The following is a 243793-nucleotide window of genomic DNA, read 5'->3' as shown; positions in this document are numbered from 1 at the left end:
ATCATGACCCTCTAGCACTGGGCAGAACTGCCCCACGGGGTCTTCAAGGCTGGAAATCTTAACAGGAGCAGTTGGCCTCACTGTTATGTATATAAAAGGGCTTCAACAAATTCTTGGTGAAATCCATTCTCTTTCATTCCAGTTTCCATCAACTTTTTGAGCCCCCTTCTGTTATTATGCACCATTAGACGTTGTATCTGTATTGATGCCTACAATGTTGAGGTTTTTGCTGTTTGTATTGTGGTGAATAACCATAACTCTCTTTCTTTGTTGTTGTCGTCATTAGGGGTGTTCTAGTTGGTTTCCATGCCCCATGACCCTAAGCACAACAAAACAAAACACTGCACCATCTTGACAGCCACTATCGCCGTGCTGAAGGCCACTGTGGCAGCCAACAAGTCACTCCATCTCATCTACAGCCTTTCTCTTTTCACCTGACATAATGGCTACACGGTGGGCTTTGTGGTGGTTACATCATCTGCTGTCAATTTGAGAGGATTAAGCGTGAAGGGGTGGAGTTTAGCCTGTCAATCAGGTCGCAGCTTGATGACTTCATTTGGAGGCACTAAGGAGATAAATAGCTCGCTGGAGGCGGGACACAAGCTCACTCCCTGGGAGACATTGCTTCTGACCAGACACATGGAGCTACATTAGTGCCCTGAGCTGGGGGAGCCCCGTGGAGACCCCTGCCAGCGTTGAGATGCTTACAACACCACTAGATCCACAAGACTTCCCACCTACTGGCCTGTGACCTTCCTGCATTTGGTGTCGTTGCATGTGTTTCATGAGTCTGAAGAGGACTTTATAGATTGGTATTGGACAAATGGGCTAATATCGGACTTATGGACTTGATCTGGACTGGGCTGGGCTGTTTTCTCAATATTCAACTGCTCTTATATATATGGCTCTTTCTTATGCACTATGAGTGTCTATAAATTTTGTTTCTCTAGTCCACCCAGACTAACACAGGCTTTGATCTGCAAGGTCAGCAGTTCGAAACCACCAACCAACTTCTTGGGAGAAAGACAGGGCTTTCTATCCCTGTAAACAGTCTCAGAAACTCACAGGGTCAGTTCTACCCTGTCCTATAGGGTCACTATGAGTCGGCATCAACTTGATGGCAGTGAGTTTGCTTTTGTGTTTTTCTTTTCAACTCACTCTCTACCGAGCAAGGTGCCCGTCTCCCGGGAAGATTCCTTCTGATCACATTTCCAAAAGCACGTACAACAAAGTCCTGCCATCTTTGTATCTAAAAAGCATCCGGACTGTACTTTTTTCCAGTACAGATGTTTGTACTTTTGGCAGTCCACAGTATACTTGCTTACTCTTCTCCACCAAAACCATGATCAAAGCCATCGATTCATCCTCGGTCCTCACCCACTGTCCAGTTATTGCATGCACAGGTGTGACTGAGGGTCAAGCGCACCTTCGTCCTCAAAGTGGCATCTTTGCTTCTGAACACTTTAAGGAGTCTTTTGCAGCAAATCTGCCTAATGCAATACCTGGTTGGGTTTTACTGGCTGCTGCTTCCACGAACACTGACTGTGGATACGAGTAAGTAAAAACCTGGTTGACTGCAGTCTTGTCTCCACTTAACATCTTGTTGCTTGTTGGTCTACTTCTGAGGAGCTTTGCTTTCTCTGTGTTGACGTGTCATCCCCACTGAGGGCTGCGGTCTCTGAGACCCCTCTGTGGTTGCTTTACGTCCTCTTCACTTTCGGGGAACAGAGCTTGTCCACGAGTCTGCCTCTGATCCTGATGTCTTACTCTTTTACACATATTCCAGCATCTCAGCTGATTTGCTCCACATGCAGATTGAATAGGTATGATGAGAGGAGACAGCCCTGACCCACATCTTTCCCGATTTTAATCCACAGTGTTCCCTAATTCTGTGTACATTCTGCCTTTGGATCCAGGTACGGACACAACAAAGTGTATGGAACCCCCCTTCTTTGTATCCGAAGTCCGTTATGATCCGAACAGTCTTTGCATAGTCAACAAAACAGACGTAAACACCATGCGAGTCCCCTCTACTGTCAACCAAAATCCGTCTGATGTCAGGCAGGCTACCCTTCCATCTGCACCCTCTTCTGAAGATGGTTTGGGCTCCCATTTGCCTGAGGTACTCAACCATGAAGGGCAAGTTTCAGCATCTCTTCTGACATTCACCTGCACCGTTTCTTTCTCTCATGTCTTTTCCATGGATGTTCTTGATGTCCGTCCACAGCTCATCAGGCCTCCTGTCATGAGGCAATGCATCAAGTCTGTTCTTGAGATAGTCTTGAAGTTCGGGTTGGATGTGCTCATGGTCTCGTTTTTTTGGCACTTGTGGACTTGATGTAATTTTCTTTAACGTCCACCTGAACTTGAGGCTGTTGGTAGGTGCCATTGAGTCGGTTCTGCACAATGGAATGAAACGCTGCCCAATTCCACACCGTCCTCACACTTGTTCTCAGTGTTGTAGCCACTGGGTCAACCCAGCTCAGTGAGGGCCTTTCTCCTCTTCCCCGCCCCTCTACCAAGCATGATGACCTTCTCCAAGGACTGCCCTCTCCTGGCAGCCCGTCAAAGGCAGGAAGAGGAAGCCTCGCCACCCCGGCTTCTAAGGCGCTCTCTGGCCGTGCTGTGTGCGAGAGAGACCTGTTGGTCCTTTGGGCAGTCCACCACGTCTTTCTTTCTTTGTTCTTTGGAGTTTGTGTATAAGGTGTTCACGTTTATGACTTCCTTTAACATCAATAAAATCCAGTTGGATGGCTTTGTACTCTGCATACAACCCAATATTAGAACACAGTTATTAGCTATGGTTTCAATAGTCATGAGTCATACTTGAATTTCCCTTAAAAGGGAAAAATTTAGTTGGAGAAGGGTTTGCTGAGGGAAGTATAGAAAATGGAATGATTATATGATAATAAATAAATAATAGGAACGATTGTAATAATTTGTGAATAATGTATTAAAGATGAGGACAACTGAAAGCTTTCACACTCGTACAACCCATTTTTTCTTCTTTTAAAGGGTAAAATATTAGTAACATAAAGATGAAAACACAAATAATGAGTAAGAAAGAAAAGACCACCATCAATATTGTTAAAGCCAGGGAAGAAATGTTTGCCATCGGGCACGCAAGAGATACTTGCCCCTAGAACAAATTCAGCTTGGGTCAAGAGGGAGGCCAGCCAACCAAGCATCAAGTTCTACCCGGCATCCTCAAGCTTACAGTGGTCTCTGTCTGGTAGTAAGGCTGCTGGAGACCCTTGCCTGTGGCTAGCGGGGATCTGCCAGCAGCTTACTCTGACGAGATGCTCTGGAGGTGGGTTTGGAGCTCTCACTGTCCTCCACAGCTTTCTACAAATTGGGTATTCACAATTTAAGCTCTGATACTTCGGCTTTCATCATATTTGAATTTTGTTATTGTCGCCTTTGGATCACACGAGCTGGTGGGCTTCTTCCACGTGGACTTAGTTGACTCCTCGCTTAGATGGTGGCCTGTTTGAACACAAGCCTTTAAGACCGCAGACACGATTCCCACTGATAGCTGGGCGCCATCTGCTCTCTTCACCACACTTTGCTGTAGCACCCCTAACTTCAGTGACATTTCATGAAGGTGAGTATGGAGCAGAGCCACGTCGTCAGCACTATCTGTTCTTGGATTGGGGTTACGGTTCAGTGGGGGCCCAGAATCCGTCTGCTTGTGCATGGGATGCCCACGGCTCAGGTTTACTTCGGTTTTGTCGTATTGTGACAAGATCAAAACCTCATAAGACCCACAACACCAACATCAGAAACAAACCAACCAGCAAAGAAGCAAACAAACAGAAAACAAAACAATACCTTTCCCCTCCCCCCCCCCAAAAAAATCAAAGACAGAAAATGCAGGAAAACAAAGACCCATGGGAACAAAAAGTGCAACACTGTCAGGCATCCCCCGCGGTCTAAGGCGACAGCACTGCTCGCATCGTCCGCTTTCCCAGTGACAGCCCTCCGGACACCGTCGGGACGCGGAGTCTATGGGCGCGCCTTCCTACCCATGAGGTCTTGCCCTCCTCCGTTCCAGCTCCCTTTCCACTGAGCTCTGCGGACCCACCCGAGGATGGAGACAGGCGCCAGGGGGAGTCCACACCACACTTCAGAAGCATCGATGATCCTGGGGTTTTCACACGCCCAGGAGGCCACCGAAAATACCCTGGCCTGGGTCAGGCACCCCTTGATCCTCAACGTAATAATGTTGCTTTTCAATGTTCTAAAGAGGTCTGTGCAGCAGACTTACCCAATGCACTGTGTCATTTGATCTGATGCAAACGGCTGCTTCCAAGAGCAGTGATTGTGGATCCAAACAGACAGAACCCTTGACAACATCAACCTTTTCTCCACTCATCCTGATGTTGCTGCATATACTCGTGTATAAGCCGAGTTTTTCAGCACAGTTTTTATGCTGAAAAAGCCCCCTGTCGGCTTATACTCGAGTGAGGGTCCCACTTACCTGTTCTCCGGTGCAGTGCAGGTGTTCTCCAGTCTCTCCCGCTCATCTGCGGGCACCTGCAGCCTCTGTGGGTGGTCCGAGGACTGCTGATCTCACCGCTCTTCTTCTCTCCTGCACGCCGGCAGCCTCTGTGTCGTCTGTGCCGTACTGGGCAAGGACCTGCCCGCTTCCGTGTGCTGGTCCCTGGGGCACACGACATCCTTGTCAGATGAATGTTGGATGTGGCCACGCTTCAGGGCTGTGACCAATGACGTAGCCTTTGCAGTCTTACCTGTGCTTGGTCACGCCCCCTTGCTCCGCCCAAGCATTGCTGAATACAAGTACCAGTATATCTCTGGTCTTGGATATATAGTACATTCATCTACAGTACTTAGTCTGATATATTTTATTAAAAAATTTTTATTAACCCCTATCTGGATCCAGTGTTGACTATGCTCGCATAGAGCAGCCTGTGTTAGGGCCCATAATATACACTCTGCGTTGTGTATACTCTGCGTTACTGCAGGTGTTGTATTAGCACTTCCCATGTGTGTCAGCATATGTGGTCATGCTGCGTATGCAGCGACACAGTGGGTACACAACACAGTGTGTATATTATGAGCCCTAGCACAGAGACTGCTCTGTGCAAACAGTTATGTCAGCACATTCTGGAATGTCATCAGCCTGCGTCAGGCCTCAGACTATGCAAGCTGCGTTGTGTCCCTGCAGTAAGACAACGTGCATAGTTATTGTCCACATCATATTGTTTTTGTTGACCTTCTTTTCCACTTACAGAGCTAGTTTACAAAAACATTTGACCCACTGAAGCCTCAATTAATGTAATTTTATTGGTATCTACTTTTATTTAGAAATTTACCAGTCGCCGCTGCATGTCCCACCCTAGGCTTATACTTGAGTTAATGTTTCCTAGTTTTTTATGGTAGAATTAGTTGCCTCGGCTTTTATTCGGGTGGTCTACTATTCGAGTATATACGGTACCTCCCGGTCCACTTGTGAGGAACTGAACGCACAGATAAACCATGGATAGTTCCATAGTCAGCCCTGGCCTTGTTGTAGCTGTTGACATTGAGCTGCTCAGTCACGGTCATCTCTTCCCTTAGATGTAGCCAATTTGATGCTTGTGCAGTCCATCTGGAGGAGTCCATGGGTACAGTTGCTGAATGTGTTGTTAAGATTTGCCATAAAGAAGTCCTTGGTCTTGCAAAATCTTATCATTTGATCTCCAGCTTCTATGGGATCACAACCCAACACATAACTACCACAGGGTGTAGACAGCCTCATCTTTCTCTCAAGGAGCGGCTGGTGGTTTTGAACAGTTGACCTTGTAGTCAGCAGCCCAACATGTAACCACTAGGATGCCAGAGCTATGAAACACATCCTGCTCCAGTCTGGTTGTATTAACATAACAAAAGAAAAGTCTATTCCCAAACAGGATCACATTCACAGGTCCCAAAACACACAAAGGAAAGCCAAATTCCCAGCCATGGAGTCAGTTATGACTCATAATGACCCTCAGGTTTGGAGGTTGTGAACATTTACAGGAGCAGAAAGTCTCTCTTTTCCCTGAGGAGCAGCTGGTGGATGTGAACATCTGAACTTGCAGTTCGTAGTCCCAGGTCACATCAGGGCTAATTCTCACCATAGGTTTGTTTGGGTTTTGTTTTGTGGTGGGGAGGTGTTGGGGACATTAATCAATCCATACTACAATATTACTAGCGATGTTTTTTAAAACATATGTCCTTGAGTTTATATTCTTTTGTGCTTGTGTGAACTTTTCTAAGACACACACCTAAGAACAGGAGGGTTGGGGCATTTTCGAATGGTTTTACCAATTTACCCGCTCACCAGTGGTACGTGCTAGCACTTACTGCCCACATACCCAGCCGACATTGGTATTGTCAGGTCTCCCAAGAGCGACCAACCCCATCGTGGGAAATGGTCCCTTCTTGTGGTTTCATGAGCAATTCCATGATTACTGGAAGGCTGAGCATGTTTGTGCCTGTTGACCTTCAGGCCTGTCATTGTGCAGACCCTTCTGTGAATTCCTTGTTTGTTGTTGGTAGCTGCCGTCCTGTCAGCCCTGAGGCATGGTGACCTGACTTGTAACAGAACACAATGTTGACTCGGCTCGTGCTGTCTTCACGGTGGTTGGTGTGTTGAGTTCATTGTCACAGCGATGGGCTCAACCCATCTGACTGAGGGCTGCCCTGGTTTTGTTGATCCTCCACCCAAAGGAGGCCTGAGATAAATGCTCCTCTAAAAAACAAACCCAGCTGGGGGGTCTCACAGGAAAGGCCTTGTGAGTGGCTTCTAAAAAGTCATAGCCTGGTACACAGATGAAGTGTGAGTCCGCTCTGTAAGGCAGGGGTCACCGGTGGTTAGTACCAACTAACTGGTTTGGTGTGGTTCCTACTTTAGCATTCAAAGTTGTGTTTTCTCATTGGGCTCCACTCAAGTACTCCCTCAATGCAAGAATATTTTCTTCTATTAAACTGGCATTCCATGGATGCTCACCTTCTCCACACGATTGCTGAAGACAAAGCAGGTGCATAAGCAAATGTGGTGAAGAAAGCTGATGGTGCCCGGCTATCAAAAGATATAGCGTCTGGGGTCTTAAAGGCTTGAAGGTAAACAAGTGGCTATCTAGCTCAGAAGCAACAAAGCCCACGTGGAAAAAGCACAACAGCTGGTGCGATCACAAGGTGTCGAAGGGATCAGGTATCAGGCATCATCAGAACAAAAAATCTTACCATAGTGAATGAGGTGGGGGAGTGCGGAGTGGAGACCCAAAGCCCATTTGTTGGCCACTGGAGATCCCCTTGCAGAGGGGTCTTGGGGAGGAGATGAGGCAGACAGGGTGCGATGTACCAACGATGACACATACAACGTTCCTCTAGTACCTAAATGCTTCCTCCCCCCCGCCCCCACTATCAAGATCCCAATTCTACCTTGCAAGTCTGGCTAGGCCAGAGGGTGGGAACCAGAAACACAGGGAATCCAGGGCAATGATCCCTTCGGGACCAGTGGTGTGAGGGGCAATACTGGGAGGGTAGAGGGTGGGTGGGTTGGAAAGGGGGATTATAAGGATCTACATGTGACCTCCTCCCTGGGGGACGGACACCAGAAAAGTGGGAGACGTCGGACAGGTCAAGATATGACAAAATAATAATTTATAAATTATCAAGGGTTCATGAGGGAGTGGGGAGGGGGAAGGGAGGGGAAAAAGTGAGGACCTGAAGCCAGGGACTTAAGTGGAGAGCAAATGTTTTGAGAATGATGAGGGCAATGAATGAACAATTGTGCTTTACACAATTGATGTATGTATAGACTGTGATAAGAGTTGTATGAGCCCCTAATAAAATGATTTTTTAAAAATTGTCTTTTCTATGGGTTGGTCTTTTCCAACCTTCTGAATATTGTCCTTTTAAATCGTTGGTGATTATTCTAACAGCAGGGTGTGGTAGTTACATAATCTGGTGACAATGTGAGACTATTAAGAATGAAGGGGTGGAGTTTAACCTGTCAATCAGGTCACAGCTTGATGGCCTCGTTTGGAGGTGCCTAGGAGATATAGCTCACTGGAGGCCAGATTCACACCCTCTCTCTGCGAGACATTCTTGCTGACAAGCCACATGGAGGTATGCTGATGGCAGCCAGAGCCTTGGGGCTAGAGAACCCACATGGAGACCCATGCTAGTGCTGAGATGCTTCCACTGCCACTGGATCCCCAAGATTTTCTACCCACTGGCCTGTGATCTTTCTGTACTTGGTGTCATTGCATGTGCTGCGTGAATATGGGCTAATATAGGACGTATGGATTTGATCTGGACTGGGCTGGGATGTTTTCTTAATACACAATTACTCTTTGATATAAAGGTCTCTATTACGTCTCTGGATTTGTTTCTCTAGTTAACCCAGGCTAACACACATTGTGTGTTCAGTTCCAGACCTGAAGGGTGATTAAGGACCATATTCTTGGGGATTTACTAGTCTCTATTGATCAGTCAGCCTGATCTCTTTTGTGATTTGGGGTTTTGTTCCACATGTTTGTCCCACTCTCTCCACGACCTTCTAATGTGATCCTTTTCAGAACAGCTGGTAGCAGTCGCTGAGCACCATCTAGTTCTTCTGGTCTCAGGGTTGTGGAGACTGATGTCTGTGTGGTCTGGTGGTTTTGTGACGTAAGATGGAAGTCTACTCTTTGTGCCTGGCAGTATTGGGTCATCAGCAACAGCCAGGAATGTCTGAATTTCCACAATTGGACAAGTTAGACCGCTTGGGGCACACGCCGAGAACAGAAGCTTCCGTTGTCACCGAAGGAAATAAGTTAGGTTAAAAACCCACTGTTACCCAGTTGTTGTCCACCCATAGCAACGCCATGGGACAGGGTAGAACTGTCTCTGTGAGTTTCCAAGAGACCGTCACTCTTTACAGGAGTCGAGAGCCGTCTTTCCCTTTTGGAACAGCTAGTGGTTTCGAACTGCTGACCTTGCAGTTAGATAGCCGTCCAATGTGCAACCTACTATGCCACCGGGGCTCCTTAAGGTATGCTAAAGGGACTTAAAATCCAGTCCACAAACCACTGACCACCATTCTCATAACAAGAAGCCCTCAGCTGAGTTTCCTTCTTCAATGCGTTCACATTAATGAGCTTTGCAGACGTCAAGTCTCCTTGTCTCACAAATAGTCTCTATATTGTCAAGTCACAGGGCTATTACTATTTTGGGGTTGTTTTTTAGAATGCTTTATTTTATTAGACTAGACTGATCACACATGGTCCAAGAAAACTCAAATAGCAGACCAAATAGAATCAGATGCTGAAGACTGGTCTTCAAACAGCATGGCCAGTGAGGCCTCGTTTGCCTATGATCTCGCCAATATGAAACCACATCCACACGTCAGTGGCCACCCACCCATTCAGCAGAGCTTCTTTGACTGTGAGCTGTTTGAAGACACCAGTCTGAACACTACTGACTTTTTTTTCCAGGCTGCAGGGCTCTCAGCAGGGGGTGGAGCAACCAGCTCCACCCTGGCACAGTGCCAACATGTGGGTTCACCATCCCCGGGGGCCTCTCCTCCAAGTTACGGATCAATTGGGCCATGGTTCTAGGAGAGAAAGTCCATGGCCCGAAACGGCCGGTTGAACGTCACCTCCTATTATTTAGCTTTGATAATCCTGAGATATGAATTCATAAACCATGAAATTTATCTTTTTGTAATCGACAATTCAGTGGTGTTTTTTGTTAGAAATTCACAGGTTTGCGGAACCAATACCACGATCTAATTTGAGAATATTCTCAATCAAATGAGGGACTGAACAAAGAAGCCTCTAGAATAAATACCTGCCAATTAAGCGCTTACCAAGATTCTTAGAGGTCTTTTCCCTCCGTAACAAATCAGAGTCCTGGGATCTTGAAAGAAGCCAGCAATCCAAATAGTGGCAAGAGGGGAGATCCTGGAGATGGAAAGCAGCCCTGGGTTTCTGCTTACCGGGACGATCTTCTCTTTCTGGAACTGAGTGTGCGCAGGCTTCTCTGTGTTTGTAGATAAAAACATGACTTCCTGGGCAACTTTTCTCAAAGGATTCAGACTTGTGTTGACCCATCCAGGTCAAAAGATGCACCTCATCTTGTTCGGATGCCACAAAGAAACTAGAATAGACTCATGGGGAGGGGGCTGGCAGACCGGGTCTTCCAAAGATGGCCACAACGATCTCACACCATCTCACATGCTCTCCTGACTCGAGATGCTGACACACCTCCCTGGAGAGGTGGGTCTATGTTTCCTCCCCTTGAACTGAGCAGACCTTTGTGACTGCCTGGACCAGTAGAATTCAGCTGTGTGACTTCCAAGGCCACACCATACCAGGTGATACAGCATCTTCCTGTCTCTCTTTCTCTCTGGAGATGGCTGCTCTTGGGACTCAGCTGCCGTGTAGGGAGGAAGCCAGAGCGGTATGAGCAGACCCTGTGTCAGCCAGCATCAGCAGCTAGATGGAAGAGAGGATGGGCCTCCCCATGATTCTTGGCGCTGCCCTAGTCTTGACATTGCCTTTCATTGGCACCAAGCGGCTCAGAGAAGAGCTTTCTCCGGAAGCGCTGCCCAAATTACACATTTGTGCGCAGAACAAACACTGCTGTTGCTTGAAGCCATTGAGTTTGGGGATGGCTTATTACAGAGCAAGAGAAAACAGAGCAAGAAGCCTTGGAGGCTAGACGTAGACTCTCCTTTAGGCTCTCACGGGAACGTTAGTGAAATGAGCGAGCTTTGGGATCACAGTGCCAGCTCCCTGCACATAAAACGTCCTTTCTGTGTATCTTTATTGACACATGCAGCCTCTACTTTCTGATAATGGCTTTATATGTTTATTGTAGAAAATTCATAAAAACTGAAAACAAAACCCCACTGCTATTGTCTCCATTCTGACTTACAGTGACCTCTCTATACAGTTTCTGAGGCAGGGAGCCAGGTTAGCCTAGTGGGTAACGTGTCCGCGGGCAGCTAACCTCAAGGTTAGCGGTTTGAAACTAGCAGCTGCTCTGTGGGAGAAAGATGAGGCTTTCCACTCCTGTAAAGTGTGAGTCTCAGAAGCCGACAGGGACAGTTCTACCCTATCCTATAGGGTCGCCATGAGTCAGAATTAATTCTCCTGCCAGACAGCTGGTGGCTTTGAACTGGTGACTTTTCATGGGTTTAGCAGTCTAACACATAACAGTATAAGAGAATGAAAATGATCCGGATCCCCAGCATTTACAGCAATTTGGTCTTTCTCCATTTAGTCGTTTTTCTAGACAGAGAAACGCCATTGACAGAACGCGCCTAGAATTGCCGCCAAACCCAGCGCACTGCTGTTCTGACTCACAGCGATGCTAGAAGGAGCCTCTTTGGGTTTCTGGACAGGACAGAAAGCCTCACCTGGTGGATTTGAATTGCTTCTCACCTGGTGGATTTGAATTGACAGCGGGAGCTGTCCAGTGCACATCCCAGGACCACGGGGACCTTTCACACGTGAGTGATTCTATATGAGCCTCACTCGAATGCACCGGGTCTGGTCCAGCGATGCATACACACCATTTCTGCAGGGACTGATCCTGCCAGGGAGCGCTCCATGCCCGGTTCCACCGAGGCTGGGCGAGGCAACTGATGGGCATCCTCCCCCCCCCCCCCCCCCCCCCCCCCCCCCCCCCCCGCCCCAGGTCCTAACCATTGTCTGTGAGGTGCTTACAGGGCCTCACTTAAGGAGGGGGGCACTGCTGATTAAATATGCGCACTATGCAAACCACGCTTCCCTATTTGGGGAGACACAAAAGAAAAAGTTGCATTGCATTTAAATCCACCATCAACTCACACCAGGATTTTCAACATCACATTCGCCAAGGAAAAGGCCCCTAGAATCTGCTAAGGTAACTTGAAATGTGTATTTTTGAATGTAAAAATATATATTGCTTTAATGGGTACAAGAATGAAGAAGAGGTTCTAAAATTGATTGTGGTAATGACTGCACGGCTCTTTAAAATATATTCAAACCGAAAATGATCAGGGCAAAGAATATACAGATGTGCTTTATACAATTGATGTATGTCTATGTATGGATTGCGATAAGAGTTGTATGAGCCCCTAATAAAATGCTTAAAAATAAATAAATAAAAGACTAATATATATATATATATATATATATATATATATATATATATATATATATATATATATATATTCAAACCACGGAATCGCATAGTTGGTGTGTGAATTACATGTCGATAAAAAACTGTTAAAACAATTTTAAATTTTAAAACAATTTTAAAACAAAAACATTGCTTTGACATCTTTATGACTCCCTCTCCCCTCTCCCCAATAAATAATGTAAAAAACATGATTGCTTTCTGTGTAACGTTTCTCGTTGATAGGGGGCTATTAAGAATTTAAGGCTTTTTTTTGGGGGGTGAAATCTGTCACAGTAATCACACACATAAAAGGTTTAACACACACAGCACCAGGATTTAAACCAAACGACCCCCCAGGCCCGAAGTCCTTGTGCACCGCTTGCTCTGAAACTTAAAAACACAAAACCTTGGGCATTGGCGCCCGAAGGACATAACTTGGAAGTAAAACGTCTGCACTTGGTAGGAGCAAGACAGGTTGAAAAGATTTTACTTGATACAGTTATTTAAAAAATACCTGTTTTTCCTAACATATATGGTATATATTAAAATATATATATTTTTCTTTCTGTCCGCAGTCAGGCCCAAACAGACGGCTCGTGAACGATCCTTGTCCATCCCGCGCACGCTGGTCCGGGGTCCCGGCCCCCCGCGCCCCGCGCCGTGGACCAGCCCCCCCCCGCCCGCTGACGTAACGGACGCCGCCCTCGGCGCCCTGGGGAGCCCGGCGGAGCGCTTGTTTTTCCCACTGGCTCCCAACGCGGACGGATCCGTCGTGCGGTCCCCAAGGGTCCCGGAGGGTCCCTCCCCGGCTCTCGGGCGCTTTGGGTTTTCGGAACTTGGGTTGCAAACACTTCCCCCCGCCCCCGAAGGGCGTCCTCGAGCCCCCCGACCCCGCGGGGGCCACGCGGGGCGCTCATCTGCCCCAGAACGGAACCGCCCAGGGGGTCGCCGAACTTGGTTCCGCAGCCGTTCGTTTCCCCGAGGGTCCCGGGCTCCCCCAGAGCGGGGCGCGGGGGCAAGGCCGGCGCCGATCCGGGGTCCCAGCCGCGTCCCCGAGCCGAGGCCAGGGCCCTGCGGGCCGGTGCCAGCGGCGAGTGGTCGGGGCACCTGCGGCCCAGGCGGGCGGTCCCAGCGCGGGCGCCTCCTTCTAGCCGCCGCCCCGCCCCGCCGCGCGCCCGCCCGCCGAGCTCCAACCGCCGCGGCCGCGGAGTCTCCCCGGCGCCCGCCCGTCTGCAGCCCAGCCGCCGAGCAGCCGCCGCCGCCGGTCCCCGCGCCCCGCCGCGTCCCCAGTCGCCGCCATGGCCAGCGAGGAGCTGGCGCGCAAACTGCAGCGCCGGCTTCGCCGGGTGGAGGCCGACGAGCCCGAACCCGCGCCCCACGCGGCGCCCGCGCCGGAGCCGGTGCCCGCGCCCCCGGTGCCCGCCGCCAGCGCCGACGCCGAGCTGAGCGCGCAGCTGAGCCGACGGCTGGACATCCACGAGGGCGCGGCGCGGCCCCGCCGCTGCAGGGTCTTCAACCCCTACACGGAGTTCCCCGAGTTCAGCCGCCGCCTCATCAAGGACCTGGAGAGCATGTTCAAGCGGTGAGCGCCGCGCGCGCACCTGGCATGGGGGCAGCGGGGGTCTCTGATGACATTGCATGGGAGGGAGGGACGCAGGGCGGTGTCCTTGGCAGTCGGTCCAGTGCCCCCAGTGCTGCGCGCCCCGCGTCTCTGCCACGCGGCACCCGTGGGACCCAGTCTCTCCCCTGGGACCCAGCTCCGACGTGCCCCGTGGGAGGCCCGGCCCGGGCTCCCCTTGCCTGTGGCGAAAGGAGCCGGCGCCGTTCCCAGGTTCGCTCCAAGCGCAACTTCTAGGAAAGGAGGCGCCAGCGCGCCACACCTGCTTTAGCTCCCCGGGGAGAAAATTCGTCCTCGGTGCCCTTTTATCTAAGCGAGCCCTAGTGGCGCCGTGCTTTCAGCGCTCCACTGCCAACTGAGCGGCCCGGCCCGGCGGTTGGAACCACCCTCCAAGATGCGCAGCCTTGGAAACTATGGCGCAGCCCTCTGCCTTTTAGGATCGCCACGGGATGGGGAGCAGATGGGCGCTTTGGGTTCGTTTGGCTGGATTTGGACCCGTTCTGTCTTTTAAAACAAAAGAGCAAAGTTAATCTTTGGCGGCTGCGCGGGGGTCAGAGGCCCAAACCCAGGGTAAGAACTGGGAGTTGGTTAAACTTGTAAAAGATACATGGTCTCCCCTGCAGAGAGAGGGAGTGTGTTGAGGGGACCCCGCTGAGCGGCATCTGTTCTAGTTCTCCTTCGCCCTGGGGCAAGAACCGGCCTTAACTGCTAGCAGCGCGCCAGTGGGGGACCCTGCCCTGCCCTAGGTCAGCCCCACCGGATGAGGAGACACTAATCTGGGCACCTGGGCACAGAAGCCCCCTGGATCCCCAGGGCTGCTGGGGTGCCCCCACCAGTCGGCCTTGGCTCTACCTGGGCCGCAGTTTCCCTATCTGGAGAATGGGGCCAGTACTAGTTCCAGCCTTTTAAGGCCCCAGAGCGCTTTGCACCCGGTAAGTGCCTATGTGAGCTATTAATAATATTTCCAGAATCGGCCGGAGACCGGAAAACTGCCTGGGGGGGAGTGGAGGCTGCCGGCCAGGTTGTGTTTGGAGCGTGCTTTTTTTTAAGGGCATGGAATGTATTTGCCCTCCTGGGAGATTCTATTTAAAGGCCCACAACTGCCTGTGTGCCTTCCAGAGCCTCCCCACAGCCCACTTTCCCCACCACTACATCCTGAGCACCCTTTTCTGACTTCTCAGGGTTCACACCTGCTGGGTCTGTTTTGGCCAATTCACAAGGCAGAGTTGGTGGAAAAGAAAGGGGCAGGGGTGAGATGGGAGAGTCCCAAGGCTGCCTGCCCAAGGGCCCTCTGATTTCTTAGCGTGCTGATGCCTTTCAGTGGAGACTGGTGTCTGCTCCCATCTCAGCAGTTCCAGCTGGCCCAGGGGGGCATCCGGAGGACTGGTTACTCACAGACTCAAACTCAGAGCCACCCGCTAGGACAGGTGCTGCAGCCCCAGGGAACGGGCTGTCCAGCACCGTCAGGGGGCTGTGTTCCTCGGGATGCTGGATCAGCTGTCCCCGTTCTCAGATGGTGGCAGTGTGGCCACAGCGGCTCCAGGACATCCAGTGTGGAAGAGTAGCCCCAGCGAAGGCCTTAGGATGTCTGGTCTGCAGGCGGCTTCTTTATTGCGTCTCCTTTGGCTCTGCACTAATTACGGGGGCCAGGGAGAGTCATTGTGAAGCCCCACTCTGCAGTGAGCTGTGCAGCCCCACCCAGGGCCCTGGGAGCAGGGGAAGAGGAGACTGCCGTCATCCTGCGCCCTTACTGGGTGGGGGCTTAGGGATGCTCCTTGGGAAGTTCACCTTCGCCCTCAGCCACCAGTCCCCTGAAACAGGGGTGCCCCCCTGTCACCCCCCTCCCAAAGAACCCTTCCTGGGACAGGAGGGTTAGGGCCACCGAACCTAGAGCCCCCGAGCAGTGGCTGGGGACATCATTGCGTCCCCTTTGGAGCAGGCGGGCAGAGGGTCAGACTCAGCTTCCTAACTGGCCTCAGGCAGGCCGTAGAATCCTCCTGATCTCAGGTTCCTTGGTGGAGAAGTGAGCACAAGTCTCACCCTCGCTGTGAGTGCAGAGCCCACCCAGAGAGGCCCCCAGGAAAGGCCTGGTGACCGGCTTCCAACAACCAGTCGTTGGTTGGGAACCGGATGGAACACCAGGTGGACACCAAGGCACTCGAGTCACCAACTGTCAGAATGGCTTTTTACTGCCTTCCCATGAGGGCTGGGGAGCTCCCACGAGGCAGGGGCCGGCCGGCCAGGGTCACTTTCCTGCCCCCACGTTGGTTTGGAACCTCCCCCATTCCTGTTGCCACGGTGAAGTTCTCCATCAGGAGTCCGAAGGGGAGGGAGAATTGGGGCCCTGATTCCAGGCCTGTTAAGGGCACTCACAGGCAGGTCGCTTAATCTCGGCTGTCCCATCTGTGGAATGGGGACAATGGCCCCTTTCAGGGAGATGAATGGGCACCACCCAGGGTGGTAGGGGACCTGGGAATGGGGCCTCCTGCCTCTGCTGTGGCGCCAGGCCCGGGGGCCGTGTCCGGAGTCCTCCCAGGCCCTGCACCCCAGCTGCCCCGCCCTCCCTTGTCTTCAGGTTCCACAATAGAAAGCCCTGTTCCCTAGCCTCCTCACCCCAAAACTCAGCCGACCCCTCAGCACCTGCTCACTGGCTCTCTTTGGCTTCTCCCTGCCCGCCTTCCCACCCCACCCTGCTCACCAGCCAGGATAGTCACCCCCATGCAGCTGTGGGTTCTGTATCATCTACTCCCAGGGCTACAGGGCTATAGCTGATGGACGGGATCCAGTCTACACCCTTATCTCATGGGGACAGGGGGAGTAAGCTAACAGGTCAGGTTGGCCAGAAACAGATGGTTCCCCCACCTTCTTGGCACCTGTCTTTCTGACACCTTCCGGAACTCTTCTCCCACCTGTCCAGCTGGCTCTGAGTCCTTGTCTGCCCCAGCTGGCCAACCCAGGGGACCCCTGGCAGCCTCCTGCCCTTGCCCAGCTGTAGTGCCGCCCATCATTCATGCCCAAGGCAGCTGCTGTGGGTTTGGCTCTGTGTGGCCCACGCGCCCCAGCCTGCTGGCCAGCCCCACTTTGGATGCTTCTTCCTCTTTTATTTCAATGGCACAACGTACAATGTTTGTGAGCTACGTCTGAGAGGCCTGAGGGCCCCTTTTGATCAGATTTGTCCACTCCTTCCTGTGACCTTGTTCTGCACTTGGCCACTAGCTGAGGACCCCACCCCCACCCCGACACAAGGAGAACCCTGGGGCTTCCTGACCTGTCCCAGAACCTACCCCGTCCAGTGGCATGCCACCTTCTTGGCCATTCCCGGGCCAGCCAGCTGGTTGGCCCCATTCTTCCAACTCGCGTGTCCAGTCTCATGCCCGCTTTTTCCTTTGTCCTCTTTGGTCTCTATGCTTGTGTCCCTGGGTAATGCCAGTAGTGAAGGGCTCAGCCACTAACTGAAAAGGTGGCGGTTCAAATCCACCCTAAAGTTCCTTGGAAGAAAGGCTGGTCATCTCCTTTGGAAAGACCAGCCATCGGACACTCTGTGGAGCAGCTCTGGGAACACGGGGCTTGCCATGAGTTGGCATGGGCCCAACAGCGTACTGTGGTGATGGTCTTTGCTGAAAGTTTTAAAACAGATGCATATATATATATATTCAACTAAAATATCCCAAAGAACCCCCCACAGAACACGTGTTTTGTTGTGCTTGTGAGGACAGGCTTGTTTTCTACTGGGCTACTTTCCACATCCTATCCCTTGAAGAAGCAGTGCTGCCAGGCTGCTAAGAACCTTTTCAGAGCCAGGCTGGTGGGTTCAAACCACCACGCCACTGTTTGCTACCCACCAGAGGGCTTTGTAAAAATGCCCATGCCTCAATTTCCCCACCCACTGAATGGTGGTAGAGTAGGGCCTACCTGGTGGGGCTCTGGGGATGATGAACTGAGATGGCCTGTGGATTGCCGAGTGCCCCCCCCCTGCCTCTGGTGAGGGCCTGGATGTACCTGGTTTTTCATCTTAGCACTGAGCTGGGGTTCTGCTGACTCAGATGTTTTATGTGGTTCCCTCCTTAAACGCCGAATAGTCCAAGAACATGTTGGCATGGTGGATGGAGCCTTTGAAGGTAGTTTAATTGGGAGTGTGGTCCCGGCCTCCTGGTGAGTTACAAGTTCTCGGGGTGATGTGTCCTGCCTGGTGGCCCTTGGAAGGGTGGTTCTCTCTTCTCTTCCCCCTGTTGGGGGATAGGAGCTGGGTGGGAGTGTGGCGAGACCCTCTAAGGGGGCCTTTGGATTTAGAAGGCCTGGACCCGTAACAAACAAAGACAGCAGGGTCTCCCACTCCAACAGAAACCTGCCACACACTCTGCCATTGAGTCGACGCCGACTCACGGCGACCCCACGCGGCAGGGCAGAACTGTCCATGGGTCTTCTTGATGGCCACGCTTCCGGAGAAGCCTTGGCAGTGCAGTGGTTAAGAGCTCGCTGGGCTGCTAGCCGAAAGGTGGGCAGTTCAAACCCACTTGCTGCTCCAAGGGAGAAAGATGTGGCAGTCTGCGTCTGTCCGTCAAGGTGGACAACCTTACGAACCCCACAGAGCGGTTTTACAAGCTGGTTGTTAGGAGTTGGGATGGACATGCCCGCAATGGATGTGGGAGTGTTTTTAGGGGCGGAGTGCCAGGCCTTTCTTCTGCCGTGCTGCGGGGTAGGTTTGACAGTCAGTTTGTGGATGAGTGGTTAAGAGTAGAAACCATTGCCCCTCGCAGGGACCTCCGGAGGGTCAGCCCAAGCCAATCCACTGGGCTTCTCCCCGCCTGAACAATAAAAGGAAAGCAGCAGGGATGGTCAGCCCGCCCCCTGCCACCCCCACTATGTGCCAGGAGTCACACTCCAGCTCAGCAAGAATATGTCACCTCCAGTGAGAGCTTGAAGATCCAGATTCCAATGTGGCCAGACACTTGTTTGCCTGAATCGACCTGTCCGTGGGGGGTGGGAAGGGGGGCCCCCAGCTGAGTATAGATTCCCACAGATGCTACCAAGCAGGCTGGGAACGTTTAAGGTGGACTTGCCCCCCCCTTTTTTTTTAGCCCCCTTTTTAAAAAAGCGTTTGACTCGGGTTTGCTGTGGATGGTCAAGGTTCGAAAAACAAAGCAAGGAAAACGACGGGCTCTTTCCCAACCGAGAAGCTACTTGGGGTTCTTGGAGTAGGCAGCCTTTCCCCCCTGCCCCCCCCATCTCCCTCCCTGGGCCCACACAAATATGTGCCTCTCTCTCAAATGACGTGTTGTAAGAAGAAAGTGAGTGTGGGAAGCCAGGACGGCGGCAGCCCTGCCAGAGAAAGTCCCCCACTCCCTTTCCAAACGCGTTACTGGATAGCCGGCCCGAAGAATAGTGGCCTGATTTTCAAAGAAGAGCGGCCAGGGCGTCCAGAAGAATCCGACTCCACTATGCGTCCAAGGGTGGGGGTAACATGAGCTGCAGGGCGCGGTCGAGGTCACGCAGGAAATTTTAATGACCGCTGGTGTAACCGAGGGCCACCTCCAAGAGGTGGTGACTGAACAGCCCCTTAAAGACCAGACCCCCCCAACCCAGCGGCTCAGAACTCAGCTGGGTTGCCCAGTCAGTACAGGAAAAGCCTTGCGTTGGAATTCCCCAAGGAGAGGGTGGGAGAGGAGAGGCATTCCGCTCTGAGAAAGTTGTCTTTTTGGTTGAAGAATCTGATGTGTTGACGTAATGGGTGGGCCGCCAGCTCCTGGCTCCTGGTCCCCCAGGCCAACACCGAAAGCTGCCCACCCCAGGCCCTTCCAGAATCCCTCAGCTGGTTCCCCCCACCCTCCACTGTTTATGACCACCCTAGTCTTGCTTAGGAGCCCTTGCTCTCTCTCTTCATTTGGCTCCTCTGCCTCCCTAGTCCAGAAGGGCTTTGAGGAGAGAGACACACACACACAGTCAGCCGGCATCTCTACTGGGCGTCCTGTGACTCTGTTTCCTTCAGGCACTCTCTGGTGCCTGCTTCGAAGCATCCCCTCTAGGGCTGGCGACCTTGGTGCTCACTTTGCGTGTGGGTGTGGGCATGGGTGCCTGTGTCCAGCCTGCCGTTCTGCCTCCGGTCTTAGGCCGGCTGCTGAATGAAGGTGAGTCCTTCAGTGCCGGGCGCCTGAGCTGGTGCATGCAGCCTCCTCACAGCCAGACCCTGGTTCTGGGCCAGGCTGGGGCTCTGAGATCAGGGCCTGCTGCCAGCCACACCGAGCAGGGTCAGATCCAAGTGTGGAGACCTAGTGCCCTGGTCCCTTCCCCGTTTGGACTGCCTCCCGCGGCCGGGCCGAGCCGAGTGTGCAGCCTGCGCCTCTGCCAGCCTTTCTATCAGTTGGCAGGAGCAGGAGGGCTGTGCCGAGGGCTCGGGCTACCCTGCGTCTAGACCTGGGCGCTCTGCAGAGGGACTAGGTACAGCAGCTCACCCCAGCCCAAGGTCAGCCTGCGTGGAAGACCTCCCCAAGGCCCCACGGCCCACCCCTCTCAGGCCCCTAGCCAACCCACCCTCCCCATCTCTCCTCAATGGTGTGGCTGGCGCACTGGTAGCGAGTAGTGGTTCCATGTTGGGCTTCAATCCACGGTCAGCAGTTCGAGACCACCAGCCGCTCCTCGGGAGGAAGAGGAGGCGTTGGGCCCCCGTAGAAGAGTGACAGCCTCGGGAACTCACAGGGCGGTCCTACCCTGCGTATCGCGTTGCTGTCAGAATGGACTTGACGGGAGGAAGATTGGTTTGTGCATTTCGGTCTGGTCCTTACAGACTTGCAGCCTCAGAGACCGTATGGGGGGGGTCACTGAGCAGGGACAGTCGGTGGCAGTGGGCTGGGTGGGGTGTGAAGTGCGCACTAGCAGAGGACACAGCTAGAAGTGTTGGGAGAAGAAGCACAAGCTTGGCCCTTCAACCTGTAAAACAAAGCCATCCGAAGGGTGCTTTGATCACACGGGCCTTGAAGAGTGGGCATCCGGTCTCAGCGGAATTGCCTCTCGTTGAATGTTCTCGCTTCAGCCCAAGCCCATGGACTGGGTGCCCTGGTCCCTGCCAAGGGCCCCGAGCTCTGACAGCTACCCGGGAGGGGCCTGGCACTCTGGGTGACTTCTCAAGTAACGTGAGCCCTCGGGGCCCTGCGGGCCCCTTCCCGAGCCACTGACCCACTCAGGCCTGTAAGCGAGATGCGAAACTGGTAAGTGACCCTCTCAGGCTGTCCTCGAGCCCGCGTGACCACCACGTTTAACTGGGTCACCGGTTCTGGCCCAGTGTTCTTTCCACTCCGGGAGCTGCGGGCCTGGCCCCTGGCAGAGCCCGTGGATTTAAGGTGGGGTGAGCTCCCCCTGGCCCAGCCTCATTGCACACTGCTGCAGAAATGCTCCGAGCCCCCCAGCTTTCTTGACTGAGGGGGCCCCCCTGGGGCTTTCCCTTCCTGTTCTGAGGGTGACTGAGCCTACCTTCGCCCACGTCACTGGTCTCGGCCCCAGTATTTTTCACTTCGGCCCTGAGTGCTGGCTACCCTCCGCCATGTCCCCAGGGGAGGTGCTGGGGGGGGGGCTGGGTTGCTGGAAAATTTGCACGTAGCTGACACAACCCTGTGAGTTGGGCTGCTAACCGCACGGTTGGTGGTTCAAACCCACCCTCGGCTCTGCAGGACAAGGGGAGGTCTGCTTCCATGAAGGGTGGTTAGGGGTCAGAAACGGCTGGGTGGCCGTGGGCTTTAGGCTCAGCACTGTGTGAGGCCATTCCGTTAGTGAGACAGGCACCAAGCAGGACAGTAGTGAGGGCCAGTGCATTGGGTTGGCGGCCTGGGTGGCCATCTGCCCCACCCCTCCTCAGAGTCTTCTTGCAGGGGCAGGGCCCTCTGATGGCATGCATTTGGTGGCCAGGCCCAGAGTCCACTGCTTGTCTCACAGGCTGGGGTTGGGCCTCCTTGCTAGGCCTCCTTCCACTGTCCCATGGTGAGGGGGAGGGTCTCTGCCCTGACCACACACCCCATATCTTTTCTTTACAAAGTTCCCAGCAGGTTGTCACCCTGCAGGGTGCTGTCCTGGTTTCCTTTGCTTCTCACCCAAAAGGGAAGGGGACTTGCTGGAGACAAGCAAATGGGAACCTTGGGCCCCAGGGACACCTGGCAGCTCAGCCCTACACACAGCAGGTGAAGCTAGTGGTTAGCCCCGTGCCAGCCCTGGGTCCCCCTCTCCCCGCCTCCTGCTTCCCCAAACATCTCTCAGCTCACCCACCCCCACTCCAGAAAAACCCAGCCTTCAGGAAGACAGCATGCCTGCATGAGCTGGACCTGTAGACCCCTCCACCTTCCGGGAACCTTCCTGCACCCCTGAAATGGCACAGGGCCCCTGGCAGGCTTTGCAGTGGACTGAGTTCCTCCTCTTCCTCCCCAGCCTCCCCCTGCCCTCCAGCTGCAGCCAGCCCCACGATTTGGCACCTGAACTGTGTCTACCTCTCCCTGGGGCCAGGAGGGGCGGGGCCGGCGTCCCCTCCGGCCCTGGTGAGTACATGTGAATGGGGTGTGACAGTGAGTGTGAGCAGGTGTGTGAGCGTGAGGGATGAGTGTGTGAGAATGAGATCAGTGAGAGTGAAGGGAGTTTGAGAGTGGGTGTGAGCGTGAAGGGGGGTTAGGAGTGTGAGTGAAATGAGTGAGTGAAAGAGCCAAGTGTGTGTTCAGAGGAGAGCTAGGGACAAAATGCTAGGGGCGGGGTGGGAGGAATGCTGCCGGAGGAGAAACCTGAGGTCAGTGGGCGCCCCCACAGAGCCTGCCTCTCCCACCTCACTCCCTGCCCCTTGGGGCTGGTGCCTGGCCTGCCCCACGGGGCGAGGATCTGAGGCCTGGCGACGGTGTGGGAAGGACACCTTGCCCAGTCCTGCCCTGGCTTCACGATGGTGGGTGCCGTCCATGTCACTGAGCCTGCACTGGGCAGCCACCGGACCCTGTGCTAGCTGTCGGTCTTTGCCGAGGGCAGTCCGTGGTGGCAGGGCCTACCACCGTCAGGTCTAAGGAGCTTGGGCTTTCTCTAAGACAGCAGCAGGGGAAATGGGGGTGGGCAGGTGGGGGGGGGGAGGACAAACCCTTGGACCTGGACAGTCCCCAGAGCCCATCTTGGTCAGGCAAAGTGAGGGGCAGTCACGGGGCAGCCCCCTGTTTGTGGCTGGAATGCTCTTCTGGACTTAGGGCCTGGGGTCACCAGGGAGGGATCTTGCCAAAGGCAGGTCTGAAGTAGGACCAAAAAAATCCACATTTCTAACCATCGTGGGGCCAACGCCCCGGCTGCTACCCCGAGCACAGCGCCTGACTGACTCCCATACAAAGCTTCTCTGTGAAGAAGAGCCAGAGGGTGCTGGTCATCCCCAAGGCACAGGCAGCCTCCCTCCCCCACACCGAAATGTCTTCTCAGCCATGCCCGCTCTGAGAACCCCTGCTCAGGATCTCTGGGGAGGTTCCGGTGGCTAGGTGAGCCTGGGGCAGACAAAACCTGGCCGGTTCTTTCTTCCTTAATGGCACGGTTATTCCCGAGAGGTGAAAACCAAGAAAGGCCAGGCTCTGCACAGTGGACGCTGGAAGTCCGGATTCAAGGGGGAGAGGTGGGGAGGCCCAGAGCTCCCAGACACTGGGACCTACTGTCCTTGCCCAGGGGGACCTTTGGCTGGTAAAAGAGTTGCTTCTGGTAAGAGCTGCTTTTCAGGGTGGCTCTGGCCATCGAGGGTCTCAGGGCCTGTCTCTCCTCACCCCCCGACCAGGGATGATGGCCGGTTCTCAGGCAGCTCCAGCTGGGGCTGGTTCTGATTTGTAGCTATCCCATGAACCAGCAGAAGGCTACACTGCCTGGGGTCTCCCCACCCCCAGCCCCATCCTCGCTGCATGCTCTGTCTGAGCCCGGGCGGCAGCCCCCGTGACATGGCATCCGTCTCACTGAGGGTCTTGCCCACCAAGTGCCTTCTACTTCTCCAGGCCTGATGTCCTTCTCTAGGGACCGGGCCCTCCTGCTAACGTGACCAAAGTATGGACTACGAAGTCTGACCATCTCTCATCTAAGGAGTCTTCCTGGTACTTCTTGGTCCCCCCCCCTTCCTGGCAGCCCGTGAAAGGTTCTTTGGTGGCCCCGTAATTCAAAGGCAGAAATTCATCTTCGGTCTTCCTTGTTCACTGTCCTGCTTGGGTCCGCCGAGGAGGGCGCTGAACTGACCAAGTCTTGGGTCCCCTCGGTCCTCATACGCAATGGTTTTTTTGTGTGGGTTTGCCCGTGCAATGTGTTGCTTCTCTGGACTGCTGCTTCCACGGGTATTGATTAGGGATCGGAGTGTGACAATGCTCTTGACACCTGCAGTAGTAATATCCAGTGACCCCAGAGTGTCCTTCCCTGCCACACAGAGAGCTTAGAGCCTGCGTTGGGCATCCCGGATGGCTTTCTCGTGGGCTACAGGTAGGAGTTTGACCAGGTGGGGCCACTAACCACCACTCCACAGCACAAGACAGAAACAAGAACCAAGGTCACCACCCGAGAGTCGCTGCCAACTCATAGCGCAGGACAGAACTGCCCCAAGGTTCCCCAGGGAGACTGTCATTCTCGTGGGAAGGGAAAGCCCTGTCCTTCTCCCCAGGCATGGCTGGTGGTTTCGAACCGCGGACCTGGAGGATCGGACCACACCCAACAGGGAACCACAAGACCTCACCACTCGTGAGGAATGAGTGAGGCGGTGTGGCCCAGGGCCTGGCACTTCATAAGCGCCCCGTCTGCAATGGAGGGGGGTGGCTGAGAAGAGGCTGTGGGCTGATGCTCCGGGTGGGCGGCTGCTGTGAGCTGTGAAGTGACATGTTTGAAGTCTCCCCCGGGGCGGTGTGTGCAGGTTCCGCCCGTCTTGTGCATTTTTCCAGGTCCGGGCCCTGAAGGCGGTGACTGGGATACCCAGCTTGCTGGAGGGCCCCTTTGAAGGGGCAAGGATGCCCCACTAGGGAGGGGACGCTGCCCCTGTGGTCACTTTATAGCCCGCCAGGACTTTCAAGTGCTGTTGCCGGAACAGAGGAGACTTGGCAGGCACCTGGGAGCGAGCGCAGTGAGGGGTGTCAGAGTGGCCTGGCCAGGCCTCGGGCACTGTCCCTCCCACGTACAAGACTGTTGGGGTGAGCTGTATCGTTTCAACCAGTACCATTCAGGGTGGTGTGTCCACCGGGCTTCAGAACCATCACTGTTGCTTTTCAGGCCTTTCTGGTAGTCCGGAAAGAAACTTCCGACCCATTCTAGAATGCCTCCTCTTCCTCTCCCAGGAGCCCCCACCCGCCCTGGTAGTTCGGCATCACTCTCGACCCCGTGGACGTACCTGTTGCAGCTGCCAGCGAGTCCTTTCCAACCCTTAGGGAGCCCCACCCCCGTCCGGCGCCCTCCTCACCGTTGTCCCGCTGTCTGGGCCCACGGTTGCAGCCACTGTCCGTGCAGATCCTGGACGGCCTTCCTCTTTGTCGCTGCCCCTCCACTTCACCAAGCGTGACGTCCTCCTACAGGCCCCGCGGGGCCAGACAGCCACTTGTCCTGTTGTGTCTGACTGACTTCTCCCAGCGCCACGTCTTCGAGGTCCCAGACCTGAGCCCCTGTTCTTGACCGTATACTAGTCCGTTCTGCAGGTGGATGTGCCACCTTCTGCTTGTCTCTTTCTCTTTGGATGCGCTGAAAAAAAGGTGCTTCGTAGCAATGCTGCTACGGACATGCATACAGAGTCCCGCTCAAGATGCTCTGGGCCACGTGGGGCCGAAGGTGATTTGTCGGAGAGCTACTTAACTTTTTAAGGAACCGTCCCTCCCCCAGGGGCTCCGTCCTTCACGGCCTCTGCTCCCCCTCCCCCTGCCCGGGGCTCGCTGTGTGCACCTGCCGTCTCTCACCTGAGCCGGAGGATGTGTGGGCTTGCTCTGCACTGCTCCCGCCTTCTCTGCAGGCCACCATGAAAGCCCAGGGCCGTCATCTCAACGAAAGGGGTCTTCCCGGTCGCTGGGAGTCCTGGTGGTACAGAGGTCACAACTCTGGTCTGCCAGCTTGCTGGCCGGCTGTTCACGATGGGGCAGTTTGCTGCCCTGAAGACGTACAGCCTTGGAGATGCCCACCCACCTCCCGGGCCCCGGGGCAGTTCTCTGCCCTGCAGGGTCACTGGAAGTCAGAACGGCCCAGGGCAGTGGGTTAGGGTGTTTTGAAGCGGTCACTGAGTTGACCACCCTCCCAGTGTTGGGTGACCGGGAGAAACACCTCTCACCAGTGTGCCCTCGGGGTGCCAGGTGCACCCTCCTGCAGGGGAAAAACCCAGAACCATGTGAGGACTGTCAGGGCCCCACGTGCCTCTTGCAAGTTTCAGACACATTCCCATGTGGAAGGCTCTGGAAAGTTCCACACCGCCGAGACCTGTTGACTGACCAGGGAACCGTGTCCCAGAGCCCGCCCTCCCGGCCTGTTTGCACGGGCTCGTCTGACTTTTCAGGGCTCGTTCGTGGGGGCGTCTCAGCCGGTGGCCCTTCCTGTGTTTAGCTGAAGTCGGCCTCGCTCATTTCCACACACGCAGCCCAGGTCTGGTGCTCCCTCGGGGATCCTGGTGGTGGTGGTGGTGGTGGGGGCACATGTGGTCTACCCTCTGTTGCTCACCTAAAAGTGGGCGGTCCGGACCCACCCGGCATTGCCGAAGAAAGGCCTGGGTGTCCACCTCAAGGATTACAGCCCAAAAAACCCACTGGAGCCACATGGGGGCGGGTGGCCCTGCATCAGAACTGACCCCAGCGGAACAAGTTTGGGTTTGTTTTGGAAAGGCCACCCAGGGTCCTGTGGTGCTGACCGCGCTGATTTCTTCGTCCGGGAGCAGGAGCGGTGAAGAGGGGCCCGGCGGCGAGTGTGGCAGTTACACGCTGCCCTGCTCATACCAAGGTCAGCAGCTGAAAACCACCAGGCGTTCTGAGGGAGGAAGACGAGGCGCTCTGTCCCCGTGAAGAGTGACAGTCTAGGAAACCCCCAGGCGCCGTGCTCCCCAGTCTCGTAGGTGCGCCCTGAGTCGGTGGCAGTGGTGGTGCGTTTGGAGTTTGATGTGGTTAAGGGAGACCTGGCGTGGCAGAACACTGACGGAAAAGGAGGCCCTTAGCTGGCCTGGCGCCTCCTGCAAAGAGATATCTCTTTGCAGCCCCAATAAGAGTTCTACTCTTTGTTACAGGGCCACTACGAGTCAAAGTGGATTTTAGGGTGGTGAGATTTACGACGTCCAGCATTCTTAAGCATACGTCAGAGCCAGTGCTGCAGTCGGCTAACTCGCTGTGCACGCTTGAAAGCTGGACGTGCAAAGTACGTCATTCATGCACACTGTGTGTAATTCACCACACTGTGTGGCCATCCAAACCCGAACCCAGCCTGCGGCTGGAGAGTCGATTCCGACTCACAGCCACCTGGAGGGACAGCGCAGAACCGCCCCTGCGAGTTTGCACTGGAAGTGGATGGCCTCTCTCCCCCACGGGCTGGCAGGAGGGCTCAGACTGCAGACCCCCTGCTTAGCAGCGTAACCCTGCACGCCAGGACTCCTCTACAGCTGCGGCCACCTAGCTGTTCCCCAAGCCTTCTCATCACCCCACACGGCAGCTCTGCACCCAAGGGCAGCCACACCCACCCACCCACAGCCCCTGTGCTTTTCCGCCTCTGTGGACTTGCTGACTCGAGATGTTGGTGTCGTGGGTCACGAGTCGGGCTGCTCACGGCGAGGTCGGCAGTTTGCACCCACCCGCCGCTCTGCGGGACAAAGGGGAGGCTGTCTGTAAAAACGTGTAGGCTCAGAAGCCCTTGATGGAGAATGCCAGCACTGACTGATTCCATCTTGGATCATGGGCTCTGCCTGCCTGTGTGTGTGTCCAGTCTGGGGCTGTCTGACAGGTCACAGCTGCCCAGAGCTCCCCACAGCCACCCAGCTGTCCTTAGCCCGAGGGCCGTCCTCGCAGCAGGCAGGCTGAGTGCAGAGACTGCAGAAGGGGGCATGGCAGATGGGTGCTCAGCCCAGAGTAGAAGGACAGGCTGTGGGTGGTGTGTGTGTGTGTGTGTGTGTGTGTGTGTGAGTGTGAGGAGGGGAGGCCACAGAGAGAATGGGACCCTCTGGGTGGGAGGAAAGGCATGAGGCCTTCCTGCAGTGCCTCCTGACCTTGGTCCTGAAATACCACCAGCCCACAGGCCATGTGTCTTGGGTGGTGGGTGGGTGGCGGGGGGAGGGGGGGAGGTTCCCAGGCTAAGTGAGGTGGTTGTTGGGGGAGGGAGGGAAGAGCCGGCCTACTGGCCGGTGGGGAAGCCCCATTCCTTGTTTGAAGGCCGGGGCTCCTCTTGAGCCCCCCAAAAGGCTGGGAAGCGGTGCTGTAGTTCAGTGATTTATGTTGTGCGTCTTCTAGGGCAAGTCTCTGAAACGCCGGCCAAGGACCCTTTCCTGCAGGAGTCTGGGGCAAGGGGGGCAGGAGACACTGCCAGGACTCACCTGTGAACTGTCCACACGTTTCATGAGGAACCAGGAGACAGAGTGGGGGATATCCCAGCCCACGGAGCAAGTTAAGCTGAGGGCTTTTGTGCAGGGGCTGGCTTGTGGGGCAGGGTGGGGCACCTCTGGGCACTGCATTAGGGAAGCTGACCTTGCTGACCCACGTGAGTGGACGGAGGCTTCCCCAAGGGCACTGAATTCCGGGTGCTGGAGCTGGATGCCTTTGGACTGAGGCTGATAGTGGAGTGGCACGACCTTTGGACATTCATCAGCAGCCCTGAAGGAACTTTATTAACACATCCTCACTGAGTCACTGTCCTGAGCATTTGCACCCGCATGGTGACCTGCTCTGTTCCCCAGTAAGCCCTTTAGTCGTGAGCAGGGTCTGGGGGTTCTGTGTGGCCCCGGCAGTGACAACAGAACAGGGCAGCTGAGGGTCAAGAGTCAAGAGAGTGTGAAGCGTGAAATGAAAGTAGAGAAGGTGTCTGTGATCGACTGGGGACAGAGGGAGTCTCCCAGCAGACCTGGGAGGCCAAGGGTGCAGGGGAGGGGCAGGGTGCGGCTCTCCTGCCTGTCCCCACCCTCCGTGAGGCATGACTCGGGGCTGGAGTGACTGAGGGACAGCTAGCACAGGTGACATCTCGGGGAGGCAGAGCTGGAGCCACGTATGCTTCCAAGGACTGAGCCTCAACCCAGCAGGAGGGTCCCCCAGTCACAGGGCAGCTTGGGGAGATGGCCGGAGGAACCTGCCCACCAGGAGGGGACATGCGCAAACTGTGTGGGGCCCACATTTGACCAGCCCCCGAGGCCGATTGCCCTCTGGCAGGCTTGAGACAGGCCTCCACCTCCCTCCTCTTTCCCCCTCTTCTGACACCGACTGTCCCTCCCATAGCCCTCTGCCTCTCTGCTGATTGGATAGTTAATTGCAGCAGTGGTCCCCGTGGGCTCACAGGCCATGCAGCATGATGGGGTTCACTGGGGAAGGTAGCAGGTCATAATCAAGAGGCCACAATTCAGCTGAGAGATGCTCAGGATACAGTCGTTGAGCCAAGACTGTTTTTCTTCCATCGTGCCACAGCCAGGCCTCTCTGGCCCTCAGCCTCTTGCCCTCACCTCTGCCTTGCTCCGGCAACATTACAAAGCTCTCTTAGGGCTTCCAATAAATGGGCATGCCACTCCACCATCTGGTGCTCAGCTCGAGATCCCCGAGTCAGCAAAACCGACTCCCTCAATTAAGTGCCCAGAGGCCCCCTGCTCCCCAAGCCAGCCTCCTGCCCAGAAGCAGTTTCCCTTGCTCTGTGGATTGGGAAGTCCGAGACCCTGGCTCCTGCTGCTGCTGCTGTGTCACAGTTGCCTCCCGGATCACGGAGGGTCACTGCTCAGGGATCTCAGGGTCCAAAGGACGCGCTCCAATCTTGGCTTTTCCCTCACCCGTTGTGAGATCGCCCGCCCCTCTGACTCTAGAGATGGCTGATTTTATGCCCAGCAGGAGAGGGCTGACAATGATCCCTGTTAACCACTCACGCCGGAATCTCGTCAGCAAGCCCCTCTTTCCACAAACCCATCAGGAACAAGAAGGGCCTCTGGTTAGGAGTAGCAAAGGCTGTGTCACATTAAATAATCCCCTGCCTTGCACGAGGGGAGGGGCAGTGACCAGGGGAAGTGGATATGGTGACCTTATCTGTCCGTTCCCCCCACCCGCCCTGCCTCCTTTGTTCAGCATCAGTAAGGGTTGATTGGACGAAAATGGGGGGTTGGGGTGGATAAAGATAGAACTCAGGCTGGTTTCTGTCCTTGAGAAATTTGGGGCGAGGTGAGGAGCCCCAAGACACAAGAACGGAATCCGAGGAGGTAGTACCAGATCCACCGGAGTGTCGCCCAATCCCAAGACCTTTTTAGGAGCAAGGACCTCCTCTGAGGAGGGAACCTCGGGGCATTTTTAAAGCAGGTGTCCGAGTGCCGTTTCAGTGTTTGGAGTCCTGTCCTGAGACCCCTCTGTCCGTCCTCTGTCTCTGCAGGTATGATGCTGGGCGGGACGGCTACATTGACCTGATGGAGCTGAAGCTGATGATGGAGAAGCTGGGGGCCCCCCAGACCCACCTGGGCCTGAAGGGCATGATCAAGGAGGTGGACGAGGACTTTGACGGCAAGCTCAGCCTCCGAGAGGTACCTGTGTGCTGGGGTGCAGAGCCCCTGCCCCCTGGGAACCTTAGACCTGCAGTCTCATGGAGCCAAATGGTCTGGATGGGACAGAGCACTGTTAGGCTATTTAACCCACTCCCAACCAACCCCCCTCCCCTAACCCCCCAGAACAGAGCTGCCCCTGTGGGTTTCCCAGACGATCAATCTTCCATCGAGTCAATTCTGACTCATAGCAACCCTGTAGGTCAGGGTACAACTTGTGGGTTCCCAATACCGTCACCCCCTTAATGGGAGCAGAAAGCCTCGTCTTTCTCCCAAGAAGCCGCTGCTGGTTCCAAACGGCCTGTCTTGCGGTAAGCAGCCCAGCGCTTCACCACGGTGCCCCAGGGCTCCCTTTGACCTACAGTCTGCTCTAAAAGACATCTCTAAGGAGAGAGCGGGCAGCCAGGCGACCTTGGGAGAATGCCCAGGGAGGAGACAGGAAAACGAGCGGGGAACGTAAGCCACTGGGGCTGAACTGTTGTCGTTAGATGCTGTCAGGTCGGCTCTGACAACAGAGAGGAACGCCGCCCGGTCCTGCCGAGAGAGAAATCCGGAAAGGCCTTCCCGCAAGGTTCTGCACGCGTATTCTAGGTTTGACCTTTGTACGATTTTATACTCTTGTCTACAAGACAGTTGGTGTATATATAATAAGCTCTTATCCCAAACAACAGAGCATGTCGTCTTACTCCGGCCCGTGCATCTCCCCTTCCCAAGCAGTCCCGGGATGGGCTTCCTTGGTCTGGGAGGAGTGCCCCAAGTGCCCACAGCCTGGGCCCTTGCACCAGGGCTGGACAGGCAGTCGTTCTGCACAAAGGCCAGAGGGGTGGGCTTCTTGGAGATGTTTCTAGACTGGGAACTGGTATGTGTGGGGGGAGTGTCCCATCTTCTCCTCCCACCACACCCTTCTCAGGGTAGGTCCCTGGCTTTGGGTGACTGGCTGGCCGTGGGTGACCGGACCCTGCATGGCCCCTGGCCAGACTGCTCCAATTGAATTCTCTACTCTGGAAATTTGGATCTGGGACTGACACTTGAAACTCGGATCAGCAGGTGGCTGGTCCTTTGATAGGGTGACTCCCTGGGGTCCTCACTGCCCCTGTGCACCTGAGGTCAGAGGCCACCACCTCCCTCCCAGTCTCGCAACGTCACGGGCTCCCTGGGTTGCGAGGCCTCCTTCTAGCCTCACGCCCACCCCCCTCCTTTCCCCTCAATCTGACGTGTGTCTGTCTGTCTGTCTGTAGGGGCACTCAGAGTTCCAACCGACAGTAGGGAAGTGTGGGGAGCCAGAGCCCTGAGGATAAAACCCCCCTAAAACAAACAGACCCCTTCTCTGGCTTGCCTCTAAAAGAGAACATTTGTTTGTGTTTTTTTTGGTTTGTTTTTCCCCGGCTTTGTCTGTACTCTCTCTGTCTTTGTTTCTTCTGCTTCTCCTCCCCACCCCCCATCCCCCCACCCCTCACCCCCTACCCCCGCGCCTCGTCACCGCTCGGACATTTTCCAATTCTCCACAACATACCAGTCTTTGTGGACTATAAACAGGAAGACAAGCAAGGCCCAGTGGCCGGGTGGCTGGGGAAGTTGTCCCGCGGAGTGGTCAGTGATTGTGGGAACATTAAGTAGCCTGGGTTATGGGAGGCTGGCCATTGGAGAGTGAGCTGAGACCCCCACTAACTGGCTGATGGGGGGGAGTGGGAGTGGGGGGCATAGGTGACGGGACTGCCGGCGACACTTGGCTTGGGGACCTGCTGCTGGAGGGTGTGCCTGTGTCCTGGGTTCGGAGAGGAGAAGACCTGGGAAGAATCATTTCCGAATCCTGTTTCTGGCACCCAGAGGGAGCTCTCCTGTAAACCTGAGCCCTCGGCTGGTGTAGAGGGCGTGGTCTCTTGTCCCGTCTTAGCCAGATAGAAGCATGCGATTGGAAGCTTCTGGAAAGGGAAGTGCTTTGATGGGGGACGGGGCCACGGGAGGTGTAGGTGTTTCTCCACGCAGGCCTGGCTGCATCCCCGGATCTCTGCTGCTGGGATCTCTTCCTTGATGGCCTCAGACGCTGGTTGGCCTCAGTCCTGGTCTCGGGCACGCCACCACCTCGCCTCTGCCTCGGTTTCCAAGACTGCGCCTCCTGCCAAGCTTCTGGCTCCACCAGGCAGAAGCCTGATGCTGGTCGCAGCCCCCGCGGGCCAGGTCTCTGCTGGCCCCTAGTGAGGGAGTTGCATGCTGCAGGCCCGATGAGGGCGGCAGCCTTGTCCAGCAGAGCTGGCGCTCCCAGCCTCACCAGAGCTCCGAATGCTTGAGCCTCGGCTTTGCCCCTTGGTTTATGCTTGGCAAGCCTCCACAGTGGACTCCCCGAAGCCAGGGAGGAGAGCCGGGCGTCTGGGGAGAGGCACTGTCTCCGGGTTCCCGCTCTGCAGTGTGGCGACGGAGCTTTTCACTGGAGGGAACTGGACGTCCCTCTGGGAACTGGACGTCATGGGAAGCCGGTCCAAGTCTTTTCATCTGTAGCCTTGGACAGGCTATCTCCTGGTGGGGCGGGCTGGGAGTCCCTCGGATGTATTCTCACCTTGCTATTGTTGGCTGCTGTGGACAGCTCACCGAGCCAGGCCTGGCATCTCCATGCATCAAGGAAGGATGCTGCCGGTCCGGCGCCACACCAAACCAGGGTCACCTGGCTTACTGGGATGACAGGAAGTATGTTGATTTCTCTTCTTCTGACGGGGGAAGAATACATTCTAGAAGCCGAAGGGCAGCTTGTGACCATGAAATTTGTGGAAACTCCTTACTCAAGGGAACTCAAATCCAACCAACAGACCCCGAAAACGACTGTGTGCAGATGATCAGAAGAAGTTGGCGTTGCCCGGGCAAAGGCTTGCTTATTCCCACCTCCGTTCTTTGGAAACTGGCCCCCAGGAAGAAACCGTTCAGGTCACTTTTTGACTCTGGAAGAATGGGGTGACCTCCTCACTCGACGATGCGAGGATTGAGGAACAACCACCTGGAAGAAAATCAGGTTAACGATCAACCTCCCAAGACGGGTCGGAATAGATTGTGGAGATTAAAGATTCACCTGTTTTTGTTTTGGTTAAAGCCGTGGGCAAAAGCACAGGTTGTTACTGATGGGAAACTCTGGTGAGGCGAGAAGGCGTTTCCAAGCATGACGCCGGGCAGGGAAAACTTCATGGGGTCATGAAGTACATAGGCCAGCGGTTTGGGGGTTGAGGGACCCTTTCACAGGGTCGCCCTATTCATAACTGTAGCAAAATGACAGTGATGAAGCAGCCACGAATATAATGTTATCGCCGGGGGCTCACCACTGCATGAGGAACTGCTTGAACGGGTCATGGCGTCAGGAAGGTTGGGAATCACTGACCTGGGTTAAATTCAGCCGCAAGTGACGGCATTTACAGTACACCCCAAACCCAGTTTTCGGAAGCCTCTACAGCAGGGGTGTGAAAAATGAACTCTTGGGCTGAAATGGGGCACACAGGAACAAGAAACTGGCAAATGATTTCATTTTTATTTTTTTAATTTGAAAATTTTTAATCATTTTATTAGGGGGTCATACAACTCTTATCACAATCCATACATACATCGATTGGGTAAAGCACATTTGTACATTCATTGTCCTCATCAGTCTCAAAACATTTGCTCTCCACTTAAGCTCCTGGCATCAGCTCCTCATTTTCTCCCTCCCTCCCCGCTCCGCCCTCCCTCGTGAATCCTTGATAATTTATAAATTATTATTTTGTCATATCTTGCCCTGTCCGATGTCTCCCTTCACCCACTTCTCTGTTCTCCATCCCCCAGGGAGGAGGTCACATGTAGATCCTTGTAATCAGTTCCGTCTTTCAAACCCACCCTCCCTCTACCCTCCCAGTATCGCCACTCTCGCCACTGGTCCTGAAGGGATCATCCGCCCTGGATTCCCTGTGTTTCCAGTTCCTCTCTGTACCAGTGTACATCCTCTGGTCTAGCCGGATTTGTTAAGTTAGAATTGGGATCATGAGGGGGGAGAGGGAAGCATTTAGGAACTAGAGGAAAGTTGTATGTTTCATCGTTGCTATATCGCACCCTGACTGGCTCGTCTCCTCCCCATGACCCTTCTGTAAGGGGATGTCCAGTGGCCTACAAATGGGCTCTGGGTCTCCACTCCGCACTCCCCTGCCTCATTCACTATGATATGATTTTTTGTTCTGATGATGCCTGATACCTGATCCCTTCAACACCTTGTGATCACACAGGCTGGTGTGCTTCTCCCATGTGGGCTTTGTTGCTTCTGAGCTTGTTTACCTTCAAGCCTTTAAGACCCCAGACGCTATATCTTTTGATAGCCGGGCACCATGATTTAATTTTTATTTAAAAAAAAGCAATATAGACAGTTCTATTTGATTTTTCTCTCATTGTAAAGAAAGGACTTTGTGCTTTTTGAGATATTGCTTCTTAAAAAAAATATCGAGCGACTGTTTTGTTTTGCTTTTTGATGGGGGGAGGTGCGTGGGTTTCCAGGAATAGAATTAATGGTTGGAAGAGCACATGTGTTGTATTGGGGCAGGGGAGGGTTTCCAAAGACAACACTGGTGGTTCCACCATAGAATTCCTGCCTTCCTTGCCGAGACCCGAACTCAGGTCCTGTCCGCCACCCATCTGTTGCTGGCTGCTGTGAGTCCAAACCTGTCACCACGGAGCCTGCAAACTGAGATGAGCCAGGGAGAGAGCTGGGGATCTGTGGGTGAGAGGGTCTGGTCGCGGGGCCATGACAGTACTATTTCCCACACTTCCTGAGGAGCTTGAATCCATTTAGACCCCTGCCAAGTAGGCACGAGGGCGCCCGCTTCTCCATGCCTGAGGTTTTTGACAGCTAGCGGCACATGGTCAGCCGTTCCAGGCCTCCCTGTGTGCTGTCGTAGAGAGAGGGACTAATGACCGGAACCAGCTGGGAGATCTCAGGATAGCCACTGAAATTCTAACTGCCCCCCCTCTGCTTCTCCCATCCGTTCCCCCCATAGTTCCTGCTCATTTTCCACAAGGCCGCAGCTGGGGAGCTGCAGGAGGACAGTGGGCTGATGGCGCTGGCCAAACTCTCCGAGATTGACGTCGCCCTCGAGGGCGTCAAGGGTGCCAAGGACTTCTTCGAAGCCAAGGTAGGTCCTCGTTGCTTCTGTGTAGGGCAGTCGCTCACTGCCATCGCCCCGTCCAGCAGGAGCCCTGCCGGCAGGGAACTGGCTCCTTCACTCGCCCACGACGCGGGAGGTGAGCAAAGCTTGACTATTGTGTGTGCTGGCAGAGGAGCGTGTGGAGTGTCTCTGGGTGTCACCGGAGACAGTGTGTGCGTGTGCATGTGTGTGTATGAGAGAGAGAGAGAGAGAGAGAGAGAGAGAGAGAGAGAGAGAGAGAGAGAGAGAGGCAGAAATCTGGAAATGAAAGCCCAAACAAGACGGAGCAGATGGTCAAACATGTGCATCCCGATTTTGGGTCCAGGAAGGTGTGCCCCAAGAACCCACATCTGTTCCCATGCATCACAACCCTATAGGACAGAGTCCAGCTGCTCCTTTGGGTTTCCAAGGCTGTGAATCTTTTTCTTTAAAAAAAATCATTTTATTGGCTCTTAACAGCTCTTTTCACAATCCATACTTCTATCTATTGTGTCAAGCACATTTGTACATTTGTTGCCATCATCATTCACAAAACAGTTTCTTTTTACTTGAACCCTTGGTATCAGCTCCTAATTTTCCCCCTCCCTCCCCTTCCTCATGAACCCTTGATCATTCATAAATTTTTTCCTGTCTGTCTCCCTTTACCCACTTTTCGTTTGTTCATCCCCCTTGGCTGGGGGGTGGGGTGTTAATATGCCGGTCGTTGTGATCTGTTCCCTCTCTCTCCCCCACCTCCTTTCCCCTACCCTCTTGGAAGGCTGTGAATCTTTTTAAAAATAATCAGTTTTGTAGGCACATAATCCACATGTCCTACGCATCAATTATCCCATCTTACCAGAGGCTGTGAATCTTGAGAGCAGACAGCCTCGTCTTTCTCCTTCTTGGAGTGGGTTTGGGTTAGAACCAACGCCGGCAGTCAGCAGCACGTGTTTGTAACCCTCCGTGGCACTTGACCCAGACTCTCCTCCTAAAGAGCCTTCTCCACCCCTGGAACAGCTGCATCCACTCGTGTCCCCAAGAGCCACGCGGGGAATGGGTGCCACAGGGCCACTTTCCTGGGATGCCTTTGCTCCCTGGACAGAGCTTGGTAGTGGGGAATCAGTCTCCAGCCTTCTGTCCCGGATCCCTTCTGTGTCCTTCCACCCATCGGTGCTGTCACACAGTCACTAAGCATCGCTGGACTCACACCTGCAGAAGGTGGGGCCTCCCAGCCACCCACCCAAGAGGGCTCTTGCTCAGCTCACTGCTGGCACACGTCAATTCTGGCAGGTCACTGACTGATGGTGTCACCTCTCCAGGCCTCAGCTTCCTCATCCGCAAGACGGGTGACAGTCGAGGGGGACACGTTTAGTAGGTGCCGATATACAGCCCTCAGGACGCAGCATGGATTGTTGGGACTCCCCACCCCTCCAGGCAGGAACCCACTCCCTTTTCTAGAGAGTTGCCCAGAGACGGGCGTCCTGAGGAGGAGGCTCCTTCATTCAGGGGTGCTCCTTAGACACAGGAGTCTGGTCTCTTTCTCATACGGTGGAGACCAGAATCATGGTGGACGCCGAAGGCTTGCCCTGTGTGTCCTGCCAGAGACAAACCAAGCCCTCATCGAGCCGTGAACGCACACCAGGGCGTGTGTCCAACCCCGAGACTGACTCTTTACGGGAGTAGAAAGTCCCCTTCTTTCCCCGGCGGGTTGGCTGGTGGTTTTGAACAGCTGACTTCGCAGTTTGCAACCCAACGCATGACCACTGCGCTCCCAGAGCTGTTTTCCCACCACCTCTGGGGGTGCTGGAACGATCCAGGAGGCTGCAGAAGCAGATTTCTATACTTGTTCCAAGATGATAGGTTAGTACAGCCATTTTTATTTGCAGGGGGCGGCAGTGCTGAGTCATTTTTTTTATGTGTTTGTTTTATGAAAAGGGGGGTGGTAGGCCAGATACATTTGAGAATCTAGAAGAACATCTTGTCTTGGCATTGTAAACCGTCGAGAATTGGGCTCTGGTCCTCCCTTATCTACCCCTGTGCATGACTCCAACGCTGTGACTGTCGTCACACCATTCTCTAGCCAGCCTGCCTAGCTACCTGCTGTGGCTTCTGCCTGGAGTGCCCCGCCCAGAATGCTCTCTAGAAAACTACTCACCAGCTCTAAGACCCACATCAAAGATTCACCGTCTTGGCTGCCTTCCACCTTCTGTGGGCGTTGGTCACAGAGTGGCTTTGGCGTTATAATTTATAATTTATAGGGTAAAGGCCCTCTTGACTTTACTGGGGAAGGTTTGGGACTCTGGTGCCAACCCCCTGGCCACAGAGTCGATTCCAGAGCAGACCTGCCCCGCCGCGCTTCCAAGGCTCCAAGTCAGCGCTTCTCAACCTGTGGGTTGAGACCCCTTCACAGGGGTCCCTAAGACCACCAGAAAAACACATATTTCCGATGGTCTTAGGAACCGAGACACCGCTCCTCTGTCTCCAGGCGGATCTACCCACAGGCAGATACGCCCACCTACAAGCATCTGTCATGAAGACTGTTTGTTACCCATGCTACACCATGCTTCAAGACAAAAATTAATTTCTCATTAGAAACAAGTATTTCACAATATATAATGATATATTGTTTTGTGATTCATCACTATGCTTTATGTTTAATCTGTAACAATGAAAATACATTCTGCCTATCAGATATTTACATGATGATTCATAACGGTAGCAAAATTGCAGATTCAAAAAAAATTGCAGATTCATAACAGAAGCAATGAAAATAGTTTTATGGTTGGGGGTCCCCACCACATGAGGCACGGTATGAAAGGGTTGAGGCATGAGGAAGGTTGAGAACCCCTGCTCTAAGTCTTCCCGTGGGGGGGGGGTGGCCCTGGCAGTGCAGTGGTTGCGAGCTGGGCTTCGATCCGCGTGGTCGGCAGTTTGAAACCACCAGCAGCCCCTTGGCAGAAAGCCTGGGCTTTCTACTCCCGTGAACAGTTGACGGTTCCGGGAACCCACAGGGGACGCTGCGAGTCGGCATTGACTCCGTGCCAGTGGGTTCGGCTTGGCTGGGTCCCAGGAGCAGACGGCCACTCCTTTCCTCAGAGGAGCGGCTGGAGAGTTCAGATCGCCCACACTTTGGTTCACAGGCAAGTGCTTAAGCACTGGGCCACTAGGGCCCCTTTTGCTTTGAGATGGTCCTGGAGCTCCAGAATCCCCCTGTTCCTCCAAAGGCCCTTGTGCATGTGCACACAGATCACTGCCACGGAGTCACCTCTGAGAGCGGAGAACAGTGTCTGTGGGTGCCGAGGCCGTGGGTGTCGATGGGACAGAAAGCCTCTTCTTGCCTCCCACAGACTAGCTGGTGGTTTCAAACTGCTGACCTTGCCATTAGCAGCCTAGTGGGTGACCCACTACCCCACCAGGGTCCCTCCATGAGAAAGACAAGTTCTTTCTCGGCCCCATCTTCGCATCCGGAGCAGGTGCTGCCTTCCAGCCGCCGTTATGCAGCCCTTCGTTCGAGCCCAGGAGTTACACACACGCGAGGTGACCGGCCAGGAGACGGTCGCTCAGATCAAGGCCCATGTAGCGTCGCTGGAGGTCATCACCCCCGAAGACCTGGTTGTGCTTCAGGGAGGCTTACCTCCCGAGGATGGGGCTTCCCTGAACCAGCTTGGCTGGAGGCCCCGGCTACTCTAGAAGTAACTGGTTGTATGCTTGGAGTCAAAGTCCATGCCCCCTGGCTCGTGCTGGGAAAGGGAAAGGCCGACTCCCAAGGTGGCTAAACAGGAGACGAAGAAGACTGGCCGGGCCAAGTGGCAGATGCAGTGCATTGGCGTTTTGTCAATGTTGTGCCCACCTTTGGCAAGGAGAAGGGATAGAATGCCAACTCCTCAGGCCTTTGAAACCCTGCTTGCTCTAATAATAAAGCCAGGTCGCCCCAGGAAAAGAGAGAGAGAGAGAGAGAGAGAGACAAAGAGACAGAGAGAGAGACAGAGACCAGTCTTTATATGCATGAGCATACATCTGGGCAGTCACCGTGATACCACGCTGTGGGGGCTGGAAACCAGCCAGGTCCTTGTGCACCCACACGCCCAAGCAGGTTCCAGACGTGTGACTGTGGCACGAGGCCTGCTGCTGTCTGGGCGCTGGCCTCCATGTTGCTGGGTGAGAGCAGAGCATGCCTGGCGGATAGTGTCCCAGACGATCCGTCACGGTCATGTCCGAGGGACTTCCTGTTTCCTGCCCCTGTAAAGTGTTTGAATGCATGCGCCTTCATTCTTGTAATGGAGCGTAAGGACGAGAAAGGATAGCAATAAAGTTTCCGACGTGTTATGTTTGTAAGTCTGCCGGGACCAGACTCAAAGGCCGAGGGGGAGGTGTGGTATCTGGGTAATTACAGGCCCGGGTGCATAGTGGTGTGACGAATGGAGGGATCATTGGGTGGGGGCTGTAAAGGGGCTGACGCCTACCCGTGACAGATGTGTGCAGAGGGAGGACTCACCTTGTCATCAAGGGAGGAGGGCGGCGTGGCTGGCATGGGAACAGCCAGAGCAGAGGCTCTGAGGTGGTGGTGGCGGCGGGGGGCGGTGGCCTGATGCAGGGAGTGGGCGGGTGGGGCTGCTGACCAGGATGGTGAAGCCAAGATGGAAGCCCCAGATCAAAGAGCTGGCCAGCCTTGCCCACCTTTTGCCCCGGCCCTGTGTGTGTGTGTGGCCCGCTGGGGAGCGTGGCCCCGTGTGTCCAGCATGTTGCATTGTTGTTCGCTGTCTCGAGGCGATCCCGACAGGCGGTGACCCCATGTGTGCGGAGTAGAACTGTGCTCACAGAATTGTATGTGTGTGTGTGTGGGGGGGCGTTATATTGAGCCCTGGGCGAAGGTTCACAAACTGATCACCAGCGTTGCAGGTGACACACGTTTGGCTTCATCTCCTTCATTGCAATCCACGCAGGGCACCGTCGCGTCTTCCTTTCCAGCCCGCCTTCTTCCCCAACCCTTCCCTAACTGTAGTTGCCGGGAAATCACAAAGAGCCGGGCATTCTGAGGTGTGTGCGTCTCTCTCGTGTGACCTGTCTGTGGTTTGGCTGAAAATGGAGCCATGGGTATGTGTGTGTGTGTGTGTGGGGGGGTTGTCCATTCAGCTCCAGACCCGAGGGGTGACTGTGGACCAGTCTTGAGGGTGGGGTCCACCAGTCTCTATGTGACCAGCAAGCCTGGCCCCCTTCAACTTTGTGTTCTGTCCATGTTTTTCCCTATGGAGTGGCGAGCCTGGTCCACATCGTTGGGAGTAGAAGCCACGTACCACCCCGTTCTTCTAAATTCTGCAGTTTCTGAGGCTGCGACCTTTGAGAAGCCAGTTGCCAGGCACCTGTGGATTGGTCTGAACTGCCCAGTTTTTAGCTAACAGTGGACTCCGTACAGGAGCCCTGGTAGTGCAGTGGTTGGTTACGCGGTTGGCTGGGAAACACAAGGCCGGCAGTTTGAAACCACCAGCCTCTCCCAGGGAAGAATTACAGCCTCGGAAACCCACCCAGGCAGTTCGTTCTACCTTATTGTGAGTCGGAATTGACTCAGTGGCAGTGAGTTGAGTGTGGGGCTCCGTGGGCTGAACTGTGCCCACTCCAAATGCATACCACCTTATTTAGATGTGACCAAGATAGGAGTTGTTATGACATCCTACTTGGTTAGGGGAGCATCCCTGGAAGAGACAGAAAAGGATACGGGAAGAGCCATGTGATTGGAGCATGCTGCCACCCGCCAGGGGTGTCTGGGGCCACGAGAACCCGAGGGATGCCAGAACCCTGTAGATGCTTCCGTGGGAGGCTCTGTGATCCAGCCTCCCAGCTCCCAGCCAAAGGCGAGAACACAAATAAGCTTTTATCATCTGGGCCCACCCAGTGTGCGGTCACACATCCCAGCTGCCCCTGGTTAGCGGCCATCCAGTAGGTTCCAGCTCAGGGTGACCCGGACCCCACATGTGTCAGATTAGGACTCGGTTCTCAGTGGCTGGGTGTCTTGCATATGTTTTTTTTTTCTTTGTGTGATTATAAGAATGAAAGGGGAAAATATGTATGTATAAATAAAAGCAAAATAAAGTTTGTTTAAAAAGAAAAAGCCCCAAACAAACAAACAAAAACAAATTTCAATCACAGGTAGATCAAATAGGAAGGAAAATTAAAGAGTCAATTAGATATCCCAGAGACACTGGGTGGGTGACATTACGTTACCATTCATAAGTGGGTAAAACGAGATAAGAAAAGGCTTCTATGTGAATGAAGTGCCGATAAAACTTAACAGAAAAGAAAGTGCTTCTTCAGTGTGATACGGGAATCTTTGCATCCTCATCAACATCGAGGCCGCTGAGGAAGCAGCAATCTGTTAGGTAATGTAGTGTAAGCGTCGGACTAGGCAGACCCGTCAGTGGAATAGGATATGGAAAATCCTGGACGCGAGCCTTCCCGTGGGGGTTTTTGTCTGAACGCGAGCGGTTCCGTCAGTGAGGAGACGGACACCTGTAATAAACAGCATTGAGACCCTTGGCAAGGCCGCTTCAGGGAATGCCGCCACGCTCCTAGTGTAGTAGATGAATAAAAAGATGCACTTGGCCTAATGAGAGGGGACATGCGAACAAGACCAGAGACGACGAAGAAGGAAACAGGGAGACAGAGCCGTGGCCTCTGAAACCTGACGGACAACGAGGGACCAGGAAGGAGCTGCGTGGTCGGTCCCAGCTCACCTGTGCTACGACGCGAGGCGGCGTCGAGTTCCACCACCGGGAGAGGGTCCGTGGACAACACTTAGCAAAGGAGCACCAATGCCGGTGCTGTTGAACGCACCACGCGCATTGGAAGATAAATCCTACCGCCTGCGAGCAGGAGGGGCCTGTACGGGATACAAACGGGGAATTCATCAAAGAGGAAGTCGAACCACAGGCCAGGTTTGGGCTTTTTCTCCCCACCCTTTCATCAAAGGGAAATAAAACAGGCTGCCAGGTTTGTGTTTGTTTGCCTCTGCAGAAAGGAAAAGTTCCTAAGTCTGGGCAAGGTGGTAGGAACTGAGTATTTTCATTCTTGTTGGAAATAAATTGGAGCAGCTCGTTGGGAGAACAGTTTTGCAGTCTTTATTAAAATAATGTACGTACCCAATGCCTTGTTTTTTGAAATTTTGACCAAATTTTGATGATATGGAGGGAAAAAAAATCGGTATATCGCCAAGTTTGCAGAAGGCTATGAGGGACAGTGAAAGCTAAAATCCATCTGTTGGGTCCCCACCCCGTGGATGAACCCTTCGGTGACTGTCCTCTGACCGCTGACGGGATGGGACTGCAGAGTGGATTAGAGAGCACACAGAGGGAGGTAAAACGTAACACCATATCACTTATTTCCCCTTTTGACCCGTTTTAAATTTGTCCTCGTTTTGTGTTTGGCTCTCGCTTGGATTGAGGGTTTTCCGTGTGTTGCTGTTGAGTGTGGTGGTGTGATTGTCTTTCAATGAGATCCGGGAGAAGTCGGTCTGTAGAGACAGCCGCTAGACGAACCGCTTCTTAGAGTCATGGCAGGGGAGATGGGAAGCTAATAAAAAATGAGTATAACAATGAAGAAATTAAAAAAAAGGAATGAAGGAATTGCTCTAAAACTGACGGTGGGGATGCTTTACAATTCTTTTAAACATAGTTACATCTTTGAGTTGTATGGTATGTGAATTGAAAGTCAGTAAAACTCCCCCAAATTAAAAAAAAAATATTTTAAAAATTGGTGCCAGAATAACAGGATTGTAAGAAAAATGAAAAGAGAAAGAAGAAAGGTGTATGGTCTTTTCCTTGGTTTCCCTGAAATGAATGGCGCTCACAGCAGTGGCCGCAACGTGTCCTTTTGGGAAAGTAGCCCTAGAATGACGGATTTTGAGAGAGCAAAATGTCCCTTGGCGCTCCCGAGCCAACAGCAGAGGTATTCGGGGAGGAAACAGGACGTTGGAAAGATGCCCTGTGTCCCAGGCCCCGCTGTCGGCCGCTGTGACCCCAGGCCTCAGGGGAGTTTCCAGACTAAGCCAGGCCAGGAAGAAAGGCCTGGTCATCCTCTTCCAGAGCCAGCCTGTGGAAAACGCCCGTGGGTCACAGCAGAGTCACGCTCTACCTGAGAGTGCTGGGAGGTTGGCAGGCCGGAGGCTGGGAGACCCTCAAAACACCCAGCTCAGCAGTGAAACCCAACAGACGCTGTGCAAAAGGAGCCCCAGCGGTGGTGGCACTTTTGGGTAAGCAGGAGACTGCGAACCCCAAGGCTGGCGGTCCCAATCCACGAGTTGCTTGGCAGGAGATACAGGTGAGGAGGCTCTCTGTGCCCATCACGATTTATAGCAGCGCTTCTCAACCTGTGGGTCACGACCCCCAAAGGGGGTCGAACGACCCTTTCACAGGGGTCGCCCGATTCATAACAGCAGCAAAATGACATTTCTGCAGTAGCAATGAAAGTAATTTTATGGTTGGGGGTCCCCACCACACGAGGAACTGTATGAAAGGGTCGCAGCATGAAGGAGGTTGAGAAACCCTGTGTGGTGGGGTCTCTGAGTTGGCTGCACGTCACAGCACTGGGGAAGGGAGGGTCATGAGGATGGTGTAGGAGCTGGTCGCCCCGCATTCCTTTGTGCACGCTAGCCACAGTGTGGAGCGGACGCCAGGACTGCAAACAAGCACAGTTGGCTAAAAAAAGAGAGAAGTCAAGTAGAAAGACCAGCCTTAGATCGGGCCCTGTGTCAGCGGCAAAGAAAGTGGCCAGGCGCCCACAGGGATGAAACTGAAGGAAGACCGAGGGAAAGGAATCTTGGGTGAATAAGGGTCCTGCCCTCCCAGTTCGGTGGGCAAATGGCTGGTTGATTATTCCCCAACTGCCTCTTCTGCTCCCTTACTCAGCAGTGTGGTTGCCTTGCTCTGTCTCTGCAGGTCCAAGCCTTGTCGTCTGCCAGTAAGTTTGAAGCTGAATTGAAAGCCGAGCAGGAGGAGCGGAAGCGGGAGGAAGAGGAGAGGAGGGTCCGCCGGGCGGCATTCCGGGAGCTCAAGGCGGCTTTCAGTACATAGTCCTGCTGGCCTTGACCATGACCTTGGCCTCTGCCTACCGCGGTGCCTTAAAGATATGGCCCTGCCCCCTCACTTTATTGGGCCCTCCTTGCCCTCAACACCCATCCACTGTCCAGTGCAAACTATAGAGAGCTTTCTGTGGTAGCAGTCTGTCCTCTCCCCAGTGCCCGGACCACCCTTTGAAGGCCCTGGGAAGGAAGGCCAAGTGCCCTGCTCACCACTCTCCCGCCTCCTCCCACAGCCAGCGGTTGCCTCTCTGTGTCCACCTGGACTTTCTCCTTGTCCCTTTACCATTCTGCGTCCCAGAGTGGTGTGCTGAGCTCCCTTGTACAGTGACTCCTCTCTCGTGGTCCTCCCAGCAGACGGTGCAGAGTCCCGAGGGTGTGTGGTTTCAACCACACCCTGTCTTCTTGAAGAATTTTCTGCATTCCTTCCTCTTTGTTCCCCATTCACTGTTTTGGGGCTCTTGCTCAGCTCGCTGCTTTGGCCTCTCCTCTTCTTCAGTGTTGGTGGGCTTTAAGCTCCCACAAGAAGGAACCCGAAGTCGAGATAATGCGAAAGAGAGAAAACGTGAGGAGTTGGGTTCCTTCCCACCAGCCTTCCTCCCGTCCCTTCCGCCTCCCCCTTTGATATTTTCCCAATCTCATCACTTTTTTTTCTATCCTTAACTCCTGTGAGACTTAACGATAAGCGTGAAAGAGTAGAATTAACATTAAGTAGAAAAATGCTCGCTCAATTCCAATTCTACACCAGTTATAGTCTAGTCGAACTCTGATGTCCCAAAGGGACAAGCCCAGGGCCTTCCCAAACCTGGAAAGCAATGGCCATGGCCATTATCTAGCCAACTTCCAACGTCTGCTCCAACGTTTTCAGGAGACAATCTCCTTAGCTCCACTATTCAAAGAAACAAACCAACCAAGGAAAAAAAGCGTGGCATTGTAAGCTCTTGGCTTTGGTCACAGATACCAGGGGTTTGCTGTCTTCTCAAGAAAAACAATTTCTCAAGTCATATTTACTCTCTTTTGTAGCTTCTGTCTTTTCAATAAAGGAAAGCTCTACCTTGCAGCTGCTTCTTGTTAAATAAACTATCATCTCACACTGGTGCGTGCCTTGTCATCTTTGAATTGGGGGAGAGAGGGGCGTGTGTTCTTCAGGGTCACTGCAAGCCTTGCCCTTGTTGGCTACGTAGAGTTGGCTCCCGCTCAAAGTGACCGTGTGTGTAACAGAATGAGAGCGTGGCCCAGTCCTGGGCCTTGTTGCCACCACTGACACAGCATGTTATTGGGGGTCGGCAATATCCTCAAAGTAAGCAAGGACACCATTCTCAATTCTAAGGACCATTCTGGCTTGACTTCTTCCAAGACAGACTTGTTCACTCTCGGGGTGGTCAACAGCATAATGCTTTCACGCACTGTTATACTGGACCCTCCGTGACATGCACACATGGAGAGAGCGAGAGAGAAATGTGCATCTGGAAAGCGGCTCACATGGTTACAGAAGTGGTTACGTATGGTCATGTTAATGTTCAGATGTTAAACTGGAGGCTGCAGGGGCTGACGAACCAAGAGGGAGGAAGGCTACAGGCTTGTGATTGCAGAATCCAACCAATCTAAAGTCAGCAGGTCAGATAGACGGCAGACTTCCCGATGGCTCTCAGGGTTGACAGACAATCGGATGGGCTAGATCCCACAAGAAGCAAAGATGATCTCCATAGAGTCTACTCCTAGCAATAGGCTCCACCCCGGAGGAAACTTCATCAGGGCTGTGACCCGAAACTTCATCAGGTACGGGGTTGCATTCCACCCTAATCTTAAAATTGATCAGCTGCTCAATCAACAGCTGCCCTTATGGAGTCAATCACGGTAGGTCACATCATGGATTAGTCGCCTTAACTGCAAAACCACCAAGAATCGTGATCCAGCCAAAGTGACACAAAGCTATCTCAGGTGCCCAGGATTGACCGCACCACAGCCGGATGCACCTCAGTCCTCAAAATGACCATTTTGCTTTTTAAGATTTTAAAGCCTTTTGTAGCTTATTTTCCCATTGAAATGCATCATTTTATGCTTTGCTGCTTCTGTGGGCATTGATTGTGGAGCCAGGTAAAATGAAATCACTGACAACTTTAATATTGTCTCTGCTTATCACGCAATTGCTTATTGGTCTGCTACCAAGACCCTGGACAGTTCGGAGCTGCCAGGAAAGGACTGGTTTCCACCTGGCATTCAGCGCCCTGAGGCTGTAAGCTGCTCAGCTCTAACCACCAAAGCGATGGCTCTGGGCTTCAAGTAGCATCAGTCGCTGCGGAATAGCTTTCGCCTCCCAGAACCTTTGTGATGCTGCTGATGAGGCCCATGACCCCTCCGTCCCACATGGAATTCCAGCGGAACTGCTGCCTGAGTGAAATCTGCACTTCTCAGAGAACATCTTTATTAAGTCTTCAATCCGACTTTTTCCCCAACAGTTTTTTAAAAAATTTTTTCCCCCAACAGTTTTATTGGCAAATAATTTACATATTGTATAATTCAATAAGTCGATCGTACCAAGGAAAATTGTATCACCCTGTTAGATCTCTCGGGGGAGAGATATACTTCGGTCCTTAGCGCTGTGTGAGGAAGAATTTTGTGATCCAAGTGGGTTTATATAGAGAAAAGTAGCAGTTTCAGGTCCTACAGTAAATGGAACACAAGCCAGACAGAGTCCGTGGCACAGTTGCGGGCCCAGTTGTGCTATGTTGTGTGGCCTGCTGGGAAAGAGCCCGGAGCAAAACCTCTGGCCTTTTCAGGGGCCCGTTGGGAGGCGTGGTCGACAATACTGGTCAACCCCATTGGCTGCATCAAATTCACCTGGCTTAGATGGGCCAATCCAGGTGTGAACGCCTACCTAGGTGTCCACCCCTTCCTGGCCAGAAGCTCTAACCTCTGACCATGCACAATGGATGCCCCAAGTCCTTATGCTAGCTACCTAACAACCCTACATCATTTTTTTTTAACATTCCCCCTCCCATGGTTAAATCACCTCCAAGGTAAGTTATGCAAGCACAATCCATTCTGGGGCTCCACTCTCCCCAATCACGTCTTCACCATCCACCCCTTTACCCTCCCCATTATCTACAACCCCCACCCCATCCCTGCATTCTCTATAATCCCTTGTATCAGTTACTCTTGTTATGCATCCACTCCTCTGCTTCACAGCTGCGGCACCCAATAGAAAACAATAAAAACCGAATTTCCTCCTTGGCGGCCAAAGACACCTCTCCTCTCTTTCTCTCTCCCTCTCCCCTCCCCCTTCCCCTCTCCCTCTGCCTCTCCCTCTCCTTCTCCTTCTCTCCCTCCCCCCTCTCTTTCCACCCCCTCCCCTTCTCTCTCTCCCCCTCTCTCTGTCCCCCCTCACTCACTCTCTCTCCTACTCCCTGGGAGACATTGCAGAAAAAAAAAAAAAAGAAAACAATAAAAACCAAAAATGTGCTAAGGTGGTAAGGTTAAAAACACCATGGTAAAAAACAAAAAAACATAATGGTATACAATGATACAAACAATATGCAAGAAAACAAAATAATGCAGACATATATACTAAATTTGGAAAACAGTAAGAGATAATTGCACCCAGAACATGTTCCAATCCTGTCTATCTGGCCAAGTATCAATGTCGATCCAGCATAATGACGATCACAATGGTCTTTGCTTGTTAGTAAGGCTGTTTGAGACTCTTGCCTGTGGTTGGAGTGGATCTGCCAGTGGCTCAGCCTGACTAGATATTCTGCATTGGGTTTTGGGCTCCCACTGTGCCCCATCATCCTCCACAAATTGGGTATTCATAAATTTTTTCTCTGATGCTTCTCACCATGTTCAAAATTTGTAATTGCTGTCTCTGGATCACACAGGCTGGTGTGCTTCTCTGTGAACTTAGTTGACTACTTCTCACTTAAATGGCTGTTTGTTGGAATACAAGCCTTTAAGACCCCAGACACTACTCTGCTTGATAGCCGGGCACCATCTGCTTTTCTCACCACGCTTTGCTGTAGCACCCTTATCTTCAGCGATCATTTCATGAAGGTGAGTATGGAGCAGGGTCATGGTGTAAGAACTAATTGTTCTTAAGTTGGAGCTAGGATTTAGCTCCATTCCTGGATCTCTTTTAAAAGTTATTGTAACTTGGAAGCAAACATGTATGTCATATCCTTCTGTAATTCACTCATGTCAAACATAATTGTGTAATTTCTTCCATAATCTTGCATTGTTTTCCAAAACATACTTTTCCTTTCTGGACTTCTTGACATCAACTCCCTCTTGCTAAGAGAATACTTTTAGCTCCCTGGGAGGATCTTTGTTTCTGCCCAAACTCAGGGCCTAGGAGCCTCAGGCCTGATTGTACCAGGATGGTTACCTTCCAATCTCTGCTGCCAGCAATTCAGGGGACATAACTACCATCGAGTCAGTTCCAACCCATAACAACCCTATGAAATGAAACACTGCCCGGTCCTGTGCCATCTCCACAATTGTTTCCATGCCTGAGCCCACTGCTGGAGCTACTGTGCCAATCCATCTCAGTGAGAGCCTTTCTCTTTTTTTGCTGCCCCTCCGCTTGGCCAAGCATGATGTCCTTCTCCAGGGACTGGCCCCTCCTGACATGTTCAAAGTATTTAAGACGAAGTCTTGCCATCCTTGCTTCTAAGGGACACTGTGGCCATACTTCTTCCAAGACAGATTGCTTTGTCCATTTGGCAGTCCACGGTACTTTAATATTCTTCTTCAGCACCACCATCCAAATACAATGATTCTTCTCAGGTCTTCCTTACTCAGTGTCCAACTTCCATATGCATATGTGGCAACTGAAAAATAACACGGCTTGGTCAGGGGCACCTTTATCCTCAAAGTAACACACTTGTTTTCAATGCTCGAAAGAGGTCTGTGCAGCAGATTTACCTAAAGCAACAAGTCTTTGGATCTCTTGACTGGTGTTTTCATGACCATCGTGGATCCAAGCAAGACCAAACCCTCGACAATTTCAGCCTTTGCTCCATTTCTCATGATGTCACCTAGTGGTCCACATGTGAAGATTTTGGCCTGATTCATAGAGACCTTCAAAAATCTGCCCCTTGGATTTTCTGAGAGGTCAACTCTTTCCGGGAGTAGGCGGCCTCATCTTTCTTCCTGGGAGCTTCTGGTGGGCTCCAAGTGTTGGGGTCAGCAGCTCAGTACACACAGCCCAGTCCTCCACCTCGAGGTGGAAAAAGGACAACACGGAGGTCTTCTCCAGCCGTCATCTCTGGAAATGGAGGCCTGTGTAGGGGTATGAAGTCTTGGTGTCTTGGTGCAAAGGAGCGAAATGAAGCACAAAAGGCTGATGGCGAAAGGAGCCGCTGTGAGCCAGGCAACTATAAAGGCATGTGATCGAATTGCTTTTGGTTACAAAGTCCTGCAGATGCTGTGCCTGTTCGGTAGGCTAGCGCAGGGCTGGGACGTCCACTAACACATGCCCATTGGTCCGAGCTGTGGAAACAAAGGCGTGGCATCTGGATTGGCCCACCTAGGCCAGGTGAATTCAATTCGATAATGGGGTCGACCAGGGGTCGTCCACCATGCCTCTCCGGAATCACTGAAAAGGCAGGAGCCAGAGTGCAGCTCTTGGCTCACCGCTCGAAGGTCCTGGGTTCTGTTCACCTCCTGTTCCAGATCGTATCCATCCTGCTTCCCCTTCTGACTTTCCAAGTGACGTGCTCCAGGGACTCAATTCTTAGCCTTTCCTGGAAAGAGGCTCAGGCCTCTGGTCCTGGTTTCCTCTGCTTGGCCCTTCCTCCTACCCCTTGGCCAATGACAACACTGGCTTGTATTCAGCTCAGAAGTTACCTTCAGGGAACTTTCTGGTTATCTCCAGCTGATGCCTCCAGGCTAGGTGCGCTGCTCCTTCCCAGAATTCAGCCTCACACATCACCCAAGGAGCAGCTGCTGTGTTCAGTGCACAGTTCTTTTGGGTCACAGCCCAATGCTTAGTCATTGTGCTACCAGGTCTCCTGACACCCAAAGCTCAATGCCCTGCTGTAGCCCAGCACAATGCTTGCCGGGAACAGGCATTCTTTATGTTGATTTCACAGAGATGCAAGGGAAGAGGCGAGCCTCCAATACCGGTACCAGGAACCTTCTAAACGCCTGGGCAGAAGATGTTGACCTGAAGAGACAGCTCTGCAATGGAAGACGTTTGCTGTCATGGGACGTCCTTGTTGCTGGTGGAGGAATGAGTCCCCTCCCAGGAGGTGCAGGGAGAGGAAAGCCGTTTGCCATTGCCCTGGAGGTTGTGGGTGGTGTGATTTGGAGTTAATTATGGGGCCATTCGCTGGGCTTGCTAACCACAACGCCAACAATTCAAAACTATCAACCGCTCCGTGGGAGAAGGAAGAGACTTTCTACCCTTGTCCAGATTTCCTGTCTCGGAAACCTACAGGGGCAGTTCTGCTCTGGTCCGTAGAGCTGCTACGAGTTAGAACAGACTTGATGGCAGTGAGTTTGGATTTTTGGTTTAGCTCACGTAACCTCATTGAGTCTCGGTTTCCTTTCTCGTAAATGGGGCTGGTGGTCACCTATGGGGGGGTGTCAGTTTCCTTTTAGTGCTCAGGACATGTGAGTCCCCTCTCTGCCTTTCGCCCTCCACCATGACACCGTGCATCTTCAAAGTCAGAGTCAAGAAGTCCAGGCCAGGCCTGGTGGAGGGCACAGAGGTGGTCAAGACAGGACCCATGCCCATGACATCAGGACCCTTCCAAGCAAAGGCTCAGGGCTCCCTCTTGAAAAGACAGGGTGTCCACCTACCATACTTATCCTGCTGGACGTGGCCCTGCTGCTGCTTTGGCCCGGACGCGGAGAGCCCTCACGCAGCCCCTCTGTTCTTTGCCTTCCCCAGCCAGCCCAAAGGGGTCTTGGTGGCACTTTGGGCTGAGCAACGAACGGGCTGCTCACCGCAAGATCTGTGGTTTGAACCCTACCGCTCGGCGGCAGAACGATCAGACAGCCTGCAGGGAGATTTCCGCTAACCCTCCTTGTCACCTGTCCCACCCCTTGCAGCCCCCCAAAGCTGCTAGCCCTAAAGGTCTGACCATGTGACCCATGACCCTGCATCTGTGGACTGACCCCTGCTTTTTGCTAATGCTACCTATTCGCCAAGTCACAGTTTGGCCGCAGCCCTGCGCCCCTAAACAGGCTGTCCCAGAACTGAGGGTTCATAGCCACCCTCTAAGTCCTGTGGGGCAGTGGCGTGGTGTCTTCCTTTATCTAGTTCTGGCACGACAGAAATAGACACATGGCTGGCTTTCACCAGCAGACATTTCTGGTCTCACAGTTTGGGGAGCAAGAAGTCAAATTGAGGGCGCTGGCCTTAGGTCGGCTTTGGGAAGGTCCGTTCCCGTCGGCTTCTGTTTCCGGGTTCGGGGAAGCTCTCCATGCAGTTGGGCATCTCTTGCGCCACCCAGCTTTGCTTACGTAATCGGTTCCTTTTCTGTCTGGTAAGAGAGTGACTGGGGTCCACCTTCCAGGAAGGCTTCCTCATTAACGTCACATTGACAACTCATTGCCAAATAGGATTTTAACCACCAGCATCAAAAAACTAGATCCAAACGAAATTCTGGCTCCCAGCAACACTTCAGGACCAAGCAGAACTGCCTGGTAGGGTTTCCTCGGCTGGAACCGCTACCGGAACAGCTTGTCCCTGCTTTATCTCTCGGAGTGGCTGGTGGTTCAGATAAACCACCTTTTGGTTAGCAGCCAATTAACTACTTAACCATGTATCATCAAGGCTCCTTGAATACTATTAGGGAGCCATGAAAGGCCTTCATGTCCCTGGTGAGATTTAGTCCCAGGTGTTATTTCCATAGACGCTGATATACATGGGGCTGTTCCCCTAATGTTTCCTTGCTGGTATATAGACACCCTACCAATTTTTGCTTGTACCATGAGACTTGGCTAAATTTCTCTATCAGCTCTAGAAGTTTTCTTGTGGACACTTTGGAATTTTCTTTCTTCAAAACCATTTTATTGGGGGCTCGTGCAACTCTAATCACAATCCACACATCCATTTTGTACTTTTTCTACTTGAGCCCTTGGTATCATCGGCTCCTCATTTTCCCCTTTGTTCCGTTAGGTGGTGTATTACATTGACTGATTTTCTAATGTCGAGCCATTCCTGTATTCCTGAATAAATCCCAGTTGGTCATAATGTATGACTCTTTTAATCAGCTGCTGGATCCTGTTTCCTAATACTTCGTTCAGAAGTCTTACAACTACATCCAGAAGAGATACTGGCCTGTGCTGGCCTTTTCTTATGCATCGTCTGATTTAGGCACGAGCCCTATGCTTGCTTCCCAGAAGGAATCAGGAAGTACCCTTCCCTTCTCTATTTTTTGGAGGTGTTTAGATACTATGCGTCATTTCTTCTCTACATGTTTGGTAGAATTCCCCAGTGGAGCCATCTGGTCCAGGACTTCTGTATGTTGGAAGGATTTTGGTCACTAGTCCCATCTCTTCTCTTGCCGTGAGACGATTGAGGCTTTTATTTTCTCTTGAGTCAGTTTGGAGAGGGACAGCAAACAGCCCTGTGGTTGCCAGGGCCTCAGGGTTGGAATAGGGTTTTCCGTGGCCAATGGGATTGTCGGGTATGTTGATTTTAGTGGTATTCACGCATCTTTATGCTTTTGTCAAAACTTGTAGAAGGATGCATCATAAAAGCTGAGTGTACTGTGTAGAAATCACCCCGCACACATTGGTGAGCTAGTGATTGAATTGCATCTCCATGAAAGGCCTGTTGTGAATGCCTACAGTTACAATACCACTTGGGAATGGATTGTCTTTGTTATGTTAATGTGCAGGATTAGTGGAGGATGTGTTCTGAGTCTACCTCTTCTGAGACAGAGATTAAATACGCAGAGATGTAGAAGCTAGATGCCAAATCACATGGACATCTTCAAGGAACCAGGAACAGGAGCTGGGGAGACAAGGACTTTCCCGAGTGGACAGAGAAAGCCTTGCCCTAGACCTGGTGTCCTGAATTTGAACTCCTAGCTTCCCAGAGGGTGAGACCCATACAATTCCGTTTCTTCAGTCCATGTACTTGTGGACGTTCTTGTGATGACAACTTGGCTGAAGTAGCATAACCTTCAGGACCTGGCAGCTCCCATGAGGAGGAGAGGGCAACCCCTCCCTCTCTCCCTTTTCTCACGGTTCCAAAGGCTTTCTCCAGGATCACAAAGGAGAACGTGAGTCCAGCTCTTAATGAAGTCATTGCTACATAAGACTCACTGTCATCAAGTAGTCGCTCCTGATCCAAAGCAATCTTATCAACTTGGTTTTCAAGGTTGATAAGTCATTACGGAAACAGATGACCTCGACTCTCTCTCAAGGAGTGGCTGGCACCTTTGAACTTTCAACCTTGTAGTTAGCTGCCCATTACTTCCCTGATAGTGCTACTGGGGCTCCGGTTGCTACATAACAACTATTATTATTGTTTTACAAATAACAGTGGATGGGGGAGGGGAGAAAACGGGAGGGAGCTGCTATCAGGAGTTTAAGAAGAATGAAAATGTTTTGAAACCGATGGTGGCAGCAATTGTATGATCATTGCATGATCTAATGGAATTATGAATTGTTGCAACATCTGTGAAAGCTCCCAATAAAATGATAAAAACAAAAACAAACAAAACAGTTGCAAGGACAAGCCTTTTGGTCTGTTGGAGGGGATTTTAAAAAGCTTCCCAGAGGCAGTAACATATGCCTTAGGCTTTTACAGTTGACCGTGGTAAGTGCAGGGTAGGGAGAGGTGGAGTCATGAGGGAGGGAGGGAAGAAACAGCAGGTCAAAAATGTTTGAAGAGCCTCAAATAGGGGCTTAGCAAGAGTCCTGTATTCTTGGGGGAGGTGAGAGGGAGGGCAAGGCATGGATGACAGTCACCTGGAGAGTTTAGCTCCATGGGATTGCGAAGCGTGTGCATCTTCAACAGGTGATTTAGACATCGATGCCCTATGGACCACACCTTGAGGGACAGGCATAAATGTCAAGGGGAGGTGGTGTCTGAGAAAGTAAGGCGGGGTCAATCGTGTGGAAGAGAGGGCACCGCTAAAGTTGATTTGAGAATTTGGAAAATACCTGCAGCTTGAGATGTCCTCAGGGGGAATTGGTAGGTGGATAGATAAGAGGACTAAGGGAACAGGAAAGCAGTAAAGTATCTGAAGGGGGAAATGGAGTGTTGAATGTGAATTTTGGGAAAACTCTTGAGCATTTCTTTAAAGTTCAAGAGAAGGATCTTGCTTTTGCAAGGTAGACAGTGATTGGAGATCTAGAAGAAGGGAGTCTAGGGTCGAATGGTCAGATTTAGCAAGTGAAAATACAAGACCCCCAGTGAAACTTGAATTCAGAGCACAAGAGTGTGTCCCATATATTTCTCCCTCCAAAAATCCATTGCCATTTACTTGATTCCACTGCTCAGTGACCCTCATCTGGTGGGCCTGGAACCATCAACCTTGTGGTTAGCACTCCACTGTCTAACCCACAATTAGACTGACTCTGAATGTACAGGTGATCCTTTCATTAAAAAAAGGTTGAAATTATTGACTGTTTGAATTGCAAATTGGAGTCATGTTTCAATTAGAGAGCCCCAAATGTGCTGAAGATTGTCATAGAAACACGGCCAGAACGGTGGTGTTGGTGTTTTTGTTCTTTTTTAACTTTTATTTTTAACTGGCAGTTAATACATATATCATTCCATAGTTCAATCACATCAAGCAGCATTGTCCAATTGCTACCACACCATCCGCTTCCAAACATTCTTTTCTTTTCTGGTCTCCTTGACACGTCTCCCTTTTCCGCCCACTCTACCCCTGCCCCCACCTCCACAGGTGATTCTTACAGGTGTCAGGATATGTTTGTGCATGTATTAAGAAGCACCAGGGGGATTGTGCTAAATTGTAGCTTCTGATTGGGTCTATGTGGGTGGAAAGGAAACGTCTCAGCAGGGGTCGAACCGAAATGAACCGGTTTGATGCTCTGCTGGCAACCCCAGAGCAGGAGAGAGAGCAGGAGAGATTGCTGGGCAAAGGGCTAAGCGTTCGATGTTGAAGTGGCACTCAGCTTCCAGGCCTCCCGATGGGCTTCTGGCTCCACTGTGAACAAGCAGAGAGACTGATAGGAATTTCCACGCTGGTCGCTTCCAACCACACACGAGGATCGCACCCAGGCAGAAAAAGTGAACTTTGAGGTGGGCTAGGAGACCCAAGTACCAGAAGCCTCAGGGCTGGACAGAAAGCTCTGGGAAAGTTCTAGTTTGGAAAATCTGCAGAGCTTTTAAAACTGAACACGGGCCCTGGATTGGGTGCACAGGCTAGTGAGTCACCGGGTGCCTGGCGCGGGGCCAATTCTGGACACCAACTCTACTCAACTCAAGGGCAGGCAGGGAGCTTCCGCCAAGGGCTCCAGCTGGCGCCCTCCACTGCGCCTGCGCCCGGCCGTGGCCCCGCCCTGCTCAGCTTGACATCCGGGTCTCGGGCAGGGGCGTGTCCCGGGAGAGGGGCGGGAGACCGAGGAAAGGAAGGATGTCGTGGGAGGCTGGGCAAGTGGGGAAAGGGAAGCGAGGCAGGGGCGGGGGCGGGGCAGGGGGCGTGGCGGAGCGCGCGGTGTCACGTGACGTGCGTGGCGACGTGTCGGCCATCTTGTGTTGTTGAGGCTGAAGACTGACTTGGGTTCTGAGAGACTCCCTGTCCTGGACCGCAGGTAACCAGCGACTCCTTCTCACTCCCCTGCCCGGCTCCGCTCCGCGCCCCAGCCCCGCCGCCGCCCCCCGGGCCGTCCGGGCCCTCCGGCCGCGCTCGCGTCCCCGTCCGCTCCGGCCCGAGCCGGCCCCGCCGCATGGACTCCCACAGGCCGCCCGGCAGCGGCCGGCGCGGAGCGTCAGGCGAGGGGACAGGTCAGGTGCGGGGCCGCAGCCAGCCTCCGCCCGGGCGCCGAGCACGCCGGGCCGGGGCGCGCCTTGGCCGCGGGGATCCGGGGAGCTCCGCGCCCGGGCGGGGGGTGGGGGCGCCCGGCGGCATGGCGGGGGGAGCGAGGCCGGGGAGCGGACGGTGGGCTGGGCAGTGTCAGGCCAGCTCGGTCACGGGCAGCGGGCTCGCCGCCTGCTACCTGCTCGCCGCGGGCCGGCCACCCGCCCGGCCTCGGGGCGCCCCGGGAACAGCTGCCGCGGCCGACAGCTGCTCGCGCCGGCCCTCCTTGCCCACACCTGGCCCTCCTCCCGGAGCAGCTGGACCGGGCGCCTCCCTCCGCGGCCAGAGCGCCGGGGCAGGGGCAGGCCCGAGGCCAGGTGGCGGCGCGATCGGGACCTGGGAGCCAGGTGGAGGAAGCAGCGCCCGGGGCCGCCGGGAGCGACCCGCCGGTTGAAATGGGCGGCCGCCCCGTGTCAGCAGTTTCCCACAAGCGCTCCCGGCACTCCCGCTTTCTGGCCGAGACAGGCGCGTCGCGGGCGACCTGGGCAAGGGGGCCCGAGCGGAGCCGGGTGTGTGCCCGGTTCTGGGGAGCAGTCCCACTGCTGTGCGTTCCGCCGCCCCGGCTGACATAGCCCTTTTGTCCAAGGCCTTCCCCAGGGGCGGTGGTAGGTCCGTGTGTCGGGGTCACTTGCCCGGAATTGAGGAAGGGCTTAGGCGCCGCGGCGGACCCTCAAGCCCGGGCGGCCCGGACTCCCCGGTTTTGTCCAGGACACCGCTTCTTCCCTTAGGTTCTTCAGCCGACTGCAGGGACTTCTTCGACTCAAAGGGACCCTGTGACAGCCTCTCCTCCCTATGTCCACTTTCGGCCCCCCCAGACCTCAGCGGCGCTGGCCATTTTGCTGGGCACGCACAAGCTTCTCGCCTGCCTGCCGGCATGTGTTTGATGTGTTTTACAAGTTGAGTGTAGCAGTCCTCACTCGGAGTGGACACACTGGAATATACACTTTTCTGTTACATCAGCGGTGGACATCAGAAGAGGAGGCTAGGGAAAGGGGGCTGGCTGGATGGAGAAGTGACCTGGGCCTGAATGCTCGTTACTCTCTCCTTTGCCCTGCCGTTCCACAGGGGCTTCCTTCTGGAGGACAGTGTGGTGGGGAAGGAACCTCACCTGTCCAGTTCATCTACCATCCATCCATTCATTCATTCATTCATTCATTCTTGTGTTCCTTTATTGGACACACAGTGGCCACCTACTACACCCTTGCACATTGGGAGCCAAACACTCCAAATCGCTGTCTGCCCCAGAGCTCATTTCTAGGCAAATGACTCTTTAACACGTGCAGAGCAGGGGTAAGTGGAGTAGGAAATGGGCCTACCTGGGAGTGGAGTGTGACTTTGCAGGGAAGGCCTGATGGGAACAGGAAGGTGCTAGTCCTTTGGCTGTCTGGCTTGCAGTGGGGAACAGCTCTGGTTAAGAGCTTGAGGTAAGCCAACAGTAAACTGAGGTGAGCCAGAAACTGCATGGAATTGGCTGGGGGGAGGGGGAAGTGAGGAGGCAGGTCTGTTTCCCTTACTGGTGCAGAGGAGTTCTTCAACGTCCTGGAATCTAGTTTACCTGATCTCTTAGAACTCTGAGAAAGGGAACCCACATTCAGGAAACACGGACCCACACTTTGCCATACTCTCTACTTCCCACCTTCCAATCCAGAAAGATTCAGGAGGCTCATGAAACTCAGGGCAGATTTCAGGAAATGATATGATCATTCTCAACAGTGAACATTCTTGAGTGATGGATGCTTAACTGCCTTGAGTTCTAAGAAAGTGGGGGGTGGGTGGGGGTGGCTGCTATTGTGAAAAATAAATTGTAAGGACATGATGAATTAACTACCTTGGAAGTTTAGACACAGGTAATGAAGGATAGAACCAAGAATAAAGATGGGATCAGTGTGTGAACTTGAGTTGCCTGTAATCTGGTTAGTAAGGAATTGGTTTTTGTGCTGACCAGCAGAGATTTAAATGCCTAGAACTTTGTGTTCCATTTTTTCCTTTCAGACTAGTTCTCTAATGAATGTGATACTTAGTATATTAAAAACAAAAAGATGACCCCTCCTCCCTGCTTTGTGTCAATGCCCTGTTTCAGTTTAATTCACTCAAGGAATGGAGTATTTTGGTTCTGAAATTTTTTTTTGCTGACAAGGCTGTATGTATGAAAATAGTTTGTCACCTGACTACCCCCAAAGCATGAGGAGGTGGGAATTCCAAATTTGGGGTCCAGGCACCCCATGTGGTAGTGGTAGTGATAGTGATGAGGTAGTGCTTTCACGAGAACCACCGTCCCACTTGGCTCCTCTATTGAGTATTTGAAATGACATTTCTAAGTTACAAGGTCTTTGATGTCATAGCAGCTCATCTATCCTCATGACTGCATTTTGCCCAGCGGTCTTGTTTGACTTTTTTTTGTTGCCCTGCTTCATGTGGGGCAGTGACTGCTGGTAGTGATGGCTGGGTGCAGATCTCTTCCCAGAGAAGACAGACAGAAGGCCTCGCCCTTTAACCCATATCCGTCTTCCACAGGATCTTCTCAGACTGGCTGGCTGGCGGACTGCAGGTGCTCAGGCCCCGCGAGTCCATTTCTGGTGCTCTGCTTGCTTCTCTTTCGTGGAGCCTGGAGGGAGACCAGTCTGCTTAGAGTGGCCCTCGAGCCTGTGTTGGTGATTACTGTGGATAATCCAGGGTGATGCCCACTTGCTGACAGTGAAGCAAGCATCTCAGTGGTCTCCAGTCGCAATTACTTCTTCTCTCCTCCCTCAGCCCCATGAATGTTTGTGCACACCGGATGATGAATAAAACCCTGATTTCTCTTCAGCTTTAACACCTCAGAGAATTACATCACTTTAAAAATAGTACCCCCGCTTTATATTACCCAGAGCTTCCTTATAGTTTGGCTCCTCTAATATTTCCTGACTGAAATTAGTAGTCTGCTCCCCCTCCCCCCAGTATCCTTAGATGAATGAGAAATAGACAAGATTAATTATACAGAAATGCAGGTTGAATTGATGCTTTGTTGAATTGCCCAAAGCTTTCTCTGAGGTCTTGGCAGAAAAGGAAAGAATACGCCTTTAAATGGCCAGATTTTAGTTGATAAAACTGTTCTAAAGTTTTCTTCCTGTCTGTTCTCCCTTCCCTCCCTCCCTCCCTTCCTCCTTCCCTCCCTCCCTCCCTCCCTCCTTTCCTCTGAGCTATGAAGTAGGAAACACAATTTCATAGTGCTTCTTACAGGGTTGTTGAACTTGAGCTTTGGTTAAACCTTCTAATGGGAGAACAGGCTCTTTTGAATGAATGCCAGAAAAGTTTGTTTTATGACAGGCTTCTCCCCACCTCCTTTCTTCTGCCCTTAAGAAAGGGCAGACCTTGAGTCTGGGCTTTAGTTGGGTGGTCCGGGTGTTGGAGCCTGGCTGCTTCCTAGCAGCATTGAGTCACGTGGGAAGTGGTCTTCGCCAGCTGCTCTCTGCTGTCTGTACGATCGCTACTTTTATTGTCACATCCTGGCTTTGGACGGTTTAGCAGCAGCATCCAGAGAAGCAAGCACCTGCTTTGTAGCAAGGCATCAACCACTTAGATAGGGAGGGCTTCAGTCCACTTCTTAGCACCTGAAATGTCTCCATCTTGTGGATCTTTCCGGAACTGCTTCACATCATAGCCTAACATACAGATTCTTTTGCAGCCTACAGCACACCTGGATCTTTACTCCTGGACCCACTGGTGGTCAGTGCCCAGCCTTCTGAGGGCTCAGTGATGAGTGATGATTTTTTGTGGGACACCCAGGGTTTTCCTGCGATGCTGGTCGCCTCCCTGACTGTCACACACACACGTTACTCATTGGCAGCTACTTCAGAATTCCCTGACCAGACCAACCAACCATTGCCGTCGAATCAGCTTCAATTTGTAGTGACCCTGTATAGACTGTAGAGGCTGTAAATCTTCACAGGAGCAGAAAACCTAATCTTTCTCTCTTGAAGTAGCTGTTGGGTTTGAATTGCTGATCTTTTGGTAGGCAGCCTGTCGTGTAACCCACTGTGCCACCAGGGCTCAGTCCCACCCACAGCCACTGCGAGAGGCCGACTGGACTGCCAGTGTGTCAACACAAGTGACCGACTGCTTTAACCAGAGGCGGGAGCCATTTCCTGTGCAAAGTAATCATGATTAGAGCTTGTGTTTACATGGCTTGGGAATTGCTTGGTGATTTACCTTTATAATTTTATTATTTACAGTGCTAAAAGGATCGGAACACCGTTGGCTCAGGCTTCCTGCTGTGACCCAGCAGAACTTTTGAGCAGGTGAGTGGGTGGGAAGCATAAAGCAGAGGGCAGCTGCCAACAGGTAGTTTTTGCTTTGAGGTTTCAGTCACTGGAAGGTTACTGTGGGGCAACAGGCAGCACATGAAAGTTTTCACTTTAGCCACTAAGAATACAATTCAGTGACCCAGGAGTTGCATACCCAGCGTCGTTTACCCTTCATGGACCTTTGTCCTCTTGTGTCACCTGGGTGACACCCCTCTGATGCCCCTCAGAGCCTTTAGGAAGCCTCAGCATGGCTCGCGCGCTGCATTGATCAGCTGGGTATTGGTATCTTAGATTGCCGTACAGGTTTTTTGGTGGGAAGGACTAGGAGCCTGTTGGGATGAAAGAGGAGGTTTAGCAGGAGAGGGTAGGGGGGACGGTCTAAGCAGTTTACTTCCTGTGGGACTGTGAGGGCAGCATTTAGGAGCCATGGTGGTCATGATCTTCTTGCCCAGCTGGCCAGATAGCATCTGTTGGGTCTTTTCCCCTTTTTGCTTTATCCTGTCTTAAGTCTGGCTGTGTCTCCTTGAATAAACACATGGAAGAAATTGGCTATCCCTGGGGCCACATATGAACTTGAGCTCTAACACTGTCAGCCAACTGCCAACTATTTCAGTGCCCACATTGCAGATTCCCGGGAGGGAAGCTTTGATGGAGCTTGGTCCCTTTCTCTGATCTCTGGTGTCATTATATGGCCTGAGGGCCAAGGTCGAGAAGAGCAAATGTACTTAGTGACAGATCCCGCTCCTGGTAGGGCAGGCCTCAAAGGAGGCATCGTTTGGGCAGTTCTAGGCAGATTCTGACAGGAGTTTCTAGTGGATTGCCTTTGGCTAGTCCTCTCTGGCTTACTGCTCTGCAGTTTCAATGGATGTGTCTTGGAGAGTTGGCCACTTGCTATCTGTCTTTTCTTGGACAAGGCCCAGAAAGTCTCACCAGCTATCTTGGAATTTTCTCGTGTACTTTGTAAACAAAAGGACTTGAGTATTCAGGCAAGCATCTGGGACCAATAGGGTTAGCAAATGAATATAGTAAATGAGAGGCTGAGTGTGGAAAATCTGAAGTGTGGCTATTTACTTCCCGTGGATTCTTTTTTTGTTGTTGACTGTTTGCTTTCTGAGCACATCTGTAGAGTGAAGCACCATTTGAGGATTAGGAGGCCATGTAGAATTTGAAGGTCAAGAGTTCGTGGACTTTGCATTCAGTTATTGGAGGAGGAAGCAACACGGGCCTTCAGAGTGGGGGAAGCATTAATGAGATGACGTGAACTTTAATAACATGTTTTTGTGTGAATCTAGGACTAGTAGATAATACTAGAGCAAGCATCTTTTAAGGAGTGTTTTAAAGGCAGGGGGTGTCAACATTTCTATGGAAAAATGAAACGAAAAGATCAATGGGGTTTCTCCACGACTTCTTTGAAGCCCCCTTGTAGGTCTTGGTTTTTGTCTGTGGCACGTGTGCATTTACTGACTTTGTTATATTAGTGTAGGTCTCTATTTTTGGGTCCAAAGCTTAGGAATCACACATGAACATGATGAAAAGTAGTAGTGACAGGTCGTGGACACTGTTGCTCTGGGAGACTTGTTCTCTCATGGTTTCTTCTGCCAGTTGCCACTGAATTCCTTTCTCAGATAGAAGGACCCTTTTTTCCTGCTGTGTGTTTTCTTCAGTCTGTGTGCCGAGGAGGGGCATATTCAGCATTCAGGACTTCATGAATTACATCGGTGCAATACTCCCCAGGCTCTGTGGAGCCCTCTCTGGAAGGCCTCCATTGGTTACCAGTCACCACGGCAATGCTGATGGCTCTGTGCTTCTCCGAGAATAGTTGACTGATTTTACTCTTAACCTTTTACCAAAAGGAGGTGGTGGTGCAGGGGGCATTTACATGGTGATCACCAGTAGCATTAGCCTTTCTTCTTATTAGGAGTCTTTGTGGCCATGTAGGATAAGCTTTGGGCTGATCACAAGGTTGGTAGTTCAAAACCCACCAGCTCTCCTGAGGGAGATGAGGCGCCCGTAAAGATGTATAGGCTCCAAAATCCTACGTAGGGTCGCTATGACTTGGAATTAACTTAGTGGCGGTGAGTTTGGTTAGTTTTTCTTCTAGTGACACTGTGGCCACTGCATTCTTTCATGAACAGAGACACAGCTCCTGTAATCCAGGTTGTGCAGGACCCTCCGAGTTCAGGTTGTCGATCCTGAGGGGGAGTGGGCACAAGGGCTGGTGGTAACATGGCTCAGGTGGGCTGGAGGTGGAGCTGTGTCAGCCATGTGTGACTGGGACCCTGCCAGGTTGATGGGTCAGGGAGCTGGATTCAAGTTTCAGAAACCCCTGGTCTTTCCCCATTGTTGATGGAGTTGCTGAGTGAGGGGAGGACACCAGCTCATCCCTTAGCTCTGCCCCACCACCTTGGTGTGTAGACAAGGTACTTAGAGGCTTGGAACCACAATTTCCTTACCCAAAACATTTGTCCCCTGGCCATGTGGAAATTAAGATGAAAATGCCACTACAAAGCCTGGCTTGTAGGAAGGAGGCCTCCAATGAGTGATTGTGGTTGTGGAACCAAGTAAATAAGTCCTTTTTTGATTATAAAACTTTATCTTTGTGCCTTTTATACAGAGAAGGTCAGTGTGTTCAGTTTACATTGTATCACTCCCTGCCTCTCCACTCCCCCTCTCCCCCTTAACCCAGCAGCAATCACGTGCCCACACTGTGCCAGTCGCTGATGAAATAAACCAAACCCACGGTCACTGAGTTGATTCCAAGGATAGAACTGTCCATTTTGGGTTTCTGAAGCAGTCCCCTTTCTCCGGCAGCCTGGCTAGTAGGTTTGGACGGATGACCTTCCGGCCAGCAGCCCAGCTCCTGACGTGCTCCACCAGCAGTGCCGAGCAAGGCGCACAGCCCTGCCCTCATGGTGCTTGCAGCCTGGCGTGGGTTGCTGTCGGGATAGGTCTTCCTGTCTTTGGAAAAGGGACATTTAAAAAAGATGATGTTGGTGAAGAAAGCTGATGGTGCCCAACGATCAAAAGATACAGCATCTGGGGTCGTAAACAAGCGGCCATCTAGCTCAGAAGCAACAAAGCCCACATGGAAGAAGCACACCAGTCTGTGGGATCATGAGGTGTTGAAGGGATCAGGTATAAGGCACCATCAGAACAAAAAAATCTTACCATAGTGAACGGGGGTTGGGGGGGAGTGTGGAGTGGCGATCCAAAGCCCATTTGTCGGCCACTGGAGATCCCCTTGCAGAGGGGTCTCAAGGAGGAGACGAACCAGAAAGGTTGTGATGTAGCAATGATGAAAAATACAACTTTCCTCTAGTTCCTAAATGCTTCCTCCCCACCCCCTCACTAAAAAAAAAGATGATGTATGTTCCAACTAAGTGCCACATTTTCAATCTTAGTGTCATCGATGTTGGTGGGGTTTTGTGTCTTTTCAGCTGGGCTCCCTTGGTGTGCTAGCTTGTAGCTTTCAGTTGAGCGAGGTGCTTCTTTTGCCACGTTTTTCTGAGAAAGACAGTCTCCGCATGTGTTCCTAGTACTCCTTACGGAGTACCATTTAAAAACCATTGGGATGCCAGAGAGCTTTTTTTAATTTACGTGTGTATTTGCTAACTAGATACTAAATGGGGAAATTAGATGCTTATTCACTAAAACTAACCATAACTCAGTACATGTTAACTTAAGTATATATATTTTTATTGGAAACCTTGTATTTTCAAAACTATTTCTGAAAGTGTTGGGTGAGAAGAGTGACCTTGCTCTTTACCTTCTTGGAAAACTCACTTCTCTGGCTGGTTGGAGTTCCATACTTGCTTCTGCTTTCAGCCACGTGCTGTTTATGGCCTTGCGTGAAGTATCTGAAGATAGTTCATCCCCATAAAGATAGTTGGAAAAGGGAGAGACCTTTTAATGCCTTCCCAAATACTGGCGGGCGTTGGTCTTTGCTCATATACCAGCATTTGACAGGTAGGTTTAAAGTTTATGGGGCACTCGGGGCATAGTGGTGATGCGTTGGGCTGCTAACCTCGGACTGCAGTTCAAACCCACCAGCTGTTCTGCACGAGAAAGACTAGACTTTCTACTCCACTAAAGAGTGACAGTCTCAGAAACTCACAGGGACAGTTCTTCCCTGTCCTCTAGGGTTGATGGTACTAAGTTTGGATTTTGGATTCTGGAGAGCAGCTAGTTCAGCTGGCAACTTGGCCTGCTCACATCAGTGCCTTCCTCGGACAGTCGGTGAGCTTCCACGTGCAGCAGCAGCAGCAGCAGCAGCAGCAGCAGCAGCAGCAGCAGCAGCAGCAGCAGCAGCAGCAGCAGCAGCAGCAGCAGCAGCAACAGCAAGGCTTCCTGCATGCTGCTTTCCCCAGGCAGAGCGTGCCAAAGAGTTGTACTCGCCATCAAGGTGCAGACAGTGAGGAGTCCTTCCTGCTTCCCCATGGACCTAAAGTAGCTGACTGCTTGGCACCGTCTGTGCTGAATGCAGTGGCTGCAAGCAGAGCTTGGAGGAGGCTGCCATGCTGGGAAGTTAACTCATCACTGCTCTGTGACTGTCCAAGTGCAAGTTAATGTCACGTAGTGTTCTTGTAAGGAGTCCTTTGACATCAGAGTTTTGGGGTCCGAGACCCCTACTTTGAGGAGTCGTCAGTGTTGACATGTTGATGAAACAAAGCAAACATCCCATCTTCTTTTGACATAATTTCTTTTTAAGTAATCGAAATACACATGTCATTGAGGGTTTTAATGATGGGCAGGTAAGAGCTTGCCCTTTAGTTGTGATGCATTATAATTCTGTTAAGCCACCGTCCACTAGGACTGTGCGTGATGATGGAAATGTCGTGTACATTTGCGTCATCTTGTGTACTCCTTGCTGGCCTTGTGTGATGTGGAGGACTTGACATGTGCCCAGTATACCAGTCAAAAGCAAACCTACGCTCTCGGGTCAGTTCTGCCGCAGTGACCCTGTCGGAGAGATCAGGACTGCCCCACAGGGTTCCCCAAACTGTCACTTTGCAGGAAGCAGATGACCTCATCTTTTCCCATGGTGGGTTCACCCCAGCCTTTGGTTAGCAGGCTTATTGCTAATGCCAGGTTAAGCCTAATGCTTAACTTAACCCTCGTGCCACAGAAGAACTCATTTTTTTCATTGTAAAAGGTCTTTAAAAAAAATTAAATCCTGATAAACCAGCTAGGGTGCATTATAGCACCGATGAAACATAGAACATTCCTCTAAATCAGTAGTTCTGAGCCTTCCTAATTCCGTGACCCTTTTTACTGGTCCTCATGTTGTGGTGACCCCCTCCCCCCCAATCATAATAGTATTTTCATCGGTACTTCATCACTGTAATGTTGCTACTGTTATTGAAATGGGCGACCCCTGTGAAAGGGTCCTTCGACCCCAAAGGGGTTGCGACTCAGGTTGAGAACTGCTGCGCTAGTTCTTTATTGCTTCCTCTCTCCCACTGTCATGACCCCAATTCTACCTTACAAATCTGGCTAGACCAGAACATGTACAGTGGTGCAGATAAGAGCTTGCAATACAGGGAATCTAGCTCAGATAATCCCTCAGGACCAATAATGAGAGAGTAGCGATACCATGAGAGTAAGGGGGAAGGTGGGGGAGAGAAGAAAGGGCGAACCAGTCACAATGATCAATGTATCCCCCCCGCCCCTACACCAGGGGATGAAACAGAAAAGCGGGTGAAGGGAGACAGCAGTCAGTGCAGGATATAAAAATAACAATAATTTATAAATTATCAAGGGCCCATGAGGGAGGGAGTGTGGGGGAGGGAGAAAAAAATGAGCTGATACTAAGGGCTCAAGTAGAAAGACAATGTTTTGAAAATGATGGCAACAAAAGTACAAATGTGCTTGCCACAATGGATGGATTTTTATAAGAGCTGAAAGATTCCCCCAATAAAGTTAGATTAAAAAATTCAATCCTTTCATTTTTATAGTAGACATTTTTTGAATAGTCTTAGTTTTATAGAAAATTTGAAGCGTTCCCATATAAATCATTCCTGATTTCCCTTGTTATTAGTGTATTAATAGACACGATAGTGAACCAATAGTATTCGTGATTATTATTAACTAAAGTTGGCAGTTTATTCACCTTTTTTTAGTTTTACCTGGTGACCTTCTCTATTGAGGGTCCTGTCCAGAAAACCAGGTCCATTAGTTGTCACCTCTCCTTTGGCTCCTCGTGGCTGTGACAGTTTCTCAAGACTTGTCTTGTTCTTGAGCAGGGATGCTCCATGTGTTCGGAGAGCAGCCCTTTACTCCCACGTGGCTGATGCTGCTCTCCTAGCGGTTCTGAGGAGAGGGCCCTGGTGGTGCTGCGGGTTAGGCGTTGGGCTGCTAACCACACACTTCTTGGTGGTTCAATATTGGGCTCCGCTTTTGCCAGTTACTGTTTGAGAAATGGAATTGTAGATCTTAGGTAGTTTTACTTAATGTAGGCACATGTGACTAATGCCTGTTATATTGGACAGCACAGTTGTAGACAGCAAAACTCCTCAGTGCTACCTTTTGTCCCAAACCTTATTTTACAGTGTTTACCCTGATAGCTGTTAAGCAAAATGATTTAGAAAAGGAAATAGAAAATGTTGCCTTGGAATAGACGGCCTTTTTTTTTGGAGTGTAGGCTAGTCTAATATCTCACTTATTCTCCACCAAGTTTTTTGAGATAGTTTTACATTCAGTAGCATGCCTGCCCGTTGAGTGCACTCACAGCAAGTGTGTGTCGCCACTCGCATACACGGGGCCACCATCCCCACAGTCAAGGCACATAGCCTTGTTTTCACCCCAGCCCCCGCAGCTACCGCCTCATGGGCTTCCTCTGACTCTGGATCCAGGCTTCTGAGTGGATTCCTACAGTGCGCATGCTTTCTGAGGGCGGCCCTGTGATCTCACCCACCGCGGTGCACATCTTAATAGTGGGTTTGTATTTTCTTGCTGCGTTTGTTCTAAGATACGACTGGTACCGTATTGGTTTATCCATTTAGCTGGGTAAGCACTTGAGTCATTCGTGGTTTGGGGCTGTTAGGAATAAAACTGACCTTCCTCTCAGGTGTAAGTGTAGTGCGACATTTGTCCCCACACGCTGCAAAGGAGGTGCTTCAGTTCCTTCCAGGCTGGGGAGGAAGACCCGGAGAGTAGCTGTCATCTCTGGAAGGAGAGGCTGTGAGCGGAGTGACTTTCACTGAGGAGTCAGCAGTGTTCTGCAGGGCTTTCCCATCCACTGTGGCCTGCTAGATGAGGTCACCTCTTTAGACTTTCGTTGACTTGGGGAGGGGATGGGTCTCAGTTCTTTTTCAGTATTGTAGATGAAATGTTTAGTAACAAATAAGTGAAGCCTAATTCTGCTTCATGGCATGTTGTCACCTGGTTTGCACACAAGAGTATAATTACATGACCGACATGGGCAAAGGTAGATGCTTTTTTCCTAATGTGCAGGGATGCTCCTTTATAACAAATGCATCTTAACACGGGGACTTCTCAGCTGGCAGGCTTGGCACATGAGGACACTTCACAGAGTTTGGAACAAGTCCACTCTCTTGTAATTCCATTTTCCCACAGACTTTCTGAAGGCCCCTCATGCTTTCACGACCTCAACTGAAATATAGTAGAAATGAAATGTTTTTGAACATTAGCACAGATGTAAAAAACAAAAAGAAGACAGCTTCATGGTACAATATAAAGGAAATCCTGCTATCATTTTCTAGCAGAAAACTCTTCTTCCTTTCTGACAGGCTGTCCAGATCGCTTACCTAAGCATGTGGATGTGCTTGAGTAATTTTAAAAGGGTTTCTTCCTGATAGATACCTGCCACCCTCCTGGGTGCTTTCGACCTCTGCATATCCTCTCAAGGAGCCCACGGTAGGCTGGCTTTTGTGCTGTGAGATTCAAGCAGGGATCAGAAAGTTTGTTTTTCTTTCTCTTATTTGCTGAACGATATTTCGTTGCGTAACATATTACAATTTACTTATTCATTCACTTGTGAGTGGGCATTTGGGCTAATGGACATACTGGTCAAGTGTCAGTTTTTGACAATTACAAATAAAACCACCCGACCATCTTGTACTTTACTTTTAGTAAAAATAGGTCTTGCAGTGGATTACAGGATCATGAGATACAGTTGCCCTAAGTCACTTCTGACTCCTGGTGGCCCCATACATGTCAGTATAGAGAGAGCTGTGCTCCATGTGAGTGTCGGTGAAGGAAGATGGCGAGGCTTCTGGGGGGACCGAATGTCCCGACCTTTCAGTTAGCTAACACTTTGTACCGCCCAGGCCCTTCCTACCTGTGGTAAACAAACAACCACAACCAAGTCCAAACTCAGTGCCATCAAGTTGATGCAGACTCAGCCACCATGCAGCATAGGGTAGGACTGACTGCCTCTCTTTAGGGGAGTAGATCGCTCCATCTTTCTCTCTGCTACCTGTAGTAGATAATGAATGCTAAATCAGTTTCTGAAGTGAGTGAACGAATTGGCACTAAGAAAGTGAGTTATCTTGTGTTACCCTAATCCAGATTTGAGTAAGGCAAAAATAGCTGGCTGGCTGAGTGAAGGCAGAACCTTTTCTTGATGGTAGTATATGTGTAGAGTGTTGGAGTAGGTCTGTTTTCTGCTTTTGGAAAAACTGGTAGAGAAGTAGGGGCCCAGGATGCTTCCCAGGAACCTCCTGCCTGAGGTATCTTGCCCCACCGGTGGACTCTTTTGCCACCGGATTCTGGTATCTTGGTTCTGCTACTGCTGTTACTTCTCACCGTCTGTCCTTCTGAACCCTCACCAGAATTGCCTTTGCCCTTCATTCCACCAACAGGCTGTTCAAGGCAATCTAGGCTTTTGCTGTTGGACACTTTAAAACCCTGCCAGCCTCTACTCATTGTCCAATCCCCAAACCACTTCCACATTTTAGGAATGATTACATCATTACATAACTGCCACACCACTGAGAGTCATGGCCCAGCTGAGTTGACCCATATTTTGGTGGATGGGAAAGGAAGGAGCAGTTCAACCTGTGACTCCAAATTCTTGTCCTTGCTGCATGCAAAAACACTTGACCCCCATCATGCCATTCCTTGATGTTTGAAATCAACTCCAAGTTCACATTCCATCCTGGGGCACCTCGATTCTTTATCTGTGACCCCGTGAACTGTAGAATACAAGGTCCCTGTGAAGTACGGTGGTGGGGCAGGCACAAAGTAGACATTTTCACTATAAAAGGGAGAAAGTGGAAGGAAAGAAGGGATAACAGACACTAAGCAAGTGGAAAACCCAGTGGTACACGTTACAATGCCTCTGAAGACTTGAAAGCGATCTTTTGTTTTCTGAGACCGGCTGGGCAACAGCCCTGTCCTCCCGACCCTGTATTGGCCCTGCTCACTGGCTTCAGCTCCCCCTTGCAGGCCTACTGGGATAGCAGCTCTGCTCCATTGATTTTGGGTGACTCCTTTCTCTTCCGCTAAGTGGAGACCTCAATGGGCTTCATTTATCTGCCCTTGGGGCATGGCAGCGCTGACCCCTCAGCTCTGGCTCCATTCCCCTAGCATCTGTGAGCTACGGCCCCACATTCTGGAACCGTTGATAGAGATCGGAGCCTTGGAAATCCAGGAGACTGTGTTTGGCCCTACCCCTTGCCCTCTCTCTGTCTAACATCTGGGCTCAGTTTCCCTTGGCAGTCTCTGTGTGTCTTGGCATTAGTCTTCCCTTGGGTATAGGAAGTTCTTAGTACAGGGACCCCGGGTTTTGGCTCTTACTCAGAATCCCTTACCTGATATGTTAAAAAATGGCACTCTACTCTTGGTACCAAATTCTTTGTTATCTAATGCTCTTATAGCAGAATTATCAAAAGTGGATGGCTTTACAAACAGATTTATTTATTTTTATCTCCATGTGACTCAGCATTCATTTTCCCTAGGGTCTAGGAGGTTCTCAGCATCGAGACCTTGTGCTCTGCTCTTGCCCCTTGTTTGGTGGCAGTTAGTCCCTCCTTCCCAACTCATTTCGCTCCTTTATCGATGGAAGGTGGTGCAGGACACACCCAGGGGAATATGACCTGTGGAAGGGTATCCCACCCCACCCTAATCTCCTTATAGCTGATTGGCTGATCACATCATGGGACACGATTGCATCATTACGTAACTGTCAAACCTCTGAGCTCATGGCCCAGTCATGGCATATTATTTGGGGGGGGGGGCAGAATTAAATCCATAACATCTTCCCAAAGTAAAACAAATAAAAAAAACAATAATTAGCTTGGAAAGATCCTCTGTTATTTGACTCTACTTTTCTTGTCACAAATGGAGAGGAATAAATTTGTTTTTCTCAGAAGCAACAAAGCCCACATGGAAGAAGCACACCAGTCTGTGTGAGGGATCAGGTATCAGGCATCAAAGAACAAAAAAATCATATCATTGTGAATGAGGGTGAGTGCAGAATGGGGACACAAAACCCATCTATAGGCAACTGGACACCCCTTTACTGAAGGGTTGTGGGGAGGAGACAAGCCAATCAGGGTGCTGCAGGGTAGCAATGATGAAACATACAACTTTCTTCTAGTTCTTAAATGCTTCCCCCCTCCCCCCCCACTATCATGATCCCAATTCTACCTTACAAATCTGGCAAGACCAGAGGATGTACATTGGTACAGATAGGAACTGGAAACACAGGGAATCCAGGACAGGCCAGTGGTGAGAGTGGCGATACTGTGGGGGTGGAGAGAGGGCACCGATTACAAGGATCTACATATAACTACTTCCCTAGGGGATGGACAACAGAAAAGTGGGTAAAGGGAGACGTTGGACAGTGTAAGACATGACAAAATAATAATAATTTATAAGTTATCAAGGGTTCCTGAGGGAGGGGGAGGGAGGGAGGGGAAAAATGAGGAGTCGATATTAAGGGCTCAAGTAGAAGGCAAATGTTTTGAGAATGATGGTGGCAACAAATGTTCAAATGTGCTTGACACAATGGATGGATGGATGGATTGTGATAAGAATTGTACGAGCCCCAATAAAATGATTTAAAAAAACACCACCTAAAAAATTGTTTTTCTATTTGTTCTCTGAAACTCCTATCCTTCAGGGGCATCACATCCATTATCAGGAATTTGCTGAACTGTTGCTTTAGCTTTTGACCTGACTAGTACTTAGTCATTAGGATGTTTTCATTTGAAGTCAAGAGGCAAGTTTTCTTCCACTCAACTTAGTTCTCTCTACTCCTTGAGAGCCAAGGGTCTTGAGAGTTGACTGCAGTGTAGCCTAACTCTCCTTACCTTAGGTTCCTGCCGGCCACTGGTGTCTGGCTTGATCTGTCATTCAAGGGCACCAACGGCTTCACGGTTTAATCCAGCAGACACATCTTAGTCTCTCCCAAGCTCTCTGGTTTTCCTGTACATAAGTATTTGACATTTTAAAACATCCTTAAAAGAGTTACACATAATTTAAGCTTCCTGAAGGAAGTAATAGCATATATATGGTATATATACAACATTGGTATATAGGTGCCCACCAACAGTGTATCTAAATTACGGTGCTATTCTCTCTCTGTTCAGTAACCTGGCACTACAGCACAGCTGGCATTTCCATGTCAATAAGAACAGTTAGAGGAAAAAGAGGGTTAGATCTTGGGCTGCTGACCCCAGAAAGAGGAGACTCTCTGCTCCTGTAAAGATTTACTTTCTTAGAAACTTTCTGGGGTTGCTATGGTTTGGAATTGACCTGACAACAGGTTTTTGTTTTAAGAACACAGTAATGTACTGGGGTGGGGTGGGGGTGGGGGGCTTTTGAAAGTTCTTGTAAAAGAAGCATGCACATGGTTTTGGGGATTTTTCTTTGTAGTTAAGATCTGGTATAGCTTAATGAGGAATCCTGGTGGCGTTATGGTTATGAGTTGGGCTACTAACTGCAAGGTTGTCAGTTCAAACCCACCAACTGCTCCTTGGGAAAAAAGACGGCTTTCTACTCCTGTGAAGTGTTACTGTCTCAGAAACCCACTTGGGCAGTTCTACTCCATCTTATAGGATTGCCACGAGTGGCGTCAACTCTCCAAACTGTTGTCCCCACCACTCTCCAGCTGCAAGTGTGTTGAGTGCAATGCTCCTCTAAGGGCCTGTCTTTGTGTAATGTAGAAGATATCCTTATTTTGCCTTCTGTACCTGGGCCTCTTTTAGCCCTTCCCTACCTTTAGAAAGGAACGGCCAGTGGACCTTCTAAAATGCTCTGCAGAATGAAAGACACCAAGTATCTTTTTGAAAGCTGGTTTGTTCACACCTGTTTAGAGCTGTCTTGGATCAGTTGCTTTCTTTTTTAATCTATCTGCTTTTTATCAGAACTTCATTTACCATATGTATGTAATTGCTGTTATTCTGAATGAATTTCTGTTTAAAGCTTATGAAGACCTTGTTGAAAAATTTAGTATCTACTTGATATCAAGGTACATGAGGGGGCTTAAAAAATCCCATGGAAAAGTAGAACCAAAAGGTAATGGAACTTTCCTATGAACTTTTTGAAGCCCACTCATACAAGGATAAGTCAAAGTCTTGCTGTAAAGCCCACGATGAAGCTTGTTTTGTGACATTTAGGTCTGGACACTTGTGAAGGTGTGTCTCTCTCTGTAACCCGGCTCAACGGATTCCACGCTCTTCCATTGACACCACATCAACACAGCAGTTTGGCGTCTTTGAGGGATTCAAGGAATGTTCTTTGAAATGTTCTTTGAGTTTGAGAGCAAAAACAGTCTGAGGGCACGTTTGTGGCTGTAGGCTGGTTGAGGTTAAGTTTCCCAACGCAGTCCCCATAGGACAGCCCTTGCTACCCTGCGGCATAGACAGGGGCAGCGGCGTGAGGCCGTGTGAGGGAGAGCAGTTCCTCTGTGCAGCGCTCTCGGCCCTGTTCTCACCTGTGCAGCTTTTTCATAGTAAGTGTTGTCTGGTGTCTTCTAAGATAACCTTTGACTATTATGCCTTTGGGATTCCCCACAGTCACCATAACTTGCTGATCTGACTTCTCTGCTGCGAAATCATCATCCCCTTGGAAGTCACTGTTGCGAGTAGACCTTCTGAAGGCCCCCTAATGAAATGAAGTGTTTACTGAGGGAATTTGTCTGTGGTCATCCACTGAGCGCAGAGACATGATTAGACATGTTTTGTTCGTAATAAATAGCTTCATGTATGAACTGGAACCTCAGCAGCACAACTGTTTGCCGTAGCCTCATCTGTGTGTGTGTGCGTGCGTGCGTGCGTGCGTGCGTGCGTGCGCCCGCCCTCGTGGCTGCTCTCGCGTGGATAACTTAACAGTGACTCTGTGTGTCCAGAGCAGACTTACACTCAGGGCTTTGAAAGTGGTGGTCTTTCAAAGCAGACCACTGGGCCTGACTGCCAGTGTGCTGCTGGGTGGGTTTCAATGACTTATCCTTCATTTAGAGGTTGAGCCCCTACTCAAATTGTGCCACCCAGGAAAATAATATGGGGGTGTGAAAAGCTGTACAAAGCATTATCTTTTTTTTAAATGAAGTATTGAATATGTTAGGTGAACCTATTGGTCAGTGAGCCTATTAGCCTGTTACAGGGATGTTTTCCATAGTTATTAAGTCAAATAGATGATCGCTTTCTACGTTCCACCTACTCTTAGAGTGAAAGCACAGTCTGGTATTTTGAACTCTGTGTACGGTCCACTTCAAGTGATTTTTCTCTGAAGAAATCATATTTTATTCTGCATTGTTTCCAATCCACACTGTGGTTTTGAATATCTGTCCAATAGCAATGGAAGCATTAATATAGAAGGTTGTTTATTGAATGTAAAAAGTTTTTTGTTACAACACTGTTGTTTGTGGCAAAACACTTGAAGCTATTCATTTGCTCTCTGTGTTAGTATTAAACTGCTACTCATAAAGTCGGCCTCAGATCTGCCTGTTGCTCCTCTGGAGAAAGATGAGGCTGACTGCTCCCCTCTGTAAAGATTTACAATCCCAGAAGCCCTCTCTAGGGTCACTCGTGAGTCAAAGTCAACTTGGTCATTGTGGGATTGGTTGCTTTAGTTATGAATAATCGTATGGCTCTAAAAAAGTATGTATTCTCTATTAACTATGTTTGTCTATACAAATATTTTGAGAGAAATGTAAATTTTGTAATAAATTTACATCTTAGGATACTGGTTTTGTTTAAAAAAAAAAAAGTACCCCTCCAAGCTATGTACAGGGGGTCTTCAGAAAGTACATGGAGGAAGGGAATTAAAAGATAATGGAATTTTTCTGTGAGCTTACTGAACTCCTCTGTTAGATATGACTATCTTATTTGTCTGAATGTGAAACGAGGTATGGAGGGTTACATTTTGAGCCGTTAACATTATTTTGTAAACATTTTATATGTTACTGAGAATATGAACTGTAATGCATACACCACTTCCACAGCTTCTGTGCTCATGGCAGATGGCTTAAAGCTAAGCTGTTAGGTATTGAGTAGGTTGGGTGTGGCTCTAGGAAGTTTGCAGTCTATGGGAATTGGAGGTTGTTAGCACCTCCGATGGGAATGGAGTTCTTGGATGGACTGTAGGTGAGCTCAGTGAGTTCTGTTTTAGCTACAGTGAGTGTGTGAAAGTAGTACAGGTAGGGGTGACAGCTTCAAGTCACTGAATTTGAATGTAGGTGAAAGGTGACAGCAAAAGCCAAGCTCTTGCTGTTGAGTTGGCTTTGGCCCTAGAGGCCTTGTAGGACAGAGGAGAACTGTCCCAGAGCACCTCCAGTTCGGTCCGTCTTTACAGAAGAGGGCGGTCACATCTATCCCCTGTGGAGCAGGTGGGTTTGAACTGCTGACTTCTGTTGTCAGCCAAGTGCTTGGCTACTGAGCCACCAGTCTCGTTGGGGAAAGAGGGATTTAGAGGCATTTAAATAGATGGCTCCGTGTTTTTTCCTGAGCCCTGTATTATTTTCTAAGACTTTGTTACTGTCATTGAGCTTGTTGTTCTTGCTTTCTCCTCCTTGAAACTTTTGGTTGCAACTCTGGGTGTACTCCCAGATCGGTATTCCATCTTCTAGGAGTCAAGGCCGGGAGACTGCCGTGTGGATGTTTGCTCGCTCAGGCTACTCTAGGTCACTTTGTCTGAAATCATACTGTGTTCTTCTCCGTCCATCAACGTCTCCCTGCTTCCTTTCCCAACTTCACCCTCCTTTCTCTGAATCCTGGAGATTGCAATCCAGCTCTCCAGCCTCTGTTGTAGATGTTCCTTTCCACATGGATTGCCCCGTATTAGGCTGCAGACACGGATTCAAGTGCGCTGGGCTCTTCTCAGAGGGCCATATAGCGGAGGTGTATGAGTGGGTGCTGGAGTTTTGAGTGGGTACAGTCCATTGTAGGAGAGGGAGGTGGGCTTCTGGGGGAGGATTTTGGACCGAGCAGAACCACAGGAGAAAGAGAAGGACAGTAGAAGACTCATTGATTAAAGTAAGGACTCTGGGTTGGGCAGGGCAACCGAGATGGAGTCGGAGGCACTGCCTGTCATGTTGATGGGGACCTGGCTAGGTGTCAGAAGGGGCAGGATGAGGAGGTCCTGACTGGAGTGGGGCTAGAGGGAGGCTGAGCCCGTGGTTGAGAGCAGATGGAGGGGACTGTGAGTGGCTGTCCTGGCCTGAGTTAAAGGACTGTAACATTGGAGTGGGCCAGCGGGCTCTTGAAGTGGGGAGTGACTGAATGTGACACTGCATGGCTGGCTGTGAGGGATTGAAGAACCAACAGATTGAGGGCTCAGGGCTTCTGCGGCTGACCAGGGAGCCGCAGGCAATGAGATGTCTGGGCAGGGGAAATCCCATCTGCAATCATAGCCGCAGGGAGGCCTTCTTCCCCATCCTCGGGCCATTTTAAAATTTGTGGGTGGGAGGGGTCTTTTGCTTTTCTCCTTAGAATTCTGTCCTGCCCACCTTTCTCCCCCCCCTCCCCCCACATACACTCCATACTGTCTGCATGGCTTCTTTTCCGGCTATACTTAGTTTTGTCTTTTAAGATTTTTGGAGTCACCATTGTAAAGGAAAGTCCAGGGCAGTGTCGCCCAGTTTAAATCTCGGGCTCTGACCCAGGGGCACTCTGAGGGAAGGTAGAAAGGAGAATATTTGGGGTGTGTGTGCTCTGGCTTAATAGGAGGGAGGCAGGGAGATGAGTAAGCAAATGCAGCCCAGAGAAACCATTTTTCAGAGTCTGCTCCAACTCCTGTCTTGCTGATACCCTGGAGCCATTTTCCCCATGGTCACAACCCCTCAGGGGCTTGCTTTGTCAGTATTTGGCTAGGAGAGACTCAAATGGTGACAAAGCCTGCTGCTCCTATCAGTGTGTCATCACATCCTTTGAAGTGTATTCCAAAATCAGGCGCTGTTTCCAGTCCAACTAATTTATAATTCGGCGGCACAGTGTTAGCCATCCTCCGACACCTATAAGTACCTTAGACTGGGGCCCATTTAAACAGGTTTGGAAAGAGCAGTCTGGGGATTGACTGACTTTTGTGAGTGCCTCTGTCCATTTCCACTGTCACCAGGCTGAGACTTTCTGCTCTGGTTCATAAAGGAGAAGGTAGGCGTAGAAGACCAGTCTGAGTGGCAGGGATCTCGTCATTTGATAACTGAGTTGTTTGGATGCGCTTTGTTAGGTTTCAGAAGGCTTGTCAGACAGTTACTCATTACAAAGTCATTTTCATTTGGAAACCATGTTCTAAGCTAGCAGTTCTCAATCTGTGGGTCATGACCCCTCTGGGGGTCGAGTGACCCTTTCACAGGGATTGCCTGATTCATAACAGTAGCAAAATTACAGTGATGAAGTAGCAACAAAAATAATTTTATGGTTGGGGGCTAGCAGGTCCGTTCTGAGTCATAGTGGCCCTGCATACAACAGGATGAGGCGCGGCCTGGTCCTGCGCCATCCTCTCAACTGTTCACAAGTTTCAGCTTTTTGCCGCCGCTGGGTTAGCTCATCTCCTCCAGGCTCATCCTGTTTCTCTTGGACCGTCTGCTTTACTGAGCACGATGGCTGTCTCCAGAACACCTCACAGGGACACTGCAATGCCTGTCAGATGGAGTCATGTTCCATTGACATTCGCTTCTCTGTGTGTGCTATTTTTTTTTTAATGTGAGGCCAAATATACTATTTGTTCTTTTGTGGCAGACTTCGTTCAGCATTCATCAGTGTTGTTGTGGTATCACCCATCAGGACTTCACGTTTCTATCTAGGGCTGAGTAGTCGTAGTTATACTTGGTGGGGCTTCAAAAAGTTCGTGGAAAAATTTCCTTACCTTTTAATTTCGTTTTCCCACAAATTTGTATATATGGATCACTTACTTGTATATACCACATTCCATTTATCCCCTGCTATTGATGGGCATTTGGATGGTTTCTGCCTTCTGACTACTGTGAAGGAGGGGTGCAGTGAACACTTGTGTACAGGTTTCTATTGTAACATTTCCCAAGAGAGTGCGCCATGATTCTTTCATTTTTCTTAGTAAATCATCTTATGAGGGGCTCTTAGAGCTCTTACAACAGTCCACACAGCAGTTGTATCAAGCACACTTGTACATATGTTGCCATCCTCATTTTCAAAACCTTTTCTTTCGACTTGTGCCCTTGGTATCAGCTTCTCTTTTTTCTCCTCCCTTCCCCACCTTCGTGATCCTTTGATAAATTGTTATTTTCCTATCTTACACCGGATGCTGTCTCCCTTCACCTACGCTTCTGTTGTCCCCTACCTTCCCCCTCCCCACCGAGATGGTGGTGTACATCGATCATTGCAATCAGTTCCCCCTTCTCCCTCCACCTTCCCTCTACCCTCGTGCTATCACAACTCCTACTGTTCCTGAGGCTCCACTATTCGTTTATCAGTTATGAATTCAGTTGCTTGGCGTCTGGGAAGATCCAGAGTGCAACACTCTCCGTTTCAGGGTCCCCCTTTGAGGTGCTCAGGGCGGCAGCATGTGGCTCCGTGGGCTGTGCAGTGTGCAGATCATCGTAGCATTTGTAACATGGCTCCCCTGTGTTGTAGTGTTTGCTCTGTTCAGTCCTGTAACGCACACGCCATTGCTTTCCAGGACAGGGCCGGATTGCAGCCATATCTCTTGCAGTGATGGCCTTTACTAATGCCCCCTTTACTGCTTCTTTGCAATGAACTGTTGATGCAGAATCACACGATGATCTTTTTAATTTTTTTTTAAAGATCATTTTATCGGGGGCTCTTATAAAAATCCATACATCAATTGTATCAAGCATACTTGTACATATGCTGCCATCATTATTTTATAAACATTTACTTTCTATTTGAGTCCTTGGTATCTGCTCCTCTTCCTACCCCTGCCCCCCGCTCTGATCTTTTAAACTGTCACTAGAAATGGGTAATATCAACAACATGATAGAAAAAGGATGACAGTATGAGCAGTTAGCCACCGAGCTTGCCCTTGTGTAGTGGACAAAGACATCTGTGACACAACTGCCACTGGTATAAGAAGTGTCCTGATCGGAGAGATTAGAACGTGAAACCTCCGTGTGTCCTGTTACCTTCCAATCATAGTTATATAAGGGTCGGTGGGCACCGAGTTTGTTCCTGTTTGACTCTTAGTGAGTGTGCGCCTGGGCCATACAAGAACAGAGAAGCCACTACACGTCCGCGTGGCTGATCTTAGGCCAGGAATTCTTACTGAAGGAGTGGGATAAATTAATGGCCACCTCTGGGCATTAGCACACCTTTACCTTGCCTTTTTTTCCCTGGGGTAGACAGACCCCTTTCAGGTTTCTTAAGTTTTAGATGGTGTGCACAGAGGCAGTGCGTTGTAGAGAGACTGTGCAATATTCAGACTTCACAGCAGAGCACACCAGTGCCCTCAAGTGGATTCTGATTCATAGGGACCTCTCTAGAGTTTCTGAGGCTGTAACTCTTTCTGGGAGCAGAAAGCTGCCTCTATCAAACTTGCTGTTAGCCCAGCACTTCACTGACAGCGCACCACCAGGGCTCTTTACTAACTTCCCTTTTCTAAGCTCTGATGTCTTCCCTAAAGTGGCTTTTGAAATGATCTCCTGAAATTCCTTAGCTTATTGTTTTAACTTGGTGGTCTGAGATGATCCCTTCTAGACTCACCAGAGTGCAAAGTGCCAAGCTGAGAAGGAGGAGAGTTGCTGCTGAAGATGTGAGATGATCAGGGCAGGTGCATCATTATGCCTCCTAGTGAACTGATGCCTGCTTATGGGAGAGCCAGCCATTGTAGGCAGTGGAGGGAATGACAGGGGCACATACTGTTCTCCACTGGTTTCCCTTGTTTGGCTGAAGAAGGAGCTGTAATGGGGTCTTTAGTGTCCTGCAGCATGGGCCTACTGAAGTTTCCTTGCCAGCAGTAGGTGTAGTTTGGGGTTTTGGAAATTATCTCAGTGTGGGTGGGATTCGACTACCCCAGTTCTGGTGACTGCATGGGAGGAGCAGCAGTGGAACACATGTGCCTTCCAGGCTGGGCACCTGCATCTAACATTGACTGACTGACCGGATGGAGGCCTTTCTCTCTTTTTCTCTCTCTCAGGTTTTGCCATATAAATTTATTGTAAAAATACGGAAAAGGATGGCCGCGGAAACGCAGACACTGAACTTTGGGCCTGAATGGTGAGTTCACAATCCCATCCCACGTGATGTGAGGCAACTGCACAGGACTAAGGGGCTGGTGGAGGTGTTGGGGTGGGGGTTGGGTTTTTAAAACTTTGGTAAGTGTTGTGTTCAGTTAAGAGCAATGGGGCTAGTCCAGGAAGTAATCCTGTTTGGTAAACAACTGCATTCTTTAATTTGAAAAAAGAAAAAAAAATATTGGTCTGGTTATGTAATGTCAAGAGATCAACACTCCCCATAGCTCCATCACCCAACACATTATTAGCTTGTCTTTTTCAGGGGGTGAGGGGTGGGGGTAGGTGAGAGGCAATTAAATGAGTATAACTGGTAGCAGGCAGTCTTATGTGTATGTATTTTCTGCCAGGGTTACTTTGATTGCTAGTTGTAGGCCTTCAAAGCATGGTTTTGATTGTATTATCATTTAGATTTGACGTTATGGGTGGACTGGGCAAGGGCCCAGAATCACACTGGCCACCGGCAGACAAGCCCATTGAGAATGGAGTGTAACATTTGCACAATAACACTTAATTGGCCTTTGAGTCTCTTACAGATGTGTTTGGACCCCGAATATGGAATTTTCATGGAATTTTGAGATTCATCACTTTGTAGTGTGACTCTTCCCTTCCTTTCTTCCTTTCCCCTCTCCCAAGTTGATGATTGAAGATCCTCTCTTCAGTGGCTGAATAATGATAGTTCCTTTTTCCAGTCAAATCTTGAACAACAACCTCTTTGGTCATTTCGGAGGCAGTACTATGTAAAGCAGATACTTGGGAATAGGGCCTTACACGTTCCCGATTGTTCAGTGTGATGACTTGATAGACAACGCAACCCTTCTGTAGTGACCCCTTAGGGGTTCTGCATCATTCTGCCCTGTACTGTGCACTTGTTCTGATACGTAATTCTTTAACTCTTCGAGGGAGAATTTGGTGATGGAGGCGAAGTCACTATTGGAACTTTTAAGAACTGTTACAACGCCTGTACTTCAAGAATTTATTTTGGACATGTTGCCCTCAACTGTGCTGTAATCTGAGTTACTACTTGACATTTCTGAAAATAATTTTTTATTTCAAAATCATTACATAGTTGTATAAATATTAGGGATGACAAGGAAGCCAAGGGATGATAATGCCTACTATCCCTTTACCATGCATGAGAACCACTGTGCATACCCTGGTGCATCTTTTAGGTGGTTTTATGTCTGCTTATTTGTGTAGCATGTCCATATGTTTTCACACAAATGAGATCGTTTTGTACAGTCTGTAACTGGATTTTTAAAACTAAGATCTAAACATCTTTTATATTAATAAATGTTGTAATTATCTTAAATGGTTGTATTAATGGATGTACCATCATTTGTTAAACTAGTCCTCTAGATACACACACACACACACACACACACACACACAGTTTTAGTTTTTGTTTTGTAAAAAATATTTCACATGAAGACTCTTAAAAGTGAAATCTCTGTCCACATCTCACCTTTCTTTACCAATCGGTCTTAAATTTGTCGAGCTCATTTTATAAACCATTTGTATGCTACCCTGTTGCTTTTATCTAGATTTTGTAGCTGCTTCTGATTTATATGTACGTACCCCCAGACCTTTTTTATGTGAAAATACAATTGATTAAAGTTCTAATCCAGCGTATGGTAGATTTCCCAGCATCCCTTTGTGTTAGAGGGAACAGAGAGACACCACTTGTGGAGTTAGCCAAAAGTAATTTTTCAAAAACTCTACTAACATTTTATAGAGTCAGGACACATGTAACCTGATTCTTGGAACATAGCGTCACTTGCTTTGTAAATCTTCACAACTGGATCCGAGAGAGAGAAGTACCTTGGCAATAGTGAAGTTGCCAGGGATTTCTGGTTTTCTTTTTCTTTCGCCTCACAATAAACACCCCTGGAAGCAGCAGACAGGAAATCAAGTGGCGTGTTTCATTGGACAAATCTGCAAAAGACCCCTTTAAAGTGTTCGCAAGCAAAGATGGCACTTTGAGGACTAAGGTGCACCTGACACAGAGGGTATGATACTTGCAGTTGCCCCACATTGACGTGAGAATTGGACAATGGATCAGGAAAACCGAAGAATTGATGCATCTGGATTATTGGTGTTGGTGAAGGATATTGACTGTACTATGGAGTGCCAGAAAAGTGGACAAATCTGTGTTGAAAGAAATCCACCCAGAATGCTCCTTCAGTGTGAGGTTGAAAAGACTTCGTCTCATGTGCTTTGGATACTGTAAAAATGGTGTGGAGGAGATGCCTGACCTCCTTTGACTTGATGAAGGGGGAGAGAATCACCATCAGCATCCACCTCCAAAGGCCAGTTTCTAAATTGGGAGAAGTCAGATGTACCTCCCTTTCCACTTCTAACAAATTTTTGACATCACCTGTCCTCCTATGGCACACTATTTTAAGGTTGGGGTTGACATTGTGTTGTTATAACTGCACAGGATGCATAGACATGGGGCTGATGAGGGGAGTACAGCTTACAGTTCAGGCTCATGAAGACTCACAATACTGTTTGGATCAGGACAGCCTATTCTCAGCTGTGCCTGCAGTGGGTCTCGCTCTGGCCCTTCCCCTCTGCCTGTTCTTTGCTTTGCTTGGGCAGGTGTCACAAAGCTCTTACTCCTCAGCTCCCTGGTCAGCATACCTACCCCGCTGCCTCCTTCCCATCTCCTGGTTCTGCTGCTGCCATTCTCTGTCTCTGATTCTTTCTGGTCTCTGCAATTTCTGGTATTACAGCGCTCTTTTTTCTGTCTCCTAGGTTAGGTGGCCCCCACCCAGCACAAAGACCCCAGGTCCAGAACCCGTGGTTGTTCCTAGGTCTTCTTGGTGGTGGTGGGGTGGTGGTCCATCTTTCTCACTCTGGGATGGCTCACTTGAAGCCTAGCCGGATGGCAAGACTGACCAGTCCCCTCATTAGCATTCCATACACATTGATCCCACCCTAAGGGTCCCATGTATGTTGATGATTAGCAAGCTGTCTAGCCTCCTGGTGTGCCATAAGCATCTCATTTGCATACTTCTACCAATGGACTAGGTTGCAAACTCCATGAGCAGAACTCTGGGCCATGTTAAGGAATTGCACTGCAGGTCATACCCTGACTCTGCTAGCCAGTGGCAGTGGCCTTTTTATACTTGAAGAGTTACTGTATCCCTCCCTTCAACAGGGCAAAGGGTCCTCAGAGTGAGGCCACTCAGGAACAGCCATTCAGTTCGCCAGGGCTCCACCTGATCGGTCAGGCTCTCAGAAATGGTCTGGGCTCACCCTTTCATGTGTTTGATAAGGTTGAACTGGGAACGTTCTCTTGTGCTACTGAGCCTTATGAGGTACCCGCATAGCAGACCCCCTAAGGGCCATTTGATTTGGCCTCTGTACTCAGTCCAGCAGTGCCCCTCTCCCCTTTAGGTTACTCATCACCGTATGGTTTGTACAACTAGCTTTTACACTCACTACTCTGCTAACTGCCAATCCCACTGAATCTAGTGATCCTGGCAGCATCTCTCCCCTCCGCCTTCCTCCCAAATCCCTATGCGGTAGGGATTCTTCCATCTCCCCTTTTCAAGTCCAAGCACACACCAGAAACTTGTAAGTCAGCTACTTCTTGCCTTTACCTCCCCTTATTTTAGATCGCCATTGTTTAAGTTACTTGTGCCTATCAAACCAGAAATCGGAGCAGGCAAGCATGTTCCTTCCTTTGAAGAATTTTCTGTTCCAGTTGGATCTTTGAGCATCTGTATCTGTAAGCAAGGTCCAGTCCCCAACGTTATCGAATAGTAGAAACTTACACTAGCTCCTGATCTCAAACATCTTCCTTTCCATTTGGCCAGTTTCTGGGCAGCACATCCCTAGCCCCTGTGCCTTGTTCGGTCAGTGTGTACCAGCCAAGCCCATACACTTCTCTGCACCGCACCAGCCAGCCCCTTCTCTGTCACCCTAACCTCCATGGGCGAGGTCAACACCAGTGGAACATGTCCACGCTTAACCTGTCTATTCGTTGCTGTACCCCCCATCCTTCCGCTCACTGACACACTAGAGTCCTACAAAGGACCAGACCAGTCAATCGACTTGCTGGCTCCTTTCTAACATACTGTCCTGGAAAGGGACTCTTCTTTTCCTGCCTCAGTGTACCCAAAGGCAACCAGCTTGTTTGAAGTTAAAAACAACAAACAAACGGTGGTAGCCATTTTTCTCCTGCAGGCTTTTCCTTGAATTGCAAACCCTCCTGTGTTCTCCATAGTTCCCCGTAGGTCTGCCTGTGGGAATTTCCTGGCGGGGCTCCCAATACTTTTACCCTTCAATGTTCTTTCCATAAAATACAAACCTATTGCTTTGGAGTCTGTCATACAGAGCGGGCTTGTCGGACAGTAGAACTGCCCACAGGGTTTCCCAGGGTGTATGTCTAATGGAACCGTTTTTTAAAACATTCTCACACCTTCACAATATCCCCATATCTCTCTCTTATAGTCTTGGACTTCTGTCGGGGTGGAACCAGATGACCTTGACTCCCTATCATTTATCTGGTTTCACCCACATGACTTTTGTTCCAGGTCATTCCCAATGTCGATTTTCTCCCCCCAACTCCTTTCAGCCATTACTGTAATAACATGGAACAGTTTAAGAATCATGTCACTTCCCATGCTCCTTTGTTCTTTGATACAATTCTCTGACTCTGAGCCTGGAGCCACTGCAAGGAGGATGGGGGTGTAGCTGTCGAGGTGCTACACCTCTAATACCAGGAGGGGAGAGGGGATTATACCAGCCTCAACTGCCCAAGGCCGATTCATATGAGGAGGGGGTCAAACATCTCAGCAAAACTTTACCAGTGTAGTTCTAACCACCCACCTACTGCATTTTACTTACCAGCAAGGTTCAGCAATTCACTGTAATGACCATATTAATTCACTGTACCATAGATTGATAGCAGGGGGGACCAGCTTCGGGAGGAAGGTCAGTTAAAAAGAGGAAGACTCTTGTTTAGGCTATAGCAGAAATACTAAAAATGGATGGCTTTAATGAGCAAAAACTCATGATTTAGGTAGCTCTAATTCTGAATTTAGGGTGCTGGCTGCAGGGCCAGGCCTTCTCTTTCTGCTAGCCCTAGGGGAAGGCTCTTGTCTTCTTTCAGTGCCCGTGGACCCAAGCCTTCCTTGGAAAGACTGTCATATTTCTTGGTGTGAATTGTCTCAGAATCCAAAGGACGTGCATGCCCCGGATCTCAGTCTTCGTTGTGGCAGGAAGTCCTTTCCCCTGTCCACGAGCTTAATCTCTTACATGGTAGCGTTATTGACTCAAATTCACCTGTAGCTTGCATTCTACATTAGCATAACAGCTACTGGTCCTGTCTCTACGACATGGAGGTTAGGATGTGCAGCGTGTAGAACAGCTCACATGCTTTGGAGAGGGACACAGTTCTGTTTATGATAACCTTCCATAAGATGCAGTCCTGGTCAGCGGCAGTTTTCAAGCCTCTTTCCAATTTGGAGTATCCACACACTGCAGACAGCTGTCTTGGAGGCTGGGGAGCCAAGGCTGCCCTGAGGAGTCTTACCTTTACAGACCCTTTCTTCCTTTGCACCAAGAGGTAGGCCCTTTTGTTTCTCCAAGAGCACGTTGTTTATCCATTTGCTAAGTTAGGTTTATCTGTTTGCATGTTTTGTCTTCAGCACTGCTGTTCTCTTGTGGTGGTTAGAGCACTGCACATACGCACTTGTTACTTGTTGGCCGAAGCCAGGTTCATCTTTGGAATTGCGGAGCAAGTGAGTGAGTGACCTCCGGGAAGATGGAATGAGTTAGCATCCCAGGTTTTAAAAAGAGGAAAAGAAAGTCTTATGTGACTTACTAAATCAGATGTTCTCCAGTGGTATACTTTAGAAAAGACTAGGAAGACCTGTTCAGAAAGCATTTTAGGAAAAAAAAAGAAAAGGGATTTCAGCACCTGCCTACTTGTGACCCATGCCTTGTGTGTGTGTGTGTGTGTGTGTGTGTGTGTGTGTGTGCGTGTGTGTGCGTGTGTGCTCACGCGCTGAGACAAGAGGGTAGAAGACGTGTTCCCTACTTTTGAATTGTTTAATTGAGAGCTGCTTTGTCAGAAACAATTTTGCTCTAATGTTGTCATGCTATAAAGTAGGTAGAATGGGAGTTCAGGATATTCAGCGGCCTAGTTGAGTTTTCCTCTTGGTTGTCTTTTTTTTTTGGAATCATTTTATTGGAGACTCATCACAGTCCATACGTACATCCATTGTGTGTCAACATTTGTACATTTGTTGCCCTGATTATTCTCAAAGTGTTTGCTTTCTACTTGAGCCCTTGGTATCAGCTCCTCATTTCCCCTCCCTCCCCTCCTCTTGGCTGCCTTAAAGGCGTCTCGTACTACATTTTCCGAAATGGAGTTTATGTGATTGTTGCCCTTTAGAATTTCTTCTTTTATTTCAGCTTAAATGCCACGCATTTGGTCAAACCAGATAATCCTGGAGTTACTCCTGATGCTGCAGTAGAAGAGTGAGGGCTGTTTGGTCAGGAGAGTCAGCGTCTGGAGGACATGGTGACCAAATACATCCATTTATCGCCTGATTTTCACTCACAGGAGTGCTTTCCTATGCCGCCTATGGGCTGCAGTTATTGGGGCACATACTGGCTGAGGCTAAGGCAGCTGTGTAAAGAAATAACTTGTGAGGTGCTGTTGAGTTTGTCCCCTCTCTTAATGACCCTGTGCACAACCGAATGCAACACTGTCCAGTGCTGTGCCACCTTCACAATCGTTTTTATGTTTGAGCCCCTTGCTGCAGCCACTGTGTCAATCTACCTTGTCGAAGGTCTTCCTCTTTCGCTCCCTACTATGATACCAAGCGTGACGACGTCCTTTTCAAATAATGTCCAGTCAAAATCTGTGCATATTAAACAATGCTAGACAAGAGAAGTATTGACATTGTTGGGAAGGTCATGGTGTCTTGTAGTCAGTCATAAGACCCTACCTAGATATAAATCTTGGTTTTGTTGGTTGTGTTTCTGAACAAGCTGTTTAACCTGTTTTGAATTTGGTATATTGGGGTTATTGTAACGATTAAGGAGCTCTTCTGGCATGGTGGTTAAAGTGCTTGACTGCTAACCTAAAGGTTGGCAGTTCAAACCTCCCAGCCCCTCCTTGGGAGAGAGACCAAGGCAGTGTGTGCTTCTGTAAAGATTCACAGCGTTGGAAATCCACTAGGATAGTTCTCTGTCCTATAGTGTTGCGGTGAATTGGAAACACCTTGATGGCAATGGATTTGGTTTTCAGTGTTGTGAAGATGAAACAACATGTGTAACAAGTCCAGCCTCAGTTCTCAACAAATGTTCATTCCATGCCTTTAGGAAAGAGTCTACCTGAACATGGGGAAGGTTCCTGAAGGTTGGACCATTGCCCTGTGGGCCTGTTGTTTCTGGCGTGGTGGTCTCAGTGACCTCCAAGCCCAAGAAAGAAGTGGAAGGAAAACCCTAGCTGGTAGTCTCTGTGTGTATTGGAGAGAACCTGGGCTCTCTGACGAAATGGTGACTCCAGTGCTGAAGTATGAAATAAAACAAAATGAGCCTATAACATTTTGACTTACCAGCTAGAAAAACTCCATACTCCCAACGCCCTGTCAAGAGGACTCAGAAGCCAAACGGAAGTGGCTTGAAGAGGCCCCTCCCAGCCAAAAATGAGACAATGTGAGCATTGTTGAGAGTAATTGCCGTGGTCTGAAGTGCCTTAATGAGAGTTTATTACCCTTGGAGGATGCTAGTGAGCCAAATCACTGTTTTGAAAGCAAATAAATGAGGGTTGGGGGTGGAAGTGTCCAGGCTTTTGTCTTTATTTTCTGTAAACCGTGCCAGTGGGTAAGTATACCAACTCGTATTTGAAAATAAGTTGTATATGTGCTCCAGCTGACACATAATGAATGATAGAGTAAAGTTACTTTGCAACTTTATTAGACTTGGAGATTAAAGTATTGATCATCATTAGCTGGTAGCATTATCATGTTTCCTGCGGGAGCAAGGCACCAGTACATAGGAAGTCATCTTGCCGGGAAACAGGACCCAAATCTGATGAAGCCTGACAGACAATCAGTTTACATGACACAGGGCAGAGGCGCTTGCTAAGCTGTTACCAGCAAACTATTTGTTGGAGATGCAACCAACAGAGTCCATATTTTAAACTTGTAAGAAAAGGCCTTTTATAAGCAAACGTGGTGAAGAAAACTGATGGTGCTCGGCTATCAAAAGATACAGCGTCTGAGGTCTTAAAGGCTTGAAGATAAACAAGCGGCCATCTAGCTCAGAAGCAACAAAGCCCACATGGAAGAAGCACACCAGCCTGTGTGATCACGAGGTGTTGATGGGATCAGGGATCTGGCATCAGGCATCAAAAAACAAATCATATAATTGTGAATGAGTGGGAGTGTGGAGTGGAGACCCAAAGCCCATCTGTAGGCACTTGACATCCCCTTACTGAAGGGTTGCGGGGAGGAGACTCCAATCGGTGCAATATAGCGCCGATGAAACATAACCTTCCTCTAGTTCTTTAATGCTTCCTTCCCCCCACTATCATGATCCCAATTCTACCTTACAAATCTGACTAGACCAGAGGATGTATACTGGTACAGATAACTGGAAACACAGGGAATCCAGGACAGAGGAACCCCTCAGGACCAACAATGACAGTGGCGATACTGGGAGGGTGGAGGGAAGGTGGGGGTAGAAAGGGGAAACCGATCACAGGGATCTACATGTAACTCTCTCCCTGGGGGACGGACAACAGAAAAGTGGGTAAAAGGAGACATCAGACAGTGTAAGACATGAAAAATAATAATAGTTTACAAATTATCAAGGGTCCGTGAGGGAAGGGGGCAGGAGGAAAAATGAGCTGATACCAAGAACTCAAGTAGAAAGTATATGTTTTGAGAGTGATGATGGCAACAAATGTGCTTTACATATGGATGGATGGATGGTGATAAGAGTTGTATGGGCCCTCAATAAAATGAGTTAAAGAAAAGGCCTTTTAAAGGAGCATTCTAAAATATCTGATAAAATGACAGGCTCATGATTTCCTTCAAAAGGACATGAAAGCAGGCTAGCTGGCATTGTGGGAGGAGCAGGCTCAGCCATGGTTTGCTAGTTTGGTGCTTTTATTGATGTCCGAAATTTTCCGTTATAACAAGTCCCAGTAGAGGGAGAAGAAGCCGAAAACACAGAGTAAAAAGTAGTCTACAGATCTACAGTCTCACCAATGTAACTTTTCAAAAGTATTTCCTACTTTTTACGTGTCCGATATTTACAGTACATGTAATATTTTAGCCATTTTTGAACAGTGTGCAAGTTTTTGCCTCCACTTGACCTTCATAAAAGTGTTTATAGTAATTTTAGTGAGACATTACCCGGCTTTTGCTTTTGTGCGTAAAGCTTAGCAACTGGCGGCATCTAGTGAATGGATTCTGTTGCGTCTCCGTGGTCTTAGAGCTCGCTGGTCGCTTGAGCTCAGTTGATCTCGGTTACTGAATTGACCCTCAAAGGTAGTTCCCGGATTCTTAGCTGCTCTTAGCACTCCTCCTGCTGGATTTCGATAGAGCTGAAGTAGGATCTTGAGGGGTTTTTTTTGTTTGTTTGTTTGTTTGCTGAAGTTTCTTTCTCGTCTTCAAATAAGAGACCTGAAAACATTTTAAAGTTAAGCAGAACCATCCCCTTTTCCTCAGTTCCTTTTCTCAGAGGTAATTTTATTGGTTTTGAGTATGTTTTTTTCCTCCTTTTCTGAGTAGTCCACATCATCTTCTATTTCTTCTACTTTTAATTTTCAACTCATATTTTATTGGAATGTATGTTTAAATTTTATAGGCATGTTAAATGTAAATAACATTAAGCACCCATGTATTCGTCACGAAGCTGGAAACCCTTACATGATTACCACGTGCTCTCTGTAAACCCTCCTCTAGCTCCCCTCTCCCCTCACCCCTCCTGCTGAGAACCCACTGTTTTCCAAGGTTGGTGTTCCTCCATGCCATGCCGAGTTTCATGCTTTCACTATATTCCCATTCTGTGTCCATAATTGTATAGGCCCGTTTGCAGCTCTGTGTTTTGTGTAAAACATTCTGTATGATATGTATCTATAGCTTACTTTTGTGGATCCTGCTTTATTAGGTATTTTATTCGACACTGTCAAGTTATTCTTTGAAGTGATTATTCCAATGTATAATCCCACAGATACTACTTGAGAGTTGTCATTGTCTCCGGTTGTAAAAGTGTCAACCGCGTTACTTTCATGCATGGGGAAGAGTGTTTGCCCTCTCTTCTCAACTCTCGTGGCTGTCAGAGAGGGGCCTGCATTGCCCTTTACCTCACGACTTGCCCTGTAGTTGTCTACTGTGTTGCAGGGAAATGCTCTGGAACTTTGGTGCCAGCAGGTTGTATTACAGTGAAGGGCGATAGTAGCCGGAGTGGAACAGGATTTCTTTCTGCTCGTCTAAAGCACCAAAATGGAAATGTTTTCTAGAGTATGACAGAGACATGAGAGCCCTCTGGACACCCCTACTTATCCTTTGTGTCTCTTCCTCCAGGCTCCGCGCTCTGTCCAGTGGTGGGAGTATCACATCCCCTCCTCTCTCGCCAGCGTTGCCTAAGTATAAGTTAGCGGACTATCGTTACGGCCGAGAAGAAATGTTAGCACTTTTCCTTAAAGACAACAAGGTAAGGAGACAGGAGACAAGTACAGGAATGGGAATGAACACTTAGGGCATGTATATGGTGGACAGTGGAATTTTACCTTTCCTGGGGGAGAGAAGTGTTTGATTCTCAGCCCGTGCACCTCTTACCTGGCCACCACCCCTTCTTCGTCTGTGGAGGCTTGGGATGTTGGACAGGTCTCCAGACTAAACGGACTAAGAAGAAAGGCTTGGTGAGCTATATCTGAAAGAGAGCCTGTGCCAACCTTTTGGTTCACAAGGGCTTAATCTGTAACTGGTCACGAGAAGTCGCGGGACCAAGCAGTCTTTGATTGCTGTGTAGCTGCTGTTCATGGATCAGCCTGTGCTGTTTCTCTCTACCCTGCTTTTAAACCTGTGGTTCGCCAGCTGTTCCAAGGTTTGCACTGTGTGTTTTCAACAGGAGAATGCTGAAACCCCATCCACTGCTGTCGAGTGGGTGCTTCTGCATCACAGTGACCCCTAGGACATGGTCACACTGCCCCTTATTTAGGGTTCTGAGACTGCTCAGTTTTTCAAGTGCAGACTGCCTCCTCTTCAGAACAGCGGGTAGCTATGATTAGCAGCTCAACACTTAACCCAGTATACCACAAGGACTCTCTTTAAGACAGAAGCCAACCAAACCATCCAGTTGATTTCAGCTCATAGTGACCCTGTAGGGCAGAGGAAAACAGCTCCTTTGGTTTCCAAGATTGTGACTCTTTATGGGAACTGACAGCCTCATCTTGCTCCCTTTGAGTGCCCAGTACATCACCTGCCACACCACCAGGGCTCCTTTGAAGACAGGACGGTGAGCATTGAGTATCTTTTCTAACTTGTTTCACTCGCTCCTCTTTTGAGTTTATGTCCGTCTCAGGTAGTGGCTATGGGTTGAGGAGTAAAAGATCCCTCCCTCTCTTTCTCACTCCTCTTAGTTGACATGGGGGAGGACAGGAGGAGCAAGAGGGGGCATGTTTTCCTGTTCATACCCTTTTTTGAGTAGACTACAAAATTTTTAGTTGAAAACCTAAAAACAGCATGACATCTCTGCTTACAAATGATCAAACTCAAACAGAATTTAGAGTAGAATTTTATTATTTCTGCTCTTTTCAGTATACAGGCAGCCACCAGGTTGTGAACGGTGTAAGGACAGCTCCTGCTGGCCCTGTAATGCAGGGCTTTGAACTGGTTCTGTCCTGGTGAAACAGGAATAGATCTGACTTAGTACATTTGGGGTAATTCATTGAGGTATCTGCAACACTGGACGAAGCCCTGAAGTGGGAGATCTGGGAGTGATGTAATGAGTCCTGGCATGGGAGATTGGATTGCTGCCAGGATATGGAGACTGATGCATTCCAAGTGGAACTGTTGGCCACCATCTTTGAGTGGGGTGCTGGCCATCTGGAAGCCCTGCTTTAATGCTATGCGGATTGGTCCTCACTTTGAACCAGTCCGTACTTGAAGCAGATTGTTCAGCAAGTCCTCTTCCATGTGCAGTTTTTCAGTCATTGAGCACCGAGCCCTCAAAACAGAACAACTGGCTGCTATTGAGGCAGCTCCGAGGGCTAGAGCTCCAGAGGGCTCCAAGGTGGCAAGTCTGTGTGGGAGTAGACAGCCTCATGTTTCCACCATCGAACTGCTGTTGGGTTTGAACTGCCCGATCATTCGTGGTTACGAAGCCCATTTGTTTTCTGACAGTGCCGGCAGGGTTAAAGTGAGGCTGGTGAAGAACCATACACACTTCTTTTGACTAACTCACAAATTCCTTAAGACATGGGCACACATCTCGTTCATAAGCTGGGGTCTGCCTGAACTTTGCTTTTAAGTTTATTAATGGATTAATCGGGTTGCTCAGCACGGATAGAATTACTTGTAAAAGCTCCTTATTCTCTCCAGCTGTGAGTGCTCATTGCTCCTCGCAGGCGCTCTGGGATTACCAGAGTTGGTGCTGGCTGTCAAATCCTGGAGTGCTGCTTGGGTGGGAAGGTGGTGAGGGTGATGGGAGTTTAATTCTTGACTTTCTCTAAATATAACGTGTCAGTGCCATAGAAGCTCAGTGGGGTGAATGAGCTTTAATCCGTATTGTGCCTTTTCTTGGAACTGCCTTAACATGGGCCTAGAAGGGCAGTATCAGTCTTAACAGTGTCATTCATGTATTTGGCCACACAGATACCTTCAGACCTTCTGGATAAAGAATTCCTGCCTATCCTGCAGGAGGAGCCCCTGCCGCCCTTGGCTCTTGTACCCTTTACAGAAGAAGAACAGGTTTGTGCCCAGCGTTGATCCTCCGCCCAAGCCCCCTTGTACCTTTGTGCTGAGACATGAGATTGGGAAGCTGCTGCTTAGGCCCTGAGGAGTTTAGGCCCTTAGGACCTGTGCTTCTCTGAACCAACTTCTCTTCACTTTCTAAAGCTGATTACTGTCTTTTTAGATCGGGGCAAATATGTATGTAACAACAATCTGGTTCCTCCAGTATTCTTCACATGTTCTTGGCATACTTACATTTATCATGTTCATTAACCATCACCTTTGTTTGCTCTCGTGTTTTCCCACTTCCTTATCAGAAGCTCGGTGTCTCCTAAGCAATGAACCTCCCCTTCTTCTTCGTGCCCACTCTTGGGAAGTGCTGATAAACTGTAGTCTGCATGCATTTGGCTGTTGTAGATCCTTTGTCTAGATGGGATCATACGGTGCTTATCCTTTTGTGTCTGACTTTTTAGGTTCACAGCACTCATCTCAACTTCATTCTTTTAATGGCTGAGTAATAGTTCATTGTATTTGGTTGAGTTTATCCTTTTATTTATTGATGAGTTTGGTTAAACATTTGGTTTGGCCTTTCCTTCTAGTTATTGATGGACGGACACCTGGGTTATTCCCACCGTGTGACTGCTCTGACTAGTGCTGCAGCGAGGATCCGCTTCAAGCTCAGTGTGGTTCCTGTTTACAAGTCTCTGTCTACTTAGGAGTGGAGTAGCCTTTTTTCCTTGGTGTGTGGTTGCTTCCTTTGTAGTGGATTAGGTTCTGTTTTAGTGACTGAGGCTGTTGAGTGCTTTGTGGAGGAAAAGAAATGGTTTTAGATTCTGAAGGACAACTGGAATCAACTCTAATAACTGTCAGGGTGAGGGGCATTGGGAGGAGTCCTTATCAGGAAAATGTAGTTTTTCAGAAGTGACTGCCAACCTTCGTTTTCACCACTGTACTGTCACACTGAGAGCCGACTCAAGAAACATTCAGCTCGTCAGTTCACACTGTGCCTCAGACTCCTCTGCTGCTCATGGTTTTGTGAGCGAGCTGGTGGACTTAGGGCATCGCTCTTGATGGTGTGCTGTGTCAATGTGAAGACGATTTTTTCCCTTACTTTTTTGGGCAGTGTGAAGATGACTTTGAGGAGCTTTGGTGATTGTAGTAAAATGCACAAACAAGAGCTTTGTTGGAACATTGAAATGAATGTTAATTGAAGCATTAATTTAAAAAAAAGCCCAACCTTTATGGAGACAGAATTCACAGCTCATGTAATTACGTGTTTGCAGTGCACAGTTCAGTGGTCTTTCCAGTGCATTCTGTAACCACAGTTGTTTGTGCCAACCCTGGCTGTCCTCTGCACTCCTGTGCATTTTGTGTGGGGAGCACTGCACTGAACTATCATTAACATACTTTGAAAGATGGTGTTTTGTTCGGGCCTTCCCTTCTCCACCAGATTGGTTTCATTTTGATTTAGGAAACCTGCTGGTCTCCCAGCCTCATCAGCACTGCATGGTGCTGATTGTTGTAACAGAGGGGTCTGGTCTACAGTGATGGCTGAAGAGTTCTTGCCAAGTTACCAAGTTGGCATCTTGCTATATTTTTGTTTACTTTCCATTAAAAAAAGTGAAGGGAACTCTTGGTATTTCTCAAGCTGAAAGAAGGGAAATTCAAGCCTTAAAGTTGCAACATTTCTGAAGGATTTTATGGGCAAAATATTGAAGGATGCGGGAAAACATTAAAAGAAATCGGAAGGAATCCACAGAGTCACATTGGTTTGCCTGCGACCGTCTCAATAGGGGACAGAAGATCCAGACCTGATGGTTATTGACGGGCGATGGCCAGGCTTCACTGAAGACTGGTGAAAAATGGGGCTCCAGGCGTGGGGCTATCAGTGGGCATGCCTCCCCGCACCGATGCAGCACAGGAGAGCCTACACCAAGAACCACCTGACCAGCTGACTGGGAGAAAGCCCTATTTGTACCCATCGCAAAGAAACACAACAGAATGTGGAAACCATCAAACCAGTCATCCATACCTCATGTTAGTAAAATTGGTAATAATTAAGAAATGGTTGCAACAGTTTAAAGACCGGGAATGCCAGAACATCAGGCCAAGTTAAGAAGATATATATGGAACAAGGGATGTTTTGCTGATGTCAGATGGATCTTGGCTGTAAGTAGAGCATACCAAAACGATGTTTGTTTTATTGACCATGCAAAAGCATTAGACTGTGTAGGTCCTACAAACTATAGACAGCATTGTGAAGAATGGGAATTCCAGAGTGCTTAATTGTGCTCGTGTGGCACCTGTGCAAAGACTAAGAGGCACTTAAATGATGAGAACAAGAGGATCTGCTTGAAGTCAGGAAAGGTGCACACCAGGGCTGTACCTTTTTCCAGCACTCAATCAAAGGAATTGGCCTCGATGAAGAATGACACATCTGGTTTGAAGGGGAGACTCATTAACAACCTGTGATGTGCAGGTGCTACAACCCTGCTTGTTGAAAGTCCATACTGATGTAGGTAAAAGAAAAGACCGTAGACTTCAGTGTGGATTACAACTGGTCTAATAAGCACCATCGTGATACATGGAGAAAAGATGGAAGTTGTCAAGGTTTCATTTGACTTGCATGTACAGTGTCTTGGAAGCAGCAGCCACAGAAGAAAGTGACATTGCATTGCTGCAAAAGAACTCTTGAAAGCGCTGAGGAGAGGAGTAAGGCGTGCTAAGGCAGTGTTTTCCGGTGCCTCACACTCTGGGAAGGCAGGCCTGCGAAGTATTAGCCTGGTTGAATTATGGTGTTGGTGAAGGACATTGAGTACACTCCATGGACTGTCCGAGGAACGAACAAGTCCGCCTGGGAAGTAGTGCACCTAGAACACCCTAAGAAGTGAGGGTGGTGAGAATTTCTCTCCTGTATCAGGAGGGAGCAGCCGTGGAGAAGGTTATCATGCTTGATAAAGTAGAGGGTCAACAAACCAGAGGAGGACTTCAATGAGATGGAACGACACAGTGGCTCCAAACAAACAACTGTGAGGCTGGTGCGGTGCTCCGCCGCGGCACACAGAAAGGATGACTGGCACAGCACCCAGCAACGGAAGCCATTTCCTTCCCAAAAATTAACGCGCTGCTTCACTTGAGCAGACAATGAGAATATTGTTATAACTACAGATATGTTTACTATGTAAATATGTGCTGTCTTAGTATTAGGGCATGTTTTGTGGGTTGTTTTGCTTGTTTAGCTTTAAGAAGCAAGCATTTACATGCTGTTGAAATTGTCTAGCCTGTATTCCTCCCCACACTCAATCCCCCTAGACGATCATCAATTGGTGTGTTGTGCTCATTCTTGCTTTGTGTTTTCGTATTTGCGCACGACATGCAGTAGATGGTTTTGTAGGGCCTACATAGGTAGGTGCGCATTTTGGGTGCTGTAGCATACTGTAGTTTTGGTTATGCAACTCTTCCCCCTTTAACATGTAGTTGTAGTTCATTGCTGCTGTCTAGTGTGAGAAAATTTGCAGTTTCCCCCTCACCTGTTATTGGATTCTTAGGTTGTCTTCAATTTCTGCCGTTACAGATTGTGCTGTGTGGCACACTCACAAAGTGTTATACAAGTGGAATTGGGGTGTTTCAGTTCTGTGCATTTTGTAAAACTTTATCGAGCACACTTTCTGTCGCTATCTAAGCCTCCTGCCTTCTGAGGTCCCATCTCTAGACCAACTGTCCACTCTTGGTCTTTCAATTTGGGCTCATTTGGTGGCAGTGATGGTTGTGGGACTTGTGATTCTCTAGTTCCATGTTTGCATATGCTTATGAGCCATGGCAGTTTTTGATTGCCCATGTCTTGAGCCCATTATTCCTTCAAGTAGTTTATCTTGTTGGTTTTGAAATGTCCTTATAGAGTCTTTAACATCAGTAAAAAGTTTGAAAAAGATTAGTGTACTTAAATAATTAACAAATGAGTGTACCCATGGATGTCTAAGAAAGTCTAAGGCAAGCAGGTACAGTCTTGTTTTGTCCAAATTTGCAGAGAATTTTTTGAGTAACACTACTCAGTGTTGAAAGTATGTGATAACGTTTAAAGGTAGGGGATATATTTACATATTTTTCCAGAAAAATACATGATTGCTAAGCTTCTGCCTTTGGGAAAGGGCGGGAGGTCTCTTCTGTCCCATCTGCGCCCACCTCATCGTACGTGGCCCTCGTCCCGATTGGCTGTTGAGGTGGGAGGGCAGTTTAATGACTGAGTGGTTGGGATTTTGTTTGATTTTCAAGCCTCCCATTCAACCACATCCAATCTTGGTTATTTACTATGGTGGGTGAGGCCAAAAAAGTTCATCTTACTCCTTTTCTTGGGGAAGCTTCTGATAGAACTGTGCTTCATCTGCTGCCTCAGAGCTTTTTGTGACCCCATCTCACTCTGACGAGTTGAGTTCCTGAGGCCACACCTCTGACCAGGCGTTTTCTCTCTGCCCGTTGCCCATGTCCTGTAGGTGTTTGCTCCACACAGCAGGTCGCGTTGGCGTGGGCGCCGAGCTTCTCAGTCCCTCACAGAACCTAACGTCATGCAAAGACACTGGTGGTCTGCGTGTGGGGTTTGGAATGTCAGCTACGTCGTGCGGCGGTGATGTCATAGTCAGCCCCAAGTGGATGCCATGTTGTCCGTGCAGCGTGGGGTCGGGGGAAGGCATGTGTCTCACTCATCCTTTCTTTCTTTCTTTCTTTTGGCAGAGAAACTTTTCCATGTCTGTAAATAGTGCCGCTGTCCTGCGGTTGACAGGACGAGGAGGAAGCGGCACAGTGGTGGGACCTCCTAGAGGTCGAAGTTCCTCACGAGGGCGAGGTGAGCATCCGGGAGCAGTGTGGCGGTGGGACGAGGAGGAGAGGGGGATCCCCTTTAAGGTACTTTAATGCTTGGAGTTTAAACACACTGCTCTTTGACTTTAGAACAGTGTTCCAAAGATCCTGAACATTTAGTTTCTGAACTACTTCTCATAGTGGTTGCTCTCTAACCCTCATCTGGAGCATAAAACCCAACCCAAAACAACCAACCCAAACTGAACCCTGTTGATGTGGAGTCGATTTCCACTCATCTCAACTTCAGTTCAGAGCAAAACTGCTCCGCGGGGTTTCCAGGCCTGTTGATGGGAGGCAGCAGCCTGTCTCAGCGTTCTCCTGCAGACTGATAGGTGGGTTTGAATCCCTGGGCCTTTTGGTTAGCTGCTCAAGTGCTTAACCACTGCACCACTAGGGCTCCTATCAGCAAACACCGAACCCCAAACCAAACCACTTCCCGGGAATTGATTCCGACTCCTAGCACTGCACAGAATGGCCTCATTGAGTCTCCCAGGCTGAAGTCTGAGCTTTCTCTCGCAGAGTAGCTGGTGGGTTCACACCAGCAACCTTTGGTTCATGTCCAAGACCTTAGGGTGACAGCTGAGGAGCTAAGGGCTCCGCTGTTCAGAGCCAGAAAGGTCATTCTGGCTATAGAGAAGGGTCACCCTGGTGAGAGAATCGAGCTGGTCCTGTTTAGCACACCCTGCTTCCCCAGGGGCCTGTGCTGTGGGAGCCGGAGCTTCTGGAGAGTCATGAGTGCTGGGGCACCCCTGCCGTCCCTGGCAGCTCTGTAGCACAGGCGTGGCTCCAGGCAGATAGTGCGTCAGCAGCAGACACTTCTCCACACCCCCACGGGAGTGGGCTTCTAGGGGTCAAGCACATCTTTTACCACAGCGGTAGTCTGCTCATCCTTCGTACTTGTCTCTCAGAGCCGCTGTGGAGATGACAGGCTTCGGGGTCCTCCTGTCACCCCACCCACCCAGATGTCATTCTCATAGATGTAGAGTCTCACAGCTTTTTCTCAAGGTCGTGTTGGACAACTAGAGTAATTGAGGCAGGGCTTTCTAAAAGGAGATTTTTAAATGGTCTTGTGGCGAGGTTTCAGAATGTGGACTCTGAGTTCCTGTGACTGGGGAAGAGGCTGATGAAGGCACATCAGGTGCTGTGACCAGGTGTTGTCACCCAGTGCTGTGACTTAGTGGCAAATGGCTTTCCTTTCTGAATGGATTTGTCAGTTTGTAGGAGAATAGTGTCCAACCAGGGGAGCTGCTAGAGTCATCAATCAAACTGATCAGTAAAAACCCTTGGCTCCAGAGCTTTGCGTGGCGAGATTGAAGAGGGCTGTACTTGAGCATATCCACCTGCAGTTAGATTTACACACCCAGGGATCCCTGGTGGCCTGTGGTACTTAGGGCTGATGGTGCCCAGTGCTGGTGGAAGCTTGGGGTTTCCATGTTTCCTGGTGGGACCAGCAGCCATGAGTAAGAGCACCCAGGCAGCGTTGCTCTGTGCTGGACTGTGGGCCTGAAGTGATCCCCTGCGCTGTGCTGCAAATACCTGCTGGTCGTCTCAAACAGGTGCTTTGTTTGCTTGTAAATCCACAAGAAGTAGGTTGATCAGTTTCTCCCTGGTTTCTGGTTTCTTGGACAAGAAGGGTTCTCATCTGGGGTAGAATCTGTTCATGCAGAATTTTGAAAGGGTGTAAAAAAGACATGCTGTGCGTTCCCGTCCATTGTTCTTAACAACCCCCCCCCCCCCTTATAATTGTGGACTTTGTACTGGGTTCGTGGTAGGAGCGATCATCTGGAGTCTGATTTAGTACTTGTTTAAATTACAGCCACCGAATGAAAATAGTACCTGACTACTGGAAATGACTGCCTAACACAGCTGTGCTTGCCTGTAGAATGCACTCATGCGCCTGTCGGTCACTTCCTTTCCTTTCCTTTGGACATGTTTGCCCCAACTCAGCACTCGGCTGTGTATGTACCCAGCCGACGCCCTTAGCAGCACCCTCCCACGTCAGAGGGCCGGGTCACGGGAGTGACTCTGGGCCTGGCTTTTGTGTCTTCACATTGCCACTTCTTCATCTTAGAATGCCTAGCTCTCTACTGGGTCGCTTTTTAGTACTTTTTTTTTTTTTTAACGTCAGTTCTGGAGGGAGGAACGGGGAAAAACGAGGAACTGATACCAAGGGCTCATAGAAAATAAATGTTTAGAAGACGATTGATAGCAACATATGTACAAATATGCTTGATACAATAGATGTATGGAATATCATAAGAGCTGTAACAGCCTCCAGTAAAATGATTAAAATAAAAAAAGTCAATCCTTGATTGATGGGCATTGAGTATCCAGTTTTTTTTTCTTAAATGATATTGCGCATCTTCCTAGATAATATTTGCACATTTGTGTGGTTTTGATGAGGTTACATTCTGAGTAGAATTGTGGAGTCACAGATTGATAGTGCCTGACAAATTTGTGTCAAGAAAAGCTAGTTTAAACGCAAACCACTTGAGTCCCAGAGTCTGCACCCTCTGGTCAGCCCTGTGAGATCTGCGTGGAGGAGGCCAACATCCCTGTGTGCTCAGGGACACCGGTCAGCAGGTGCCTCTCATAGGTGTCACCTTGGCCCTTATAAGGCACCTCTGACCTGAGGTCAGGTCCATGGCTTGAAAATTTGTGCTTGACTTTGGTACTTTAACTCTCTCCTCCACAAACCTTCCAAATAAAAATTTCTTTCTCATCGGAAGAAAAAAATATCCAGTATAAGCTTTAATTTACAATAATGGTTTATCAGCATTTTATTAGCAGAATCGTGACACTGCTGCTTGTTCAGGACTCGGGTTCTTAGACCAGTGCTGCTTTGTTTTCCCGCCTGCCTCTGTGCTGTCACTGGTCTCTCCAGGAGGCAGAGAACTTCTAGTTTTCTAGAAGTTCTCTAGAAAGTTCTACAACCCGAGACTTCTAGTGTCAAGGGCAGACCTCCTGAGTAGCATTTTTTTCCTCTCTTCCAGGTCGAGGCCGAGGTGAATGTGGTTTTTACCAAAGAAGTTTTGATGAAGTGGAGGGTGTTTTTGGTCGAGGTGGCGGCAGGGAAATGCACCGCTCGCAGAGCTGGGAGGAGAGGTAAGCAAAGGCTCTGCGGGTCAAACAGTGCTTTTCACGATGGACCCTCAGAGGGGCTCCTCCCGTGAAGAAAGGAACCACAGCTGGGCAGCTTCCTACAAGGGAGCTTCAAAAGTTCATGGAAAAATTAGTTTTGTCTTTCAAGTCCCTTTCCCCACGAAATGTTTGAAGTCCACGTTCAGGGAAGGGTACTCTCACAGTTCAGGAGCCCTGCAGTTCTGCTGCATGGCCATCAGAGTCAGGGAGGTTTTGAAATCGTATGATGACACAGGAGAACACACACTATGTGCAGCGTATCTAATGAGAAAGACCAACAGGCTGCTTTGTTCTCAGGATTAAAAAAAAATCACCCCTGTATTGGTATAAGTTAACTTTTGGTGAGATAATGGGCATTTTTGGTTTTTAATTTTATGCTCTTCTATATTTTTCCAAATGTTAGACAATCACTGTGCATTTGGTTTGTCATTGACAAAGGCAGAAAGACAGGAAATTGGGTGCATGGATGAGAAGTCTGTATATGCTCAAGTGTGGTTTGAATCTTCTCTTTCCTAGGGGTGACAGACGATTTGAAAAGCCAGGACGAAAAGATATGGGTAAGGTTTTTGATTTTGAAATACTTTCATTTGGACTTCATGTCTTCTTTAGTTCTTGGTAGACTTAGACCCTAAGATTAATTTAAAAAGTAATTGGCTCTCGCCTTCAGCTCTCCAGTAGATGGGGTTGTGGCATCACTTGCCTTTAGAACCCTATGATTATTTGTGGGCTCTGTTTCATGAAAGCAGGGCAATGATGAGTTAAAACCACCAGGAGCTGCTTGTTAGTTAAAGCTGTCTGTGACCTGCAGGCTTAACTTGTTAGCTCAATGCAAGACACCGGTGAAGTCCTCACTCCAGGTTATCCTGTGAACTGCGCTCACGATTCCGAGCTCTTGGCATCAGTAGCCCGTTTCTGTGGATAATGAGATAGAATAGGGGACTTAGCATGGCCTGAGAGCCCAGGAGAGCGTACAAATGTTCTGACTTTACTCATCTCGTCTTTTGACTGCATAATGTTCCTTTTTTCCCCCTCCCCCTTCCTGTTTCTGAGATGAGAGCATTCAAAGTAAGAGATCTATGAGATAAAAGAGTAAGAGATCTACAAGATAAAGAATTGAGAGCCCACTGAGTTCAGAGGAGCACAGTAAGGAAAGGGAACGTTCGGGTTTATGGTGAATTAATCAACGTGTATCATTGTATAATGCTCCTAGATGGGCTTTCTGACTGCGTAAAGTTGTTGACATAGAAACAACCGGTAGTTAATGTCCGAGAGAGAAAAACACCAATTGATAGTAACAGAGCCCTGAAGATGACTAGCTCTACAAACTCTAGATCCCTACAGTACCCAAAATATTCCCCACAGCTCGAGTGTCTTGGCAAAGGGCAACATTTCTTGTAAACGTGTGTAATAGATTTACAGATCAGTAAGGAAAAAAAGTTCTAATAATTAGCATTGCATTCCTTGTTTCCATAGAAAACACATTTACACAGACTCCTGATTCATATTTTAAATTCCTCACTCATGGACATGACATGGGGACAAGCAGTCGCACCTCTGTGAGGGAAAGCCATGAACTGTAAATGCAGCCTGAAGCAGCAGGGGCAGACAGACTGGGGAGGACTGTCCTTACCTGTGTGGCTGAGCAAGGATGGGCCAGCCGCCTCTTCTCCCAAGTCTGATTCTGTACTTTTCCCAGGGAGCTTGGAGAGAGGTGGTGAGGGCAGGTGAAGTTTACCGCTTACAGAGTCAGAATACTTCGTCTCAGAGGTAACATAGGCGCTTAGATTCTTCCGTCTGAGCAGTAAAGTGGAGGTGATATTGCTTGGCAGACTTTTAGGAGCGTATGGACTCACTTCATTTATTTATGCTACAAATAACTGAGCTTCCGTCACTGGACCAGGCATTAACCAGATACCAGATACACCTTCTCTCTTTCTTTGGGGCACAAGGCTGCTGTGCGGTCACTTCATCCAACTGTTTGATGTCATGAGGGAGCTATAGAGTGGCATAGCTGGGACTTGGGATCAGAATTGGGGTGGACAAAGGTAACCACATGGAATCGGATGGGAGAGAAGCAGCAAGAAGGGGTGACTGAACAGACCTCAGAACGGTGTGTAACAGCAGCCTGTGCTGCAGCTCTGCACCAACCATGGACTCTGCAACATGTCCGGCAGCAGCGGCAGTGACCCTGCAGTCCCAGGGGGCCGGGAGGTCACTTTCAAGCACTGGACAGCTCAGGTGTTACATGCAGTTCTGGGGCAGACCCAGGACTCGGGAGATGTGAAGCCTTGGGACACGGACGGCCTTTAAGGAGATGGAGCTGTTTAGATACGAGACAAGTTCGGGCAGGGCAGAGTGGGAGAAGGGTTTCTGAGGTCAGTGTTGGCAAATATTTGCTTAACAATCATGTGGACGATGATCTGAAGGATGGAGAAGGGCTCATCTGTGGCAGGCTCACTCGCTGTCTGGACGTGATGAGGGTTGCCTAGGGAAAGAGAGTGTCCGGGGAGAACAGCGTTGGTTTTAATACTTAAAAAAAAACAAAAACTTTTATTGGGGGCTCTTACATCTCTTATCACAATCCATACATTCCTTCAGTGTGTCAAGCACATTTGCACATATGCCGCCATCATCATTTTCAAAGCATTCTCTTCCCACATGAGCCCCTGATATCAGCTCCCCATTTCTTCTCCCTCCCTCCCCCGTCCACCCTCCCTCATGAACCCTTGATACGTTGCAGATTATTTTTTCCATATCTTTTATCGTCCTCCATCCCTCACCCAATTTTTCTTCATCCACCTCCCTGGGAGGGGGTTCTAGGTTGATTCTTGTTAGACTGATCTTTTTAAAAAATCGTGGTGAAACACACAGAGAAAAATGGTTTGAAAATATTTTTTCTTGTTTGATAAGCCTTTATAGCTTTGCACACATTTATATATGTCAACATTTCCTACATACTTGTAGTGAAAGACTTAATTTCTACATACCACACGTGTTAATTTCTGCTTTTCTTTTTTATTTGTTTTAAAAGAACATTTTCTTGATTCTTTTTTTAAATAATCATTTTATTGGGGGCTCATACAACTTTTATCACAATCCATACATCCATCGTGTGTCCAGCACATATGTGCATTTGTTGCCCTCCTCATTCTCAGAATGTGTGCTTTCTACTTGAGCCCTTGGTATCATCAGAAACCCTTGAAGCCGGCTCCAGGGGGCCTAAGATGTCGGGGCTGCTCTTCCAGCCAGGTGGAGCGCTGCCCCGCCATTTCTCTGCCTCCCCACGGGGCTCCATTCCCCATGGGGCGCAGAACACAGCGTCCTCAAGGCAAGAGAAGGAATTGTAGCCAGGGTTTCCAGAAACCTTTGCCCTTCCCCCAGATAAAAGTTACTGGCTCTCTTCATACAGCTTTGCTCAAACAGCACAGTGTACCGACTGTTTGGGGGAGTCACTCACAGATGTCAGTGGAGGGTCTGTGTATAACTGTACCCCCTTAGAGGCACAACATGGACCAGCCCCAGAAAAACAAGGCGGTGGTGCCTGGTTCCTGCTCTGCGGGGGTCGCTGTCGTAGGGGTGTTGAGGCTGGAGTGCTGGGAGTCGAGCCCCGGCTGCACTGTGGGCTCTGGAGACCCCGATTGGACCAGGTGCTTGTGGGGCCCCGTGAGAACTGTGGTCTCTGTAAGTGGTGAGAGAGCCGTGTCCATCTGAGCTATGACCTTATTTTCTCAGATTGGGTGAAGCTTGCTCACTCATTCCTGCTGCCTGCATGTATTCCAAGGGTCTTGGGTTGGAAAAACTAATCCGTTGGTCTGGCAAAGACTTAAGATTGCCAATGAATTTCAAGTAGCAAGGGTTCACAATAGGGAGTGGGTTCTTGTCAGTCCTCTGCTGCCACCCGCCGCAGAGCAGCCAGCCCATAGCTGTCCTGCGTTTGCTTTCCCTTTTGGTCAGAGAGCCGGGGGATGACCCTTGCTTGCTACAAGTGCCTGCTCTTCACAGCTGCTGCCTTTACTCAGCTTGTATTTCTCTTCAAAGCTGGTACTCACCTGGGCCCTCACCTCAGGGCAGGCTACTCACCCCATCCCCACGTCATCCTGGAGAAGGGCAGGGAGGAATCTCGGGGATCCGATAAGGTGACCTTTTTTTGGTTCTTATTACAGTTTTATATTGTTTAATTGAAAAGTATGTAAAGGCTCGATTTTCTGACTTAAACTGGGCCAGGAGTTTGGGGTCCAGCTTAGACTTGGGGGGTGAAACATGAAGCTGCAGAAAAGGCACCGTTGTTTGGGGGAGAAGCTCTGGAAAGAAACATGAGCATTCATCTAGCCCAGCCTCCCACTGGTGAGTAAACACTCACTCTATGTTTATAGAAAAAACTCTCTGAAGTTGGAAACAGGAATTTGGGTTTGAAGATACTTGGTTGCTTAATTATTTTTTGCTCTATTAGAGCTTTTATTTTTCCCCGTGAAATTGTAACTCACAAAACCACTTTATGTACAGAAACTTTTCATATGTTTGCTATTTATGAATTACTTAGGTCCTCTACGGCTTTCTGTCCCATTGAGTGGGTTACAGAGAGAAAGGGAGAAAATGTTTTTCCTTCTATCTGAGCCTTCCAGACGACCAGTGGTGTTCTAGGTCCTTCTTTGATTGTTGTGCAGGGGGACCCTAAACTAGCTGTAGCATCTCCTCCCCAAGTACCACCAGCCTGCAGATGCTGGCCCTACTGCTGGGGCTCACCGGTGACTGTGCCACAGGTGGCGGGACTGGTGTGTGGGGGCGGGTCATCACATTCAGATGATCTCCCGCCTTTGTCTAAGCTGCAGTTTGCCGTCTTTCCTGGAAGTGTGCATTCTCAGCTGCTGTCCCCGTGTCGCAGTCTGGAGGACTCAATGAAGGCACTTCGGTTTGAGAAGTAGTCGATTTTGAAAGAACGTTCACTGACTAGTGTGAGGTCATCAACCTGTCAGGAAACTGCATTTGAGGCAAGACCCTGGGTTTCCCCCCTGCGAGAGAGTTAGGGCTCATGTTTCCTAGTGTTCAGCTTTGTTAGCCTGCACTGTCTGTTTCACCGTTGTCACTGGTCTTGTACTGTCTCCTTATAAATTCACCAGCAACACGCCTGTTTGTCGAATTGCTTTTAGAGAACACAGGTACAGTCTTCGTAAAATAAGGTTTTACACTTCCAGGATGGGTATAGTTAGCTTAGCCTTTTTTTGTGTGGGCACAGACACGATTGCCGTGCTGTCATCGGAGAGATGGATTCAGAGTTGAGGGGAGCTATGATGAAGCGAAGGCAGCTGTATAATTAGCAGGGCATGTTTAATACAGCACAAAAGAAGGGTGTTCTGGGCAAGGCTTACTCTGTCAGCCCCGTTTCAGAGATCTGAAAATTGTCCATGTTTTGTCCATTGATATGGATGTCCAGGTCAGTCCTGTTTGGGCTCTTAGAGACCAGAGGAGTTGGAAATTGAGGGATTGTCTTGTCAAAATTCTCCATCTTGATTTGATATTCGCCTTTGGAACCTCGGGCCAACAGAGATGCGAAACAGTGGTGTAACAAGATCTCTGAGGGCAGATAGGATGTCCTCCGCTGGCAGGTTTCACCTGTGCCTTCCTGCATTGCCGAAAGGAAGACAACCAGCTCAAAGTGGGGAGGGTTCTCATGCTGGAGCAGCGTGGCCAGAGGGCTGGATGGTGTGATGGAGTGATGATAGGCGAGAGGAAAGATGAAGAAGGGACATTCCTCGGAACTGATGCCGTCCAGGTGGAAATCCACACTGGTCTGGTAGAGGTCTCCATTGTCTCGTTCCTGGTAGAGGACAGCGGAGACCCGCACGCTGGTGAGAGGGCTAGGTCGAATGTTGGCCACTTGGAAAATCAGATTGGGCTTGTCATCTATGTGAGCTACTACTGCTAAGTCAGTAAAGCGAATTGAGAAGGCTCGATTTTTCGGTCGGGCAATCTTCGCCACAAAAGCACCTAAATTAGAAACCATGGAATTTTTTTAGAACATTGACCAAACATATCAATACTTTTTCTGAGCGAGAAGGGTGTATTAAATAGTTAAACATTTCTTACGTGCCACAACTGACTCCCAGATGAATGAGGAATTGAAGGAATGTTTTGTTAACTGGGGCTATCGCATTTGCCTGGGTAATTTTTCAAAGCATATGTACATTCTTACTTTAAGAGCTGTGACATGGAAATGTGAAACCAGACCCTCTAGTTTCTTCCAGAGTCAAAGAGGTGGTTATCCCCTATGTCCCTATTTATACCGCCCCGTGGCTGACTCCCTCCCTAATCCCCACACCCCCAAGGTATTGGAAAATACATAACGATGGGTTACAACCAGATGACTGCAAGCTGCCCTCAGGCCTAGGTGCAGAGCCAGACGGCTGTGGGGTGCGGAGGGTGCTAGTGGAATGAATGATCTGGTCACGAATAATTTCACTGTGAATCCTGAGTGAACTGACTTGAAAGAAAGTGGTGGCTCCATAAGGTAGCCCTCAAGTGTGTCTTCCCTATGCCCAGACTTCAGATACTCAAACTCAGACCTACTGCCACCAGGGCAGTTCTGAAGTACACCGACCCGAATAGAGGGCTTCCAAGGCTATAAATCTTTACGGAGCAAACAGCCTCATCTTCATCCCTCAGAGCAACTGGCGGGTTTGAACTGCCAACTTTGCGGCTACTTAGCAGTACCACAAGGGTTCCTTGAACTGCAATTCAGAGATTTGGATTATTTTTTTATTTCCCAGGTATTGTTGACAGGCTGGAGAGGCCAGTGGTCTTTCAATAAGAATTGCATTTTAAAGGAATAAAAAGGACATGGATTGGATTAAAAGGAAACTAAAATATAGTGAAATCCAGCAGAGCATTTAAAAATATTTTATAAGTTGTCTTTATGCTTCCTTAATATGTTTAACCCCACCATCCAGTAGCAAGTTTAATGCTGTGACTTTGAAGCATACTAGCATACTATGAAAATATCTGTGATTTTTATTTGTATCAGACTGATGGAAACGGGCTGATGAGCTGGTTTCTGTTGCCTGAATTCAGACTCATAGGAATGCCAGATTTCAGGTAGGACACTGAAATAGGATGTATGTTCTTCCATCCAAATTGATCAACAGCCCCCCCCCCCCCCCCCGCTTGTCTTTTGTCCCTGAACTGACCTAGTTTCAGTCCATTTGTTCCAAAAGTTGGGTGATTTCTTACAGGTTATAGAACCAGTTGGAGTTGGGAACACCCCTGGTCCTGATGCCTGAGCACTGCCACCCCCCCCCACCCAACCCCTACCCTCATTGTGACCCAATGCACATCCTCCTCGATCACTGCTGAAACCAGCTCTTCTTTTCCTTGGATCAGTTATTAAAATGCCCTATACCTACTTGAGTAGGGGAAGGAGTCTTGTTACCAGGTTCATGAGCAACATCTCCTTTGTTTATCTCCCTGCATGCTTCCAGTGTGTTTTGTGTAGGCGTGTGCATGTTGCTCAGCTTGTTCTCTGGTCCACAGTGCCCAGCGAGTATGGGCTCCCCTCAGTGGTTCTGACTGAACGATGAAGACATACACCCAGAGGAGAAAACTCCAGCACTGGGAAAAACTGACATTTCCTTGTCAAGGCAAAATGACGGTCGGAATAAATTCAGAAATAATGATTCACTCGCTTCACAAAATGCATAACTTTTCCTTAAGTTCCAATAGATAAAATTTAAGCATATGAAGGGGCTTCAAAAAGTTCATGAGAAAAAAAATTGGTGTCTTTAAATTACGTTTCTCCACAAACTCCCTGAAGCCCCCTCTATAGTCATCGTCTTTATCATTTCTTCTGTCCCGGGCATTGTTAACCTGCTCTAGTGCAGACGGTGTTCTGCAGCAGAACTGCACACAGCTAACTGTCCTTCCCCAAAGACACTCCGTTTTGTGTTTTAAAGAATAGAGAGTTACCTGTGATAAATGCCTCCAGCATGAGGCCTAGGAGCATTTGGATGGCCAGAAGGGCGATTGCGCTTGGGCAGTCACCACTGGGGAACATGGTGCCATAACCAATTGTGAGCTGTGTCTCCAGGGAGAACGAGAAGGCCGCCGTGAAGCTGGTGATATACTTGACACAGATAGTGTGGTTTTCAGGCGGGTCGTCATGATCCAGCTCCAGATCCCCATTCATCTCAGCGAGGACGTACCAGAGCACTGCAAAGACAAGCCAGTGGACCACAAAAGAGGCAGAAAAGACCAACATCATCCAGCGCCAACGCATGTCCATCAGGATCCCCCAGGCATCTCGAAGATAGGCCAGGCCTCTTTGGGCGCCATCCATTTGAAGGGTGCTGTGGCCATCCTTGGTGACCATCCTCCGGTATCTCTGAGTGAGGAGAGGGGCAATAGCTTTGCAATTACTGCCGTCCATCTTAGGCTGGACTTCTCTGAAAGCAAGAGCACATTAGTCAGCCCTTCTCTGCTGGAGGGACAGGTGACACGCCTGAGTTCTCAGACCTCTCCTGCTTCCTTGACTACAACTAGAGAAAGGGCCTGCACACTTGGACAACTTGCTCTCACCTCCTCTGGACAGAAGAGGGGCAGGGGGTGGTCAGGTTATCCATGTGCTTGCTGATCCTGCGTTACCTCAGTTTGCCTCTTGTATGGTTTCCTTGAATCACTCTTTACATAGAGTTCTGACATGATACCATCATGTCCCAAGTCCGATGCCATGTCCCCAAGGATGGGGCTGCGGTTCATGCCCATTTGATTGCCACCACTGTATCTTTCCTGCCCAAGCCCAGGCAATCAATCCAGTGTTTATGGATTGGACCAGACAGTACGTGGAAATAACCGAATGCTCCATTGATTTGTGATAAAAGGGTACATGCTAAACAGTGTTTCATAATAAGTCAGACTCCAAACCACACTTACTGCCGTGGAGCCAGTTGTGATGCGGAGTGACCTTTAGGGGAGGGTAGAACTGCCCCTGGGTTCTAAGACTGGAATTTGTTATGGGAGTAGAAAGCCTTGTCGATGGCTTCAAACTGCTGGCTTTGTAATTAGCAGTCCGCTTATTTATCAATAAGTGGGGGTCATTTGGAAGCTTCCTGTGAGGTTGTAATCCTTTGAAACCAGACTTGGTATCAGACAAGCCCGAGCTGGGCGAAGCTTTCGGAGAGCTGTGGTTCTTTCTGTATGTGGGAAAATTAGCCTAGTGAGAGCACACCAGAGAGGTGTATGATGTGAGTTTATTGGGTTTGGTCACTGGGGCCATTTTCCGGCCCTCCTTCCTTCCTGGCTGACGGGTGGCTGGCCGTCTTGTGATACTGAAGCCTCTGAGCGGGCTGAGGAGAGATGGCTTTCTCGGCACCCTGAGAACGCCTAACCTAGGTAGACATTCCTAGTAAATAAAGTAGAAGAAGCTTGAGGAGTGTAGTGAACTGAAAAAATTAGGAAGGCATCAAATGGCAAAATGTAACGGGTAATCATCAGTTTTTGCGCTGTGAGCAGTTCTCATCTGTGGGCACCCTCCCTCAGTGGTGTGCCTTGGGCAGAGGCCCCCTAAGACTTGACGTGGCGGCTCCCCGTCGGGTGATTCCTGCTGCTTCGCCCGGCTTCTCCCCTCTTGGGGTTCATATTGGAACCCTTTCCCTCGCTCTTCAGAGTTAGATGCCCCGGGGAATGCCGAAGCCCCCTCTTTACCCGCTGAGTGACATGTAGGAAGGGAGGAAGGACATGTGGAACTGGTTGCTGGCCCCAGGGTATGTTGGGCCCTCCTGTGTGTCAGGGCAGACACTGGGACTCTGAAGACTGTCATGTGTTTGCTGTGGAGTTGGACATGGACCAGCTGGATATTTGCAGTTTCCCCTTTGGGCCAGAGGCTATTTTAAACATTTATGGTATTAGAGATGTCCTCTTGCACTTTCTTTAACTTGGAGCTTCTGAAGGGACATTGGCATGGTTGCTAAAAATGAGTTAGGTTGGACTTTTAGAAATAGCTGTTTCATATTACAGAACTTAGGGAAAAGTAACTTTAGCACACCGATGTTTTAATAGTTATAATAAGTGATTGTAATTTTATTTAGTTTTTTTCCCTCTTAGCATAGGTATTCAATTATGCTAATTTTGTTACCTGACTTAAATGGTTTAGGAGATTGGATGTCTGCCCTATGGAAAACAATCATAAAATCTTCACAGGCCCTGTACAAAATGCTGTCGTAACACACCCTCTCTAATTCTTGGGGATATCAGTGCCACAGCCAGTATCCCTGTTTTTCAGGTGAAGTCACTGAGGCTCCAAGAGAGAAGGGATTTGGATTATCGTCCAGGTTTGACCGAACTCAAAGCCAGTGGTTTTTGTTTTAACTGCAGAAAGCTGGCTATTGAATTTGGTGAAATAAAAATTCTTCCTAAAATGGTTGGAAGTTGCAGTCACAAAATGGCTTTTTGACAGCCAGCTTTTTAGTAAACACTTGTCTGTCGTAGCTAGTCCACCTGCATCGTTCTTAACGCGTGGTAGCTACTGCTTAGTTGCCATATGCCAGGAACAGACTAACATGTATGGACTCAGGTGACGCTCAGAGAAGCTCTACTTAAGTGTTGGTTGCTTTATTGTTAAGAAAAACATTTCCCCCTTTCTCAGTGAAAATGCCACTGTTATCCCGTCTAATGGAAGATGAAACCAAGGTCACAGAGGCCTTGGGGTGGTGGGTAGGAACCCCACAGGCGCAGAGGCAATGTCGGGTTGCCTCAAAAACAGACATTTTGACTCTCGTTAACCTTTATGAAAAACACTATGTTCCGTTTGACTAGTTTTGTTCAAAAGCCGCTACAGAATATGCGGTCTTTAATTATGCTTGTTAGATTCAGACCTATGATATGATACGCAGCATATTTTCAATTAAGGAAGACTTCTTTCAAGATTTGTAGATTAGTTCAGTCACAAGTACTACATACGCTGGTATTTGAGATCCTCCAGACCAGTAGACTTAGAACAAACTGTGGAGAGGCACGTTCTTACACAGCGTGCCCACTGCGTTTCGCTGGGTGAGGAGGCACTTTTAAAAACAACTATTACCACCACCCCACCACCACCATTTTATGAAATAAAGGACATTTTCCCCTTTGAGGAGGAAGAAGGGCGCAATCACAAAAGGGGAGCTTGGCTATACCGTGTGCAGCCGACTGCTTGGTTCACCCCTAAAGATCTTGCCTCCTGCTTGTCAGAAAGGGCCCGGCGTGGGCCTGCCCCTTGGCAAGGTGCTGCTCCAGGGAGCCACTGTCCTGGGGCTGCTTCCCACTGCATCGTAACTCTGCGGGGTGGGCGGTGGGCGGCCAGGGAGGTGCCATGATTCTTCTAGATTTTTAAAAGCTGCTTATCTAAAATTCATTAACCTGGAGAGTCTTTCTGTATATACTACAACTCACAAAATTAAGTACTTCCATTTGGATTCTTTCACTTGGTAACTTGTTACCTACAGCCTTTATAGTTGTCTTATTCTAGGTCTCTTGCAAGGAAATTACCTGGAGAAATCTGAACAGGAAAGTCAGAAGGCTAAAACAAAGCAATGAAACAATCTCTGTTTTTAAATGTAAGATTTGCTAGCTTTTGTTTAGACTGCTGGGAAGTAAGATTCTGATCCCCACTTAAGAGATTGCTCTGAATCACTCTGTTCTCTGCACTCATGTAGTTAGTGTGCTTTACACAGAGGACGCAGGAGGGGAGTCTTCACCAACCAGGCTCCATCTCTGTGCTTGTGTAGCTCTGTGTCACCCAATACCCTTGGCCAGGCTTCCTTGTATTTAAAAAGAAGAGAAAGAAAGAATACAAGAACACAGTCTCCTACAGTTCTTTAAGTTCGCCAACTTATTTCCAGTTTGCTCAACTGATAGATGCAGCATCCTGATAGGTTTTCTTATATATTTACATGCTGCCCCCCCATGTTGATTTGTTTTATTTTATTATTATTTTAACTCATTTTATTGAGGGGGGGATTCGTTTTTATTTTTAAGTTATATTATGGTTGCCTGTTATCTGTCGTACCTTTCTATCACATTTAAAAAGTGTCTGAAGGGCAGACGTTCTGTTCATGCTGTTCTACTTCCGAGCTGTTTTCAGATCCCTGTGGGCATAGTGCTTTTTAAGGATAGCAGTTGCCTTGGTTGGTGTTGGTAGGGTTTTTTATCAGCCAATTCCAATAGAAAGTAAAATGGGAACTTGATAAGGTTTCTTGTGTCCATGTGGGGGGGCTGTAAAATATTTGCCGGTTCATAGACTATTTGGTGAAAGAAAGTAGTGCGTTAGAAAGATGAGTGTTTGGCTCCCTCCTCGGTCATCAGAACAGTAGATTCGTCCTACTTAGATTGTCGCGCTCCCCAGGCTGTCTGTCCTGTTGCTGTGCTGTGAAGTAGCACTGTAGTCCCCAGTCAGCGGGACACAGGCTGTAAAGACAGTGCTGTGCACACGAGAGTGTCCCCGTCTGCTTTCAACCTCGGAGTCTTCAGATCCTCTCACTGCCCTGCATAAACGAGGGCAAGCAGTCCGAGTTGTAACTCTTATGTAAGCCCAGACACTTTCTTGTTTTACATTTCACTTCTTTACTTGTAGAAGCATCTACTAATTTTAGTAATAATTTCCCACTTAAGTGGAATTCAAATAGAAGATAAACTCATTGTTATTCCATGTTTAAGAAAAAACAAAAGCAAAACAATGTATTCTTTATCATTTGTTTCCGTATGCTCATTTAAAATTTCTTTTATACTTTGCAAAAGAAGGCACTTTTTTTTAAAGTCTCTGATTTTTAAATTTTATGTTTTTAGGTGATCTTTCTCTTCTACTTATTTCTATGTTACAAGAGAATTTCCAGTAACGTTTTTTAAGTGGCACTATTGCCATTCCGTTTCTAAAATGTAGGGAACGAGAATAAAGAACTGTAATAGAGATCCTGGTAGAAACTGATGTAGAGATCTATCAGAAAGAACAAGCTCTGTCTTCTCTTGCCAACCCATGTCCTGCCCAGCTCCCTTTAAGGACAGAAAGCAGAATGCGTATGGTGTCCTGTACTCACCAGTTCTTTTGATGGGTTAGGTGAATCCTGAGTGCAAAGGTAGGTCTTGAGGAAACCGGCCCAGGATGCCTTTTTGCTCAGGTAAGTCTAATCTCCCCGTGCTTTGTAGGTTCTCTCCTTGGGCTGGGTTTACAGTTCACATTCCTCTGTTTATAATGTCGTGGGGGCTGGTTTCTGCTGAAGCTGATGTGATTGGTCACTCGGTCTGCAGGGGGGCCAATTAGCTCTGATCATGTGGAAAAGAATGCTGGTTTGTTAGGAGGGCTTTCTTTACCCAACACAAATGGTAACAGCTCTGGAGAAAACCTCCAGAGCTGCCTTGGAGCAGGGGTGCATTTTTTCCCTCTAATCAGGACCGGTCTTTAGTAAGTTTGCATAATCTTCCTTAAGAGTCTACTCGACAGTTGAAAGGGATAAAATTCCCTGTAAGCTTTCTTCTCAGCCGGCTCTCCTTATGCAGCATGTTGGCGTGTGAGAGATTGCCTCTAATCTTTTTCTTCTTTTCTGACTTATTTGGATGGAGACTTTCAGGCATGAATTATTGAATTGGTTTTTCTAGTTCAATTTTTATAACACGCCTCATCAAGAGTGGTTACCATTAATTCCAGAACTAGTAATAGATGCACTGTAATTTAAATACCCGGTCTCCCTTTCTTCTTTTATTATTTGCAAAAATGTAGACCTTTTCTTTCTTTCTGTCTTTCTTTCTTTAATAGAGTCTATCCAAAGGTGCTGGCATAAGTATAATTGTTTGTTTGCTACCTTGTGCTTTCGTTTAGAAACCATACCTGTCTGAAATGACAGAAAGCGTTTCTTGGACTTTGTGAGTTTGCTGAGGGGACGCATGACCCCGGTCCTCAGGTGGAGTGGACAAGGCACAGGAAACTGAAACCCGTTGAGCAAAGTGAGCAAGGGGGCGCCTCTGTAGAGCGCCTCCCCAGCAGCATTTCCCCCTCCTGTGCTAGCTGCTGGTTTGCAGGCTTTGATCAAATGTCACATGGAAGAGGGTCTGTGAAACAAAGACTGGGATTGTTGAGGGTAAAATCATGGAAGGCCCGCTGGGGAAAGTATTACTGTCGACCAATATAATGCTGCTTAGAATGCGAAATCTGCCTTGTAGGCTCCCTCCCCGGTTGAAAAGCATATTAATTCCTCCTTTGTTTCATTAATGCCAAACATTTCCATACAAGTTGAGACACAGCGCTGAACACTTTGACCTTCAGAATCAGGGAAGGTGAAATTTCAAAGGGAACATGTGGCCCAAAGCTTGCCTGCTGCCCGCATGCGCTCACTGGTGATTGGTGGGAATTCTATTTTCTGCCAGTTGTCAGCTGGCTGGTAAAAAGTAGTGTATCATTGCCACAGATTGCTGCCATTGGCCTGAAGTAACCATCCCTGAGTCGGTATCAGAGAGACTTGGCAGAGCGGTCCTCAGTGAAGAAGGACAAGGGCTCGAGGAAGGAGCATCGGGCCTCCTGGGTCTGGACGGTGTGAGCGCTTGCCACACATCTCTAGTCCCGCAGCGGCGCTGGTGGATGCGAGCGCCGGGGGCCCGCTCTGCTCTGCACGCCGTGAAGCCAGGGCGTTGCAGCAGCCAGAGACCCGGGCTTTGGAGCCGTCTGCTGGGGCTGAATGACATTGGCATCAGAATCTGTGCTCCCTGTTGGAGGGTTTCCGTAGAGGAATTAGAGATGGCTCTGGGGCAGGTCTTCAGTGTCACATAAGTGCTAGACACCCAGACATGGGTCTCTTTCTTTGGCTTTTTTATTCAAAATGACTAAACAAGGTCTTAAAATAGGTACCTCGTTTATTTAACTTCATTTCTCTGTCTCTAAAAGGATTTAGTTCTCTTTCTGGCTGAAGAAACAGGGAATATGAAAAACAAACAAACAAACTCACTACCATTGTCAAGTCGACACCAACTCATAGCGACCCTGTATGGCACCCCTAAGCGTACCACAGTACACTTGAAAACACCAGACCTTTTAGTGGTCATGGCATCCTGACCTCTGTCCCTACTGACTACCTCCTTCCGTGACCATGTGAGTCCTGCTCTCCGGTGCTCTCTCCAGAAGATGGCATGACCTCTCCCAGTGCTGCCTGGGGTTGGCCGCTCACCCAGGGTCTTGCCTGGAGGTGGCAGGCATGTTACAGGAGTGTGCTCAGGCACGGCACACTAGCAGCATACTCGGACCACATGCCGGGCTTTCTCAAGGAAGTTTTGATAAAAGTACAGACTTCCTCCCAGAAAGAAACTGCTCTTATTAACTGTTGGAGCAGACCTGTTGCCCTTGGGGGCTAGTGAAGAGTTTGGGTGTCCCCACAACCACCTGCCCTCTGACACCAGACTACATCTCAGTGTGATCGTTCACTAGAACGCTGCACAGAACGCAAAAAAGCAATGCCGTCACAGTGAGGCTTTATCCCAGCCAAGGATGCAGACGAGCGGGCAGAGCCGAGTGAGTCGAGGTCCTGTGAGGCCAGGCGGGCTTCAGGTGGCTCTGTTCCCACACGTGTGCCAGTAGGAGCCCACTTGAGCCATGGAGTCCCGATTCGGGGACCCACAGTTTCAAGTGACTTGCGTGGCCGACCTTCCTCTCCTGCTTCCAACCTTCCTTCCGACCTTTCTCCCCTTGAGAGCAAATTGATACCTGTGGCCCAAGCCCCCCCCACATAAAATAAGCCACAGTGTTGGCATCAATTCTGGCTTCCTCAGTAAGCAAGGCAAGCATGGGATTATTTGTGCTTGCATACAGATATGTTGTGAACAATTTCACATTGTTTCACCACAGCACTGTCAGCTTCTCAGTCTGGTGGGCACTTGTCTCTGAACCCTGTAGCACCTGCCTTCAGAATCTGAGCCTCTTTTCTGCTGTGCAGGCCCCGACAGCAACAGAGTGCCAGGAAGCGAGGCAAGCCTGGGTTTACTTGTGCTTGCTGAAATGCTTTCACCACCCTAGGTGGTGAAACCCAAGTGAAAAGGTTCCCCGCAGACTAGCCAGCGCATGCGTCCCTTGTTGAGTGGGGATGTGGCTCAGTGGCAAGGGCCAAGCCCCTCTCTGGACTAAATGTGGCTTCCACTGGACTAAATGTGGTTAGGGAGCTGGAGAACCTCTGTGGAACTTGACCGTCCAGTTACCCACCCTGAGGGGCTTGGTTTCCTGGTCATCCGGTGGAAAAGGAGAAGTGACTGTCACCCCCTCTCCCCCGGGGGGTTGTCCGGTCCCTCCCACTGCTTTCTGGCCGTGGTAGAAAATGATCAGAGACTGTGTGTCTGAATTGAGGAGTGCAAAACCACTTGCTAGACAAATTTGCACATAAACAAGCTTCAAAGTCTGTCCCATAATTCCACTTTTGCTTTTGGCGATTGGGCACTTGTAAGCTCCAAGTCTCACAGCTGTAGATTTTGTTGGCTGAGTGCCTCTCAGCTCCATCTGAAGTTTTCCATAAACACCATTTTTGGCTGGGAGTCAAACACGCACACAGGTGCCCTTCCGTTGCTCTCTCCCCTTAGGAAGTCCGCTCAGCTAGACCTGCCACAGCAGTGCCGCGGCACGCACGCGTCAGTGACTAGTGACGGTTTTGGAGAGTCCTGGGCAGATTGAGCTCATCTGAGCAGAAACATCGAGGATCTGCTTACATGTGTTTCATATACATCTTTTAGCACTTTTTAGACATCTTTAATTACTCCCGATGCAGGAACGGAGGGTGCATTATGTAGGTAGTATCGTTTGCTCATGAAATAGTACCTTAAGGTACTGCCTACATAATGCACCCTCCGTTCCTTGAGGAAAAATGCACTTTGAATGTGTGGCTCTTTACCCTTTGGAGATCAAAGACACCTTTTAAGACTGACCAAAGCTTCAGACTCTCTCCCGTTGGTGGAGGGGACATGGTAGCAGGGAGCGTGCCAGCAGAGTATGTATGTATGTGTTCCAGCTTTACAGCTTGCTCACGGACGACATGTTCGGAACCCAGTGTAGACAGCAGTATAGTAAATGACTTCATGAGATACACTTTTAAGGGCCAGCTGGAAGGTATGGCACTCCAGTGTTGGAAAAGAAGGGACGTCCTTTGAATTCTGATGTTGATGAAGAGTGTGGACAGATGTGTCCTGGAAGAGGGAGAGCCTCAATGAGGAGGGCGAGACTTTCTCTCATGTTCTTTGAATGTATTATGAGAAGGGACCAGTCCCTGGAGAAGGACAGCATGCTTGATAAAAGTCAGAGAGTCGGCCCTCAAAGAGATGGGTTTGCTAACGTGGCTGGTGCAGTGGGCTAGGGCGCACGTCATGCTGTGAGGGTGATGCAGGACCAGTCAGAACCCACCTGATGGTCCCTAACAGCAGCCGTCATGCCGTCCATGCCAGGGAATTTGAGTGCTGAGAAGGGTCATGTGGCTGTCCCACACTCATTCCCCCTAGTCATATGGAGTTCTAGCATTTTTTAGACTCAAAAGGGACAATGCCCAGTAATATGTGAATGTACAGTTTTTCCCCCTGACCCTCAAATTATACGCTACATGACTAAAATCAAACCTATGCTGTTGCATCACGTCTGACTCACAGTGACCCTGTAGGCAGAGTAGAACTGCCCCGTGGGTTGCTCAGACTATCACTCCTTATGGGAGTAGAAACGTTCATCTTTCACTGAGGAGCAACTGGGGGTTTTCAACTGCTGACCCTGTGGTTAGCAGCCCCATGTATTTAGCCCACTGTGCCATCAGGGCTCTTCCACTCTCCTTGGCACTTCACCCAAATCTACTGTAACCATTTAGATTATAAAGGATTTATCTTAACGTATTAGAGCAAGTCTTAACATGCAGTGTGATTTTTAAAATGTAGTTTAATAAGCAAATTTGTTCTCTCCCAGTCAGGAGGCAGAAGTCCCAACTCCCCCTTTGTTGGCTCTCGGACACCTTTGGCCTTTCAGCCTTTATAGGCCCAGCATGCCCTAGAGTGCTCCCTGGCTCTTGGCATGAGTTGTGCTCTGGGTCTAGGGACTCTCACAGGGCAGGGACCCTAGGTCCCCAGGACGGCATTCTGCCTCCTGGCTCTTGTTGCCGGGTGGTGGCTTTTCTCACGTGGTGTGATTTTTAGTTGTGTGAGTCGTTGTTATTGGTGTGAGCCACTGTTGAATCAGCCCCTGACTCAAGGTGGCCTGTGCACAGTGCATGCCTGTATTGTCACCGTCATCATTGGTGGTTTTTTGCTGTTGGGTCCCATGGGGTTTTCATAGGCTGGTCTTTGGAAGTAGATCCCCAGGCCTTCTGTCCTAGTCTGTCCTAGTCTGTCTTAGTCTGGGGGCTCTCCTGAAACCTGCTTGGCATCATCGCAACATGCAGGCCTCCACAGACAGGCGAGTCTGGACAAGGGGAGTGGGGTGCACTGGTAGGGAATCAAGCCCAGGCCTCTCAAGTGGATGTAAGAATTCTGCCTCGCTCCCCCTCTAGTGTTCCATCTGCCCTCCCTCTTACACTAGCAGTAATTAGGAATGAGCTTTTTATTAGACAGTGGTTGAAGCCTTATTTTTTCCCTCAAAGTAATTTCTAGAGTCAAATTTTTATAGTAAGTTGGTCTTGTCTGGTGTCAGGGGTACACATTTTGAGAACATTTCTTCAGGAAGGTGAGCTCAAAAGATGTACCATGGCCTGTGGCCTCTGCTGGTTACATTTAGACGTCGTTTCTTCCTGCTGACCCTAACCCTACATTTAAACCCAACTCTGACTCCAACCTTTAACTCTTAATCCTTAGCACAGATGTTATCACTTCTTGCACTATCCCTAAACCTATATATACCTAGCTCTAACCCAGGGCTTCTCAACTTGTAGATCGTGACCCCTTTGGGGGCCGAATGACCCTTTTACATCACAGTAACAAAATGACAGTGATGAAGTAGCAACGACAATAATGTTATGGTTGGGAGAGAGGGTCACCACAACATGAGGAACTGTATGAAAGGGTCCCGGCATGAGGAAGGCGGAGAACCACTGCTCAAACCCTTGACATTCAATCCTTATCACAGGTTTTATCTGAATTCCTGCTGCTTCCACTGGTGTCATCTGTGAGTAAGCTGCCAAAAATGATGGAGGGGATGTGAGCCCCATAGTAGTAGATGTAGGAACTCAAAACACTTAGCTCTGTCTCTGATTTGGGCTCTGCTCAGCTGTGGGACCCTCCAGATGACACCCTCCTGGCAGATTCAGTGGAGATGAAAAAAAAAAAAATGATGGCTGGCTCCATGGGGGTGATACGGATCAGATGAGCCATTTCATGTCTTTTGTCACCTGCTATATATCAAGGCATTTGTTTCCATGCCTGCTCCTAGACTGTGAACCTGCAGGGCAGGTGCTAACTGAGTCCTCTTGGTTTCCAATTCTGTGTCCCTAATTGTGGTGTGTGTGTGTGTGTGTGTGTGTGTGTGTGTGTGTGTGTGTGGTTTTTTTAAAGAGTAGGCACTCAGGTTATTGCGTTTTAGACATCTGAGTACAACAGACAGACAAATGGTAATGTCGTTCTGTTTCCTTGGAAGGAGGCTTTGAGAGCACATGCTAAAGTGGAACACACCTTATGATCCAACAGTGGCGCTCTGAGGTAGGGAACCCAGAGAAATGTCTATCTCTCCCCTCTGTCACATTCCCAGCAGCAGAGACCTGGAACCCTGCACGAGGCTCCTCAGCTGGAGAGTAGAGTAATAAGTTGTGGACACTTCCAAACAGCAAGGCCAAGGACAAACAGCGATGCTCTGAAACAGTGTGTTCCTCAGAAGAAGGCAGCCGTGGAAGAAAATACACAGGGGTACCCTGCTCATAGAGAAGGGTTCAATTACCTTTGGGGTAATTGAATTTAGGAATGGTATTGCTATGGAAAGACGGGATTGGGAGGAAGTAGCCTTTGGAGAGCTCAGTTCTTTTTCCCCCCTCAGGTTATGTGGGTATATTCACATGATACGACTTTAGGGGGGGATGTTTCATATATTGCCATGTTTATGTTCTTTTTTGGTAAGTCTATGGCACTTCTGTATAGCCTTTTCCTAAGGAAGGAGAAGAGTGAAATTCATTGGAAAGTTGATGAATTCTTTTATCGTACTCATCTGTAAAGGACAGTGGCCCCAGAAGCATAGCAGGCTTGTCTGGCTCTTCTGTTGTGGCTGGCAGGTCAGATGGCACTAGGCTGATGCTCCTTGGTTTGCCAGAGAAGTCATGTTCATGATTTCATTGCGTAGTCTCTGTGTGTTTTTAAAATTTAATTTATTCAAAATTTATTATTAACTGGGATTTAATACATATTTCATTCCATCGTTCACATTGTTTAGTCTTTAATATGTCAAAACATAAGTTGTAATTTTTATAAGTTACTTTGTGGAAACACGGCTTTTGTTTTTAATTAACTCTGTAGTCGATTATGCTTTGTGTAAGCGGAACCACCAGCCTCTAAGCACATACCCGAATGTACTCGTGTAGAAGCCGAGTTTTTCAGCACATTTTTAATGCAGTGTTTGTGGTAAAATTAGGTGCCTTGGCTGATACTCAGGTCGGCTTATACTGGAGTCTATTCAGTACATGCCCTCACTAGCCCCACCAAGTGTATACAGCTAGAGCTAGAATTCAGAACTTGGTCTGATAACTCCCAATTTTTTTGGTATTGTGCTGTGCATACATAGGGTTTTCAGTAGCTCCTTCCTTCGAAGTGGGGAGCTGTGTCCTCCTTTGTTGTCTGTTGTCCGTCTGGATGCTCCACTGAGATCTGTTCACTTTGGCTGGTGTCTGGAATGCCAGTGGCATTGCTTCCAGCATCACAGCACAACAGGCTGACAGAGAAGTGGTGGCACACCAATTGAAATTAAAATAACAATTGAAATGTTTCAACAAGCTGATGAAGCACCAGAAGCACTTACTCGTGGATACCAGAAATTTGGAAGGAAAGCTACTTGCCCAACTGATTGGAAGAAAAGAGATCCATATTTGTGCCCATTCTAAAGAAGAAGGTGACCCAAAAGAATGTTCAAGCTATAGAACAATATCACCGACTGTGCTCATTCAGAACTTATACATGAATCACGAGATAATTATGTGAGCAGAACAAGGGCATACTATATGGCTTAAAGTCAAGAAAGGTGTGCGGTGTATCCTCTCGCCATACTTGTTCAAAGAGTTGGATTGTCATGGCGGCTTCCACAATGGCCTCCAGCATAGGAACAATTGTGAGGGTGGTGCAAGACCAGGCAGTGTTCTGATACACAACAACAACAGTGTACTGCTCTGGATTGTTATCAAAAAATTATTTTTGAACAAGAAATCGCATAAACATCCAAGCTTTACGCAGTATAAGTTTCCAGTAGCTTGAGAATTTTTCTATAGCTTTGTGTAAGTAGAAAAGCCAGATGTTTTTCTTCCTATCAGTCCCTGTTCTTTTTTTTTTTCTTTAATCATTTTATTGGGGGTTCTTACAGCTCTTATCACAGTCCATACATCCATCCATTGTGTCAAGCACATTTGTACTTAAAATGTTTTGAAAACGATCATTTCAACATATGTACAAATGTGCTTTTTCTTTCTACTTGAGTCTTTGGTATCAGCTCCTCATTTTTTCCCCTCCCTCCCTCCTTCCTTCCCTCCCTCATGAACCTTGATAATTTATAAATTATTATTTTTTCATGTCGTACACTTACTGTTGTCTCCCTTCACCTACTTTTCTTTTGTCCATCCCCCCGGAAGGAGTTTATATGTAGATCATTGTGATCAGTTCCCCTTTTTCCCCCACCTCCCCTTTCCCCTCCTGGTATCGCTATTCTCATTATTGGTCATGAGGGGTAATCTGTCCTGGATTCTCCGTGTTTCCAGCTCTTAAGTGTACCTGTGTACATGCTTTGGCCTAGCCAGATTTGTAAGGTAGGATTGGGTCATGATAGTGGGAGAGGGTGGGGGATAGGGGGGAGGCATTAAAGAAGTAGAGGAAAGTTGTATTATTTCATCAGTGCTGTACTGTGCCCTGACTGGCTCATCTCTTCCTTGTGACCCTTCTGTAAGGGGATGTCCAGTTATTTACAGATGGGCTTTGGGTCTCTACTCTGTAACCCCCCTCATTCACATTGATAGGACTTTTTGTTCTGGGTTTTTGATGCCTGATACCTAATCCCATCGGTACCTCCTGATCACACAGGCTGGTGTGCTTCTTCCATGTGGACTTTGTTGCTTCTCAGCTAGATGGCTGCTTGTGTATGTGTAGGGAAGGTGGGCATCACTGAATGCCGGGTTATTAGAACAAAGTGTTCTTGCATTGAGGGGAGTACTTGTGTAGAGGTCCAGTGGCCTCTGCTACTTTGATACCTAACAGTCCCTGTTCTTATTTGTTTTTCCTGACTCCTCAATCATTGCTCATGGAAGCAGCAGACAAGAAATCAAATGACTGATGGTGGCAACAGTTGTACAATTATGCTTCATCTAATTGAATTATGGATTGTTATAATATCTGAAAGAACTCCCAATAAAATGATATTAAATAACAAGTAGGACAGAGAGCAACAGCAGTCTAGCTTGAGAGGAATTCCTGAGAGGCAGAAGAAGGGCGAGTGTGACGGTGGGGTAGAAGGAAGGTAAAAGGAAACAGGAAGGTCTAGGAAGCAAAACTATGGAGAGAGGTATAAACATAGGTGTGTACCTATGTAAAAACATTAGTTCATTAAAACAGGTATTATGTACACCTATTTATATATATGGCAACACACTGAGATAGTGGATGGACTTTGGGCCTCTGCTTAACCTCAACCGAAGAATATTTTTTTGTTCTAACTACCTCGCATTCTGTGATGCTCGCGCTGAAGACAAAATGGGTGCATAAGCAAATGTGGTGAAGAAAGCAGATGGTGCCTGGCTGTCGAAAGCTCATGAGGTGTTGACAGGATTGGGTAATAGGCATCAGAAACCCAAAACAAACTAACAAAACCATATTGTTGAAAACAAGGGGGGAGGGGTCGAAACAGAGACCCAAAACCTATCTGTAGACCCACAGAAGGGTCACAAGGAATCAACCAGGGCACAGTAAAGCACCAATGAAACACACAACATTCCTCTGGTTCCTTGAGGCTTCATCACCCCCACTGTTATGACCTCAGTCACTAAGGGCTAGATGGGAGCATGTGTACCACAGGTACAGATAAGAGATAAGAACTCATGACACAAGGGATCCAGGAACAGGAATTGGGAGAGCGATAGGAGGGTAGGGGGAAGATGGGGAGAGGAGGGGAAGAAGGGGAAACCGATGACAATGAGCAACACATAATACTCCCCCCAACCCCTGGGGGGAACGAACAACAGAAACGGGGGGGGGGGGAGGGAGAAAGCTGTTGGTGTAAGATAATGGATTCTTGTAAGAGCTTTAAGAGCCCCCAATAAAATGATCTTTTAATTAAAAAAAAGAAAAAAAGAAAAACAGTCAAATGACATATAGCACTGGGCAAGTCTGTTGTAGAAGATGTTGAACAGCAAGGACTGTATCATCAGAATTATTTACTGTCAATGAAAATAAGATTATAAAGTAATAGGCATACTGATTGCAACTGTGAAATAATTATAAAACCTACTTACAGATAAATAGAATTCTATTTTTAAGGTTGTGAGATTATTGCTGCTATTTTTAATAACTAATTTTTCAGTTTTTCATCTATTAGAAAAAATTATAATAACCAGTTTTTGACATTGCCTAAGTGCCATTCTTCCTACGTTGTTCCATTTACTCCTTTTTGAAAGAGTGTAAAACAAGGATTTGACTTCCATCCGTTATGCGTGTCTTTTCTGACTGACAGTTGTTGGTTTAAAAGTCATTGCCCATTATTAATTTTGTGCACCTTTGGGGAGTTCTTCATTTTATTTCTATAGGTATAGCTACACTTCAAGAGTAAATGAGTACCAGGAACTTGGTTGGAAAAGTTTATATATCCTCTATTTGTTCTGAGCTAGAGCATCTGGCGGGCAGAGCCTGGTCTTCTAAGCCTGTGAAAGCGTGGAATGTGTCTGTCACCAAATCACCAAGTGTTAGACTTAGCATGCACTCAGTCTTTGTGGAATCGGTCTGAAGAGGAGGCTTTGTGTCTCATCTGTGCCATTTAATAGTTCCATGTGGTGTTGGGCAGTTCACTTAGGTAACCTTTTTACCTTTTACTACTTTATTAAGGTGCAATTGACACAGTAAGCCATGTAAAGTGTACAGGTGCTTTTTTTTTTTTAAATTTAAATTTTAACTATTCTCTCTCCTCCTGAACCTTCCAGCAACACTGGTCAATTCACTGCCCTCTTAGCTTTTCCTTTTTAGAATGTCAGGTAGGGTAACTTTTAGACTGCTGACTTTCCCTGGGAGACTATAACTTTTACTATTGTAAATGGAGGGTGTCCGTGAGTTCTCCCGTAATTTTTTATGATAGGTTTCCAGCTACTGTCAGCTCACATGTGGAATGGTGCCTAAAGAATTCCTTGGCACAAGCCAAGATGATTCTTGGTTTTGGAAAGTGCCACATTAGTTGGTCTACCAGAAACTCACTTGAAGGGGACCTCTTGAGGATGGAGCAGGAGAGCTTAGCTTTGCATCCTGTCCCAGAGCAATTTGTGGGGTACCTCTACCTATTATGTATGAAGAGGGAGGCCCGGTGGCATACTGGTTATACATTGGGCTGCAAACCTCAAGGTCAGTTGCTCGAAACCACCAGCCGCTCCTCAGAACGATGAGGCTTTCCGTACCTACAATGAGTTAGGGCCTCGGCACCCCCCAGAGGCGGTTCCACCCTGCTCCATGGGGTCACCGTGAGTGGGTGAGAGTGTCACGTGTGAGTGCTCACGTGAGTTTAGAATCCGTTTTGGCATAAAAGAGAGGTTGAAGTTTATAGGTCACTTGATTTGAGTAGAAAAAATAAGATGTGTTTCTATGGGACGTTTATCATAAAACACTGTCTAGTACAAACCAAACCAGAGTACAAAGAGACACGAGGGTGGGGTCTGTGTGCATGAGCAAGGGGTGGCTTATATGCAGCACCGACTCTGGGAGAGTTTGGTAGAGGTTCTATTGGAGGTGCAATGTCAGGTGGTTGGTAGGAGGGGAAGGGAAGAGGTGTCTTATAGGGTCTTACAGGAGAAAGGTTTCCTTTTCCTCTGTGTGCCTTTAAAAACAAAACAGTACACATAGCATTTGTTTAGAATTACTTGGGGTATGGGAGGAAGAAGTAGGAATATTTCTCCCCTCCCCCATTAAACATTTATTTGACAGGAGATTTGAGCATGGATATTTACCTTTGCTATGTAACTGTCTCCACTGATGTAGGGAGTCAAGAGTTTTGAAAGTTTCTTGAACCTAGGTCCTGTGGGAGGGAATGAGTCTCTAGGCCCGTAGTCTCAGATGCTACCTACGTCAATTGGCATAGTGTAGCCCACAGTCTGTGCCCTACTTCCGTGAGTAGAGACTGGGGTCTTAAAAGTGCTCGGGAGCAGCAGGCTAAGGTGTACGCGTTGTGAGAGCCCTGTGTGGAGGAAGTGAGCGATGGCCGTTGGAAGATAGTTGACTCATGGACCACACGGACATTCGTTCCCACAACCCTGAGACTAGAAGGACTAGGGGTGCCAGCCAGGCAATGACGACGATCAACTGCTCTGGAACCTGGATGGGGGGGAATTTGAAAGACGAAACAACAGCAATCACAAAGAGGGGTGGGTGGCAGTGGGTGCCTTTGGAGAAGGCAGGTAGATTCATGCTGTCTGTTAAGAGACTTCTTTACTTACCATTGTTGCTTTACAGGGAGACCAAATTTTGAGGAAGGTGGACCAACATCAGTGGGGCGGAAGCATGAATTTATACGATCAGAAAGTGAGAATTGGCGCATCTTCAGAGAGGAACAAAATGGGGAAGATGAAGATGGCGGTTGGCGACTAGCCGGATCCAGAAGAGATGGAGAACGATGGCGGCCCCACAGTCCTGGTAAGAGCGCTGCACCGGGAAGGGGGCTGCACCACGCAGGGTGTGCTGTTAGGAAACAGTGAGGTCATGCGAGTGAGCGGAACAGATACAATGGTGACAAAAAGAAGGGTCACATGAGTTACCACCTTCAGCTTTATCATTTAATAATACAGAACAAAACTTGAATGCGACATGTCCCAGCACATCAATTCTCTGGCTTGAAATCACCATTCTAGGTCTCCGGAGGGGGAGGGTGGCAGGGTGTAACAGAGCACTGTTGTCCACTGTGAACACAAGAGGGCTTCCTGCGGTTTCTCTTCTAAATCTTGTAGACTTTGTTTCATATTCTTTTGTACATAAAAATGTTTAATTACATGCTTACTTGGGAATATGTCCTCCTACCCCTCTTTCCCCCACACCCCCTCACGATATTTTTCCTGCATAAGAATGGACTTATTCTTTTTTTTTTCTTCCTGAAAATGTGATTTATTATGTGAAGAATAAACTTTAAACTCGGGTCATAAACATAATCACCAGTTTATTAATTGTTTTTTGGCCCTCTAGCCTTAGATAAAAGGACAGAGAGTAGTTGTGAGGAGCAGTTTTTAAGTTCCTCAGTTTGTCTCATAAGAATGCTTCAAACTGTTCCTCCCTGACATTAGATATGCTGGCTATTGAGGACACTGGTGCTTTGTGTTCAAAGTGCATGCCCCACTGGAGTGCTGATTCGGGGCCTCATGATAAGCAGATGCACCTCAGGGTCAAGTCACGGGGTCTTGCAGAACGCCCAGCACTTTGGGGTGTGCACAGGATGCCTGTCTACGGCAAGGCCACAGTCATTTTTAAATTAAGGGGCTAACAGGACCACTGGGGCAGGTCTAAGGACCCATCACGCAGGCACAAAAGAGTGTTTCCTGGAGGTGCAGGTGCAGAACGGTCTTCCCAACAGTTCTTCTGTTGTCTCTTGGTGAGGTTGGGGGTGGGTGGGGGCAAGTGTTCTGTCATCAGTGGGCATTGTTGCCTCACAGGGATCCAGGTAGTTCTCAGCAGCCTGTGCCCCTGGCAACCGAGTTTCCAGTTCTCATTTAGGCAGCCGGGCACTTGGTGCTGAGCTTGCCCACACGTATGCTGAAGGGTTTGTAGACCGTGTTCCCAACCAGCGGTCACTGAGAGAATGGACAGGATCTGGGCCGGGAGAGAAGAAAACTTCCAGCTGACCAAAAACAAACAAGGTGAATGTTTTGAGAGTTGAGTTGTTTCTGGGCCCAAATGTCTGCTGTTGATTCTGCTAAAGGGAGGTAAACAAAGTAAGGACGAGTGCTGTTCTTCTCCACTGGCCCCGCCCAGCATCCCAAGTGGGTCGATGATGGGCCAGAACCTTCCTTAACGTCTTTCAGCTAGCTCTCTCTCTCTCTCTCTCTCTCTCTCTCTCTCTCTCTCTCTCTCTCTCTCTCTCTCTCTCTCTCTCTCTCTCCCTCTCTCCCCCCAGCTTTTTCTCCCCCCTAGGAGTAGACTTTTATGTCTCGTGTTTGCCATCAGGGTAGCAACTTTCAAATATCTATATTCCTTTTTCAGACACTCTAGGGCAGTGGTTCTCAACCTTCCTCATGCCTCGACCCTTTCCTACAGTTCCTCATGGTGTGGTGACTTCCAACCATAAAATAATTTTTGGTGCTACTTCATAGCTGCAGTTTTGCTACTTTTATGAATCAGGCGACTCCCGTGAAAGGGTCTTTCGATACCCACGGGTCACGACCCACAGGTTGAGAACTGCTGCTTTAGGGCATAAAGGGACTTGTGAGACTGAAAAAGATGGCAACAACTTTTTAAAAGGAACAATACTTTCTCCTGTTTTTAATCCAGCTTACCAAGAGTGTAGTCTGACTATAGAAGTTATAATAAGCAAATTTCATAGTTCTTATTTTAAAAAGCCCACTGCTGTTAAGTTGATTCCGATTCTTTTTTTTTATTTAATAAATCATTTTATTGGGGGCTCATACAACTCTTATTACAACCCATACATACATCAGTTGAGTAAAGCACCCGTATACATTTATTGCCCTCGTCATTCTCAAAATCCACCTTCCACTTGGGTTCCTGGAATCAGCTCAGTTTCCTTTTTCCCCTCCCCCTCCCTCCCCGCTCCCCCTCCCCTGATTCTGAGTCCTATGAACCTCCTGGGACTAATGATGAGAGCTTATCCGTGGGGTCTTTGAGTAAGAAGTCTGTCTCCTCTAGAGTGGTGGGGGTGGGGGTGGGGTCGAGTGACTGACCTTTTGGTTAGCAGTCAGGACCGAGAGCATGCTGTGCCACCAGGACTGCTTGGTTTTGTGAAGTAGATGGGTGTTTACTTACCAGATGATTATTTTCACATTCTAAAAACTCAAACAACTTATTAAACCTCCCAGTGCCTGCCCCTGCCCCTGCCCCACCCCTTTGTTTCCCTGCTCCCCCTTTTAGCGCATTACCTTCCCCTTCACCAAGTTAACCCTTCTACTGCCTCCCCCTCTCTTCCCCTCCTAACCGTGGGAACTGTCAATGTCTGCTTCTTTTGGTATGAAAGGTTTTCTTGATTTTTTTTTCTTTAAATAATACTGATCTCATATAGTGTATTTTTGTGATCGACTAACTTCACTCAGCATCATGTTGTCCAAGTCCATCCATATCATGATCACAGTGTCATCATTTTTTAACAATGTTAAATCTCCCTGGGAAGAAAGACGAGGCAAACTCACATACAGATTCACAGTCTTAGAAACCCACAGGGGCAATTCTACTCCATCCTTGTAGGGTAGCTATTAATCAGAATCAACTCGATGCCAGTGATTCCCCCCCCCCCCTTCGTTTTTGGTTTTCTGCCTCAGCATTGAATTATATGTCTGTACCAGAGTTTATCCATACTTCCCTCAGTCAGCATGCGGTTTGTTTCCATCTTGCTGTTGTGACTAGTGCGGTGGTAGTGTGGTGCACGTAGCTGCTCATTGCGTGGTCCTTAGTTCTGTAGAGGGTGTACTAAATAGAGGGATTACTAGGAGCCCTGGTGGTGTAGTGGTTACGAGTTGGGCTGCTGTCCTTGTGGTCAGCAGTTCGAAACTACCACCAGTACCCCGTGGGAGAAAGACCGGGCTTTCTACTCCTGCAAACAGTTACCGTCTTGGAAACTTGAAATAAATCAGTGTGTATTCGATGGCAGTAAGTTTGGTTTTTGACAGAGGGATTGGTATTTCTATTCCCAGTTGTGGGATTAGGGAATGACTTGCCTCCTTCCACGGTAGTTGTGCTGTTTTATAGGCCTCCCCCCCGCAGTGTATGAGAGCGGGGCTCCTTTCTGAGAGTATGGTTAATCTTTCATTAGAATGTAAGTACACTTCTTTTTTTAAAGCATTTTATTAGGGGCTCATACAACTCTTACCACAATCCATACATGTACATACATCAATTGTATAAAGCACATCTGCACATTCCCTGCCCCAATCATTCTCAAAGCATCTGCTCTCCATAAGCACACTTCTAACCAAAATGATTTCAAACCTATTTTACCGTACGAAAGTAGTGTCAGCCTTTTGCCCAGCTGCAAAGCCTGGTACACGCATTAAGGCAGCGCTCTGACCTGCCGCCCTCTCAAGTAGGGCTCACAGCTGGGTGGGCTTGGGCTTGGGCTTGGGCTATGACTAAAGCCAGCTAAGTTGTCCCCTCTGGAAGAGGCCAACTTGAGAAAAGTCTTAAGGAGCACTCACCAGATGCCTGGGAGGGCAGATTCCTCTTGGGGCAGGGAGTGCACATGTGCACAGAAGTGCACTGTTGGGAAGGGATGGGAACAGAGGATCCAGCAAATTAGCGTGGACACGCCGTCGAGCAGTGACTCTGGGTTTGCATGTCAGCTCTCAGACCCTCCAAAAGGTCGCCTCTGGTCCTGGCCTTCTTTTTTCTGTGTGCCTGACACAGAGAAAATGGTCAGTGAAAGAAAATTCTAGTCAATGAAAGCCTGCCCCTCTCCCTGAAGGCTCAGGCAGGTTGTTTCTCCTTTCTCTCACAAATAACTGACGAAGGCCTAGGATTCAGAGGCAATATCTGTTCTTTTGGAGAGTAATTGCAGTCAACAGTGTCACTGCTAGGGTGGACTTAGGATCGTCCTCGGGGCTGACACCCAGAAATGGAAACTCCCTAGGGAGCTTTTGGAGCCCTGCAAGGGCAAGTGGAGCCGGCCTGTTGCTGCGGTGATGTTGGGTTGGATGGAGGCCACTTCTGACCTGCCAACAGCCTCGGTGCTCCTGCTGCTGGGGCTTTAGGATAGCCAGCATTCTGTACAGCCTGGGGGCCACCTCACAGCCTCTGATTCCATGACTAACTCCTTGTTGGGAATCAGGGCCACAGCTTGGAACAGGCACTAGCAAGTAGGCCTGATGCGTCTCCTACTCATCCCCGGGTGCTGACCATACCTGAGAGGAATGAGGTGTGCGTGGGAAGCTGAACCTTAGAGAAGGCGTGGGCCTCCGTGTGGGAAGAGACAGCCCTGCCTAGGTCTCTGGCTGAGGGCCGCAGAGGGACTCTCCAACATTTCAGTTAGCTCTCTGCAGCTTAAAGAGGCATAGCCTTTGCCTAAAGCAGTGGTTCTCAACCTTCCTAATGCCGTGACCCTTTCATACAGTTCCTCATGTTGTGGTGACTCCCCCCAACCATAAATTATTTTCGTTGGTACTTCATAACTAATCTTGCTACTGTGATGAATTGGGCGCCCCCTGTGAAAGGGTCGTTCGACCCTCAAAGGGGCTGTGACCCACAGGTTGAGAACAGGTGGCCTAAAGTGTCCTTAAAAGTACTGGTTTTACATGTCACTTGTAAAGTCAGCATGCCCCGCGGCTCCGTCCTTCCTGGACGCTAAGGGCTGCTGGCATGCAGTGAAGGCTTCTGCTCCCCGAATCTCGGCGCATTAGCCTCTGCGTGCCCGCTGTTGTGGCTTTGCTGCGAGCCCTCGCTATGGCCCCTCTCAGCCTTGTGTCCTCCCTCGCCTCATTCAGACGGCCCCCGCTCCGCAGGCTGGCGAGAACACATGGAGCGGCGGCGCCGCTTCGAGTTTGACTTCAGGGATCGTGATGACGAGCGAGGCTACCGAAGAGTGCGCTCTGGCAGCGGGAGCATCGATGATGACAGGGACAGCTTGCCGGAGTGGTGCTTAGAAGATGCCGAAGAAGAAATGGGCACTTTTGACTCATCGGGAGCATTCCTCTCTCTGAAGGTGAGAAAATGGTTGTTAGTACCATGACTCAGACCTGCCCTCCACCTCCTGCCAAGGGTGCTGTTGACCTGTGCTGTTGACTTTCTCCGGACAGAAGGTGCAGAAGGAGCCCATTCCAGAGGAGCAGGAGATGGACTTCCGTCCTGCAGAGGAAGGGGAGGAGTGCTCTGACTCTGAGGGTAGCCATAATGAAGAAGCCAAAGAACCTGATAAGACCAATAAGAGAGAAGGAGAGAAAACAGACAGACTAGGTGTTGGTAAGGTTTATTTTGGTCTTTTCCCATTTTAAGTGTGTTTCTGTCATCAGACGGGACTTCCCTAAATTGTTAAATCAAGATTACTTTGTGCTACAGAAGCCAGTGAAGAAGCACTCCAAACCTCTCCTTCGTGTGCTCGAGCGGGCACTCCTGCCGATCACCCACCCCAGGAAACCATGCAGTTGGAGGGGCAAGAGGAAACCCAGACGGAGCAAACAGAAAAGGTGGAGGAGGAGAGTCGAACGGAAAACAGTTTACCAACCAAAGTGCCCAACAGAGGAGACGGTATGTACGTGTGAGAGGAGGGGCGCCCTCCAGAGGCCAGGATTGCCCGGCTCAGTGCCTGCCACTCAAGCTCCTCCTGGTGGGCGGGGTCTACCCTAGTGACACAGTGCTTCCCAGGTTCCAGGCAGAATGGGCCTCTGGGGGCAGAGCTCACCTTTAGAAGCTCTGCCTCAGAACCCACCTGGCACCCATCTCCCGCCCTGACCTCACCATCTGTGCATTCATTTCAGTCCCCAGCAGACCGCTCAGCAGCTGGGTGTGGGTCCAGCCCGCGTTATCAAAATGTGACAGTTCCAGGAGAGGCAGAGAAGATGTGGTCTCATCTGTGCAAGTCCTTCCCTCATCTGCCCTCTCAGAATGGCATGAGCGGCTGTGTCTGGCTGATGTTGTAGGGGTGGTTTTAAAATTGCTCACCCACGACCATGCCTCCTCTTTGTTACACCAAAAAGTAACACCGTAGTACCCGATGTTAAAGGGCCTCCCTCCTACGCCACTGGTCAGCCACCCTCGGCCCCCGAGGCCCTGCTCACCTGCCTCCGTGTCGCATCATTGGTCAGGTTTCAGGCCTAGACATTGCTCCCAACCCAAAGCCCCAAGCTGTCTCTGACCTGATGGTTTCTGAAACCTGTTACTATCTGAAATCAGTCCCTCGCCTCTCTTTGCCCATTAAACTAATATTTTGGAGGGCTTGGACCAGAGATTTCTCTTCAGGTTTTTAAATTTTATTTTTTGTTGTCTGGAACATCGCTGAAGTGAGTGGATGAATTTAGCGAGTATTTGAATCCCTACTGTAAATAAGTGGCACTGGGGCCTGTTGCATGGGCCATTGTGTAGGCAGTAGGGAAGCTTCATCAGTCACCTGCCCTGCAAGTCCTTCCTGGTGACCCCTTGCATGGATGGTGCATGCCTGGGCCTTATTGTGGAAGATGTCTAGATGGAACCCAGACATGTCTATTTTGAGAAAGCTTCCAAGATGTGCCTTAAAGGTTGACACTGGATTTCTAGTTTGTAGGGGTCACAGAAGGTGTGAATGGGTATTCTAAGGCAGGTGGGAATGGTTTGAGTTCCCTGGTGGCCAGCACCAGGAGGCCACTGGTGTTGAAGCTTGTCTTTGGACAGTAAGTCAAATCTGGAGATAGGAGGCTGGATTGAGGGAGGGCCTCCCAGCCGTGTGAGGAAGTGGAACTGCGCTGGGCTTTGACAGGACCGGCCCAGGTGGGAGTGTGGGGGTGAGGAGGAGGAGGAGGAGAGGTGGGAGAGCGTGCTGGAGCGTGAGTGCGGCAGCGGTGCGCCGGGCAGCTTGTTGTGCTGACAGATGGGCTGCCACGTGGCCTGCCAGTCCCCTGTGTGTCAGCACCGTGTTGGTACAGCGCCCGTGAGGAAAGCAGCAGCAGTTGTTGCACCCAGCCACTGCCTGGCCATGAGGGAAGAGTGGAAGTGACGGAGATGTTGCTGTTCACAGGAACACCCATCCGGGAGGGGAGAGAGTGCTCAGTTTGAGCCTTGATTCGGAGGAGCTTGTGGGAGAGGGGAAGAATTAGCCAGGAAACAGCTGGGAATGAAGGACCTTGACCTCTGGAATGTGGTACGGCGGCTAGATGGGCAGAGTGTAGGGCCAGAGTGAGAAGGAAGAGCAGGCTGAGAACCCATTCAGGAGTCCATCCCCTTTGAGAAGGTAGGTGATGGGGGAGGAACCAGAGCAGAGGCTTCAGAGGAAAAGTAGACCGGGGACAGGGGGGAGGGGGGTTGAGTGCAAGGGAAAATAGGAGGGAGACTGTTAGATGTGACCAGGAGGGGGGCAGTGAAGACCAAGCAAGGCCACTGCTTCTCTTGAGAGAGAGAGAAGCCTTATCGGGAGGCTTATTGGTGTAAGATTGTGGCAGGTGCGGGTGGGTCGAGAAGGCATGTATTGGGTGTTCTCTTTGAAGAAGTTTGGCAAAGAAAGGAGAGAGTGAGACTGAGGAATTCAGAGAAGCTCTCACTAATGGAACAAACACGGACGGTCTAATTACTTCCATGCTGTGTCCTCTCCCAAAGCCTGCACACCGAGCAGTTGGGATTTGGACCTGGCCCTTGGGCTGCTGGCACAGCGCACCCTGCACAGGAATAGTGGTTCCCACACCATGTAGTGAAGTCGATGGATTATGACTTGAGATACAGGTGCTGTACGAGGTAGATCATTCTGAAGATTTTAGGGCATTTTCTTACCTTTGAAGCCCACCAGCAGCTCCATGGGCTGCCCAATACTCCTGCCAGGGTAGTCAGCCTCGGAAACTGTATGGTGTTGGCCCCGAGTTGGATTTGTGGGTTTGGTTTCCTATTATTTTTTTACTCTCTGTGCCCAAGCGCTGAGTCTGATTCTGCTTGAATCCAAGACATAACGTGTGCACCCCACCCCCTGGGAGGTACTCCAGTTACCATCTACCATCCATGGCCGATGTAGTCGTTCTCTAGTGTTGCCTCTGTTCCCAACACAGTCCACATCTCGGGCCCAGCTATCCAGATGCCCGCAGGAGACGGAGGGAGAGGAGTGCCCTTCCTGAGAAGGTCTCGTCATTGCCCATTCTTCCAGGATGTTCATCTGCCTCAATCTTTCCCTCTAGAAACGGTTCCTGAAGTCCAGCAGCCCCCGCCACCGACTCCTGCAGCTGCAGCCTCTTCCCTCCTCGTTCTGTCGCTTCCCACTCCCAGTCCTAGCCCTCCCCTCCGGCCAGTGGGAACGCCAGGCGCCAGCGCTCCTGGTATGGGCAGTGTTTCCACAGAGCCCGACGACGAAGAGGGTCTCAAACATCTGGAGCAGGTGAGCAGCAGGTCTCAAAGCGACACAAAAATTAGAAAGTTAGTGAGGTGACTCCAGACACCAAACTTCTGTGCTTTGTACATTTTACGCTCTGGAAAAGTTTGTCTAGTATTTATTTGAGTAGTTGTCTTTCAAATCATTTCATGCTTTTAAGTTTCTGCTATGTCGTAGTCATTATGTGGTTATTTTTGCTCTTCTGAGGTTGCCCTCAGCTGTTTGCTTTTCCTTTTGGAAATCAATGGAATGCCAGCAATGGTGACTGTGAGCAGCTGCGCATGGGCACCGTGTCCGCTGTGGTTTTTGCCTCAAGTGTAACTGGGAAAATAGTCCGTTAGCTGCTCGGGATATTGACGTTTTACTCACTTCTCTAGATTTTGCTGAGATTGTGAGGTGTGGAGGAGGGTAGCGCTCGCTCTCCTCTCCGTCAGGGAGGGCTGGCTAGTGGTGAGGAGAGCGTCTTACAGCAGCATGCGCAGAGCTTTATTTGCAACTAGTTTGGTTGGGTCTTTTGTCCTGTTTGCATCCGGGCTTTCAGAGGGCTAGTTTGTCCAGTTTAAAATAGACCAGTGACTTCCTGGTTTAAAAACCACTCTTCTTAATGTGTTGGTTAGAAGCCTGGGCTCTGATCCTAGCCAGTTTGTCTTCTACTTAATCATTTTGAGACTTGCATAAGACTTGACCCCTCTTTCACCCTCAGTAGAATGGGGACAATATCTTTCTCACGGCATTGCTGGGAGAAGTAGACGGGTCCTTGCTTCGCTCCTGGTGTAAGGCCTTTCACAGATCCAACAGTTTCCAGACACACCGTGGACGCTGTGATTGTCTGCACAAGGATCCATTTAGGATTGTTTCCTCAGTCTATCCCACCCCCCACCCCCCACTCCCGTGTTTGTGTTTCTGCTTGTAGCAAGCTGAGAAGATGGTGGCATATCTTCAAGACAGTGCACTGGATGACGAGAGGCTGGCATCAAAACTGCAGGAACACAGAGCAAAAGGCGTCTCCATTCCGTTAATGCACGAAGCAATGCAGAAGTGGTATTATAAAGATCCCCAGGGAGAAATCCAGGGTAAGCCATTTCTTCTTAGTCCGTACAGATGGCATTTGCCGCCAGGTTCTAGAGGATGTTATCCTGAATAGGTATTAGGAAACTAAATCAGTTTCCTCCAACATTTACCATCTTAGTGGGGGGTGGGGGGGGAGGCAGGTGTCGTCGATGAAAACAGGGTGAAGCAAAGCAGGATGTGATGACTCGTGATAGGGATGTAAGGACAGTGCTGCAGCTGCCTCCGCCCAGTGCGTTGACCTGTGAGTTGTCTGTCCCCAGGCTCTCTAGTGAGGTCCAGCCTCACTTCTAATAGTTGATGATTTGTGCCTTGTGTTTTGTTTTGTGTCAATCTTGCTGGAAGTTTGTAAATGTTCCCGATTTTTCTAATAATCAGTGCTTTGTTTCATTGATTTTCCTTTATATTTATTTTTAAGTTCATTGGTGTCTGCTCTGTATATTTCCCCCCCTTTTGCTTGCTTAGGATATATTTTGTTATTCCTTGTCTAGTTTCTTGAGGGTTGGAGCTTAGATTACTGACTTGACACTTTGTCTTTTTTTGGGGGAGGGGCAGGGCTCTTTTTAAAAACGTCATTTTATTGGGGGCTCATATAGTTTTATCACAAGATATACATGCATCCATTGTGTCAAGCATATTTGAACATATGTTGCCATCATCATTTTCAAAACATTTTCTTTGTATTTGAGCCCTTGCTATCAGCTCCTCATTCCCCCTCCCTCCTTCACGAACCCTTGATAATTTGTAAATTGTTATTGTTTTTCCATGTCTTACACTGACCAGTGTGTCTCTTCACCCCCTTTTCTGTTGTCTGTGCCCCATCATTGTGCTTGGTTCCCCTTTCTCCTAGGGGCTCTTTTAATGTAGGCACTTAGCAATAGACGGTCTCCTCTTTCTAGCTGTGTCCCATCTTCATTTTCTTCTAGTTCAGTGTCTCAAAGCGACTTCAAAATGTTTTTGTGAAAAATGGAATTAAAAGATGATAGAATTTTTCCATTAACCTTTGAAGCCCTCGTGTGTGTTTTCATTTTGTTTTCTTTAATTTTCCTCTTTTGACCTTGGGCTTTAGAAGTGTATTGTTCAGTTTCTCAGCATTTGAGATTTTCCGGGTATCTCTGTAATTAGTTTCTAGTTGATTCCCTCATGGTGGAAGAACATGGTCTTCATGATACCATTTAAAAAATTCTTTTCAGCTCTCTTTTATGAAACTGGCCAGTTTTGACACAGGTCCTGTGGACACTTGAACACACGTGTGTTTTGCTGTCGTTGAGTGTCCTGTACATGTTGGAGAGCTCTTCATGGCCGAGGGTCTTGAGTTCTTTCTCCTTGATGATCCGTCTGGCTGTTTTCAGAGACTGAGCGAGGGTTAGGAGGCTGTTGAAGTCTCCAGCTATACTTGTGACGGTTCACTCTCAAATCTGTCGGTGCGTCTTCAGCTCTGCCTTGTAGTGCGGACACATTGAGAGGTGGGGTCCGACCCTTCTCTCTTTGCATAAAACTGTGCTGAGAAGTCAGGATCGATAAAGCAAAGCTCCATTTCCAAGTGATGCCTGCTACACCACCTTTGGAAAGGAATGAAATTAAGGTACCATGCAAAGTGCTCAGTGGGGTTGCCACTTGAAAAGGTAGGCGGCACCTCTAGATGAGGGTCAGAGAGATTCTTTGCAGCTGTGCAGCAACGAGGATTCCTAAGTGCCCTGCTTTGTTGGCGGTCCCGCAGGTCCCTTCAATAATCAGGAGATGGCAGAGTGGTTCCAGGCGGGCTATTTCACCATGTCTTTGTTGGTGAAGCGAGCGTGTGACGAGAGCTTCCAGCCTCTTGGTGACATCATGAAGATGTGGGGAAGAGTGCCTTTCTCGCCCGGCCCCGCCCCCCCGCCGCACATGGTATGTACATGAGCTCACTGTGTATATGTGCCGGTACTTACTTCTCCGTGAAAACACAGCTTCATGTCACACATGGTGGAAATCACGAAGAAATTCAGGAGCTGATTTGGAGCCTGTGGGTGTCCTTTAATGATCTGTCCAAAGTCAGCCGTTTGTGCTCTTCTGCTTCCCTTTTCTTTTCTCATTTTGATTTTTGGTAAAATCCATTTCGACGACATTTGCATGTACAAGTCAGTGACGTGGATCGTATCCTTTCTGTTCCCAATTTCTCTACCACCATTATCGTAAACACATAGTCCCTGAAGCTCCCCAGCAAGACTGTGGGCGTTCCTGGATTGGGCGTAGTTTTTCTCCCCAGAGAGTGACTCACTCCTCAAAGCTTCTTGATCATTGACATCAGCTGGTAGTTTCATGCTGACATGACAGGGAGCCTCTGAGTCCTCCTTTGTCTCTAGAGCCCCCGAGAAGCCCAGCTCTTCCAGGGAGATCATGTGTGGGAAACAAGGCACAATATGAGAGCAACTTCTTGGTCATTTAAACAATAAAGTGAATAGAGATAGATCTTCACAGTGCACACAGCCGATAACTGTGGGCACTTTCCCATCTTCAAGTTCTGTGCCTGTTCTCTGGTGTGCGCTCACCCCCACAGCCCCAGCGTCCTGGGGTACCTCTCCACAGATGTAGAGTGAAGGTCAGAGCCTCTCTTTGACCTCCCAGAGCCTGCCCAGGCTGACATCTTGCCTTTCTTTGGGTTAGTGAGAGAGAAAAAAAAGAGGCCCCTGAATTTCAGGTGACCCCACCCCCCCAGACTGTGCAGACTCTCATCAGTGCAGTAACAATCTAAGCGATTTCACTAATGATTTGCTTGAGTTTAGTGTGTGTCATCTTTAGACTGTATCTCTTTTTATCTTACACTTCACATTTTGTTTATCTTCTCATTGAACTTGAAAAAATTAGATCTGGTCTTCCCTGTTTGAAATGCAGTACAAAAAGAGGGTTTTACTGTACTTCCTTCCTCCCCCTTCTGTACTAGTGTCAGTGGAGACCACCTCGTTTGTGTGTACAGAGTGGGTTTTCAAAGCTCATTCAGTGTAGTTTAAGCTGGATCAGCATCCTTAAGAAAGTGTCCTTGTAGGTGTCCTGGCTCCATGAAACATGTCAACTTTAACAATTTCCTTAGCTCTCATAGGCTTCCCCCTCTCTCGGGCTTCTGCTATCTCCACATTGGTAACCCAGGTGTGAGTAAGGTGGGAGGATGTGAAGAAGGCCTGCCAGGGGCAGCCATAGGAAGCACCGCTCAAGGGCAAGGTGGGAGGTCAGCTTAGGAAGTGAGGGCTCTTTTCCACCTAGAGGAATTTCTTATTCTACAAGGTGTCATGGTGTCATTTTAAAGATGCTTCCTGAGAGGTGGGCATGGGTGGTGCTGAGGTCCCCTATGGTAAGTGGCACTTTCCTGCTTCTGCTTCTGTCCTTTGCAATGGATTGAGTGGCCTCTCTTCACTCCCAGGGAGAGTTGGACCAGGAACGACTAAACAGACAACAGGAGCTCACAGCCTTATACCAGATGCAGCACCTCCAGTACCAGCAGTTCTTGATACAGTGAGTGCGCGCATGCCTTTCAGAGGCTCCGTCGGTGCACTCGCGCGTCCAGCTGGTGACGCCGTCTCTTGCTCGTTGCAGACAGCAGTATGCACAGGTTCTGGCTCAGCAACAAAAAGCAGCCTTGTCCTCCCAGCAGCAGCAGCAGTTGACGCTCCTCCTCCAGCAGTTCCAGGCACTGAAGATGAGGTGGGTGGTCACCCTGTGGTGTGTCTCATTGCATGTGTGCGCGCTCACCTGCAGACTGCATGACTCAGAGAAAAAAATTCTGGTATCAGAATAGCCACTTGCAGCGTACACCTCCATGTGGTCGGGGTATCAAAACAGAAGAAAGCTAGGAGTCGGTAAGCTCAAGGTAAGACATTGGTTTCCTCTTTCACTCCTGGAGGGTCACTGTGGAATCATAAGTAGACAATAACGAGGACACTGGGAAGCAGGGTGGTGTGACAGGAACAGCAAAAGCATTTGTCTGGGGTCACACTCTCACTGTTACCTGTGTGGCTTCAAGATAGGCTAGCACACAGGTTATTGATGTTTTGAAGGTATTCTGTAAGGAATAGGAAATTAGACTAGCTGCCTTGAAGTTTTTTTTGTTTTTAAGATCATTGTGTAGTTGAGTTATTGTTGAGCCCCCGCTCTCAGAAACCTTCTTCTCCAGTTCAATCAAAAGTGGTCTCATGTTTCTCTTGGGCGTTCCCCCACACTGTGAGGTGGGCAGGTTAGGTTAAGGGGCCTCTAAGAAGTCCAGGGACTACGAGAGACCGAGCTAAAGGGCAGACTTTGGACTTCGTGTGTCTGGGCGTTTTCATTACATGGTGCTCCCGCGGCTCTCTGGAAATGGTCAGGATGTGTTAGGATAGTAGGTGTACCCCCTTTTCAGATGTCAGGATCTCCTGGTCCCTGGGATTAGGGGGCCCGTGGAGCCTGCCCATGCCTTTGATCTTTGGCTGTGTTGAGCATGAGTTAAAAGCAAGGAAAGAGTTTTCTGGCTACGTGTCCTGGAAAAACTAGAAGTAATAATAGAAAAGTCCTCTTTATTTATCATGCTTACTTTTGCAAATACCAGACCAGTCTGCTTTGTCGCTCCCCTCTGACAGGCTGTCTGATCAGAGTGTCCTCCCCCCAGTCACTCGGCCGGTGTCGGTGCCAGACACAGGCTCCATTTGGGAGCTTCAGTCGTCAGCCTCACAGTCGACAGGTAAGGACAGAGACCAGCGTTTCTTATCACTGTCAGGTTTTAGATTTGGATAATAGTTTGTGTTTAACTTTTTAACATTTGGGGGTATGTTTGGTATTGAGTGCCAATGAAAATTTCCTTTTTTTTTTTTTAAAGTGGAGCCCAGTAAAGGGTTGAAGGCACTGCTTTGTTTTTTTGGGGGGAAGGTAATGTTGACAACTACCCTGTGCAGGATTTGCTAGATCGCATTGAGTAGCTCCCGTTTCTTGTGTTAGAGCCAACTCTGATGTTGCTCAAGCCAGTGAGGAGAGCCTTTCTAGACGCAGAGTAGTGGGAGCCAGCCTTTTGAATCACCCCACGGAAGAGAAAGACCTGCCTGGAATGAACACCTTGTCTCATCCGCTGGTCTTTCTGCATCAAGTTAGAAAATTTTGAGATTGAGCTTTTGTTAAAGTCTTGGCATTGGGCACGGGCTTCTGAAATGAAGGGTTGGGACTCACAGAGTGGATTGTTGGATAGTCCTGTTCGGAGGCTCTAGTTGGAATTGAAAAATCCCAGGAGCCCTGAGCCTTGATGCCTGTTTTCAGACTGCCCGTCCAGGTGGTGGTTCTCTCAGCAACACTGTTCTGGGGTGGTGGGGACTTCCTCGGCCCCGGTCTCTGCTCTGGCCACTTGCTTTCTCTTGGTCATTTTTGAAACTTCCCAAGTACTTAGCTCACATTTTTGTCACCAGGTTTGTGTGGATTCAAGGTCTTTTATACATAGTCCATGGGTTTTATACTATAGATATTATTTATTAGCCCATAAATTGACAGGCATAGGCATTAGGAGATAGGGACTACTGAGGGGTGATGTCAGCCAACCCAGGGGGCATGGGGACACAGGCTCAGAATTGATTTTATGCTGACTTTCTGCCCGTCTGTTGCCGGGACAAGAGCTACCGGCGAGACCTGCCCAGACTCCTTATCCCCACTCTCCTCGCAGTGGGTCGCAGGGTCCTGGGGATGCCCTGGGCTTTGGAGCAGAGGACACTTGGGTTGGAAGCCTAGCAGGGCCATAGGCTTGGGTGGGTACACAGGAAGGTTGCAGAACTGCCTCTGACCCTTTGTTTCCTCCTCTGTGAAAATGAGGTGATGGACAGACACCTTCTAGGGCTTGTTGAGTAAATGCTGCTACTGCCCTTCTCTCTGCATGTGGGGGGGGAGGCCCACTGGCAGTCTGGCCTTCTGGGTCAAGGAAGTGGCCTCGACACTCCCCCCCCCCCCGCTCGTCCTACAGGTTGGGAGGGCAGCAGCGTGTGGGATCTCCCCCTGGACAGCACGACGCCGGCACCTGCCTTGGAACAGCTTCAGCAGTTGGAGAAGGCCAAGGCTGCAAAGGTCTGTGGCGTGCATGATGCGGGCCTTCCTCTCGGCCGGCTGGGTGGGCTCCCCTGCCGCCCAGCAGCTCCCTCTTTCCGAGTCTCAGTGTGTCCTCTCTCCCTGAAAAGCTCTCAAACTTCATCCCAGAATTCAAACTGGGCGAGTGGTTATGTGTTTGACCTGAATCACCATGGCCTTTTGGCCCTTGTTAAGTTCCATTAGACTTGGCGCCCAGACTTGTCACCTGCGGGACACCTGTGCAGAACTGCCCATGCCCTGTCGTGTAGTCTATGTTTCGGGGCTGCAGCATTTGTATGCACAACGCTGACTTTAGACCCTGTGCCTGTCGCATTTTCTGGACGAGCTAGGAACGGTAGAGAGCACCTATCTACCACCTCCCATCACCTAGCGCCACGGTCTGGCTTCTCACACTCCCAAGAACGCCTAGTTGCTCCTTCACGCTCAGTGCACCTCTGTTGCCTGAGATGGTGACTCTCTTCTTAGAGTGCCTGATCAGGGTTTGCCTCAAATGAGGCCCTAGTCCAGATACTTCCCGAGGGCCTTCCTATTCCCCAGTGTTCTGTGTGGCGAACACGTTCTTGATGAAGGATGGGCCCTTCATGGGGCTTGTGGGTCTGCCCCAGGGAGGGAAGGGCATGACAGTGACAGGGTAAACAAGAAGCCCACCGACCTGGCAGTGTACTTCCAATGCTCTGTCTGTGAACCCACTTTCACTTGGGAAGGGGTTAGGGCTTAGCCCAGTTGCAGGGTTTGGGCATAGCTGTGTAGAAAGGAAACTGCATGCGGACATATTGTGTCCCTACACTGCTTCCCACACTACCCAGGATCCCATCTGGCTGGGAGCACACTCACATTCTCGCTTGTTCACGCTCAGATAGGTGGAAGGAGAGGAGAGTAGGGGTGGTGAGACCAGCAAGCCGGGAACAGCCGTGTCGTCTGGGCTGTGCTACATTTAGATTGTATTTTCAGGTTGAAGGGTGCTGTTGAAAGTAAGCTGGGTGTGTGTGTGTGTGTGTGTGTGTGTGTGTGTGATGTTTTTTGGCGGAAAAAGGTGGCACTCAGCTGCAGGAAGTGGTCGAAAGAGGTACATGGGAAATGGAGAGGCTGGGGTGTGGGTGAGGATAGTGAGGTGTGCCTGGGTATTTAGGGAAAATGGGTGAGAACAGGAGTCTCCTCGCCTGGAAGAGCTCTTCTAGCCTGTCGCACCAGCAGCTTCCTCACACACTGCTGACTCTGCCACTCTCTGCCTACCCTGTGTAGAGAAAAGGGACAAGACCCTCAAGCCAGCAGTGCGCGGGCCAACATGCATTAACGCCATGTAGTATGGTGTGGTTAGTGACTGTGGAGTGTGGAGGGAGGTGCCCGTAGGGATGAAGTGCATCCGTTTGGAGGGCGCGACGCGGCGAGCACAGGGAGGGTGTATTGCTCAGTGATGTCCGTGACCCGGGCCGGACTCCAGGCAGCTCAGAGGACTCTGCTGTGTATTCCCAGCTGGAACAGGAGAGGAGAGAGGCAGAGTTGAGGGTGAAGCGGGAGGAAGAGGAGCGAAAGAGGCAAGAAGATCTCCGCAGGCAGCAGGAGGAGCTTCTCCGAAGGCAGCAGGAGGAGGAGAGGAAGAGGCGGGAGGAAGAGGAGCTGGCTCGAAGGAAACAGGTACACAGCCCACTGACCCCTCTGGGGGTGGAGAGGGCAGAGACCCTTGGGGGGCTGGGAGGCAGGGGCGAGCACCTTTAGAAAAGCAACTGTTGGCAGGGCGTCTTCAGTCTGACTAGGTCATTGTGACGTGATGTCCTGTGTGGATTTCCTGCAAATTTGTAAACCAGTTAGATGCCTGCCTAAAACCACGAGGGAAGTAACAGGATGCAGCCTTGGATGCCATAGTTTGAAGGCCAAGGGTGCCCTGAGAAGGATCTCTCTCTGACGCCTACCTCTGCCCTCACCGTGCTCTTCTCCTGGGTGCCTTCTGCTGTCACCTCTGTCCGTTCTGCAAAACCATCCATCGAACCCTTCCATTGCCGTCCAGCGGGTTCCAACTCGTCGTGAGCTTAATGGACACAGTAGAACTGCCTGTAGCGTGTCCTTACAGAAGCTCCCTGGCCCATCTCTCGCCCTCGGAGCAGCTGGTGGGTTTGAACAGCTGACCTTTGGTTAGCAGTTGAGTGTTTAACTACCGTGCCACCAAGGCTCGATGGAACTACACAGGCCTTTTGATTTTTAAGAGATGTCATTTGTCCTCTGTTCCTTCATCTTTGACATGTGATGTCATTTTCTCTGCCCAGTATGCTGTTCATGTGACACCTTCTATTGTTTGTTGATAGGAAGTGTCATTTTATAGAGGTATTTAGCCACAGCCTTGTTTTTGGTGGCGTGAAAGCCCTTACTGCTAAGTCTTCTGCTTAAGCACCTGTCACTGAGGTCTCACAGCCCTTTCTGTCTATTTGCTCATTGGCACTACTGTTTGGGAGTCTTCTCTTCCTATGCCGGTCCTACCTTCTTCCTGGGGTGTATTGATAGACTTAAGTGAGACACACCACCCTGTCAGAGCCCCATAGTCTGGTCTGTACCCTTTCGTTCCTACACGGTGGTGGTCCCAAAAGGTACTCTGACCATCTGACGTTAAGCTTCCATGTTACTGCTCTGATTTCTTTGCATCGAGTGTATGTTGCCTTCTACAGGTGGGACGCCATGTTGCAGGGAAACCATTTGATTCTGTTTTGTTCAGCATTTCCTGAGTCCGTCTGATGGGCCCTTTTCTGTGTAGTACGTGGTACTGTCGGTGGAGCATCTCAGAACATGCTCTCCTCTGTAGTGGCTTCTTCCCACCTCCCAGGTTGGCTGTTTCTCCAGTGGGAAAAACAAAAGGTTTCCTCCTTCCAGGAAGCCTTCCCAGGCCCTGGAGTATGTGACCCGAAGAGCCTTCGTCGTGTGTTGCTGTTGGACAGCTCTTTTTAAGTTTATAGTTTTATTGGCACATTGCCCACATGTCATATGACTCAATAGTTCAATCATACCAAGAAGAATTATATCATCACCCCAGTCAATTTTAAAACATCTTCTTTCTCTTCCTCTCTCTTTCTATGGTTAAATTGCTCCTGAAATGCTTTGTGTGATCACAATCAGTTCAAGTGTTCCCTCCCCGCTCTTGCATGTATCCTCTGCTCCCCCACCCGCCTCACCCTCCCTGTCTCCCACCCCCAACCTCCTCTCTAAACCCTTGCATCAGTTCTTACCTCCACACATCTACTCCTCCTGTGCTTCACACGCGGGGAAACCCAACAGAAACAAAATGAGCCGGTAGACCCCTTTCTGTGTCTGTTGTTGATTGCTGCTTCAGAGACCCTCAGCCGCACCCCTTTTGTCGCTAGGAAGAAGCTCTGCGCCGCCAGCGGGAACAGGAACTGGCACTGAGGCGGCAGCGTGAGGAGGAGGAGCGGCAGCAGCAGGAGGAGGCCCTACGGAGGCTGGAGGAGAGGAGGAGGGAGGAGGAGGAGCGGCGCAAGCAGGAGGAGCTGCTCCGCAAGCAGGTGCCTGGTGGGGGGGGGTTGCTCAGTGCCGAGGGCTTGACCAGTCTGCGCACCAGTACTGTACTGTGGGGGCGAGGTGAGGCGAGGCGGTGCGCCCATCCTAGGAAACCAGCACCTCCACGTGGCTCGTTAAAAGTTGGCAAACGGTCTTGGGACCGTGTGGATGTTGAGGAAGATTGAGAGTCCCTGCACCCCCCCCCCCCCCCGGCCCGCTGTGGTGATTACCGTCCTGCTTCAAATGCAGGTGCCCCTGGTTTTAAACTGGGGTCCTTCTCTGTCCCAGAGTGCCACTAGTTCTTGTGCCCGTGGGCTCCTCTGGGCTGGGCAAGTGTCTCAGGCTTCCTTTGGCTGTGGTGGCTGGGAAGGGTGGACAGAGCGCTGGCATCTGGTGGGACTCTGGGCTGGGCTTGTCTGGGGCATGTCTCCCGGGGTGGCTGCTCTGGGAAGGAGGCCCCGGGCAGTGAGTGCTGTGGCCCTGTGCGGGCTGTCCGTGCTGACGTTGGTCACCTGGCTGAAGTGGGGGCTGCCGGGCTTGTTCTCCCCGTGCCCTGGCTATCTCCTTTGGTAAGAAGTGACTTCCCACAGCCCCTTCTGAGGAGGGGGCAGAGACCTGTGTGGTTAGCTTGTGATAGAGCTGGGCTCTTGATTGGACCTCTCTCTTGGAACCCCTCAGCTCCCATTCCACCCTTGACACGTCGTCAGCTGCGGGGAAAGGAGGTCCTGGGAACGGGGGTGTATGGACTGGTGTTGTGGCCCAGGCCCAGGGAGCACTGCGGTTTGTCTTGTCTTGTGTGCAGTGAGCAGGCTTGCAGAGGCACAGGGAGGCCTGAGGGCACAGTAGGATGGGGTGGTGGGAAGGAAGCAGCAGCAGGCAGAGAGAGGAGCCTGGTGAGGGAAACGTGACAGACGGAGAGGCAGCCCTGTGAGCACCTGTGGGCCTGAGTTCCGGATAGCTGAGACGGGCTGGAATCTGGTGGTCTTGAAAAGGTGCTTTGGTTCCAGAACTGTGTGCAGCCTCCTGGGGCCTGAGGTCAGGCAGCTCTTTGTGCTCAGCACACCGTCAAGGCGGAGGCTCTGTTGCACTTGGTGCCGAGGTGCGTGTGGCCCCCTGGGGATCAGTATTTCCACCACCAAGTCAAAGGGGTGCTGCTCTGCCAGCAGCTAGCCCTGTGTTACCTGCCCAGTGCTCCCGCCTCCTGGGAGGGAGGGTGGTTTCTGTGAGTTCGCTTTCCACAAAGACCTAAGGAGCTGCCCGTTGTCATTAACCCAAAGCAGAGGGTTTCCCTTGGAGCAGAGAAGAGGAGTGCCTGTTCCATAGGCTGCTGTTGCTCTCAGTGCTTCTCCACACCCAGTGAGCACCTTGTGGCGCTGTGGTGGAGCTCTGAGGGGCTGCTTCGGAGAATTAAAAAAAAAATCTCACTGCTCTTGGGTAGATTTAATTCATGGGGACCCTATAGGTCTGACAAGATTACATCTTAACAGGAGCAGAAAGCCTCATTTTTCTCTTAAGGAGCAGGTGGGGATTTTGAACTGCTGACTTTGAGGTTAGCTGTTCTGGGGTTCTTAACCACTGTACCAGTAGGGCTCCAGTCGGGTCAGATTTGGGTAGTGTGTTTTGGGGTGTCTGGGGTGCTCAGGAAATGGCAGCTGCTGTTTGGTTTTCCAGAGCGGACTGGCTTGCTTTCCATCTTGTGTCCCCAGGAAGTTTGTGCTTTTCAAAGACCCAACGTTTTGTAGACTTTTCTTGTTCTTCACTATCGTTTCTTTCCTTTTTCTTTCTGGAAAGGAAGAGGAGGCTGCAAAGTGGGCACGGGAGGAGGAGGAGGCCGCGCGGCGGCTGGAGGAGGACCGGCTGCGCCTGGAGGAGGAGGAGCGCAAGAGGAAGGAGCTGGAGCTGCAGCGGCAGAAGGAGCTGATGCGCCAGAGGCAGCAGCAGCAGGAGGCACTGCGCAGGCTGCAGCAGCAGCAGCAGCAGCAACAGCTGGCGCAGATGAAGGTAGCGATGGCGGTGGCAGGAGAGGCCAGTGCCCTGTGGATGGTTGGATAAAGTCGGTGGTAGTGGAGTTGCCCCTGATGAGTGTGGAATAAACAGATGGGGTTGGGACATGAGCAGTGAACCGGGCCCTGCTAAGGAAATGTCTCCTGTCCACATTGGTCACCTCCACACGGAGTCTTTAAGGAGGGCAAACGAAGTAAGTAACCAGGCTTCTAGGGTGGATGGGGCTGTACGAGAGAGGAACCAGCACAGTGTGAGGGGTGCCGGCAGGGCTGAGGCCCCTAGGGCTGTGTACACCCTGCTTGCTTGGGACTTTGCAGTCTGCAGAAGGAACAGCACATGAAGGACTTTCACCTGGGGGACTGCACTGTCATCTTCACAAGAGCATGAATGATGACATGCTCAGAGACCCAGAGTCAGAAAGCCAAAAAGGAAGAACACAGCATATTTCAACCTGCAAGAACAGAAGAAAAAAAATCAAGCCTCTAAGGGCTGTACTGAAGGATGATGTGGGCTAAAAAAAGGGGGGTGAATGATAGAAGAAAATGGAAGGAACCCAAGAGTCACGGTACCAACAAGAACAGGTTGACCTTCAACCAGTTCAGGAGATGCGTGTGACTGAGAGCCAACGCTGTTAAACGAAGGCTCCAGAGGCGTGAGGCGTGATGGAATGCCAACGACCAGGCCTCCACAGACTGGTGCTGCGCCGGAAGCATCCACTCGTCTGTGCCAAGCATGTGGACTATAGCTGCCTGGCCGGCCAGCTAGAAAGAGATGCATGTTGTGCCCCTCCCAAAGAGCGGGGCTCCCACAGAATGTTTCATCACTCCCATACCCAAGTAAGAGCTTTAGTGACAGAGCGCTGCCGGAGAGTCGAGCCAGATTCAGAAGAGGACATGGAATAAGTGAGGCCATTGCTGGCCTCTGATGGACCTCGGCAGGAAGCAGAGTATCCTTGAAAGATGTTGCTCTGTATGTCGTCGACTGCAGCGTGGGGCTGTGTGGAGCAGTAGGTGTGCCTTGTGCTGAGAAGCACGGGGGTTGACTCCCTTGGAAGAAGCTGCCTTGTGGGACTATGAATGCATTCAGACCCCAAGCAGTTACTGTACACAGGTCTGCCTCTGCTCTCCCTTCAGTCTTCATAGGATTGGTGGACTGGACGCCCTGCTGCCTTGCGGGATTAATCCCCCACCCCCGTCTGTTTGTTGATCGCAGTGCTTGCTACCTCCTTTGACTTGATCTGACTCATGTCGCTTTGTGTGTCAGTGCCAGGTGTAATGTGCCTCACTCCTGAGAGGGTAGATCAAATGCGTGTGGGTTCCATTCCGAATTGTTTAAAATCATCCAAGGTTCGGGGCGGGCAGCAAATGCAGTCTGAGACATTAGGAGCGGGGTGTGACGGGTTCAGTGTTGTAAGTCGAGCCACGGTGGGACTCAAGCTCTTCGGGTGTGCACACTGCGGCCTTGCTTCTCTCTCCTGCCCGCCAGCCCTCACAAGAGCCTCTCCTTCCTCTTGCCAGCTTCCTTCTTCATCCACGTGGGGCCAGCAGTCCAATACAACAGCATGCCAGTCTCAGGCCACGCTATCATTGGCTGAAATCCAAAAACTAGAGGAAGAGCGAGAACGGCAGCTTCGAGAAGAGGTGAGCTTCCATGGTTCAGGTAGGCTGGTCAGTCAGTGTTCTGGGTAGCGAGTCGCTAGTGACTGAAGGAAACAGTCTCTGGTAGGACTGCCAGTGTGGCTATTGGGACACAATTTCCAGGCTGCAGTTCTGGCCCGGTAAGAGGTGTTAGCCCCAGGCTAAAAGGGAGCAAAATGCTGCCCCCTGCCCCGCCCCACTTTCTAACCATCGTTGAGTCAGACCACCGTGACTCATAGGGTCTTCACTGACGGCTTTGCAGCTGGGTTCCCAGACCTTTCTCCCCCGTCCGTCTTTGTCGGAAAGCAAACACGCAGACCCCACTGGTGACGGTTCGGGTGAACCCCGGATCCCCGTGGAGGACAAGAAGCCTGCCATGAGCCGCACTGCCCCCTGACAGGCAGGAAGGTCTCCCAGGAGTAGGGTGGGCAGCCTACACCATGTGTTTTCCCATAAACGTTGTACTGCTGCGGCTCCTGAGAACCGTGCTCAGATTTGTGGGTGAGTTTTTTTTACAAAGAATTATTCTTTGAGGTGGATGTGCTCGATGCAGACTACGCTCTTCTGTCAGAGGCGGTGGCTGCCCTGATTTTCCAGGATTGAGGAACCTCAGCCCTCCCACCCCTGTTCTCTGGTTCAAGACAGACAGGCAGGGTGGGGAGGGTGCAGGTCTACTCGGCGGCCCCCCGGGGCCCACGCTCATCCCTTCGCGCTTGTTCACTGGGTCCCTTCTCGGTTCAAGTCGAGGGAGCACAGAGTGGGGACAAGAATCTGCCCTCATGAGGCTCACACCTCTCGCCCATTAGGGAGATGGGCAGAGCTGAACAGATGGCAGCGCAGGAGGGGTGGGGGTGGGGGTGAAGGGGTATGGTGGGTCTTGAGGGAGGTGGTGGGGACTGCCCATTCTGAAGCTGGCAAAGGTACCCTCTTGTAGCAGTGACCTGGAGAGAGTGCTTTGAGGATGTGCTTTGAGGCCGAGCAGTCAGTTCTGTCAGAGAATTGCCCACTGTCGTCTTTAGCCCAGGGGCTGCTTGACTGAGGTGGGTGTGCTTCGTCAGGGGCTTGCGGCGTCACTTCTGCCGGCTTCTCTCCAGGAGTTTGTCAACACACGGCGGGTGCAGAGCGACTCTCCTCCCTTTGCAACTGGAAATTATTTCAAAGTTAAACCCAAAACAATTTTTGTGGGATTGTGAGGTGTTAATAATTGCCTCTTATCTTCCTTCGATTCATTTTCTATGAACCTCTGTATCTCCCACACCCCTTGCATGAGCTATAAACTGCCCTTCAGTCCCTTGTCCCCACCTCTGGGAACCTAAGGCAGTTGCATGTCTTCCTTCCTAGAACCACCCCTCTCCCCCCATGTTCTGTTCTTTCTGGGTCTCTGTGGAATGTCTGCTGCTTGTAGCTTGCCCCTCTGGATGGACTTCTCCATCTCTCCTCTGCTTTTTTATCTTAATGGGACTTCCTGGCCTCTCATGCTTGTAATGCCATCTTTCCTTACTTCACCGGAGACCTCCTTTGCTCGGAGCCGTTCTGACCCTGCTGTTGGGGTCTCATTGGCGGCATCATCTCCCTCTGCCTCCCCTCCAGGCTCGTTGGCTTATTTGCCACTATGGTCCTTGACTTTCCTCTAAGCAGTGCCTTGTGGGTGCCTGGGGTGACGACGCTAGGCTGGGGCTTCTGGTGAAGAGAGGTGGTTGCTGCAGCGCAGTGGGGATGTGCATACAGGGCAGTGGCAGACCACCTGCACCCTCAGCGTGGGCATGTGCCCTTCTGCGCTGTCCATCAGAAACAGCAAGCCCAGGGAGGGTGGCCCCTGGAGGAAAGAGGCAAGGTTCCCACACACACATGCACGTGCTTGAGAGAGAGGGTTGTCCCTGGGCTTAGGGATGGAGGAGCAGTCTGGGGTCTTAGAGTTTCTTCTTAAAGACTCTGAGGCACTGTAGTGTGTCACTCTTGCTAGGACCCCTTTGTGTGGGATAGCAAGCAATTCCCGAACTTCCTGCATGGATTGGCCGGTGTCTAATCACCCTTCACTTAAAACCTACCTCATTGCTGTCAAGTCAGCTCCACGGTAGTGACCGTGATTGCTGATGAGCTGTGCCTGTCGGCTTCCTGAGGCAGTGCGTCTGTGCCAAGGCAGGCGGCCTTTCTCCCCTGGACTGGCCCGTGAGCGTCTGCTGCGTGCCCCGCTGTGCCGCAGGGATTCCTGAGCTACGCACTGGCTGCTGTGGAGTCTGTTGGGCGCTCTCTGTCAGAGCTCTAGGGCTCCACTGTTTAAAGTGCGTTCTGTGAGGCCGTGGGACACGCCGTTTATCTAGAAGCTCTCTTTGATTTTCTAAGAATGAACTCAGCCTTTCAGCTCTTCTTTCCCATAATATCCGAGGCCCATGACATTTTTATTTGTCACAAGAATGAACTCAATGGAGTGTCTCACGGAACTTGGTATAGCTGTGACCTACTGGGCGTCCGTGTAGCCCACACAGGACGGGACATTTGAGCCGGAATGGTGGGTGGGAACATCGGCCTGCTTTGGTTTCTGTGCTGCAGCAAAGGCGCCAGCAGAGGGAGCTGTTGAAGGCACTGCAGCAGCAGCAGCAGCAGCAACAGCAACAGCAGCAACAGAAGCTCTCGGGCTGGGGCAATGTCAGCAAGCCAGCGGGCACCACCAAGTCCCTTCTGGAGATCCAGCAGGAGGAGGCCAGGCAGATGCAGCAGCAGCAACAGCACCAGCAGCAGCAGCAGCAGCCAAACCGAGCCCGCAACAACACGGTGAGTCCTTCGTCATCCTCGGCCAGCCCATGGGCTCGGCTCTCGCCTGGCTCTCTCAGCCAGTCCACCTGATCAGAGAGGGTGAAAGAGTGTCATCTCTTTCTTTCATAGCATTCCAGCCTGCACACCAGCATCGGGAATTCTGTTTGGGGCTCGATCAATTCAGGTCCCCCAAACCAATGGGCATCTGACCTGGTCAGTAGCATCTGGAGTAATGCTGACACGAAAAACTCCAACATGGGATTCTGGGATGATGCGGTAAAGGAGGTGGGACCCAGGAACCCGTCGAACAAGAACAAGAACAGCACCGGACTCAGGTAGGCTCTGGTGAGGGGTCAGGCAGGGCAAGGTGGGTCTTCAGGGCTCCCGGAGGAGCCCCTGTGTCTTTCTTGGGCTCGTGCAGAGTGCTGTGTGGCATCCTCTCAGGCTTAGCTGTAGCAGCATGAGGATTTCTGTTGTTGCACGTGTCTCGCGTGTCTCTCTGAGGTGGTCTCTAGATCTTGACACTCCCCCCTCTCCCCCGCCACAGCACATTTTCATGATGCCTGGGAGCCCGTCTCTCCCGTGACTGACCGGCAGGCTCTCGGTGGTGATGAAGTGGTGGCAGCTCCTCTCCATGCTCCTCCCCGCGGGCCCCAGTGATGTTCAGAGAGCATGGGTCTGGCATGAGCTACACGAGGACAAATGCCACTCACTAGCTGTGTGACCTTGGGCAAGACGCAACCTCTTTGAGCCTCGGGTTCTCCATCTGTAAAATAGGAGCAGAGTGAGGACGGGCTAGGTGCGGCTGTGGAAGTGACGGGGACCCATGTGGAGACACTAGCCAAGTGCCTGGCACACAGGACTGACTCCTTAAATGGCAGGGCTGGCAGAGGGCTGCTGCTGGAGTGCAGCTGACACGGAGGGCCTGCTGGCGCAAGTGACACGCCTGCTTTCACCCACGAGAGCTCCGGGCACTGCCAGTTTACAGACGACGAGACAGAGGCTTAGCCAGAGTGAAAGCAGCTACCTAAGGACACATGGGGAGACCCAGTCCTGGCTCCGTGGCCCTTAACTAGACGAGCCCTCGTGGCGTAGTGGTTTTGCGTTGGGCTGCTAACTCCAAGGCCAGCAGTTCCAACCACCAGCTGCTCTGCAGGAGCTGGACAGGGCTTTTGATTCCCCACAGAGTGACCGCCTCAGAAACTGACCGAGGCAGTTGTGCCCTGCTCTCCAGCGTCACTGTGAATCCGCAGTGACGTGATGCTCAGTGGGGAGAGGGAGCGAGAGGGAGAGATTGCTAGCTGGTCTTGAGCATACTCTTTTCTCTCAGATGCAGGTATTTGAGGGGTTTGGTTTTGTGTTTTCCCTTTTGGAGCCGAGCGTTCCCCGGGTTCCAGTTTGTGGTGGTGAGGTGCGATGACCGCAGTGACCGTCTGTGTTGTTTTGCTTCAGTAAATCTGTAGGTGTGTCTAACCGGCAGACTAAGAAAGTAGAAGAAGAAGAGAAGTTGCTGAAGCTCTTTCAGGGAGTAAATAAAGCCCAGGATGGATTTACCCAGTGGTGTGAACAGATGCTTCATGCCCTTAATACGGCCAATAACTTGGATGGTAAGACTCGGGGAGGGCACCCAGCATGTGGAGTGGCAAAGGCAGGGCCCTGAGAGGCTAGCAGGCGGGGCCCTGGCCCAGCTCCTGAGGCGGAACTGGGTGGAGGTCACGTCCTGCACTTAGTGTCAGGGCACAGCTGGCGTTCGAGGGCCACCGGGAAGGAGAGCCTCTCTCTGCCTTACTGTGCCGTGTAGGAAGGGGAGGCCACAACTCACACTCCCCAGCCTGAGGGGAGGGCGAGGTGGGGGGGCAGCTTTTCCTGCCCCCCGCCCCCCCAACGTTGAGGGAGACGACAACCCACATGGGTCAGCACGACTTGAAGAAATACTTGCTTGTGGTACGCTGTGCGCAAGAGTCCCCGGCCTTCAGTGGAAGTGGGCCCTGCCCCCTCAGGGTGTTGAAACAGGCTAGTCAGGCACACTGTGGGCGGCTTCCCACAGCTGAGAGGCCAGGGGCCCCAAGACTGGCCACCTGGGGGTTCTGAGACCAAACCCATCACCATTGAGCTGACCCGACTCTAGGTGACGTTTATATATATGTCAGAGGAGGGCAGGGCTTTGGTCCACTGGGCTTTTAAGAGCTGGGTTTCTTTCAGGAGTAGATTGCCAGGCCTTTCTGGCAAGGTACCACGGGGTGGACTGGAACTATCACCCTTGTGGTCAGCAGCTGGGCATGCGCTCCTGCCTGAAACCAAGGAGCAGCTACAACCAGAGCAGTTTGTGTCGGGACACAGCTTGTGTCCTTTGCAGCATTAGGACAGACCAGCCAACTGTCCGTGACGTGAGCACCTACCGTGTGCTGGGCACTTCTAGGGATTAACACATGTGACCCATTTCCTATTTTTTTGCAGTGATTCTATCAGGCACCTGTACAGTAGGGGTGATATTTTCTCCATGTTCTAAACAGGAAACGGAGGCTCAGAATGGTTAAGTAACCCATCGAGGTCACACAGCCGGCAAATTTCAGAGTCAGGGTTTTGACCCCTGCCTGACACTGCTCTTTCTTTTGCGCGCACTCCGCTGTTTGCCCCACTTGATTTCTCTCTGAAAATCAACCCAGGCAAGCTGTGCTGGGATCCAACAGAGCACGGAACCCATGCGCGCTCATTTTCAAGGGGTGGAATTGTGAATCCCCACGCTTCAGTCCCTGGCCAAGCCCCTGTTTCAGTCAGCATTGGCCCATGTGCCTGCTGCTGCGTCTACCCTGTGGCATTTCTGTGACGTGAGGCGTGGCAGTGGTTGCCATCCGTGGCTTTTGTCTGTAGACTGAGGTGCGCTCAGATTCCTGAGGGGTTGGCACCATCTGCAGTAAGCACAGGCACAGCCATCCGTTGAGCAGAAGGTCCCCAGGCTCCCTGCAACTGTCCCTGTCTCTGCCCTCCCTCCCCGTTGCAGTCCCCACGTTTGTGTCTTTCCTGAAAGAAGTCGAATCTCCGTACGAAGTCCATGATTACATCAGGGCCTACTTAGGAGACACGTCAGAGGCCAAGGAGTTTGCCAAGCAGTTCCTCGAGCGCCGTGCCAAGCAGAAAGCCAGCCAACAGCGGCAGCAGCAGCAGCAGCAGCAGCAGCAGGTGCGAGGGTCAGCTGAGGGAAATGCCCATGGTGCTGTCATCACCCAGCCTTCTGGTAGCTTAGCATGACGTGTGGAGACCCTTGTGGGTTTCCCCGCCTTCACTGGGCTTGGCAGCCTGTCCTCGTGACTCCTGTTGGTCCCACCACGCCCAGCCCATCCACGGGCCCGCCTGTAGCTGGGTCCCACACAGTGGGGCTGGTGGGATGGAGGGACATGGGCTCTGACAAGGAAGCTGACCAAGCTTTTGGAGAAGCTGACAAATCCATATTCTCGATCTCGTAATTTCTTGGTTAGAAATCTCCATGACTCCAACAGGTGCTTTTGGGGCTCTGTGAGATAGATCACAGCCCAAGTTCAAGGCGTTCCACCCTCTGTCCTGGCCTGAGGCCATCAGGGTGTTGGATGCACCCAGTGCTGGCATGGTGCTTGGAGACCTGGGCAGACACTTCTCCCCTCCTTCGCCCCTCCCCACAGTACCACCTGTGCCTCCTTGAAGCCAATTCCACTTTCAAAGGAAAGGCTTTCACGAAATTGTGCAGCTTGCCCAAATGTGCTGCTCCTTGAGAGGCAGAGGTGTGTGTGTGGGGGGGGGGGGGGGCGGAGGAGCAGTGTGACATATGGGAGGGTCCCCGCTCCCTCCTGGGATTGGCATTGGGGACATGACATGAGTCTGGTTTGGTAGCATCTTGGAGGGTGGTCTGCAGCCTGTCCCAGGCCCAGAGGGCCTGAAAGGTAGTCAGAATTCAGAGTCTGTCCCCACCGCTGGCCCCGGGCCTGGTCTCCTCGCAGACGGGGTGGGTGCCACCTGCACTGAGGAGGTCCTGAGGCCACCAGGCAAGCCGTGTGCTGAGGACACAAGCGCGAGTGGTGGGTTAGTCGTTTCTGGAGCCATGCTAGGCTTTCTGTCTCTGAAAGCCACACCTGGTAACGTGAGAGTATGACCGCCGTGATTTTCCCTGGGGGGTGGTGTGTGGAGGGGCTGATGAGAGGGCCCACCTGTGTAACCTCCCCTGCGTCATCCTGTCTGACAGGACTCCGTGTGGGGGATGAACCACAGTACACTCCACTCAGTGTTTCAGACCAATCAAAGCAACAACCAGCAGTCCAACTTCGAGGCTGTACAAAGTGGCAAAAAGAAGAAAAAGCAGAAGATGGTCCGAGCAGATCCCAGTCTACTAGGTGAGCACAGCACTGCGAGGGGTGGGCAAGGCAGGGCAGGGTGGGCCACTGTGGCAGGGGGTGTCGTGGGGTGGGGCGGGGGTGGGGCTTTCACGCCCAGCATCGAGCGTCCTGTGATGCAGGGCCATGGGAAAGCAGTGCTGACAGCACCCTGGGAGAGCGTGGGGCGGCTCCGACTTGGGCTGGGCAGCACGAGCTGCCGTCCGCTCCCTGTCATAAATACCGGGCTCAGGAGCTGGGCGTGGGACAGGTCCATGTCCACACAGAACACCTACCTGCAAGGAAAGACTGTCATGTCACCTGTGTTGGGGCGTTGAGAGAATGGCAGGAAGGGCGTCTTAGGGGTCACACAGCACAGGCAGTGCCATAGTAAACAGGCCCAACAACCCCGCAGGGAATGGCAGACGGAGAATTGCTCTCAGGGTGGAATGTGACCGTCTACACCCATGGCTGAGCTACACCCATGGGGTCTGACGTAGGGACAGGCCTGTTGGCAACAAGGCAGGCTGAGGTGCTGGCCCAACCAGGATGCAGGCTAGACAGGGGTGGTGTCAGGCCCAGGGGTGGAGAAGGGACTCCTTGGCTCTCAGAGACTTGAGGGCTAGAGTCTCTGGGCAGGAGAGCTGGCTCACAGTGCAGGGTGGGCAGTAGGCAGTGGCCCCACAGCTGCAGTGCTAGCAGACATCGAGTTGAGTGTTGGTTCTCAGGGTCAGAGCAGGCACAGCCAGGTGGACTGTGCTCCCTGACAGCTGGCAGGGTACATCTGTTTCTTGACCTGTTAGCTGGGAGCAGACCTTGTTCTGAGGACTGCCCTTGGGAACTGGAGCCGCCAGAAGCTAGTTGGTTGCATAGCAATCTGGTGGATTCTCTTTTCTGATGGAGGGCCAATAGGCAGAAGTGTGGGAGCAGGGAACGTGGGGTCCGTGGTTCATTTTTCCCGTGGGGCCAGCAGTGAGGCGCTGGGCTGTGAGACAGCGTTGCATCTGATACAACCTCCCTTCCCAGAGCGATGAGGACAGTTCCTCGCCTCCCCCGCCCCCTCAAGGGTTGTTGTGGGAGCAGTGTAAGGAGGTCGTGTGTCTTCTAGGGTGAAAGGGGAAAGGGACTCAACAGCAAATAGAGGGAAAGCCACCTGCCAGGCCCTGCTGCCACAGGCCACTGTGCCCCTCCTGAGCAGTAGCTGCTGCTTTTTGCCGCCTCGTGTCTGCGCTTTGTTGTCTTGACAGACACGTTACCTGTGGAAAGATGGCTACCTTGTCCCGTCTCAAGTTCCCTATGGAATCATGGGAGAAGGGTGCTCCTTTGAGCTACTAGGTTCAGACTGTTGTTCTAGAGCAGACCGGCAGAGGGCGCCCCTGGCCGCATCTTCATGCCCAGCCTCCTTGGTGCACCAGTGTCTTGCCAGTGTGCTGTCCCAAGTGCCTCCTCTCCCAGTCACACGGGCAAGTCAGGTGCTGGGTCTAACAGTCTCCCCTCGGCCAGGTCAGGATGAGAGACACCTCTGTTCCCATGGCCTCTCTAATGACAATGACAAGATGACAGACTCGTGGCATCCCCTGTGGAGTGCTTCTGTCTCTAGGAGAGTGCATAGCCTCCCGTTTCCTCTGTGGATTTGATCCATCCACCTTGGTGTTAGCGTCCAACACCTAACCCACACCAGCTCAAACTGTCGGATACTGAGCATCTTCTAAAACGCCATTCTCCCCTTTCTGTGATCCAAAGTAACTGCGCTGAGTAACAAACCCTGGAGGCAGTAATCGATGTTGCTGGTTCTCGCGCCCCTCGTCTGCTAATAGAGTTATGTGGGGAAAAGCTGCCTCGGGAGGGAGCAGTAGCCTCACCCAACTCAGCTGCTTGTTTTACCAGTCTGACCACCAAGGTGGCCAGGGCCAGCTTCAGCCCTAGCCTCTCCCTGGGTTGGGCCTGGCCACGCCGCTATTCCACCGTCCCCCTCAGTTAGGAGACAGGCCTGTTTGTTTTCCACCCCAGGGCAATTTTGAGTCAAGAATGCACTGTGTCTGAGCCCTGTTGATTATGTAAGCCTTTTTTGTTTATTAGTGGTACCTTTCAAACGTGTGTTTGTTTGGAAACCTGAACTGTAAAGGACAAAAAGGGGGGAGAGGAACCCCAAATAAAATGAACAGACAGGCATTCAATGGCCTGGGCCTGCCTCCTGCCTAGGGTGCCTTTGAGGAAAGAGTTGACTGCCATGCTGATGCATGGGGACCCTTGAGGAACAATCTTGACCTGGTTCCCTCTGGGTTCCTCAGATCGTGCAGGAGCTTGACGGGGTGAAAAGGTGCTTCATCCTGCTGCCCCTCGCCCCTTCCCCCCCCCCCTCCGAAGAGTTCAGGGGCCTGAGAAGGTGTCCTCCCTGAAACCCTGACCCTACAGAGGAAGATGTCCACATCAAGTGGGGCTGGGGTCCTGTGCCTCCGCAGCTTCCAGCCCTCCCCAGTGCACCTCCTGCGCAGACCACCTCCCTATGCGGACCTTCCCACTGGCTTGGCTCTCCTTCATGGCCCTGGTGAGGGGGCTTCAAAAAGTGCCTGGAAAAAGCCCATTATCTTTGCATTTTCCCGAGAACTTTTCTAAGCCCCCCATAGAGCACAGCTGCTCACTGAGATTTGAGCCTCCGGGTTGTCTGCTTCGGTCACTAACAGCCTGTCCCTGCAGGTTTTTCCGTCAACGCGTCGTCGGAGCGACTGAACATGGGTGAGATCGAGACCCTGGACGACTACTGAGCACCTGCTGGGACTGGCCTTCCTCTCCGTCTGCTGACCATGGACCCTCCACTTCTGGACACCACACGCACTCACCCGCCACTCTCATCTCTCTGCCACCAGCCACAGAACCCTTTCCTCTCAGGCGGCTCCTCGCCTTTTTGCCCAAGATTCGTGAAACCGTCTTTGTTGGTGAGCGTCTCCGACTGTCGCTCCGCGGGGCGGACTCTGTCTGTCTCGGGGCGGGGACTGTCGGCGGCTCCTCAACAAGGCTGGTTTGGGCAGCACGTGTTTCCTGTGCCGTGATTTCCACAACTTGTCCAAGAGTGGGGTCTTGCTGATAGCAGCTCACCCTCACCCCCACCCCAGGGCAACGGTTTGACTGGTGCAGTCTTGAAGAGAGGTTCACGGTCAGCGGGCACAGCACCTGGGGTGGGTGTGTGGCCACAGCTCCCTTTGGGATTGCATCGGAGAGGCCTGACATCGCACCCTGCCTGTCCTCCCTGAGCCGCGCTGGAGAAGGAAAGGCTTCAAGTTCTTCTCCACTAGGTGGTAACTGCCGCCCTGGCGTGCACCCACCTGCCTGGACAAAGACACCCTGTGGCCTGGGAGAGAGACTTCTTCTTACTTTTCCTTTCTTACAAAACTGATTTTTTTTTTCCATAAATATTTTATTCAGAGGACTAGGACCAGTTTGTTTTGGGCCCTTCTGCTGAAATTTTGTCTCGTTTAAGAGGCAGCTAGGATCTTTACCATATGTGTGAATTTGTATAATTTCATTTTGGATAGGGATAAACTTTTGCTTCTGATAAAAGCCTGGAATTTCATCTGCTTCCTCAGATCGTTGTGTGTGTGTCTGGCGGTAGCCCCCAGCAGGTTTTGTTGAAAGATTCTGGAATGGCAGTTGTTTGCCTTTTCTACCAAGAGAGCGTGCAAAACCTGACCACCTTTCACCATCTTTATCCGTGGAAACCACTATGCAGGGAAGGCAGAGCGTGGAGGGCAGGGGAGACGGCGAGACCAGAAGCCCGCCCCACTGTGCTCTGGCTTCGGCACTTGGCCTCCTGCCCGTCTCGCCTTGGGTAGAAATAGATGTCGCAGCTTATTTATGACCAGATGCTCCTCCTGCCTCCACCAGCCCCCGCAGAGCACCCCCGGCACGGCCAGTCCTAGGATTGGAGGCCCCGGGTGACTGTTGGTGGTCGGCCGGGCCCCACAGTACCTCTCTTCCTGCCCTCGGCGCCTGAAAGTGGGGGTGCTGGAAGGATCTGAGGGCAGTTTGGTTTGGGATGATTTCAAGTTGGCTTCTGTTTTTCTTATTTTGGATTACTTACCATCCTCCCTATCCCTTCTGGCCTCTCACCCCTCTTAAAACATGTACAATAACTATACAGAGACTGCTACCACGTGTACATAGTTTTTGGATCAAATAGCATGAGGAGACGGGACACCGTTCCACAGTGGGACTCCGATCTCCTTGGCTGTGTACATTCAAACGTGGGGGGTGGGAAAGAGGGATAGTTGAAATGTTTACAAAACTTTAAGCTTCCTCGGAACTTTTGCCAGCGTGGAGGAAATAAAGAACTTAAACGAAAGCCTGGTTGTGCTGTGTCTGAGCTGCTCTGCTAGCCTTTGTTGTGGAGGAGCTGAGGGTTTGCCCTCAGTGGTTGCCCTCAGCCCGGAGAAGCTCCGAGCAGGCAGGTTTGCAAGGCCTGGGGAAGAAGGGAGCGGCTCCCTCCACCTGGCTGCGGAACACTGGCCTGCTATGTGCTTGGAGCTGGAGGTCACGGTGAACCCGGCCGGCCCCGGGTCTGCCTGCAGTCCTGTGACGGTGCCAGAAGCTCGCCTTCTCCGCGCCCGCCGGCTCCCGCTCGCACACCACAGGCATGCCCCTCGGAGTCCGCATGCACCTTCCAGACGAGGCTGTTTGCTCAGGGAGAATAAAAATGTAAGGGGAGGAGGAGAGGGAGGATCAAAGTCATTTCAGCCACGGAATATTCCATTTGCTTAACCAGGAGACGTGCTTCCTTCCACCTGAGGAACCGCCCACTGCCTGGAGAGGCTGGCGAGTGCCCTTCCCAGCTCTGCTCCGTCTCACAGTCTGTCTGCTTCACTGCTTCCCCGGGCCACCCCTAGCTTAGTGGTTTCCAGAAACTCATCTCCAAGTCCTCAATTTTTCCCAAGTTCTGGAATACTTGTACACCATATGTTTCCAGTTACTTAAATGAAGAGACAAGAACCTTTGATAATGGATTCTCGACACTTTGAGAGTCGGCGTTCTGGTGCTGCTGCGGCATAGAACTTGCCAACAGGTTACCGACAGCCGCTTCACCTCGCTGGTCTCTCCTGGGGCAGTCCTGAGTGTGGGGAGGGCGCGGCTGGCCGGGGTCTCCTCCGGGTGGGGGTGCCGTCTTGGGGAGCCCTCTGGTTAGGTGCACTCACAGGACTCACGAGGGCACTTTAGCGCTCATCGCCTCTAGTGTTTGTCATGTCAGTGTAGCTGGTAGACGTGTCGTCCGTCGGTGCCCCCTCTGCCATCCAGCTGACGGATGAATAGCAACCCCACAACAGAGCAGACCTCCCTTCAGGGTTCCCGTGGCTGCGATCGATGGGGGCACACAGCCTCGGCTCCCAGGACTGCAGGCCTTGCTCTACCAAAGGGGGAGAAAACCAAAAAGCCCAAACAGAAAAAGCTCCCCGGGGCAGAGCGTTTGTAGTGTGCCTCTGCCCCCAGGCAAGCATCCAACAGCTTGCACCCAGTGCCGGGGCCTGGGCAAATCACTCTGGCCATGGTGGAGTTTTTTCATGGAAGTAGTTTCACTCGAACTCCGTGTTTTTGTGACGGCCGATTTAAGAGAACAGTGTGCCGGCGGTGAAGTTTTGTTTCCTGCTTAGGGAAAAGTGCCGCAGAAACGGTTGTGACGTTGAACACAGCTTACAAGGGCAGCGCTATGGGAAAAACTCAAGCGTACAAATGGTTTTCTCGTTTCAAGAAAGGTGAAATGTCCATGAGGACAAGCCTCGTTCTGGACGTCCGTCCACTTCCCAAATGGATGGAAACGCCGACCCATAGTGTGCTTGGGGGCCGTTCACCAGGCCCGACTCTTCATCAAGCCTTTTAGTAGCGGTTCTGAAAGATAGCGTAACATTGCACGGCAAAAAAGGCCTGGTTTGTGGCAGGTGGGGAGACTGGTTTTGCCACCACAACGACAGCGATTTGACTACCAAAGAGGGGAAGAAAAAAACCAAGGGAGGTGCCGGCAGCCATCTAAACAAGATGAGTTTGAAGAACATTACCAGGAATGGAATAGCAAATTTGACAAACATTAGGTGTGATTGGAAAGTACTTTGAAGGTGTGATAAGGTTGTTTTGTAAAAAAAACAAAATATGGCTTTAGGGGGGAAGAGGTGGAAATTCCAGTTAAAAAAATTTTTTTTAATCATTTTAATTAGGGGCTCATATAACTCATACATCAATTGTGTAAAGCACATTTGTACATTCATTGCCCTCATCATTCTCAAAACATTTACTCTCCACTTAAGCCCCTGGCATCAGCTCATTTTCCCCCTCCCTGTCCGACATCTCCCTTCACCCACTTTTCTGTTGTCCACCCCCCAGGGAGGAGGTTATATGTAGATCCTTGTAATTGGTTCCCCCTTTCTACCCACCTTCCCTCCAACCTCCCGGTATCGCCACTCACCACGGTCCTGAAAGGATCGTCCTCCCCGGATTCCCTGTGTTTTCAGTTTCTATCTGTATGGTCTAGCCAGATTTGTAAGGTAGAATTGGGATCATGATAGTGGGTAGGGAAGAAGCATTTAGGAACTAAAGAAAGTTGTATATTTCATCTTTGCTGTACTGCACCCTGACTGACTCGTCTCCTCCCCATGACCCTTCAGTAAGGGGATGTCCAGTTGCCTACAGATGGGCTTTGGGTCCCCACTCTGCACTTCCCCTCATTCACAATGATAGGATTTTTTTTTTGCTCTGATGATGCCTGATACCTGATCCCTTCGACACCCGGTGATCACACAGGCTGGTGTGCTTCTTCCATGTGGGCTTTGTTGCTTCTGGGCTAGATGGCTGTTTGTTTACCTTCAAGCCTTAAAGACCCCAGAAGCTGTATCTTTTGATAGCTGAGCACCTTCAGCTTTCTTCACCACATTTGCTATGTACCCACTTAGTCTTCAGCGATCGTATCAGGGAGGTGAGCTCACAATGATATGATTTTTTGTTCTTTGATGCCTGATAACTAATCCATTTGGCACCTCATGATCTCGCAGGCTGGTGTGCTTCTTTCATGTGGGCTTTGTTGCTTCTGAGCTAGATGGCCACTTGTTCACCTTCAAGCCTTTAAGACCCCAGATGCTAGATCTTTTGATAGCCGGGAACCATCAACTTTCTTAACCACTTTTGCTTATGCACCCGCTTAGTCTTCAGCAATTGTGTCGGGAAGGTGAACATCAAGGAATGCCAGTTTAAGAGAACAAAGAATTCTTGCATTGAGGGAGTGCTTTGAGTGGAGGGTCAATGTCCATCTACTACCTTACTACTAAGCCTATAAATGTATGCACATAGATATATTTCCCCATCATTATATATAAGTATATTTACATATGTACATGCCTGTATTTAGACCTCTATACATGCCCTTTGCCTCCTGTTCTTTCCTCTATGTCCTTTGACTTTCCTCTTGTCCCACTATCACGCTCAGTCTTTATTTGGTTTCAGTAATTTCTCTTGGTTACATTACCCTTGATCACGCCCTACCAGGCCTCCTACACCCTCCTCACCACTGATTTGGATCACTTGTTCCCTTGTCCCTGGGTTTGTTAACACCACTTCCTTCCCCGCCCCACCCCCCCATCTCCCATGTCTCCCTGGAACTGCCTGTCCTGTTGTTTTCTCCTCCAGATTGTTCAGCCTATCTTATTTAGACAGAGCTGCGGAGATAACATGCACAAAAACACGACAGAGCAAAACCAAGCAACAAAATAAAAACCAACAAGCCAATGTCAAAAAACACAACAAGAAAGAAGCTTGTAATTAGTTCAAGGACTATTTGTTGGCCTTTTGGAGTGTTTTCCAGTCAAATCTATTGGGGTGCCAAGCCCTTGCCCCCAAATCTATTTTTGGTATTCCCTGGAGATTTCATTGCTGTTCTCCATGCTGTTCTGTTGCACACCCTCAGTGTTTTGCCTCGGTGTGGTGGGATCAGATTGGCTGGAATTCCCACACTGTGTCTCCAGTGTTGTCCCCTGTAGGGCTATCGATCAGTGAGGGATGTCATGTCATAGTGGGGCCAGCCATATGGTCTTCTCTGTGGATTGGCTGCTCTGAGCGGGAATATTGTCCTCAAGGCTTGGGGGGCCAGGATGTGCTCCACTCTCTCTCCCCCTTCATTTGCTCCCATGTGCTCTGATCAGACATGTCCCTCTCCCTGAGCTGCAGATTCAGTGCTGTTCTCTGGAATACCTCTGGGGGGAGGGGCAGGTGTCCATGTAGTTGGGATTGGGGCCGGTCCCTCAGACCTCTCCATGTTTTAAAAATCTTAAAGCATTTATGACCTGGTAAAGAAATCACCTGTTTGCACAAAATATTCCTCTCTGTTGTGGTTGGGGGGCTGCTAACCACATGGTTCGCTCCGTGGCATCGACAGTAGAAAGTCGGTGTGTGTAGCCTGGTTGTCCTCTGAGGGGAACCCAGTGCTGCACTGTGGGTCCCGTGGGGAAAACGGGTGGTGTGGGCCTTCCACAGCCACGTGCCCAGTCTGGTTGGAGCCAGCCTCCAACACGGTTGATGAGCGTCCTGTTCTAAACTCAGCACTGGATGTTGGCTGTGGTGCTGGGTCCCTTCACGCCAATCCCCAACGAGACTGACATCAGAGATGCCTGGGGATGACCGGCTTGTACAGCATTAGGGAGCTGCCACCTTCAAGAGGAGCCCCTCCCTCCATAGAAGCGAAGCAGCTGGTAGCAAAGGAGAATGATCCTCACTTAGCAGTCGCAGCTACCAGTAGAGGACCCCCCCCCCACACACACACACCAAAAAAACCCAACTAGTTGATACCAGCCATCCCTCTGCTTCGCTACTGGTTTCCACAATCTGCTGTAGTGGTCACACAATTCACAAGTCACATTCTCCTGCTTGGGTGGGTCTTTAGGGAGTAACTGCCTACAATGGGGTCAGGAACAACTCAGGGTATGCTCTCTGATCAAGTCAACTGCTGCTTGACTGCCCCACAGGCAGGCCTAGCTCTTGACCTTGAGTCTGGCTTCTGCTCTGCTTGGGAAAGTTATTTCTCATGTCTGCTGATAGTACTCAGAAGCACCCCACTGTGCCAGCAGCACCTCTGACCCCTCCAGTGTCTCTTGGGTCTAGGATAGTAGTTCTCAACCTGTGGGTCGTGACCCTTTGGGGCATCAAATGACCGTTTCACAGGGGTCACCTGATTCATAACGAGATTACAGTTCTGAAGTAGCAATGAAAATAATGTCATGTCTGGGCGGGCGGGGGGGGGGGGCTTACCACAGCCCGAGCTGTTAAGGGTCGTGGCACTAGGAAGGTGGAGAACCACTGGTCTAGGGGGTTTCTCAGCTTGGGCTCCCGAGCTACAAGGTGCACTTTGATCTGGTGCCGCGAATTGTGCCACGGAGGCCCCCCTCAGCCTGTGTGGGATTGGCTCCTGCAAGCTGCGTGGCACCATTAGGTAAGCATTTTGACGGCTAACCACAAGGTCAGTGGTTCAAACTCACAAGCAGCTCAGTGGGAGAAAGAGGACCCCAAACAGATTGAGAGCTTCGGAAACCCTGTACGATCATTTGAATCGGCGGCCGTGGTTTTTGGTGTCTCACTTTTGAAGTCAAAGCCGACCAATGATCCCTTGGGTCGGCTTCAGTCCTGCACGCCTTATTTGCATAGCCCCAGATGGTGTCTGAGAGACCACGCCCCGAAAGGCCACCTCCCCTGAGTGTACCCTTACGCTTTTCCAATGAAAGGAACCACCGTAGCTGGGGTGTACAGTGGGCACACAGAGGGCAGAGGGAGAGGGGCGGGCCACCATCACCACTGCCCTGTGACCTGAGCTCGTCAGCTTGCTACTCCGTCCTTCACCGCTGGCCACGGGTGCCAAGATGAGGACAGTTTCACAGCCACATGGGCATGTGGCTCAGACCAGGAGTGGGAGGTCAGCTTTGGCATCGAACTATTCTCTGAATTCTGCAGGGAGAGGAGAGGCCAGCAGTAGGTTTGGTTGCGGATAAGAGGACAGAGGCGACCACTAAAATAAAATGATTCGGTCAAGTGGAAGGGTATCAGGCCAAGGCTAGCATGGTGAAAGGAGGGTTGGCGATTCTAGCCTACTCAGAGGCACCGTGGAAGAAGGCCTGGGCAGAACTGGGGCGCTCTGTGAGTCTTGATGTAATGCCAAATTTCAAGCATACCTGTAAGTAGAGCAGGGTAACACACACACACACACACACACACACACACACACACACACACACACACCTGTTACTAGCCAACTTCAACAGTTTTGCCAATTGTATTTAGCCCACCTTGGGAAAGTGCCTTCGATGGCCTGTCTTCCTTCCATCATTCGTCGGTGTCGGTTGGCGGCGTAAGACCACGCCCCTTGCCATCAGCTTGGTGCCGGCCCCTGGAGCATAGCCGCACCGTGGGGGTTTCTTGGGTGACCACAACCAGATGGCCAGACCTTGCTTCAGAGGTGCCACTGGGCGTTTCCAACTGCCACACTTTAGATCAAGTGCAGGCCTTTGGGACGCCAGGATCCCACAGGACCCTACTGCTGTGAGCTAGATCCTGGCTCATCACCCCTGTCGGACGGCTGAGTTGCCCCGTGCTGCTTCCATCAGCATCATCTGCCCCGGGCGGCTGGTGGCTTCAGACTGACCTACTGTCCTGCCAGCAGCCCGGCACTTAGCCACTGTGCCACTGGCGGTCCTTGGGTAACAACAGGTCACTTAAAAAGCTCTGCCTTTATTAACGCTATGAACAGTCGTCTCGTTAGCTAAACCCAGTTCTGAGGCAGAGTTCCCTGTATCCACAAGAGAGGCATTTGTATCACATCTTCACCTAAACATTTAACCCCCTGAGCTCGTCTATTCTGCGAATATCCAGAGCGGTACCAAGAGAGAGGTGCCTCTGTGTCAGATGGGCATTCCTGCTAAACAACCGCAAGCCTTCTACCACCTGCATCCCGGGTCTCTGACAGGGAAGCTGCCCACCCTTCCACCCTCAGGATGGCGCAGCAGGACCAGCAACGTGGCTCTGACGCTTCCCAGCACCACGCACCCTCGGCATCGGCCACTCCGGGTATTTCACACACAAGAGATTTAATACAGGGATTTCTTGAAAGGACTACAGGTGGAAGAGGGAAGATAACGATTTCTCACGCCCGAGTCACTGTCCAGGAGATCGACGCCGCTCTGTGCTGAGGAGCAGGGGGTCACCCCGCCCTGGGCGCTGGAGGGCGCTGGAGGGCACTGGGGTTGAGCCCCCAGGATGCAGCAGTGTGCATTTCCGGGCTTATGTGGCCACCCCGCCAGCCAGCCCACTGGGATCTCTGTCACAAATGTCATTGTAGCCAGTGCCGCTCTGCTCACCACTGACGCCCACCGAGGGGCACTTCTCTCCCTACCCCCCAGCACGTCAGTGCTGCCAACTGGCAGATCTTAGCAGGAAGGGCACCCTGGCCAGAAGGCCATCTCGGAGCATGTCCTCAGGTCTAGGTCAGTTTCGTGTTGCTGGGTTGCAATTTGGGGCACAGGAATGGGGGAAGGGGCCCAAGTGAGCTAGAGATCGGGGTGATCAAGTGCAGAAATGCCCAATGGTCACCCCACCCACCCACCCACTGTGACGAATTCAAATGTCCACCAAGCCCCTGCTGTGCCGTCCACTCCGCCTCAGGCCCACCCAAGGCTGCCAGACATCCTGTCAAGAAGCAGCTAGTGGGTTTGAACCACCAACCTGGTAGATAGCTGCCTAATGCCTGAGCCACAGCACCACCAACTGCTAGGTCCAGGAAATGTACTGGCGCTCGAAGCATAAGATGCTTGCCTGGCATTTGCGCCACAGGGCAGACAAAGACGAAATACGCCATTCATTGAAAAGGCACAAATGTTAGTCCAAAGGTAATGACCATGGCAGCCACAACCCGGGGGTAACGGTTAAGACAAGCAGTGAAAGAGGAGAGAAAGAAAGAAAAAACCACAGACAAGTATTTTTGCAATATGCCCATCGGATTTTTACCTGGAATGTACAAAGGACTCCTATGAATACATTTTTTCAAAAGGCCGCCCTAACAAATATATACAAAACCCACCCACCTTTAGAACCCCTCAGACTGACTGCCATAGAGTCCATGCTGACTCAGCGAACCCTATAGGACAGGTTAGAACTGCCCCTGTGGGTTTCCGAGACTGTCATTCCTTACGGGAGTAGAAGCCTCGTCTGTCTCCCATGGAGCGGCTGGTGGTTTTGAACTGCTGGCCTCTTGGTTAGCAGCCCAACTGGTAAGTACTATGCCACCGGGGCACTAGACTCCACATCAAATAGAATATCGTGCAGTCAATAAAGACAAAGCGGAGCTCGAGACACCCCCTCGCCATGGAAATGCAAATTAAAACCACAGGGAGACGCCGCTACACACCCAAAGAGAATGACTTAAAGCAAGAAGTCTGGCGCTGCCAGGTATCAGCCAGGGCACAGGCGACGGGAACAAGGGAGGGCTCGTCATGCTGAGGAGCAGCAGCCCCGGGAACCCTTGGAAAAGCTAAACGTACCCTTGACTTCTGACCTGAAGGAGCACTGCTGGGCTGGCGTGATAGTTAAACACACAGCCAAACTCGCCGATGATGCCGACTCACGGTGACCCTATAGGAACCACTCTAGGGGAGGGGAGGCTGGTGGTGTCAAACTACTGACCTTGGGGATTGTGGCCCGACCTGTAGCCACCACGGCTCCTCCGAAGAACTGGAAGTCTGGACCCATCGGGGGTCCTTAGGAGAAAGATGAGAAGATCTGCTCGGATCAAGATGGAAAACCCGACGGGACAGGGCTGCCTGTGGGACGGACACTGCGGGGTCACCCCGCCAACCTGTCTCGGCAGTTCTGCCTGGAGGCTTATCAGCAAGGAGTGCAGAGGTTCACCAAAGACACGGGCCGTATTCTTCCCAGTTGTGACCCGGAAGACACTCAGCCACCTGTCACCAAGAGAACGGGCGCACATCAATGATTTTTATTCATGCGGTGATATGAAGATGTCTCACGGAATTTGGCACAGGCGAAGCCCTACTGGACGATTGCGTGGGGTCAGTTTGAAGTTCAGCAATGGGCTGTGGGATCAGAGTGGTCCTCATGGCAGAGAAGCCCCGGGGGTCTTGCCAGGGTGCTGGAAATGTCCCCCCTGGGTGTCGGTGGTGCTTGACCCCCAAATCCACCGGCCTGTAAGTGTAAGGCCTGTGCAGACCCTCGGGGGGCCGGTGGCATAGTGGTGATGCGTCGGGCTGCTCCCTGCAAGGTCAGCAGTTCAAAGCCACCAGCTGCGCTGAGACAAAGGTGTCTGTGTGCCAGTGGAGGTGAGTGTGTGTCTGTGGTGTGTGTGTGCGAGAGTGTGCGATTCAGGTGAGAGAGTGACTGGTGTTTGGGTGAGGGTGCGTGGTCCATGTCTGCAAGTGGAGGTGAGTGTGTGTGTGAGACTGTGGTGAGAGAGTGACTGACGTGTGTGTGTGTCACTGGTACATGTGTGTGAGTGAAGTTGTGTCTGCGTGTGAGTGTGAATGTGTGTGTGACTGTGAGTAAGCAAGAGGAGGGGTGATTTCCTCTCTCCCCTCAGAGGGCAGGGCTGAGCCTAACGGTCTGCTGTGTGTGTGTGTGTGTGTGTGTGTGTGTGTGTGCCCGCTCGCACGGGTGTGGGCGGGCACGCTGTCCCAGGAGGACAGGGTTGGCATTGATGAAAGCCCGCCCCAGCCCTCTGATGCCTCCTTCCCGCTGCTGCCCCGCGTTCAAACCAGCTCCGTCCTCTGCGCAGCCCACTGACCGGCGCTCCCCAGCACCATGGAGGCCCGTCCAGCCCTGAGAGTACTGCTGCTGCTCCTCTGGGGAGTCCTGGCCCCCGCCGTGCTCACAGGTGAGGGCTGTGATGTCATTCGGCCTGGCCAGACTGGGGCATCTCGGGGGGGAGGGCTCTGGGGGTCCCTGGGGCAGGCCAGCAGTGGCTGTCAGGGAATAGTCGGGGACCAGGATGGTGGCCTCTGAGGTTGGGGTGACTTGGGGAGCAGAGTCTAGGACATTTAGACCCATGGGGCTTATTCCAGCCACCTAAAATAGAAGGGTCAGGAGGGGCAGCAGGCACCGGGCAAGGGATCGAGGGACTGGAGGCCCAGAGCCTGTGCTGACACCACCACCCCCCAAACTCAAAACCCTGTCCTGACTGTCCCCAGAGCGCTCAGCAAGGACTCTGGGTGGAGGTCCGACCCAAAGAGGACACGGCAGGCTCAGGGCAGCAGCTCCCGGGTCCAGAGGTCACCGGCATGGCTGTGGGGGCTACACTGGATGTAAAAATTTTGGAGCTGCCTGCAGCCCTGGCTTTGGGAGGCACCGTGGTGTCTGCAAGGACAGAATGCAGTGAGCTGTGGGGGCCCTGGGGGCTAGCCTGAACGGACTAGTCCCAGAACAGGTTTGGGGCCAATTGGTCGTATGCTGGCTTGTCCCCGCTGCTGTCCCTTGGCCTCTCTGTCGCCTATACCTCAGCTGAACGAAGACAGATGGGTAGGGACTGGGTACATCTTTCCCCTCCACTGAGCCACTTTGGCCCATAGGCTGAGAGGTCCTGGCTGGTGCCCCAGCCCAGGATGGGGGCCAGGCCTCCAGGGTCTGGTGGCATCATCACTGCTGGGCTGTGAAACAGGGGTGCTGGCTGCTGTCATCCCACCCTGCTCTGCGTGCCCTGCCCCCGGCAGTGTGCTCTGCCCACCCAGGCTGGTGGGATCAGCTGGAGGCCAGCATGGTGGGCGGGCTGGTGTCTGCAGGAATGCTCTGGGGACACCTGGCGCCAGCTTCACCCGGCCTCACCTCACTGCTCCCTCCGTCTGTCCTCCTAGGAGCGGGCAGGCCCTGGTGGGCAGGGTGCCCGGACCCTGCCCCTCCTCACCCTACAAGACTCTGGGGTCAGCTCCTTGGTGTGCTTGGGGCCCCCAGGCCCCTGCCCTCAGCTCAGCAGACAGGGCAAAGTGTGTGTGTGTGTGTATGTGTGTGGTGGTGGTGGTGGGGGGGTTTGCGGTGACAGACAGGGGACAGAAAGGCCTGAGACCAGAGTCCCAGGCCGGGCCTGTGGCCTCCCTGCCAGTTGCCGGTGGCCACAGCTCCTGGGCTGGGGGCCGACCAGGTTGGCGGGGCGGGAGGCCAGGGCCGGCCTGAAAGGGCCCTTCACACCGCACAAAGACTGCCTGTGAGCCGAGCGCCTGGCCTCAGGGCCTGTGGTCAGGCTGAGCGTTAGACAAACTTATTTACGAAAGGCAGGGTTTAGGGGGGCACATGCTGAGGTCCCAGTGGCCTGGCGGCAGTGGCTGGGGAAAGGGGGCGGCTGTGTACCTCCAAGTGTCCTCTGCTCATGTCCTGGTCCCCTCCGCTTGCCTGGTGCAGGCCCCTCTGCTGTGTTCCCGTCCCTGCCCCACCCTCCTCAGATGGGCCGCCTGTTGGCAGATTTACCACCCTGTCCCACCCACTGGCTTCCAGAAGGCTGGTGCTGGACAGGGGCTGGTCACTCCCTGACATTATATTTCCCTTCTGACTCCAGGACAGAAAGCAAGCAAGCAAACCCACTGTTAGCGGGTGGAAGCCGACTCTGGCAACCCTGTAGGACAGGGGAGCCTGTCTCCCTGTGGGTTTCTGAGACTGCCACTCTATGGGGGTAGAGAGCCTCCTGTCTCTCTCCTGAGCAGGGGTTCTCAACCTTCCTCATGCTGCGACCCTTTCATACAGTTCCTCCTGTTGCGGTGACCCCCAACCCTAAAATTATTTCATTGCTATTTCATCACTGTAATTTTGCTAGTTATGAATCAGGCGACCCCGTGAAAGGGTCGTTTGACCACCCCCCAAAGGGGTCGCGACCCACAGGTTGAGAACTGCTGCTGTACTTGACCCAGCCTGCTGTCCTCCCCTCTAGGGCCTGTCGTGGAGGCTACCAGCACTGACTCTGTTTCTGGCCCAGGTTTGCAGGGGTGGCGCCTGGCGCCCCGGGCCCAGGCTCAGGTCACTTCCACCCTAGCCTGCCAGGGTCTCCCAGGGTGGCCACTGCAGCGGACACCCGGGTGGCTGTGGCACCTAGGCCTGGGCCAGGTACGAGACAGACACCCATTTTGCCTCAATCAGGAGAGTGGAGCAGAAGGGTGGAAGAGGCTGCCGGCCGGGGCCCCAGAGTGGGAGAGTGGTGGGCGAGGCTGACCCAACCCCCCTGAGGTGGAAGCCAAGGGGTTGGCCATCAGGCTTCAGGGACTGGTTGGGGCTGGGGAAGGAGTGAGGTTGGGGAGGGTGGAGGGCCTGGGCAGGCTGGAGGGGGCAGTTAGCATTCCGTGGGAGTGGCAGAGAGGGGCTGGGCATGCCTCCAGCTGCCCCCAGCATTGCCCTGTCCCCAGACAGTTCCCCTTGGGATGAAGGGTCTGCTAGCCCCCTGCTGAGTTCGGGGTCAGCTGGACCTGTACCTAGATGTGCTGAGGTGGTTGCCTGCTGCCTACCCCCCCCCCCCCCGCCACAACTAGAGAGCCTGGCCCAGAAAGGGTGGGAGGGGCCTGCTGCAGTCTGGCTGGGTGTGGGTCCCCGAAGTTGGGGCTCAAGACTTGTCCATTGGTCAGGGAGCCTGGTGTCTGTGACCCCCAGAGCCCAGGCCTGCCTGCCAGCAGCTGACAAACGCAGGTTTCTTCTCTGCCAGCCGGGGGCCTCTTCTGGGACTGGAAGGCTGCAGGCTACCTCCCAGCGATGTGGGCAGCCACCCCATCCTCATAGGGTAATCTTGGTGACTGGGCAGCAGCCAGACCCCAGCTCTGCAGTCCTGGCCACTGTGGGAGAAGCCAGGGCCTGAGAGTGTGATGCTACCCCCCACCTCCTGCACCCCCTTCCTCCTGCCAGGGACCTTACTGAGAAAGGGCACCAGCTTGGGCATCCCTGGGAGTGGGCAATGGTCCTGCAAAGGGTGGACTCTCAGCTCAGGCCCAGCCCAGCCCAGCCCAGGCTGTGGGGCAGGGTCTTATAAAACCAGGCTGTGGAAGCGCTTCACCTTAAAGAAGGTTGAAGGAATCCGTGAACTCCAGGGGGCACGTCCCCTTGGGCTGGTCAGCTGCTAACGTTCCCCCACATTTGATTTTTCTCTTCTGCCTGCTGGCCTATCAGTCACACATCTCTTCACACGTCTACTCTCTACCATCCATCCACCCACGCAGCTGTCATCTACCATGTCTCTGTCTACCACCATCTGTCCATCCATCCATCATCTACCATCTATGCATTGAGTTGACCTATCACTCATCAATCATCCAGATCTATCTATCTACCACCATCTGTCTCTCCACCCATCATCTCCCATCTATTTTATCAACCGTCCATGTCCTACACATCTCTCTACTCTTTGGGCTCAACAGTGACTGGTGCTTTGTTCTGTTGTGCTATGAGTCAGAACCGATTGGAGGACATCTGATGTCTACTATCTATTATCTACCTATCCAACCAACTATGTATCTATCAGTTATCAATCCATGTTTCTCTCTACCATCTACCACCCATCTGCGTGTTGACTGACCTACCTACCATTGATATCCAACATCCATGTACCTACCTTTTACATACCTGGACCTGTCTTCTCTCTCTCTTTCTCTCTCTCTCTCTCTCTCTCTCTCTCTCTCAACAAACCCAGCAGATGTGGACTAATGTCTCAGCCTCGGCCTTATTGATAGTCCACTCCCCCACCCCACAATGCCTTTCACAGCACTGCACCCCACCCAGCAGCACACATTGCACTGGGTTGCCATGTCTCCTTGGTCTCTACGCTGGAACATTCCTTGACCTTGCGTTTTGCCCTTGACCTTTTCCCTTGCGAAGAGTACTGTGACTTTTGGGCAGTTCCTGATTTTGGGCTTGGTTGGTGTTTCTGCAGAAGTCACCCTGGTGGGTCTTGATGGCAGAAAGTTCTAGAAGGCCTGTATCCCCCGCAAGGCACCCCTTGCAGCAGGGGTGGTCTGGCCTCGGGGAGGGCAGGGGTCTGGTGGCCCAGGGACCACAGGTCTGCTAGACTCACAAAGGCCCCAAAGGTCCCCAGGAAGATGACCCTTAGGGCATTTTCCCCCTTCCATTAGTCCTGGTGCACTGCAGAGAGCAGTGGGGTAACACCAGTCTCTATGCACAGTACCTGGGGCGAGGGAGCCAAAACATGGTGCCGTGGCACCTGCTAGGGTCCTGCTTGGGGCAGAGGGTCCGGGTGTCACAGCTTTGAAACAGATGTCGGTGGTCAGGGAGAGCCCTGGAGCCAGCCTTCCAAGCAGCTGGAACTTCTCAGGCTGCTGGCAGCTCCCTCTGACTGCCCATGAAGGAGGCTGGGCCTAGGGTTTCGGGTGGGACTTCTCAGACCAGAACCAATGATGGGGTGTGTGTGAGACAGTGCTAGGTTAGAGGTAGGGGCAAGGGTGTGGGGACCTGGGGATGCCTCCCTGCTGTCCGCGGTTCCAGGTACCCCAAGTCCTATTAGCTTCTAATTCCATGGGTTTTCCTACTGTCCCATTGGGGTTGGGGATGGGGGTGGAAGGCAGCAGGCTCTCCTGGTCCCTTGGGCGTCACAGGCTTCCACACGTGGGGGCGGGTGGGGTCCCAAGACTTATCTTCAGTTTCCTTCCATCTACCGTGGCCATGCTGCCTCCTGGGGGCGGGCTAGTTGGAGGGAGGGGGTGGGCCCGGGTTCCAGGCCTCTCCTCCAGCCCTGTCGGGGTGAACAACCTACCCAACGGATCCCCAGTTCAGATGGGAGAGGTGAGGTGCCCCAGTCCCGGGAGGGGCATGACCCCACACCTCCGCAGTCATCGGCCATCGCACAGGCAGGTGTCTCATCTGTGACACGGGACCGTGGCGGAAAGGCCCACAGCCCACCGTGCTGGTGACCCATGTCGGGGTCCCACCGCCTGTCCTTGCTTCCTCTTGCAGCCGGGGGCCCGCAGGAGGCGGCGCCAACGCTGTGGAACGAGCCCGCCGAGCTGCCCTCGGGAGAAGGCCCCGCGGAGAGCACGAGCCCCGCCTGGGAGCCCGCGGCCACCGGCGTCCCTGCCTTCACCGCCGCGCCGGGCCCTGAGGACAGCACCGCACAGGAGCACCTGGACCAGGGCGGGGGTAGGCGGGGCTCTCGTGTGGGCGGGGCCTTGGGGGAGGGCGGGGCATCGCCATCGGTGGGCGGGGCTGGAGGCGGATCCTGGGCGGGGCGGCCGTGGTGACCGGTCCTCCATCCTCCAGGCGCGCTGGGACCCGGCGCCATCGCCGCCATTGTCATCGCTGCCCTGCTGGCCACCTGCGTGGTGCTGGCGCTCGTGGTCGTCGCGCTGAGGAAGTTTTCCGCCTCCTGAAGCCAATAAAGGGGCCGCGGCCCCCGTGCGACTCGCTCCGCCCCGTGCGCCTCGTGTCTGCGCGCGCGCGCCGTCAGTGCAGCCGAGCTGCCGGCGGCCACAGGGGGTGCGCCCGTGCTCCAGGGGCCCGCGGGGAACCCGGGACGCGAGTGCACGTGCGTGTCCATGTGCACCGGGGCGCAGCGTGTGCGTGCGCCGTGCGCGCGAGCCAGCTGCAGCCCTAGGGACAGGAGGGTCCCCAGGGATTCGTCCACTACCCTTGCCGAGCCTGGCCGAGAAGGGACCCGCTGGCAGGGGGGCACAGGGAGAGGGCAGGTGGCTGTCGGGGCCCTGATTCGAGGCCAATTATTTTGAGGATCCAAGATCTCATCTGTGGGAACCGCTTCGCGCCAGAGAGCCCCTGTTGCATTTGGCAAGAATTTTGCCCGATTCCATCGCAGAGCAGCCTATCTTGATTAGGGGTCCGACACAAAACGCCTTTTCAAGATTCCTCCACTGCTCACCCACCCCACCCCCCAACGGGAGCCGAGGGAGGGACCAGAAACTGCTGGCTGCCGCCCCTGGCCCTACCCACCCCCACCCCCACCCCGATTCTCCAGGCGGGATCTTGCCCGGCTGCCTTCCACGTTCCCATAAAGTGCTGCGTTTATAATTGGGAGGAAACAGAGATGGCAATAGTGGGCTGATGCCCGGGTGGCCCCTGGAGGCGGGGCAGGGGTTGTCATAAACCCAGCCTGGAGATGTGACCATTTCTTACCTTGGGCGCTCCTGGGAGACCCTGATAAGTGGGAGGGAGCGGGGTGGGGGAGGAGGGAACATTTTCTGCCCTGCCTGAAACTCAATCGCGTGGTGTCTGGTTCACCATCTTCTGGGCCCCTTTAAGGAATACCTGCTGCCTCCCCCCCCCTCCCCACACACACACAGACCCATGCACTCCATGTTCCAGCTCCCCACAGCCCATGATGGGTTGACAGTTTCTGACAGAGGGCTGGGACAGTCAAGAAATTTCCATCTCTTTTCACCCCACCACCCCCCACCCCGTAGCATAGCCCAAGCCCTCCTTAGAGCAGAGATCTAACAACAGAGGCCATTTCCCCAAGGGCCACACCCACCCCACAGCGTCCTTCCTCTGCCACATGTGGAGAGCTCAGAGGGGCGAGTACCTCCTGGGGGTGTAGCATAGAGACTCCAAGGCCTGTCTTTGGGGACCAGGGGCCCTCATGCACATTTTGAGGCAAGGGGGGTGGTGTCAGAATCCGTCCAGGGTGCTGTTCCATTCTCAAAGGGGCTGAGGGTCCAAGGGCACAGAGAACCATCATGCACCTTGTGGGTGATGCACAAAGTCCAAACCATGGCCCCCAATCCCAAACCTGTCCTGGAAGAAGGCATGGGCCCAGGCAGGCAAGAATGCCTCCTGGCATCCCTCAACCCTGGGGGGCAGAAACTCAAGGGACTAAGGGCCCCCAGTGTTGGGGGTGGTGGTGGAGCAGTACCTGGCTATCTGGCAACCATCGATAGTGGGAAGAATATCCGAGGACACAGTTGGCTGAGCAGGAGGCTCGGCCAAGTCCTTGGTGGTCAGCTGCTCCCCCTGTGAGACGACCACCAGTCCCTCAGCCAGTCCTGGCGCCTCAGTGTCCCCACTCCAACTGCAGGAGGAGGCTGCCAGGCCCTTTGGCTTCTGTAGCCCTTCTCGGTGCTAAGGTTGAAATCTACATATACCCGTCCTTCCAGCCATCTGCCATCCATCCTCCATCTGACCAGCTACCCATCAGCCACCCACCACTCACCCACCTCTCCATCCTCCTACCTACAGTCCAACCATCCATCCACCCACTCATCCTTCTATTTGTCTCCCATGCATCTACTCATCCACCCAACCCACCCACCCATCCTTCCATCCGGAGGCCTGGGCCTGGTTGTCCCCTCCTCCATTAGAAGCCCTGCCAGCCTCTCCACTGGCCTTGATGGCTGCTCCATTCTTCTCTGCAGGACCCAACACCACATTCCTGTGAGCCAGCACAATAAAGAAAAGATCTTCACCTCCTTTTTTTTTACACATGATGCTTCTTTTAATGCAGCCAAGATGGAGATTTGGTTCTCTCATAACGATAACCAATATAAGATGCAGCAGCCGATTCATTCCTTAAAATGCTTAGACTTCTGAAGGGAACAGAAGTCACACAGGACCTCTGGCTGGCCAGGGAGCCTGAGGTGACACGGGCCCTTGGCCAAGCTCTGCCTGGCTGAGGCTTGGGGATGGGCGGGCAGAGGTGGATGCTTTCAGTCCTGTGCACTGTAGGCCTCCCACCGGGCCCCTCCAGGCAAAGGTGGGCTGTTTGCACGCTTGGCTCACTCTGGTGGCTCCCGAGGGGAAGATGGACATGGGGAAGGGGTCAGCCATGACCTCCGGCCTGTCTTTGGCTAGTACCACCTTCCTGGGATGCCCCAGAACATGCCTGTTCTCTCATAGACCCCCTAAGGGGCTGGGGACAGAGGGAGCTGTAACACTGTTTAAAAGTCACGTTCTCATTTATAAGGAGAGAGGGGAATCCTGACTCCAGTTCTGGGCCAGGGGTCAGGACCAGTACTCCCCCCACCTGGGGCCCCTCCACTGCCTTGGGTCTGCCTGCCAGCCCTGCTCCTGCCTGCCCACCCCGCAGGGGTCATTGCCGATTCCGGCTGCCCAGCTTCCTACGGTCCTTGTTCTGGCTGCGCTGTGGGTCGTCCATTTTGTGGACTCGGAAACACTCCTTGAGGTTCTGTGACCGGATCTTGGGGTTCAAGATCTCCTCCGTCATGGAGCTGGGGAACCAGCCTCTTTCCTGGTCATGCAGTCGTTCGCCGAAGATCCACCCTGCGGGGGTGGTGGAGTGGGGCGTCAAGACCACCAGGGGTGCTGGGCAGAGCGACCCCAGCTCCCTCCCAGGAGGCTCATGGAACTGGCTGGCAGGGAGGCAGGCAGCCATGTGTGACCATGCCAGTCTCGGGGCACATCCCAAGCCCACTGACTCTGGACCTTATTCAGGGCTCTTCCACAAAGCCCTGGCCACCTTCACACTGCGAGGTCCCAAGCTTGCTCTCAAAACGGAGGCACCTGAGGGGCTGGGAGGTGGCCACGTGGCTATGTAGTCTGGAAGTACACTGTTCTCCTGCAGGCCAGTCCTCCGGGGTGGGGGGTCCCCCTCCTGAAGGCCAAGTGGCCAGCTCAGGGCTCGAGGCCTGGTGGCCACAGGCTCCCTTGGGAACTGGTTGCAAACATAGGGCCTGGGGTCAGGGTCGGGGTCACCTTCCACAGGTCTGCAGTGATCTGAGCGGCCACTTGGGTGGGTGGGTGAGAGGAGCCTCCTGGCCTGTGACAGGCCAGCTTATGAGACACGGTGGGAAAACACAGGAATGAGGGAAGGCGTTGAGGCAGCCAGAACCGGATCCAGAACCTATCTGTTTCCACCTGGCTGAGCCTGCACCCCCATGCCCAAGGCCTCACCGTCCTCTGTCTGCTCCAGGATGTTCAGGATGTCAGCGAGGTCCAGCGTCAGCTCGTCCGGCTGCTGGGCCACGTATGGGTGCACGCACTGCACTTGGGGACAGTCTGGTGGGGTGGGTACACAGCCTTGTCACACTGCCCTGCTTGGTCCGGGCCACCACCCAGCCCTGGCTAACGTGGGCAGTGCTGCTGGTCGGGGGCACAGCAGGGACCAATGTCCAGGTGCTGCTATCCTCGAGGGCTCACTTGAGGGAGGGAGGGTTTCCTCCCTGGAACATGCCCGGCAGCAGTCTGTGACATGGGGTTGGCAGTGGCTCAGGCCAGTGCTGCCCTCTGGGTGGGGACGGATGTGTGTGTCAGTGCCCTGTTTCTTTCTATCCCGGGTGGATGCGGAATCTATCTTCTGGGTCCAAACCCTCCTTGGCCTGTCTCGGAGGCCCCTCCAGGGTCCAATGGGGGTCTGTGTCCTCCTCACCACACAGGCACACCTTCCCAGAGCTCAGGCCACCCTTGCCCCCTAAAGGGTCTGACTGCTGCCCACCACCCTGGCCCCAGATCACCAAAGCCTGCTTCTGGGCAGCTGTGCACTGCTGGCTCCAGCCCCTCCCCAGGGGGCAACGTACCGAGCAGTCGGGACGTGAAGGAGACAAACTTGGTCCTCCGGTTTGGGGCCAGCGAGGTCATCCAGCGCTTCATCTCGCTCCTGCCACAGAGGGGGCATTGTCCAGTACCTCCAAGGCGGCCAGGAACTGCCCAGCCCTGCATCCCAGAGCTGTCCCATGGGACACTGGGAATGCTCAGAGGGGTCACGTGACAGAAACCAATGGAGAGGTGGGCAGGTCCATGTATCCTCTGTGAGGCAGCCAGAGAGGGGCCTCATGGCCCCCACCCACAGAGGATGTAGGGCCTGCTGATTGAGGCCAAGGCCCCTCAGACTCCTGTCACCCGCCCAGGGAGGGACTGCAGGCTCAGGGCCCCCAGGGAGGTCCCTGGGAGGAAGCAGGGCTGGGCAGTAGCATGTCCAAGAAGGGAGGCTGGGGTGGGACTGCGCCCTGCTCCTGGGCAGACAGGGGCCCTCCTGATGGCCCCTGGCATGAACTGTATCTCCCCACTCATCGTGTCTGTCCCCACGGGGCACCCGGGGCTCAGGCCGTGTCCCTGCTGCTCAGGGGATTGAGGTGGAGGCCCCGGGTCACAAGGCAAGGAGGTAGAGGCAGGAGTGGGCGGGGTCAGAGTCTGCCGGGCTTACGGCTTCCAGGACTGCTTGCATCCAATGGAGGGTGAAGCCCAGCGTCCACACAGAGACACACACAGCACGCGCAAGGAGATGCTTGCAATGCATGCCTGTGCACCTGCACTCATGAACACACGCCCAGACGCAAAGCACAGCACACTCACAGGTGCACCCTTCCTTGTCCCCTCCAGCCCCACACGAGCACCGGCGCACATGCAGGGATGGCCTTGAGGTGCGTGCACGTTGCACGTACCTACCCATGTACGCACAAGCACATGCGCAGACACACACACACACTTGCGTACTCATGGGCGCATATTTGCATCACCCTTAGTGCTCTCACACATACATGTATGTGCACGCCCCACAGGGCCCCTCCCAGGAGGGGTGGGGGGGCGGGGCGGAGGCGCGGAGTGGAAAGAGGGAGAGCCGAGGGTCTGCTGGGCTCGGGGTTCCAGCAGAGTGAGTCTCGCTGTAGCTGCCTGCCCGCGCCAGACGCCCGGGGCCAGTGGGGTGGTGATGTGTCCCCGAGCCCACATACACTGAGGACGCCTAGCCTGCGGGGGATCCTCCCCATGGGGCCTGGAGCAGGTGAGTGGGGACACGGCCCCCCGAGCTCACTGAGAGGACGCCTTGAGCATGTAGGTGGCCTCCCGGTCATCGGCGTTCTCCAGCAGCCGCAGGATGAAGACATTGGCCAGCGTCTGGCCCTGGTCCTCCAGCTCCTCCACCCGGAGCAGTCCGCGTGGCGCTGAGTCGAACACCTGGTACTTGTCTCTGGAACCACAAGGGCGGAGCAGACACATCAGGCCCTGGAGGGGCTGGGGACCTGGCCTTCTAAAGTCCCCATCTGGACACCTGTCTCCTTCACCTGCAGCTCAGGCCCCTGGTAGGCCCCACTTTATAGATGGGGAGAAGGTTCAGGAACCCCCGAGCCCCTGCCCCAGGCTGGGCACCTGATTGGGGTGAGGGGCATGGGTTGGGAGCCCTGACTTCAGCTGGCACAACTACAGCCGGCAAGAGGAAAGGCGGACGTGGACTCACCCGGGGACCTGGCGGCAGAGGACTAGCAGGTCGTTGAAGAGGAAGAGGTAGATCTCCCGGAAGAGTTTCTTGGTGCGCAGGGTGCGGGAGGTCTTGGGGCCGGACATCTGCTGCAGCTCGCCTTGCTTCAGTAGCCAGCGAGAGTGCGAGATGATGGGCACCGACTGGGGGTAGGGGGTGGAGGTGGGTGTCAGCATGGGCTGGGTTCAGAGAGCCGCTTGAAAGCTGCAGACCCAGAGCCCAAGGGCCTGGGGCCAGTCCTGGGCAAACACGAACCCAGAGCCCAGGGTGCAGGGAGGTGGGGGGTGTCAGTCCAGGGCAAACATGGTCCCCAGTGAAGTCTGTCTGCATCTGTGTACATTTGTCTGCAGCACACATATTCTGTGTTCTGTATCAGTGTGGGTGACATGAGTCTGCGTGGACTTGTCTGTGTGGGTTCTGTGTGTGTATATGGAAGTACACCTTGTGTATATGGTGTCTCTGTGTGTGCCGGGGGCTGGCCTTCAGATGGCAGGGCTAGAAGGTGCCCCTCAGAGGGGGGCTCAGCTCCCAAGCAGTGGGGTCTTCAGTGTTGGGCTAACTGAAAGGTCAGCAGATCGAAACCACCAGAGGCTCCTTGGGAGAAAGAGGAGGCTCTCCACTCCAGTAACGAGTTACAGTGTAGGCCACTCACGGGGGGCAGTTCTTGCCCTGTCCTACAGGAGTGCTTTGAGTTGGAATTGACTCGACGGCGGCGAGCGTCAGGCTGGTGGGCACGGTATACCAGCTCAGGGGAGCAGACTCAGGTGGTGGGCCCTCAGCCCCTGGGCGGGACGGGGAGACACACCTTGATCTTGAACTCCATCTTCTTCTGGATGCTGATCATCTGCTCGGTGCGGCTCATCTTCCGGACGCCCTCGTTGCAGGCCTTCACCACCTGCGACACACAGGGGCACCAGTTACTTGTATAAAACAACAGCGTCCAAGCTCCCTTTGGGTTTGTTTTAAACCGTGAGCGATGGGAGGCAGACGAGAGGGTCCAAGAAAGAAGGCCAAAAGCCAAAAAACTTAAACCACTGAAAAGACACACCTGGCCTGTTCATAGGCCACCAACCCACCTGACCGGCTGCTCCGTGGCCCTTTACTCGACGTGCCCCTGATGCTCACAGGGAGAACCCGTCGGGGGTTTGGCCACCAAGGGGTCCAAACCGAGGATACGAGGTGGCCCAAGGGGGGAGGCGGGTGCATGGAGGTGAAGCCAAGCAGCCCTCCTGGCTTGTCTAAGCAGGACAGTTCTGCCGCGCCACTGCTGGGCCCTCAGGACACCATGCCTTCTACCATGTCACTAGCACAGTGGGTCCCAGCCAGCCGCTCAGGCCATGAGCCAGTAGCACAACAAGGTCCTCTAGGATCTGGGGAAGGCCTGAGCGGACACTCGCCACACAAGGAGGAAGCACCGTATCCACCCCATTCCGCTCGCAAACTCTTGGGGAAGCTGTTCCGGAAGACCAGGAGTTGGCCGCTGACCCCTCCATGCCCGGTAGGGACTTCCCCAAGCTGTGGTCAGCAAGTGGCCAGGAAGGGGCAGTGTCCACGAGCCACTGAGAACACCTCTGGGTGGAGGGGAGGCGTGGTGGGAGAGAGACGGGAACCAGGCAGGGAGAGGCATCAGGCGCTCAGGGAGCTAGAACCAGCCTGGCGGGAGGAAGATGCGGCAGCTCCGGATTCTAGGACGGAGCAGCAGTAGCCTTAAAGAGGCTGAAGAGAGAGACCCGGTGCCGGGGCCAGGCGGTGGCAGCAAAGAAGGGCCACACCACCTCTCTGTCACCCGGGGTCACGGACGGGACGGGTGGAGACAGAAGACAGGGTTCTCTCTTGAAGCCACAGACAGCACTTTGCCCCGTTTTTTTGCCCAGTGACTTTAAGGCTTGCAAGATCACATATCAGAACGCACTTGCACTTCCACGGGGGATCGGTTGGTTCTTTAAAGCCCCTGGCTGAAGTTCTTTTGTTTTTGGGTGTAACGGGCAGGGGGCTGCTAACTGCAAGGATCGAAACCACCAGCCACTCCCTGGAAGGAAGAGGGGGCGTTCTACCGGGAAAGAGAGTCTGAGAAACCCGCAGGGACAGATCCACTCTATCCTACAGGGTCGCTGTGAGTCGGCATGGACTCAATGTCCATGAGCTTAAGGATGCTTGTGCCTGTGGGGAGCAGGGGGGGCAGGAGGGTCTGGAGGGGGGTGGGCCCCAGAACGAGGACGTGAAACTCACCATCTCCAGCTCCTTGTGGGCGTCCAGGGCGGTGCACTCCCGCTTGGACCTTTCCTCCACTCGCTTCAGGATGTTCTGCGCACGGAGAAAGCAGGCACTGCTCCCTGCCCCACTGCCAGGCAACCCCACTGCCGAACCGGCCCAAAGCGCCCCAGCCAGGCCGAGGACCAGGCACGTTCCGGCCTGTGAGCAGTCTGCGTATCCCTACCCCCCACCCCTGGGCCGCTCGAGGTGGGCTCCACCCACTGACCACGGGGAGGAGCTGTTCTCATTGGCTGGGATCCCACGGGTGCATGACACCTGGGTTAGGTAGAGACTCACTTCTGTCAGCAGCCAGCCTGGGCCGGGCAGTCCTGTCAGACGCCTTCTCACCTGCCACCCACCTTCCCGTCAGCCACGCCTCAGCCCAGTGTCACTTAGAGGCCCTCGCTCCAACTGCCCCTGCCCTAAGCCCATTGCCCTTGCAGCCAGGTCTATGTCCTGCCAGGTGTTGGTGCGTGTGTGCGTGTGTGTGTCTTTCCAACCGAGCCCCTGGCCTTTCTTCTGAGGCTCTTGTGAGTGGATTTGAACCATTTATCTTTCAGGGGTCTGCCGACGGCTTCAGCGTCTGCTCGCCAAGGCCTCCAGTGGCTACCAGAGACAGCTGAGCGGCCAGGCCCCCGGAGGGCAGTGGTGTGAGGGCGGAGGGCAGTACCTGCACGAGCAGCTTGAGGCGGGTGATTCTCTGGAAGGGCAGGATGAGGAAGGAGGAGAAGGGGAGCCCCCTGCACTTGGGGTCCAGCTCCAGCTGGGCGATCAGCTCCCGGAAGGCCGCCTTCTCCTGGCTGGGGACAGACACTGGCGGTTACTCCTTCCTGGAGCCACCTCCCCGGGTCGGGCCTCTCTGCCATCCTCATAGGCACCGGACAGCCCTGGGGCCTGGGACCTGCGGCCATGACTTTTCTCTCTGTTATTTTTCTCATGGAAAATAAACCGTTGGGGTACAAGTGCCTCCCGGGCTTGGCACATGTCGCCCAGGGCTCCAGCCTGAGTGAGGGGGGGAGAATGAGCTAGGCAATGGGGCCAGTGCCAGCCGGGCTGGGGCTGCTCGGAGAGCCACACACTCAGGAAAGGCCCTGGCCTTGCCTCCAGGCCCGGTACCCCACATGCACCCAGTCTGGGGAGCATCAGGCGCAGCAGCGCATGCACCGGTTCCTCTTGTAAGATATATTCAGTCTTGAGCCCGGGAGGTCATCTCTCAACCCAACCCCAACCCCAAGCACAAATCCCCACACAGTTACCTTGGATCATCCTGACTGGTGGCAACGCCGCCCCCCCCCCCCCAAGTCTAACCATCCATCATCGGAGTCCACTTGAAGGCAGTGAGTTTGCTTTTGAGCCAGTCATCCTTAAGGAAGTTTCCCGCACCTGTCTTCCGTGGCCCTGATGGGTGGGTGTGAACTGGTGATAACCAGCTGGACACACTCTGCTGGACACACCGGGGCCTCCTTGGTTATCTCTTCAGATGAACCAAGAGCATTGCTGTTGGTTCCGACTCACGGGCTGCCAACTTCAAGGTCAGCAGTTCGAACCCACCAGCTGCAGTGCGGGAGAAGGGTGAGGCTGTCTGCTCCTGTACAGAGTTAGCGTCCCGGAAACCCGAAGGGGCGGCTCTACTCTGTTCTGTGGGGTCTGTGAGTCACGGGTGCCTCAATGGCAGTGAGGTTCAGAGATGATCTCATGGACACCCTATGGGACGGAGCAGACTGCCCCTGCGGGTTTCTAAGACCAGCCTTTTTGCAGGGGAACAATGAGGCTGTCGGCTGCCAAGAACATTTACAGGCTCAGAAACAACAGAGGACAAGTCTGGTCTACCCCACAGGGTTGCTAGCAATCAGGATCGACTCCATGACATTGGGTTTTAGATAGATACACATACGCATACTTATTTCATATCAACCTCAGAGAACTTCATGAACAGCTGGTGGGCTCGAATTGTGGAACTTGCGGTTCACAGTCCTGAGTGTAACCAGTGTGAATGTAACTAGGCCGCTGGAGTTCCTAAGAGATCATCTCTCTCACTCACTCACTCACTCACTCACTCACTCACTCACTCACTCACAGCCATGAATTGGTTCCAACTCAGAGTGACCCTACAGAACAGAGAACTGACTCTGGGTTTCCAGCACGAACCTCTTGGCAGGAGTAGGAACCTTGTCTTTCTCCTGTGGAGTGGCTGGTAGCCTTGAACTGCTGGCTTTGAGGTTAGCAGCCCAAAATGCTGCCCAGTAGGCCACCAGGGTTCCCCGAGACCATCCCTAAACCCTGAGGATTTCCCAGGGATTGGAGTCTATTATCTATGGGGAGGTTGCAGGACGTACTGAGCAGTAGATTCTGCTAGAGAGGTGCATCTGGGGTGGGTGTTGGCTAGTGGCTGCAGGAGATGGGGGCTGAGAGCAGAATTTCTCCAGGCAAGTATGCTGAGCAACAGGTTGCTAACCACCAGGCCAGTGGTTCAAACCTACCAGCTGCTCTTAGGAAAAAACATGGCTGTTAGTTTTCGTAAGGGTTGGTCTTAAAACCCCCTCCCTGGAGCAGTTCTACTGGATCCACAGGGTCACTGTGAGCCAGACGGACTTGATGGCGGCGGTGTTTTCTTCACTCTTTGTGTGTCTACACAGATAGCCCCAGGCCACGAACACCATCCTTTCCCAAGGGTGCCCTTAAGCTGCGTCCGTAGGTTTCTCCGGAACAGGTGCATGCAGTTCCTCTGTGCTCATAAGGCAGTGGCCCAAAAGGAGCCCTGGGGCATAGCTGGTGGGACTTGCTAACCGCAGGGCTAGCAGTTCAAGCCCACCAGCTGCTCTGAAGGACAGCAATGAGCCTGTCTGTGCCCAGAAAGACTTATAGACTCAGAAACCCACAGGGACATTCTCTGCCCCACAGGGTTGCTAGGAGTTGGAACAGGTTCTCCGTGGTGGATTTTTTGGGGAAAAAAAATTTTTTTAGAGCAAGAAAAGGGTCACAGCTTTTCAATGGTTTCAAAGCTTCAGAAGTGGTGAGTAATTTGTTTCCAGCAAGAGGTCTTTTCCATCCTCTAAAAATGAGGGCAGATACACAGTGCCTGAGTGGGCAGTGGGGCGGCCTCATCGGAGTGGACGCTGGGGACTCAATGTCTGACATGCAAGGCTTTCCTGCAGTCGGTGGGTGGAAGCGAGGGAGCCTGGGGACCCCGCGTTTATGGCTGGCATCCTGCAGGGGCACTGGGAGCTCCCTGTATTTGGAAGCAGCTGTCGGAAGCGAGGGGGTTGGAGTCTGGGGTCCTGGGCCAACCCTCCAGTCGGAGGAGGGGTTGCTTCCGGGGGAGCTGGGCTAGAACCGGGCCAGACTGGGCGGGTTCCTCAGTCTCTGAAACAGCCCCTGTTCCCTCGGTCCCAGTTTTCATTGTTCAGAAGCGGTCACCGAACCCCCCAAATACTCAAGGGTCACTCACTGCCATGGAGCCGATGCTGACTCATGGTGCCCCTACAGGACAAGGACAGGGACAGGGCAGTACTGCCCTGCTCACCCGCTGAGTTTCTGAGACTGTGACTCGTTACAAAGAGCTGGCCTTCAGGATCGAAGCCCCATGTGTAACCACCATGCCCCCGGCCTCCTGATGGTGTGGACCGTCCACCACTCACTGGGTGTGAGCCCCCAGGCAGGGGGAGCTGTCCAGCGTGACTTCAGAAAGTCCCGTGATGCTTCTGACCCAAGGGGAGCTCATCAGACAGTCTCATCGGGAGACCCCGGACAGGTTAGCAGTGGATTCAGAGGCCCCTCCCCACTAGCCCAGCCCAGGCTGTTAGCTCTGACCCTCCGTCTAGATGTCTCACACACTCACTCGAAACCTCAAAGAGCCTGCATGGCAGCTCTGGGCACAGGCCAGTGGGGCGAAGGGCTGGCTCTCTCAGGCTCAGCTCCCCAAGCTCCCTGCAAGAGGTACCCTCCAGGTGGGCACGGCAGCCACAGTCTGCTTCTACCCCCCTGGGCTGTGGCCCCTCGGCCCCCGCCCCCCACCGGCCGGTGCACTCACAGTAGCTGCTTGTACGTCCGCTCCTGGTAGGTCTGGTTGCTGACGTAGGTGATGTAGACAGAGAAGTGGTCGGCGGCGTATCGGTGCACGATGTCGCACACGTCGGAGAGGACGATGTTCTCCTCCATGCGGCGCTCCAGCTCCAGCAGGAACCTGCAGGGCCGCGGACCGGGCGGGTGAGGGCAGCCGGGCACACGCAGCCCTCCCTCCCTGGGGGCAGCCAGACACCCACACCAGGCCCAAGCCCACTGGGCGGGCCGAGGGCAGACGCACCGCTCGCTGACGGCCGTGACATCCAGGACGTTGGAGAAGAGGATGTGTGCCTCGGACGGGTGCAGGATCTTCCTGAGCCGCTCGTTCTCCACGAAGTGGGACACCAGCAGGTTCAGGCTCTTGTAGTAGGAGGCCTCAGAGGTGACCAGCTCAAACATGGCCTGCGGGAACCGGCAGAGGAGGTGAGCACCTGCTCTGGGCCACACACCACGGCACGGGGCTGACCACCACTAGCTAACTGGTAAATGAGCAGTGCAAACCCACCTGCCACCCTGCGGGCGAGCGGTGTCTGCTTCCGTAAGAATTCCAGCCTTGGAAACCTTGCTGGTAGGCTCACTAGGAGGGGGAGTGAATGCCCACCCCAGCGCACTGTCCTCAGGAGACACTGGTCACAATGCCCAGAGCCTATGAATCATGCCTCCTGGCTGTCCCGGGTGAGAGCTGCCAGTCACCAGGGCCTGCTGTCCCTCATCCTGCTCTGAACTCCCGCCAGCTCCTCACAGGGGCGACAAGGGCCGTGACCACCTGGAACCCACAAGGGGGCAGGACCTTCAACCTGGTCACTGCCTGAACCTCTGCTGTGATCAACCACAGGGTTACCGTGGGGACCCTCTGAGCCCAGGGTCCACATGGGAGCCTGGGGCCAGCCAGGAAAGGGACTGTAGAAGGCAGCCTTCCCTAACGTGGGGGCAGGAGGGCCTCTCCCAGGAGGGTGGGTACGCTGTGGCTTTGGCCCTGGGCCTCGCTGGTTCCGCACCATGTCGCTGGGGACACTCAGGACCCAGACACGGCACCACTGAGGTCACAGTCAATTACGGCCCGGGGGAGATGCGCACGGAGCAGGGGGCAGGGGAGGAGGAAGAGGCAGGCGGTGGGTGGGGGAGGCTTTGGGAGGGGTGCTGACCCACAGGGGGACTCAGAGTCCTTCTCCAGGGACTGGTCTTTCCTGACAACGTGCGTGAGGGGACGGGGACGCCCGCTGCCCTCGCTTTCAGGACCATTCTGGCTGTGCTTTTTCCAAGACCACATTCTCTCCTTACCCGCCGGCAGCCCTGATTCAAGCGCCCCGATCCTCCTCCGCCTTCCTTACTCATTGTCCACCTTTCCCATGCACGTGAGGGGCCTGGACATTCCCTGCGTGGTTCAGGCCCCGTACCCTTCAGACTAAGACCACCCCAACGGTTTTAAGAGATATCGCCCAGCAGATCCTGCCCGATGCAAACTGGTCTGGCTCCAAAATGACCCATGGGAAACGCACCCCCTGCACCCAGTCCCCCGGGAGCTTTCTCCATCAAAGGTGAGGAGAGAAGGGCCTTACGGTGCATTGTGGGGTGGGGTGAGCAGGAGCAAACGTGCCTCCCCCCCCCCCCGGCAGCTGGGGTGTGAAGAACAATTTGGCCAGAGTGTCTCCAAGTCAGAAAATTAAAGTAACTTTTGACCCCAATAACCCTTAGCAATCCCCACAGCCCTCCACAGTCCAGATGCCCCACCTCTCCCAGTATCCAGAGGGGTGCTGCAGACCGCCTCCCTGGAGCGGAGGGGGCAGGCCATTTTAGAATGCCCAGAGTCTGGCCACAGAGGGGCTGGCGGAACTGCAAGACCAGGACCTGGACTCCTAGCTGCACAGACACAGAAAGGTCCAGCTTAGCTGGAGAGGTCCAGTGAGGGTCAGAGCATGCCTGCAGTCGTTTACTCCTTGCCCTGCCCACTGCCGACTGGGAATCTGTCTCCTTTGACACGCTCTTGAACCCTGTGCCTGAGACATGCGTGATTGATCCCTGGAATAAGTAGTCAGGGACTGTCCACTGGGTCACAGCCCGGCGACACCTCCATTGTGTCCTACGCCCTTTTTCATGAGAGAGAATGACCGAGCAGTGCCGACTCCCCTTGGACCCTTTGGCTTCTGCCCAGCTGGATCCTGCATCAGGTTCCCTGATCTCCACCTGTGGATCCTGGGAGCTGTCAGCCACGGCCCACGGTGGATTCATTCGCCCGGCTGCGGACCATGGCACCCACCAGCCTGTGCTCTCTGCATCCCGCTCATCAGCTTTCACAGGGTGAGGAGACCCAGAACGGATCGACCTGCTTGTTTCTTGGTATCCAATCCCTGGATCCCTTTTTATGTCCGACACACGGGTTCTGCTTCCCGACGGAACCCAACGGCACACCCACCTCCCCGGCTCCGCTGGAAAAGGGAAGATGCTGACACAGGGGCTCTGCTTCTAAGTCAAGTGGGACGGGGTGTCTGTGGCTCGGGGAGTGGTGAAAACCCACCTTCAGTCCAGGGGTGTTGGGGACCCTGGCCCGCCCCTACTTCCCTCACTTGGTGGACCGATGAGGCGTCTCTTAAAAGAGACACAGAGATGTTGGCAAATAAAGTAACCAGAGCAGTTTGATGAAAACCACTTCGTAACAGAGGTGTACCACGTCAAGGCGTCATGTGCCAACCCGGGTGACGCAAACACTTGACCTGCAGGCTGGGCTGTGCAGGGCATGGTGGTTCAATTTATCCAGAAGCACCACAGGGCAAAGGCCTGGCTGCCTCCTTCCAAAGAAGCTGCCGCCGAAGGCCTGTGTGCGCAGAGCACAGCTCCACTCTGATTCCCACGGGCTTGGCCAGGAGCAGGATCGACCCCGGACAGCTGGCTGGTGCCCAAACCCGGCACCCCTCCCGCCTGCGTGTCGATGCTAATGACACACATTGACAGGACAGGGCGATTTCCGAGACGGAAGCTCTTTCTAGGAACAGAAAGCCCAGTATTTCCCCTTGGAGCAGCTGGTGGTTCGAACCATTGACCTTGCAGATCGTAGCCCAATGACTAACCACAGCACCACCAGGCTCCTTTACTATCGAGTCGGTTCCAACCCATCTACTACAAACTCAACAGCCAGAACAAGGCTCCTCACTGCCAGCCATCGTGTCTACGCCGGCTCATAGAGAGCTGACAGGACAGGGAGGTTTCTGAGACTGTCACCCTGATGACAGCACACAACCTCCTCTTTCTCTCTTGGGGCAGCGGGTGGGTTTGAGCTGCTGACCTTGCCGCTAGCAGCCCAATGGGTAACCCACTAAGTCATCCCCTCCATGAGATTTCACCTTAAAATGACAGGTCCAGGACTCCGTGGGCTTGTTATAGAGAAATACAACCATCATTGAACTTTGGGGGCACCATCATTTACAAACCCTAAGCAATTTCCTTTTACAGTGGACCATACTGTTTCCAGGGTGGGGCTGAGAGCTGTTTAAAAACGGGAGTGGAGTTCAGATTCCAGATGCCCGGGGAAATTCAGGCCTGGAGCAGCACGTCCTGACTGAAGTGGATCCCGGGTGAGGCTGTGGCGGGGTCCTCGGTTCCCGCCTGGAACTTTCCAGCAGGCTGAGCTAGTGTTGTGTCTGGGCCCGCTGGGCGCCGCTGCAGCTGGCAGCCAGGGCAGGCCGCTTTGGCAAGCCTGCTTGTGTTCGCGTTGCTTTGGAGATGTGTTCAGGGCCCGGCCTCCCCACCAGCAGCCAGGCGGGCATGTCTGTCCCCGCCTCATCCTGCAGGGTCACAGAGCCAGAACTGACTCAATGGCGGGGACTGTGGCCTAGGCTCTTTGTAACCTTGCCATCCACGAGGTCAGCGGTTCAAAGCCACCAACCACTTTCTGGGAAAAAGATGGGGCTTCTACTCTGTAGAATTACGGTCTCAGAGATGTGTGGTGCAGTTCCGCCTTGGCCTGTAGGGGGGCTGTGGGTCGCATTGACTCGATGGCACTGGGTTTGGAGCTTTGGCGGTGGTGGTTAGGTGCTGTTCCGTCAGTCTCGACATAGCGACCATATGTACCCCAGAACGAAACCTCGCCCGGTCCTGCCCCCTCCCCACAATTCTTACGTTGACGCCCACGGTGACAGTCACTGTGCCCATCCGGCTCGTCCAGGGCCTCTCCTCTTTCTCGCCACCCCTCTGCTTTACCGAGCAGGATGGCTGTCCTTCTCCAGGGACGGGCCTCTCCGGAACATGTGAGACTCCGTCGTACCATCCTTGCCTCTAAGGAGCATGCTGGGCTGGCTTCTGAGACAGATGTGCTTGGCCCCTTGGCAGTGCAATGGTACATTCAGCATTCTTCCCCAGCATCGCAGCTCACACAGTTACGAGTCCACTCGGGGGTGGGTTGGGAGAGAGGAAGGCCTAGCAATCGGCTTCCAAAGATGAAAAATCACCCACTGAGCACCCGGGAGGTGGGGGGGCAGTGCTTCTGACAGGTGCTGAGCGAGTGACCCTGAGTTGGAGCGGCCCGTGTCCGTGGGGGAGACGGGCCCTGGGCGATGATGGACACACCCGCGTTAACCAAGGAGTGAACGGCTCAGAGGCTCCTTTCCTTCCCGGGCGTGTCTGATGGTTTGCTGGCCACGAGTGCTGCCCCCTCCCCTCTGCACCAGACTCCTCGCTCTCCAGGCACCTTTGTGGCCAAGCCGGGGTCCCACCAGCTCCTCTCCCAGTTCGAACCCAGCTTCCGCATCGAGCACACAGTCACTCTGGAACACTCCCCCGTGGGAGGGTGGGGGCCAGGAGTGTGGGGAAGAGTCAAAACCAAGCCGAGGAGCTGCTGCCGTCCAAGATAAGCCTTTCCAATTTCCGGTTTCCTTGTTTCTTTTAAAAAGAGTGGCCAATCCGTGAGTGACAGAGCCTTTGTCACTTGGACACTTTGCATAGGTGCAATTCAGTGACACGAATGTCCCGTCAGCATACTGCGTACCTGCCACCCTCTACCCGTTTCCAGGTGATTCCAGGCCCCTTCACAGAAACTCAGTCCCCCCTGCCCCCCACGCAGTGAGTCCCCTCGACTCTTCCCTCCTGCGAAGCACGAATGGACCGTGGTCTCAGCCCGGAGCCCAGCCTGGATGGTTCGCCTGAGTGGATCAGACAGCAGCCGTCTGTCCTTCTGTGAGGAGCCCTGGTGGCGTAGTGCGTAGGTGCTGGGCTGCACACTGCAAGGTCGGCAGTTCAAAACCACCAGCTTCTCCACAGGGAGAAGGATGAGGCTCTCTGCTCCTGCAGGAACTCCTGTTGGCGGTTACGAACTGGGCTGCGATCCTCACGGTAGGCGGTTCAAAGCCCCTAGCAGCTCTGTCCCGTGGGATACGCAGGGCTCAGCATCCGCCGAACAGCGGCGGGCTTGTCTGTCTGTTCGTCTGTGTTGGTGGTGGAGCGGTTAAGTTCTTGACCCCTCACAAAAAGGCCAGTGAGCTGAACCCCTAATTGCTCTGAGGGCGAAAGACAAACAAGGGCATCTAGAAACACACTCTGTGGGTCAGTTCTGCTCTGTCTTACAGGGGTGTGTGTGCATGCTTTCATGAACAAATGTGCATTTTCCTGCATGTTCTGGGTGGACAAGGCATCCCTTCCCGCCAAGTGAGAGGGGCAGATGAACACGAGGGACACAGCAGCCCGCACCCCTGCAGAGGCAGCTCTCCGCTCCCCACTTAGGCAGCTCCAATCCCACACACACCCTACCTCCTGCAGCTTGACTTCCTCAGGTGGCAGGATCTCCAGCACTCCGCTGCTCCGGATCTCCGGGAGGTCCTGCCAGAGGTTGAACCTCGAGTGGGGGTTGCTGAGCAGGCAGATCTGGGGCAGAGCCTTCCTCTCAGACGGGCTGGCCAGCTCCTCCTCTTCCTCGTCCTCCTCCTCCTCTTCCTCATCGTCCTCCTCAGGGGCTTCCTCGCTGGCTGGAGACCCGTCATCACCCGCCTGGATTTCAGCATCCTGCTGCCTTCTGATTTCGATTTCTTGGAGAGTTGATTTGTCTCGGTATTCCTGATACAGGAGCCCTGGAACCACATGGGGTGGTAATAAAGGGAAGAAAAAGGTTTTAGGTGCAAATTGGTCTGAGTCGCTAATTCAAGACATCCATATCTTTCCTACTGCGGTCAAGTCCCTGCCGACTCACAGAGACCCTGGAGGACAAGGTAGAACAAACTGCCCCTGTGGGTTTCTGAGACGGTCGCTCTCAACAGGAGTAGAAAGCCCTGTTTTTCTCCCAGGGAATGGCTAGTGGTTTCGAACTGCTGACCTTGCAGCTAGCAGCCCAACGTGTGTGTAACCATGGCCACCAGGGCTGTATCTTTACTGTGGGCAAGTGTTCTGTCTGGGATTACACAAGATAGCTGGGCCCACATGGGTCTCAGCAAAGCTTTCCCACCCCGAGGGAGCCAGGCACAGGAAACAAGAGCAACCTCCCAACACCTTCACAATCCAGCCCCACCAACTGCTGCTATCCCCACACATCTACCTGGCAAGCAACAAGAGCCTGTTAATCGCTGATGTGTGCGAGTTGATGGAAACGCCCCAACTGTGCCTTACTCTGTCCACAGCCTGAGTGATGGGCTAGAGGCTCACAGACTCCCGTCTAACTTGTCATCCACTGCAGAATGGGAGTGGAGTCACGCGTCCCTTGATGGCCCCTGAGACGTCCTGCAGAACAGGACATCGCATGAACTGTGCTTAACAAACAGATGGTGGCTGGACTACAAATGGGTTTTCTGCCGAAATCTGCCTTTATGTCAAATTAGGATTTAAGTAGGATTAGCTTGGTACAATTGGTATCTAATGTCCAGTTAGTGAGATGTTGGTGGAGTCGTGGTTACATGTTGGGCTGCGATCCAAATGGTTGGCTGTTCGAAACCACCAGCAGCTCCTCAGGAGAAAGACTGGGCTTTCTCCTCCCATCAGCAGCTACAGTCTCAGAAACCCACCGGGGTCACAGTGAGTCAGCATTGACTCCATGGCAGGGAGCTTGGTTTTGTTTCGGGGTCTTGGTGTAAGTAGGATACAGCGTACAGGAAGCACTAGGGAGCACTTGGAGACACAATACAACAGCAATAATAAGCATATGTCTGCAGCACAGCACCAGCGAACACACAACATTCCTCTGGTTCTTTAATACCCCCCCCCCCCCCACTGTCATGACCCCAGTTTTACCTTATAAATCCTGCTAGCCTAGTATGCACATTGGTGCCATAAGAGTTGGCTTCGACACACGGAAGCCAGGACAGAAACAGTAATGGGAATAGCGAAGCCATGAGGACAGGGGGAGGCTGGGGGGCGGGGGGGAGGAGGAGGAGGAAAAGGGGGAACTGATAGCAATGATAGATGTATAACTTCCCCCACTCACCAGGGGGAGGAATAACAAATGTGGGTGAAGGGATACAATGGATGTTGTAAGATATGAAATCATAATATTAATAATATATAACTTATCAAGGGTTCATGAGGGTGGGAGAGTGGGGGGGGGAGCTGATACTAAGGGCTCACAGAAAGATAATGTTTTGAAAATGATGATGGCAACCTATGTACAAGTTGCTTGGTATGATTGGCTGATGGGTTGTTATACTACCTGGAAGAACCCCAATAAAGTGATTTTAAAGTCATCATCACCCTCATGCCCTGATGGGTGGGTGCCAGGAAGCCAGGCCTGTTTGTTCTTCTGAACTACTGTTCCTACCTGGAATGTTGGATGTGCCAGGACTCGGGACCATGGACCCCCTCTGGGGTCGGAGGTTGCCCGAGTGGACTTCATGCACAACGGCCGGTGTCGAATCTCATTTTGAAGGAAAAGCCCACGGTTCCTGCTCAGGTCATCAACTTCATGACTCAAAAGGAAAATACTCCTCATTTTTACAGCCCCCCCCCCCCCGACCGTTCTCACTTGGAACCAATACATCGTGGCTCTCCAAGATCAGAGGCAGGGCTCAAACCAAAGCTCTCTCTGCCTCCTGGTCACCGAGGGGTCAGAGTGAAACTGCCCCTTAGGCTTTCTGCAAGCTTCTCTTGAGAAGCTTGAACTGCAGTTCCTGCCGCTCACATGAAAAACCCACTGAGGCACCAGGGCTTCCGCGGCTCCTGCTCTCATCTAGAGCTCCCACTGGGACACACGCCTCGGGGCTCCTGGCTTTGGGGAGAGGGATGGTATGCTCACATACAGGGACCCGTGGCCTTGCTGTGAGAACCCAGTGGCCCAGGGCAGGGAGCACAGCTGGGTGAAGGTATGTGCATGTGGGGGAAGGGCGGTCTCTGGGCACCAAGCCTGCGAGGAGAGGAGGCAGAACCCAAAGGGCCTTGTTTCTGGGTCCCAGAGCTGGTGGGAGTGGATGCAGGGGTTACGGTGAGGCGAATCAAGGACAAGTGAGTGAGGTGGGGGGCAGACGCACACTCCAGAAAGAGGTTGCCATGGAGGAGCAAGGCTGGGGGGCTGGAGGGGAATGGTCTCAGTTGGCAGGAGGAGCCAAGTCATGTAGTCGGGCCTCGGTGGTCCAGTGGTCGCAGGGAGCCCCGGGTTTGGTCCCACCACCGTCCCTCACTGCAGGTCTGGTCTGGCTGTGGTTTCAGGAGGGCTGCCAGACCGAGATGGGCTAGGAAGAAAGGCCTGGAGATCTACTTGTGAAAACCAGCCAACGAATGACCTCAGGGTCGCAGTGGTCCCGTGTGCAACTGTGACCATGGGGATGGTGCAGGCCGGGCGGTTGGAGCTGCCTCAGTGGGTGGGACAAGCACTCCAGGTCCCAAGGAATATGCCGAGTGCCTGGCCTCACCCCACCCCACCGTTGAGTGTCATGAAAGACGGAGTAGCGCTGTCCCTGGGTCTTTATGGGAGCAGACAGCCTCATCTTTCTCCTGAGGAGCAGCTGGTGGTTTCGAACTGCTACCCTTGCAGTTAGCAGCCCAAGGAGAAACCCACCACACCTCCAGGGCTGCCTGTGCCAGGACGTTGCTAACCACTTAAGACAAATGCACTACTGGGAAAGACCTTACCAGACCGACAACACGCCAAGCATTTTTCTTTCTCCAGTTAGCTGTGAAATCTGCCCCAAGAGAAGAATGGAAAAGAAGGCTGGAGAAACCCTGCCTGGCGCTGGACAAATTCTGTTCATAAACGGGAGCCTCGCCAATTGGCTTGTGTGGATTAAGTCACTTGGTTTCCTGCACTCCATCCCTCCAAATGATACAGCGCTCCTGCTAAGGGGTTCCTCTGCTGGGGTGAACGCTGGCTCTTTTACAATGTTGCCACCCAGCGGAGTGCTCAATTACCGGAGCAATCAATCAAAAACAAACCCCAGGGCTCCCATAGGACAGAGCTCTGTGAAGACAGAGGCCTAACCTCACTGCCTGATCTTTGAGCTTAGACGCCAACTGCTGCCAGCCTCGTGCTGTGCGGGATACCCTCCCGGGAGTCTGGCATCACATGTACGGAGGCTGGGAGGTGCCAGGCGTCCACGGACGGACCCAAGCACATCTGGTAGTGCTTCGTGTCTCTCACACAGTGCATGCTAAATGTCTGCGGGCCCCTGCGCCTCTGAGAAGCACCATTTCCAAGGTTCCCACAAGCAGTCTCACTGGGTCCCTTTCTTTTTGGAAGGTCCCCAAATACGCCCTCCGTACGCTGCAGCCGGCCAATCACAGGCAACTGGCATCCCGAGCCTTTCGGTGCGATGTGATTGTGTGTGTCGCAAAATTGGATAAAAATACCAGGGATGTGGGTAGCTGGGTTGCAGAGAATATTTCTGAAGGCACATTGTCGTGGCAGACGTCAGGGGCTGCCAACCCCCAGTCCCTCAAACTCCCTCTCCCCACCTGGCGGCTGGGGTGCTGTTTGGGTGTTGACCCACCCTGGGAGTGATGGAAAGCTTCCACTGGGCCCTTCCCCTGCCCGTCGGGAGTGGGTTAGACCCACGCTGGCCAAGGGCAGTCACAAGATGACTTCCAAAGCTTCTCAGCAAGTGCCTCCCCCTTCGCCCCCTGCGAGCCGGAGGGCTTGAGGTGTGTGCCGGGGCGGCCACTGCGACAAGAGGCCCGCAGGCTGAGAAAGGCCCAGGGTCACTCCGTGAAGGAACGGAATCGGAATGCTGCTCCCTCTGGGCTCACGAACCAGAACAGCATCCATGTCCAGAGCCCTGATGCCCAAAGTGAGCAATACTGCCCCCAGGGGGCGCTTGAACAATCCAGCCCCCAAAGCAGACACAAGCTGGGTCCTGTATTGTGGGCCACTGCACTGCACGTGTATAACTGCTGGGGGGCTGCTCAGTCATCTCCCCCCGGGAGAGTAGGTGGCAGGTCAAATAACTCTGGGAACCTGTGGGTGAGAGTCTCTTTTGTCGCATATACTGTCCTTTAAGGAGTGCTGGACTGCTAACAGCAAGGCCAGCAGTTCAAAACCACCAGCCGCTCCTCAGGAGAAAGACGGGACTCTCTCTCTGCCCATAGAGTTTCCATCTCAGAAGCTCAAAGTCCTACCATGTCCTATAAGGTTGCTGGAAGTTGGCATCGACTCGATGGCAGTGAGTTTGGTTTGTTGGCACTGTGGGATAAGCAATGGACTGCTGATCACAAGGTCGGCAGTTCAAACCCACCAGCCACCCCGTGGGAGAAAGATGAGGCTGTCTGCTTCCATAGAGACTGACAGTCTTGGAAACTATCCAGGGCTGCCGGGAGTCAGAGCAGACCTGGTGGCAGTGGACTTTGGTTTGGGGAACTCTCTTACTTGCAGCCAAAGCCAGAACAAGTGATTTTGAAACTTCTTTCTGAGCTCGTTAGACTAGAATTTAAACACCAGCGTTCCAGTCGGCGCCCGGCTGCAGCTGCAAGGCACTCTCTGACACACTGTGTAAGGGGCTTTCATGGTCGGTGCCTTTGTATTTGCTGTCCAATCCAGATCGGAATGAAAGCTCTACCCGAGGAGTCACGGGTCATCAGATTAACAATGATGTTTTGTACACAGTGTCCCATCCTTTCATCCCTGGGGCACGCAGGAGCCAGGCGTCCCGGGACAGGGGGCGGCAGGAAATGTAATCTCCTCCCACCACACACCGCAGGCACTGAGCATGCACGGAGACAGCTCCTAGACCTTCTGGCTAAGCCCCCTGGAGTCAGCTCCGAGCTCACTTTCCAAGAAGAATCCTTTTGATTTTTGAAAGAGAAACTTCCTAAAGCGCAGGGAACCTGTACCTTGCTGTCTAGGCAGCATTTGCCATGGGCCAAAGGTTCCCTGGTGGCACGGTGGGTTAAACACTGGGCTGCTTCCCCAAGGCTGGCGATTCACACCCCCCAGCTGCTCCTCGGGGGGGAAACGGAGGCTGCCTGCCTGCTCCTTAGCGAGTCACAGTCTCAGAAACCCTCCCCAGGACCGCTGCGACCACAGCGACCATACAGGACAGAGTAGACCTGGCCCTGCGGGTTTCAGAGACTGTAACTCTTTACCCCTCTGCACGCACCTGGTGATGCTCTAGGGCAGGGTAGAACCGCCCCATGAGTCTCTCAGTTACGGGAGTACAAAGCCCCATCTTCCCTCCGTGGAGCGGCTGGTGGTTTTGAACTATTGTTCTTGCTGTTCACAGCTCAATGCATAACCACGATGCCACCAGAGTTCATATGGTTCATATGAATACTAGCAACACCATCGCTTGGTAAAATCTTTCTAATCTCAGTGACTTTAGTAGTGACAACATTACTAGTCAATAAGTGGATGCCTCTTTTGAAATGCCTTTGTTTCCTTTTATTACATCTTCTTTCTCAAAAAACAAAACCCAAAAAGGTTGGTATAGAGTCACAGATAAGAACCACCACAATGTTGTCGCCCAAACACCACAAGATTTGGCAAAACCACGTGGTCGGCTGCGTCGTGGTGATTGGGTAATGATGATCGCGCTGGCCTGAGTGCCGGGGAAAGCTCAGAAAGGCCGAGTTTTAGGTGCAGAAAGTAATTGGCACAGTTTTAGCCTTGCAGGTACATTGATACATGGAAAACTGATGAAAATGCTACTGACCCACCACCCCCGGCCATCCGGGTGACTCCGGCTCACGGTGACCCTCCAGGGTGGGATAGAACGGCCCTGGTGGCCTTCTGAAGCTGTAAATCTGACAGGAGGAGAAAGTCCTATCATTTTCCCACGGAGCCCTTGGTGGGTTTGAACCGCCAACCTTGTGGTCAGCAGCCTAAGCCATGACCCACTAGAGCTTCTCAGAACTAAGTGCAGCGGATTTGAATGAGAAAGAGTACATTCCGGCTGAAACGGTGTACAAAAGTTCACAGGTTGTCATCCCCCCCCCCTGTACTGCCACCAGGACACTCCATACTGTCCCACACCCTCTATCAATGCACAGTCTACCAACAAGACAGACCCCGCTTCTCAGGGTTGTGCAGAGGTCAGACGCTTGACTGCTGACCCACAGGTCAGTGGCTTGAACCCACCAACTGCTCTGCAGGAGAGCAAGGAGGCTGTCTGTCCATTCCTGTCAGGAGGGACAGGTGGGACAGCAAATGGGGCCAGTCTATTCTGTCCTAGAGTCGCTATGAGTCGAATCGCTCCATGGACACGGTTGTAATCTCCATGGCAGGATCACCTGGTCGGCAGCTGGTGGGGACCATCTCCCGACGGCCACAGACAGCAATGACCACTGCATAGTCCGAGCCCACAAAGTCCACCAGCGGGGTCTACAAAGCATGCTACTCCCCACCTCCCCTAGTGACACCGGCCCTTTCCTTATTCAATTCATTGCCACCCAGGTCTGTCCTGACTCACGGCGACCCGGTAGGCAGGGCACAACTGCCCCGGTGGGTTTCTGAGGTGGTCGGTCTTTACGGAGGCGGACAGCATTCTTGGTCAAGCGGAGGGGCAGCGAGCAAGAGGAAGGCTCTCAGGTCGATGGATTGACACTGTGGCGGCAACAGTGGGCTCGGGTATAGGAAGGATTCATTGCGAGGGTGACTCAGGGCTGGGTAGGGTTTCCTTCTGTTGTGCATACGGGTCAGGACCAACCTGATGGGCACCTAACAACAACTCTACAGAAGCAGCCTCGGCTTCCTCCCTCAGGGCAGCTGGTGGGTTTGAACTGCTGACTTTGGGATTAGCAGCTCAATGCAGAGCCACTAAGCCACAGGGCTCCTCCTTTCTCTACATCTAGCAAAGGATCCCCTTTGCACCATGGTGTCGCAGGTATCTGCTTAGTGCAGCCGTCCAGTCGGACAGTCCAGCCACGGGAGAGCCTTAGACAGGAATCAGATGTTGTCACCTGACATCGAGGCTTTTGCTTCTGTCCCTGAGAAATCCACAGGGTGAGTGGAAGGAAGCCTCCCAGTGCCGGAGTCCCTACTGTGTGACAGATGAGGGGGCACTCGGGTCTGGTCGGCCAGCTTGGAGCTCAGACGCCCAAGCACCTGGTTCAAGAGATCCAAGGGTCTCCGAGTGCCAAGGCCCCACTTATCCCAAACGCATGCCAGAGGGAGGCGGGCCTTGCGAGAAGGGGCCTGAGTCTCTTCCGTCCCCTACCTGAAAGTCCTTCTAGTCACGATACTCATCTAATGCCACTAAGGCATGGGAATCGCCAAGGCAGGGGGTTTCCTTCCCACTGTGCCACGGAGAGCCAGGAAGAAAGGCTCAGTGTCAGACCAGCCCCTCTCAGTCTGCGTCAACCAAAGGGAAGACGGGCCACCAGGAGCACCACCTCCTACCTGACCCAGGGATCCCCCACCCCTACTGGCCAGCCAGGAGGGAGGGCGGCAGCCCCCTAATAGTGCACAGTGCACTCTGCTGGGGAGAAGTGGGCTGAGCCCTGATTCCAAGGGCAGCACTTCCGCCCCGTCTGTGCTGGTGTTTGGGGCTGGAGGGCAAGGCACAGTTAAGTCGCTGTTTTTGCTTCTTTAGGGTAGACATTTCCAGACCTGGCTCTGGGATCTGCAGAAGAGACTGCTTCCCTGACAGTAGGGAAGAACTAGCAGTTGGCACCATTTTCAGGAAAGGGAGACCCAGGGACTCTGTGGGGTCCAGTGTGACACTGCTGAGTTTTTTCCCCTCTGAGGGTCCAGCCACAATCCCCTGTTGGCAACTCCAACTGTAGCTTTGGGGGTGCCGTTACTGGCCACCGGACCCCGTTGAGACAGAAGCTATCAGATGGAGTCGCTTGCTCCCAGGCGCAAGTCCGAGGGTCACCAGGCAAGGCTTGTGAGCAAATCAGCCCCTCAACTTCCTCAAGGCCAGCTGAAGAGGCAGGCTGGGGGAGGGGGTGCAAACTAAGAGCCGGGCCCCCATGCCCATTCCTACAGGGGCGCTGGGGCTTGAGGCTTTTTCCCTCGGCTTTACAGCCCCTCCCCCGACAACACCTCGCACCGCTTCTGCCCCAAATCTCCCCTCAGCCCTGCTCGACCCTCCTCCCCTCCACCCACCCCTCTTGGCGCCAACAGTTTACCTGAGCACCGCTCAGCAGGTGGCCGGGGGTACCCGGTGGTGCCCTCCGCCGGAGAGGGAGGAGCCAAGCAGCGACCTCTCCAGAGACAGCGCAGGGAGGGCACCCCTAGCGAAAGCAACGTGGATCTGGGGCGGCAGGGCTCCGGGATGATCTGGAACCCGGCATGTCCAAACTCCTCCTCCCGCGCTGGGTACATTCACGCGCACCTATGCCTGCCCTCTCAGCAGAGGGGACACGGGGGTTCACAGACCTGGCGGGGGCCCCTGAACGCAGACCACCCACCTATCTGCTCGATGAGGTTCCTCCAGGAGTCGGCGGGGATGGGGTGGATCCGCTGCAGGGCCTCGGTGAGCGTGGCAGGGCTGTCGGCCAGCGCTGGGCACTCCTCGGGCGTGGCTCCGCTGCCCAGGGTGGAGGACGACTCGCTGGAGGGGAGGACGGGGTGGGGGGCAGCGTTAGGTGATTTGGCCGCCACGCCACACGTCGCCAGCACCTTGGCCAGAGGGCCCCTCCGGGCCACAGGCCCTGCTTGTCCCCTGCCAGGGCGCGCCGGTGACTCATGCGGCGCCGGCCCGCCGGGCCTCCGGGTTTGGGCGCCCGCGGGTGGCGGCCGAAAGTTGGCGCGCACTGACCCCGACGGGTCGCGCCTGGCGACCCCCGCACCCCTCCGCCCCTCGCTCCGGCCGCTCGCGGGGGCTGCGCCCAGCCTGGGCCCCCGTCTGTCCCGAGACAACGCGGCTGGAGCGGAGGCACGCGGGGCGCCGCGTGGCGCGGGCCATCGGGGACCCCGGGTGGGCGCCGGCGGGGGCGGCGGCCGGCGCGGGGCGCGCGGGTCCCGGGGCGCCAGTCCTCACCTGCCGGGCAGGTGGCCCGCCGCCGAGTCGCGCGTGTCGCTCTCCGAGGTGGAGCTGTCGTGGTCCACGGCGCAGGCGGCGCTGAAGGCGGCGGCCAGCAGCTCCATGGGGCCGGCGGGGCCGGCGGGCCGGGCCGAGGGCGAGCGGGCGCCGAGCGGGTCGCAGCGCGCGGCTGGAGCCGGAGCTGCTGCCGCCGCCGCCGCCGAGCGCTCCTGCGGGCGGGCGGGCGCGCGCCGGAGGCTCCGGTTGCCACGGCAACGGGCGGCGGGCGGGCGGGCGGGAGCGCGCGGGGGCGAGGCCGGCGGCGGGGGCGCGGGGGGCGGGGCGCGCCCCGGGGCTGGACCTCCGCTGGCCGCGCGCGCTGCGGGAAGGGGGACACCCGGGCCAGCCGCGCCTTCCCGTCCCCTCCCCGCCGCGCTCCGGCCGCTCCAGCTCCACGGCTTACGCCAGGACCCCCAAACCGAACTTGGACAGTGCGGACGAGGCGACCCTCTCCCTGCGCGCCCTAGAGCAGGCACTCCGCCCACGCCGGGCGTCCTCCGCAGCCGGGGCGCACCTTGCGGGGATGTGTCCCCGCTGAAGGCGGCGCCGGGGGCCCGGGCAGAGACTGGGGTCAGAGGCCCCCAGCCTGCACACGTCTGACCTTGAGGGTGGGGAGGGACCAGCTCTGAGGCCTCATGGGTGGGACAGGCGGCAAGACAAGCTGCCATTGGAACCCCTTGACCTTGCAGGGCCTGGCATGGGCTTGGGGATGGAGGAGGAGGAGGAGAAACGCCCTGAAATTCGCCCCAGCTGCCCTTCTCAGGGACGCTGAGTTCTGGAATGCGTGCCTTGGCGTCCCCTCCTTCCATCCGCACAGAAGCGACCGGTGCCACGGCCACTCTGACTCATGGTGAGCCTACAGGGCCGAAGTGAACTACCCCGTGGGGTTTCCTCCCTGCAGCGGCAGGTGTGCCTCCCAGACCCGTTGGCAGCCTGGTGCTTTAATCATGGCGCCACCACGGCGCCTTCCGGGTACAGAGGGTGAGAGGAAATGGGGACCAGGAATGGAGTGCCATGGTGAGGGGACAGAGGAGGAGCCATGGTTGGAGGGGAACCCACCCGCTCACCCTCTGTCTCAGGAAAGTCAGCACAAGCGCGCAGGTGTGGTGTGCTAGACAGCATCCTCACCTAGGCCCCTTGCTGAGGCCAGTGAGCTAGAGCAACAACCATTTGGGCCCCAGGTTGCTGCCTTTGCCCTGAGAGTTGCCCTGGTGGCTGAGTGGGCTAAGCTCCTGGATGTACTGGGGCAGTGGGTGGGTGCTGCGGTGGGGGTGGGGTGCAGATCTAAGAGGGAAGCACCTTTCCCTCCTGGAGCATTTGTTTAACACCAACTTTGCTCCATGTGTTTCATGCAAATTAACATCCCGTGGGGGCCGTTCGTTAGTCCATTTCGTAGGAGTCCCTGGGTGGCCCAAACCGCTGGCAGCAGGACCCACTGGAGATGGGCCTGCTCATCTGCTTCTACGTCAGCCTGAAGAGACGCTGGAGCAAGTGACTTGGGTCTACTGCTTGCCCGGCGCCAGAACCCTCCCAGGGCAGCCAGCCCCACCATTCATTCCGTGCCCGGCCATCCAGACTAAGGAGTTGTGATCAGGGAAGGAAGGTGCCTTGATGGTGTCGTGGGGTAGGGGCTGGGCTGCTAGCTGCAAGGTCTGGAGTTCAAACCCTCCGGCTGCTCTGAGGGAGAAAGATGCCATTGGGAAAATCCGTTGCTGTGGAGTTGAATCTAACTCATAGACACCTGTAGGTCAGAGCAGGACTGCTGGGGCTGAAAGTGTTACCAGGCCAGAGATGCCCAGTTCTTCTCTTCCACGGAACACTTTAACCACTGAGCCACCAGGGTCCCTGTGGAAATAGGAAGAGCGGGCTTCTTTTCCTGGAGCCCAGATACCAGAGAGTGTGCCCCGCGGCCACATCCCCACACCATGACTCTGGGAAAGCCTGGGCATCCCGAACATCCTGTCCCCAAAACCCCCCTTTAGTCTTCAGTCCCCATTGCAGTCCTGACAGGTCTGACCTTTCTAGTGTTTAAGGCTTCTGAGCTTGAATGACACCATTGTATCTTCCCCAAGCCAAACACCTTCCCTTCCCCCACTCATTCCACAGGGCCGAGCTGTATACCTCCACTGCCCTCTCCAGAGGACCCACTGGCTCACCCGCACCCTTCTACGCACATCTGGTGATCCAGAAACATGGAAGCCAGGTGTCTCACCACCCTCCTGCCCTCTGGGCCCAGATCCGATCAGGCAGTCAAGCCGAGCTGAGCGCTGTTCTTGACGTCTGTGCCTTGCTCAGCCCCGGAGCTAACAGCCCGCCGCCCTTCTCTGCATCCCACAAGCCCCCAGAGTAGTCCTCTCCCCTCCCGGTCATCTCGAGTCGTAACTGGGACAGGCGGCTTCCCTCCACGGCCCAACCTTCTCCCTGCCCCAGAAAATCTTTCTAAAGAACACGTCTGATTGGGTCCGTCCCCTGTTTAACAAACGGCCCCACTGAGTTTGGCATACTTTGGACATGCTATGGGGAGAGACCAGTCTCTAGTGAAGGAAATCGTGTTTGGTCAAGTGCAGGGCCAACGGAGAAGGCCTTCAAGAAGATGGACGGACACAGTGGCTGCATCAATGGGCTCAATCAAGCCCACGGAACCGTGGTGAGGATGGCGCAGGACCGGGCGGTGTTTCGCCCTGTTGTGTATGAGGTCGCTATCTCAATGGCACCTAACACCAACAACATTTTGAGTTTCCAAGCCTGTATTTTTAAAAAATAATATTTTTATTAACACATCTTACTCATTTCAATAGATTCCCTTCCCTTCCAATACAGTTGTGTTGTTCAATCCCAACGGGTGGGGCTATACACCCATCAATGCTGTCACGCCCCTCCCCCCCACCTCCCCTCACTTCTCGTACCCTCAGGGAACCCTTACTCCTGTCAGTGTCTCTGAGGGGTTATCCATCTTGACGGCCGCGTGCCAAGCCATCTTAAAAGACTGTCATCTTTATGGAAGCAAATGGCCTCATCTTTTCCCCACAGAGTGGCTGGTGGGTTTCAACCGCTGTCCTTTCGGTTGGCAGCTGAGCACTTTAACTAGGGCGTCACCAAGGCTCCACTTGAGGCTAAAACCCAGAATCCTCATGCTGGACCAGACTCATCTTTGGCTGGCTTCCTTGGAGCACTGCCCTCCCACATCCTGTTCTAGGCGCCCAGCCCTCAAGTGCTGCTCCATGCATGCTGGTGGCACCGTCTCCCCTTTCCAGGTTCCCTGGGACCGTCCCCAGCAGGCTCCTTCTGGTTTCTAACCAGCCAGCCCTGCCGTCCCCTGTGCCTCACAAGACCATGGACTCTCTGTGGGTACGAAACTGCTGGGTGACTGTCTCAGCATCCAGGCCCGTGGCCAAGCGGAAGGATCTCCTGATCTGCACTAGCTGGTTGTTGGTTGTTGCCCTCAAGTGGGCTCAGCTTCCTGGCACTGCCATGCTCCCCAGCATGGGTGAAATGGGCACGGAATGGTGTCCTGTCCCAGGCTTGAGTCTGTTGCGGGCACTCTCAGGTAAGGCCCTCCCACCAAGGGGTCTTGTCTAGGGGCCTGTATCGGGCTGCATTCTGTTGTGACCCATTGGGTTCCCTTGGCCAATTTGCCAAAGTGGATTACCAGGCCTTTCTTCCTCGCCTGGAGGCCCCACAGACACCTGTCCTCCCTAGATGACCCAGGGCAGAGCTTCCAGCAGCACACAGTCCCCAGGCCGTCCCTTCATGTTACGTAACCTGCAGCATCCACAAGAACTATCTTTTATTTTATTTTTTTTTAAAATCAGAAACATTTAAAGTGAAGTTGCGTGTTAGAGAGGCGTGTCAAGTCTTCCAATGGAAAAATAAGCTAAAAATAGCCTCCTAATTATAAAATCAATTTAGAGAGTTGTTCAGTTCTAAAGGGAGGTAACTTTAAGCTGACTTCCCCAGGTTAACATTTGAATCAAATTTAGTTACTTATGAGGCAGGCTATTATTAAAAGCTCAGCCGAGCTGGCAGTTTTGCTCAGGACCATTCACAAACCCCATTCCTGATAAGCATCCCAAACATTCCCACCTGGCTGCGCACAAAAGGCGCCCGAGGAAGGGCTGTAGATGAAGTCCTATTGTCATTCATTGTGTAGCTCCATATCTTTGATCAAAAGATCCATTTTCTCAATCCTGCTTTGGGCTTGTTGCAGTAAGGTAAATAGGCCAGTCACTTCCGACTCATCATGACCCTGTATCACAGAACGACATACCGCCCACTCCTGGGCCACCCTCACGATTGTCCTTCTGCTTGAGCCCACGGTTGCAGCCACTGTGTCCATCTAGCTTGTCAAAGGGCTTCCTCTTTGTCGCTGCCCCTCTGTTTTCCCAGGCACGATGTCCTTTCCCAGGGACTCGCCTTTCCTGACACCGTGTCTGAAGTCCAGGAGAGGACGTCTCGCCATCCTCACTTCTAAGGAACCTTCTGGCAGTACTTCTTCCAAGACAGATGTGCTGCTCTTCTGACAGCCCGTGGTCCTGTCGTGTCAGCCTTCTTCCCCAGCACCACCATCGATAGGCGGCAATTCTTCTTCATCTTCTGTAATCAGCGCCCGACTTTCACAGGCACCGGAGGCGATGGAAAGGCGAATATGGGAAGGGAAGTGGTTTCTATTTATGAAGTAGCCTCAGCCACCAGCAGGCCCGATTTCTGGTTATACAATTTTTCTCTGCCCCAACGGGGAGCAGTTAAGAACAGAGGGGGCCTTCGGAACGATCACCTGCAATTTCAATTTCATTTCACAGAAGCAGCAGCAGGACCCCAGGGCTTAACGACACCTCCAAAACCATACGGCGGGCTCACGGCAGACTTGGGAATGGGTCCGAGTCAGCCCAGATGGCACTGTGTGACAGAGGGAGCTGTGTGCTTCAATTCCATTCTTCTCAGCACTTGGGGATTCTTGCCACAGCCCAGCAAGAACCCTTGGTGGCATAGTGTTTACGTACTGGGTTACAGTCAGCAAGGTCAGCAGTTTGAAACCACCAGCCACTCCACTGGAGAAAGACAGGGCTTTCTATTCCCATAAAGAGTTACAGTCTCAGAAACTCACCGGGGCAGTTCTACCCTGGGCTGTGGTGTCAGCTGTTCGAATCCACCAGCCACTCCTTGGGGGGAAAGGAAGTGACAGCCTGCTACCCTAGAGATTTAGAGACTTAGCAAACCCAGGGGCAGTTCTCCTCTGCTCTATGAGACTCTATGAGCCAGCAAGTGCCTAATGAGCTAACACATTTGTGTTAAATGGAGCGGCAACACGGACTTGGTGACGACTTATTTATTTTGTATAGCGAGAAGCTATTCCTCAAGTATCTATCAGGGAGCTTCTAGGAACAGGTGCTTGGGAGCTTTTAATGAACTCTATCTTTTAAATCCACAAACACAGTGGTTTATTTTTGTCACTCTCCAATGGCTTTTCCCTTGCTCTGAGATGCAGCAATTTTGATGCTTGTACACACCCTCAGCAGCCAATCCTCAGAAGGCTCCGGCCCAACATCTAGGGAGAAGGTTACAAAAAGGGGCATGGCTTCGCACTCCGGGTGGCCTTGCTGTCACCAGAGCCCCAAGGGGCCCACAATCAAACTCTCGGGGTGAGACCATTTCTCTCCCAGGAGACTTTCCAAAAATAGAGGAGAGGGAGGGAGTTTTCCTTACGCTTTCAACCCCATGATAGATCAGGTAGGCTTGTGCCCTGCACCCCAGGTAAACTGAGAGCCGAAGCAGGTGAGGTCTCACCTCCCGCCTCCTGCTGCCCCCTCCTCTTTCCAGCTCTGCTCCCACCCACCTGGACTACAGCTGCCAGGCTGATTCCTCCCCAACAAGTCTGAGCCCACACATCTGTGACTGCCGCCACTGCCCGGGGGCTGGCTGGCAATTCATGGCCCGAGTCCAGGCAGTGCAAGCAGTTAATCCGAATGGAGGCTGCAGCTTCGAGTGGACCTTCCTACGCGCGGAAACAGCGACACCTTGGAAACCCACAGGGGCAGTCCCACCCTGTCCTGCGGGGCCTCTATGAGTCGGCGGCACCCTCTCAATGGCAGTGAGTTTGGCTTATTTATCTGTTTTGAAGGCGTCTTGATGCTTACTTGTGCCCTTCACTGACCCTGTGGAAGTGAGGGCGGGCCTGGGATGCTTGTTCCTCTGGAATATTCTTAGCCGAGGAGGAGCCGAGGGTTGGGGGTTGTGGCTGCGATACTGTCACAGGCCTTTGACCTATTGAAGTCGTCTAAGACAAGGGGGTGGGGGCTCTGGGGCACACAGGAGTGCTTGGATGGTTGGTGCAAGTTCATGTGCTTGGCCGCTAGTTGGCAGGTTGGAGATTTGAGCCCGCTGGAAGACAGACCTAGCCGGCTAGTTCCATCATCCAAGACCCTCTGGGATGCCGCTCTCCTGTGTTGCCGGGGCCAAATCAACCCAAGGTCCACCGGTCAGGGCGGAACCAAAGCCAAACGCACCGCCCCTTGGTGGATTCCTGTAGGAGCAGGTGGGGCTGCCCATAGAGCCCAAGGCTGTGAACCTTCACGGGTGCCAATGGCCACGGCGAGCCACCGGCCTTTCCGGTTAGCAGTCAATGCTCGAACCCCGACACCTCCAGGGCTCTCTCTGAAGGGCGAAATGCCACGAATTCCAAGGTACATGGTCGGTGAAATTTGGAGTAAATAAAATTAGGTGCCTTGGAGAGAACGATCATTTACCGTTTTCGGCCATGGGCCTGAGCGCTCAGACCCTTTCAGCACCGGGGCCTGAAGAGCCCAATTCCTCACGAGGTTTATTCCTTCTGAGTCACCCCACAGGCCACAGAATTAGACCCCATTCAGGCCGGCATTGGAGCGAGCCGCTTTGTGAACTCTGAAAGGGTGTGATCCTTGTTGAGGAAGCCGCCGCCCACTGCTAGAATAGGCTCCCTTGTGATGAGGCCGGGTTGCCTTCACGGTTTCCCAAAGGTGCAAGAATCAAGGCGAAGAGAGCAGGGTGTCCGTCCCTAAGCACGAGCCCTGGCACGTGGCCATCGGAGTTCATCATTAGAAACAACTGGCACCCTGGTCATCGAGCCACATCGAGTCAGTGCTGACTCCGAGCGACCCCTGTGGGTTTCCAAGACGGTAACTCGATTCTCTGTTTTAATCATTTTATTGGGGGCTCTGACAGCTCTTATCACAATGCATGCACACACCCATAGTGTCAAGCACATTTGGACATGTTGCCATCATCATTTCAAAACATTTTCTTTCTACTTGATCCCTTGGTATCAGCTCATTTCCCCCCACCCCCGCTCCCACCCTCCTTCCTCAGGAATGCTTGATAATTTATCTTTTTTTTTCTTCAGGTTTTACACAGACTGCTCTCTGTCTACACTCAATTTTCTATTGTCCGTTCCCCTGGGACAGGGTTATGTGTGGATCATTGTGATCGGTTCTACTTTTCTCCCCACCACCTTCCCCTTCCCCTCCTGGTATTGCTAATCTCAATATTGGTTCTGAGGGGTTTGTTTATCTGTGCTAGATTCCCTGTGTTTCCAGCTCTTGTCTGTAGCAGTGTCCATGCTCAGGTCTAGCCAGATTTGTAAAGCAGAATTGGGGTCATATAGTGGGGTGGGGGAAGCATTCAAGAACTAGAGGAAAGTTGTATGTTTCATTGGTGCTATATTGCACCCTGACTAGCCAGGGTGACCCTCCTGTAAGTGGATGTCCAGTTGCCCACAGATGGGCTTTATTCTCCACCCTGTGCTTCCCTTCATTCACATTGATATGATTTTTTTTTTGTTCTGGGTCTTTGATGCCTGATTCTTCATGATGCTGTTGATACCTCATGATCACACAGGCTGATGTGCTTCTTCCAGGTGGGCATTGTTGCTTTTTAGCTAGATGGCCACTTGTTTATCTTTAAGCCTTTAAGACCCCAAATGTTACATCTTTTGATAGACAGGAGCCATCAGCTTTCTTCGCCATGTTTGCTTATGCTCCCATTTGTCTTCAGCGATCGTGTCAGGAAGGTGAGCATCATGGAACACCAGGTTATTAGAACAACGTGTTCTTGCATTGAAGGAGTACTTGAGTAGAGGCCCAATGCTACCTTAATACTTAACATATAAATATATGTCTACTACCTTAATATTTAACATATAAATATATGTACATAGATCTATTTCCTTATCATTATATATAGACTCACTTTCCATCAAGGCGATTCTGGCTCTATGGAGGATCAGAGGCTACATCTTTTATCTTTCAGCTGAGGAGGAGCTGGTGGGTTTGAACTATAGGCCTGGCGGTTTAGCAATCTGATGCCTAACACACAGCGCCATCCACCGAAGGCGTGTGCAAAGGCAGCGCTCCCTGCTGACCCGCAGTTAGATAGCGCCTCCTCCATGCAGCCCCCCCATCCCACTGCTGACCATCTACACTTGCTCTGAATCAACCCTGGTCCTTACTGGACTGGGCATGGAGAAGGTTCTGCTCTGATCCCATCCCCTCCTCTCTGTCTTTTCGACTAGGGGCTGAGCGGAGGCAGGCTGGAAGGAAGCTTGGAGACAGACAGATGTCCTTGGGTATCTGGCTGTGGTTATTGTGTGCCGGTCAGCTCGGTTCCAGTGGACAGTAAGGCTACTACCTTTCCTCAGATGGTGTTGTTGGGAATTGTTCTGACCTACATACAGCAAAGGGCCCCCGCCCAGCCCCCTGCACTCTCACAAGTGTCGTGTTGGAGCCCATTGCTGCAGCCACTGTGTCAGCCCAGCTCCTTGACGGGCTTCCTCTTTTTCGGTTGGGCCTCTTCTTTACCAAGCATGATGTTCATGCATACGGATTGGGTTGGGTCCCTTCCCCCAACATTGATTGTTTTCCAGAAGTAGATGGCCAGGCCTTTCTTCTTCAACACAGAAACTCACAGACACGTTGCCATCGACTCCCAGAGACTATAGGACAGGGCAAAACTGCCCCCCGTGAGTTGCTGAGTGTGTTAGTCTGGGTAGACTAGAGAAACAAACTCATAGATAGAAACGAGCTTTATACAAAGAGTAATTGCACATTCAGACAACATCCCAGCCCAGTGCAGATCAAGTCCAATATTAACCCATATGTCCAGCACCAATCTATAAAGTCCTTTTTCAGACTCATGCAACACATGCAATGAAGCCAAATGCAGGGAGATCACAGGGCAGTGGGTGGAAAATCTTTGGATCCAGTGGCGGTGGAAGCATCTCAGTGCTGGTGTGGATCTCCAAGTGGCTCCCTGAACTCCAAGGCACTGGCTGCCACCAGCATAGCTCCATGTGGCTTGTCAGCAGGAGTGTCTGGCAGGGAGTGAGTGTGTGTCTTGCCTCCAGCAAGCCATTTATCTCCTTGGCGCCTCCAAATGAGGTCATCAAGCTGGGACCCGACTGACAGACTAAACCCCACCCCATTCACTCTTACTAGTTTCAAGTTGACAACAAATTGTGTAACTACCACACCGAGACGATAACTCTTTATGGGAGTAGAATGCCCTACCTTTCTCCCTCGGAGCGGCTGGTGGTTTCAAACTGCTGACCTGGCAGATCGTAGCCCAGCGTGTGACCACTTGACCACCAGGGCTCTTAGTCCATCTTAACCTGGAAGCTCCACTGAAGCTTGTCCAGCGTCCTAGCAGCATGCAAGTCCCCAGATGGTTGGTGGCTGTGTGTGAGGGGCAGTGGCCGGCACTTGTCTTCCTCAGAGACCACCCCGCTTGTCCCCACAGTCCCTCACAGGAACACCCCTCAGCCCCCGTTCTTTCACCCACGGAATGCAGCGCCCTTGAAAGGGGAGTTCAGCTTTACTTCCCGGAAAAATCAGTTCAACAGCAAAGAAAGGGCGTTTTGATTTTGTTCTTGTGCCTGTTTGCCCTCCCCCAGCCCCCTCCCCCTGCCCCCAGATGTCCAAGTGACACCCCGTCTCCTCACTCAAAACCATGGCTCCTCTTCCCCCATGCAGGGAAGTCAGCATGCTAGGGGGCTGCTCTTTCCAACATGTCCCTCAACCCCAGTGGCTTTTACTTGTCGTGGTCAGCAGGAGCTCAGAGTGCTGCCTAGACCTGGCAGGGGTGGGCATTGGGGTGAGCTGCGGCGGTGGTCCTTCTCTTCCTAAGAGTTGAGGGTCTTGGGCTCCCTGGGAATGCATGCCTCTGCTTGAAAGCAGAATAATGCTTTTTAAAAAGACTGAGACGCGAACCTCCCCACAGCTGAGTGTTTTCTCTAAGAAGCGATGGGTGGGTCCCAGAGAGAGGCAGGCCTCTTGACACATGAGTCATAGAGTGGAAAGTGCCTGCCCACTGAGAGGCCCTTGGAATACATGATGGTCCTTTCGTCAGCCATGGGCACCTCACCTTGGTGGCTCTAGATTATAGCTTCCCAATTTTATTTGGCCAACTGCCCACTTTTCAGGATAAAAAAGTAGACTCAGCACCCCTCCCCCCTAGCCCTGCAATGAAAACGTGATTACCCGTCATGCAGGATAAGGTGTAGGCATCTGCTTTTGCAGCCCCCTGGGTCGTTACAGCAATGCCCCCCCAGGGGACGCTATCATCCACATTGCTGTAGACAGAAAGATGCGCTATCACTTACAGCCTGCAGGGAAAGCCGATGTGTTCAGAGCAGAGGGTGTTCTGACCTCCAGGGCGTGGGAACTGACCATCCGTTAAGGAACCACATAAGCGTTTACCCTTGGACCTGACCATACACTGCTAGGAATTCACCCTACAGACACATCCTCAAACGTGGAACAAGAGACTCAGCATATTCTTTATAGCCCATGGTTTCACGGGGAACGGGGACAAACAGGCCAAAGTCCAGCCCTTGCAACCACAGAGCCACACAAGGCCCTTTCTTTCCTCTGCTCCGTGAGAGGAGCGCAAGCAAGGCCCGAGAGGCCATGGAGACCTTGTTACCTTTGTGAGATACGGAAGGGGAAGCGACACAGACACACACACACACACACACACACACACACACACACACACACCATCCACGTATTTTCTAGCTCATCCACATCACTTGTCAATCATAATGAGCACACCCAGTCCCCGCATCTTGGTTTCTAAGAATCATTCCCGTTACCAGGACCCAGGGCTCCTTGGAGGAATGGCGGACTCTAGACCTGCTGTATAGAAAGTGTAAGCCGGGCCTGGAAACCGCTTGCTCTATCAGAGAGCAAGGGAGAGGTCAAAGGCAGGAGGGACTATGTCTACCAAAGGGACAGGGCCAGCCTGAAGGGGCCAGCCTGGCTGCATTGGGGCAATTTGAGAATCCAAAAGAATAGAGAGTGATGGATTAAAATACACTGAAGTAAAAAATATGTATTTAAAATCATTTTATTGGGGGCTCGTACAGCTCTTACCACAACCCATCCATCCATCCATCCATCCATCCATCCATCCATCCATCCATCCATCCATCATGTCGAGCACATTTGTACTAGGTTGCCATCATCATTCTCACAACATTTTCTACTTGAGCCCTTGATATCAGCTTCTCTTTATTCCCTCCTCCCCACAAGTCCCCCACACAATTTTTTGTTTTAAGAAGCTGAAACAAATAATCTATAAGCCAGCTGCCAGTGAACCCGTTTCACCTCATGATGGCCCTGGTGTTTCAGAAAAATCCCTGGCAGCAGGTACTTGAGAGAATTCTCATTGGTTAGAGTTGTTGGTTAGAGTTGGTAGAGGAGTTGTTGGTTAGAGTAGTTGTTGGTTAGAGGAGTTGTTGGTTAGAGTTGGTTAGAGGAGTTGTTGGTTAGAGATGGTTAGAGGAGTTGTTGGTTAGAGTTGGTTAGAGGAATTTTTGGTTAGAGTTGGTTAGAGGAATTATTGGTTAGCGATAGTTAGAGTTGTTAGTTGGTTAGAGTTGGTTAGAGGAGTTGTTGGTTATAATTGGTTAGAGGAGTTGTTGGTTAGAGTTGGTTAGAGGAGTTGCTGTGGGTTCGAGTTGGTTATAGGAGTTTTTGGTTCGAGTTGGTTGGAGGAGTTGTTGGTTAGAGATGGTTAGAGGAGTTGTTGGTTAGAGGAGTTGTTGTTGATTAGAGTTGGTTAGAGCAGTTATTGTTGGTTAGAGATGGTTAGAGCAGTTGTTGGTTAGAGTTGGTTAGAGGAATTGTTGGTTAGAGATGGTTAGAGTTGTTGGTTGGTTAGAGTTGGTTGGAGGAGTTGTTGGTTAGAGATGATTAGAGGACTTGTTGGTTATAATTGGTTATAGGAGTTTTTGGTTCGAGTTGGTTAGAGGAGTTGTTGGTTAGAGTTGGTTAGAGGAGTTGTTGGTTAGAGATGGTTAGAGTTGTTGGTTGGTTACAGTTGGTTAGAGGAGTTGTTGGTTATAATTGGTTAGAGGACTTGTTGTTGGTTATAATTGGTTATAGGAGTTTTTGGTTCGAGTTGGTTAGAGGAGTTGTTGGTTAGAGATGGTTAGAGCAGTTGTTGTTGGTTAGAGTTGGCTAGAGGAATTGTTGGTTAGAGATGGTTAGAGTTGTTGGTTGGTTAGGAAGCCCAAAGCAAAACTCACTGCTGCTGAGTGGATGCCGACACACAGTGACCCGAGAGGAGATAGCAGACCTGCCCTGTGGGCTTCGGAGCTGTACCTCTATGGGAGTAGAAAGTCGTATCTTTCTCCCACAGAGTGGTTGCTGGGCTCAGAGTGTGGATCTTGTGGTTCGCAGGTCAGTGTTCTGCAGGGCCTGCAGTGCTGTGACCTCTTGGAAGCAGGCTGTCAGATCTTTCTGCTCAGGTGTCACTGGGTGGGTTTGAATGGTCAACCTTTTGGTTGGTGGTTGAGTGCCCAACTGCTTGTGCTATGCAGGACTCCCGGGAGTCTACCTAACAACCTCTGCCATCGATCAGTTCCGGCTCCAACACCCCTCTAGGACAGAGCAGCACAAAAGTTTCCAAAGCTGTTATTGCTCCAGAAGCAGTTTGCCTCAACTTTGACCTACAAAGCAGCTGGTGGGTTCGAACCGCTGACTTTTTGTTAGCAGCCTGGCTGGCATTTAACCCACTTTGCCACCAGGGCTCTGGAATGAGTCTACAGTGGTGTTCAACCCAGAACAACAAGGGCAGGCCTTCTTCACAGAAGAAAGCCAATGCCTAGAAGCGGAAGGAAGAGTACAGTAGCACCTCCCACTTTCCGGTTTCTAACTCAGTGCTCCTTTCTTGCCAGGATCACCGTGGGGTGCTGTCTTCGTTTCCTATTGCTGCTGTAACAGAGCTGGCACAGGTGGAGGGCTCCCGCCAGCATCACATGCATTGCCTCGGGCTTCTGTGGTGGTGGTTGTGGGTGCTGTCGAGTCAGTCCTGGCCCACAGCGACCCTGTGTGCACAGAACAAAGCACTGCCCGGTGCAGTGACATCCTCACGACTGTCACCATGCCTGGGTGCAGGGTTGCAGTCATGGTGTCTGTCCGTCTCCTGGAGGGCCTTCCTCTTTTCTCTGCCGCTCCACGTTACCCAGCTTGATGCTCTCCTCCAGGGACTGGCCTCTCCTGACCACATGTCCAAAGCACGTCAGACGAAGCCCTGCCATCCTTGCCTCTGAGGAGCCACTGGACTTACTTCTTCCGAGTAGACTGGTTTGTTCTTTTGGAAGTCCAAGCTGCCTGCTTTCAATATTTCTTGCCGGCACCCTAATCCACATGCATCGATCCTTCTGTGGTCTTCCTCATGCAGTGCCCAACGTTCACATGCTATAATCTCATAGGATCCTCCCATGACACCAAAAAAATAAGGATCATTACATAATACTGAGATTCATGGTCCATCTGTTGACACATTTTAGTGGGGGTGGGGGGCAGGATACAATTCAATTCATAATCGTTGTTAGAAGCCATTGGGTGAACAGTTAATGGGAAAGAAGGTATTCAAGTGGTCTCAAACTATCGCTCGACAGGTGACTTAACTGCAAAAGAAAAATGTGTGCTCTTACTCCGTCGCCACCGTCAGCCTCTAAGTTAACCAGGTGATCAAGCTAGGCATAGCTTCGGGGAGACGGCCCCTGCTGGGATGTCATTTGAGCGCATGCATCCTCACCTGGATGTGCTTGAGTTAAAATGTTCCCACGGATTCCAGCCAAGCATCTATCTCTGACTTCTTGTCTCAGGGCAGTACAGAAAGCACAGACACGCTCACGCCCTCTACAGCAGTGGTTCTCTGCCTTCCTCACGCTGCGACCCTTTCAGACAGATCCTCATGTGGTGGTGACCCCCAACCATAAAATTATTTTCATTGGTACTTCATCACTGTCATTTTGCTACTGTGATGAATCATCATGTAAATATCTGACCGGCAGGATGTATTTTCATGGTTACAAATTGAACATAATTAAAGCATAGTGATTCATCACAAAAATAATATGTAACTGCGAAATATTTATTTCTAATGACGAATAAATGAAATTTTGTCTTGAAGCATGGTGTAGCCTAGGCCTTCATGTCAGGTCCTCGTAGGTGGGCGTATCTGCATGTGGGCAGACCCGCCTGGAGACAGAGGAGCGGTGTCTCAGTTCCTAAGACCATCGGAAAGATGTGCTTTCCAATGGTCTTAGGTGACTTCTGTGAAAGATCATTTGACCCCCAAGGGGGTTGCGACCCACAGGTTGAGAACCACTGCTCTCGAAGGCTTCAGACAGTCTACAAGGGGGGCCTTCTACAAGAGGAGAAGCCAGGATTTTCAAACCGGCAGTCATGGGGTGAGGTGGGGGGCATGGTGTTATAAATCACCAAAATGAGTCCCCCTGCTGGCCCCGGGGTCATGTCCAGGCTGCTAACTGAACTGGTGGTGAGTTCGAATCCCCAGCTGCTCTTTGGGAGACTGATGGAGCAGTCTGCTTCTGCGAAGGTCACAGACTTGGAGACCATGTGTGGGCCGACCTACCCTGTTCCGGAGGGTGGCTGTGAGGCCAAATGATGTTGGCCAAGGATTTGCCGCAATGGAGAGCATTGCAAAAGGACATGGGAGGGAAGATGGAACTGTCCTAAAAACATGATTGGTGACGTCAATATATCACAGCTACAGGTGGGATGATGGACATGGAACAGAACCATGGCTAGGGCACTCACATTATGTTAGACAGAAGAGTTTACAAGATTGGTCCAGGGCCTTCTGACCTAGGTAGTCAGACCACCACTCATGACTTTGGGACCCCCAGTGTAGTGATCACCATCAAGGACACAGGTAGGCAAGCTCCCTAGGGAGACTGCCCTTCTCAGGGCTGCCTGGACAGGGTGGAAGTAATCCACTTTCCAATGTTTTCTGCCTGAGGGTAGAACTATTCACAGCTCTGGTCAATGGTCAGAAGGAATTCAACAAAGACTTACCCCACTTGGGGACTCTGCAAATGGAGTTTGGGTGTTCACTGTCATCCATAACCTTCTGCAAATGGGGTGCTCAGAATTTAAGCTCTCATACAATCCCCTCTTCAGATCCCGGATCTTATTATTAACAATCCTTAGGTCACACAGGTTGGGGTGCTTTTGAACGGACAGGGTCATGAGAGGAGTGGTAGGCCAGTATCTTGACGGGACCTGGGCTGGAACGCCACTCTCCACAAACGTTTGAAACCCCTTTGGAGAGGTCCAGAGGACAGGAAGCTCCTGGCTCTGGCTCAGAGATTCTCATGAGCTGCCTCTGGCCAGGCGTGGAATGTCCACTTCTAAGTTCATTCACGTGGTTATGGTCAGGAGTCCTCAGTTCCTTGATGTGTGGGCCTCTCCATGGGTAATGCGTTAATCCAGGGGGACTAGAGAAACAAATGCATAGACACACTGTGTAACAGAGAACTTTCTGTCAAAGAGTCACTGCACATTAAGAAAACATCCCAGCCCAGTCCAGATCAAGTCCATCAGTCCAATATTAACCCATATGTCTGATATATTCCTCTTCAGACTCACACAGCACATGCAGTGAGGCTGAATGCAGGAAGACGACAGGCCTTGTGGATCCAGTGGTGGTGGAAGCATCTCAGCACTGGCGTGGGTCTTCATGTGGCTCCTCCAGCTCCAGGGCTCTGGCTGCCATCATGTGACTTGTCAGCAGGAAGACAAGCAGAGAGAGTCTCTCGCCTACAGGGAGGAATATTGGAGTTCCCAGAATCCTCTGGAGAAGGCCATGCCCACACGGAGGCTTCATTGGCTATGGCCTGTTTGACAGGCTAGACTCCGCCCCTTGGCAAGTTGACAGATGATGTCACTGCCACAACGCGGTAGCCAGCTCCTCCAGCATGAAGGTCGGAGAGAGTGATGTTGCACTGCCTTTGATGACCTTGCTCCTGATGTCCCTGCCATCACGTCCACTATCTCATCACGGGGTCCAGCCCCCACTCAACAGGGAGGACTTACATGAGGGGCTGATATCAGGTGGTGTCTTGGAAACTTCTTAACAGACTTTCTGCTTTTTGCCAGAAAAGTTATGAAGACCGCTAGCTCAGTGTCTTCTTTCAGAATCACTGGCTCTACAGTGGTCAAAGGCATGGGACATTTTGCCCTTTAACCTGCCCTCCTGGCTGCCCTGCAACAGCGTGTCCGTTGCCGGTGCTGTCCCAGGCACTTCCCGTGGCCCCGTAGATACAATGGACTGTCTGCAGGAGAGGCAGGACCAGCTGCTATCAAGGGAACGCCAACTTGCGACGGCTCCGCGTGTGCCAGAGTAGACTGCGCTCCCAAGGGCTCCTATTGGCAGCAGCGCACCAGGGATTCCTTAGGAGGCACCTCTGCATAGACCGAACCTCTCACCTTTCCGTTGTCGTGGTCATTGCATTGGCTCACCCTGAACACGTGTCCACTCAGCTGGGCCATCACTCTCAGCTGTCTGACTGCTGTGAAATGGCGCAGTGTGGCAGTTACGCGATGATTGAGTCATTCCCCAGGGGGTGATTCCTTGTAAGGGGAGGAGGGTGGGATGCAAGCACCTTACTCGGGGGTCCGGGGCCTGATCTAATTTCGGGGAAGTTTCCCGAGCTGTGGCCTGCATCATATTTTATCTCCCAAGAGACAAGCAAGCACTGGAGAGTAAATGACTACAGCCAGGAGAGAAGAGTCAGGAGCAGAGAGCATCTTTTGGACTCTGGGACCCTGTGCTGAGAACCTCCCAGACCCAGGAGGCTTGGAGAGAGCAAGCCTTCCCAAGGGGTGGCGCTCCGTGATCAGCCCTCCAGCTGTCTAACCTGTGAGAAAATAGAAATCTGTTTGATAAAGCCACCTCCTTGTGGTATTCCTGCCAGAGCCCCACTCGATCAGAAGGCGGCACCAAACACATTGACCGAGGTGCCACCCAGTGACCCCTCGGTGGAACTGACCACCTGCCACCGGTCCTTTGAGCCCAACCACAGCCACCTGACTCGTTTACACTCACAGGCAGGCTGCCCGCTGACTGTGCAAGCTGGGGAGACCTGGCTGTGGGCACAGTGATTCATTAGACGTGGCCAGAGGAGAGCCTGCTATTACCCGACACTGCAGCGCAGAGCCTGGGTGCTTTTGTAGGTCTGCCGAGTGGCCCTTCAGGAGCAAGAGGCAGACGGAGTCAATTACCCCAACAGAGCTGTAGAGAACAGGGGGGCTACACTGACTTCTTCCCCCTCTGGGTCCCCAGGGGGCCGGAGCCACATCCCTGCTCCTCTCTGTCTCTGCCCACTTCCCTGCCCCGGGGCGGGCGGAAGGGAACACTGGTGCTTATGGGAGAAAGGAGTCATTTCTCCTGAGGCGCTGAGACTGTGCGGAGGAGGACATGCCACTGGTGGTGTCAAGGTGACAGGGACTTTTGAGTGGCAGCTGTTTTTTTTTTTTTTAATAGCATCTCTTCATGCCAGCCAGGGGTAGATATCAGAGGGGCTGGTGGAGGCTTTACTGCTTGAGTAGGGGGGGAGGGTGTAGGGCATGGAGGGCAGGGACAGGGGACGTGGTGCCACCGCACAGCCTGTCTGGTGCGATTCAGGGGGAAGCCCCCGCTGAGCTGCTGGGCCTTCAGAGAGTCCCTGAGGCTCACTGGCTCACTGCGACAGGGCAGAGCTCCTCTGTGAGTTTCTGAGACGGTTCCTCTTTATGGGGCTCAAAAGCCCTGTCTTTCTCCCCAGAGAGACTGGTGGTTTCGAACCGCTGACCTTGCCCAACATGGAACCCCACATGTTGCCACCAGGGCTCCTGATGCTTGCCATGCGTCCTTGATTTTATGTTTGAAGTCGCACTGTAAAGTGGGCTACGGTCCACAGAGCAGATCCTCAGTGCCACGTGCCGCAGTTAATGCGCATTTTGCTTCGTTGCCGCCGTCACCATCCACTCTGTGATGGTCACCCAGGGACACTCATGTCTGTAAGAAGGAGCTTTATATCAAGGAGTAATCGTGTATCAATAAAACATCCCAGCCCGGTCCAAGTCAAGTCCATAAGTCTGACACCTAGTCCATATGTCCAATTCTAGTCCGTAAATCCCTCTTCAGGTTCACAAAGTCACATGTGATGATGCAGGAAGATCCCAGGCCGGTGGGTGCAAAGTCTTGTGGATCCAATGGTGGTGGGTGTGTCCAGGGCTCTGCAATTCTCAGCCGTGTGGCTCACCAGCAGAAAGGGGAAGCAGAGAGAGTGGGGGTGGGGTGTTCCCAGGACCCTCCTTATGAGGAAGCCATGCCCACAAGTCGGCAACATCAGGCTGTGACCTGATTGACAGGTGAGATGCCACCCCTACCGTTCAAGTTGGCATGAAATGATGTAACTCCCACACCCTCCGTGCACCACCATCGTCCTCCTCTTCCTGGTTGGATGAGCAGCGACAATGGCCTGGCCCAAGGGCTCGGGGCCTGGACACACACCCAAGGAAGAATCCACCAGGGACCACAACTCCGGGCTCGGGAAGGTTCCCAGTGGTCAGGTGTCCTCCCTGAGGCCCCAAATAAGGGGTTTTTCTGGTAGAAAACCCTTGAAGCCACGGGGATCTTCAATGACTCTGTATTAGGTGTCTGAAGGCATACACGGACTGACTTTTGAGCGTGTGCTGAAGCCATGACTAAGGCCCCTAAGCAGATAGTCTCCAGAATGGACGCGTGTGAGCCAGGGGTTTGTTTGCAGTCAGGGCCGGTGGAAGAGCAAGGCTGTCCAGGAGATGGAGGACAGTGGCGGCAGTGCTGGGCTCGAGCCCAGGATGGTTCCGGGACCAGGCAGTGTTTCCTTTGTTGTGCAGAGGGTCGCTATGGGTTGGCACCTAACGCCATCAACCTCACAACAGCTTCAATGGCACCCTCAGGCCTTGGAAATGGACTCTTAAAGGTAGGCATTGCCAGTCACAGACCGTGTGGCAGGGGCAGCACGCTTCCAGATCACTCTCTCCTCACTCACTCACTCACTCACTACTCACCCCTCACTCCCTCCCTACTCACTCACTACTCACTCACCCCTCCCTCACTTCTCCCTACTCGCTCGCTCACTCACTCACTCACTCACTCACTCACTCACTCACTCACTCACTCACTCAATACTCACTCTCCCTTGCTCCCTCCCTCCTCATTTGCATGAGATTTGACACAAGTCTGGTCCCAGGACTAGTAGAAACTGATAAGCCACCTCAACCTTCCTCATGCCTAGACCCTTGGATCCAGTTCCTCATGTGGTGGTGGTCCCCAACCATAAAATTATTTCTGTTGCTACTTCATCACTGTAACTTTGCTACTGTTATGAATCATCACGTAAATATCTGATAGGCAGGATGTATTTTCATTGTTACAAATTGAACATAATTAAAGCATAGTGATTCATCACAAAATGGTATGTAATTATATATTGAGAAATAGTTATTTCTAGCGACAAATAAATGAAATTTTGTCTCGAAGCATGGTGTAGCATGGGTAACAGAATTCATTGGGGGTACTCACAGGTGGGCGTATCTGCAGGTGGGCGGACCCACCTAGAGATGGATAGAGGAGTGGTGTCTCTGTTCCTAAGACCATCAGAAATACGTGTTTTCCAATGGTCTTAAGCAACCCCTGTGAAAGGGTCATTTGACCCCCATAGGGGTCTCAACCCACAGGTTGAGAATCCCTGATGTAAGGCATCCCTCTCCCTGATGGGCATATGCTGCCTGGCTGGGGGTCGGAGAGAGGTTCTGATGGCTGGTGGGCTTCCTGGGGAGTGTGCGGGAGGGCCAGGGTCGGGAGGGCCTATGTGGCAGGAAGGCTTCTGGAAGCAACTAAGAATGGAAGGAGACCATTCAGGCACCAGCGGGGTGATGGCAGAGGGCTTGGGGGTGGGGGTCAGAGGGAACACAAGTGCACCAGCTCCAGGGAGAGAAGGCTTCCAGCACCTCAAGGGGCAACCTGGACAACACGCTCCCCTTAGTCCTGCACCTGTGAGCTCAGTAGCATTATCACCTGCATTTGGAAGATGTGTAAACCAAGGGGCAGGAAGCCACAGGTAGTAAACGAGCAAAGGTCCCCCTGGGAGGCTGGAGCCAGCTCCCTGAGTCTCCTTCCCCTTCCCTGGTATCCCCCTCCTCCCTCTGCAAAATACTTAAAATTTTTTGGTTTGGTTTTATATTTGGGGTGAAACCCCTCAACATTTGTAAGTAAGTTGAAAGAACTCTTCTCTTCCTCCTCCTCCTCCAGAGTCATTGGAGAATAAATGGCTGACTCGTGGGCCCTAGGGCTGGTCAGGCTAGACCTGAGTCTCTGGGAGAGGGGGGTTTTCAGTGGTGCAAAGGTCCACCTTCAAGGTGGCTGCCTGGGTGAGGATCTGGCCTGCCCGAGGGCTGGGAAGGCTTCTAGGGTCCACTTACCCTGGCTTCTGCATTCTTCCCAGTTTCATTCCGAAACCCAAGCCCTCTGTGATCGAGTCAGTGCTGACCCACAGGGACTCTATAGGACAGAGCTGAGTGAATGGTTCTAGAGCATGTCCAAGGCTGCAGGTCTTCATGGGAGCAGGAAGCCTCATCGTTCTCCCACAGAACAGCTGGTAGGTTTGAACTGTGGACCTTTTAGCCAGCAGCCAAACGCTTAACCAGTGCACCACCAAGGCTGCTTAGAGACGCCCCACCAGGGAAAAGAATTTCAAGGAAGAAATCAAGAGAATCAGAAAAAGATACAACCAAGAAGATATGAGACCGAGACCGTGATGAACAAAAGAAACAGAGTTACTAATCTAAGCGTAAACCCGGTGCTTAAACCGGGACCCGCGGATTACCGATGGGGACTGCGCCGGGGTCTCTTCTCGATGGAGACAGTTCTGGAAGTGGATCCCCCGACCTTTTTTCTGTGGTGCCCCTGGGTGGGTTAGAACAGCCGGCCTTTAGGTTAGGAGCAGAGGGCAAACCATCCGTGCCTCCGGGGACCTAACGAGAGCCGGGCAGGTGTGAGTTGACCGTGACTGCGGCAACCCCCTGGGTGCTGAGTTAGGCACGTTGCTGGGACTCCTTCTTCTGTCAGGTGGTGCACTGAGTATTCTTTGCCAGCGCTCTTATTCCAAGGCAGGAGTCGTTCTCCTGACCGCCTGCTCATTGCCTGGCTTTCCCATGCAGAGAAGGTGGCTGTTGTCGTTGTCGTTAGGGCTGTGGGGATGGACTGGGCGCGCAGCAACGCTGTGTGCCCCCGAAGGCAACACCGCCCATTCCTGCGCTGTCCTCACAACCATTGTGCTTGAGCCGATGTTGTAGCCACTGTGTCAGTCCATCTGGGTCAGTCTGGGTGGACTGGAGAAACAGATCCATGGCCACTCGTGTGTGTAAGAAAGATCTTTATGTATAAGAGCAACTGAACATGGAGGAAACATCCCAGCCCGGTCCAGATCGAGGCCATAAGTCCGATATTAGCCCATATGTCCGATACCAGTCTATAAAGTCCTCTGCAGATTCATAAAACACATGCAATGACACCGAATGCAGGAAGATCGCAGGCCAGTGGGTGGAAAGTCTTGTGGATCCAGTGGCAGTGGAAGCATCTCAGTGCTGACAGGGGGTGTTTACGTGGCTCCTCCAGCTCCAGGTCTCGTGTAGCTCCATGTGTCTTGTCAGCAGGAATGTTTCCCAGGAAGTGAGCGAGTGTCCTGCCTCCAGCAAGCTATTTATCTCCGGAGCGCCTCCAAATGAGGTCATCAAGCTGCGACCTGATTGACAGGCTACACTCAACTCCACAAGTTGACACCAGATTATATAACTACCACTTGACAGTCTTCCTCTCTCTCTCTCTCGCTCCTCCTCTATGTTAGGATGCCCTTGCCTAGAGACTGGTCTCTCCTGGTAACATGTCTAAAACACGTGAGACAAAGTCTCACCATCCCTGCTCCTAAGGAGCATTCGGGCTGCACCTCTTCTGTGTTTGTTCTGACAGTTCCTGGTACAGTAATTGTTGCTAACACCATAATTCAAATACACCAGTTCTTTTACTGCTACTGCCGTGCGTAGAAATCATTCATTCTTGCATGCTGACCTGATATTCTGCAGCTTTGGTAACTTTACTTGTTAATTTTCACGGTTGGTTTACATACCCCCCTGGAATTTCTATGCACATTATCCTTTGATCTGTGAACAAAAGTAGTATTGTTTCTCCCTTTTGAATCTTTATGGCTTCTACTTTTGTTCTTATCTTATTTCATGGGCTAAGACCTTCATTGAGTAAAACTGGGAAGAGTAGTCTTCCTTTTCTTGGTCCCTGGTTCAGGACGCATTGATTACAAAGATCAGAAGCCAACTCAAATGTGTCCACATGAAAATGGGAAGAGGGGCGTAACAAGGATGCAGGAATCCTAGAGAACGCACGTGCAAGAGGTAACGCCAGCTTCACAGGAATGGAAAACCCATGTCTCCTTCTCTCATGGCCGAGGGGGGCCCACTTCTCTCTGTGGACTGCTCTGTTCTCCCACTTTCTTCTACAATTACCTTCTCTCAGCACTAGACCCCAAATGGCACCCACAGCCTGCACGGCCCCTCACCTCGACGCTCTGTAGCTCACGGCGACTTCCTTTTGTGGAGGTCACCAGGCTGTTCTTCCAAGGAGCCTCTGTGTGGACCACAGTGTCCAACCTCTCGGCTAGCATTCACCGTTCTCATCACTCAGGGCCTCCTGGGCAGAGCAGGTCTCCATGAGGTCCTATCACGTGGGATGGCTCCTAGTCCTTGTCTCTTCGGAGTCATGTCTTATCAGAGGGGAGAACAGGCTCAGAGAGGGTCTCATGGAGGGGAGGGCACCTGGGAGGACACAGCGACAATCCAGGGGACATCAACTTGGAATTTTTCAGAGCGGCAGCCCTTGGATGCAGCGGAGACCCCGATGTGGACTCTCAACCTTCAAGACCGAGGAAAACATATCCCTGCTCTCTGGTGTGCTTCGTTTTCAGTGTTTTTGGCATGGCCGCCCCAGGGGGCAGACGCTGGATGAAGACTTCCTGTAGCCGTGGCCAGCTAGGGGTGTCACGGTCTCTGCGGGGTTGGCCTCCCCGCTAGGTTGTGGACAGGACTCATTTGCCACCTCCCCAGTAAGGACCAGCATCCTTGGCTAGACAGATGTTTGTGGAACATCAGGGAGTCATGCCCTCTTTGGGATCGCCTCGCCCAGGTGCCAGCTGGGGCCCTGGTGCTGCCCACCCAGTCCTGTGGGCCATCCGCAAGAGACAGCGAAGGCTCTTAGGCCACTCGCGCTCAATGACTGGGGACAGACTGCATTTCTGTCTCCGAACTGTTTCAATTTTGACCCTGTCTCAGAACAAATCTAACTTGACTTCTGCTTTGCACTTTCTGGGGCTAATTTCATAGGCTTGTTGACAGTGGGGTTACGTTCTCAGTAGCCGGAAGCAGCTTTGCCTGACTGCTTATTGAGTGGGCCCTGCTCCCCCATTTCCTCGCTACCTCCTTTTGGCTTGGGAAGCGGGAGACAGGTGACCATTTCCCATGAGGTACTACTTGAGGTGGGGGTGACCTCTCAGAACTCTTGCTCCCGACCCAGCAATGGACCCGCTGTTCAGAGGAATTTGTACCGTGAGCGCCTCTTGGACTTGCCGACCCTTGAATGTTTAAGATCCTCAACATCTAGAGAAAAGGTTCTGGTGGGCGGCTTTGGAACTCGTGTTTTACATGCTCCCAATCACATCCACAGCCTCCTTCCTAGTTGCTGGCGTCTCGTCGCGTGCAATTGTTCCTTTGAGTTTATTTTCCATGATTTTGGTTAATCTCGCTGTCTTTGATTTTTTCTTTTCTATTTTAAGCCTTGATACGTTGCCCTTCCATCTTCCTTATTCTTCTCCCTGAATCTTAACCACCGTTCAATGTTGTTTTTCCCCTGGCTTTATAATGATTACCCCCACCCCCCTGGTTAAAATTCAGAGCTCTTGGCTTTGTTTAAATGTCATTTCTTTGGTGTTCTTCTTTATTGCATTTTTAATCTTTTTAAACAAAAAACCAAACACATGAAAAAAAAACTCAACAAGAGTTGGTTTTGATTCATTCCGATGCACGGGGCCCTCGGGTGTGTTGCGGTGTGTACCAGAGCAGAACTGGGTTCCACAGAGTTTTCAAAGGCTGTTTGTTGTTGTTGTTGTTATTGTTGTTTTTAATCTGGAAGGCTTGCTTCTGAGACATTGCTGGGAAGACTTGACTTTCCAACCTTTCTGCTCGCAGCTGAGCATGTTACATGCTTACATGCTCACCATTCAAGGACACCTCTCTCTCTCTCTCTCTCTCTCTCTCTCTCTCTCTCTCTCTCTCTCTCTCTCTCTCTCTCTCTCTCTCTCTCTCTACCTGCCATTCTTCCTCTGCCCTTTTATTTGGTTTACTGTTTATCACCATAACTTTCCCAGAGCCTGATCTTGGCTCTTACAGGATGGCTTTATGTTCCTATTCCCTGACTTGCTGAAAACAAAGAGGCTCCAGAGCCCTGACTGATAAAGATCAAAGATGACAGCCTTCGGTAAAGAAAACAAAAGAAATCCTCCCAACTGGACCTATAAGCAACATGGTGAGGAATGGAGAGATGGCAGCTGTCAGGCATTTCACTTTAGGAGGATCCTCTGTCTGTTAAGAAATCAAACTACTTTGTGCATCGGGCAAACCTGCTGAAAAAGACCTCTTTTATGCTGTGAAGAAAGGAGAGAGGTCACTTTGAAGACGAAGGAATGCCTGGCTCAACCCACGGCACTCCCCGTTGCCTCATGTGCACGTGGGCGCTGGGCGAACCAATGAGGAAGAGGAAGGAGAATCAGTGCATTTGAATCCTGGTGCCAGAGCAGGATATCGAAAGTGCCATGGGCTTCCAGGAGAGTGAACCCGTCTGTCTGAAGCACGGCCAGAATGCTCCCTCATAGTGAAGACCGTGGAATTTAACCTCGCATCCTCAGGACCAGTTATCAGGAGGGATCAGCCTCTGAAACAGGACTGGATGCCGACACATCAGCTCCTAACCACCACCACCACATGCTGGCAGTCAGGTCCCTAATGGCACAGTAGGTTAAGCATCAAGCTACCATCCACAAGGCTGATGGTTCAAACACACCAGCCATCCCAAGGGAGAAATAAGAGTCTGTTTGCTCCTGTCAATACTTTACACACTCAGAAATGGTAGGGCCCAGTGAAAACCTGTCCTAGAGGGTCACGCTGAGTCACAATTTCCTCGAGGGCAGTGTTTTGTTGTTGCTGCTCTGACTTTTACTAGCGACCAACAATTGGAAAGGAAATGATACAGCCATGCCATTTTAAGTAACACCCCATCCTTCAAAGACTTGGGGATGCATTTCATTAGAATATGTGTGACATCTCTATACTGAGTTCTCATGCGTTCCTGACCCAGTTCAGTGATGATCTACGTACACGGCGGGTTGTCACGTGCTGGTCGATGGCACGTGGGAGGTGCCAATATGCAGGTGCCCAGGAGCCACAACCTTCCCTCCAGCGACAAGCCAATCACGGCGGAAAGCCTGGCAGATCTTTTTCTTGTCGAAATTGACAAGCTGCCTCTAAAACTGTGGAAATGCAAAGGACTTAAAATAGCCAAGGCACTCTTAAAAAAGAACACAGGAGGAGGGCGGACCACACGTCCAGATTTGGAGACGCACCATAGAGCTACAGTGTTTAGCAAACCCACAGTATGCGAGACCGTAGTGTGGTGTGGACACAGGGAGGCAAACAGGCCCATGAAGCAGAAGAGGGCATTCCAGACTGCAGCCACACGTCTGCCGCCAGAGGCTGGTCAACACGAACACCAAGGTGGTTCAGTGTCACCGATTTTGAGGTTTGCTGAAAGTATACATAGAGACATCTCCATGGCCAATTCAGTGACATGTGTTGTCAATAGATCATGGTCCGTGGCCACCAACTAATCCCCTTACGGCCTCGGTGATCACCGAAATGTCTACACCCTGCTCCACCCTGCTCACAGAGCACACCTTATGACAATCACTCTTTTGGGGAAGAGGGTCTGAATGCGTTTGTTTTTTAAAGCAAGCAGCGAAAAGTTCAATTTAAAGAAAATATTTGCCTCCCACCCCCGGCCCAACTTGACACACCCGTGAGGCGTGTTGGGGGCGGTAATCTTGTCCTGTCACGACGACGTTGCAGGCCGGTCCCTGTTAGGGGCTGGCCCTGCGGCACTCTGGCTGCCTCTTACCTGGTTTTCTGGGTTCCCAGGTCTGCGTGTGCTGATGGTCTCCAAGAAGGGGCTCTATTACGGGGCGCATTTATAGAGTTTCCATTTTCCAGGGAATCTGTGACAATTGGAGAGATGTAGCAAGTTAGGAAATGGGTATCATCTCCCCCTCTGCAGACAAGTGGCTGTGACGGGGGCAGGTGGCTATTGTCGCCATGAAACGGAAGAGGAGGGAGAATCTGCCGCACCTGTAAGTGGGTAACTAGAAACTTCACGTACATACACCTGCCTTGTACCTACACACACAAACCAAGCCCACTGCAGTTGGTCCAGCTGACCCGTATCGACTCTTACTCGGTCTTCTGAGATTAAATCTTTACTAGAGCAGACAGCTTCATCTTTCTCCCGCAGAGCATCTGGTGGGTTTGAACCACCGACCTTATGGTCAGCAGTCCAATGCTTAACCCACAGCACAACTAGGGCTGCTTGCATAGTCGGTGGGAAAAGACTATGTTGGAAGTAAAACTGCAAATTCAGAAACAAACCTGGTTAATTGTCCTAAACCCCAAGCTCACTGCCATCAAGCCTGGGCCGACTCACAGAGACCCTATAGGACAGGGTAGAACTGCCCCTGTGGGTTTCCCAGACGGTCACTCTTTAGGGCAGTTCCACTAGCCCCATCTCTTCTACGGGGCATTTGCAATGTGTCCATCTTTTAACACTGGACTTTGCGGCGGTCGGTCAGTCAGCTCTCCCTCCCCTGGAACCTCGGGTACCCCAGAACCGGGAATGTGAGTCAGTCTAACTTCGAGAGGGCCCTTGACAATTTCCCCCCTTTATTTCCAAACCCTTATTCACTCTGCAGGAGAAAGGCCTGGCCCGCAGCTTCCGTCAGGGACAGCTGTGGACACCCTGTGGGGCAGCCCTGCTCTGCCCTGGATGGTCTCCGGGCATGGGAATCAGCTCTATGGCAGTGGGCTTTTTTGGGGGTGGTGGTGGTGAGTGATTCCTACACGTTCAATACGAGTGCCACCAGCGCCACACACCCCCACCCCCCGTGGCAACAGAGACCTTGATGTGATGTGACCGGGCGCCTGAAGAACAGCACTTCTCATTTTATTTAACTTTCAATTTAGAAAGTTTAAACCTGGCCCTCGATCTGGTTCCTAGAAACACGTTCCGTCTGTCTGGAGCCCTTTGTGTAGGCAAATCTGCTTTGGGGAGTGGGCATTCTGAGGTATCTAAAGGCCAATGAAGGTCACCGATGAAAAGGCAGCATGCAAATCGAGGTGAAGCTTGGGGCACCCTGCAGGGACTTGATGCGGGGGGGGGGGGGGGGGGGGGGGGGGAAGGGAGAAAGAAAGGCTTGTTGATTTGTCCTCACGTCCGAGCCCAGAAAAGGACGCCAATGGCGGGGTCGATAATTCTTTATGGATTACAAATTGCCTGAGCAATCGTGCGAGGCTGTGTTTTGGATGCACTGGGCTCCATGGATACATGACTAAGATCCTATGAACCCACGTGGAACAGACCCCAGAGACCAGGCTTACTGGTTGGACCCCCTTACTGGTGGATCCCTTCCCCGCCTCCCCCCAAGACTATATGGCCTTGAGTCACCCGTCAGGTCTGGGAGAGACCTTGCCTCTCACCTCCGTGCCTCCATTTCCATAGACGGGAACGTCAGCACTCGGAAAGCACCCACACCTCAGAGCACCCGTCACTGGAGCTCAAAGGGGAGCATTTCCCCAGGGAGAACGTCCAGAGGGGTTAGCAGGGCAGCAGCGCCTGGGGACAGGGCTGCAGGGAGGAGGTGGGGTGAGTGGCAACGAATGAGATAACACCAAAGCCGTCGGACATGTTGAACGTAAGACCGCTGATCGTGCCGTCAGCGTGCGCCCAGTCCATGATAAAAAGATCAGGAAATCCAGGTCGCTGATTCCTGTTTAGGTCTTTAACGCGGCCATGTTGTAGGTGACATGGTGGCCTGTGCTCTGTTTCGTCTGGGAGGTGTCACTCGAGCCTCCTTCTCCTGCTCAGGCGAGGGGACCAATGGCTCTGGCCTCCTGTCCAAGCTGCACCTCTCCGCCAGCCACGTGACTCGGGGTGTGACTCAATATCTGTGGGCCTCGGTTGTCTTTTTAAAACCTCTGTAAAATGGGCACGGGATGCTAAACTCACTGCCACCGCGTCGATTCTGACTCATATAGGTCAGGGTAGAATGGTCCCTGTGGCTTTCTGAGATGAACTCTTTGAGGGAGTAGAAAACCTCATCTTTCTCCTGCTGAGTGGCAGGTGGTTTTGAACTGCTGACCTTGAGGTTAGCAGTCAACGCATAAGGCACTCCACCACCAGGACTCCTATGGGTCTGGAAAGGACACCCATACTGAATCCACCACGGACTGCTGGGAGCTCAACCACACCAGTGCTCCCTAGAAGTCAGGATGGAGAGACTTCGTCTCACGTGGAGGGACCAGTCCCTGAGGAGGACAGCGTGCTTGGTGGAGCAGAGGGTGAGTGGAAGGAGGAGGGCGCTTGGTGAGATGGACCGAGACAGTGTCTCCAGCAGTGGACTCAAGCATCAGGGGCCGTGAGGACTGCGTCTCGTTCTGTTGCACGTGGGGTGGCTGTGAATGGGGTGGCGCCCAGGACCCTTGCTGGTCTCATGCTCACGCTTTGGGCTGTGAGTCCAGGGTTAGCAGTGTGAGACCACCTGCAGCCCCGCGGGAGAAAGACTGGGCTTTCTTCTCCCATCAATGGTCCACAGTCACCGTTTCAATCCCGCCAGGGTCACTTGGAGTCAGTACTGACTCGATGGCAGCAAGCTTGGCAGTTCTTTTAAACAACTCGACAAGAGCCATGTCAAAGGACCCCTCCACCCAGTCAGCTCCTGTTCTTTCTGGCCGGGTCTGACCCTTCCTCCAAGACTTCGTGAAGATACCGTCCTTCTCAGGAGGTCTAGCCCTGGGTTGTGAACCTCAATGTTTGCTTGTGGTCAGAGAACTTCTGTCCTTGTTCGGGGCCGGAGAGTCGGTTTCTAACCACAGGGACCAGAGGGGACAGAGCAGACTGCTAGGTCTCTCTTCTGAACCCCCAGCCTTTTGGTTGGCAGCTGAATGTGAAACCACTGTGCCACCAGGGACCCTAATGCACCCCAAACCAACCCCCCCAGTCCACCTTCCTCTGACCGATTCTGACGGCAAGCATTCCTATGTTTTCCACGACTGTCGTCTCCGCAGAAGCTGAGGGCCTCGTCTTTCTAACTAGGAGCTGCTGGTGGGGTTGAACTGCTGACCTTGAGGTGAGCAGCCCACGGCTCAACCCCTGTGCCAGGCTGACTTCTGACACTGTGCTGTTTGGCTTTATAGAGGATACCCGAGGAGCTCTCAGAGAGTTTGTGGGAAAGCAGAGCTCAGGGGTAATGGAATCCTTGCCAAGAACTTTTCCTGAACCCCCTCAGTGATATCTGCTCTTTGAGCAGGGGCATGTTGGCTGGCCAGGTGGCTTGAATACCCTTTTCCTCTCTGCTTCGCCTCACCTGTCTCACATTATGTCATTCGAACCTCCGCCTGTTACCCTGTGCACCCACGGCGGGTCCGGAATGAGCCACGGAGCGTAGCTTTTACAACCCACGAAGCCCAAACCCACCACCGTCATTTGACTTTGACCCACCGTGACCTTGTACAGAGTTTCCGAGATTGTAAATCTTCACGGGAGCAGACAGCCACCTCTTCCTCCTGAGGAGTGGCTGGTGGGTTTGAATGGCTAACCTTGAGGTGAGCAGCCCCAGGTCTAAACCACAACGCCACCAGGGTTCGTTTTCCAACCCAACCTTGTGGATTCTGAAGTACAGTTCTGGTCCGTAACCTCCTTCATGGCTGTTGAATGGTGAGAGAGCCTGTAGTTCAAAATGCATCCTGCTGCATTGAGGACTCTGGTGGTGACATCATCTGGTGTCAACTCGAGACTATTAAGAGTGAAGGGGTGGGGTTTAGCCTGTCAATCAGTTCACAGCTTGATGACCTCATGTGGAGGTGCCAAGGACATCAATAACTCACTGGAGGCCAGACCCACTCTCTCTGCTACACATTGCTGCTGACAGCCACATGGAGCTACACTGATGCAGCCAGAGCCCTGGAGCTGGAGGAGCCACGTGGAGACCTATGCCAGCTGAGAAGCTTCTACCACCACTGGATCCATAAGACTTTCCACCCACTGGCCTGTTATCTTCCTGCATTTGGCGTCATTGCATGTGCTGCGTGAGTCTGAAGGGGAATTTATAGATTGGTATTGGACATATGGGCTAATATTGGACTTTTGGACTTGGTCTGGACTGGGCTGGGATGTTCTCTCAATATACAATTGCTCTGTGATATGACGTTTTCTACTATGCATCTATGATTGTGTCTGCATTTGTTTGTCTAGCCAACCCGGAGAACACAGTGATCTAGCGCAGCGCTCAGCCTGGTGCAGCTGCAATGCTCCACCACACGCTCCAAGCCCCCTGGGCCACGCGGGCAAGTCAGAGGGCAAGGGGCTGGTGGCTTTGCACCACGTTCTTCCAGGGTCCTCCGCTCCACTCTGCTTGGCAAAGGCAGCAACGGCTGCAGAGAAAGAGCCAGGAAGCGACGGAAAGAGCAAGGGATCCATCCTGATCGCGCGGACCTGCCAGGGAAGCCGCCGCCACCATTCTCTGCAGAGCAGCAGGCACTCCGGCATCACAGCCACGGTAAGAACACCGGGCCGTCTTGGTGGTCAGACTGCAACGCTGACTCTGTCTAAGGAGGGGGGCACCCAGAAAAACCCTCTCTAAAACGCCTGTGCAGTGTTTCAGCAGAAATGGTGTATTTTTACGTAAAAACACCCCTGCCGTTGTTAGAGGAGCCCTGGGGGCATCGTGGTTGCACTGTGATCTGCAAGGCCAGCAGCTCGAAACCACCAGCCGCCCCTCAGAAGACAGACTGGGCTTTCTGCTCCCAGGAAGCATTGCCATCTTGGGAACCCGCAGGGGCAGTTCGAGCCTGCCCTCTAAGGGAGCTGTGGGCCGGCACTGACTGAATGGCGGCAAGCAAGGCTGGCTGACAGGCTGAAGCTCCACGCTGATTCACCATCGGAACCATCTGACGAGCAAGGGTCAGAGCTGTCCTCCTTGCCTGGTTACAATGCCGCCACCAATCACGTGCTTCCAGGTGCACCTGCCACAGGTGTGCCGTTGTTTCCGTTGCCGCCGTGTTTTCACAGCCACTGATTTTGTCACGTTTCTGGTGCGTTGGTGATGATATTATGGTCATGGGTATTTATGAACCCCTCGCTCACTTTTTTCCCCCTTTGTGAGCGAAGTAGTTAATTAAAGGAAAAACTAAACCGACAAACCAAACGCGCTGCCATCAAGTAGATTCTGGCTCTTGGCGACCCCATGGGACAGGGTAGACCTGCCCGGTGGGTTTCTGAGACTGTCACTCTTTGTGAGAGTAGACAGCCTCCTCTTTCCCCTGCAGAGCAGTTGGTGGTTTCAAACTGCCGACCGTGTGGTTAGCAGTCAGTGGGCAACCACTCACGGGCTCCTGGGTGCCGCTGTCCTCTGTCCTAGAGGGTGGCTGCGAGTCGAGCGGAGTTCAAGGGTCTGCATAAGGAGCCTGCAGGTGCAGTGGGTGTGGAGCTGGGCAGCTACTTGCAGAGATCCACAGAGGGGTGGCATCATGACTCACCACACTGGGGGACACCAACTGGTGACCCCACTGACTAGGACAGACTTCTGCACTGAGGAAATCCGGGTTCCCAGACGGCCCCCACGTAGGTGGCTCTGAGCCTCTTGCTGGGATGCTCGCGTGTCTCACGGTGTTTGGTGGCGTCTTGGAGTGAGAAGGCCTCTTTTGTCCAAGGAGACCAGTCCAATGGTGTGGTTAGGGGGTCTCCGCTTCCCCTGGTGGTTGGGGGCAGGGGGATCTGGATTCTTTTGACACTAGCTTCAACGGGTCCCACCCCTCGGGGATTGTCCCTTGATGTTTCCCTCCCAACACCTCTTCATCTCCTTTCACTAAATTAGGGACTTTCAGCCCCGAGACGGCTGGGCGGCACACAAAGAGAACACCCTCAGCTGCTGGGAGGTTGGTGGTTTCAGGACACTGAGGTGCCTTTGCCAGAAAGGCCTGGTGTTCTATTTCTCCTGAAGCGGCCACCGGAACCCATGGAGAACATGGGGGTCCTCAGCCACCCAAGCTTCCCAGTCTCTTCACCAGCACCCGGTGGGACATATCCAGCCCGGGGGACTCCAGGAGACCTAGAGGCGCAGCTGCCCTCAGTACTGACCTGCCTCAGGGTTGCTGGTGTTCTGGTCGGGGGCACCTCGGCTCTGGGTTTGACTTCTGCGTCTCAGGGCGCGCTTGAAGATGGAGCTCCTCTGCATTGGGTTGGGGCGATGGGGTCCCAGGGGCTCCGGGTCAGCACTGTGTGGAGCCACCGCATCTGAGAACAGCTCACACCTCTCCTCCACAGTCTCGTCTTCCATTCTGCGCGTGCCTCCCACCGGCCTATTCCAGGGTGTTCCCAAATGGTCAGACTCCTCAGTCTCTCCACAGGCCGGCCGGCTGTCTCTCCCGGGCTGGACCGCTTTAGGAGAGGACAGACAGGGACAGTTTTCAGTGACAGTCCATAGGCTATGTCCTCCACTCCCAGCAATCCCTGCTCCGACAGGAGGAAGTTTCGAATGACAAAGCCGTCTCTGTCAGCACACGTCTCAGTCTGCCCACTACAGTGTGAATGCGCTCACAGATCACTTGTATAATCGAGGCTGGTTTATTGCAGCTCTTGTGTATGTCATTTGTTTGCTGTATCTGTGGGGCGGGCTTCCCGTGGCTCGTGAAGAATTCAAGAGGAGAAGAGGAAGAAAGAGAACAAGGTGGTTGGACGTGTGGACATGCGGAGAAAGCCCCGGTGATGGGGGACAGGGTCAGCCTGCCGTTCATCAATATTGGAAGTGTGCTGTGGGCTGAGATGGGGTCTGCTCAAGCCTTGTTTTGCAGAAAAAAACACATGTAATAGCAGGAGCCCTCGTGTCCTAGTGGTTACGTCTTGGGCTGCGCTCCACAAGGTCAGCAGTCCCAAACCACCAGCTGTTCCGTGGGAGCAAGATGGGCCTTTCTACTCCCACAATGGGAGACAGTCTCCGAAACTCACAGGGGCCGGTCCACTCAGCCCCACAGGGTCGCCACAAGTCGGCATCCAGTCGGTGGCAGTGAGTTTTGTTTTGTTTTTGTTGTTTGTTTTGTTGGTGGCAGAGTGTGCGTGTGTGTATGGATGTGTAATGGGTGTTTGTGCATATGTGAATGTGTGTGTATATGTGTGTGTGGGATTTATGTGTGTATGTGAATGTGCATATGGGGTGTGTGCGTATATGTGTGTGGGTGTATATGAGTGTGTGTATGTGAATGTGTAATGGATATACGTGTATGTGTGTATATGAATGTGTGTGTATGTGTGTGGGTGTGTATGTGTGTGTGTGTTTATGTGTGTATGTGAATGTGTAATGGGAGTGTGTGTGTGTATATGTTTGTGAATGTGCGTTTATGGGAAGTGTGTGTGTATGAGTATATGGGTGTATAGCTGTGTGTATTTATTTGCGTGGGTGTGTATGAGTGTATGTGTATGTGAATGTGCGTGTATGGGGAGTGTGTGGGTGTGTATGAGTGCACGTGTGTGTATAGCTATGTGTGTTTATGTGCATGGGTGTGGATGAGTGTGTGAATGTGTGTGTATATGTGAATGTGTGTATGGGGAGTGTGTGTATGAGTGTATGTGTGTATAGCTGTGTGTGTTTATTTGCGTGGGTGTGCATGAGTGTGTGTGCATATGAATGTGTGTGTGTATGGGGAGTGTGTGTATGAGTGTACGTGTGTGTATAGCTGTGTGTGTTTAGGTGCGTGGGTGTGTATGAGTGTGTGTGTGTGTATACATGTTTCTGGGCGACAGCGCAGAGCATCTACCCCCTTCTCAAAGGAGTCCCGGCTGCGTGAAGCCGACGAGGCCCCTCTGGTTTGTGTTTTCTGTAACAGGGAGAATGAGGGTCAGGCCCCCGGAACCTCCCTTCCCCTCGCACCGTCTTCGCAGAGTCAGGTGCTCACCTTCCCCAAGCTCTTATTCTCAGAGTTCCCCAGGGACGAAATCCCCACCCCTCCCTCTGTCTCCATCTCCCCGCCCCCCCCCCCCCCCCACTGGCCTTGGGTCGGATGGAACATCGCAGCCGAGTAGTCCGTGCTCATCCAAAGGAGGAATCAGGGCTTTCTGGGCAGGGGACATCGGGGGCTGGGGGTCACTCTGCTTTCAAGAGCCAGCTAGCTCTGACATGATTCAGATTTGTCCTGGAATATGGCCTCCTTTCCTATCTGCCTGCAGGTCTGTAATATTCCGTCGGCAATCGTGGCCATAAATGCTTGACCAAGCAGAAATGAATCATTAGGTATTTCAAGGCAGAGGTAAGCTAAGGAAAGGGTGGCCTTGGGACAGATGGGGTGAGGATCGGGGAGGGGCCGTGGTGCACCTTCAAAGCCGAGGTCAGTTACGTGCCTCTGGCACTGCCGCCTCCTCCCTACTTCCTTTTTCGGAGATGTAGAAGTTGGAGCCTGCACTAGGGGGCCCCCTGGGGAGTCCTCTCTCCTTGAGGAGGCATGTGCCAGAGAGAGGCGGGTGGCACCCAAGGGTGGCATGAAGATGCTGGAGCATCAATGTGGCACACGGCCAGCCAGGGCGATGCTCACAAACACAGCAGGGGCCTTTGTGCGGGAGGGGGGATTCTCACGCCACCCGAGTATTGTCAGGTGATGTCATGGCAACCTGCCCATCGAAGGGGGGTGGCTACAGTGGATGTTTGCTTGGATCGTGCAGTCCAAGGAGGGAGGGGGAGGAGGGAGAAGTTCCTACCCTGGACACATAGGCAGAAAGTCGCGCCCGGGGGCACTGATGGGAACCTGGTTCATTGGGATGGAAGAGGAGCTCAAGCAGGCATGGGACATCTGTTCTCTGTGGGACAAAGGTAGGAGTGGATGGAGGACCACGAGTTGGTGGCTTTCAGCTCAGTCCAAGGCAAAGGCATCACTTTGAGGACGAAGGTGATCCTGACCGTGACGTTTTCAAACAACTCACACGCACGGAGAGCCTAGACAGTCAGTAAGAGAGTGGAGAGGGGTGAGTGGCTTTGGATCATGCTGTGGGCGAAGTAGAATGCCCGAACTGCCCAAAGAAGGAGCCGAACCCGCCTCAGAGGAAGTCCAGCCAGAGTTCCCCATAGAGGCGAGGAGGGAGAGGCTCTGTCTCATGTACTCTGGACATGTGATCAGGAGGGACCAGCCCCCCGGAGAAGGACATCGTGCTTGATAAAGTAGGAGGGCAGCTAAAAACAGAAAAAGAGCCCCAGAGAGATGCATGGATGCAGCTGCTGCAAGAACAGGCTCAGACCTAGCAGCGACCGGGAAGGCGGCGCAGCGCTTCATTCTGCTGATGCCACTCATGGTGCCACTCAGAGTTGGAATTAACTCCATGGCATCTAGCGGCAACCACAAGGTGAGGGTTTCAGAACCATCCAATGGCAGAGCCCGGGGACTTCCCGTACTTGTTGTCTAGGCAGAAGCTGCAGAGCCCATGGGGAGTGTAGGCTTCGATGGCACCCATCTGCCCTGGTGTCCCCTCTCTTCTCTGCCTTCTTGCTTTCCCCACCACCCACCCCCAGTCTCAACCTGCATCCCGAGGCTGTTCTCAGCTTGGAGCTAGATCTGGGAGCAGCCCGTGCGCTAGGTAGGGGTGGATCACGCAGAGATTAGCAATGCATTGGGCATGTCTGGAGATGTCTCTGAATGCTGGACCAGGACGAGGTTTGCATGCTGAAGAGAGTGAGCAGGGAGGTGGCAGGGTCTGAGCGGTGCTCAGAGCAGTCTGGTCAGAGGGTGCAAGACTCAGAGGACTCACCGACCATTCCAAGAGCCTGTGTCTCCCCAGGGTGATGGGCCAGCATCTAGACCAGGCTGGGGGCCTGGGCAGGGAGGGCAGCAGATGCATGGCATGCCAGGAGAAAGGAAAGCAGCAGGCAGTGACTCATGGAGGTTTGGGGAGGAGCGGATATGGGAGCGAGCCATCCCAGTGGCTGGTGCTAAGCCAAGAGACTGGGTGAGCCGATGCCACTGCTGGCCAGACTGGAGAGGGGCACCCTGGCTTTGGGGACACAGGCAGCAACCACCAGCAGGATAGTCTGTTACTGATCAGGCTTTCTTGCTGGCCGGACTGGGGTGGATCTCAACGCTGCCACGTCCCCATGCATGGATTTATTATTTTTATCTAAGCTCGCTCGCATCATCATCATTATTTAAGAATTGAGGTGTCATTTACATTCCATAAACTTTACCCCTCTCAGCATACAGGTCTACCAATTTTGACTTTTTTTAAACCACTGCCACAATCAGGATATAAGACAGCTTCATCCCCGACCCCCAGAAGTTCCCTTGAGCCCCATGTAGTCAGCCCCTCTCTTTGCCCAGAGTCCCCATTGTGTAGAGTCATTCTCTCCATTTTGTCTTTTCCTGATTCATGTGAAATTCATGGTAGGTGGCTGTGTTAGTCCGGGTAAACTAGAGAAAAAATTCATGGACACTCAGAAAGAGCTTTATATACAAGAGCAATTGAATATTAAGAAAACATCCCAGCCCAGTCTAGATCAAGTCCATAAGTCCAATATTAGCCCACATGTCTGATACCAATCTATAAATTCCTCTTCAGACTCACGAAAGACATGCAATAATACTGAATACAGGATGATCACAGGCCAGTGGGTGGAAAGTCTTGTGGATCCAGTGGCCCTATAAGCATCTCAGTGCTGGCAGGGGTCTCCATGTGGCTCCTCCAGCTCTGAGACTCTGGCTGCCATCAGCCTGTCTCCATGTGGCTTGTCTCCCAAGAAGAATTTCTCCCAAGGAGTGAGCAGAGAGAGCGTGTGTCTCCTGCCTCCATGGAGGAATACTGGAGTGCCCAGAATCCTCAGGAGAAGGCCATGTCCACACAGAGGCCTCTCATTGGCTACGATCTGATTGACAGGCTAGACTCTACCTCATCATTCTTAATCCTCTCATATTGACACCAGATTATGTAGCTGCCACAGTAGTCATTTGGGAGCCCTGGTGGCCCAGTGGTTACACGTGGGGCTGCTCACCCTGAGGTCAGCAGTTTAAAACCACCAGCTGCCCTGAGGGAGAAAGGTGAGGCTCTCTCCTGCTGTCAAGAGTGACAGTCTTAGAGACCCACAGCAGCAGTTCGACCCTGTCCTGTGGGGTCGCTGTGAGCGGCAAGGACTCAGTGGTGGTTAATGTGGTTTGGGAGGTGGCCTCAGGAGTCTAGCCTGTTTCACCCTGTAGTTTGCTGACAGCTCTTGGTGGGGCCGGGTGAACGACAGAACGCAGTGCTGACTGGCCCTGCCCCATCCCTGTCGGTGGGGACTCTGTGCTTTGACCCCTAGGGCTAAAGCCGACTACCACCAGGCCTTCCTTCCTCATCTGCCTTTGTCTGGAAGCTGCGCTAGAATCTGCTCATTCTCATAGCAACACACACGTCTCCACTGAGGGCCACTGGTTGAGACTCGAACCTGGGCTCCCATAGGGAGGCCGAGAATGCTCCCCTGACCCAGCACTGCCCGCTTTCCCTGTCATAGAGCATGACATTTGGGGATTTGGCCACGGGGCTGTGTGTATCGATTGGCGTTGACCACCCGTGTTTGCTGTGGTCAGCCGGGCTTCATCCCACGGAAGCCTGCTCTACGTATCGAGGGCCCCAGACTGGGGGTTGGGGGCCCTCCATTTCTGGTTGCCTTTAGCCACTAGCTCCACTGTGGGCAGGCCAGGGCCTCTGCTTCCCGTCCTTGGAGCCGGGATGGGTGGGTGGGCATTTCTGTCGTTCTATCCAGCCCTCACTGTCACTGATCCAAGGAGGCCCAAACAGCCTTCTGAGGTGTCCGGATCCAATCAGAGGCAAGGGATGGCCCTGAAACTACTCCGTCGCTTTCCGTAAGGGAGGAAACCCTGCAGCCCTGAGACCAATTCCAACTCTTGCCCTCGTCTGGTCAGTCCAGGCACAGGGGAGCCCTGCGGACACAGCAGGGCAAGGGCTCCACGGATACCTGCTGTTCGCAGTCAATGGCCAGCGACTGCAGGAGGAGGACCAGGTGGCTCCCTAGGAAACCCTCTAGCCAAATGGAACCTACTGACAGCAAGCCGGTGCCCAGCCCCAGTCCCAGCTACAGGATAAACAGCCCCAACCTCATCTTTCTCCCATAGAACGCCTGACAGTTCCCTTCTGACCTTGAGGTTTGCAGCCCACCGTGAAGCCCCTAGACCCCCAGCATGGGGTAAGTCTGCTGCAATTGAAGAGCAAAGTATTGAAGAGGACAGATGTCCCTTTGAGGACTTAGAGGCCCCTGGCCCAAGCCATGATATTTTCAATCACGTCATATGCGTTTGGAAGCTGGACAACGTATAAGGAAGATCAGGAAAGAATGAATTGGTCTAAATGATGGCGTTGGCCAAGAACCTTGGAAGTACCACAGAGCTCATGCCACGAGTGGATCGATCCTACCAAGGTCAAGATGTGACCCTGGGTCAATAAGCGGACCTGTTTTGGAAGAAATACAGCTGGGATCGAGGATGGTGAACCAATTTAAAGAACTCAGTGTGGGGCCAGACAAGGGTGTGCCCGAACCAAAAACCAAACCAAACTCACCGCCATCGAGTCGGTGCCAACTCACAGCAAACCCATAGGACAGGGCCCCTGTGGGCGTCTGAGATCATAGCTGTTTACTGGACTAGAAAGCTATGAATTTCTCCTGAGAAGCGGCTCGTGGTTTCGAACTATAGACCTTGAGAATCACACCCCAATCTGTAACCACAACACCACCAAGGCTCCCGGACGTTGGAACGCTGAGAGAAAATCAGGATAACCTTCCTGGGGCGGGCGGGCTGGCATCT

The 243793-nt window shown here is 52.0% G+C and overlaps 5 protein-coding genes and 1 pseudogene across 8 annotated transcripts; 4 read left to right on the top strand and 2 right to left on the bottom strand.

Annotated features, from left to right (window-relative positions):
• The first annotated feature begins 13439 nt into the window (after nucleotides 1-13439).
• EFHD1 (EF-hand domain family member D1) lies at nucleotides 13440-44622 on the top strand. Its single transcript, XM_075529909.1, has 4 exons — nucleotides 13440-13723; nucleotides 30272-30419; nucleotides 35435-35569; nucleotides 44488-44622. Exons 1-4 carry the CDS (start codon nucleotides 13440-13442, stop codon nucleotides 44620-44622), a joined length of 702 nt encoding a protein of 233 aa, XP_075386024.1.
• On the top strand, nucleotides 39056-39456 carry LOC142424313 (ubiquitin-like FUBI-ribosomal protein eS30 fusion protein pseudogene; annotated as a pseudogene).
• Nucleotides 44623-56259: 11637 nt separating the features above from the next.
• On the top strand, nucleotides 56260-161739 carry GIGYF2 (GRB10 interacting GYF protein 2). Of its 3 annotated transcripts, none has more exons than XM_075530348.1 (29): nucleotides 56260-56369; nucleotides 60847-60912; nucleotides 80452-80531; nucleotides 91105-91234; nucleotides 93397-93492; nucleotides 98203-98314; nucleotides 101322-101433; nucleotides 101986-102026; nucleotides 127303-127482; nucleotides 132498-132697; nucleotides 132792-132954; nucleotides 133051-133239; nucleotides 135843-136039; nucleotides 136947-137106; nucleotides 138822-138988; nucleotides 140496-140587; nucleotides 140669-140776; nucleotides 141685-141785; nucleotides 143043-143143; nucleotides 144638-144799; nucleotides 146512-146670; nucleotides 148457-148666; nucleotides 150187-150309; nucleotides 152857-153078; nucleotides 153190-153395; nucleotides 154513-154667; nucleotides 156062-156240; nucleotides 157274-157421; nucleotides 160098-161739. In XM_075530348.1, the coding sequence occupies exons 3-29, from the start codon at nucleotides 80491-80493 to the stop codon at nucleotides 160163-160165; spliced, it is 3822 nt and encodes a 1273-aa protein (XP_075386463.1). In that variant the 5' UTR covers nucleotides 56260-56369; nucleotides 60847-60912; nucleotides 80452-80490; the 3' UTR covers nucleotides 160166-161739. The 3 variants fall into 3 exon arrangements, with proteins under 3 accessions (XP_075386463.1, XP_075386461.1, XP_075386462.1); XM_075530346.1 differs by having other exon boundaries at nucleotides 132480-132697; XM_075530347.1 differs by lacking the exon at nucleotides 60847-60912 and having other exon boundaries at nucleotides 56308-56369; nucleotides 132480-132697.
• Nucleotides 106832-109885, bottom strand: KCNJ13 (potassium inwardly rectifying channel subfamily J member 13). 2 transcript variants are annotated; one of them, XM_075530074.1, is made up of 2 exons: nucleotides 109426-109885; nucleotides 106832-107454 (listed from the first exon to the last, which is right to left on the bottom strand). In XM_075530074.1, exons 1-2 carry the CDS (start codon nucleotides 109883-109885, stop codon nucleotides 106832-106834), a joined length of 1083 nt encoding a protein of 360 aa, XP_075386189.1. The 2 variants fall into 2 exon arrangements, with proteins under 2 accessions (XP_075386189.1, XP_075386190.1); XM_075530075.1 differs by having other exon boundaries at nucleotides 107394-107454; nucleotides 109662-109885.
• Nucleotides 161740-171221: 9482 nt separating the features above from the next.
• On the top strand, nucleotides 171222-176761 carry SNORC (secondary ossification center associated regulator of chondrocyte maturation). The gene is made up of 3 exons (XM_075529263.1): nucleotides 171222-171294; nucleotides 176349-176531; nucleotides 176652-176761. Exons 1-3 carry the CDS (start codon nucleotides 171222-171224, stop codon nucleotides 176759-176761), a joined length of 366 nt encoding a protein of 121 aa, XP_075385378.1.
• A 2070-nt stretch (nucleotides 176762-178831) lies between these two features.
• NGEF (neuronal guanine nucleotide exchange factor) lies at nucleotides 178832-204317 on the bottom strand. The gene is made up of 13 exons (XM_075529684.1): nucleotides 204177-204317; nucleotides 203605-203747; nucleotides 194599-194915; nucleotides 189104-189264; nucleotides 188831-188983; nucleotides 185471-185600; nucleotides 184777-184851; nucleotides 183353-183442; nucleotides 182527-182690; nucleotides 182104-182259; nucleotides 180872-180951; nucleotides 180249-180353; nucleotides 178832-179618 (listed from the first exon to the last, which is right to left on the bottom strand). Exons 1-13 carry the CDS (start codon nucleotides 204281-204283, stop codon nucleotides 179428-179430), a joined length of 1872 nt encoding a protein of 623 aa, XP_075385799.1. The 5' UTR covers nucleotides 204284-204317; the 3' UTR covers nucleotides 178832-179427.
• Between the last annotated feature and the right edge of the window lie 39476 nt (nucleotides 204318-243793).

This window comes from Tenrec ecaudatus, chromosome 13, assembly GCF_050624435.1.
Source record: "Tenrec ecaudatus isolate mTenEca1 chromosome 13, mTenEca1.hap1, whole genome shotgun sequence".
NCBI classification, from domain to species: domain Eukaryota; kingdom Metazoa; phylum Chordata; class Mammalia; order Afrosoricida; family Tenrecidae; genus Tenrec; species Tenrec ecaudatus.
This window is presented reverse-complemented; position numbering and strand designations above follow the sequence as displayed.

What these genes read in the sequence shown, in the direction of transcription:
- EFHD1 (XM_075529909.1), top strand. Translation starts at nt 13,440, where the DNA reads ATGGCCAGCGAGGAGCTGGCGCGCAAACTGCAGCGCCGGCTTCGCCGG. An exon ending in CTGGAGAGCATGTTCAAGCG is followed by an intron (nt 13,724 to 30,271) that starts GTGAGCGCCGCG and finishes CTGTCTCTGCAG; the next exon opens with GTATGATGCTGGGCGGGACG. An exon ending in AGGACTTCTTCGAAGCCAAG is followed by an intron (nt 35,570 to 44,487) that starts GTAGGTCCTCGT and finishes CTGTCTCTGCAG; the next exon opens with GTCCAAGCCTTGTCGTCTGC.
- GIGYF2 (XM_075530346.1), top strand. Translation starts at nt 80,491, where the DNA reads ATGGCCGCGGAAACGCAGACACTGAACTTTGGGCCTGAATG. An exon ending in TCGCAGAGCTGGGAGGAGAG is followed by an intron (nt 101,434 to 101,985) that starts GTAAGCAAAGGC and finishes TCTCTTTCCTAG; the next exon opens with GGGTGACAGACGATTTGAAA. An exon ending in AGAAGGCCAAGGCTGCAAAG is followed by an intron (nt 143,144 to 144,637) that starts GTCTGTGGCGTG and finishes GTGTATTCCCAG; the next exon opens with CTGGAACAGGAGAGGAGAGA.
- KCNJ13 (XM_075530074.1), bottom strand. Translation starts at nt 109,885, where the DNA reads ATGGACGGCAGTAATTGCAAAGCTATTGCCCCTCTCCTCACTCAGAGA. An exon ending in GCTGGAGGCATTTATCACAG is followed by an intron (nt 107,455 to 109,425) that starts GTAACTCTCTAT and finishes TTTCTAATTTAG; the next exon opens with GTGCTTTTGTGGCGAAGATT.
- SNORC (XM_075529263.1), top strand. Translation starts at nt 171,222, where the DNA reads ATGGAGGCCCGTCCAGCCCTGAGAGTACTGCTGCTGCTCCTCTGGGGA. An exon ending in GGCCCCCGCCGTGCTCACAG is followed by an intron (nt 171,295 to 176,348) that starts GTGAGGGCTGTG and finishes TTCCTCTTGCAG; the next exon opens with CCGGGGGCCCGCAGGAGGCG. An exon ending in GCACCTGGACCAGGGCGGGG is followed by an intron (nt 176,532 to 176,651) that starts GTAGGCGGGGCT and finishes TCCATCCTCCAG; the next exon opens with GCGCGCTGGGACCCGGCGCC.
- NGEF (XM_075529684.1), bottom strand. Translation starts at nt 204,283, where the DNA reads ATGGAGCTGCTGGCCGCCGCCTTCAGCGCCGCCTGCGCCGTGGACCAC. An exon ending in CGGACGTACAAGCAGCTACT is followed by an intron (nt 185,601 to 188,830) that starts GTGAGTGCACCG and finishes GTCTGTCCCCAG; the next exon opens with CCAGGAGAAGGCGGCCTTCC. An exon ending in GCCTCAAGCTGCTCGTGCAG is followed by an intron (nt 184,852 to 185,470) that starts GTACTGCCCTCC and finishes CTCCGTGCGCAG; the next exon opens with AACATCCTGAAGCGAGTGGA.